Below are 288,358 nucleotides of genomic sequence, written 5' to 3' on the forward strand. Positions count from 1 at the left end.
TCTCTTCCCTAGAAACTGTAAAGCATTTTCTGGCTTGACAGTTATTACTGTGACCTCATACACACTTGAATGAGAAAAACTTTTCAAAAAGGGGCTGGAGAAAAGAGTTCAATATGTTTCCCTTTTAATGTTAATATGCAATATATTCTTATGTAACTTCTAAAAGGACTAATATAAAATTCCATTATTTATTCCAATGCAGTAATACAGAAAGTCACAATACAGTCTGAAACCTGCAATCAATCATAGACTAGCACATAGACTTGATGAGCTGTTTCGTTCTGCTTCCAATTCATATATTAAAGTGGAGCCTAGCCTGTGGAGTTCACTATATTCAAGTCATATTTCAATTAGCTGCACTTACAATGATTTGCAGTATCAGATATCAAAGCTTTCTAGAAAAAAAATGCTTCTAGTTTAGAAGGTAATCTGAGAGGAAGTCAAAGAAAGGCCCTGAGGATAGGTATGCATAGTATTCATCCCAATGTAGATTAAAACACATTAAATAAGAAAAAATCATAGCCTTTGGACAGGACAAGAAGCAGTATCTTCTGATAAAAGGTACCAAATTTCAAAGCATATGTAAATTTAAAAGGTGTATATCTTTAATATGAGATGAAGCACTGTACACTCTGATCTCTGATAAAAGGACTCTGTTTCCTATCCTGTAGGTTGCAATGGGATGGTATGAGCTGCCATAGGAACCAACAAAGTTTGGTGGCTTATTACATGCGTTCCTGTTTTTATCAGGATTCTGGTATGACTTTCACAATTTAGGATTGTTACCCCAAAACTGTAATTGACACTGGACTGAAACAGGTGAAGAATCTGTGAAACAAAACACAACACTGCCATCGGCTCTTATTTCACACTTGGTCTTTCTGCTTCTCCCTTTGTGTTTGTCTGCCTTGACCTAATCGTTGCAGCTAGAACAAAACAGAGCATCTTTATCAAGGCTGAAAGAGAAAGTTCCAGAAACTGTTCTCCTTTCACAGCCACACTACAGAGGACACAGAGTACTTTTTCTCTTCAAGAATGTCTGTAAGAAATTACTCTTGACAGTCATTTTAAATAACCCATGGTTTATTAAAAATAGAAGGAGAATGCAATTAAAAGAACATCGAGGCTTTGTACAGCACTCTAGATTTACACATCACAGATTTTCAAAATGCTTGCAGAGAATAAAGATATGTGCATCGTTAACTTCTTGTGACACTAATCTTTCCTTTCTTGCCATTCTTGGTCAACCCATCATCAGTGCTTGCTGTCCTGATACCAGCTCCTTTGTGGGTCCAGCCATTTCTAAGCAAGCCCCACGTTGGCCCAGATTTTACATTCAGGCATGCCTCTCTTGATCAAGGCCTTGCTATACTATAGTTAGTATACTGTACTAAAGTTAGCTGAGATTTTAAAGATACCCTACTTTAGAAGAGTTGGGATTGGAAGATGTCTCCTTCATTAGGCAGTAGCTAATTAGTTAATTAGACTAAATGTCGAAGCTTGACTACTGCTCCCCAATAAAACTTATTGGTTAGTTCTTCTCATTTATGCTTGATTGATCATTGAACCCAGTCAGTGATCAAAATCTGGTGTCAGAAGTAGTGAATGAGAAAGAACTTGAAAAAAGCTGGATTTAAACTGAAAGTGAAGTTGGAAACTGAGAGCAAGTGGAGCAATGCAGCCACATAAGGCCAAGGCTTCTATAAGCAGTCGGCACAGCCATATAGTCTATAACAGGGCACCTACTCATGGAAGTGGTGCGGATGGCAACATCCACCTGTCCTTCTGTTGTCAGGCAACATAGCAAAAAACTGGAGTGCGTTCAGACAAAAGTTCAAGGGGTACCTAGCAGCTAGAGGGCAAAACGGGTAAAATAATACATTCAAATCCTCTATCTGCTTGCATAGCATAACATGGAGAAGGAATTCCTAGATGTTTATAGAGCCTTTACATTTGTAGAAGGCCAAAATATCCAGTTAAATGATATACTATTCAAATTTAATGAGTGCTATGTGCCAAAAAAGACTGATACCTTTAAAAGACACAGATTTTGTGTGAAAATAAACAAAAGGAGAAAGTGTAGATCAGTGGTAGTTCAGGGGTGTCAAACTTATCTGGCCCCATTGGTTGTATGAGTGGCATGGGGGGGCTGGTCCATGGAAGCTTGCAGGCCTGATTCAGCACATGTGGCATCTGCCTGGACAACTCTGGGATGCCAGCCCAAGTGAGTGCCACGGGTGATGCAGCCTGGAACCTGTCCCCAAGGAAGTCTGCATCCCAGGACCCAGCTCAGGTGCACATTGCATGTGGGGTGGGCCTGGTCTGGTGCAGCATGTAGGTCAATGGGGCAACACCAGAGGTTGGATTATGGGACTCTTCAGGCTAGATTGGGCCCACATGCTGTATGTTTGATACCCCAGTGTTACAGAACTAAAGAGACTGAGTAAGAACTGTGCTTTTGGGAACTTGATAGGATTTCTGATAAAAATTATTACTTGTGGCATTTCAGACATTGCATTGCAAGAAAGGCATTTACAGGAAGGAGGCTTGTCCTGAGAAAAGGCTCTAGATTTGCAGGGAGGCAGAAACTGTGAAGACCCAGGCTGCAGAGCTGAATACATCAACAAAGGTCAGGCATTAAGCATGAAAAAATATGGCTAAAAGAAGCCACTTCAAATGGCAGAGTTTTCTTCTGGCAAGAAGTCTCACAAGATGGAATTTTCTATTGGTGGAGACCTCTAAGGGAGAGATTTCATGTAGGCATACAGCAGGGGTGGAAGGCAACATGCCCCCAAACATTGTGCTGCACCTGCGAAGTCCTCTAACAAAAGGAACCATTTTTCTAGGTGCTGCAGATCACAGACACATACACCTCAAGTGCATACAGCTAAGCATACACTAGAAGAGGAGATTTTTGTGGATATGGTGGGACTGAGCAAAGCCAAGGAGAAAAACTTGATTTTGCCAGAGGAAATGCATGGAATAATGGTTTCATTTAAATTGGGTGCTGGAGCTTAGGTTGATGTTTTGCCAGAGCATGACTACAGAAAATTAAAGTTGAAACCAAAAGTGAGTCCAACAAACTTCAGAATAACTGGCTGCTCAGAAACAAACATGCCAGTGAAAGGGGAAAAAATAAAAATACAGTGAACACGCCGCATTAATTGTGCTACTTCAGGAAGTGACAGCAATTTTAGATCTGGCAGACTGTGAGAAACTGAATCTAGTTAAGTGTGTGCTTGCATTGCAGGAAGACACATTCGGGCCTCCTGATAATCTTCTTGACCATCACAGTCCAAATCTGGACTGTTTTCTGAGGAATACATCAATTGTTCCAGAAAACAAAAAGTAACCATGTCCTTCTGGAAAGAAATGTACCTATGTATAAATACAAGTATTGTCATGTAGGAAGAGGAAAACCACTTTAGCAGTCTGTAGCTAATGAACTTCATGCAATGTCCAGAAGAGCACCTGCCAAAACTATAAGTGAAGAAGGACTGGTAAAAAAACAACAGTGCTCCAGGTAGCACTAAAAATGATGGTACTTTTGATCTCAAACATAACGCTCCAAAATTGAAATTGAATCCCAGTGTAAGGAGTTAAGTCTATCAAGAACCAGAGGAAACGTCCCACTGGAGAAAAAGCTTCCAAAAACAAATTGGAAACCAGTTCTGATATTTCTGCAGTCTGATAGGAAAGTGAAACCTCCTGAAATGTTCGTTTTATTAAAAGATCCGCAGAAAAGGCGGAATAGGAAAGTGAGTGATAAAGACCCACTCCAGGCTGACATGCTAGTAACCTCTCCACTGCAGATGGCTGTTAATGGAAGTTTGTAGTTATTGTTACAAGGGAAGATGTAATTTTAAAAGTTATAATTTAGAGACATTCCATAATGTAGAAGAGATGGTACCTTAGGGGGTAGCCAGTTAGCCAGATAGAAAGACTAAAAGGATGAGGAAGCTTGCTTGCTACTCCACAATAAAAAAAATGTTGTTTAGTTCTTCTCATTCATGCCTGATGGTCTTCCCTGAACCTAGAGATCATTACATTTACCACTTCCTCCCCTCTTTTTTCTTAACGTCATAACCAGCTGAGAATCCTCCAGTTTCCTGAAATTTAAAAATTGAATATCCTTTGTTACCTTTGGAGCCTTCACTGCATCTTTCAGCCACTAGATGAATAGCTGATGGTTATAAAAGGTTCAAACAGAGTTGTTTCATCTATTGCATGATATCCCAAAAAGATAACTATCTGGCTGATCATCAATGGGGTGGAGTTTGCTCTTGGTAGAAACTGATTCAATTTTCTGATACATAGCATAACTACTGGTGGACTGAGAGAAAGCAGTACACCAGGCACTGATGGTCATAAGGCTTCCTGTTGTTAACTAGCCCACATATCCATAGGTAGAAGAGCTGCTTTATTTGCTTAATTAGTTCATATAAATTTGGAACATCTGAAACTGGAAAAAAAATTTTGCTCGTAATTTAGTAACTCTGTTTGGTACTTTCTGAGCATTTTGCAAAAAAATTATTAAAAAAAAAAATTGTCCTTCTTAAAAAACATAAGGTCAAGCACAGTCATTTTCTTATACAGCAATTTAAGCCTTGGGTGATTCTCTATAAATTTGCTTTTTCTGCTTCTCACTTTCTTGAAGTATAAGTTATTTGGCTAGTGAATGCTAGACTCAGAAAACTTTCTTTTGAAAAGAGAAATATGGCAAATAATGCTTGAAGCAGAAGGTTTACTAGTTGTTCTCAATAGAAAAATGAGACATTTATTGGTTGTGAATCAGGATCTCTACATAATTAAGCTATAACTGCCTTACTATAGTCTTTATCTGAAATCCTGAGAATCTATTTCTGTGTTTAATTGTTAAAATTTTAAATCTCTTTACTGAACAGGCATCTAACATCCTCTATTTCAGGGCTATCCAAGATACCAAGACAGGAGCATGGCAATGCAGCTGGGCATCAGGGCTTCTGCTACACAAGGTGGCAGTGGTGCCTTTTGGCTATCGCTGTGCACCTTGTGTGATTATGTAGCAGCCAATGAGTATTTCTGCACCCTCTCCTTCCCTCAAGGAGGTACCTGGGGCAGATGTCCCAGTTGCCCCATGCAAATTATGCCACCCTATCAGGGTTCCACTTTTCTCTTTCTTTGAGAAAGAGAACAAGATCACTCCCTCTTCTTTTATTTTTATTCTTCCAGAAAGTGAGGGGCTTTCTTTTCTACTGGCTTGAAGTGCAAATTGGAAGTAAAATGCAATTGTTCACTTTGAAAGTGCTAACTTTGACTAGGTGCAAGTGATCCCACAAGGCAGTGGAGAATCAAAATTTTCAGGGACCAATTTTCTACCAAAACCCAAACCTCTTATGTACTGCTAGACAGGGATCTGTTTGTGCCTTTCCCATTCCTGTTCTGTTCTCAACTTTGTTTAGAGCAGCCTCAAGGATAATCTAATTTACAAACAAAATACCCATGATTTCCAATGGGCTGTCAATTAATGAGCGATTCTGCAGTATAACAGTGGACTGGCTGCACTTTTTATGTCCAGGAATGCTCCTGGAGCTCTTCTGTGATAAAACAAGTGGCGGGCTCAATGAAGAAGTTCAGGAGCTAGCTATACCAGCTTTATGCTATCTAAAGTTTCCCTCTTACCAGGTAAATTCCCAGTGGGGTAATCCATCGTCATTGAAGCAGAAAAGGGCCTTCACAATATATGTGATTAAGCTTTCCATATTTAAAAGTCCCTACGGTCTGGTTCCATTTTATCCCTCCTCTCAAACTACTTTTTTGAAAACTCCTTCAATCTGGAATCTCTCTCTAGCCTTGTCTATGAGAGAAACAAGCTTTAAAAGTTTTCAACTTTCAAAAAAGTTAACTGAACTCCACTAGGTATTAACAGCAGGGAGAACCTTAGTGTACAGTTTGCCAGCTGTCAACATCAGTCCAATTAATGTTAGTTAATCTCTAAAATAACATTAGTTGCTGTGGTTTCTTTATGAAAGACAGTTGCTTCTTTTAGGATATGAAAGCAAAAAGTTCATAAGCATAAGATAGAAATATTTATATATGCCCATATTGTCCTATGATCCTAATGCATTTAGGATAAGATTAAAATAGCTTAAAGCCTGGTCCGTATAAGGAAAAAATGCACTAATTTAATTAGATAGGTTTTAAAGTGAAGAGATCAATATAAACTACTGAATTAGATGCACTAGGACAGTTTAATAGCTTGATTTGGTACTTTACTAATGCAAACTAGGGAAATTTAACCAAGAGTAAAAGTGATTTAGATTGAACTTTACATTTACATTATTTCTATCTAAGCAAGCAGTTTTAGTTCAGTTTCAGATATATATATATATTAAATAGATGCAACCTTGCTAATGAACCACTTAACTTGGGGCAAAAAGGGGAGGGCTTTCCCATGTATGCAGTATTCCACAGTAACTGTCTGTGTGCATACTTTTGCTCATGGTAAATGAAAGCTAAACGAAAAGAAGCATAGCCCTCAGTGAAAGACGAGGAAGTTACTGTGGTTTAAGCTGTTACTTACAAAGGGATAAGAGTGTAAACACAGGCAGTTATGATGTTGCTTGTCTTTCGAACTTGAAGATGACCATGACATCAATGGTTGATTAGGTTTCTGAGAATATGCGAAGGGCTGATCACGCCAATTTGTGCTTTCAACTATCTATGGCATACTGAACAAGAGATACCACTTTGGGTTGCTTGATTAACAAAGGATGTGCTGCGGTTGTGCGATGTACGCTGTTTGTGCTTCTGCTGTCTCAGCAGTTCTTCTTCACTCATAGAGGGTAGCTCAGTATGAATGAGGCTTCACCAGGTGGAAAAATCATGAGCAAGATTTTCTCAAGTCTTCTGGTCAATGTTGAAATGTTTCAAAGACAACTTGAGGGAGTCCTCAAAGCATATCTGCTGGCTTCTTCGAGAGTGCTTTCCCTCCTTTAGCTCACTGTAAAAGATCTTCTTTGGCAGTTAGTTATCTGACATCCTGGTGACATGGCCTGCCCATCTCATCTGTGATTTCATCAAGTGAGTGTGGATGCTTGGAATGCCTGCCCATGTGAGAATTTCAGTGTCTGGGACCTTGCCTTGCCATCTTATCCTCATCAGGTTCCTCAGGCAGCCCATATAAAAGCAGTTCATCTTCATAGCGTGGTGTCTACATACTGTCCAGGTTTTGCATGCATACATCAGGCTTGGTAATGTGGTGGCTATGTAGACCTTCAGTTTTGTTTGTTGACTGATGCCTCTGTGCTTTCAGACATTGTCACAGTCTGCAGAAGGCCATGCTTGTTTTAGTAATTCTGACATTGGTGGCATCATTGATGTGAACTGCACATGACAGTGTACTGCCAAGATAGGTGAACTAGTCCACTGCTGGGGGGGTTGGCCATTCACTGTGATGGTAGGCTCTACATAAGGCTTTACTAGTGCAGGATGGTACATCACTTCTGGTTTCTTGGTGTTGAGTGCGAGATCAAAGCTGTCACAAGTTGAAGATAAATGGTTCATATTCCACTGCATATTAGCTTTAGATTTGGCATTCAGGGAACAGTCATTAGCAAATGTGGATGTATTAACATGTGGATGTATTTTTTTGCAGTGGTCACTTGATCCCAGCTGACTTCCTGCATAGGGCAGGGGGGAGGGGGCTGGACTCGATCTCACGAGGTCCCTCCCAGCTCCTAATGTCTATGAAATTTACCAAATAGAAGATCATGAAAGGTCACTTTCTGTAACTTCATCTTTGCCTGTAGTGTCCTGAAATTGCCATCAGTCTGGTAGCTTGCCATCTGTCTGGTATCTGATGTCAATCCCAGTGTCACAGTTATGAAAGGCAACTGTAAGCATGGCAGAGAACATTATACTGAAAAGGGTTGGGGCCAACACACGAACCTGGTTGACTCCAGTGGTGACTGGGAATGGTTCCCAGTCACCACTGGACTCAGTCATTCACAACATGAGCAAGTATGCCATCATGGAATTGTTGAACCATTGCGATGAATTTCTCTGGGCAATCAAATTTTGCCATAAGTTTCCAAAGGTCCTTCCAAATGACTGTATCAGATGCTTTTGTCAGGTCAATGAAAGTTATGTGCAGGTTGGAGTTCTGTTCCTGGCATTTGTCCTGAAGCTACAAAGAACTACAGGCTACAAAAACAATGTCTATGGCCCCACATCTTTTTCTGAAAACACACTGACTCAAAGGCAAGAGCCCTTGCTCAAGCTGATTCAACAGAATTCTAGCAAGGATTTTACCAGCTATGTACAGCAAGGAGATGCCCTAATGGTAGTCACAGAATTATCTATTGCCTTTCCACTCATACAAGTAGACAATGGATGCATCCTTGTACTCCTGGGGTATAGTACCTTAAATCCGCATCAACTGGAAGAGTACAGTTAGTTTCAAAGCCATGTGTGAGCCTTTAGCCTTGTAGACCTCTGCTGGTATAGCATCTGCTCCAGGTGCTTTACCATACCTCCCCCTCTACACAACACTGGTCAAGCCACAGCTGGAGTACTGTGTCCAGTTCTGTGCGCCCCACTTCAGGAGGGATGTGGACAACATGGAGAGTGTCTAGAGGAGGGCCACCCGCATGATCTGGGGACAACAGGGCAGCCCCTACAATGAGAGACTGCAGGACCTAAACCTGTTCAGCCTTCACTAGAGAAGGCTGAGGGGGGGACCTGGTCACCATCTATAAACTCACTAGGGGGGACCAGAAGGGTTTGGGAGAGACCTTATTTCCCCAAGTGCCCCCCCCCCCCACATAACAAGGAATAACAGCCATAAGTTGCTGGAGAGTAGGTTTAGATTAGACATCCGTAAGAACTACTTCACAGTCAGGGCAGCTAGGGTCTGGAACCAACTTTCAAGGGAAGTGGTGCTGGCTCCTACCCTGGCGGTCTTTAAGAAGAGGCTTGATGCCTACTGGCTGGAGTCATTTGAGTCCAGTTTTTCTCCTGCTCAGGCAGGGGGTCAGACTTGAAGATCTATAAGGTCCCTTCTGACCCTACTTCTATGATTTGACAGCAGGTTAATTGCTTTCACAGTCTGAAGTCAGAGTTGGAAGATCAGCAAGAGAGGTATTAATGTCTAGCTGGGACAGTTATTATAGAGCAGGTGACACATGATAAATCCCTGCTTCCTTTTCCTTGTTAACATGTCCATAAACAAATATAGGCAACCCTAGGAATGAGGGGAAGAGTTTAATCAAGCAACAGACTGCAACATGGCCTTGGAGTACTTAAAGGCAGTGCTCTGATTTAAGTTTTTTACTTTGTTTGGTTTGCTTGCTTTTGTTACTTGAAAATATATTTTGTGATTTTAGCATCCTTTTTTAGGTTTGGAATTACTTCTTAGAAATCTGTGGGCTTGATCCAGCTCTTAAAGAAATCAGTGGAAGTCTGTCTGGTTATTTCAGTGGGAAATACATTAGGTCTTTTTAGAAAAGCTAACAGGGAAAATCCATGGGCATCTACCAGGATTTGTACTGATGTTCACAAGGGATTCTGACAGCCTACTCCCACTAAAACTTGATTTGTCTATCAACCAGCCAATCCCAAAAGCTAAGGTTTCCTCAGAAAAATCCATGGGAAGAAGGATTTTGCCAAGTATCCAGATATAGGTTTCAAATAGCAGAGGTTATGGGAGCATAAGCTAATTCAAAAGCCAGTAACTTCCTATTTACATTGCCTTCCTTCCTTGTATATCAAAAGGGAACTACTATTTGAGTACTTCAGACAATGTTAACATGCAATATAAGACATGAAAAGAATGTTAGCCTCTAAAAGAGCTGAGATCCAAAACAATTAGGGATGATGCTGACTAATAAATAATAACAATAACAATAATAATAACACTTGTACTTCAGTAGCACTTAGAAGTGCCATCAGCTCTACAGATATGCAGATTTCAAAGGTCAAAAATAACAATTTTACCATGAAATCTATTGGTAGCCAGTGCTGATCAGATCAGAAATGTAATGCACTCTGGTTTAAAAAATGGGCTTCTGCATTCTGCTGTAATAGTGAGAATAACAGAGAACTAAAAAAATAATTTAGGTCTGCGTGCACCATTTTTTCTCACAATAAGAGTTGGCTGATTCCAGGAGCTCAGTCTTCAGAAGCTTGCAGCACTGTTTCCATGACAAGAATTTGATAGTAACAGTTCATAGCTGTATAAATCCAGTTACTCTATCATTTTGTTATAAAATCTTATAAAAAGAGTGACAATGTGAGAGAGATGCAAGAATAAGAGTAAAAGATTCAGACTTCTATCAGTTCCAAGGCAGGAGACAACTAAAGCTCCAATTATCAGAATTTTTAATCTAAAACTAATAAAAATGTAATCAAAATCATGTATAAATCCTTCAACAGGAGGCATAGTGTATCCAGCTGTGCTTTTAACTTTTCTAATGAAACACAGACCTCTTCTTAGCTTAAGTCTACACGTTTTTGTGTATTATATTCTGGCTTGTGTACAACTGAGCACGTTAGTTACCTCGAACAGTTCACATCCAGTTCACAACAGATTTGCATACACCTGTTATATCCATGTCTAAACTGACACACTATGAATGTTCAGTGCTAGTTATTTCGACAATTCCCAGGACTTCTAATGTCTCTCTGGTGGGAGACACCTTGAATTAACTTGAAACATGTTGTGGGAGATCTATTTTGTCCCATCATAACCCCTACAAAGAAACAGTTTCAGTATCCCAGTGCACTGAGCAGAGAAATGTCTGGCACTAAATGCTCCTTAATGTTGTTCTAGCTATGTGGGGAGGGGTCTGGAATTCATTTAGATAGGTTCTTTCTGCTTGTGGACGAATTATTTTTGCAATATAGTGAACATTTAGGAAGACTAAATAGTAAGTTAGAACAAGGCAGGATACAGTTTTTCATGGCTGAGTGGACAACAATGATGAATGTTGCAATAGATAGAGATTCTTTGTATGTAGATCAGTACTTCTAATGCAGGGCAACCAGCTCAGAGAGGAGGGATCCTAGGGTTATAAAAATCTGGGAAACCAGTAGTATATCCAGAACCTCCTCATAAAAGAATAGAACTTATGGGAACTGGATAAAGAATGTGCTCAGACTCTCTAGCAGCAAAATGTGTGATTAAAGGATGCTGAACTAGTCCTAAAGATTACCTGTCCACTGTAAAAAAAGTTTGCTGTTGGCAAGTCAGCTATTGGCTCTGTGGTGATCCAGGTTCATGACCAACACAGGGTGGATCTACATGCTCCACTAATGTCACAGCAGTTCCAGCTGGCAGGGAGCCTGGGGGAGGGGAGGGTCAGCCTGTCAGCCCCGGGCTACTCTGACCAGGTACTGGGGAGTGGCTGGCTGGGTCACAAGAGTGCTTTAGCATGGGGCCCAGGAGAACTTTACAAAGAGAACCTTTACCCTTCTTCAGGCATAGAAGGAAAGACAGTAAAAGTTCTCCTAGGCAGAAATGAAAGTTCACATTTCAAATATGAAGACCTAAGAGAAGTTTTACAATAGTTTTTCCTATGCCTGAAGAATGATGCTTGTGCCCAAAAGCTTGCAAATAAGGATTTTTATTTTTGGATTTTTTTTGCAAAAATCTAGTTGGTGTAATAAAAGATATCACCTCTACCACCAATTCTGATTCCTTTGATAACATGCATTGCACTGCTGGCTATGGCCTTTAAACAGACTCTGAAAAGGAAAGCGCAACATAAATTTCCGCATGAGCTCCTGTCTTCATCTACAACATGGCTCCTTTCATTCCACCTTAATTCCCTTTGCTCCAAATAAAAATAAAAAAGCCAAGCAAAAAATGGAAGCTAGAGCTCTGTGTTCCTTCTCAGCAATTGCAATTTGCTTCATGCTTATTTTTCCAAATATTTTCCTCCTCTGAGAAAGAAGAGTTGAGAAATAAAAACTAAATAAAATATTAACAGGTCAGAAAAGCTGTCACAAGTCAGTCTCTTCTCTTTTCAAAATAATTGCTATCCATCGCTGGCTATTGATGTCTGCCTTGTGCATGGTTCACATATTTCAATGCCCTGCTGGCTCGCAAGAACAGAGCAGCAGGCAGAGCAGAGGGATAACAAGACTTACACACAGGCACAAGCCAAACAAAGCTGGTAGGTCTAATTTTAGGCCTAACAGAACTGACAGTGTTTCTTTAAAGGAAATCCTATATAAAAAAAGGTTTCTGAAAGTATAAGGGATTTATCATATTTTAGAGAGAGTTTTCTTAATACCATCTGTGAGCAAAAGATATATTTATGAAATATTTGTAAAATAAAATATGCACATTTTATAAATACTGTATTTAGAATAATGGGCATACCTATTTGCATATCTGCAGAAAAAATTGCACCCATTTGTAACCTCAGAAACATTTAGGAATTTTATGATCTCTAATGATGCTTTTTAAGATAATTGCTAGAAAATTGTATGCATTTTCAAGGAAACACTAATATACAAAAAAAATTACAGCTAATTTCAAAAGTCATACTAACTTTGACCAAATAATAACTTGCTTCCCTGTTTGTGAGAGATCAATTTTCCATGATATTTGTGTTACAGAAATCAGTTAAGTGGACACGTTTGCTGTGTTGTTTTATTTCATTGCAACCTTATATGATTCTCTAAATATACTGTGGTTTTTCCTTGCAGTCAGTGCACACAGAAAAACTTTTGCAGAAATCAGTGAGGATTATACTTGAATAGGGACTGAAGGGCGAATCACACTATTTACTTAAAAAGCTCTCAGAATCAGAATTTGCTGTTTGGTTCTGTTTTTTCTGTCATTGCACCACTGAAATATTAATGAAGGCGGAGCAGAACACAGGCAGGGTAGTCATGCACTGCAGACAACCACCCATGCTTAAAGAATATTCAGAGGGCTTAGATTGTAAATTTATCCTCAAGAAAATATTTTTAAGGCAGTGTACATGTGTGCACATGCGCGCACACACAATTCTTTTTTCTGACACAAAATGGCATTTATTATACCCACAATAAGCACTGGAATAAATTTGTGACTACAAACCTTGTGGTACGTATCATACATATTCACAGCTCCACAGCAATAGTGGAGCTGTTCAGATCCTCCTTCCCAAAAGGAGTGGCTCCTACCATTCAAGCTATATTGCTGTTAATTGTTACTGCTATAGAGCTGGTAGACAGACTATGCTTTAAGATTACAATAAACAATTAAGCAGCTTTTATTCAATCCAGCAGAGGACTGATATGGATGCATGTCCAGCCACCCAGAGGTCACTACAAACATTCAGCTTCTTTGGGAGAACTGGTGTTTGCCTGGTAGAAACAAAAAGTGCACAGACATTCTCCCAGAGTGAAAATGACCACTCTGGAGGAAACTAACCTGACTACAATAAGAGAGTTTCATCACTCCCAGAGAGTTTCTCCCAGGAGATGAATGTCTGCACACTTTCCCCAACCTGAATTCCTCCCAGGGATCAGGAGGAATGGAGCTGAGAAAAAAGCTTCCAGAGACTGGGGTCGCTTGTTCTGTAGAAGGCAAATCACTGCTCCCAGTGATCCTGTAGAGTCTCCTGTAGGGAGGGTGTGAAGCAGCTGCCGAATACTTCCCACTTCCTTCTTATTCCAGTGTGAGAACCAGGCAGAAGCTTTGCTGTGCTGCTCCCTCCACTCTGCTTCCAGCCCAAACTCGAGGAGCAGTGCAGCCCCCTACTTGGAACAGGACTAGAATAGCCATCACTTTCTCCAGATTGGGATCACTCCCATCTCAGGAAGATGCAAGGAGCAGGGGAGAGGAACTGAACATCTGGACTTCTCCCTTTCCCAGAATCATTTCTAGCAATGGAAATATTCCACCACTATGCAGCCAAAACAGTTATAGATCTGAACTGCTAACAGACAAGGGAGACATGCCTTTATCTTCTGTGGAAGAAGGGTCTTTGATTATATGTATAAAATATATTTATCTTATACGTTTCATATTTTTCCCCTCAAATCATCGATGCAGGCAGAGTTACCATACAGCCTCTGAATACCAATGCCTATCTCATTTCCTCTTGCACTTTTGCCACAATTCTTAGTAGTGAAGGAATAGGGAGAGGGGGATAAGAGCACAGGTGCCCAACATTACATGCAGGAGGAAAACTTTTAAAAAACAGCTTGGCCCAGTGGTTTATCAACTGGAGGTCTCAACACATGAAAGCAGTCTTCCTTACACCATTGAGTCATTCTAACCAATACAATTTTTGCTAATACTTGCCTGTAAAGGAAGTTTGGTGATTGGCTGAGATTCCTGTGATGTTCTAATGGCCCCACTTACGTGACTAGGGGTTAGGAAAGCCCTGGGCCTCATATGTACTCTACATAATCATAAAACCCAGATACAACAATCACGAGTAAGCATTTTAATTGCATTCCACTTCCTTGAATTATAGCCTATGCACAAAAGTTTAATATTAATTATAAACAAAGTTTACACATTGCATTTTTTTGTTGTTGAGACCAATCGTGACAAGGAAAAGTCTAATGTATCTCAGATTTCCTAAAGAAAATTTAGCTTGTAATTCATTTTAACTCATAATATTGGATTTAGTTCTACATTCGTAAAAACATTTTTTCTATCCTCAAAAAAGGAGAACACGTGCTGCATTTTGCATACAAATTGAGAAGGCTGAAGAGCTGCTTTACATGCAAACTAATGCTCAAACTTAACCCAACCAACACCCCCAAAATACTGATAAGGAGCCTATTAAAGAGATCGGTATTGTCTAGACTACAAATGTTCAGTGCTCAGTGATGGAGTCATCAAACACATCATGCTTCTGCATGTGAGCTGCCTTTGAACCAGCAGTGTAGTTGTGCCCACGTAATGCTGGGGTGCATTAATTTGCTGAGGTGCATTAATTTGCACATGGGCAGTTTCATTGCCACTGTTGTGCACCACTACTAATTAGCCTGATCACAGCACTACTCAGAAATGGCTGCATTGCTTCAGCTTTTTAGGAGGCTGTTTGTGCAGAGCACCATTTGAGGCCTCCTTGGCAGAGTAAGTTTGTGATCTAGGTCTAACTAGAGCTTCTCTTGTTAGCAGTATAAGGCACTACACAATGAAGAAGCACTGCCTTAATACAAGGAGTTGCCTCTGATTCTTTGTACACAATGCAACCCACCTTTGCATGGGCCATCTTGTATCTTCATTTCACTTGTTCAGCAATCGTCTACTCTAATACACATTTTTCCCCCTCAGATTATGCCACGTAGATTACTCTTTGTGTCACTATTCCCTCATGTTTTCATTGCAGGCATAATACCATGTTTTTCTTTGCACAGACTTTGAATGGTGAGCACTCCGGTTTAGGAAACACAGATAACAAACATTTAGCAGTGGGTTTTTCTGATTCCTTTGTAAAGATGTAAATTGTTCAGGAGCAAACAATACCCAACTTCCAAAGATTAAATTTTCTTCCCCAAGAGCAAGAGTCCTTGCAGGTAGGGGGAAAGATTACTTTACACAATTCAGAAGCTTCCAACTGCTCTTTACCCTCTAAACATGAAATGCCCTGTGTGTATCAGTATGCATCTGTGCTCCTAATAGGCAGGTTTTACACAGAGAAAAGCCAATACTTGGCTCTTGAGAATGACATGCTATTTTTTTTCCTGCTGCTCCAATTTCTTCCACTTTGTCTTCATCTCCATAGTTCTGTCTCATGGAGCACAACATCCTCCTTAGCAGCCCACTTAGTTACTAGATAACAGTGTGTGCCAATTTAAAATCAAGCGGTTCTGTCTGTGACCCAGCTCCCTTCTGTTCTTGTGCATCCCCTCGTGGGCAAAGGTCTAGCTGAATGATGGCAGCAGCTGGTAGGGAATGAGAAGTTTGTTTCTTTAATGATGAAACTGAGACACTGCTCTAAGATACACTAAGGAGTTCCCTGTGCAGGTTTGAAGCTTAAGAATTGTGACAGTATAGGCAAGGGATACAAATCCACAGGTATGTTACTGAGGGAAAGTGACCTTTGGCAGCATCCACAGAGGAAATTCTGACACTACAAGGAATCTTTTATAAGTAATACACCTCTGTCAGCAAATGCAAAGGTTCAGGAAGGCATTCCTTCAGACCCACTGTGCTCATGAAGAAGGGTATTAGTTATCATTATTTCCTATTTAGTGCTGTACAAGAATCAAAGGGCATTTTTACACATGCTCCAAGGGTGTTGGGGATGATACTTTATTTAGAATGGCTCCGAGAGTTTCAGAATAGTGGTGGTGCAATTTAACTTAAAGCTCATGGAACAAGCGTCAGTTAAAGTGTCCCACCACCATTTTGAAGTGTGGAGATGCTGATACACAAGGCCTGGATGCTGTTGGAGTGTGCTAATTACAGTGTGTCATTACAGTGCGGATGAGCAGCCTCCCTGCACATCTACAGGTGTCCAAAGGTTATTATCTTGTACAGATTCCCTTCCTTCCCTTGTAACAGAGTGCGTAGGTATCTGTATGCTTACTGAGACAAGACTATGCTGGTCTGGTTCACAGAAATGGGACTTGAAAGTAGGGTGAGCAGACATGTTATTCTGCTGTACCGACAGGGATTTGCTGTTATAAGGGCACTGACATGGCACAGATGAGCTATAGAAGCAATTGTAGGGAGAGATGAAGACTTATGCCTACCAAAACCCCAGGGTGCAATTTCATGAGCAGTTTTGAGTTTAAACCCTTGTTTTCCTCCCATGTAGTGAGCATGTGGATGCATGGGTGCATAAGTATGTATGTATGTCTATAAATATAGATCTACCTATAGATTTATCTAAAGATCTATAGAGATCTATAGAGAACGCCATAGATCTAGAATTGTATTTTTTCCTTGAATAAAGGATGTGGGGGGTTTTACCCCAATTGCCATGGGGCAAAAAAGCCCTTTGTCTTCTAATTGCATACAAGGAAATCTCACTAAATATATTGTCAATATTAAACTGCTGCCAAAAGCAGCATGTGCTCAGCAGTGGTAACCAGCTAGGAAGTTGATTAAATACAGCCATCACTGAGCATGACTATAAAATACAAGGCCCACATTGGGCAAACATGTTGATGGGAACTTTTAAAATAAAATTTGTAAAAAAAAAACCCCACACTTGTCACACTACACTTACTAAGCTACACATTTTGAGCATCCTTGCTTGACCAAAACTTCATAGCACAGAAACTACATATAAAAAACACAGTGACATATATTAAACCCTTAAAAAACATACATCAACTTCCCACAAAAAACAATCCCTTACAGAAATTTTTTTTATATACAGAAACCGATGAAAAAACTGTTACCTCAAGTAACCACTTGAAATTCTCCACCTTTCCCATCACTCTCTCCACTGGTTTAGTGAAAAAGTGTCCAGTATTTTTTCTTCCACTTCTCTGCCTCTTTCTGTCCTATCTCTTCCTTGTCCTGAGTGATGTAGTATTTCAGGTCATGCAACTGCAGCTTCAGGCACTCTCTTTCAGTGAAAGACAACCCCTTAAACACCCAGAGATTTCTTACTTTCCATAAACTACTTTTAACACATACTTATAAAGTCCTTAATAACATTTCCTCCAGTTCCTTTGGTATGAAACCATATAGTACCATTTCCTGCACTAATCACAGGTTTATTCTGATGATGCTCAGAAAGTGATGGACCCTTTCCCACAGCCCCTTTGTATATTTACACTCCCAAAACACATCCCATTGTCTCTTGTTCCCGACACCTCTCCCTCCAGCACCCTGATGAGCTTGTCAAGTCCCATTTGTGGTGTACTTCTCTCACTGGCAGGATAGTTCTTACAACTATCCACACTAGGTCAGCATGTTTGGCTTTTAGTTGCTTACCCACCACAGTTCCCCACACCTTCTTCACTTGTGCTTCTGTGAAGTTTCCTGCCAGCTCCATCAATTTCTTATGATCCTTCAGGACCTCCAGTGCTACCTTCTCTGTTTTAAACCTCTTCATGAATCCTTCCATCCTGATGTAAAGAATTAGTGGTTACCTTGTCTATGGACTCTTCAAAGTGGTATGATATACTTCCCATTTCCTCAAAATTGCAGCTGTATGAAATTGGGTGATGTGTGCTGCTTTCCCTTCTCCCTTTGCTACCCCCTTGCATATTGCACTTACATATTTCTCTTAGACAAACAATGCTTAAGTCCGGCAGCCCTCATCCCCGCCATCTCTCTTGCTTCGTACAGTTCAGCTTTAGCTAACCTTTCTCCTTTGGCATTTTCTGATGTCTGCCACCTTGTCAGTAGGAATACAATTCCTGTAAACAGAGTAATTGGCAGCAGCACAGTCTCAAATGCCTCTACTTTTCCAGCAAAGGGTAATGTTCTTCCAGACCATAACCAAAGTATTTGCCAGAGCTCTGCTGTCACCTTTTTCCATGCTGCATTACCTTTTCCATCAGGATCCCTAGCACTCTGATTTATCTCTCTCTCATTTGAAGGCCCAATTTCTCCAATTCCCTCCAGGTCCCCACTCCCATTATGATGCTTTTCAATCTATTTAGATTAGCCTCATTGCTTCGACATTCTCTGTTGTATGCTTTAGCACACATTCTATTGGAAGTCTACCTATAACTACCAGATTTACATTATCCACGTATGGTGTACATTTTACCTCTCTCCTTCCCAGTATCTCTACTCCGCTTACGACCTTCTCTTTTTTAATTTTTTGTGTTAATGGTTCTATGCTGCACACAAATAGTAATGGTTATAGGAGGCACACCTGTCTTACCTGTATGGATTTTAAAGGCCCTACTCAGCTGCCAGTTAATTTGGACTTGACCCTGTGCTTCTCTATACAGTGACCTTATCCAACATATACATTTCCCTGGGAACACTGTTTTTCCCTAGCGCCTCACATATGTAATTATGATCCATGCTCTAATATGCTTTTTCTAAATCTAGGTTTGCTATAACTGTGTTAGTTTTCTTCTCTTGAATGTGGGACAGTGCATCTCTGATCATTCTGATCACTTTGGAGATCCTTCTACCCGGTACTTAGCATACTTGATATTTATGGCTAGGGACAAACATTCAAAAAGCCTGAGCCTGAATTGATTCAATCTTTGCAAGTCTGTCTAATCTGGCTAGAATTAATCAGTTTGCAGCTGCACAGACATTCTCTATGGACTGATGAAATGCAGGCACATGCCTGGAGTGGCTCAGGCTAGAAGCCAGGGGGAGCTAAAGCAGCACTCCCTTCCCTTGTACAGGGCTGAGCTGAGGGGGGCGAGCATGGCAATGCCTTGGCAGGACCTCTGATGAGGGAGGCCAGCCTGCACCATCCCAGGCTTTCCCCCACTGGCTGTTCAAAGGGTGGGAGTGTTGTCAGCCCCCAGCCCCCTGCTAGCACTCTGAGGCCGGGGGGGAGGAGGGGTGCAGTGCATGTATCTGTTGATGATGCAGAGCTTTGCAGCCTCCCTCCCTGCCTCTTTATATTGTCTGCAGCAAACTACTAGGCCAGCAAGCCAGCATGGGAGCTAATAACAGTGTTTATCACCCAATCAGCAAAACAATAGCCTCTCTCCATTACTTATTCTTCTTAAACAGCTTGCCAGCTAATCTGTTGATTAGCTCCTAACAACCCTAAGCAGTCACTCTTCTGTCTGCCTGTCCCAGTGAAATAGGAGATGCATATACACACCTCTCAGCATTAGTTAGCATACCACATGCCTAGGGTTCGTGGGGCTGGTTTCCCTGCTGTGGGAGATGGGGGTTAGGGAGGGGGCAGCCAGGAAGACCCTGCTGTGCCTGCGAGTCTCTGCTGGAGCTGCAGCCAGGGAGCAGGGGGAGGAGACAGACCTGCCGTGGAGCAGAGAGCCCTGCCCAGCCCAGAGAGCATGCTGGGATGTCTGATTTAACTTAAAGTAGCAAGGGGTCTGGGACAGACACATAAGTGATTTAGCTCAACCCAGTTTAAGTCTGATACTGCACTCAACCGGGTTTATCTCAAACCAGTTTAGGCATTTTCAAACTGGTTTATGTGCAATGAACATCTGTTCTGTTACAGGTTTAAACCAGTTTTTGATACACGTAAACTGGTTTAAGTTAATGTCTGTCCCTATGTGTTAGCTTCTGGAGATCTTTCTTCATCCTCAAAGCCAACATCTTGACCATTAACTTATAGTCCCTATTAAGGAGTGTAATCGGTCTCCAGCTTTTCAGGAGTTGCTTCTTCCCTTTCTTGAAGAATAAGATAACATCTCTTGTAAAATCTCTCTCTGCCTCTCCTGTTTCTGCTATTTCCTTGAACGTTTCCACTATCTTCCTTCCTACCCTTGCCCAAAACTACTTGTAAAATTCCATAGGCAGTTCATCTGCTTCTGGTAAGTTCCCTTTTCTAAAGCTTTTTAAACATGCTCCATTTCCTTTAAGCTTATCTTTTCATCCGTCTTCTTTGCTTCCTCCTCTTCTGCTTTCTCTTCAATCACTTCCAATAAATCCTTCATCTTCTTCCTGTGTGTTTCCTTCTTCTGGTATAGCTCTCCTTAAAATCTTCTTGTTGCCTCCAATACCTCCTCTTGCTTCTCCAGCTGGGCAGTATCTTCTTGCACTGCTTTAAGCTCTCCTTTTGCTGCCTTTGCTCTGGAAAAAAAAATATCGGGTCCACTCCCATTTTCTCCTGCCCAGGGTGCTTGTGCTAACAACATTTTCTCTCATCTTTCTTTTAAACCAGGTTTTTAACTCTTGCCTTGTTTCTTCTAGCTCTTCTTGTAACTGTCTTCTTTCAGCAGGTTCTTTCAGCAGTTCTTGCATCTTTCTTTACAACTCTTTTAGCTATTTTGTTCTTTTCCTTGTGCATCTTTGGCCTTCCCATCCTCCTCTTCACCATCATTCACCATTCTATGGTACTTCCAAAATATTTCTTCAGTGTTCACCACCCCTTAGACTGTGTTGTGTACACATGACACATCTCTTCATCTTGTAACAGCCACACATTTAATTCCTACAGTTTCTTCTCTCTCATGAGGCTCTAACCAAGACTCATTTACACCTTCAGTATCTGGTAGTCACTAAAAGCCACATGTATGGTTTCTTTCTTCCTCATCTCTATTTCTTTGCTACAGGCACAAAGCCAATTCTTGATCATTTCTTTCCACTGTTGTTTGTTCTAGTGAAAACTTTTTTCCCTGCCCACACATATCTTAGTAACTCTTCTTTTATTATATTTGTTAACAGTCTGGAAGATCTATCTAAAGCTCCTTTTCTGCCTTCCCCTGTTATGTTTCCCACTTCAATTATATTATTAAAATCTCCACTAATATATGCAGTTTTCCTCTGACCACAAACTGCTAGCTTTCTCTCATCTCCCTTCCCTCCCTCTCCAGTGGTATATATACATTGACAATTTCTAAGTCTGTGCCCCTGACTGATAGTATAATTCATTGTAATCTGCCACTGATGACTTCTTCTACCTGCTTTGCTCTTAGTTCTGGGTTATTGAATAATATTGCTACCCCTGCCACTTTGTTTTCATTTGCTCCTGACCACCAAGATGGTCCCCATCTCCACCTGTTCTCAAAGTGTTTATAATCCTTCTCCCCGGTATATCACATCCTTGTAGGCAGATTATTGGTTCAACACTGGTTCAATCTACTCCCATCTTTTCCTTGTTAAGACACTCCTGATATAAAGCAAAACTATAGTTAATGCCATTTATGCTTATTTTAAAAGGAGTTTGCCTGTCCTTTTAAGGTTCATCTGTGCTTCTGCTCAGAGTGGTCAACTCCTCCCCCTCCCTGACTTACATTCCTATAGCCTTTGCAAACTGCAGATTGCTTTAGCACTTAGGAAGGCTTGCATATTCCTGTTTCCCACCTTCTGGTCTCCACTCCAGGCTGGATCTCAGAGGCATTAGCAGCAGGAAACTGCTCTCTGGCTCTCCCTTCAACTCGCCTCTACCATTAACAGCTTTCTTCTTCCTCATCTTCAGCTCCTGCATTTTTTTTTTCTTTTCCTGGATTGTCTGTCTGGTTCTTTCTCTTGCTCCATCTTCAATTCTTCTGTCTGTAAGGTGTCTTTTTTCTTCCCCACCCCAATCTCTGTGCCTGAGCTGTTTACTGTTCCCACCTTCCCTTCCATTCTGTCACCTATCTCCTCCTGCACTGCCTTAATCACAGAAATTTTGCCCCCCTCCTCCTCTATTTCACCCTACTGTGGGATTTGTTCCACTGTGTCTACCTTAGTGTTCAGTTTCTCTTCTCCTCCAGGTTTTGCTGTTCCTCAGGGGGTTTGACTTGCAACATCTTTGGGGTGTTTATGATACAAGTGTCCCTCTCCCTTACAAAAAAGTGCATTTTAAGGACTCCTCGTACTCTCCTTCTCTATGCCCCATCCCTTTACATCTGTAGCACACCGTGAGGGGACACAGTGTGTGGACAGTTGCCCCACCTTTCTGAATTTGCATCTGCTGCACTACATTGGTTGCCCATAGTACATTATAGAAATCTGGTGTATTCTGATCTGGATCACTGATTGGGGGGTGCAGCACTCCACCTGGGCTCCACTCATCTGCTTGTAACACTACTCCTACCCTCCAAAACCCCATCTAGATAACCTATTTGTTCCTTACTTTCTCTACTGACATGACCCTTTGTATGTCTTCTGCCTCTAGTTAATCTGTGTGCACTCAAACTATAATCACTCTTTCTCTTGACTTTTTCTCCTGCTATGAACATCATCCACCTTAATTCCTCCCTTCCACATTTTTCTGCATTTTTCCCAAAAGTTCTCATACCCTTTGCCATCCCAGTAAGTCAATTCCCAAGTCTTTTGGATTGAGAAAGCAATCAGGCTGGTGAGATACTCCACCTGCACCTCCAAAATCTCAATCAGTACCTTTTTCCAGAAAATCATATCAGTTCATCATCGAACCTATCCTCCTTTGGACAGTTAAAATTGCCTTTATCCACAGCCTCTGCTCCTCTCTAGCTTCTTTCAGTGCTTCTTCTGTGTTTTCCTACTGTGCCACTCCTGGTAGGCCAGCCTGCCATCGTGCACCTTCCGCTTCTTACCTTCTCTTTTTGCTCCTTCTCTGTTTCCCATTCTCCTCTGCTCCTGCCTTCCTTCTGGCTTCAGTACTCTCATCATTACTTCCTTTGCCATTGCTGTCTTTGTCACCTTTTTTCCTCTTTTCTTTTCTGCCTTGGCCCACTCTCCATCTGTCTCCAGATCTTCATTTATACTCTTCAACTCTTTCCACCTTATGTTAATTTGTCATAACTACCATTGTTTTGGGCTTTGGACCTCTCTCTTCCACTCCCTCTATCCTGATGCTCTAATGATCCCTTTCTCTGCCTTTAAGGTATAGAACAAGCTTCCAATGCTGATGGGAACCTTTTTTTTTTTTTTGCACAGGTCCTGGAAGCACTGCTATACCAGGTCAATGCATGGAGTGGATGGAGCATGCTCCGGTTCCACCACCCAACACCAAAAAGAATCTGCTCAATATAGACCTCCTGTGGAGGACATATCAGAGAGCCGGGAGAGGCTGCAGGGCCTGCCTGGCGTGAGGAGCTCGCCTACGTGGTCACGCTGCTTCCCCTGCCAGGTAAAACCTAGACAGTAACTCAACTGACTTAACAATGACCAATAGTACAGTGGTTAATGTGTGGAGACCCAGAACCAAGTCTTTATTTTCCACCTGGCAGAGGAGAACCCTGTGTGTCCCATATCTCAGATACATTTCTTAACCACTATTCAATAGAAACCTACTTTAGAATAACCTCTCACATTTTCACCAGAAATTCTGTCCTGTACTTGCTGGAAGTTTTGATAATACCAATGTGTTTCCATATGCAGTTTTAATATTTGTGAATCAGCATTTGCAAAGCAAATTTGTAAAACCAACACTATTTGAACCCTCAAGTCTTTACTACTCAGCCCATGAGGTGGGTGAGAGAGAGAGAAAGAGAATAATTATTCCTCAGTTGTGGCAAGAAAGTTATCATGTGATTCCAACCAACACCCAACCATCCAAGAATACAGAGGGAAAATGCTGCCTTAATGTTAAACACTGCAATAAGAACATATCTAAAAGTGTGATCAAAGGCATATTTAGGCACATACACATAAAAGGCAAAGGAACAGTTCAGGTACCTATTAAAATGTCAGTATCAAAAGACTGTGGAATTTGCCTTCCCTGTAAATGTCTTTATATAGATTTTGCCACTAGATTAAAAAGCCAGGGCATTTTAGTGTTAAATGTTAAACATTCTTGATCATGAAAAAGTAGTTGACTTATGTACTCATGAATACTGCATTTTAGAAAGTTGCAGACAGTGATAATATCTTATTAACTTTGAAAGCTTAAAAAAGAAGAAAGGTTTAAGCATTAAATAAAGGTAGAGAATTGTGAAGAAGCTGGTCACGTACTAGCAATCATACATGCCTTTAAGGTCACCACACTGTTACAGCCTGAGAATCCCATCACTATTGGTGGTGGAGTTTAGTGCAAGAACTGTAGGAATGCAGAAACTGTTAGTAGTTGTGGCCCTGCTGAGAGTATGGAGCTTGCATCTGGTATATGTCTGTGTTTTTCTTTAAAAAGTGAAAGACTAATGAAGAGGATTTTTTGTTCACTTTTACTTTCGAGGTCACTTTTACTTAAGATCAAAAAGCTAACTTAAATTTCTCAGGTAGTAGGGTGGCTTTTAACTTTCAGCTGTAAATGAGTTATGAATGCAACTGATTAAAATAAATAAATCAAATGAAAAAATAATAATTTTGTCAATATCAAGATTTGTGGGAGAAATGTCAGTTCTGATGAAATTTTCTTCAGGAAAAGTTGAAATGAATTATTTTGACATTCTCAGTTTGTTTTGATAATAACAAAATGTTGCATTTGCATAATGTTTGAAATGTTGCATTTGCATAATTTGTTTGCAATGTTTTGTTACCACATTTTATTTTTACTCATTTTATTTAGAATTTTATATGATTAAAATGTTCACTGTCATAGTAAATATAATATATACTGTATTGTATGAGGCTTGTTATGAGATTATAAAAAATTAAGAAATCTGGTCAAAATTCTTAAAATAAAGCATATTAATTTTCCCTAACAATTTATTTAAAGTAGGGTTATGCCAGGAATTTTGACATCTTGGAACAAATACAAATATGAGTATCTCAAAATACTGTTCTCTCCTCCTCCTCCTCCTCCTAATCTTACACCCAACCCTGCAATGGGATACACTGAATGAAGCTCATGTAGGACTGCACAGATATTCCCATGGAACTATTTATTGTATCAACATCTTAGGCTTTTGAAAACAAATTTATTTATACTACTAGAAATATAGTACCAGACTTGTGTACAGACATACACACATACATTACAGTGAGAACTGGTAGTGATACCTAATATTAAGGCTCCGAACAGATTTTGTTTTACCCATGTTAAGACATTTTGGCAATACTTTTTGAAAAGTTCCAGAGCCTACATTGCTTTGAAGCAGGGAGAACAAATTTGTTAGGTAGGTAACCTGTATGTGTCAGGGCTTTTGGTCTTCTGTGAAAATTTCCCCTAATTTGGCCAAGTTATAAGGGAAAAAAATCAGTTTACACATGCTAACATTTTTATAGATGGACATTTTCTCTGAATTTTCCATCTATAGTGGGTCTGTTCAAGCCCCAAAATGAAAAGGACCTTCCCTATAGCTGCCTTTCTGGCTAAAAATACTGCTTTCCCTGAGATCAGGAATCATAAGAGAATTATAGAGGAGGAATCTGCTTTATTGGTATCAGAGGAGAAAAATGATAGACATGTACAGATCCTGCAGGGGTTGGAGTAGGTCAGAAAAACAGCCTGGGATGATGGAAGAAGCTGACACTGGAAGTATGGGGACAAAAGGAAAATTGGGACTGGAAACTAGAGAGAAACCAGTGAAAGACCATCAATACTGAAGTGTGGGCACTCTAGTTATACATTGCAACACCCAAAAATTTGGAAAAAAGTTGCAACTCCAGTCTACATATAAGTACTTACTGGGCACATCTACACAAGATGTTTACTGAGGAGTTGCCTAATTCACTTCACTAAATGTCTCAGTGTCTACATGTGCAGTGCTATTAGGAAGGAGTAAACTAATTAACTCCATTGTAGATTAGCACTTGTAAACACAAGTACTATCCTAAGGGAGAGTTTTTTATTCTGCAGTAATGCATGTATGGGGCATGAAGGTGCCTCAGTGTGGGGCTGTCTGCCAGATAGTCCCACACTGGAGTCAGGACACAGCAGCCCCAGGCTGGAAGAGTGACCCCCAAGGCCCCTTGCCTCTTGCTACTCTTACCCAGTTCAATGTGCTATGGTCCCAGGCACACGTCCAAATGTGGCACCCAGGAGCAATACACTCAAGCATGACATGTGCCAGAGTTTATTGTTTATTGCTGTGCATTCACTGCATGTATAGATGTGCCCACTGAAGGGATAAGTCATTTTCTTCCGTTGAAGCTCAGTCACTGAGCAGACAAAAGTACAATATTCATGGAGTAAAAGAGTGAACAAGCCTGGGATGAGGGAACCAATGTGGGGGGGGGAGGGAGCTTTAATGCAGAAAGTATCCCTTAATGAGTAAATGTACATGTTCCAAATATGTATAAATTCAACAAAAGTTTTTTTTCTCTCTTCCCCTTTTTTTAATTACTAAAAATTGTACTATGTGAATTCTTTCATTCCCCAATGTACCTTGAGACCAATCCCACAATCCACATTCGTAACTCCCATTTAGCTTTAAGAGTGTGAGTAGTCTTTGTTAAGGTAGAATATGAGTCCACTTATAACATCTAACCAATTTAATTTCCTTCTACAATAAGGTAACGGGATCTGCGGGGAGCAGAAGTGATATACCTTGACTTCACATTTGGAACATGAGATTAAAGGCACACTTAGCAAATGTGTGGATGGCACCAATTTAGGTGGAATTGCAGACACTCACGGTAGTAGGGATAGTTTCATAGTTTCATAGTTTCTAGGGTCAGAAGGGACCTGAGCAGATCATCTAGTCCGACCCCCTGCCATGGAAGGAAAGAATACTGGGGTCAAATGACCCCAGCAAGATGTTCATCTAACCTCCTCTTAAACACCCCCAGGGTAGGAGCCTGCAACACTTCTCTTGGAAGTTGGTTCTAGACCCTAGCCGCCCTGACTGTGAAGTAGCGCCTCCTGATATCTAACCTAAACCTACCCTCTGCCAGCTTGTGACCATTATTCCTGGTCACTCCTAGCGGTGCTCGGGGGAACAGTGACTCCCCCAATGCCTGCTGATCCCCCCTGACTAGTTTATAACAGGCCACAAAATCCCTCCTCAGCCTTCTCTTGTGGAGGCTGAACAGGTTCAGGTCCCATAGCCTCTCCTCATAGGGCCTGACCTGCTGTCCCCTAATCATACAAGTGGCCCTCCTCTGGACCCTCTCCATGCTGTCCACATCCCTCTTGAAGTGTGGCGCCCAGAACTGGACGCAGTACTCCAGCTGCGGCCTGACCAGTGCCGCATAGAGGGGGAGAATCACCTCTTTGGACCTGCTCGAGATGCATCTGTGGATGCATGACAAGGTGCGGTTGGCCTTCCTGACTGCCTCCCCACACTGCTGGCCCATGTTCATCTTGGAGTCAATGATGACCCCCAGATCCTTTTCTGCCTCCCTGCTGACAAGAGGGGAGTTCCCTAACCCGTAGGTATGGTGCCGGTTGTTCCTCCCGAGGTGCATCACCTTGCACTTATCTGTGTTGAAACCCATCCTATTCTCGTCCGCCCACCCCTGTAACCTGTCTAGATCTGATTGTAGCCTGTTGCATCCTTCCAGTGTGCCCACGGCCCCCCACATCTTAGTGTCATCAGCAAATTTGAACAGGGTGCTTTTTACCCCCTCGTCCAAATCACTGATGAAGATGTTGAACAGCGCGGGCCTGAGGACCGAGCCCTGCGGAACCCCACTGCCCACATCCTTCCAGGTTGAGAAAGACCCATCCACTACCACCCTCTGGGTGCGGCCCACCAGCCAGTTGGTGACACATTTGACTGTGTGGGCATCTACACCACAGGCCCCCAGTTTCTTAATGAGAATGGGGTGAAAGACAGTGTCGAAAGCCTTCCGGAAGTCCAGGAAAACTATATCCACTGCTACCCCCGCATCTAATGATCTGGTGATCTGATCGTAAAAGGCCACCAGGTTGGTCTGACAGGACCTGCCACTGATGAACCCGTGTTGGTTGCCCCTAAGCATGCAGTCCCCTGCTGGCCCCTCCTGGATGTGTGCCAGCATAATTTTCTCGAACAGCTTGCCTAGGATCGAGGTAAGACTAACCAGCTATAGTTTTCTGGGTCCTCCTTTCTGCCTGTTTTGAAGATGGGGACCACGTTGGCCCTCTTCCAGTCCTCCGGTACCTCACCAGAGCACCACGAGTGCTCGTAAAGCTGTGCCAGGGGACTTGCAATGACCTCGGCCAGTTCCTTTAGAACTCTAGGGTGGAGATCATCTGGACCGACTGACTTGAATACATCCAACCCCTCCAGAAGCTCCCTAACTAAATCCTCACTAACCCGTGGCTCAGGTGTGCCTCCCCTGGGGCCTGAGGGGGGCACAGCAGGGAGGTGGCTGTTCTGGCCCCTACTTAGGAAGGCGGAGACAAAGAAATTGTTAAACATGTTAGCTTTGCCATCTGGTGTGACGACCAAGTTTCCCAACTCGTCCTGCAAGGGCCCCACATTACCCGGGACCTTCTTTTTACCCCGTATGTATTTAAAAAAGGACTTCTTATTGTCCTTAATCTGGGAAGCTAGTCCCAGTTCCATCTCTGCCTTGGCCTTCCTAACTACCCCCCTACATCCCCGAGCAACTACAGAATAGTCCTCCCTGGTGATGACCCCTTCTTTCCATTGGGTGTAAGCCTCCTTTTTAGCAAGGAGACATTCCCAGATGCTTTTGGTGAGCCACGGAGGCTTGTGTGCTGTCCTGCTCCCTTTGATCCTCATTGGGATTACCTTCCTTTGGGCTTGGAGGATTGTCTCCTTAAGGAGTGACCACTCTCCTTGGACATCTGGCTCCCCTCCCCTCTGGGACCTCAGCACTTCTCCAACTATCCTCCTTAGCTTGCTGAAGTTTGCCCTCATAAAATCTAGGGCCACTGCCTTACTGCATGCCTTTGCCACCTTGCTCTGGATGGTGAATTCCAGCAGGTGATGATCACTATTGCTCAGGTGGTTGAGCACCCGCAGTCCCCTCACCAGGTCATCACCCGTGGCCAGCACTATGTCCAACAAGGCATCTCCCCAGGTGGGGCTGTGCACCTCCTGGGTTAGATGTAGGTCCTGCACTCTGGCCAAGAACCTACATGAGCATTCAGACTTGGCTGACTGTTCTTCCCAGCAGATGTCTGGGAAGTTCAGGTCCCCCATGACTACCACATCCTTAGCCTTCACTACCTCTGTGAGCTGACCCAAGAATTCCTGGTCAAGCTCTTCTCCCTGGTTGGGAGGTCTGTAGTAGACTCCCACTTATAAGTCTCTTTCCCCTCGACTGCCTTGTACTCTAACCCAAAGCACTTCAGAGTGCCCCTCCCCTGACTCCTTGCTAATTGTCGAGGATGCATATTCCTCCTTAATATAGAGTGCCACGCCCCCACCTCTGTTTCCTGTCCTGTCCCTCCTGTACAGCCTAGAACCCTTGACATTCACCGCCCAATTATGCGTTGCATCTCACCACGTTTCTGTAATCCTCACTATGTCCGGGCTGGTGTCAGCCAGCAGGAGGGTGAGTTCCTCCTGCTTGTTGCCCATACTACAAGCGTTTGTGTAGAGGCATTTGAGGCCTCCTGTGGGTGTGTGTACTGACCCCCTAGTCCCAGCGTTACCCTGGCCCCTATGTCTTACCTGTTTATTGGCTTCGCTCACAGGATCACATATGATTTGGATAAAGTGGAGAAATGGCCCCCAATCAATCAAATGAAACTCAGCAAGGACAAATGCTAAGTCCTGGACTTGGTACAGAATAACTGCAACCACATATACACACTGGGGAATGATTGGCTAGGCTACAGTACTGAAGAGTACTTCAGCACTGTAACCTCAGGGTTAAGGTGGACCATAAGATGAATATAAGCCAACAGAATGGTCTTGTTGTAAAAAAACCCAAACAGTATCCCTGAAAGCCTCAACCCCCACCTCCTCCTCAGGTTACAAATACTTCCTGCTCTAAACTGGGCACTGACTCAGAGATTGAGGATGAAGAGGAAGAAGGGGAACCTATGGACTCTGGTGACCTTGTCATGTCTGAAAGCATGTGTCTCCCCCCACCCCAAAAAAAAAAAAAGAGGAGAAATAATCATTCCTTAGCGAGGGATGGTGGTACTTCAGAAGAGAATCACTAGCTCTCAGATGCTTCTTTGAGGATACATTTTGGGAATATTACCCCCTTGAATCTAAGCATTGTTAGGTTCCTTGATAGAAAGGATCCTGGAAGTTCAAGAACCAAATACCTGAGTGATTTCCTGGCCTTAATTTTTTCCTGGGATTGTTTCACAATGCAACAAAGAAATTGCTAGCTGAAGAGATAATAGAGCACTATATATGGAGACAAAAAAGTTAACAAAATGCATTAAAAAAATACAAAAATAAGACCATGTGAGTAACTTGTTAGTAAGGAATACGCCCCTTGATTGGCGAGCACAACTTTCCAGGCTATCCTAGATAACACTTAGCCTTTCCTTTCTTTTCTGTCTTTTCTCTCTGCCTGTGCTGGTACCTTCTCAAACCTATCACAATGCTGACCTTTACTCTCAGCTTGCTCTATTTAAATGGATGCAGGGACCTGGGGAAAAAAGCACTTCTCTGAATTCTTGAATCAGAAATGATGAGTCTTCACCTTACTGAAAGAAATGCACATAGATTGGATCAACAAAGCACAGTGGTACACAGCCTGGAGGACATGAGCTGCTCTGTACTGCCAAGGGTTGATCTGCATCAACTCCACTGCTGGAATTGCCATCCTTCTCACAAAAACTGAGCATAGTTTCATCCCTGGTCACCTGCTAATGGTTTGAGCCATTTGGAGCAGTTCGGCCTCACTGTAATTAACACCTATACACCAATAAAGGACAGAAGAGGATATGTACTTTTTCAGGATGCTGGCTGACCTCTTAAAGACTGTATCTGATGATGAACAATGACCTCCTCATCCTAGTAGAGGTGTGTCAGGGAAATTTGCTCTGTGTGTGCTGCCAAGACAGAAGCTACCAGGCATGCGCCATGGCGATGGGCCTTGCAGGTGCCCTTTTCATGACCTGTCGGCCTGTCACTCAGGCCTGACCTAGTTTTTCTCTGGGCAGACTCAGTTGCCTCACAGAGCTTGCAGCTGGGCATGCTCAGAGACTAACTGGAATGAGGTCACCCTTCTGGGAAATTCACTCAGTCAAGCAGCCTGATTGGTCACAGGACTGCTTTAAAAAGTTGTTGGGCCCCTCCCTTGGGGGGGAGACCCGGGAACTCTGTGACAGAGACTGGCTTGCCAGAGACTGTCTCAGAGACAACCCATGTGGCTAGAGATAGTGACTGCTCATCACAGTGCTGTCTCTTAGCTAGGCCCTTAGGCCTACCGGTCTCCTCCTCGCCTTCCTCTTGCTTCGCATCGATACCGTTTCTCCATTTCGACCTATTGGCATTTGACCTTCGGCCCGCTCGACCTGGTTACGACTTTGGATCACCTCATCGAACTCCTGCTATATCTCAACATTCTCCGTGTTCAGTTACAGTTTTGTTTGTTTGTTATCCCTTTTCATGAGCTGTCTCCCAACTCTGGGACTAGGCATCAGGTAGTCGCATCTATCACTGGGCAAGTCCCAGGGGTAGAGAGCAAGGGCTTGTTTGCCGAACCTCGTGAGTGGACAGACCCCCTTGTTTGTTGTAAAACTGTAACAAGAAGAAGCATCTGTACCTGCGCCACCAAGCATAAGTCAATAAATCTGCTTGTTTACAACCATAAAGCTTTTGTGCCACCCCAACTCAACCGCCATTAATCCCAACCTGTTTGCATCCAATTTGTCCCCACCTGGCCAACCCATCATGACTGAGGAGACCGTGAGCTTGGCTCAGCCAGCTGCCCGGACCCTTCTCGACAAGGTGATTTACTGTATTCTCCAGGAAAGGTTATACAGGAATGGGTAATGCTACAGGTGGCAAGCCTATATGACACGTGGCTGTATGTCCATCCTAGCAAGAGGCAGTATATCTGGGTGAAGCCGAGAACCATATTACTCAATCAGGAGTCCCAGGATACAACTTAACTGGACTTTTCTGGCTTGGCTTACACCCAACCACCCTACTGGTGCTTCAGTGTTAGCTTTATGCAGGACACAAACTTTCATGACTGCTTCATGGGCCACTGGCAAACCTGCAGCTACTTCCTGTCCTGGAAGAAGTAGTGTGAAATGGAGAAAACAACAAATTAAGATTTTCTGCCAACAATATATGCAAAAGGACCACCAGTGTGCAAGAGCTTGAGAAAGACAATGTGCATTTTAAGACTGTGCTGAGGGATGCCAGCAATGGCCACGGGCTGTATGGGAGCCTCAAGCTTCATAAACAGAGTTTGAAAGAACTAGTAGAGAATGCAACCCAGGACATAGGAACTCTATCCCACTTCTAAGAGCTAACAGAAACTGACTCCTTCACCCAATTCTTTTTCAATCTAGAAAAAAAGTGTGCAGAATAGAAGATGGCCACCTTAAAACCCCATAGGGCCAAGTGCTCAAGGACCCTGCCAAGATGCAAGAACATGCTATTAGCACATGGAGTGGTTTGCAGCTAAGCCTGCCTGCCCAGAGGTCATTCAACACCTACATGAGGGCCTCCCCAAACTCTCCACCTCTGAGGTTGATGAGCTCAAGCAGGAGCTATCCTTGGCAGACCCGATTGCTGTGCTGGGGACTGCACCAGAAAAAAGGTACTTGGCCTTAACGGAGGTCTACAAGACTTTCTGGTCCCTCCTTGGTCTGAACCTTCTGCACGTCTTCCAGGAGGGCCCTGAAGATGGAACCCTACTGCTTGTGAGCATTCCTCACAGTGTTGCCAAAAAAGGAGACCTCAGTGACATTAAGAATTGGTGATCAGTATTGCTAATGTGTACCTATTACAGATCCTAACCAAAGCCCTGGCCAACTGGCTCAAAATGGTCATGGCCTTTGTCATAGGCCACAAACAGCTCTGCCTATCTAGAAGAACCATTCAAGACAAATTGCTTCTGATACATGACCTGCTGACAGCTGTGTAACTCTTGAGCTTGCACACAGATTTTGTCTGCCTGGATCAAGAGATTTTGATTGGTTCAACCACAATTTCTTATTGTAGAGTAAAAAGCGTTTGGTTTTGAGCCACTCTTCACTTTTACCATTTGTTTCCTCTACTAGGACATACCTAGCCTCCTGAAGGTAAATGGAATGCTATGTGCTCTGCTTCCAACATTCAGGTGTATCCAGCAGGGCTTCCCCCTCTGCAGAATGCTCTATGTCCTAAATACTGAGCTACTGCTCTACTTGGTGTGACATTGTCTGACAGGCCTGGCTCTCCCATCAGCCATGGTCCTAGCCACTGCCCTCCCCCACCCAAGTTAAGGAAGCAACCTGTGCCCATGATGTGACTGTTTTTGTGAGCAATGAAGGTGACATCTAGTCCCTGATAGAGTTTCAGTGGGCCTACACTTTACCCTAAGCTGGCATCATATGAACCAAAAGCAAAATGTTTCTCTTGGGCACGCGTACTGATACTCAGCTCCCAACCATGCCTGGAAGCCTGTTTTGTTGTATGATGGTTTTAAAGCCGTGGGCATTTTTCTAGTCTCACTGGCCTATCTAGTGAAGAACTGATAAGGCTTCAGTGAGGTGACTGAGATGGAACCAATGTACTGGCACTTGCCCAGCTTCTCCTACCACATCTGGGTCCTGGTCACTGACAACCTACCCTGGCCTAATTGTGCCATTTTGGATCTGGCAATAATCCTGCTTGAAAGTCTCCAGTTCTTCCATACAATCATAGAAGTAGGGTCAGAAGGGACCTTGTAGATCATCAAGTCTGACCCCCACCTGGGCAGGAGGAAAACTGGACTCAAATGAGTCCAACCAGTTAGGCATCAAGCCTCTTCTTAAAGACCCCCAGGGTAGGAGCCAGCACCACTTCCCTTGGAAGTTGGTTCCAGCTCCTAGCCGCCCTAACTGTGAAGTAGTTCTTGTGGATGTCTAATCTAAACCTACTCTCCAATAACTTGTGTCCATTATTCCTTGTTATGCCAGGGGGCGCTAGGGGAAACAAGTGTGTCCCCCAAACCCTTCTGGTCCCCGCTAGTGAGTTTATAGACAGTCACCAGGTCCCCCCCTCAGCCTTCTCTTGTGAAGGATGAACAGGTTTAGGTCCTGCAGTCTCTCATTGTAGGGTCTGCTCTGTTCTCCCCGGCTCATGCAGGTGGCCCTCCTCTGGACCCTTTCAATGTTGTCCACATCCCTTCTGAAGTGGGGTGCACAGAACTGGATGCAGTACTCCAGCTGTGGCCTGACCAGCATCGCAAGGAGGGGGAGGATCACCTCCTTGGCCCTACTTGAGATGCACCTGTGGATGCATGACACGGTCCAGTTAGCCCTACCAACCGAGACCTTGCATTGTCACCCCATGTTCATCTTCAAGTCAATAATGACTCGAAGATCCCTTTCTGCCTCCGTGCTCTGAAGAAGGGAGTTTCCCATTCTATAAGTTGGGAGTTCAAGAAGAGTGGCTGCTTCTCAAGGAAGCGATCCTCAGTGCACAAGCTAAATCTATTCCAACACGGAGGAAAGGCAGCAAGAAGGCACAGCAGCCCCCCTGGCTCTCCAGAGACCTAGCAGACCTACTGTGGCTAAAAAGGAAAGCCTACAAAGGATGGAGGACGGGATTCACTTCCAAGGAGGATTACTCTGCGCTGGTCCGGTCCTGTAGGGAGCAAACCAGGAAAGCCAAGGCTGCAACTGAACTCCAACTAGCTTCAGGCATCAAGGACAACAAAAAGTCCTTTTTCAGATATGTGGGGAGCCAGAGGAAAAGCAAGGGCAATGTTGGACCCCTGCTAAACCAGATGGGGCTACTGACAACTGACACCCAGGAAAAAGCCAACCTATTAAATAGGTACTTTGCGTCAGTCTTTCATCAGTCACATGGGATGCCCATGCCTGCTATGGGACAGGGAAATCTGGGTGAGGGGGATCCCCTACCCTCCATCAATGCTGACCTCGTGAAGGAACACCTTGAGAAGCTGGATACCTTCAAGTCAGCTGGCCCTGACAACCTGCACCCCAGGGTACTCAAGGAGCTGGCGCGCGTCATAGCCCAGCCCCTGGCACGGATCTTTGAAAACTCCTGGCGCTCTGGTGTAGTGCCCGAAGACTGGAAGAAGGCCAATGTGGTGCCGATCTTCAAGAAAGGGAGGAGAGTGGATCCAGCTAACTACAGGCCCATTAGCCTGACTTCTATCCTGGGGAAGATCTTAGAAAAGTTTATTAAGGAGGCCATCCTTGAGGGACTGGCCCAGGCTAACATTCTAAGGGACAGCTAGCACGGGTTTGTTGCGGGTAGGTCTTGTTTGACCAATCTCATTTCCTTCTATGACCAGGTGACCTATCGTCTGGACAAGGGAGAAGAGGTTGATGTCATATATCTTGACTTCAAAAAAGCTTTTGATCTGGTATGCCATGATCAGCTCTTGGCCAAACTGCCCAGTTGTGGCTTTGGCTCTACCACGATCCACTGGCTGGGAAATTGGCTTCGTGGTCAGACTCAGAGGGTTGTGATTGATGGCAGTCACTCATCGTGGTGCCCTGTGACCAGTAGGGTCCCTCAAGGCTCTGTCCTCGGACCCATACTGTTCAACATCTTCATTAACGATGTGGACATTGGAGTTAGGAGTGGACTGGCCAAGTTCGCCAATGACACCAAACTTTGGGGCAAAGCATCCACGCCAGAAGATAGGTGGGTGATCCAGGCTGACCTGGACAAGCTCAGCAAATGGGCAGATGAGAACCTCATGGTGTTTAACACCGAAAAATGCAAGGTTCTCCACCTTGGGAGGAAAAACCTGCAGCAGCCTTATAGGCTCGGCAGTGCTACGTTGGTTAGCACTACAGAAGAAAAAGACTTGGGGGTCATCACTGACCACAAGATGAACATGAGCCTGCAATGCAATGCTGCGGCTAGCAAAGCGAGCAAAATGCTGGCGTGCATCCATAGATGCTTCTCGAGCAAATCCTGGGACGTCATTCTCCCCTTGTACTCGGCCTTAGTGAGGCCACAGCTGGAGTACTGCGTCCAGTTTTGGGCTCCACAATTCAAAAAGGATGTGGAGAAGCTTGAGAGAGTCCAGAGGAGAGCCACGCTCATGATCAGAGGTCAGGAAAACAGATCTTACGATGACAGGCTAGAGACATGGGACTCTTTAGCCTGGAAAAGCGTAGGCTCAGGGGTGATCTGATGGCCACCTACAAGTTTATCAGGGGTGACCACCAGGATCTGGGGGAACATTTGTTCACCAGAGCGCCCCATGGGATGACGAGGTCGAACGGTCACAAACTCCTGCAAGACCATTTCAGGCTGGACATAAGGAAGAATTTCTTTACTGTCTGAGCCCCCAAGGTCTGGAACAGTCTGCCAGCGGAGGTGGTTCAAGCACCTACATTGAACACCTTCAAGAGTAAATTGGATGCTTATCTTGCTGGGATCCTATGACCCCAGCTGACTTCCTGCCCTTTGGGCAGGGGGCTGGACTCGATGATCTCCCGAGGTCCCTTCCAGCCCTAAAAAAATAAAAAGGAAAGCTAAGGCAATGACTGAGTATAAGTTAGCCAAGGGAGTCAAGGACAATAAGTCCTTATTTAGGTATGTAGGGAGCAGAAGCAAAACAAAGGTCAGGACCTCCACCTGACGCAGGAGGTACATGGTCCCACTAGGGGGAATGCCTTACTGGATCTGGTATTGGCAATGGGGGATGACATAGTAGGGGACCTACAGATCGGTAGCCATCTGGGGGACAGTGATCACCTAAAAATACAATTCAACATAAGGCGTCGAGTGGGTAAGGTAACTAGTAGGGTGAACGTGCTGGACTTTAGGAAAGCTGATTTCAGTGAACTCAGGCGATTAGTGAAGGACGCACTACAGAGTAGTAGTTTTGAAATGATGGGAGCCCAAGAAGGGTGGCTGTGCCTTAAGGAAACTATCCTTAGAGCACAAAGCGAGACGATCCCCGTGAGAGGTAAAACAGGGAAAGGGGCCAGGAGGCTTCCCTGGCTGACCAGAGAAATCCAGGGCAGACTAAGGGCCAAAAGGGGAGCACATAAAAAGTGGAAACAGGGAGAGATCACCAAAGAGGAATATACCTCTTCTGCTCGTGCTTGTAGGGAGGCAGTTAGACAGGCCAAAGCTACCATGGAGCTGAGGATGGCAACCCAAGTAAAAGACAATAAGAAATTGTTTTTTAGATATATAGGGAGTAAAAGGAAGGCCCAGGGAGGAATAGGACCTCTGCTAAATGGGTAGAAACAATTGGTGACGGACAGAGGGGACAAGGCTGAACTCCTCAACGAGTTCTTCGCCTCAGTGTTCCTAAGTGAGAGGCATGACAAGTCTCTCACTGGGAGTGTAGGGAGGCAGCAGCAAGGCACCAGACTTCCATGCGTGGACCCTGAGGTGGTGCAGGGTCACTTGGAAGAACTGGATGCCTTTAAGTCGGCAGGCCCGGATGAGCTCCATCCGAGGGTACTGAAGGCACTGGCCGACATCATTGCAGAGCCACTGGCGGGAATATTTGAACGCTCGTGGCGCACAGGTCAAGTCCCGGAGGACTGGAAAAGGGCCAATGTGGTTCCCATTTTCAAGAAGGGGAGGAAGGAGGGCCCGGGCAACTATAGGCCAGTCAGTCTCACCTCCATCCTTGGCAAAGTCTTTGAAAAAATTATCAAGGCTCACATTTGTGAGAGCCCGGCAGGGCAAGTTATGCTGAGGGGAAACCAGCATGGGTTCATGGCAGGCAGATCGTGCCTGACCAATCTAGTCTCTTTTTATGACCAGGTTACAAAACGCCTCGATGCAGGAGGAGGGGTGGATGTCATATACTTGGACTTCAGGAAGGCCTTTGTTACAGTATCCTACCCCATACTGGTGAACAAGTTAAGGGGCTGTGACTTGGATGACTGCACAGTCCGGTGGGTGGAGAATTGGCTGGAGGGTCGCACCCAGAGAGTCACGGTGGATGGGTCGGTTTCGACCTGGAGGGGTGTGGGCAGTGGGGTCTCGCAGGGCTCGGTCCTTGGACCGATACTCTTTAATGTCTTCATCGGCGACTTGGATGAGGGAGTGAAATGTACTCTGTCCAAGTTTGCAGATGACACTAAGCTATGGGGCGAAGTGGACACGCTGGAGGGCAGGGAGCAGCTGCAAGCAGACCTGGACAGGTTAGACAAGTGGGCAGAAAACAACAGAATGCAGTTCAACAAGGAGAAATGCAAAGTGCTGCATCTAGGGAGGAAAAATGTCCAGCACACCTACAGCCTAGGAAATGACCTGCTGGGTGGCACGGAAGTGGAAAGGGATCTTGGAGTCCTAGTGGACTCCAAGATGAACATGAGTCGGCAGTGTGACGAAACCATCAGAAAAGCCAATGGCACTTTATCGTGCATCAGCAGATGCATGACAAATAGGTCCAAGGAGGTGATACTTCCCCTCTATCGGGCGCTGGTCAGACCGCAGCTGGAGTACTGCGTGCAATTCTGGGCGCCGCACTTCACGAAGGATGCGGATAATCTGGAGAGGGTCCAGAGAAGGGCCACTCGTATGGTTAAGGGCCTGCAGGCCAAGCCCTACGAGGAGAGACTAGAGAAACTGGACCTTTTCAGCCTCCGCAAGAGAAGGTTGAGAGGCGACCTGGTGGCTGCCTATAAGTTCATCAGGGGGGCGCAGAAGGGAATTGGTGAGTATTTATTCACCAAGGCCCCCCCGGGGGTTACAAGAAATAATGGCCACAAGCTAGAAGAGAGCAGATTTAGATTGGATATTAGGAGGAACTTCTTCACAGTTCGAGTGGCCAAGGTCTGGAACGGGCTCCCAAGGGAGGTGGTGCTCTCCCCTACCCTGGGGGTCTTCAAGCGAAGGCTAGATGTGTATCTAGCTGGGGAAATGTAGGCCCAGCACTCTTTCCTGCTTATGCAGGGGGTCGGACTCGATGATCTATTGAGGTCCCTTCTGACCCTAGCATCTATGAATCTATGAATCTATGAAATGGAAGTGTGGGGCCCCTGCTTAACACCTTGGGACAGATGGTAAGGAATATTCAGGAAAAAAAACTGAACTCCTGAATGCTCACTTTGCTTTGGTATTTCACCAGACCAAGAGGAAAGATAAAGTGAGATAAGGATCACAGGAGACATGGTGGGAATAATAGCCTTCCCACTGTGGATGCTGAGCTGGTGCAACACCAACTAGAAAACTAGACATTTATAAGCCAGCAGGATCAGATGGACTTCATCCAAAAGTGCTGATGGAGCTGGCTGAGGTCATTGTGGAACCCCTTGCAAAACTCTTTCAGAAATCATGGTAAACAGGGGAGATCCCTGAGGATTGGAAGAGGGCCAACAGCGTGCTCATCTTGAAGAAGGGGAAGAGGGAGGACCCGGGCAACTACAGGCCAATCAGCCTAATCTCTATCCCAGGGAAAACCCTGGAAAAACTCATTGAAGAATCTACGTGCGATATGCTCATTGAAGGTAAGATTCTGAATGACAGCATGGCTTCATCGTGGGTAGGTTTTGTCTTACCAATCTCATCTCCTTCTACTAACAGGTCTCTCGCCACTTGGACACAGGAGAGAAGGTCAACATTATATACCTAGACTTCCAAAAGGCTTTTGATCTAGTATGCCATGATATCCTTGTGGAAAAATTGGAAGATTGTGGGCTTATCTGCTCAAGAGTTCAGTGGGTGGAAAATTGACTACATGGTAGGACCTGGATAGTTCTAATGAACATAGCTGTGTCATCCTGGTGAGAAGTGGCCAGTGGTGTCCTTCAGGGGTCTGTGCTCGGACAAGTGCTTTTCAACATCTTTATCAATGATTTGGATGTAGGGGTGAAAAGTTCACTGGCCAAGTTTGTAGATGACACCAAGTTATGGGGGAATGTGGTCATGCCAGAAGATAGGTTGCAGATACAGGCAGACCTGGACAGGCTAGAGAGTTGGACAGACGTGAACCAGATGAAGTTCACACTCAGAAGTGTAAGGTGCTCCATCTAGAGTCAAACAATCCCCAACATAACTACAGGCTTCGTGGTGACAATTTGACATGCACCATGGCCGAAAGGGACCTAGGGGTAGTGATTGACCATTGTATGAACATGAGCCGGCAGTGTGATGCTGTGGCCAGCAAGGCAAACAATACTCTGGTATGCATTAACCATTGCATTTCATGGAAAACTAAGGAAGTGATACTCCCATTGTACTCTGCACTGGTGAGACTGCAGCTGGAGTACTGCATCCAGTTCTGGGCACTGCATTTCAACAAGGACATGGAAAAAATTGAGAGGGTCCAGAGAAGAGCCACTCATATGATCAGGGACTTGCAAAACAAGCTATACAAGGAGTGGCTGAGGGGCTTGGGCCTCTTTAGGCTACAGAAAAGAAGGCTGAGAGGGGACTTGGGAACAAGCAGCTTTCCACTACATCGGGGAGTACATCAAAAACTTGGTAAACAGCTGTTCACCAGGGACCCCTGGGGAAGACCAGGAGCAATGGATACAAACTCCTGGATGGCCACTTCAGGCTCAGTTCCAGGGTGTCAAGACTGTGGAATAAGTTCCCTCCAGTGGTGGTGAAGTCACCTATTCTGGAAACCTTCAAAAGAAGACTGGACAGTCACCTCACTGGGATCACTTGACCCCAGTTATCTTTTCCTGCCTAGTGCAGGTGGACTGGCCCTGATGATCTACAAGGTCCCTTCCAGCCCATAACAATCGATGAATCTATGGTTGGGGAATGCCTCACATTTGAGTTTGGACACTTCACCTTGCACCAAAATGTGGACCAGTTTGCACCATGCTGGCCCATCAAAGGGTTTAAAATGGACAGCTAGCCCTAAATGTATAATCCTATGAAGGGCATGCGATGAAGGGGATTTCAATCTCTGGTGATACAATGTTTTTTCTTGCTGACAGGCATTTCATGCCCAGCCCCTGGGAGAGCTACAAGTTTTGGTACTTTCATCTTTTTTCTTTTAATTTTTTTACAACAGAGTTTAAAAGGTCAAAAGTCTCTTTCATTCTCTGTCTCTCATACCGCCATTCTTTTTTAGTAAAACTTTGTCACTTGACATTTAATTGGTTAAACCATTACAAATGTTACAAAACATCCTTCTTCCTAAATAACACTTTTCTGCTTTCTGAAAAGCACAATGATATCCACCAAATGTCTGCTTTTATTTCTTTTTTAATTAAATACTTTGAAAAAATATATTTCTTGATTAATAACTTGCTTTTATGTTCAGCCAGTAATTTTAGGTCTGACTGTAGGAGAACATTACAAAAGTAGCCAGCTCGATTCACTCCTTTGTATCCCTAGCTCTACACTCTCTTAGAATGAGCAAATTTCACTGAAATCATTTAGCATACCCTGATGTAAAGCTGGCATAGTAGAGTAGGTAATGATGCCTGACATCTTTAAACTATGATTTGCACAGACTCCCTTGTATTTTTCACATGCAGAATATTTGAAGTGTCCTTGTGTTCTGCTCTTATTTTACTTGTTCTTTCATGGAAGAGAAAAAAATAGCACTTTGATGACTCCATCATAGTAATTTAATGACACATTTTATGAACCAAAATGGGCATGTACTGTCTTTCAGAAAGATGATAAATCCTAGGTGAGTTTCTCTTGAGAACTGCATAGTAGGCGGTTCGCCCACAAGGGAGTACTTCTCAGCCAGATATATATCTGTTCATGCTTGTCTGGAAGTCAGTCATCAGCTGTGGTACTTCTCAGGGTAAAAATTGTTTAGTCTTGCCTGGAAGGCAGGTCACTATGACTAAGTGGCTCCAAAACACATAACTAAATAAGTCTGCCTCGGGGTCTGTTAATTACCAAGAAGGTAACATCCCCAGTTGCTAAATGTTGTTTTCTTTCTGTAGGAAAAGTCTATTTTTGGTGTGTCACACAGAAAAATGACTATTAAAGTCTGTCCGAAGGCCTTTACACGTACAGGTTAATCCCAAGAAGGTGATTATTCAGCTTTGCCTTGAAGCAAGCCACGAGGCAGTCCAATTTCTGAGCAGATATCATATTTCTCTTTTCTAAATTAACATGAATGGTAGATAATTATACAGTTAGTTCAGCCATTTAGTTACATTTACTGAGATCCCATACTAGAGAGAGAAGTGAGAAAAAATTAATTTCCCTTTATAGCAACACAGCAGTGATATCAAAAGTAAAAATCAGGACTTGAATTATAAAAAACTCCCAATGCACAAATGAAAAATAAATCAATAAAATATGAATCCTAACAAAACATGGAGTGTATTACAGCTCTGGATATTGTGTTTCTTTCCCCTGGGTAGAAATAGGCCTGAATACTTTAGATCAGCATATTTCTACTTCAAAATAAATTGTGGCTATAAATTGTTTATACTGTACCTTGTCAAGAGGCGAACGTGCATTAGGAAGCTATCTGAGCATACACACAGAGGCATACATGCAATACTGAGGAAAAAAAAAATCTGACTCTAAATTGACAAACCTATGGATCTGTCTTAGCCAAACTAATTTTTATAAACATATTAGGAGAAGAACTGTTACTTTTCCAATAGGCCCCAAGGCATTTAAAAAGTAACAACTTGGACTGATAACCTACACCAGGGGTTGCCAATCAGGAGTATGCGTACCCCTTGGGGTACTTGGGAAGCCCCCATGGGGTACACAGCAATGGTACAGAGAAGGCGGGGACACTTTGCCACCAGCACTGTCGGTTTTGCCATTGGCACTTCTGCGTTTGCCACCAGTGCTTCTGGTTTTGTTTGCCGCTGTGTGTGGGAACAATCCTCCCCTCTCCCCCATTTGTGAACTGGCCGCCAGAGGTACACCAACCAAAAAAGGTTGAAAACCCCTGACCTACTCCAAAGAAAAATTCATATAATTCATGTGGCCATCTTCTCATGAAAAAGTTACATAGAGGAAATGCCTATTTTACCCCAAGTGGTTCAGCCTCTCTGGTGGAAAAATTAACTTTGTTAAACCAGCTTCATAACAACTGAAGTGATTATTGGGTGACTACAGTAGGGAAATCATCTTACATCATATTATAACTTACGTGGATAACTGAATAGGCGCTGCATTGGTTGCACCAGAAAATATGTTATGGTGGCACAAAACAGGAGTGAACAAGACATCCTTGGAAACCCAGGGGTCAAAAAAAAACTTGTGCAGAAAAAAAGAAAGGTGGCAGATGCAGAAGCAGTGTGCACCACTCAAAACTGGAGGCAGCTGGAGCCACACCCCAGATGCCAGCCAGTCTCCAAGCTGAAGGAGAAATGTGACTGCAGCTTCCCCATCTCCCAGGAACCCAAGTAAGGCTTCTGGGGCCAGCACAATTGCTGGCCCAAGCCTCCCCGACTCCCCCGGGGTAACCTGCTGAGTGCCAAAGGGTGCATGACACAGGTGTCCCTAGGAGAGAACTAGCAGCGGCACATGGTGTCCTGTTGCCAGTTGTCCTCAGGGAACAAAACACCAGTGCTTGTCTGGATGCGACAATTTTTTAAACCAATAAAGATAAAGAATAAGCAACAGCAATTGGTGCTATTTCACCTAGGAAGAAGTATCTTTAAAACAGAACCTATGTAGGTTTAAGTAATTTGTAAAGTACTCAGTATTGAAAAATACTACTCTAAAAAGTATTTATTATAAGACAAAGTGAATGGCAATTTCTCTTCAGTAAACCCTTCTCAAGAAATAGATTAAACATATGAAAGCTTTACTTGTGGTAGTATTCTCTCTCTCAGCCTCCCTCCCTCTGCCACCCAACCACCTCCTTTATTTTTGACCCTTTCTGGATTTTCATGGACATGTTTGAAAGGTTTTGTTTTCAATCTTATATAAATGATACATTTAAAAATCTCAACATTCAAACCTTGTTGAAAAAAAAGAGCCTCTCTTTCACCGTAATCTAAACATGATTACATAAAGGGGTCAATCAACCCCACGGATTTGTCTCATCTTATATATTTAGGATCTTACTCAGATACCACAGACTTCCTTTAGTGAAGGATTCAGATACTATTTATATACAATGGACCACAAAGAAAACATCCTTGTGGAACAGAGGAGAATGGAGTGCAAAACGTAAAAATGTCAATTTTTATAAGCATTAAAAAACCATCCAGTTTAGCTCAGCTTCCACCAAATGCCCCAGGGAGCAAAATCTCTGGCCATAGACAGGCAATGCATTTTTTTCTGGGAGAAACAAAGAGAGCACACAGGATTTTATAGGGTTTTGCGCAAAAGAAATGAAAGAGCTTCCTGGTGGGAAGTGCTTTCTTAATCATGGAATCATAGCAAATTAAGGTTGGAAGGAACCTCAGGAGGTCACATCTAGTCCAACCCCTGCTCAAAGCAGGACCATCCCCAACTAGATAATTCCAGCCAAGGCTTTGTCTAGCCTGGCCTTAAAAATCTCCAAGGATGGAGATTTCACAACTTCTTTGGGTAACCACTTCCAGTGTTTTACTACCCTCCTAGTGAGAACTTTTTTCCAAATATCCAACCTAAACTTCCCTTGCTGCAACTTGAGACCATTGCTCCTTCTTTTGCCATCACTGAGAACAGTCAATCATGACCATAATTTGATCACAATACCCTGTTTGGTCTAAACCTTGCTTGCTCAGGGGGAGTATATTCATTTATGGTCTGAAAAATTCTATTATATATCAGTCTTTTTCTAATATTTTAAGTTAAGCTTAATAAAGCTATTAGGCAGTAGTTCTCAGCTGTATTGGCATCCTTACCAAGTTTTACTATTGTTATTATTTTTGTCCTCTTGAATAAACCTGGCAATTTTACAGTTTCCAAAATATTGGTGAAAAACTTCACTAGCCATTGAATAGTTTTTGGGCCACAGAATTTTAAGAATTCTGGGAATTATAAGAATTCTCATCCTTGTCTGTGGCTTTACCTTCCTTTATGGCTGTAACTTGCTTTTGCATCTCTTGTACAATAAAAGGTTGGGAGAAGGAAGAAGAAGATGCACCAGAGTGTTTCTTTGCTTTTTAATACAATTTCACTTGTCTTATAAAAAGCTTATCAGCTGGAGCCTTAGAAAGGGCAAGGTATGATTGGCTATTGCTTCCAATCTAATGTGAGTTCTGAGTCTTGAAGCTTAAGCGCTTGAGCCCAATTGATGCAATACAGCCCAGACCTTCCTACTTGAATGGGTGAAATTAAGATTTTCCATTGTGTGTATCCATTTTTCTCTTTGAGCCTAGTCCAGAGATTGTAAGAGCTCGGTGGCAGTTGTAGACTCACTGTTTTCTTTAAATTCCTTATGAAGATGATCACTGTCTTCATTTCACCTTGGTACAAATGATTTTTTAAATCCCCTTGGGATATATCTGATAACCATTCCTTTTTACTACACCCACAAATCTCACATAATTTTTGCTTGTGGGTTTTATCCACCATACTAAAGTCAATTTGTTTAGCAAAGGAGATCTACTCAGCTTTATTAAAGTTCCATCTGGACTTTGGAACTGATTTGATGATTGGAATTTGAATTTCAACTGTATGTACAATTGACCCATGTTGACTGTGTGGAAAGTAGTCAAGAATCTTGTGATGTTTAGGAGGAATGTGTTGTTGAGAGTTCTGCAGCATAAAACACAAATTAGGAGTATAGTTTTGTTGCCAATGTGCTGAGTGGTAGATAGCACTGTCTTTCACATCATCGACTAATACAAGATCTTCCCCCGCCATCCAATCTAGATGTTTAATCCTATTTCAGTCACCATAGTGATATCCCTATCATAGGTAATGCATAGAGGAGACACATGGTCCCTCCCCCTCCCTCCCAAGACTGACCACCACCAAAGCTGCTTCCAGCTTCTGCAGGTAGTCACTGCTCATCACCCCCCGGCCCCACTAGCAACACCAGCATCTGCGGGCAGTCCCTGCTCACCGCTTGCCACCTCTGACACCACCTACAAATGGTTCCCCCCCAGTCTCAGGAGGCATCAGCCATTCATGATCCTCATAGACAGTTTTAACTATTAAAATCACCTAGGATGATGCTTAGGTGATTTAAAGGAGGTAAGGCAGAGGTTGACCATACAACGACAGGCGATTTATACTCACTGGGACCTCCTAGGGAGATAATGCCTATGCACTGAGAACAACAGCTTTAGCACTGGTCTACTCGACTGTGTCCCAATGTGGCTAAACGGTGTGCATACTGATAAGATTGACATACAACTCAACCAAGCAATGTGAATCATTACAGGAATAATCTGATCCACCTCTCTGCAATGGCTCCCTATTCATAATAACATACATCCTCCCCCATTAAGAAGAAAAAATGCCTTAAACTAAATTATAGGTTAAAATAAAAACTAACCTGCAGTTGTCTATACAAAGATCTATTAAACCCACTGCATCTGAGATTAAAATCTAGATATCCCACTTGCAGAACAGCAGTTCAACTTGAGCAAGATTCATTTAACATCCAAGATGCCTGGACACAAAAGCAGCTCACTTCTCCCTTTAATACTGTAATTATTACAAATCCCACCATTAGACCAGCTGGCTTTGGCCTCCCTAAATATCTCTGGTGTTCTCTAAACTGAATAATGACAGGACATGACAGATGTGGATTTCTGTTGCACTGATGGAGCTGAACTAGCTCAACCTGTGACAGTGGCACCCCTTTTCAAATTCTGAACCACATCACCTCTGAATGCCCTGTCCATGCATTTAATGGAACTTTATTGGATTTGCACAATACTACACCTGAGGCAATCAGATGGCTGCCAATTTTGGATGCAAAATTGTAAATACATTTTCCTTGCTTTGTGATCAATGTATCATATGCTAAAAACAAAAGAAAAAAAGACAACTGAGAACAATTTAACTTCATCCTCTTTTGAACCACCCTTCAGGTAGATGAAGCCTGTTATTAAATCCACAGTACTCCAGATGTGGCCACCGCAGTGCTGAATAGAGGGGAATAATAACTTCCCTTTATCTTCTTTTAGCACTCCTACTAATGTAGCCTACAATATCATTAGCTTTCTTGGCAACGCAGGCACACTGTTGGCTCATATTCTGTTTATTGTCCACTGTAACCCCCAGTTCCTTTTCTGCAGAGCTGCTGCCCAGGCAATCAGTCCCCAGCCTGTATCAGTGCATGTGATTTTTCTGTCCTAAGCGCAGGACTTTGCACTTGCCCTTGTTGAACCTCATGAGTTTTCTTTTGGTCCAATCTTCCAATTTGTCTAGGTCTCTCTGAATCCTAGCACAAGACTCCAGTGTATCAACTACTCTCTCCAGCTTGGTATCATCTGCAAACTTGCTGAGGGTTCACTTCATCCCATCATCCAGATCACCGATGAAGATATTGAACAAAATGAGTCTCAGGGCCAACCCCTGGGGCACTTCACTTGATACCAGCTGCCAGCTGGGCATCAAGCTATTGATTACTATCCTTTGAGCCCAACAATCCAGCCATTTTTCTACCTACCTTATAGTCCATTCATCCAATGTGTACTTACTTGCAAGAATGTTGTGGGATACTGTACCAAAAGCTTTGCTAAAGTCAAATTATATCATGCCCACTGATGTTCCCTCATCCACAGAGTCAGTCCTCTCATCACGCCAGCTTGAACTGCTGCGTGCTTCACCTGCACCTTGCACAGCTGGGGGTCACCTGGACATATCCTAGTGATGTGACTCCTTTCAAGGACTGGGATAAGTTAAACTACTGGTATCAGGGTGATCTGAGTCTGTGGATAGGCCTAGGGACATTTTCCCCATGACTTGACTCCCTGGGAGGTAAGGCCACTTTCAGTGTTGAAAACTCAGCCGTAGGTTACTTGCAGAAGTGACGGGGTAGTTACAGGCTGAAACTGTCAGAGCTGGAACTGAATTCCTATCTCTAGCCCCAATTTACGGATTATTCATTGGAAGGAGTGGGCAGCATCCTCTAGTGGACTGAGCAACCTTCTGCATGAAAAAAATTCTCTTGTCCACAGAGTCCCAGAGGGGTTTGACTGGCAAGGAATACAAGCAGCTATGTTGTAACAACAATGCATTTTCCTCCTTCTATACTGACTGGTGTAACTCTAGCCCAAGTGCCAGTAATATTTGTTTATTCCTACTAAAACCAATTTGTCTCTAATTGCCGCTATTAACATGTTTCAAAAAGGAAAATTTTAGTTCCATTTGGAGTGTTAACATACAAATATAAACTATAGATCATTTCAGGTAGCCTATTTCAGTATATCCCAAAATGTGACTTATTTGTCATTTGCAGAGAGATAATTAGCCATATCATTCTGAAGGCAGACAGAAGGCAGGGTAGATTTGCACCTTAGAGACTAACTAAATCAGTTATATATCATAAGCCTTTGTAAACCTGAGCTCACTTCATTAGATGCTGTGAAAGGACATCCACAGAACAGTATATCAAATGGAAAGAGTAATTAGAAAACAAAGGACAGAAAGGGAGGGCAGTACTTGGAGAGGCCAACAAGCAGTAAAACCACAGGACAAAGGGGGCACAGAAGCCAATCCAACTAATGGGATAAGAATCCATAGGCCCTGTGTAGACTGCACTTAGCATAATTCAGACTGTGGAAGCTTTCTTGTTCCATAATTTCCCATTCACAAAAGCTTATGCTACATATATATGTCTATTTATATATAGCTATAGATCTATATAGATCTAGATAAATAGATGCTCTACATCTCCAGTTTAATTGGTCTAGAGAGGTAAATCTTCTCTATTGATAACTTACCATAATCATGATACTTCACACACAACTTGACCAAGTATTAAAATGTGCAATAAATAGTATCAAATAAACGGTGTCTATTGGAGTCTGCTCCAAAGGTCACTCTGGTACTGTTCTGGTACACAGACATTTTTTTCCCAAATAAACAGGCGTGTTCATAAAAACAAAGTCAGATGCAATAGGCTGAATGCTAATGAAAACAAATGTAGACTAGATTATTATATTATCAGTGAAATGCGAAACCTCCCAAAAGATGATTCTAGTAGATAGCCTTTTTGTTATTCTTAGGATTAAGCTTGTAATTAAAAAAGAGGGGTAAGAGGGGGAGAAAAAACCCAACACATAGACACTAAAATGATCTTGACAGTGGAAGCCATATACTTCATACTTATAAGTTGGTCTTCGAGACTGTTGTATGTTGAAATAATAAAAGCACTTGTGTTCTGAAGTACTCTGGCTTGATATTGGAAAACCTATAATATAACTAAAATAACAACTTTCAATGTAAAAAATATTTACTTGATTAATATCGGAAGCTCAGATTTTCATTGCCTTCTTGAGATAATTTTAGGAGCTGATCCTGCAAAAGTATACTATTTTGGGTTTCTTTAAAGCCCTTTCCTTGCTGGTTATGCTGAAGCAGATATACATTAATACTAAAACCATTAAATAATATTGGCCAAATAATTTCTTATACAATTTTTTTCAGATGATTTAATCATATCTATAACCTGGGTACATGCTTTGTCCTAGAATAAATTCAGTCAGTATTTCTTGCCCGTTGTTAACAAAATCAAACAATTTCTATTTTACTCAGCAAGCTTTATTTGGCAAAAAGGCTCTCTGAAACTTACATATGCTAGAAATCTTGTAATGTGAGAATTTCTGGAAATAAAAAATATCAGGCAATGTACATGCTTACCCCAGGTAATCACACCATATATAAGATCCTCCATTCTCTATTGCTGATTAAGGATGAATGATAACAAAACACAATGGCTATTTAGAAGCCTACATTAGCTTGGGTATTAATAATGTTAGTTCCATTTTTTATTTTGTTTTAGATCAAGCTCCAAGTTGAACTCCTGGCTCCATTTAAATCATTTTCAAATTGCTTCTGGATTTGTAAGGTTTTTTACCTTTTTCAGGTAGTTTTACTAATGCTTTGGCTAGGTTGTTTCTTGTGGGAGTCACTGGGTGTCTATACATGTGTTCTGGAGAGGATATTTTAATTATACTGTTCAGCAAGCATTAGTTAAAGAAACCCCACCACTATTTTAAAATGCAGGTATAGCTGAATACACATGATGGTGAGACTGATGTAGCATTCTAATTAGAGCACATCAGAGTAGGCATCCTGCATGTGTACAGTCACCCATTGGTTCTAGATTTAAAATGGCACAAGAAGAAATAAGGTGCAGAATATAGATCTGCAATCAATTCTAAAACACTATGAGAAATTTAAGTCTTTCTATGGACTTCCTATGTAGGTAATGCTTTTACATTTTACATTTTGAGAGAGGTTGGTTGCCCATATTTTAAAAGGAAAAAAACTGAAAAGTATTATAGGAAACCTACTTTCAGTATGTAACATGCACTAAAGAAAAGGTTTCTAAATTGTAGTCATTACTGCTTTTATTTACAGATCAATTTTTTAATTGATAGAGATTACAGAAAGGGAAAGATTAGGTCATCATAACTAGGAGACTTCTGCACCAAAACTGCAATGTAATAAATGGGATCATCCATCTGCTATGCAGAAAAAAGCTCTAACAACTTGCAAAACTGTTTAGTAAATAATTGAAGAGGGAGAAAAATAGGGTTACTGCAACTTTCAGCATCAGTCTGATTGACTTACTACAGTGTGCTTTTGCTAAACACAACTTTCATATGCATACAATTCAAAAAATGAATGACTGGACAGCTTAAAATTCAAGAGCTCAAATACCACCTCCATGCACTGACAACAAGCAATTAAGGAACCCTGCAACCTTCAATTTGCTGGCAATCATATGCATCTCCAGAGAACAAAGCAACTAAAAATCTACACAATAAATGTATTACAGCTTCAGATTACGTACAATTCAGGGTTTTGTTATTACCTTTGCTACAAAGTTTTAACCACCTTTTCTTCTAAATGGCACAGAGAGATTATACAATGATTGGATTATTAAATGGATAAATAAAGTTAATATTGACACAGAACTGACACCATTATTAGAGGAATGATCCTTATTTCTAGATGTTTTTGGAGTTCTAACTCCAGAATATTTTGCTTGTTATTTAGTTTTCATGCCAGTACACAGTATTTACCTATTCTAAGAATAGTAAAATAAATTCTAACCAAATTCTTAATAACATACTTTCCTCCTTGTTAATATGTTTCTTTTAAAAGTCCCAAAATACTTAATAAATTATCTACCTCACTGGCAGTTCCTCTCAAATAAAACATCAGTGACCCCCCGGGCATTTAAAAATCATATAACTAGACCTTGGACAAGGACAATTATCATTATTGACTGGGTTGGTAGCATGATTCCTTGGAGTATTCTGGTGAAAAGGGGCTCTTTAGTTGTGCTTCTGCACTGTCACTAAAGAGTGTCTAACAATACTCCAACCCAAGCAACCCAGACAAAAAAGCACAAAATAAAACTCTATGTAGTTGTGCTTGGGAACAGAAGGATAGACTAGAAGGGGAAATTTCTTGCCTTAAATCACAGAGTGTTTACAGGAAGATTCCCATGGTGGCTATCGGAGGCAGTCTGGACCTTCTACAGGAAGGATGGGGCAAACACCAGACCTTGCAAAGGACCCAGGTGTTTTCTGTGCTCCAACATTGGTGTGAACCACATCTCATTGGATCTAATAACACAGATAATAACATCCAAAGGTCACTCACTTGCAATTCAACAATTGTCACCAGCTCACTGTGCCATGCTGATGTTTGCATCAGACAGACAGGGTGACCCCTACGTGAAACAATAAACAAAGAATAAACAATCTGACATCAGCTGCAGAAAGACATGCAGGCCTGTGGCAGAACACGTTAACTTCCCTGGATGCTCCATTACTGGGTAGCTGTTCTCAGGTGACAAACCTCTAAAAATCAATTAGATGGGAATCTGTGGAACCAGAAATCCACAGAATGGATTGTGTTAGATATGTTTTAGACAGGGACTATTGATTCTTATCCTAGTACCAGGATTACCATATTTACTCGAATATAAGATGACCCTGATTATAAAACCTCAACAATTAGGTTTTATATATGGAAAATTTATGAATTTGATATAATTTTCTAGGTATAGAATCTAATTAGTGGAAGTTTTCCTTGAATTTGTCCTCCTCACACTGCTACAGCTATGAAGGGTCAGAGAGCCCTATTGTCCTCTGCCTCCCCCCAACTTCTTCCCCCCCTGTAATCTATCTCCACTATCTTACTATTTACTATCAGATCCTGCTCTTCCTGAACACAAGGAAGTGAGCAACAAATTTGAAAACACTGAACTTGAAATTAAACATAGGTGTAGCAATTTGCATGCCACACCCATATTAGATGATCCAGAATTGATGCATGTTACCTTTTTGGGAAACTGCTGCAAGTTTTAGCATAGGTGTGTCCATAAATACCATTTTAAGCAGCACTTGGAACCTACTTAGAGGTAGTATAAACTATACATGATATTAATCCAAAGCCAAAATGCTCAAGATTTAAAAAGCTCATATAGTTCACAAAGCCCATGTACTCACTTAAAAAAACCATATAAAAAAACTAATATGGCAACAACATTTCAACCCATAGTGACCCCAGAGCTCAGAACTGCTCCGTATGTGTGTGTATCCCCCCCCCCCCCCCCAAAAAAAGAATACATGTGTTAATTAACAACCCCTTAGGATGCTCCAAAATTTATATATAGGTGAGAAGCAGGGCAACCTGGTCTGGCTTGACCATACAAAGGGCAGGGCCACACTAAATCACGTGCAACAGGCTGAGAGAGAGGGTGACAGAGGGATTCTGGGTGAACTGCTTGGGACCTCATTTGGTGATGTTTGCCAAATATTTAAGGCTGGTGAAGGAAAAAGAATATTGGAAAAAAGGCATAGCTCAGCTGTGGGGGTGAAGAGAAGTAAACATATATGCATTGTAGTAGCTAACCATGACTTGAAAAGGAGTAGGACCTGAAGGGGACTGTGCTTAACAGACACTACCATATATCATATGGAACTACTCAGATGGGTTATACTAATTTATTCTCGTGGTAGGTTCCTATAATATTGGCTGTGTATTTTTTTATCAAGTTCGGTGTTGACTGCCTTTAAATCAACTTCCTAACCAATTTTGATTCCTGAGAGCATTCTGTTTTTGATATCAATGCATTTCATAAAGATTTCCTGTATATGAATGTAGAACAACAAGGAGCATTTTTTTCCTGTGGCAATTAGAGGGAAAAGCCTCATGTAGTATTCCATTAAATGCAGTAGTTTATGTAACTCCTTGCATAACTGCCTCTCCCAGCAGTACCTCCTTATCCCACCCTCCCTGCCTCACCTTGTGTTTGTTTTCAAATTTCTCCCTCCTTTTCATACACAGATTTGTTCATATCCATCCACAGCATCTGATTAAGTGATCTTTAGCCCACAAAAGCTCATGATAAATATTACACACATATTATATAATACACTTTGTTAGTCTATAAGGTGCAAGTCTACCCTGCCTTCTACTGGGAAACAAAATAACCATAAATATTTCACTCAAGCTCCTCTCACAGAACATTCTACGTCAGTGTGGATTAATTAAATCTTTCTTAAAGGATCACATAATCATAGACTCATAGAAAATTAGGTTTAGAAGTGACCTCAAGAGGTCATTTAGTCCATTGCTCCACTCAAAACAGGACCATCCACAACCGGATCATCCCAGCCAAGGGTTTTTCTAGCCAGGCCTTAAAACTTCCAAAGATGGAATTCCACAACTTCTCTGGCTAACCTGTTTCACTGTTTTCTTCACCTCCTCATGAGAGTTTTTTTCACTAATATCTAATCTAAACTTCCATTGCTGCAACTTGAAACCATTGTTTTCTGCCACCAGTGAGAACAGTCTAGCTCCATCCTCTTAGGAACCACTCACCCATCAGGTAGATGAAAACATCTATTAAATCCCCTCTCCCTCTTCTCTTACCCACACTAAATAAGCCCAGTTCCCTCAGCCTCTCAGAAGTCATATATGCCCCAGCTTCCTAACCATTTTTGTTGTTCTCCACTGGACTCCTTCCAATCTGTCCACATCCTTTCTGTAGTGAGGATCCCAAAACGGGACACAGTACTGCAGATGTAGCCTCACCAGTGCTGAATAGAAGGGAATAATCACTTCCCTCTGTCTGCTGGCAGCACTCATATTAATGCAGCCCAGTATGCTTTTAGTTTTCTTGGCAACGTAGGCACACTGTTGGCTCATATTCAGCTTACTGTAACCCCCAGGTCCTTTTCTGCACAGGTGCTACTTAGCCAGTCAGTCCCCAGCCATTACTGGTGCTTGGAATTGTTTTGTCCTAACTGCAGGACTTAACAGTTCTCTTTACTGAACTTCACAAGATTTATTTTGGTCCAATCCCCCAATTAGTCTAGGTCTCTCTGCAACCCAGTCCTACCCAGTTTAATGTCATCTGCAAACTTGTTGAAAGTACACTCCATCCCATGTTTCAGATCACTGATGAAGATAGTGATCAAAAACAGTCCCAAGATCAACTTCTGGGACACTCCATTTGATATCAGTTGCCAACTACACATCAAACAATTGATTACTAACTTTGAGCTCAATGATCCAGCCAGTTTTCTATTTACTTTACAGTCCATTCATCCAACCAGTACTTCCTTAGCTTGCTTGCAGGAATGTTGTGGGAGACTGAATCAAAAACCTTGCTAAAGTTAAGGTATATCACATCCACTGCTTTCCCCACATCTCATCATAGTAAGCAGTCACATGGGTCAGGCATGACTTTCCCTTGGTGAATCCATCCTGATCTAACCACCAGTTTCTCCTTCAAGTGCTTAAACATGAATTCCTTGAAGATATACTCCATGATTTTTCCCAAGGACTAAGGTGAGGCTGACTAGTCAGTAGTTCTCTGGATGGACACTATATATGCCCTTTTCCAATCATCTGGGACCTCTCCCAAATACTAGGAGTTTTCAAAGATAATGGCCGGTGGTTCTGCAATCACATGAAGCAACTCCCTCAGCACCCTCTGGTGAATCATGTCTGGCCCCATGCACATATACACATCCAGATTTTCTAAATAGACCCTAACCTGTGTTTAACCACTATCTGCTGCTCACCTCATCTTGAAACTATGCTTCCAGCTGCAGAAGTCTGCAATGAATACTTCACATCATCTGTCATGAGGTCGTCTCTCCCATTCAGTAAGGGACCCACACTGTCTCTGATTTTCCTCTAGTTGCTGACATACCTGTAGATACCCTTCTGTTATCCTTCACATCCCTTGCTAATTGCAACTCCAACTGCACTTTGGCATTCCTGATTTCATCCCTGCATGCCCAAGCAATAGCCTTATAACCCTCCCTAGTCATTTGTCCACGTTTCTACTTCTTGTAAGCTTCCTTTTTGTGTTTTATCTCACTGACGATTTCCCTGATAAGCCAAGCTGGTCTTCTTTTATACTTGTTAATCTCCCTGCACATCAGGAAGGTTCAATTCCTGTGTCCTCAGTAAGGTTTTGAAAATACAACCAGCTTTCCTGTTCTCCCTTTCCCCTCAGACTGGCATCTCAAGAGATTCTTCCCAGCACTTCTCTAGGTAAGTCAAAGTCTGCTTTTCTGAAGTCTAGGGTCCTTATTGTCCTACTCTCCTTCCTTCCTGTTTTCTGGATCCTAAACTCAATTATCTCATAGTTGCTAATGCCCAAGTTGCCATCTAGTACTACAGTCCCCACCAATTCTTCACTGTTTGTGAGCAGCAGGTCAAGAAGAGCACAGCCACCAGTTGGCCTCTCCAACACTTGTACTAGGAATTTATCCCCAACATTCTCCAAAAACTTCCAGGATTGCCTGTGCACTACTGTATTGCCCTCCCAGTAGATGTCAGGGTGATTTAAGACAATGAAGGCTTGTGATCTGTAAACTTCTGCTAGCTGCATGAAGGAAGCCTCATCCACTTCTTCCCCATTGTCTGGTGGTCTATAGCAGACACTCAACACAACACCAACCTTGTTGCTTTCCCCTCTGACCCTAACCAACCAGAGACTTTCCACAGGCAGTCTCATTTCATACCCAAGCTCTGAGCAATCATACAACTCTTTTACATGAACAGCAATTCCTCCTCTTCTTCCCTGCCTGTCCTTCCTGAACGGTTTTTTCCCAACCATGACAATACTCAGTCATGCGAGCTATTCCACCAACTCTCTGTTATTCCAATTCTAACATCATTTCATGACTCTGAAAGGAATTCCAGGTTTTTCTGCTTGTTTCCCAGGCTCCATGCATTCATCTGAAGATACCTGAGGTAACTATCTGATTGCCCTACTTTCTCAGGAAGAAGGAGAAGATCTCCCATGTTACTCCCTCCTGCTTGTGCTTCCTCAAGGTCACCTACTTTCCCACTTACCTCAGGGCTTTGGTCTCCATCCCCCCAGTAGAGACCAAAACCCTGATTTAAACCCCACCTCACTAGGTTAGTCAGTATGTCTGTGAAGATGCCCTTCCCTTTCTTCATCAGGTGGAACCCATCTCTTCCTAGCAATATCCCATAGTCAAAGAAACTTCTTGGAACAATATCCCATTTTCAAAGAAGCCAAAGCTGTGCTGGAGATCCCATCTGCCTAACTATGCAGTGATCTGCAGGATGTGTCCACTCCTGCCTGGGACTTTCCCCTTGATAAGAAGGATCAAGGAAATCACCACCTCGGTCCCCACACCTTTCACTCTTTCACTCCGAGCCAGGTAGGTAGGTACTTTTGATCTACTCAGGGTCACCCCTGGCAGTATCATTGGTGCCCACATGGATGATCAGCATGGGGTAGTAGTCAGAGGGCTAGATGAGTTTAAGCTATCTATCCAGGACATCTTGGATAGACATGACATCCATGACAGAACAGCAAACTGACCTGCAAACTGTCTTGCAGATTGCCCTTTTTGCTGTCCCTGTTCCCCCACTCCCTGGTTGCTCCGGCCATCTCCCCTTTTACAGTCCTGGGCCTGGACTGGCTCTGGCCCCTTGTTAGAGCTTTTGTCAGAAACTGGCAGCAATTACCCTGCTAGCAGCTCTCCCAGCTGTTCAAAGCACATGCCCAACTACACAGCCCAAGCAAACACTCAGCAAGACAAACACACAGACAGCCCTGCCTTTACCTCCCCAGAGCAGGATCTGGTGCCTGGTTCCTTGTCTTCTTACCCTCCCTCTTTTTGCTCCCAGCAAAGTGCTTGCAAACTGCCCTGTTTGTGGTTCCTGTTCATTTGCTCCTTGCCTCTTCCCAACAAAGTTGTACCATTTCCATTACAGAGGAAACTTCCTCAGTTTGTACTGTTAGTAGTAGGATTTGCCCATATAAATAAAATCCTTACTGGTGAAGAATGCCTATCTGAAAAGCAGCGGCCTTCTTTTTGGTTTGGAAGTACAGGAAAGACCCTCTTTCCTTCCAGCACTTGCATCTCTTTAGTGGCTGATCTGAGTCAAAAGGATAGGTAAGTAACTATAGCAAGTCTTAGCTTTATTTATGTTCTTTTAATAATTAAGTGCACTTTTCAAAATGCCCCTTGGTTCTGTGCAGGAGCTGACAGACTCTACAGAGCAGTCCTGTTGCTGCTTTGGAATGTGCACACATACATTAATTAAGGGCACTTTTGAAAGAGTGCACTCTTTCCACTGTGAAATAAGGATGTATGATGCAGCTTTACTGCTGTTGCTTTAGATCATTTTACTGGAATGTGTACGCATGCAATATGCAGCCTGGAATTATAGAGCAGCATCTACCATAGATCTTTCATCTAGAAGAACTACTCTATTAAATTAATATGCTATAAAGAAAAATAATATTGAAATGACTTCCCTAGGTTTCCAACAGAGGGAATGTTCCATGTACTTCCACTGTATATGTTCAGTCCCAGGAAAGGTGGCTGAAAAATGATCAGCTTAGCTATTCTTTCACTCATCATTGGGAGAAGTTGCAGCCAGACTGGTATCAGAACTCTTGCAAAAATAGGGGCCTTGTTACACATTAATTTTAGGCAGTTCCTAGAGCTTTAAGCCCCTGTATTGTTTGCTCATTAACACATGAAACTAGTTTTAAGTACCTTTTAGGTGGTTTTAAGTTGTCTCTCTGGCTAGGTTTCTCTCTTATCTGTGTTACCCAGTTTTGGTTACACTAATGTACAGCTACTTTAGTGTAAACACCTCACCTGCACCCTCTCTCCTGCCCACCTGAATCAGGTGTGCCACCCTCTGCTTCCATCCCCCACCAGCTCACTGCCTCATTACCTTGCCATTGCCCACCTCCTCAGCACCCCAGATCCCTGCTCACCCACCCCCTTGGCCTCCTTTTGAATGTCAGAACTGTCTTGGGAAGGGGAACCCACCTGCCTAGTCCCTGCCTGGGGGCTGGGTTCAGTTAACATTGGCAGCAACAGTGATGGGGGTCCCCCCTACCAGTTACTAGGAGACTGGGAAGGGTGGAGGAACCCACCACTCCACTCATCACCTTGGAACTGCAGCATTTAACACCTTTTAACTGCTTTATAACATGGATGTTAGTACAGAGCATCCGACTGGAATGAATCTTTACTACAGCTGAATGAGAGTTCATTGAAATGCATTAAATCAGTTTGGGACTTTCACACTACTTCAGAATAAGTGGGTTCCACTGTACTTGACTACCCTCATTTTCCTCTTATATAGTATAACCTTTTCAAGGCAATCCATACATAATTGCCAACTACTTAAAGATTCCTAACCTCAGTAGCAGAGCTGATTCAACTTGTCACATTGCTGAGCCTACTAAATCACTCTGCTGTGCATCAGAGAGATGAAATCTTTTCTTTACACTTCCGCAGTGCAGTCTAGTCCCTTCAGTGGGAGCTATTATAAAGGACTCATGAAGTCCAAAAGAACTGATGCAACATGTTGCAGCCTCTCTTAAACTGGAACTCAGAAGACAGAAGACAGAAGACAGAGACTGGTTTCATATTCAATTATATGATTTGCAATACTTCGTTCTTCTTACTTAAGACCTGAGGTGTTTCACAGTTTCATAGTTAGTAGGGTCGGAAGGGACTTGAGCAGATCATCAAGTCAGATCCCCTGTCATGGCAGGAAAGAGTACTGGGGTCAAACGACCCCAGCAAGGTGACTCTCAAGCCTTGCCTTAAAAACCCCCAGGGTATGAGCCAGCACCACTTCGCTTCGAAGTTGGTGCCAGATCCTAGCTGCCCTGACAGTGAAATAGCACCTCCTGATGTCTAATCTGAATTTACCCTCTGCTAGCTTCTGACCATTATTTCTAGTCACTCCTGGTAGTGCTTGGGGAAACAGGGACTCCCCCAGTGTCTGCTGGTCCCCTCTGACTAGTTCATAACAGAGCACTAGTTCCCCCCTCAGCTTTCTCTTGTGGAGGCTGAACAGGTTCAAGTCCCATAGCCTGTCCTTGTAGGGCCTGCCCTGCTGCCCCCTGATCATGTGAGTGGCCCTCTTCTGGACCCTCTCCATGATGTCCACATCCCTCTTGAAGTGGTTGCAGGACTCCAGCTGCGGCCTGACCAGTGCTGCAAAAAGGGGGAGTATCACCTCCTTGGATATGCTAGAGATGCATCTGTGGCTGCATGACAAGTTGTGGTTGGCCTTCCTGACTGCATCCCCACATGGCCAACCCATATTCATCTTGGCATCAATGATGACTCCGAGATCCTTTTCTGCCTCTGCGCTGATTAGAAGGGAGTTGCCCAGCCTTTAGGTATGGTGCTGGTTCTTCCTCCCCAGGTGCATCACCTTGTACTTGTCAGTATTGAATCCCATCCTATTCTCATCCTCCCACCCCTGTAACCTGTCTAGGTCCAATTGTAGCCTAGTCCTTCCTTCAAGTGTGCCCACATCCCCCCACATCTTAGTGTCATCAGCAAATTTGAACAGGGTGCTTTTTACCCCCTTGTCCAAGTCACTGATGAAGATGTTGAACAGTGTGGGCCCGAGGACCGAGCCCTGAGGAACCCCACTGCCCACGTCCCTCCAGGTCGAAAATGACCCATCCACCACCACTCTCTGGGTGCAGCCCTCCAGTCAGTTGGTGACCCATTTGACTGTGTAGGTGTTGACACCACAGTTCCCCAGTTTCTTAATGAGAACAGGGTGAGATGCTGGCCCCTTGTGGACATGTGCCGGAATAATATTCTCAAAAAGCTTACCCAGGATCGAGGTAAAACTAACTGGCCTATAGTTCCCCGGGTCCTCCTTCCTCCTCTTTTTGAAGATGGGAACCACACTGGCCCTCTTCCAGGCCTTTGGCACCACACCAGAGCACCATGAGTGCTCATACAGCCATGCCAGGGGTCCCGCAATGACCTCATGTAATTCCCTCAGCACTCTGGGGTGGAGATCATCCAGACCAGCTGATTTAAATACATCCAGTCCCTCCAGAAGTTCTCTGACTGATCCTCCCTGACCCATGGCCCAGGTGCACCTCCCCTGGGGCCAGAGGGGGGCCCAGTGAGGGGCTGACCTGGCCCCTGCTCAGGAAAATGGAGGGAAAGAAGTCATAGACATAGATTTCATAGATTTCATAGACATCAGGGCTGGAAGGGACCTCGGGAGATCATCGAGTCCAGCCCCCTGCCCAAAGGGCAGGAAGTCAGCTGAGGTCATAGGATCCCAGCAAGATAAGCATCCAATTTACTCTGGAAGGTGTTTAATGTAGGTGCTTGAACCACCTCCGCTGGCAGACTGTTCCAGACCTTGGGGACTCGGACAGTAAAGAAATTCTTCCTTATGTCCAGCCTGAAACGGTCTTGCAGGAGTTTGTGACCGTCCAACCTAGTCATCCCTTGGGGCGCTCTGGTGAACAAACGTTCCCCCAGATCCTGGTGGTCACCTCTGATAAACTTATAGGTGGCCATCAGATCACCCCTGAGCCTACGCTTTTCCAGGCTAAAGAGTCCCATGTCTCTCAGCCTGTCATCGTAAGATCTGTTTTCCTGACCTCTGATCATGCGCGTGGCTCTCCTCTGGACTCTCTCAAGCTTCTCCACATCCTTTTTGAATTGTGGAGTCCAAAACTGGACGCAGTACTCCAGCTGCGGCCTCACCAAGGCCGAGTACAAGGGGAGAATGACGTCCCGGGATTTGCTCGAGAAGCATCTATGGATGCAAGCCAGCGTTTTGGTCGCTTTACTAGCCGCAGCATCGCATTGCAGGCTCATGTTCATCTTGTGGTCAATGATGACCCCCAAGTCTCTTTCTTCTGTAGTGCGATCCAACGTAGCACTGCTGAGCCTATAAGGATGCTGCAGGTTTTTCCTCCCAAGGTGGAGAACCTTGCATTTTTCGGTGTTAAACACCATGAGGTTCTCGTCTGCCCATTTGCTGAGCTTGTCCAGGTCAGCCTGGATCACCCACCTATCTTCTGGTGTGGATGCTTTGCCCCAAAGTTTGGTGTCATTGGCGAACTTGGCCAGTCCACTCCTGACTCCAGTGTCCACATCATTAATGAAGATGTTGAACAGTATGGGTCCGAGGACAGAGCCTTGAGGGACCCTACTGGTCACAGGGCACCACGATGAGTGACTGCCATCAATTATAACCCTCTGGGTCCGACCATGGAGCCAATTTCCCAGCCAGCGGATCGTGGTGGAGCCAAGGCCACAACTGGCCTTAAACAGGTCATTAAATAGGTTAGCTTTGTCATCTGGTGTGACGACCAAATTTCCTAGCATGTCTTGCAGGGGCCCCATGTTACCAGGTACCTTCTTTTTGCCCCCTATGTATTTAAAAAAGGACTTCTTGTTGTCCTTGATCTGGGAAGCTCATCTCAGTTCCATCTCCACTTTGGCCTTCCTGACTGCCCCCCTGGATCCCCGAGTAACCACAGTATAATCCTCCCTGGTGATGGCCTCTCCCTTCCATTGGGTGTACACCTCCCTTTTAGCTAGAAGACATTCCTGGATACTTTTGGTGAGCCATGGGGGCTTTTGTGACCTCTTGCTCCCTTTGACCCATGTTGGGATTATCTCCCTTTGGGCTTGGAGGATCATCTTCTTAAGGAGCAACCACTCTTTCTGGACACCTGGCTCCCCTCCCCTCCAGGACCTCAGTGCTTCCCTGACTATTCTCCTTAGCTCATTGAAGTCCGCCCTCCTGAAATCTAGGGCTGCTGCCTTGCTGCAGGCCTTTGCCACCTTGTGCTGGATTGTGAATTCCAGCAGGTGATGATCACTGTTGCCCAGGTGGTCGAGCACCTGCAGCCCCCTCACCAGGTCGTCACCAGCACCAGGTCCAACAAGATGTCTCCCCTGGTGGGGCTGTGCACCTCCTGGGTTAGATAGAGGTGTTGCATTTGGGCTAGGAATCTACATGAGCAGTCAGACCTGGCTGACTGCTCTTCCGAGCAGATTTCTGGAAAGTTCAGGTTACCCATAATGACCATGTCCTCTGACCTAACTACCTCCGTGAGCTGACTTAAGAATTCCTGGTCTAGCTCTTCCCCTTGGTTGGGTGGTCTGTAGTAGACCCCCACCATTAAGTCTCTTTCCTCTCGACTGCCTTGTATTCTAACCCAGAGCACTTCAGAGTGCCCCTCCTCTGACTCTGTGCTATCTGGTGAGGATGTGTATTCATGCTTAATACAGAGTGCCACACCCCTGTCTTTTTTCCTTGTCCTGTCCCTCCTGTACAGTCTATAGACCTTGATATTCACTGCCCGGTCATGTTTAAAAGAAGGTAGGCCTGTACACAATAAAGTTAAAAGTTCATCCTAACCAGGTGACCTGCTTAGTACTTCATAGTTCTGCAGTGCTAAGCATTTATTATCTATATTGGGGTTGTCAACCAGGAGTATACATACCCCTGGGAGTACATGAGATGGTCCTAGGGGGTACATACAGGTGGGCAGGGACAGAGCACCACCACTCAGTATCCTGCGCTGCCATGCAGGTGCCACCTGCCCATCCAGACACAAGGGGCAAGGGAAGCTTGCATGTGGAGGCTGCTGCCACTCTGCATACAACCCCCTCCCCCTGCTTAGCAGCCGGAGGTACACTACTCCACGTCCGGCTACTGGGGGGGGTACAATGATGCAAAGAGGTTGAAAAACCCTGATCTATATGAGAATTTTATAAATTTATAATGTCTGAAACTTTTCTTATTTTTGTAAACATCTCCAACATAGAAAATGGATGTTCAACAGGAATCTAAACAAACAAACAAGTCAAGTTCGAATGACAGAAGGGAACGGGAGGAAGGATGATCTGGGTAACTATAGACCCATTAGTCTCACCACTATTCTCAGTAAAACCTTAGAAAAAGTTATTAAGGATGACATTTGTGGGAGTGTAGCAGGGAAAGCAATGCTAAAGGGCAACCAATATTGATTTATAGCAGGTAGATCCTGCCTGATTAACCTTGTTTCTTTTTATGACCAGGTCACAAAATGCTTAGACACAGGAATCAAGGTGGATATCCCACAGTGGAGTCCCACAAGGCTTGGTCCTTGGACCGGTGCTGTTCAATGTTTTCATCAGTTACTTGGATGAGGGTATGGAAAGCACTCTGTCCAAATTCACAGATGATAGCAAATTTGGGGGTAAAGTTAATACAGCAGAGGGTAGGGAATGGATCCAGGTGGATCTGGACAGGTTGGAAAAAGTGGTCGGAATGGGCAGAACAGAATAGGATGCAGTTTAGTAAGGACACATGCAAGGCGCTGTACCTAGGAAGAAGGAATCACCAACATGCTTACAGGCTAGGGGGGGACCTTCTCAGTACCACAGCAGTGGAAAGGGATCTTGGAGTCACAGTTGACTCCAAGATGAACAGGAGTTATCAATATGACTAAGTGATCAAGAAAGTTAACCTCACTTGATCATGCGTTAGCAGGTGGATGACACACAAGTCCAAGTACATTATACTTCCCTTTTATTCGGCATTGGTCAGGCTGCAGTTGGAGTACTGTGTCCAGTTTTGGGTGCCACACTTCAAGAGTGGTGTGGACAACCTTGAGAGGGTTCAGAGGAGGGTCACTCATATGGTTAGGGGCTTGCAAGCAAGCCCCACTAGAAGAAATTGAGAGCCCTGGATCTCTTCAGCCTCTGCAGGAGTAGGCTGAGAGATGATTTTGTGGACACCTACCAATTCATCAGCAGGAGACAGAAAGAAATAGGAGATGCTCTGTTTACCAGGTCACCCCTTGGAGTAACTAGGAACAATGGCCACAAACTGACGGAGAGCAGATTTAGGTTAGACATCAGGAAGAACTCCTTTATGGTAAGGGTTGCTATTATCTGGAATGGGCCTCCAAGGGATGTAGTGCTCTTCCCTACCCTGGGAGTCTTTAAAAGGAGAGTAGACAGGCACCTGGCTGGGGTCGTTTGACCCCAGTGCTCTTTTCTGCCCAGGGCAGGGGGTCAGACTCAATGATCTGCTAAGTTTCCTTCCTACCCTAACATCTATGAATCTGTGAAATGTACACAATTCATTATTTCTGACTTGTTTGTTTGTTTAAATTCCTTTCTATTTCTTTTATTGTTTTGTCCAGCCATAATTTAAATATTTCAAGTTATATCAGCCTCTTTCTTTGTTTCCTGTTCAACCTGGTTTTCAAAGATGGTATCCTCAAAAACATACCATGTACATTTTAGAAAGACATTTTGGGTATGCAATATAAGAAACGGGGGGAAAAAAAGAGAAGCAGATATTAAAATATTCTACTTGTTTTTCTTGTCCCATAAAAAAATCAGTGTTTCAAACAAAAGTTCCAAATGCCCTTCTATTTTAATTTGTCCTCCTTTTTCCTAAGAAACCCCTAAAAATGAGGAATGCATATTAATGATTTACTGATGCATGTTATAAAATTGTAGCTCTGAGCTACTCTTCCTTTTTTTAAAATGTGAACACATCTGTATATGTTCTTATGACAGTTCTCTTTGGTACGGTATATTCTAGCTCTATGCCATAGTCCATGCGGATGCTGATGTACTTCTGCTAGGCTAATAATCATTCTAACTATGTTACGTCAATTTATCTATGTTGTGCAGTAGACTGCAAGGAGACAAGATGTGTGTTAAGCGTATTAGGGCTAAGGATAATGAGCTACCAATTACACAAAACAATAAAACTGCAGAAATACAGTAATTACATTTTTGGTCTTGTCGAATTAATTGAAAATAAGAGGCAACATTCCATACAGTTATTCAGAAAATGGATTATTGCAATAACTTTATGAAGGAAGTCCTCTACAACAAATATAACACTTGTACTTACCATTTTCCTCATTGATATTATTCCAGATTTTACTTCCCTGAAAATGCTATTGTTGTGATATTTGGGAATTTCCAGTCCTTCCATTTGTCCATCAGGGTCTCTCTTGGGCAACCTCCCTAGCCTTTACCAATTGTTCTTCAGGTTGTTGTTGAGATCTCACCAAGCTACACATGATGTCTTTCTTCTTTCCCACTATACCTAAGAATTTTGAGGAGCTGTATAAATAAGATCAGAATTTTCTTTCTAGACAGATAATATTTGGGCAAAATCTTTACAAGTATCCTTTTCCAATTATTTTCATTAATAAAATCTTCTTAGCTACAGTAGTCTCTGTATAAAGCAGTCCTAACTGCCCTCTACCATTAATATATTCAAGTGGAAATTACTCCAGATGTTTTAGTTCATTCCCTAGCAGGCAGTTATCAATATCACTAAGCCACCACTATAATCAGCAAAATACATAATGGAGAGCAGCACATTGCTGAGTTAGCAGTACTTCCATGTAAAGGTAAAGTAGGTGCAGAGAGTGCAAATTACCTGGGAGGTGTGCCAATCCAGGACAGAAAGGATTGCACAAGATTTCTGGGCTCTATATATCGACGTACATACTCATGTTCATTTCAAGGATATTTTAAATGAACAAAATGAATGGACATACACAGCTGAGAGTATAGCCCATCTAGGTGCATGCATAAGGATAAACATAAGCACACAAGACCACTGAGTACTGGAATATTTCAGAGTTATGGAAGTACCCCAAACTTGTGAAGCTAGAGTTAGAGTTTCTGAGTCAGAAGAAGATTAAGTTTAGAGAAAAAGAATTAAGGAAATATAATTAATATTAGGCCAGAATATACCTAATAGATGCCTTTTATGAATAGAGTCTGGTAAGATGTATTTAGGAAAAATGCTACTTATTTATTATTTTATATACTTGAATAAGGGGACACATTTTTTAAACATATAGCTGCCTAATGATACAGATAGACATTTAGTAGGATTTTCACAAAAACAGAAGAGGATGAGGCAGGTACTGAGAGCTAGTCCCTAAACACCTTGCTATTATACTTTTGAATATTTCACAAAGGGTCAGATCCAGATTGATTCTGTACATGCCTAGGTGAAATTTAAGTACTTAAATTCCAAAGAATAATCCAGCTTGGTCCTGCCTAACCATCCACAAAATGCACTGGGTGTTTATTTTGGCTTGCAAAGATTCCCAGATGCCACTTCAGCTTGTGAACATACTCCAAAGCACCTTTTAGTACAGAGGGTTCTAACTTCTAATGCAGTCCATTCTACCCTTTCCCTAACCTCTGCAGGCTTCTGATCCATTAGGCATGTATAACTCACACCAACAACAGCAAGTTCATTATAAATCTAATCACCCTACAGATGCTCAGAAATCATTGGATGGTTGCCTAATTTTTAGCACTTGCCATGCCAAGGCAGAGGTGCTTAGATGATGGATCTGGAGCTGGTCCTAAATGCTTAATTCAGTAATAAAATACTTTGAAAATCTAATCACTGATGCTTCTTAATACAGGACCAACCTCAGCCCAAAGATAATATGTTTTTTTGCCCTCAATTCTATGATTTCCTCACAGAAGACAAACCCTGAACATGTTATTTTACTCGAATCAGTCACCATGTCCAGAAATAAAAGCACAAGAGACATCATACTGGATCAGACCAATTGTCCATCTAGCACGGTATCCTACCTCAAACAATGGCAAGAGTGTTCTCCCTATAGAGGGAGAACTGGATACATGTAGAGTGAAGTATGCCCTGCTCATTACCCTCCCTATCATCCAGCACTGTTGGTTTAGACATGCCAGAGGAAACATCCTCAACTGTTCTTTTTAACAGCTAGTAATAGATATATTAATAGAATAAGCGATGAACACATAGGATTCTACCCTAAGCAAAGTTGCAGCGAACATGTTTTGGCCCTTGCAATGCACATCGGTGCAGACTTTGTAGACCTCTCTTCAGCCTATCGATTAAAGGTCTGATGCTGAAGCTTGCAAAGATACCCTGCCACCAAACACTACACCTGATGTGAACAATGCTAAGTAATATGCAGCTACTTGTCCACCTGGGAGACAGTCAACTCACTTGGTTCCTCAGCAATGGACTGCCACAAGGCTCTGTGGTTGCACCAATCCTCCTTAATGTATACGCAAGTGATAAGCTGTCAACAAAGTCACATAAATTTGTATATGCAGATAACCTTGCTTGGCCACACAAGCAGCGAACTTTAATGACATCAAATCCAACCTGAATGAGGACTTGAATACCATGAAGGAATATTTTCAGAAATGGACACTCAAGCCAAATCCCCACAAAACAACAGTCACCGTGTTCTATCTTGATAACAGGAATGTTAAAGGTACAATTTGGTCTAGACATTGGGAAGCATAAGCTGGTGAGCATTAGAATCAGTATTGTGGACATCACTACTGGCCCTTGCATACTCTATAGCTAGGTACTGTGCATCGGTATGGACCAGAACCAGTTACACTTGACTTGCTGACTTCCACTGAACTCTGCATTGGAGCACTCAAGTCAGCCCCAACCTCTTGGCTACCCATGCAGTCGCACATCCACCCATTTGTCACAAGGCAGCAACTCTATGGGAAGCCCAGTGAATGACGGGAAACAAACATCTCCCCATCCACCACGACCTCAACAATGTCCCTCCACCATTGCCTAAAAAAATGCAAACCTTCTTGATCCACATGCTTAACCTTCAGTAATGTGACTTCAACCCTGCTGAAGCTTGGAAAACTGAAGGGGTGTGTCTACACAAGATGCTTTACTGCACAGTAGACTAATCTACTGTGCACTAAAGTGTAAACAAGTAACCAGGCTAATAAAATACTGTGTAGTAAATTAGTCTTGTGCTCAGTTAGCTAGTAGATACTGCACAGTAAGGCTCATGTAGCATTGTAGCATTGTGTCCATGTAGATGCACAGTAAGGCTCATGTAGTGTTGTGTCCATGTGGATGCATAGTAAGGCTCATGTAGCCACACCAGCAGGGGGCCCAGTCCTGGCACTGCTCAGCTGCTGGTTCCTTCAGAACTCTCAGGTGAAAGCCATGTGATCCTGGTAACTTATTAGTAAATAATGTATTGATTTGTTCTATCCTGGGGAAGATCTTAGAAAAGTTTATTAAGGAGGCCATCCTTGAGGGACTGGCCCAGGCTAACATCCTAAGGGATAGCCAACAACAGGTTTGTTGTGGGTAGGTCTTCTTTGACCAATCTCATTTCCTTCTATGACCAGGTGACTTATCACCTGGAGCAGGGAGAAGAGATTGATGTCATATATCTTGACTTCAAAAAAGCTTTTGATCTGGTATCCCATGATCACCTCTTGGCCAAACTGGCCAGTTGTGGCCTTGGCTCCACCACGATACGCTGGCTGGGAAATTGGCTCCGTGGTCGGACCCAGAGGGTTGTAATTGATGGCAGTCACTCATCGTGGTGCCCTGTGACCAGTGGGGTCCCTCAAGGCTCTGTCCTTGGACTCATACTGTTCAACAACTTCATTAATGATGTGGACATTGGAGTCAGGGGTGGACTGGCCAAGTTCGCCGATGACACCAAACTTTGGGGCAAAGTATCCACGCCAGAAGATAGGCGGATGATCCAGGCTGACCTGGACAAGTTCAGCAAATGGGCAGACGAGAACCTGATGGTGTTTAACACCGAAAAATGCAAGGTTCTCCACCTTGGGAGGAAAAACTTGCAGCATCCTTATAGGCTCGGCAGTGCTATGTTGGATAGCACTACAGAAGAAAGAGACTTGGGGGTCATCATTGACCACAAGATGAACATGAGCCTGCAATGCGATGTTGTGGCTAATAAAGTGACCAAAACGCTGGCTTGCATCCATAGATACTTCTCGAGCAAATCCTGGGACGTCATTCTCCCCTTGTACTCGGCCTTGGTGAGGCCGCAGCTGGAGTACTGCATCCAGTTTTGGGCTCCACAATTCAAAAAGGATGTGGAGAAGCTTGAGAGAGTCCAGAGGAGAGCCACGCGCATGATCAGAGGTCAGGAAAACAGATCTTACGATGACAGGCTGAGAGACATGGGACTCTTTAGCCTGGAAAAGCGTAGGCTCAGGGGTGATCTGATGGCCACCTATAAGTTTATCAGAGGTGACCACCAGGATCTGGGGGAATGTTGTTCAGCAGAGCGCCCCAAGGGATGACTAGGTTGGACGGTCACAAACTCCTGCAAGACCGTTTCAGGCTTGACATAAGGAAGAATTTCTTTACTGTCCGAGCCCCCAAGGTCTGGAACAGTCTGCCAGCGGAGGTGGTTCAAGCACTACATTGAACACCTTCAAGAGTAAATTGGATGCTTATCTTGCTGGGATCCTATGACCCCAGCTGACTTCCTGCCCTTTGGGCAGGGGGCTGGACTCGATGATCTCCTGAGGTCCCTTCCAGCCCTGATGTCTATGAAATCTATGAAAACATATTCTATTGTCATTTCAATTTGATCCAACTCTTAAGCCTTATAAACTAGGAAAGATTGACGTGGCATGGGAGGTTTCTTCAATATTTCCCTAGTACTGGAGGTTTCTCCTGTATCTTCTGGAGTAAAATCTGATGCAAATAATTAATTCAATTTCTCTGCTATGGTTTTATCATCCCTGAGTTCATGCAAGAGCCAGAGAGCCAGGACCAGCAAACATGCCAGCAAAATGAGGGATCTGCAGGGGAGAAGCTTGAGGGGGTTGTGTGCGTCTCTGGTGAGTGGAATGCCTAGATGGGTTGAACTCAGTGAGTGCCTGCCTAGTTTTCAGCTTGCTGAGAGTCTGTTTTGATAAAAAGTTGCACTGAGGAGCAAGGAGGTCTCAGCTGAAGATTACAGCAACTTCTAGTGTGTGACCAAGGAGGTGGGGCTTGCCTAGATAGAATAGCCAAAGTAGCCAGATCCCCCAGTGATTCAGGAGCCAGAGAGTCCTGGCTAGCAAACAGGCCAGCAAAAAAGGAACTCTGTGTGGGAGTTTATGGGGGGGAGGTCAGCCCAAACAAATAGATTTACTGAGTAAACAGTTATATACAAGTAGCTAAACATGCAACAATAAAAAGTATGTGATTTTACACTAATGGCAGATAGCATTTTATGATTAGCAGTAAATAACAATATGGATGTAATAGGTATTTCAAGAACACAGCAGAATGAAGAAAATCAATAGGATGCTGTAGTACCAGGATACAAATTCTAAAGGTATGATAGAACAGGTCATACTGGTGTGGGACTGACATTCTATATTAATGATTCCACTGAATCATATAGAGATTTTTTTTTTCAACAATAAGATAGGTATCATTGAATCTCTGTGGACAGACATTCCATGTTTCAATATGGGAAAACAAAAGTACATCTGGGGCTATACTGTCAACCCCTAGACTAGGATGGCATGAGCAAGCTAGAAATACTAAGGAAGCTGAGAAAAACTGCAAAAGTAAAAAACACAGCAATAATGGGAGACTTGAATTCTCCACAAATAGACTGAGTCCATCTAACTTCAGGCTGCAATGCAGAGAGCACATTTCTTGACATTATACATGGCTGTTCTCTGGAACAACTATTCCTGAAATCTACAACAGGAAAGGCCATTCTTGACCTAGTCCTAAGTAGTGCACAGGATTTGGTACAAAGAGGAAGTGATATTGAGCCACTCTGTGATAGTGACTAAAATGCAATTGGATTTGACTTCCATGTAGGAGGGGAGACAAGAAGAAAATCTACTACAGTAGCTTGTAATTTAAAAAAGGGAGACTATAACAAAACGAGGAAGCTACCTAGATGGAAGGTACACCATCTTGGAGGCACAGAGCATAATACAAAATGCATAATACAAAACTAAAAGGGAAGAGGACCAAAAGAAACCCAGAATGGTTTAATGATAAAGTTGCAGAAACAATAGATAGAAAAAAGGCTTCTTTCAAAAGGTGAAGTCAAATCCTAACGAGGAAAATTAAAAAAGAGCAAACCCTGTAAGTCATATGTAAAACTACAATAAGATGAGTAAGGGGCATTGTTACACAATGATTTTAGGTGGCTCCTGGAGCTTGTAACCTCTGGATTGTCCACACATTAACACCCAAAACTAATTTTAAGCACATTTTAGGCAGCTTAAAGTTATGCCACTCCAGGGCAGGTTTTTCTCTGATCTGTGTTATCCAGCTTGTGTTCCATTAACATGTGGCCACTCTCCATAGATGAATGGCCCAAATTGCAATATTTCAGTATCCCAGAATGCAGTGTCCCTCCCCAACTCTTCTGTTCTGTGTGGACAAGCTTTCTATCCCATGAACTCTACTGCCTCCAGGGATGTGAGCATCCCACCTTCTAGAGTGCACCCCCATGTAAACAGCCTGCAGAACACATCCCAGCTGGTCAGTTCACAGGGCAAAGATGGGTCTAGGGGTCAGGTCTAGGGAAGTGGAGTTGGAACAAGGTGGGGGGTGGGGCAGATTGGGTCTCCATGAGCTGGGGGTTCCTTCCTGGGACAGAGGCAGTAGTTTCCCTCCACCCTGCACACACACCCAAAGCACCTTCCCTCACCACTCCTACCTCCCAGCCACCCTGGGAAGAATGGCTCCCCATGCCCCAATACCAAATCCCAATTTCTTTCACATGAAAACTTCTTTAATTCACTTCCTCTTCATTTCTTTTTAAATTCTTTTTTTACTACTTTTTTTTAATACTTCAGTGGTTGACTTAATTTCACCACCTTTCCCTCACCCACATTTCCTTTCCACCTCCCATTTCTTTACCTATACCCAGTCCATTAACTCTGTGACTCCATTAACTTCTAATTGTAGTATGCAATCTATCACTAAAAACAGCCTTGGTACCACAGGACTGGCGAGTTGCCAGTGTGATTCCAATATTTAAAAACAGCTCTAGAAGGAACCTAGAGAATTATTTTCTAGTAAATCTAAATTCTGTTTCTGGAAAACTGGTAGAAACAATATGCAAAAAATGAATTTTTCAACATGTGGATGAACATGACTTGCTGGGGAGGGATAAGCATGGTCTTGTCAAAATGAAATATGCCTCACTAACCTACTAGAGTTCTTTGAGGGTGTCAGGAAACCCATAAGATTAGGATGATCCAGTTGACACAGTATATCTGGACTTCCAAAAAGACTTTGATAAAGTCCTCATCAAAGGCTCTTCATTAAGTAGCCATGGGATGATAGGGAAGGTCTACCTGTGGATTAAAAATTGAACCAAGGATAGAAAACAGAATATAAATGGAATTGAATTGTAAACAAAATGAAAAGTATCATTATGTCCCTTTTTAAATCCATGGGGTGTCCACACCTTGAATACTGTACCCAGTTTTCTCCTCAGACCTCAAAAAGAATATAGAAGAACTAGAGAAGGTACAGAGAAGAGCAACAGTGAAAATTAGTGTTATGGAATGGCTTACATAGGAGGAGAGAGTAAACAACCTAGGCCTTTTCAGTTTAGAAAAAAACCCACTAGGAATATGATAAAAGTTAACAAAATAATAACCAGTTGAAAGTAAATAGGGTGTTATAATTTTCTCTCACAACACAAGAATTAGGGGTCCTAAAATGATACTAGTAGGTAGTAATTTAAAACCAACAAAACAAATTTCTTTTTCACATATCATGTAATTAAAGCATGAAACTCATTGCCACAAGATGTTGTGGAAGCTGGCAATTTAACCATATTCAAAAACAGACTGGATAAATTAGTGGAGGAAAGGTGCATCAGTGGAGGTTGGGTTAGGAATATAGTCTGTGAGTCCAGGGTCAAGGTCAGGAAATTTTGACTCAGAGACTGTACTCCTAACCCATGTTCAATATCCACTGTTGTTAGCAGAGCTTTGGCCTCTTTGACCAGTGATTGGGAGAGGTCCCAGACAACTGGAAAAGGTGTGTACATAGTGCCCATCTTTAAGGAAGAGAAAAAGGATGATCTGAAGAACTACAGACTAGTCAGCCTCACCTCAGTCCCTAAAAAAAATTCATGGACCAGGTCCTCCAGGAATCATTTCAAAGCAATTGGAGGTGTTGATTAGGTCAGCATGGATTCACCAGGGCAAGTCATGCCTGACCAACCTGATTGCCTTCTATGACGAGATGTTGTTTCAAGAGGAAGGATTGCTAGGAAGAGACGGGATCCACCCAATGGAAAGTGGGAAGAGAATCTTTGCAGACAGGCTTGCTAACCTAGTGAAGAAGGCTTTAAATTAGGTTTTCTGGTGGCAGGAGATCAAAGATGTAAGTAAGTGGGGAAGCATGTGACCTGGAAGAAGCACAAGCTGGGGGTGGGGGGAACAAGGGAGGCCTTCTCATTCTTCCTGAGAAAGTAGGGCAATCGATTAGTTACCTCAGACATCTGTACATGAATGCACAGAGCCTGGAAAAAAAGCAGGAAAAACTGGAAGTCCTTGCATAGTCATGGAACAATGATATAATCAGAAAAAATGAAGACTTGGTGGGATAGCTCATGTGACTGGACTACTATCATGGAAGGGAATAAACTGTTCAAGAAGGAAAGGCAGGGGAGAAGAGGAGGAAGAGCTGTATAATTGCTCAAAGCTCCAGTATGAAACTGGAGACAGGCCTGTTGAAAGTCTCTGGGTTAGGGTCAGAGGAGAGAGAGCAAAAAAGGTGATGCTTTGGTGGGTGTCTGCTACACACCGCCAAACCAAGGGGATGAGGTGCTTGAAGCTTTCTTCAGACAGCTAGCAGAAGTTTCCAGATCACAGGATCTGATTCTCATGGGGAACTTGAATCCTTGGATATCTGCTGGGAGGACAACACAGCAATACACAGGCAATCCAGGAAGTTTCTGGAGAGTGTTAGAGATGCAGGATCCTGAGGAAAGGAAGGAAGGACAGCAGCAGAGTACGGACTCTGGACTTCAGAAAAGCTGACTTCACTTCACTCTGGGAACCAGCGGGTAGGATTCCCTGAGAGTCCAGTCTGAGAAGCAAAGAGAACAGGAGAGCTAGTTGTGCTTTAAAGACACATTAGTAAGGGTGCAGGAATGAACTATCCTGATGTGCAGAAAGACAAGTTAGTATGGCAGAAGACCAGCTTGGTGTAGCAGGGAACTCTTCAATGATCTAAAATACAAAAGGAAAGCTTTTGAGAAGTGAAAACTGGGACAAATGACTAGGGAGGAGTATAGGACTTGCTTGGGTATGCACAGATGAAACTAGGAGGGCCAAAGTGCAATTTCAGTTATAGCTAGCAAGGGATGTGAAGGGTAATAAGAATGGTTTGTATAAGCAACAAGAGGAAGATCAGGGAAAAAGTAGGTCCCTAACTGAATGGAGGAGGCAACCTAGTGACAAATGATGCAGAAAAGGCTGAAATACTCTATGCCTTTTACTCAATTTTCACAGGGAAGTTCAGCTCCCAGACTACTGAAGCTGGCAGCTTAGTTTTGGGAGGAAATGAGCTGCCAATAGCAGCAAAAAACAGGGCAGGGTCTATTTAGAAAAAAGTGGACATATATAAATCCATGGGGCCAGACATGATGCACCTGGTGGTGCTGAACTGGATGATGTGATTGCAAAACTGCTGCCCAATATCCTTGAAAACTCATGGTGATTGGGAGAGGTCCCAGACAATTGGAAAGGGCATGTATATATTGCTCATCTTTAAGAAAATGGAAAAGGATGATATGGAGAACTACAGACCAGTCAGCCTCACTTTAGTCCCTAAAAAATTAATGGAACAGGTCCTCAAGGAATCCATTTCAAAGTAATTAGAGAAGGTGGTGATTAGGACAGCATGGATTCACCAGGGCAAGTCTTGCCTGATCAACGCGACTGCCTTCTGTGATGAGATGACTGGATGTGTAGATGTGGGGAGAGCAGCAAACGTGATATATCTTGACTTTAACTAGGCTTGTGATACGGTCTCCAACAGCATTCTCACAAGAAAGATAAGGAAGTTTGGGTTGGATGAATGCAATGTAAAGTGGATAGAAAACTGCCTGGATCATTGGGCTCAAAGGGTAGTAATCAAGGCTCAATGTCTCATTGGCAGCTGGTATCAAGTGGAGTGCCCAAGGAGTCAGTCCTGGGACTGGCTTTGTTCACTGTCTTCATCAACGATCTGGAAAATGGGACAGAGTGCACCCTCAGCAAGTTTGCAGATGACAACAAGCGAGGAGGGAAAGGAGGGAGTAGTAGATACACTGAAGGATAGGTCTTCAGAGAGACCTAGACAAATTGGAGGAGTGAACCAAAAGATCTCATTAAGTTCAATAAGGACTAGTGCAAGTCCTGTACTTAGGATGGAACAGTCCTATGCATTGGTACAGGCTGGGGGCTGACTGACTAAGCAACAGCTCTACAGAAAAGGGCCTGGGGGTTATAGCAGACAGTAAGCTGAATACGAGCTGACAATATGGCCTTGTTGCAAAGAAAGCTAATGACATACTGGGCTGCATTAGTGAGGGTGTTGCCAGAACATTGAAGGAAGTGATTATTCCCCTCTACCGGGCACTGGGGAGACTACACCTGGAGCCTTGTGTCCAGTTTTGGGAACCCCACTACAGAAAGGATATGGACAAACTGGAGGGAGTCCAGTGGGGGGCAGCAAGACTTCTGAGGAGAGACTGAGGGAATTAGGCTTATTTAGCCTGGAGAAGACTGAGGGTAGCTAATAACAACTGTTAACTTGTTGACGTTTGGTTCCAAAGAGGGTGGAGCTAGACTGTTCTCTGAGGTGGCAGATGACAGAACAAGAAACATTGGTCTGAAGTTGCAGTAAGGAAAGTTTAGGATCAATATTATGAAAAACTCTCACTAGTAAGGTAACAAAGTATTGGAACAGGTCCAGAGAGACTGGGGAATCTCCATCCTTAGAAGTTTAAGACCCTGGTAGACAAGGCCTTGGCTGGGATGATCTAGTTATGGATGGTCCTGTTTTGAGCAAGGGGTGGGATTAGACGACCTTCTGAGGTCCCCTTGAACCCTAGTGCTCTATGGCACTGGGCAAGATGGACCTATAACCTGACTCTGTAAATGGCAGTTTTTATGTACCATTTACACCTCGGTCATCTAACGATCCTATCAAGTTCTCTTTTGTACAATGTTAAAGCATGTTATGCATCAGCATTGTTGTTTGTGTAGTTAAGTACATATGTCCTAGTAGTTATCTGTAGAGCTCTGTTTCTGTTTTGCCGCATAGTTTGGTTGGATTTCTTTAATCACCTTCATGATAAACCTTGGTATTGCTCGAAAATCTTTAGAGTTTTCCATTCCCATTTTCCTTAAAAGATGCTCATTAAACTGCTGTGATCAGAGCATATTATATTTGCCCTGTGTCCTAATGAGTTAACAATTAAGATTCTTTAGAGATATGATTTATACATTCTTCTTCTGCAAAAATGCTAAGCTGATCATAGAAGCAGCTAAATAAATATATTTGACCATTTCCATTAATTTATTATTTGGCTGCTGTTAGTATTTTTATTCAGTGTTTTTTACCCTTTTATTTTTGTCCTGGATCTCTTCTGCTAGGAGTATCAGTTTTAGAGTTGTGGTGTCAAATTGATACACCCCATGGGCTGGGCTGGTCTGCAGGTCAGATCCAGAGAATGGTGTTACAGCTCTGTGCAGATGATATGGCTCTGTGCTTTGTATCAACCATAGGATCCTCCCCATGGATCCAGCAATTTGGCAATAAGATGGCTCTGGGAGCTGTGGCAATTAATGCTCACAGTACTCACCATGCCACCAAACACCAACCCTGGGGAGCATCGCAGACGAAATGATAGCATCTGAATGCTGGGTGTGGCCCATTGGCTATAGTTTGGTCACTCCTTTTTTACAGTATGACAATACTTTCTGGAAGTGTTTTGAAAATCCAGTTGAACTGAAACACTTTTTACATTCATATACAGAAAACACAAAATTAACTACATAATAAAATGGTACTCCAGGAAAAATGCAGGGACAGATATGTGAGGTAGATACTTAATAAATAATGAATGATCAGGTATTATATCATCCACTGGACATGAAATGTAATTTTTAAAAGATTCCATATTTACTAGAAAAAAATACATTTTTAAATGTTATGACCTTACAGGTCCTTATGGTATTCAAATCCTGTCTTGAATGGGCAAAGGGCACAAAACAACAATGAGATCAACCTCTGTTTGTTCAATGCTTCCCCCACCACCTACCCTCCACTAAAAATGTTCTATATCTACTCATAATATGAAAAAATAAGCATTTTGTTTGGCTTGAAGAGCCAAAAAAGGCCAAAATACTGACTGATGTCACCAGGTTCAATGGGATAAGGACTAACTATCCACAAATGTAGTAAACAGATGCAAATATAGCTCAAGTTTCTTGAACAAGAAAAACAAGGCACATTTCTTTCTTTAAAGGAAATAAATCCACAAAGACATTATTCTAGTTTCTTATAGTCTTTCTATTCTTGGAGACTATGGTGTACTCCATTTACTTGCATGCTAGGTAAGTGCATAATATGCCTAAGCTACATAGTACAATGGCAGCCACAATTTTGTGCCTAATTATTATGTCATAATAATCAGTATCTTGGTTAAAGGCATAAGCAACTTAAGTGCATGACATCTTTTACCCCACTGTCTACTTTGTAATGTACTGTATTTACTCAGTTCCAAGATGCATCTTTTCCCATTCATCATGGGGAACACAAAGCATTGCCTCAGAATGAGTTCAGATGGCTCCAGCTGGGAGCTGATAGGAGCAGCTGTGCAGCAAGTCCAGCAGGGCTAGGAACAGCATCAGCAGTGTGCCGATTCCTGCTTCCAGGATCAACTCCCTGCCCAACTTGGCTCTCTTCCCCGATTCTCCCTTGCTGGCAAGAAGCCAGGCAGGAAAGGAGGTATTTGCATGCTGATACTGCTGTCTCCCGCCAGCTACGCTTCCTGCACAGCAGTACCCATAGCTCCCAGCTGGAGCTTCCTGACTCTCAGCTGTTGAAGGCATGGAAAAACTCCAGAGCCACTCTTGCACTGATTTGCAAGGACTCCTACTCAAGCAGCATGCAGATTCCCCTTTCCAGTGCGCTCCCAACCAGCCAGGGAGACAGAGGACAGAGAAAAGACAGGGAAGGAGGAACCTGTACATTGCCAACCCAGGCTCTTGGCACAGCTGGTCCCTGCAGCGTGGGACAGGACAGCTCTAGTGCCCCCCCGCCTGCACCCAGATCAGTGGGCAAAGCAGCAGAAGGTGGCAGGGGCAGGTAGCAGGGGACAGGTGAGAGGCACAGATAAAAACATCAGATAAAAATTATTGATTTTTGGTTTGGGTCTCTCTCTTGATATTGAGAAAGCTACCCCTTCAGTATTATTGTAGTACAGTAGCATTTATAGGCATGTACCATAATCAGGACTCTATTGTGGCAGGGCACTGTGCACATCCATAATCAAAACTTCCAATGTTAATAAATAAGACACACAAAGGATAGGAAAAGAAGCGGTGGGGCTAAGTCATTTGTCCAAGAATACACAAAAGAACAGAGTTTGAAGAATGAATAAAATCCAGTCACAGTCTATGTTCTAACCACTAAAGCAAATCTTACCAAACAGTATATATATGTTATGGAGAACAGAAGTAACATTTCAGTGAAATTTGAGGACAACTGCTAAATACAGACATTAAGAGGAAAATGGCAAACAGAAATAAAACAGAGCACCAAATATTTGAGACAGATGCATTACTGCCATCCATTGTCAATGTTTCAAATATAGGAAAACTATGCCTTCCTCCCTTTTCTTTCCTGTAATTAAAACATATTCTGCATCGTATGCCAAAAAAGCTGTCAATAAAGACTTAGAAGAAATCGTACTTGAACAAATCCCCTAAGACTTTAAAAGAGATGTGGAGAAACTAGAAGATTTTGTACCACCATTTTAAAGTAAATGAAAAGTACCCAGGTAACCCACGACATGAGCAGTTCTGCAATTTTGATCATTCCTGACCTCTTATCTTATAGTACTGTCCTCTCTAATGCTGGCTTAAAATTCATAACTTGGAGTAAATCAAAATAATCTGTGTATGTTGTTATAGCTGCATAGCTTCTCCCGCAGCTCCTCCTGCCCAAGGAGAGTCAGGCACAGCTGAAGAAGCCATGGGAGAACCTGCAGCTACCTGGCTGTGCCTGCCTCTCCCCGATTGATCCGAATCTCTGAATCAGCACTGAATTTCTGATTCAGCCAAATCAAATGGGGACAGTGATTCAAATCACCAATTGAATCACTGTCCTCCGAACTGGCTAAATCCAAATCTGAATCGAATACTTCCCTATTTGCACAGGCCTACAAAATAGTAGTTGCATGGCTGGATAACTATCGTTTGCATGTATCAAGTGAAAAAGGATTTTGCCTTTAGGTTTGCATTTGTTAAAGTACCAATCCTCCTGCCATTGATTTAATAAAAGATAAGGCACTCAAACGATAGAAGATTCACTGAAGACTTGCAGTGATCTCCTCATGCTGCATTCACCTAGAACAGTGGTTGTTAGCCAGGGGTAGACAGCCCTAGGGGTACTTAAAAGGGTCATATATGGTATGCAGAACTCCATGTGCTTGTGTGCAGCCACAGCACAGAATGCGGGCAGCCAGGACACAGCCTGGCCCTGTGGAGAGCAGCTGGGACTGGCCAGTAAATTTGTTGTGGGTTAAGGGAGTGGGGCAGGGGTGGGGGAAGGGGGCAGCTGCCCAGGCAGGGTAGCACACAGGACTAAGCCACACGGGGTGGGGGGTGGCTCCTACTGCTCTATACCCCAAGAGGACACAGGGGTTGGGTGTGGCCCCACATCTGCATGTGGGGAGGGGCGGGCTGCACTTGGGGCATGTGGCTGCAAGCCCCCTCATAACCCCACTCCCATAGGTCCCTGCAGCGAGGGAGGGAGTGGGAGTGGGGCTGGGGCAGTCACTACCCAGTTGGGTCAGAGCCACAGGGGATGTGGAGGAGTGGCAGCTCCTGCCATTGTATGCACCCCAGGAGGGTATGGGGGGCATGTGGCCCCAGACCTGCATGTGGGACCCAGTAGGCTTGGGCCACTGCAGGCTGGGGCAGCACTGGGCTGTTCCCTGTGGGGGTGTTGGGCTGGGCTGTGCTGGGAGTGGGAGGTGAGGGGGCTATGGTGAATTTTGAGGTGGCTGCAGCCCCCCCCCACCCCGTAGTTCCCCTCCGAGTGCCACTGCTGCCTGCCCCAAGTGCAGTCTGGCCCATGTCCAGCCCTCCCCCGCCCCCGGAACAGCCCATCACAGCCCAGGCCCCATTCCACCCCTGCCTTGCATGCAGACCCAGGGGCACACATCCACCCCTCCATCCACCCAGAAGGGATACACTTGTTAAAAAAGGTTGAAAACCCCTGACCTAGGAAACATTTAAGTATTATATTATTTCATATTTATAGCTTTAAAAAGGTAGACATGTAAGAAAAAATGGCCCCAAGTAAGCAAAAGTCTTGAGAATTTTTGTTTGGGAGTAGAAAACTTTCTTCCATGTTATTTATCATTGCATAATAATGCTGACAGGCATTCATAAAATATAAAATCTATTAGCAACTTATAACTATGTGTATTTAGAGAGAGAACTCCTTGACATACCTTGGGAAAAGAAAAAAATATGGCACAGATTTTAATCATAGTTTTAATTCTAATGTAATTACTGTTGTTAGGGCTGGTCTAAGAATAATCCAATGGGCTGTATGCAGATATTAAATTACAATCTTCTGTCTCAAAAATCTAATAAAGAATGTTTGATCGATATCCAGAACCATTAAACCATTTTCCAGATTGACAAAACTATTTTCTTTCATATGTAGTCTGAGAAGGAAAGGTTTTTTCATCATCACCATAACAACAACAAAAAGCTTTAGGTCTTTAATTAACCTAAACTTGGCAGAAAACAATAAATAGACAAATCTACGAAGCAAACTGTGTTCCATATAAAAATATTCTTTTAGATTTAAAATAAGTAACTTCAGAAAGATCTCTCATCTTGATATAGCTACTTTAAGGAAAGGAGAACCTAAGCAATATAATTAATTTTGATGGTAGATACTCTCATTATTAATAAAGTGCATCTTTTTCTAATAAGGCAATCAGAACTCATAGTAGAGATGATATCTTTTATTAGACCAACAATATCTTTTTCTAATATGAATTTGACCCTTCAGTTTCTAATCACTGCATCACATGATGACTTTTTTCTTGTACATTAAATTAATCTACTATCAGAAATCTCTTCTTTACATCGGTGAAGTTTATAGACTCTGATTTACATACTGCTTCACCTTTTCTGGAATAAATTAAGTAAATCAAGTCTCCCTTTAAGACAGATTTTCCAACCATCAAAATCAAACTCTATTCTGAATGCTTTCCAATTTTTTAAAATTAATTTTGGAAATGCGGATACCAGTAATGGTCCCAGTAATATAAGATGCACAGAGTTAGTGTACTACCAATCCTTGATATTTCCCAGCTTAAATATCCAAGCTCTTTGTACATAACATTTAGCTTCTACTAGGATAATTGCTGTTTTCCTTTTAGAAAACAAAAGTATGCAGATGTTCAGGCTTTTGTTCCCAGAGCAAAAATGGTCTCTCCAGGAGAAAAATAACTCTGGAAGAACTATGTTTAAATCACTCTCAGGAGAGTTTCTCCTGCAAGAAGTAATGTCTGCACATTTTCCCCCAATCTAACTCCTCCTCTAGGAGGAGTGGAGCTGGGAAAAGGAACCTGCGACCTCCCAGAAATCACCAATTCAGAGAAAGTAGAGGAGGCAGCTGCTCCTATCCCTCCCATAGATTGGGAAAGGAGGGGAGGACAGCCCTCAGCTGTTCTCTACCTGCTTCTCACAGAAGTTCCTGGTATGAAATGCAAGAAGGGGCTTCACTTTTCCATACCCTCTGCCTGGGTCCTAGATACTGAGAGCTGAGTGGAGGGAGCAACACCATCCCCTGCCAGCTTTCCCTTGACCCTGCCTCATCTCAGCTGAACAGCAGCATGGAGAAACTAGCTGGTGGGGAACTGGACTGGAGAAAACCTCCCCAAATTCAGCTCCTGGCCATGCCAGCTTTTAACTGCTGCCCCTACCATCCAGCAGGGGGGAAGGGGAAGCCAGCTTCTGACAGCTGGGCTCAGGGAGGCTCTCCCTGGTGTAGATGGGCAAAGGTTCCCATTTGCCTCTCATACCAGAGTACCAGGCATGTAGAGCAGGTTGGGTCTTTGCTCCACTTCTCCTCAGGTCCCCAGCACCAGGAGCTGAGAGGAGGGAGCAGCAATGTGAGTCCCCACTGCTTCCTCCACTCCCCTCCCTAAAACCAGGAGCAGAGCAGGGGAACAGCTGCTTTGGGGGCAACGAGGCTTTGCCCCACTGCTCCCTGCCCCTTCCCCATACCAGGCATTTCCCAGCTTGGTGTCTCTGCTGCAGTGCTCTCTCAGGTCTACTCACAGAAACCAAGAGTGGAGTGGAAGATGCTGCTTCTCCCTGTTCCCCAAACCCTGGTTTAGGGTTAGTGCAGGGAATATTTCCCCCTAGATCCATTACCATCTAGGGACCAGGGGAAATGAACAGGCACTGATCCCCTTGCCTCCCCCAGACTGGAATTAACCTAGTTTTGGGAAGTCACCAGCAGGGATCCAGATTTTCTGTTTGCTGTGAAAATCATGGATTTTCTTCTCTAAAGAAGAAAAATTCCAGAAACCATGGATTTCCCCTTGTAGGTTGACAGACTGGGGTTGGTGCAGAATGAATGTCTGTACTGTTCCCTCTCTTGATAGGATTTCTATAAGTGGAAATTTCTCATACATTTCCACCAGTACAAATTAATGGTTGATCATGGTCAAGGACTGCTGTAGCAGCACTTTGGAAGCTCATGTTTAAGTTGTTGTATACTACCACTCAATGTCTTTCTGAATATTGTCAGATTCTAGAATGCAGTTGTCTTTATTATAAGTGTACCATATATTCTTTGTGTCTAGATGTGTGACCCTGTGTTTGGTAGCAATACAACACGTTTCACTGCTCCACTTTTTTTTTTGTGATATCTGCAATTTTTGTCACCAGCATTTTATATTTTCTTTCTGATCTTTGACCAAGATCACTGAGGGGGAAAAAAGTCAGGATGTTTAAAAACTACCTTGAGTTTTTGAAAGATTGATAAAATGGGGGGAGCGGGGATATTTTCCCATGGTCCCAAGGCTTTGTCTCTAATTTCCACAAATATCTGAAGTCTGATCAAAACATTGCATCACTTTAAATTATTTCAGCCTTACCAGTATTGAGTATTAGCTTACTCTGATAATAGTCAGACTTAATTTAATGAGTAGACTAATATACATAGCAATGATGTTATAAGGTTCTGGTTCCATATAAACTGTCCTTTGGATTAGTTGTCATTATTCTATACATAGATTAACAAAAATATTAATGTTTGATTGTAAAAATAGCACCATTCAATAAAACAAAGATTATTTGTGTAGTATGGAAAAATCAAACTTGATAAAGCAATAAACAAAGTATGCAAAAATCTATCCAAATGTATAAGGAAAAGTTGTGGAGGGATATGAAACAGCTCCCACCATAATAGAAGATTTAACACTGAGTTCTCTGTGACTGGATTAAACCAAAAAATTACAGACAAACTGAGAGAAGATTTAATAGTGTTGGATTCTGGGTTTGGGGATTTTTCTTTTTAGGTTAGTAATTTGAGTAAGTATGCTGAAGGGTAATGTTGGTTTCAGAATCTTAATTTGTGTTTTTTACAAGTTTAACGTTTCTTTAAGGTTGTATCTAATGATGCATCTTCTCCTTAATTATACTTAGTAAACTTAAATGTAATTTAATGAGTTTATAAAATCATAAAGTAATTTTTTATCATCTCATCAGTAATGAAAATATTGCCTGAATTAATTTGACTAATATAGTTGATGGCAGTTTATGAAACATAAAAGTGCCAAGCAAAATAAAAACGATCAATAGTTTTCAAATTATCAGAAACAATAAACACTAATTATTTGACATTTTCTATTTATAGGCCTCATATATAACCTGGAAAACTGATTAATTACTCTGAGGACTTTGGTTCCTGTTCCCACTGGGGTAAAATGGGAAATTTACCATCAGCTTCAATGCAAACACTTAAATGAATTGATATGCAGCATATTTTAAAAGCACCTGTAAAATGCAGACTGCCAAGTTGCCTTCTGTTGATAAGATCATGCATAATTTTCCCTTTTGAACAGAAAATCATTTTCAGTCATTTAAATTGGTAAAATTTACCAGTTGCAATGTTTTTACCTGTAATGGCACCTTCTGAATCTAACGGTGCCTGTAGAAACGCGAGGAGGTTGCTCTGATGCACTGTAATTACAGTGTGCTAGAGCAAACTCAATTAAATTGAGTCTGCTGGAGTGTGCTAAGTAGCGTGCCTCCAGCAGCATCCACGTCTCATGTATCAATGTCCCTAAGCTTCAAAATGGCAGCATGGGTGCTTTAACTAAAGCTTGTTCAACAAGCTTAAGTTAAAGTGCCCCTGGCACCCTTTTGAAGTGCAGGGATACTGATACATGAGACACGCAGGCACTTTAATTAGAGTGGCACTTGGAGCCAGTCTAATTAAGTACCTGACTCACACCCAAAACGTGTGTAAAAACACCCTGTGTTTCACAACGATTAATATACTTGAGCAAGAGATCTTGGTATACTCATCCACAGTTTTGCAGGAGGCCTAAATTAACGTACTACCTGAACAACATCTAACATAGACAGTACAAATGGAAAAAGATTTGCAATGGACATAATGGCATGACTGCCGACGAGAAACTCTTGACAGTCTTACTTTCAATCTGACCCAATTTATCTCATAGCTGATGAGTGAACACTCATCTCATTTGGAGCAATACTGCTAGCAACATAGGCATTGCATATAACAAATACTACAACAAAACAACTTTTATTTGTTTCTGAAGGGTCCGTGGCCTGTTTATTTGCTTTTAACTGGCACATATCCCAGAAAATGATCCTCTAGTCCAAGCAAACCAGAAGTTTTGATTTTGCAAGTATTTTGATACAACATGGATTTCTCCTTTGTTTTTATAAAGCTAAATAAAAAAAAGTGGCTGTTTTACAGATCCTGTTCTAGGCAGCTGAGACAAACACTTTGTAGATACTTGATCTAGAACCATTTTCAGATAGCTGATTATCCTAGATATCATTCTACTTTTACTGCCCAGTTAGTTGGTTATCAATATGCCTTCTTCTGCACCCACAATTCTTGAATTCTTACACAAATACTGCCACAATCTAGTATAAACAAATAGTCAAAAACACTATAGAAATGTTTGCAAAATGTTGTTTTGGACTGTATTATTAAGAATGTCAACTGCACTCAAGTTTGATTGAAGGACTTCACAAATGTGTTGAAAACATTTGGTGTATATAAACAATTTCTTATTATCAATATCAATTTGGGATAGGAGCTAAACTACTACTACTACTTTTGTATGGCATATCAACTTCCAAATCTATGAGGCACTTTCTTGTATTCTTGCTCAATGTACATATTCCATCTGCCCCACTAGGGCATTTGCTGTGCTGGTTGTTGGACTCTGCATTCAAGTGTTCATATACAAGATCTCATTCTGTTCAGGTTGACCCATGCTTCTCTGTCACAGTTGTGCCCCATGGGGGGATTCATTTGGTATTGGTATAAGATGCTGTAGGAATATGTCTGACTTTTCCCAGTGATCAGCCCACAAGTTTGGTTCAGCACCCCAAATCCCTTTCAGAAGTTTGTGGGCTTCTTCTTTAAATGGGTTATGATTTTTCAGCCTCTTAAGCCTCCATCTGTTCAGGCCTCTACCGATGTTCCCTCTACGGAGCATGCCACTTCAGTCCCACCTCCCCCTTTTGATGTGGTCCACCAGTAAGTGTTCCACAGTAAGTGTCCAGGTGGGAGTGGGCAGGGTTCAGCCACCACCCTTCTCCTTGCTAAGTGCTGCCCAGAGCAGTGTAGTGGAGTGCTGTGGAGCAGCCATGGGACAGACACAATCAGTTCACAGATGGCAATACAACCCTTGTCCTAGCTCTGAGCTTGCCAAACTTGTGAACCCTTCCCAGTACAAGATGCACCCTAATGCAGCCAAGAGCCATGGGATGCACAGCTTGCAAGACGTGTCTGTGTTCCCCAGGGCAGTGACCTGGACACAGAGCTGCGGCTCCAACAGTCACTTGCTGTTTAATGCCTTCTTGGGATAAATCATCAGTAAGAACTGAAGGAACCAGAAAATCACCCAGCAGAGACAAATTGTACTCACTCTCTTTAACAGCAGTTTTTTGCAAAAACCTTGTTGGTTTAACAAAAGATATCATCTCCAATTGATTGAACTGAAAGGGAGGCACTGGGGCTGGCATGGGACACTTACCAAAGGTAAACTCACATCTCATGCAGGGCATGCAGCTGCTTCTCCCTGAGGTGAGGCAAGGCAGGGCTGGGGCTGGCATGGGCTCTGCCAGCTCTAGGGAACTGCTGCACTCCCCAGCCCTGATGCCACATGCCTCCTTGCTCCTCAAGGTGATGCAGGGGTGCAGAGAAGTTCCCTGAAACCAGCAGAGCCCACACCAGCCCCTGCCCCTGCCCCTGCCCCTGCCCCTGCCCCTGCCTCATCTCGGGGAGGAGCCACTGCCTGCCCTGCATGAGGAGTGAGGAGCTTACCTTCGGTAAGTGCCCCATGCCAGCCCCAGTGCCTCTGCCATGTTCTGCACCCAGCTCCTCTCCGGGCAGGTGCGCAAGATTAAAAAGTTGGTGCGCAGCAAGATTTTTAATTGTGCGTGGCCATGTATGAGCGCAGCTTAGCAGAAACTTTGGTCTCCAGTTAATAGCTGATTGAGAAGGTGATTTTCATCATCTCTTGCTTCTAATGCCAATAATGATGTTAGGGTCTGTCTCCTTATATCACTAGGTCTAATGCCCAAGAATACAGGGAGTATATCTGTGTGTAAGTTGTGGAGCTTTTTTTTTTTTTAAGCCATTATATTATAGAAATAGAAATCATCACAGAGTTTTAATATATAGAATGGTACACTAACCTTAGCTTTTGGCCAGCCTTCAATGCATTACCATTTGAATCATAACAGAAAAGATTTAGAAGAGAGTTTTTCAAAGTAATATATATGAATCACATCTTAATAGAGAGTTTGTTACAAACAGTAACCTCTCATAGATTACACATTGCAAACACGGACAATTTCTCTTCTCTTTCATAATGGCAAGCCCTCTCCATAGAGATAGAGCAGATTGCTTTTAAGGAAAAGTAATGTTAGAAAATATTCAAGGTGTTTGGATTGTTTCTAAATCCAATTTAGAAACAACTAAATCCAATTTAGCAGTTGAAAATGATGTGATGGGCCAGTACCATGCAACCAATCAGCTCTTTGCTGACCATAAGCTAATGCTCCAGAAACCAGTCTGTGAAATGCTGATTTAGAAGTATACTGTATATTACTGTTGAAGCACAAGATTTCCCTGTTGTTTGCATATAAGTTGTGATTTAGTCGCATTCATTGTTCCAGCTAAAATATTTTATCGATAATAGACTGAGTTCTATATTTCTTAAGTAGACAACATTCCCCTGTAATGTCAAAGGGAGTTTAGTCGTTAAAAAAACACAATAAGAATTGCAGGGTATGGTTCACTGAATTAAATAAACCGACTTGATATAATATGAACTGATCCTAGGATAGGATAGGATGACATTTCAGTTTCCTGAAAGGTTCATCTACTTTCTATACAACACGGACCAAACTCTTTGTACACGTGGCCTCATACAACCTAATTTATACAGTTGTTCTATCTCGTGGCATGTTGTATATGTCACTAGGACTACTTATATTTATTTCAATGAAAGCTAAGTGAATGCAGCCCCATGTCTTCATTTTTTTTTTCTTTCAAGCATTGTCAACTCTTTGGAAAATAAAACAAGAAAAAAAGATCAGCTATAACATCAGCTGCATATTCCTGTATGTATTTATTATGCACTATCTATAGGTAGGAGTAACATTCTTATGAGGGCTTAAAAGAATAGGGACCAGATCCAAAGGAGGATTTAGATGCCTTTAAGGAAAGGTGGCAATGCTTAATTTTTGGCATGTGGCTCCAAGATTGCCATCTAGAGCCTGAAGTTAGGAGCCTCAGCTTCCCATAGAGAAAGAAGAAAGAGTGGGGTGCTTCATACACATGATCCAGCAAACCTGCATTGCATGCTGAGAAAAAAAAAAAAATTCCTTAAGTTAGCCAGTGAGGAACGCTAAGCATATATGCACTGTGAAATCTCAGACTTTTCTGGTGCTTAGGCCACTTAATCAGGGCTCCAAAGGTGGTGACTTCATCCAGAGCCTAGAATCAATTTGTGAGGGTACAACCCTACAAGTTTTTAAATATATGAGGAACACTCACTCTTACAATAAAAGTAAGATGCCTTTGTAAAAGCAGATAAAATCTTTGACTATCCGTCGATGCAAGGATGATGTCTGCCAAGAGGGAAAATAAGATACATAACAAAACCTCCCCAAACAATATCTCAGTTTAATCCGTCTTATTAAATGCCTGCCCAAATTAGATCTTTCAGCACTTCCAGATGTCTAAGGCTAAACTCTGGAAGGCCACAGGGGAGATTGAGGTCCAAAGCTGATGAGCTATAACTGAGAATGATCTCCCATGTGTTTTTGCCAAGCAAACTTGGTGCATAAATAGTACTTACAGGTGATAGCTCTTGGCTGACCCGAATGTTTGAGTCAGAACATAAGGGGAAAAGCATTCCCTTGGATATGTAGGGCCCAGACCCTTCTGTTTCTGGATTTCTATGAGGTTAAAGTGGCCTTTCCTGAATTGAGAATTCTTAAGCCCCTCAAATATATTTTAAAGCCCTCTTTGGCAGATAGGAAACATAGATGTGTGCATGCACATACATCCATACACACACATGCCTCCACAAACAGAATGCAATCCTTACAATAAAATTTGGAATTTTCTGTGGAAAAACACTCACGGAAAAGACAGGACTCAGGAAACTGCAATGTCAGCCTATCCTAGGATCCTATCTTAGGATCATCTTATATCATGTTGGTTTATTTAATTCAATATTCCCCAAAATGAACAGAATTAGGAGTAGAAGGGGGAGAGATGTTTCTTCATTGAAAGAAATTAGTTACTTCAAGTTAAGAAGCACAGTTAGGATTTTAAACATTATGTAGACCCATGTTTAGATGTAAGGTGCTGTACAGATTTCTCAGACCTGTCCCAGCTGGACATTTCTGTTTCCAAAATAAAGAACTATTGCCAAAACTGTATCTCTAACCAGATACAGAAAGGGGAAAGCAATCAGGGAGGGAGATAACAATGCTAGACGTGGAAGTTCAAGTCTGAATAGCGGATTCTGCTGATGCTCTCCATGATTCTGGAGTGGGGTATTTCTGACCCTTATTCCACAACAGATTAATGAGGATGTTGTCATGCAGCTGAGTTAGAACTCAAGATGCACAGTTAGAAAAGAGGAGAGCAAGGATGGCTCAATAATATCCTCCTCCTCCTGAAATTTTGGACTCATAAAAAAGAGCAGCAACCAAAGCAGCTTATTTTATAGCTTCTGGATGAGGTTCTGTATGGAAGGAACTTGATATTTCTTCCATTGTATCTGCCATACTGCCCATCAGTGCCTCTCCCTCCCTCCTCCCTGCAATGCACAAATTTTTGAATATCTTTCTATACCTATCCAGAGGATGCAACATAGACACCATGGTGACTGGACCATTAGAACCACAGAGAGACAGATCAGACATATAGAAAGAAAAGTATTATTAAAAAAAATAGAAACTGATAATAATTATTACAGGAGTATATATGAATTTTTAAAAGATATTTGCTTTTCTCTTTTTCATCCACCTAATAATCAAACAACTGAAACCAAAGTTTTTAGTCCTACTCCCACAAACTCTCATACTGGTATTCATAAACTTGGAGTACATACAGTTTCGGGGATTTGACATGGAGCACTGCAAAGTGGTTTAGATTTTATCTATGGACTAAACTAAACCAAACCATTGAGACAGTTCAGTTAACATTATGTTGAAGGGAATCAGGAGGATTTGCACAGCTTGATATGTGAGAGACAATCAGCATTATCATTTAAAACTATTTAAATTTAAATCTTAATTAAATTGTATGGTTTTTCAGACCATACTCAGACTGTCTCTTACTATTTATTCATTCAGTACTTTGCACCAAGGAGTTACTGTTCTAAAGGGCCTCTGTGCAGCACTGCAATAAAAAACATATAAAAAGTGTGAAGTCATTTTCCTCTGCTAACTAACTGGCTGCTCTCTACTCTCCTCATCTCTTTGTCAGGCATTATTTGTGCCCTTTTATGCTTTTACTTTTAACAAACAACTCCTAATATAGCTTTCTCTGGTCAAACAGGGAAGTGAAAACAGCTTTATCTGAATGCAATGGTATATGTTTATGCCTCACCCAATTTAGCCTTAAGCATTGCATGATCACTAGTAAGTAAAACATATGTGGTAGGCCTGACTGTCCACATCCCCCTACTCAGTTCAGAAAGGCTTAAAAATGCTCCTTAATAGTTGATAAAGACCTTATTTTCAAAAGGAAACCAAGTCCCAAACTGAATTTGAAAAGTGATATTCTTTGGATACCGATATTTTATTCCAAAATGAACACAAAGATTTCTTTTTTGCCAGTTATTCCTGTTTATTCTCCTACTTTCAGTTGGGGTAACAGAACACCACGTAGTTAACTTGGTTCCTAGCATCTGGAAGTGAACCAGTATCTGTCTGTTCACTTGGGAGATTGTAAACAGACAGGGAAATTTGAGATTGAACTTGGAAACCAAAGTTTGGTGGAAATGGGCCTGATGTTTGCTCTTTTTAACATTACTTTGATTTAAATACATTGCACAGTTCTGATTTCTAAACTACAGCTTTACAGGCAAGTTTACAATTCATTGCACAATGCTATCTAAGCAGCTTTGACCTTATGTGAAGAAATTAAAGTCTAGTCCAATCTTATTGTCAAGACCAATTGCTGTACGGCAAGGAGTCAGCACAGTTCTAATCTGTCTGGAATTTCAGCAATTAATTTATAATCAATGAAGGGAAGTGAAGAATCTCTCTATGAGATTTCAGCAATTAATTTCTAATCAAGGAAGATAAATGAATGTTTTAAGTGTGGTATAATGGAAGAGGAGGGAGAAAAGGAGGAACACTGAGATAATGGCCTCTGCCTACTTCTACTGCTTGGCATCATTGTGTTGGTTGGTTTATTTCAAGCTAGGTTTTAATTATGTATCTCTAGATCTGCTATGAAGATTTTGTTTATAAGCTTTTTAATTTTCCATAAAACAGCACAAAGATGACCATCCTTCTATTGTACTGCTGCAGGTGGTTTATTTGAAACAGAATTCAATGAAGTCAGTGCAAAGATTTTACTTGTGTAGCATTTGTTTGTTGTGAGATGTGGTTGTTTAATCTCTCTCCTTCCAAGATTTAACATGGGACTTGGAAATCGATGCCAATAGGGTTCCGGTCCTCATAAAACTCAATAGTAGTTGCTTCTTTCTCTTAGTGAGGAGAAATGATCCTCATATAATGACCACCCATGCAGAATGTAGGAAGAAAGATGGAAAAAGGGAAAATGCTAGGGAACATATTATATCCCACCTCTCAAAAGAAAACATTTTTAAACAAAGCTAAAAATGTAAAAAGCAAAATTTTAGAGGAAATTTCAGTCATTGATGACCTCTAATAATTATTAATCAACAGTGGATATAGATTAATGTCTGTTCACAGGTTCCAAGTTTCACAGGTAGTTTATGTTTTTTATCTTAATATTTCAAAGTAATTAAAGACACTTAATAGAAAGTAAAACAAACAAGCTCTACATAATAATAATATACCTTAGAGTTCATTTCATGCTTCTAAAGCAGAAAAACCTTGAAAAGAATTTAAGCAATCTTACAAACAGACAAGAGTGTTGAATAAGTAACCATATTTCAAATAAGAATACTTTGGAAATGAGGGGCGTAGGTATGAATAGAAAGTGAAGAGTTCTTTCCATCAGAGGCAATAAACAAAATATTTATTCACAGAAAAAATACATGAAGATAACAACCTTTATGCTGGGGCTTGAAAGAAAGCCATACATATCTGGTATTAGGAAAATTGTTCAAGAACAGTACATCCTTGTGAAAATAACTACCTTCTAAAGTTAATTAGCTGCATAAGTGCTGGCTACATAGTTCAAACTGCCCCAGGGCAACTTTGCATTCATGAATCAAGTGTAATTCACACACATTCATCCTGATTACTTCCAACTGTTAACTCTTTTATAGATTTGAGTATTCCCTTTCCTTCATATGAGAATCACAGGCTGTATACTGAGATAGCCCTCTTGAAGAATGCTTATTTCATGGACTATCCACTTGGGCCTGCTGCATTATGATTCAAGTTCCAAAAAAGCTCTTTTGCTTGTGTATGGTACCTACTCCCTGAGCCCTTGCTGTTGAGTGGAATGACATGTAATCAAAGGAGAAATGGAAGGGGCAGTGTTGATCAATGGAGGCTTCACTCACATCAGTTATCCTGCCAAATAAATGCTCTATGAATATGGAAAAATCTCTGATAACTTAATAAATGTGTCAGTGTTTCAATAGGAAACAAATCTAGACACTTTAAGCAAAGTAAATTATTCTAACTTAACCTATCGTGGGAACTGAATACTCCATGTACCTGAAGAACTTGTTTTGAATCATAGTCAGTTAAATTCTTGTTCAATATTGGATCTGAAGAATGTAGGGGAAAAAAATCAGTCAAAAATGAAACAAAAAAAAATCTTACCCCTAACAAGCTCATTCCAACACTTTTAGTGATATTAAGGACTGCACCTTTTAAGTGATGAGCCTCCTAAAACAAACACTATAGCCAGGATGCTGTGAAGCTCCTGTTGCTGGTAAACTCAACCAAATGAAACACAATTAGAACAGAAGACATCCCTTCTAAGGACGGTAAATACTTAGTGATCACTGAACCTTAGGTGGTCTGCAGCAGGGAGCTTGGTGCTCCTGCTACTTTTAGGAACGGCAAGCTGCAGGAAAAGCGTAAGGAAAATCAGGAGAGCCACTTGACACAAAAGGGGCAGGTCTTGCAGAATATAATCCCAGGGCCTGATCTGGGCAGGCAGTTTGACCTGGAAGCCATGAAGAGAGAAAATCCTGAACAGTAGGGCTGTGGCAAACCTCTTAACACCCGAGTTGAGGTAAGCAAAATCAGTGGTTTAGGGACTGAGACTGTAGGAGTGGTGGAGGTCTCAACTAGTCTGGGAGCAGGCCCTGAGGGATAGGGGCCAAGGCTGAGGAGCAAGGCCACAGCCAAAGAGGGGTGAAAAGAAGCAGGACCAGGAAACCCATAGCCTGTGAGGGCCAGAGTCTGTTGGAGGTACAGGTAAAGAGACAGAAGCCTGAGCCTAGCAGGGGCAGAGAAAGCAGGCCTGAGGCTAAGTGGGGTAAGATTGAGGTACATAGGCTTGAGCCCAGGAGGAACTGGGACAGTTAAAGGGACCATGGCTGGAGGCCCCAGCAGTGATGAAGACAGCTCCAGGTTTAGAGGCTGACATTGACAGGAGGTGACACTGGGGCTGAAGGCCTTCAGAAATTGACTAGATTGGAAAATGGGACTTAACACCCAATAATTGGTAACATATATGAGGCTTGGACATGGCTATAAGGGGAGACGAGGGGGCCATATAAGTAGCCCTTAAGGTAACGAGCAATGTCCCATAAACAACTGCATTCATGAGTATGAGATCTTGCTTGGGTAGCCTTGTGGCAGCCTTCCTTTTCATAAAAACATAATTCCATAAAGGCATGACAGACTAGTTGAAGGGGAGATTGTTCAAAGAACATAAAGGTAACAAGGGCTGATGTGGGCTCCAGGGGCATCATGGCCACCCCTGGGGCAGGGCTTTGCTATGGGGTCCTAGAAGTGAAGTGACTACCAGGCCCATTTTGGCAATGGTAATAGTCATTTCAGCTATATTTAGCTTACCAAGGAGGAGGGAACTAGACTGTTCGTAGTGGTGGCAGATAATAGAATAAGGAGCCATGGTTTCAAGATGCAACAAGGAAAGTTTAGATTACATATTAGGAAAAACTCTATCATGTAAAGGGTAGTAAAACACTGGAACAGGTTACCCAGAAAAGTTGTGGTATCTCGTCCTTGGAGGTTAAGGCCCAGGTAGACAAAGATTTGGTTGGAATGATCTAGTTGGGTATGGTCCTTCTTTGAGGAAGGGGTTGGACTAGATGATCTCATGAGGTCCCTTCCAACCCTAAATTTTTATGGTTCTATGAACCCAGGCCTGCCTTAAATGGAAACTTTTTATGCTCATAGTTTTAAGCGATAAGTTTTCCCTATTCTAGTAGCTGGATACCTCTCCAGGACTGATTATACTGTTTTAACAAGAAGGCATCAGTACCTTTTGTCAATTTAAATTTGTCATTGCATCTCCAGATAGGATCATCTTTAGTTAACTCTTTCAGCTTCACAGTTCTTTATTAAGGTTTCCATACTATGATCACTGAAAATCTTTACTCAGTGCTGTTACTTGAACACAGATTATGCACAAATTCCTCCCTACCTCCCATGATTTTAACAGAGGTACCAACATACAAATCTAAACAGTTGTGTTGTTGTAGTGTGAGGTCAACAGAATTCAAACTTTTTTCTTTATTTATCAGGTGTAACAACCATGATAAAAAAAAATTAAAAACCCACTGTAAAATGATCAGCAAAGTAATGCCATATATTTAAGCTCAGTTGTCCAGTATATTGAATGTATTACAGTAGAAGGTCAGCAGAGAGAGAGCATGGCAAACCATGCCCTGCATATGAACATGGGCAAAAGTTGTTCCACACACTAACGGGGCAGGCTTAGGTGCCCATGGAGCAACATTGTCACATCACGCGGTTTTTAGGTTCTATTCAGAAGAGTAGGTAATATTATATGGGGAAGGGAATGTAAATTTACTTCAGCTCAGTGACATTTATAAAAAGGATAATGCAGCCTGGAACTATATTATCTTTGCTATGTAGATACCTTCTCACTAGGATTCTTAGAATGGCTATAACCAGATATTGCCCCTGGTAGCATAGCTGCAATGAAACCCCCATGAAGCAGAGGGCTGCAGAGGACCAAAGCTAATAGGAAAAGGAGCACATCCGAGAAAACTCCTCCTAAGTGCACCATGACCTGGATACTTTACTGTGGGAAGTTATGATCTTATCTTACTTCTCCATTTTCAACTTGTCCATTCTTCATGGAAAATTGTACGTCTTCAAGTGGACAGGCTAGGCATCTCCCATCAGTGGGAGATGCAGATTCCAAACTTCTCAGCAAAGGAGAGAATTAGATCTAACACTGTAGGTAAGTTCACCGAGATAGTGAATAAAAGTCACCAAGCCCTCTGTTTTTATGGGGGTGGACATGGTAGGCATGCTCTAAGAATGCTTAATAGATTAGGCTGCATAGTGAAATTGTAGAATAATGTCCAGTTTGGCATACTGATAGGTTTGAGACACTTAAGGCCAAATCTAAATTATTCTTGTAAGGGCTTCCACTGAGGCAGCTGTGTCTTTAAGCGTCTCCAAGCTCCAACGTGGATTGCAGTGGAGTTTAAGTAAGAGTTAGATGCCTAGATCCTTGACCTGGATTCACTTCTCAGTATGAAATACGTATAAAGCCTGAGTTCATAAGCACGGTTTCAGGTCAAAATTGAGGAACCTAATGGAGCCACTGGATCAGGTTTCACCAAGATTAATATTTTGTGATTTAGGCACCTAAATTCCTCCTTAGACTACTTAGGCAGCTGTAAAAGTGATTTTCATATGGCCCATTGATGCTTAGCTCTAGCAGGTTATAGGCTGTTATGGGTCATCAGCAATTCCTTGATTCAAGGATGATCCCTACTGTGGCTCACTGATGGGTCTTGAGATGACTTAAGGAGTCCAATTCTTGATTCACAGAACCATCTGCAGAAGTTACCGGTCTTTCTGCAGGAAAGAGTAGGTCACAGGCTAGGATTCTTCTCGTTTGCCTTCCTCTGCTTTCTCTTTGCTTCAAGGACGAGATATTTTACTGCAAAACAGGCTGTCACTTAGTTGAGGATACAGCTGCGGCACCACTGGACTGTCAACAGCCAGATACTCCCAATTCTTGATGTCGGCATTGATTTCTTGAGGTATACCTTCACTGTGTCTGATGACCTGACACACCCAAGGTTCTGGGTTCAAGACTCTGTACTGCTCTCAACAATGTCCTCACTTTCCCTTTCTTTAACACTACAAGGATCCATTGAAGGTACACATCAGGCATGTCCAGAAATAAACTTCTAGGCAACTACTGACCTTTACTGGAAAAACCTAGGCAACCTACACATTTTAGGCTCCTTCAGAGTTAAGCGGCAGCTGATCAAAGGTTTCGACAATGTAGGTGCATGCAGGAGTAGTTGGGCAGAATTTAGACACCCAAATCCTCTTATGGATTTACCCCTGTGCAATTACAATCTTTGTGCTAGAGGGTAAGCCTGTCTGACACCTAAATGACTCATTTGTCATGCGGGGCTAAAACAATTGATAAGCTGGATCACATTGTTTTGACATGGAATGTCAATGTGTGTGTGTGTGTGTGTGTGTGTGTGTTCACACACACAGAATTTAACTATATAAAATGCTAGTCTATGCATATAACATATATATATGCTGATTTTTATTGACAGACTTAGCATTAAAAAATAATAGTTGTTACTTTATTTGTAGTATTTTGTATGCAGACATTTAAAGATTGTTGCTTGTCTAAACTTTCAACTCAACATTTTTGAGGATATAGAAGTACAAAACTAATATATTTTGATCAAAATAGCTCTTTTTAATCCCTTTGAAATCCAAAACAGTTCCATTAATTCTAATATTCTTCTGTACTGAAAGAGTAAGTATGTTACATGTTAAAGATAAAAATATTCTTACTTCCAGTTCTAAGAGGACTGAAAATAAGTTTTATTAAAGAATCAGAAGTGTAGAAAACAGGGCTGAGGAGGGACTTAAGAAGTCATCTAGTCCAGGGGTAGCCAACTTGCAGCACACATGCTACAAGAGGCATGGGCTGCTTGTGTGTGTGTGTGTGTGTGTGTGGGAACGACCTCTGTGAAGGGTCACCTGCCCGTCATGCCTTAGTTGTTACAATATAGATAAAGCGGAGTCAATGGTGTTATTCAGGGTGTCCCACGGAGTTACTCATAGTGCAATGTCCTCGTAATCTGGGGTTCTGTCTCCCCTGTACCTCATCCACACACCAGCAGCACTGTTGCCAGATATGCGTGGTTCCCTTGGTTAGTGATGTTGGGGGTCCTACGGCTCAAATGCTTCAGCAGGACATCGTCTCTCTGGAGCCTGGCCCAGGAAAAAAATCAAAAGCAATAATTATTCCCAAAATAATATGTGCCCCTATGGATGAACTGAGTTGCCCTTATTCCTCAGGCAGAGCCACTTCTGGGTGCCTGTTATCTCTCAGGTTGGGCTGCATCCCAAGCCCTCCTGGTCTTAATGATTCTTCCTGCCCTTCCTCAGGACAGGCTGGTCTGGCGTGATGAGTCAGAAAGCTTTCAAGTCCAGGGGCTTTCCTGTTGCCCCCTTGAATTCCCCAGCTCATCTACGGCTTCCCTGCCCTTTCTTTGCCCTGACTCTTCATGCTGGGGCCCTTTCCAAAGGGTAAGCATTGCCCTACCGGGCTCCTTCCAACGTCCTTATCTCCTGCTCTGTCCCATCTGCTGGGTGTGTCTCTTCTTTAAATTTCCTGGCTCATCAGAGCCCTTTGACATCATCTACTAGGCGATGGCCAACCTGGATAACACAAGAGCTAATAAAGCATCGTGGCAGCAGAGTTTGTTCTTCCCCATCTCTGTCTACTGCATCCCTGCAGGTAAGTTTATCTGGACCACTGTCTTTGCAGTGCTCCACTGTGCCAGGGCTTGGCCACTGGCCTCAGGGTCCACTTTATAGTGGCACTGGGTGGGCCCCTCTCCCTAGGCTGCTCTGGGTAGCACATGGCAGAAGAAGGAGGGGACAGTGAACAGAGCAGAGTAGCAAAGCAGGCTTGGGAAGGGGATTGAAGTGGTACTCTTGCAGGGTGTGGGTTTTAAATTGTGGCACACCTGCAAAAAAAAAAAAAGGTTGGCCTGCATTGATCTAGTCCAAACTCCTGCTCAAGGCAGGGTCATCCTTGACTGAACCATCCCAGTCAAGTAGTGAATGACCCTGCCCTTGAATCTCTCTTTGTAGCCTGTTCCAATACTTATACACCTTCACAGTGAAAAAAGTTCTGTCCTACGGAACCTAAATTCTCTTTTTTGCAATTTAAGACTATTCCTCCTGGGCCTGCAGTCACAGAGAATAGTCTAGGCTGATATATAAAGCAACCACTATGCCTCCATAACATAATAACAATATACCCTCCAATTTTGGGGCTAATTTTTTATTTCTTTCTTTGTGACTTTCTTCTTACTAGACAAACTGTAGAGTTGGAAGAGAGATTGTGCAAACTTTTGGGCCAAAAAATGTCCTTCTGTAATTGTTAGGGTTTTGTCTCCATGCCAGCTCCATATGATTTAGGGTTTAATTGCAACATTACCCATACTTCTAATTACTGCAATAATGGGGTATTCTTTAGGTCAGCTGTATCTGAATTTAAGCTGGATATAGGAATCCATGTGAGTGGGTTGGTATGATATATAAAACTTTCTGGAAGCTGTATGCTGCTGTATTTTCACTTCAGATTTTGGTTTGTTTCTTAGGAGTCAGGAGGATCCACAGTGAAAGTCAGACCTAAATTATTCTAGAGTTTGCTGTTGAGAGACTCCACAGCTAAGGTTTCGTTTAGGTCCTTTTGGATTGGATTGTAAAATATTTGAGAAAAGGACACAGTTATTTGTGTTCACAGCTTCTAATACAGTTTGGACTTGATCAAACTGGGGCTTCTTAATTCTATTGCAATACAACTAGCCTTATGGTCTTTTGAGAAGACAGAGAATGGAGAACTTTACTTATGTGTATTTGAATATACAACCTAAAAAGAGTACTCTAAAAAAGGTAACTAAAATTCACCTATATCTATATATTCAGGGATATATAGATCTAATATAAAAAAACTGAAGTCAGCAGAAAGCTATCCACTGATTTTTAGTGTGCTTGGGATCAAGCCTTGAGGCAATGAGCAAAGGGCTAGATAGGTACAGTGAGTGTTCAGTGCCCAGAGAAATTGGACTGTTTGTTTAGGGTCTCAAAAAAGGCTTTTAAATGTCCAATTTTAGGTAGTCAGGTCTGAAAATGTTAGCCTCCTGTCTAAAATCTATCCGACTTTAAAAGACAGCTTCTGTTTCCAAATACCAAGTACAAGGATGAAAGAATTACATTATTGGTTAACTGCCTGTCACTATACTGTATTCCGCACTCTTGTATTTACAAAGAACCAAAAATTGTGCTGGCACAGAGAAGATCAATAAGGTGTCCGTTATCAATCTACCAGAAAACTTTGAAATTAGAAAAAAAAAAGGAGAACTATATAGCTTTCAAGCATCCTTGACAGTTTAACAAAGATGTAGCAAACAGCAAAGAGATGGGGAGGTGCTTTAATGACTGCCCTTAGTAGTAAAGAAAAGAATGACTCAGGTGCTGAGGAGTTACGTGAACCATAGTTTCATCCTTCAAAGGTCAAAAAGTTCAGGGCCATTTGCTACTTTATTCTGCTGACAATGAGCAAAAGAACAAAAGCAAGATACAGAATAACCATCCAAACAGGCTCTTCACATTATTGTTGTAACAGCTTTACACTCATCTATGAAAGGATGAAATAGCAGTGGAGCAAGGAAACACAAAACATGCAGCCTTTAGCCCTAAGGGAGAGATTTGTTAACTTGTAAAACCAAAAACTCTGAAACATTTTAGCACAGTACTTAAAGAATGCGTGGACCAGAATCACAGCAGTCCTCAATAGGTGAAGCAAAAGAAAATACAAATATTAAGAACTAAATATATTGCCAGAAAAAGAGGCCAACCTAGACAGTACTTTCTAGCAGACCATTCCTGTGACATACACTGCTTTAAACCCTTTAGTTTACAATTTTATAGAAAAAAAAAACCAAAAACAAATGTAGGACAATCAACAGCAAAATGACATGGCCAGGAGCCTTGGACAGCTGCCACACACAGGGGCAGTGGTGACTTCCAGTTGCCACTGCCACCACCAGTGCAATCACACTGCTGCAATGGCAGCTGTTTTTCCCCCACTTTCTGCACCACACACATAATTTGGTACCCAGAGTGCCTGCTGCAATTGCTCCATCCTAGTTATGCTACGGGGACAGATGGCACATTTTTGTTCATGCAGTAGGGAGCTCCAAGAGAACAATCGTTTCCTGAATTACAAGGTATGCAGGGGAAGCCATGTGCTACAATATAAATAGTGTGACCTGTGTATGAACCAAATCTGCGGGCTGATAATGACAGAGGCCAGTCTGAGAGTCTTATAGCCCTACCGCCTATCTCCTCCTCCCATTACCATATCAGGAAGGAAATGTCCCTGCAATTTCCCAACCAAAGGTATAGATATTGTCTCTGACCTTCACTCCAGCCTACCCTACTGCTAAGATGCAATTTGACTCTAATGAACAGTTAGCAAGCTGAGTATTCATGGATATTTCCCTTCTTTTGAAAGAGCATTCAGTTTGAGCACTACATTTCCATTGCTATATTTATTACTATTCTAACTCCATAGAACTGCAAGGTATTAGGCCTTTATAAAATGAGTTCACAGTTTCAGAATTAATGTTTAGAGAAGTGGGGCTGGAGTAACATATCTCTTCATATTTATTACACTAGTTGGGGGACTCTGCCATTATAGCTCCTGACTGTTATGGTGTAGTTGCATGTTACTATTAGCACATGCTAACTCTAAGAAATGTTAGTCTGTGTTTCATGCTAATTCTGAGCAGTCACTCATTAAGGGTTAATACCCTCTCTAACATGCACTGCTCTGACCTCCTATAGGGCTAGTGAGCAGTGGCATAGCTAGGAGCTGCCAAATTTGCTCCATGCCTGCCTGGTTCTATACAGCAGCAGATGTTCCAGGAATGGGTCCCCCTGGCCCTAATCAGGTCCCTGCTCACTCCCCTCCATCCCCTGCCCAGTGTCCTCCAGCAAGCAAGAAAGGGGACAGGAGATTCCTTATCTTTAGGGCTCCTCCAGATGCTAGCTCTTCCTACTGTCATGCTGGAGCAGGATAGTGTCCAAGTGAGGAAGACTGGGAACAGCACCTCCTGGGATATTGCAGAAACACTCCCAGTTAGTCCTGGACCTGTGAAGCAGAGTAACACGATTGCAACAAGAGCTGCCCAAGATGGAATAAAGATAATCCTTTGTGAAAGATGACTACCTCCAAGACACTCAGAGGGTTACTTAGCTTGTATTTTCCAAGGGCTGTGCAAAACAGCACCATTTTGTTTCAACTTCCATTTCACTGGGACAGTGTTTAAGTTTGAGTTTTGTTTCATTTAGTTTAGAAAGCACTTGTTTTGTTTTGTTTCATCAAATCTGTTTCGCTGTTTCCATGTTTCACTCATAGGCTATAATGGAGAAACATGAAACTGCCTATAACGTTTTCATTTCCTGCCTGATTTGCACGGAACGTGCAGGTATGGTAGCCACAAAGCCTGCCGGCTTTCAAGAAGATAGGTGCAGGGGTCTGGGAAACTGCACCTCAGGCTGCTGACAAGCAAAACTTGTGACATGTATGACTTTATGTGTGTGTTAAGGTGTGCCCTTACTGGCGCTGGGGCCTCTACATGACACGGTAGTATGCCCCAATAAGGTATCTTCCTCCCCTGCAGCCTCATACCAGTCCACCACTTTAAAGGACAACAGGTAAATTAATAACTTAGTGAGCACTAGCACAGTAGCACCAGCAGCATCTCAGTCAGCCCAACTGTGATAGAGCTTTTCTTTCCTCTCCTGAAGGAGCTTCTTCTCCAGCAGCTGCCAGAGAACTCTCCCTGCCAGCCCCAGCCATGGGGCTTAGATGTGCCCAGGGCCCTGCATCCTTCCAGTCAGGTGGTAGGGGTTTTGGTCTAAGGACATGGCACTGGCAGACTAGGTCCCTTGGGTCAGTCTAATCTGGTATCTTTTAGCAGACCAACTGAATAGTTACAGAAATACATCTTAGCAAGCTTTTGTGTTGAAAAGCCCTTCATCAGGCTGAGGAAGCACCTGCAGTTGGTGTGTGTCTGTGTGCTTCCTGGATGGAAGGAATAATAAGGAAGCCAGAGGCTGGTCTGCAATGCAGACAAGAAAGCCAGTCAGTGAAAATGGAAATGGAGGTGTCAGGGGGTGAGGGACAGGCTGGGTTGGGAGATGGGGAAGGGGGATGTAGCAGCTCAGGTAAAACTGGAGAGGTACCTGGGGAGTCAGATGTCTGGCAGGTTGTAGTGTGTCAGTTCACTCTTGCAATGCACTCCTCTTTCCCCCACTGTTCCAGGATGGCCTGCCTTTGCTTTGGGGGGATGGGAGCTTTGGAGCAAGAGGGGGACTTCCCTTTGGACATGCTCCCATTGGTGCCAGGCTGACGAAGACCAAGGGCAAGGGGGTGGTGCCCACGGAGATGCATTGGCATCCCTGTGGTGCTCACATGTTTTGTTCCCTTGCCCCGACTGGCTTTGGCTCAGCAGTGCAGGCAGATACTGTCTGTGGGACCATCTGCCAGCTCAGAATGATCCCAGACCACACTACCCACTCACCACTGGGGTGCAGGTGCATGTTTGGATGCTGCAGTTCCCCCTCACCCCCTCCAGCAGGCAAAGGCACAGCAACAGGAGGAGCGGACTCAGCTGAGCTGCTTGCCTCTGCAACCTTCACCTCAGCCTCCTCTGAAGTGCCTTCTGGGGAAGGAGACCTGACTCCTGCTCTTGGTGGGGATGTAGACTCAGGCACAGGCAGTGGCACTGGCACTGCTCCCCTCTCCTTGCTGCCTGTAGAATTAGAAGCCTCATCCCTACTATTTATAAGAAAGAGGCTGTGTCTCAGTTTGGGGGGGATGGGGACTTACACCTCTCCCTTTACGCCCTCTTCTGCCCCTCCCTGAAGGCTTATCAGCTACCTTTCTACCAAGTTTCATGGTATGTTTCATAGTGTCTTGTCTTTATAAAAATATATGTGCCTTCCTATATGAATTCTATATTATAATATGCTGCAAGATATAACTGTATAAAAATAAAGATATATAAATGTATGTGCTTTCCTATATAAATGCTACAGTATAATATCCAATATAATTATGAAATTGAAAAGAATAAATCAACTTAGATAGTAATAAAATAAAAACATGTAGAAAGAAACCAAAAGGTATTGCAGAATCCCACTAGGTTAGCAAGGCTAGGCTAGGCTAGTCAATCAAGGAGGAAATCAATGGTAGTAGTAGCCTTTGTCGCCTAACATTCCTGAGCTGCTGGAAGACAGCTCAGTAACTGTCAGACCCCAAGGCAGAAAGCAGGCCAGGTCAAACAATGCTGCATTTTATGCTGTTTTTCCATCCCTCCCCCAGAGCACTGGGATTGGAAGGGACCTCAGGGAAGGATCACAGTCACTGGCCAGCTACACAGACAATATGAGATCAGTACTCTCCACATCTTTTCCCTCCCTCTCCTTACTTTCTGTTTCCCTGCACGCAAGCCCAGCTTCAGATTCAAAATTTGAAATGTTTCAAAACTTTTGAAATGTTTCTACTGCCCTTGTTTTCTTTTGCGGATGTTTCAAAGCCCTTTGTTTCATTTTGGTTTCACTGTTTCGAGCTTGAAATGAGATGAAACAGCATCGAAACAAAACAGCTGGTGAAATTTTGCACAGCCCTAGTATTTTACTGCCCCAATGTATAGACACTCCTGTTTTAAGGAGCACTTAACAGGTCTGAAAGGTAATGTGTAATAACACCCTGATCAATTAGGCCCTATTTTGTCCACTGGATGTTAGTGGTAAGGAATCAGAAGCAATGATGACATGAAAAACACTGATGCAAGTGAACAGAAGAAGCAGAAGAATAAGGGCTAACCCAGCTTGAGAGTACATACCAGAGGATTAGGCTCCTTGAGATAAATGGGCAACTTGTTTTTTCCATCATGCAGTCTGACAGCTAAAGATACATATGTTGAAAGAATGGAGGACAAGCTAATATAGCTAGATAGGAAAAGAATTAGTTGAGAGTATGTGATGCACTCTCACTTGAGGTGCATAACCTATTGGGGGTGAAAGTTTAAGGCTTCTAGTTCTTCCTCTTTGCTTCTGGCTAGCTTTCAGGGTGGATGGAACAGGAGACCAATTTTCTCTCACTTGCCTTATAATGCCAACCACTCTCACTTCTAGAGGAAGACAGAGCTGAGTGAAGAAGGACTGAGCAGCAAGTTAAGAAGAACAGAGGCAGGGAGGTGGAACTGTAGCCCAGATGTTCTTGTTAAACAACCTGTTTTATAGGAAAGGTACTACTGGAAAGAAAGAAAAAGAGTTGATAGGAAAGAAAATGAATGAATGTGCAGAACGTGGGAAGTGAAGGAGCAGACTTGACAATGGCGGAGGAATGTAGGAAAAATGGAATGTATATAGGACAATTATAGACTTGTGGACCACTGATGAACTTGGAAGGAAAATTATGTACTTATATGCAGTACAGTTAGGAGAGGGCAAAAATGACAACTGTCACTGATGCTGCCCCACCCCTACTGCCCCTGCTGCCCAGGGCACTACTACAATTCACTATTAATTATTCTTCTGGTGATGCATCTATTTGAATGTTTATATGTATTTTAGCTGATGTATACCTCTTTCTCAGGTACTTTTCTACAACAAGGTAAGTAGGGATACAATAATACCTGGGGTGTGAGAAGTAGGAAGCTGAGGAGCAAAGAAAAAAGTGTCTGCCTTATTCCTTTATTAATAAAATAATCTGGGCTGCTAGAAAGCAGCAACAGCAATAGAAGACACGGTAGGTCCCTACAGACAAAGTTTACATTATAAAGGCAGAAAAGAAAGCAGCCAATATACAGCCAAGCCCTCAGATACCACTGAATTTGCACTGACAAGGACACTCTTCCAGAGAGAGAGGTCACATGTTTGAAAGAGCGACCGGGATACCACATGAACTGCTGCAGTACAGAAGAAAAGCCCCTACAAATCGCACACCACTGGTTATGACATATCACCCCTCCTTCGAACCCGTACAGAAAATCCTCAGACAATTACAACCCATACTAGAAAGAGACCCTATCCTTAAAGAAATCTTCCCAGAGCCACCCATCCTAGCTTTCAAACAAGCACCGAACCTTGCTAACTTCATCCCCCGAAGCAAACTTCCTCAGACCCAGAACGCACCAAAGGGATCCAGCCCATGCCATGACAAGAAAAGTAAAACCTGACAACACATCTCCACCACCCCCACAATTACTACACCCCACAACAGAGCCATCAGCAATCCCGGATCTTACAGCTGCACCTCCAGAAGTGTAATATATCTCATCCAATGCACCAAATGCCCTCATGGAAAATATGTAGGAGAAAGCAAACAACAACTACGCACCAGAATGAATGGACACCCAAAATCTATCAAAGACAGGAATACCCCATTACATGTAGGGGCACATTTCTCACAAGAAAACCACTCTCTCTCCAGTCTCTCAGTCCTAATCCTCAAAGGAAACTTACAAAACACTTTCCGGAGACGAGCCTATGAACTCCATTTCATTAACCTCACGGATACTAAAAATCATGGACTAAATATAGACATTGGATTTATGACACATTATAACCTGCCTGACAGCTGACTTCCCAGGTACCTCTCTACTATTCATCCCCCTTCTCTCCCCACCCACCAGCCTATCTCTCTCCCATTAACTCCTCAATCTACGTTTTCACTATCTGTCTTGTATGGCTTCTTTACTTTTCATTCCATCCAGGAAGAACACACACCAACTGCAGAAACTTCCTCAGCCTGATGAAGAGTTTTTGAACCCAAAAGCTTGCTTAAAAATTGGTCTCCAACTATTTAAGTTGGTCTAATGAAAGGTATCAGATTCACCCAAAGAACCTTGTCTCCCTATGTCCTTAGACCAACATGGCTACAACCTACACCCCTGAAAAGAAAACAGCACATTTAATCTAAACTAGATAGTAGGGATGAGGGAAGATGAAAGTAACCAAGTAACAAGTTATTTATGTTAAAAATATATATTCATTCCCTCCAACAGTCATCATTTTACAATACAGCTTTGCAAGAAAAGCCCCAAATCCAATTGTGGACCCAGCCCTACAAAGCTTTGTTTGTATTAATTTTTCTTATGTCAGTGGTACCATGAATAGCTACTCCTCTTCCCTCCTGCTGATCCTACCTGCTCTTACCATACAAAGTGAGGGTAGGGACAACGTGTGAGGACATTAGTTTTACAGCTATAGTGAGGGAAGGCATCAACAAAATGGTAAACAATTGGGGGAGATTACATCCATCTCAACTTCAATTAATCTTTATGGGAGATAGACTACTGTAAGCAGATAGGGAGGAGCTTATTGGAAAGGACAAGATCCCCTGCCCTTTCTTCAGATTAAAAAACAAAAAGGCTGAAAGAACCAATAAATATTCCCTTTCCTTTAGCCTGATGGACAGGACATGGTCAAACCGCTTAAATACTATAGGGCCATTATGGAATAAACCACAGTAAACTGGAAATATATAGCAGCCTGAATTTTATCTGGGGACGATCATTAAATTAACTATAAATATGAATGTCACAATCAATACTCAGGAAAAATCAGTAACTACCCTCCCTCCCTGGCATGCATTTACTGTGCATCACAAACTGGCTTTTCTCCAGAAATCAAAAGCAATGGTTCCATTAAAGTTAATCCACTAGAAAAATGTTATAATATATCTAAACTATCATTCTAACCTAACATTTGCAACACATGGGCTATGTCTAGAACTGCAACACTGCATTTTTTTGTCTATGTATTTTTTTTTAATTAAATGCATTCCACTTCGTTTTATAATTGCTTGCTACTACCTGACCAAATGTGTTACATCCGGCGCATGAAGTTTAAGCAATTCAATCATTTGGATGGTTTAAACATTAAAACAGTGATAAAAAGCATATGGATAGAAAATGTTTGTTTTCTGTTTCATTTTCTTTTTACATCTGGGTGGATCTAGGATTTGAAGAGGGGTGCACAAATGGTGTGGCACCTTAGCACATATCAACACAACACATTTTTCTCCAGTTACAGAGAAACTAGAATCTTCACTAGTATGCTAGGGAGCCAGCACTCAATTATTCAGTTTAAGATCAAAGCAAAAGTAAATTATAACTAGTGAGCACTAATTTGCTAGATTATATAAAAGTTTGAAAAAAACCCCCATACAAACTAGGCAAAAAATAAGCTGAAGCAACCCCCAACATGTACACACACTACTTGGAGCAGTGCAGCAGGAGCCACAGCTGGAGGCAAGGGTAGGAGAACAGCACCAGGCCAGCTATAGCCACACCAGGAACAGCTCCACAAGAAACTGAGCACTGTCTGGGGACAGGGGATCTGGGGTGAATGTAGGACTTTGCCCCACATGGAGTGTTGTGGGGGGAGGCTTGGACTACACTGCCCAGGGGAGCTCTGCTACTTGCTCTACTCACTCCTGGGTGGCTCCTGGAACCTAGCACCCAGGCAGCACCCCCTCCGCCCTCCCTGCACATGCCTGTATGCACACACCCCATCTCCACAGGGCAGGGGCATGCAGGGAGTGGATTCAACTTCAGTTCAAAATTTGTCTTTTAAGCACTGTAGATTCAGTCCCTGGAGTAATATGTACACTGCCTCCCTGGCTAGGGAGGGACATTCAAGAAGCCCAAGCCTGAATTGAGTCAATCTTTGTAGGTTACTCTAACCTGCAGAGATTGAACTGATTTAGAAGTGGATAGACATTCACTTTTCATTTAAAAAATACAGCCACATGCCTGCAGTGGCTTAAGCCAGAAGCCTAGCCACTTTTCTTCCTTTTCTTTCCACAGGGAAGCTGAGGTGGGGGGGGGGGGGACATGGTCAGGCCCTGGAAGGCCTGACTATGACTGACAAGGGGTTTAAACCCCAACCTTGGCCTGCAGGGCTCGGGGGGTGGGGAATAGGGAGTGTGGCCAGACCCCCATGACAGGGGAGGAGGTAGAGGGGGAGTACCCTGCCCACTGCAGTAGTTGCCTGACAGCTGAAAGCAACCTGGGCACACAACTCTTACAGCTCTGCTGCCTGGCCCTGGGGGAGAACTCTATCCCCTCCTCCCTCTCCCTTGCCACTACAGACTGGGGAAGGGGCTCTGTGTGGTGCTGCCTGGCCCCAAAGGGGACCTCTTGCAGCATTGCTAGAGAAGGACTCTTTCCTCCCCTGCTGCCATGGGGAAGAGGGCTCTGTGTGATGCTTCCTGGTCTGGACCAGTCTGGGCACTGGGAGTGGGTCTCACTGAGCCACAGCTGCTGAAAAGTGCCCCACCCCTGCAGCCCTGGCCAGCCCTGCTCAGGCCCTGCTGAGGCAGCCACATGGAGGGTCTGGCTGTGGCTCAGTGACAGCAGCTTGGCTTGGCATGCATGGGTGGTGGCTGGGTGGGCAGCGGCCTACCCAGGCCAGGTTGGAGGCTCCAAGCGGGCCCAGGTAGTCCACCGTGGGAGCAACCGCCCACATGTGCTGGGCCAGGCTGCTCTCACCAACAGGACTCAGCTTCCCTGTCAGCGAGCCACAGCCAGCCCCTCCATGCAGCTGCCTCAGCAGGGGCTGAGCAGGGCTGGCCCAGGCTGTGAGGCTGGGGCCCTTTCCAGTGGCTGTGGATCAGTGACAGCTGCTCTCTGTTCCCAGGCTATGCCAAGCTAGGCCATGCTGCAGAGAGCCCTCTTCCCCACCCCATGGCAATGGGAATGGGGGAGGGAGGGAGAAGGAGAGGAAAATGTCCCCCTCCAGCATCACACAGACCCCCACCTCCCTACCCCATGGTAGCAAAGGGAGGAAGAGGAGGGTAAAGAGTCCCTCTCTGGGGCTGGGCAGCACCGTATAGAGCCCCACTCCACACCCCACCCAACAGGGGGGCTACTCTGCCCCAGCTGCAGTCCTCTGGTGGGAGAGGGGAGGAAATTAACCACCTCCCTGCCCCCTTACCCTTAATTGGGCCATGCTGGGATGTCTGTGGGACAGGGAAGAGAGGAGAAGAATAAACCCCCTCCATGCTTGTGCTCCCTGGGACACCCTGATAGAGGCTGCTGATCCCCCCACTCTCTTCACTGCTTCAGCAGTGGGTACACAACCAGATGCTGTCCTGGTATGGCCCCATTAAGGCAAAGTGGGCAGGGAGCGGGGGAGGGGGTTAAATTCCTCCTCCTGTCTCTTCTGTCCGCAGAGACTGCAGCAGTGGTGGGAGAAGGGAAGAATTAACCCTCTCCCTGCCCACTTTGCCTTAACAGGGCCATGCCAGGATGTGTCTGGCCATGTCCCCACCCCTCCTCAGGCTAGAGACCAGAGGGGTGGGGCCAGCCCTGCTTTCTGGAGCAGAGAGAACAGTCCAGCCCAGAGCTGTAGAGCATGTTGGGATGTTGGAGGATTCTGGTTTAACTTAAACCAGGAAGGTTTTGGGGACAGAAGTTGTATAAACCAGTTTGACCCAAATCAATTAAGTCTGATACTACATTCAACCAGGCTTATCATAAAACAGTTTCAGCCATTTTAAAAATTGTTTGTGTGTACTGAACTTATGTTCTATTACAGGTTTAAACCAGTTTCTGATTAAAACACTTAAAACAATTTATGTGCAACTTCTGTCCCTTGCCTCAAGGTCCAGTTGAATGACTTGTCATTTAGCTAATGTCATGTAGTCAGTATCTAAACACATCACATGAGATAGTTATTAATTCAGCTAGTTATCACTTTCACTAAAGAAGTCCATTACATATCTGACAGGGATGCCACCATTTTTTAAATCTTTGAAGTCAAATTAAAGACTTGCTTGTATTCCCTTTTCTTGGGATCATTATCTTATCACAAACTACAGTACCCAATTTTTGCACAACTTTTTAAAAGTCCTGAACTGGCTTGGTATATGATAAAAGGACTTTCTTAGTTGCTTCTTTTATTGAGATATCATCAAAATTCAACCCCCCAACCCATTTTTTTCCCACTAAGATGCAATTTTCTATTGTGTACTTACAACATAAGTTTAATAAAAAATTATGGAATTTGGTTGGTTAGTTAGTTCATTTTGCTTTTTAAAATATTTGGCTGTGGTGGCCTATACTTTTTTAATGATTCACAAGGAAATTGACGTTTTATAACATTCTCAGGCAAGATGAACCAGCTGTGGTTTTCCAAGAAGAAAACTATGTGTTTTCTTTCAATTATGTTTTTCTGAGAAGATGCAGTTAATTAAAAGTCTGACCACCTTCAAGGTTTACTCTAGTATGCTTGTCTTTGACTCATACCTAGACTAATTTGCTTTAACAATTATACACACTCCCTCCCTCCTTTACTCCCCCACCTTCAAATACCAATTTTTCAAGTTCCCATAATCTTCAGACAAAACCTCTGTATATTTAAGGAAACAAGAGGTGAAAACACAAGAGGGATCTTAGGGATTTTGCTATCCAGATCTAATTATAATATTCTTGTGATAGGTGTTATAGAAAATCGGAGTCGGAAACAGAAATTAATAGGAGGCAGAAATGGCTGTAGGCATGCCAAAAGATCCCAGTGGAGATATTTACTCAACATGGTTGGAGGAAGAGAAAGCAAACTTAAAAAAAAAAAAAAAAAGTTTGCAAAAGTCCCAGACTTTCTGATCAACTCTATTATTTACATGCTTTCAGAAACTGGGTTAAGTAACCTGAGTTAGTTTCTGCACCTTGCAACACCAGATAATTATTTAACTAGATTTAAATGCACAAACAAACAAATGCACAAACAAACAAAGCAAATTCTTCTACCTATTTAAGACATGGTTTTATATACACACATTCATAGTTATTAAAGATGATAACACTGATAAAGTGGCTTTGCTTTAAAAATGCTACAATTCCAAACCACAAAATAAATTACTACTGTTGACTGCTTAATTCTAAAGTCAGAGCGTGCAATTAAAATGCCCACTGTTTCAAAAGACCTTAGAATTATTGTTAAAATAAGTCTTAGAATTATTCTTAAAAATGGATGTGGTCATCAAATAATGAGTTGTTTTAGATACAAACACATAATATTAATGCACAAATGGACAAATTAAGGATGGAATACCGGGTTATAATTCCAGGCATGACCCTACACTCCCTCAGGTATTTTTCTTGTTTCTTTTAATTAAGACTTCTGTACTACTTCACTGCCGTTTCTGTAGTTTCATCTTTCAAAACCATTTTCATCTGCTATATAATCTGGTAGACACTTTAGTAATATGAAATTTTAACTAATACAATTGTTTAACATTTTTCCTAGATTTTTTTCCTATCTGCTGAAATATTATTCCCTTCATCTATATTAATTTGGTAGGCTTCATTCCTGGCAGAAGATCTGTTAAATGGAGTGAACAAAATCGACCATCTAATTTAAAACTGGAGAACAAAGTGATGTTCATGAAGTCAGTTTGCTGTTTTTACTAGCTTGGCAGTAAAAACAAAGTTAGTCCTAATAACACCCTTATCACATGGTAATGACTCCTGCTAGTATCATTTGTAAAAGCACATAAAAATCTATTTCAGACAAGTAAATCATCTGCTACATATAAAAGTACTACTAGGTATACTCCTGAATTTAGTGATAGGTTATTTGTTGGTCTTATTAGGACTGTAGCAGACTGAGAAATAATTTGCATGCCATCTCAACCTTTTCTCTCTTATATAAAACTAACTGCAACCAGCCACATAATTATGCTCATCATGAAAACTTATTTTAGTGTTTGATAGTGGAGAAATTAAATACTTTTGTAATAAAGATTGCAGCACAGACAAGCAGAGTGCAAAGATGATTTAGGCTGCACTGCTTTATGCCATCAATACTGTCTCTTCTATGCTGGTCTAGTTTCCATAACCTACATGCTCCTTACTGACAGGTCTTTCAATTCCCAAATGCTTGTACACTTATCTTTTTACTTCACCCATTGATTTTTACTTTCACAGCTGCTCAAGGGACTTATGCATACATCTGCCTGTCACAGAGCACTCAGGTGCCCTGTGCCTGAGAGCAGAAAACAGCTCGGAGAGACCCCTAGGGGCAAGAAGGGGGAGGCCCAGCTGCCTCTTACCAGGGCAGCCAGAGCAACAGGTGCTGGCTGGCAGGACAACCGCTGGGGAACCAACTGCCAGGAAGTGGCAGGGCCTGGCTCATACAAGCCCAGTCAGGAGCCCAGGAGGGCAGTTCCCCTCTGGCGGCCAAGGGAGGAGGAGCTCAGCTAAGGCAGACAGAGGGGAAACCCCTGACTGTGTGAGCAGCCCCTGGTCGCTGCTGGGGGTTAGAGTGTTTTCCTGATAAGGGATTGAATGTTGTTTGGCTGGACGGTCAAGCTTTTTATGTTAGAGCCCAGGGGCTTAGTGTTTTTGTGTTCGCTGTTTTGCATTGGAGGACTGGGTGAGGCTATTAGGGGTTGGAGGAGGCCTTGTAGGAGCTCCACGGTAGCATGGGGACCCTGGTGCCAGAGAGGACACAGCATTTGGGGTGCATTGACCCCAGCCCCAGAGCAAGGGGGGGGGGGGCTACAAGAAGCCCCAAGGAGGTAAAGGAGAGGGCCAAGTCACAACAGGGCCCAGGTCAAAGTCACATCAGTACCATTTGCAAGGCTTGGGCTGTGGTGTAGAGGAGGAAAAGGAGCCACAGGTAGTGCCCCCTGGCACTGGGATGCATAAAGTGGGCAGCCTCCTGCAATTACATTAATCAATTAAGATCAAGGCATGGGAGGAGTGTAAGCAGGTGGTTGGCCCAGAACAGGAGGGCGGAGTTGCCAATAGAAAGACTCCAGTAGCAATGCTCCTGTCACGCTGCCCCATCATAACAATATTTATCTGCATTTCCCTATGAATTAATAGCCAAATCCATGGTTCCAAATATATAATTTGTTAGTATATGAAACTAACACATATTTACAAAAGTGTAGCTGGAAGCTTACCATCTCTAATGCATCTGCAGAAGAATGTAAAGCATCATAATCTCCTTCCCTGCACTGTATTAGTACTCCCTTGTTCTTGAATGTAAGTATAGGTAGACAGAGAAAAGAGATGAAATCCAAGTTCTCCCTTTCCATGCTAGGTAATGGGAACAGAAGAAGTAGAGAGAAACAGAAGGATGAAAACTAGTTTAACCCCCTACCATGACCCGTCAGGAAAACTAAATTGCTCTTTCCAGTTCATCTGATTCCATGCATTTTACTATAGCTCGTCTTTAAACAATGTAGCTACATGTTTTCTATACTCCAAATATTAGGGAAAATATCATTCTAGCTGTGATATGATGGAAGCTGCTTTGCAACCTTAAATATAAGTTTAGGTGCAAGTGGTGCTGCACTGAGGTAGGGAATGCATTAGATGACCGCTCAGAGATCCTTCCAGCCTTCCAAACTTCTTTTCTATGATTCTGTCATTACATTTCTACCAGCTTATAATAACTTGGTAAAATTATCCTGGCTACTGGGCATCTGTGTCTGGAAACATGGGCACAAAATCGCTTTTAGAAATTTGAAAGACTAATTTGCCATAGTAAAAATATATTAACCACATTTATTTAAAAAACACAGTACATGAAAAGCAGATGGTGTAACAGGGAAGAAAGGAAAACAAAGTCTTGGGTTGCTGGCTATTGAAATTGTCTGTGTACTAAGAAATCATAAATCTAAATTGTTTAGAAAACATGCTAGTGGATTATGAAGACAAAATGTATGTGTATGCATCAACTGAGAGACGGTTCAGTTCGTGGATGATACCACAAAGATGTATGTTTTAATTTATTGATTTAACTAACCCAGAATTTTAGCAATGTTTAAACAATCATTATAAGAGATCCAAAACCACCTAACCAGACACAAAATACAGAAACAGATGGCAAAATTAGGAGAAGAGCAATATTAAATTTGTTTCACCAAGTTGCTTACAATGTTGGCAAATGACATTAAAATGCATTTTAGAAATTTGGCTTGATAATCAATGAAAGACTGAGAGTCATAGTATACGGCAAGTTAGAAATGAAGGCTGAACTAAAATGATTTTTTCCTAATGAATTATTAGGAAAAGTGTGGTCATAATACTATTTCCAGACACTTACATCAATGACAGCAACTAATTCCCAAAAGTTTTGAGTGATTCCTAATTTTCAAGAAAATCATATTTATGGGTGAAGAAAAGCCAGTGATCTCTGTCTAATGGACTTTATGAAACACAGAAGGTTAACTCACACAAATTTTCCCAAATATTAAAGAGGAATTTATTCATTTCAATAGGCTTATGACAGAACTGTTTCATTTAGGAGCCAGCATGCAACTAGGTGGCTTTTGCACGTAAGCAAGGGTGTTTGGTGTATTGTAGCTGAACCAGGGGAAAAGATGTTTAATTTGAACCTTTTTTCACCCCTGTTTTTTCCTCACTGAAATGAAATGAGAAGCTATGGAATATGTCATGTTTCATTTTCAGGCAGGTAAGAAAAGTAAAGATAATGAAATGCTAGCTTTTCACAGAGCTAGAGGCAGAGGCATCCCCTTCTATCCAATACCTCAGTAGTTATTACACTCACTCAGACTACAGGAGGTCTAGTTTAGTTTCTGCCGGAAATGAATAAACTCATCATCTCCCACTCGATTCCCTTAAACAGGTTTCTGATGGAGTGGGGTGGGGGGGAGGAGCAAGGGGACTGTTGTCAATATTTTCTGTCGGAGATGTTCTACTTTGTATAAATATATGAATATTCATTGGCTCTTTAACTGGGAAATAGGCCTCTCATTTCTTGGGCAAATGATATTAAGGTTTGGGCATGCGCAGTGTATAAGGGTAATGCAGCTGTTTGTCAATGTTGATATATTAATTAAGGCAGTTATGATAATGTTGCTTGTATTGAGTTGAAATAGTTTGAATTGATTGATTTTTTTTTCTTTTATTTTACATTCCTATGTCTTCATCTGGATAGTGGAAGGTACAAATAGGAACACAGAGCATTCTTTGTTTGTACAACTGGAAACTTTCGCAGAAAAGTACTTTAAAAATAGCTTATGCAGTTTTAGACAATTTCAATTCCATATCCAAATAATTATAAAATGCTCATGTTAAGATTTATTATGCTTGGTTGTACCAAAACATGGTAAAGAACTGATCAAAATATCTAGTTTGCAGCAGTTATGAAAAATATATCCGTTCAATTTAGATTTTTTTCCCAGAGAAACTTTAATAGATAAAAGCAGCAGAGTTAAAGAAAAAAGCATTTTCATAAGGTTTATTAAGTACCTGAACCATTATTAGATTTTTGTTGTTCTAATACATACACGTAGGTTACAAAATGTACTGTTCAGTTTTAGTTTTATTTCACAGTATATGATGATTTAAAAAAAACAAAAACAGCATACATTTCATTACCATTTCTGGAAATTAAGATATAAGTGAAAAAACTACTAATTGCCTATATACATTAACACATGAAAAGGAATGTTGTCTTGATTATTGCAATCTATTCATTTGAAATAATGGATCTGAAATTAAAACCCATCTGAATTCTTTTACTATTGCACTGCTTAATAATGTGGAACTCAACCTCATCATATAAATCTAAAACAGAAAGCACATCGAGGATAATAAGATATGTTCTATCTATTCTTGGACCATACTAACAAAAACTAGTATTCAAAAGAATTTAGCTATAACCAGTTACACATCACGCACATCAAATCTTAGATCCCAATCCCAAGACGATTTATGAATGTGCTGACTAGTTCCATTGAAATCAATGGGACTAAACAGTGTTAGAGTTAAGTGCCTATGCTCAATTTTTATAGCAGTTCAAGCTGAAGCTGAGTATTGATTTACATAAACTAGGCAATTCAAAACCTCCTTCCCAAAGAAAAGGTACTTTTCTGTCTGGGCAAGGATTTCACAATGTAACTCATGCTTAATTGAAATTTTGTTTCTTAACCAGGTCTTTCTCAAACAAAATTTCTATTCATAGTTTCTACAACCTAGCTTTTAAAAATTTAGAAGAAAAGTCTAGTATTATACATTTCTAGGGAGGGTGATGAAACTTTGATAAACAATTAAGGATGAGCAAACTGACCTTGAAGTAGACAGAAAAGCAAGCCTAAATTCCTTCTCAGAAAGTAGAAGCCTGTGTGCTCATCTCCATATCTACTGGGTATGAACTTTAGGCTATGGACAGAAGTTACACATAAACCATTGTAAGTGATCAGAAACTGGTTTGAATTTGTAACACAACAGAATTTCAATGCACATAAACTGCCATCAAAATGACCAAATCTGGTTTAAGGTAAATCTGGATGGATGCTGTATCAGATGTACCCAATTTAGAATATTAAATTGATCAATGGACCTTCTGTCTCAGATCTGCTCCAGAGTGGAGTTAACTTACAATCCCTCAACATCCCAGGATGCTTTGCACTTCTTTTGCAATCTCTCCCCCTACAGGGTTGGTTGGCTAGTCTTGGTCTAAGCTGTCTGCTCCAGCTAAGCAGGGAAGCATGCTCTAGCACCCCCCAGCTTCTGGCCTGGGCCACTGCAGGCATGTAACTGCATTTCTGGAATCAAAAGTGAATGTCTGTTTACTTGCTCATTGGTTCAATCCGAATAGTTTAGACTAACTTGCAAAGATTGAATTAATTCAGCCTTGGGCTTTTTGACTGTCTGTACTTAGCCTTAGAGACTGGGTAGCCCATTCTCAGAAATCTGGTGTAGGCCACAGATATTGATTAATCCTTATGTCTTAGATTTTCTGAACTGTATTTCACAGTTCAGAAGTAAGAGGTGAGTTGCAATAATGATGCCTTTATGTTAGTGTATAGTCATAATGTAAATTGCAATTGTATTTTATTTCATATTTTTGTGCACTAAATTATGCTGAAAGAGGCATTCCTGACATGTAGAGAAATTGCTCACAAAATTCTTAAAAAATAAAATACTTCTTCCCCGAAGCACTGTCCTTGTAAAAACATTCACATTTTTAAGTGGTGTGTACTTCACATGTATTCTGCAGAAATGGGCTAAAGATTTATCTAAGGAAATTCTTCTTGTGCTTTAGAACCTAACAAAGTATTGACTTCAGTTCAGAACATTAAGCAAAGCTTCTATCACTTCTTAATGAAAAGCTGGGATTACTGTAAATATTTCTATTACATTTAAGCTTGAATTTAGCTGGTTTTGTGTCAGTAGGAAGAGAAGATATTACATAAATATTATCTTCTGCATAACCAAAAATAGCCCTTCAGTGCCCTATGACTGCAGAGCTTGCCTGTTAAGCTCTACAGCTGTGGGGCTAGCTCCTGGCCTATTTTTTCTACCAGTAAAAATTTTTTTTGATAAAAATGAGAGTCTATATACAGCCTTAGTCTCACCTGACTTAACTGCAAACCAGAAAGCCAGCTTGATACAGGAGAAACACCACTGTTATGGCTCACTTTGAATAAATCTCTATTTTTGTTTTGAAATATGTAAGAGTGTTATTGTTTGTTTAATATCAAAACTTTGACACATTATAAAGTGTGAGAAGACGGATAGCTAATAATCTCAATAGTCTATATATACCGACTATAGCCATTGAGTAAATAGTTTATTTATAATAAATAGTCTGCATACAAATTCTGTATGAGCAACTTCTGACTTTTGCAAACATTTGCTGCTTTAATTTTTTTTCTACCAGGATGTCTCTATGACTCATATTTGGTCAACAAATATTTTGCAAATATGTGAGTGTCAAAATCTGAAATCTGAGTTCCCTTGAGTGGCTCTCACACAATGCTAGAAAAATAATCTACATAAATAATCAAGCCAAGCACCATATTTTCCTATATAGAAATGTATAGCTATTTAAAGTGAACCAAAAGAATGGATCTAAAAATCTCTAGTAATTGCCAACATTTGATTCTGGAGAGTAGTTTCAGTGTAATGGGCATTCTGAACTGTCAAAATTCTCCCAAAGACACAGAAAACAATGTTTTTTGGTTTAAGATAAAAGGATCACTGGGGATGAGCACGAGAGACCTTTCCAAGGAAGTGTTGGGAAGAAAATATGTACTAGGCAATAGCTGGTATATCTTTGAGAATAGGGTTTTTAAAAAGTTATTTTTGAAGGAACAAAAATTCTATATTTGTGATGTATGCTTTGTTATGAAAAATGGCTTGTGATAAAAAGGATGGTAAAAAAACCCACATTCTTTCAAAAAAGCCTCCAGTGGAACTAATGTAAGCATTAAAAATTAGTACACTAGTCTTTCTGATGCATGGCAAGGGAGGTACATTAATACAATAAACTACTATAATGCTACTACTACACGTAATATCCATGGAAAGACTGAAAGCTTTTCCACCTATTTTAAATATCCTTGAGATGCTACAAAAGTGCACTGTCTTAGATGAGGTTTCTACACAAGCATAATTTTTTTTTATTTTCTGAGTCAGCAGTATAATTGTTTTTCCTCCAAGCTTTGTGAAAATATAGATTTGAGGGTTTTAGTGTTGATTGTGCTGAGCCACACAATTTACAACTCTTGCCTCTGGTTCTGACAACTGAGGATGTGTGTAGACAAAATGAGGGCCCTCAATAGAAGCAGTGGGTTTTAAAAATCACTGCTTCAGTTTAGGGCCCTTTCAATCCCTGTGTCATGCAAACATCCCTCTGACTTACTTGCCTCTCTGGTGGTGGGGAGGAGAAGGCAAGCTGCCGGCAGGTGGAGCGGTCCCTGGGCTGGGGGGGAGAGGAGGGGGGTGCTTCCCACCACAGCATCAGTGGCTCCCCACAGGTGGCACCCACCCACAGGCATCCAGCTTGGGCAGTCCCGGGGGCACCACAGTCACAAAGGGAAGCACTGTGCCCTAGCACACCTCAGGCAGGCAGGCTCTAGGGGGAGGGGAGAAAAAAAATAAAAATAAATAAAGCTTGCCACTTTTCTTGGGTGGAGCCTGCCTTTGTGGGCTGCTGCCAGGCTGCCTGCAGGGCTTCCGGCAGAGCCCCTGACCTGCACGGAGCCTGGTGCTTTGCTGTAGGGGCAGCAAACAAACTCTTCCTCAGAGTTTTAGTTTGCTGTGCCCCAAGCCATTTAAGGAACATTAAACTACTGAAATTGCTACAGTGGCTGCAATTAACATTCATTATACTGCTGAAACATGCAAGCGCCAACACTATTAATACAGTGCAAAAGCATACAGTGTAAAGCCCACTTTAAAGTGTCATGCACACATGCCCCTCATTTTGTCTACACATGGCCTAAGGCAACACAGGCTAAAAAGGGTAGCATTCATTTTGGCCGCTTAAGAAAGCAGTGGGTTGTCAGTAACTTTCTCTTTTAGAACCAAGGCATTTTATTTTACATAAAAGAATCAAAATAACTTTAAGGAGGAGAGGAAAAGGAGGAGGATTTCACCTGAAGATTACAAGTTTCTGATTTCTGAGAGGCCAGCATTCCTTAACGTCAATGTCAGTGTATTTTTTAAGATTCTCAGCTTTTCTGGCCAGAAAACTGGTCACTTCTCCATGTTTTGGGAAGGGAGATTATCTTTGCTTCAAGACTAAGCACAGACATTCAAAAAGTTGGAGGTGGAATCACTCAAACCTATGTGAGTTTCTATAAGTGCTCTAATTTAGGTTGGGAGAAAACAGAACAGAAGTTTGCCATTTAGTGGGTGGCAGGGGGGAGGAGCATGAAACTACCACACTGGCCAAGGCCAGAAGGGTAGGATCACTGGAGCATACCTCCCTAGGCTGTCAGGAATTGCTCAGTAGTGCCATGTCATTGACATGTATGTCCAACCAGTCTGCTCTGTCATTGTGTCCATTCACAGGAGGCATGGGGGGGGTCCCTTGGTGGGTGTTCACGAGCCCACTGACAAGGAGCAATGTGGACTGGAAACACCTGTCAAACATTAGATGGGGAAATTCCCTGGCAGAGATGAGGAAGATGCTTCCAAACAGAGGACTGGCCCTGGCCAACAGGAAAACAAGGGGGAAGACAAGGAGCAGCCAGGTTCGTGCCAAGAATATGGGAGGGAGGGGAGAAAAGATAGGGAAAGGGTACCTCAAGTAGTGACTCACACTTCTGCCACTCACACATCTAACTGCACACACACATCCTGCCCCACCATAAATCGGCCCCTCGCACTGTGACACTGACAAGCACAGAGGACAAGTGCAGCAAAAACCCACCCTGGTTGGGCCAGACTGGGCTGGGAGATGGCTGCCATGGTGGGGGAAGTGGGACACAGCTACCAGGTGGAGTGTGGCCAGAAATCATCACCTTAGTGGATGTAGAAGGGGGAAAAAATTAGAAAGAAAAACATGTAAAAATAGGAGAAGTCCTACATAACCCAGATGTCCAGCAAGGAAACAGCAGCAGCACCTCAGAAACATTTTATATAGAAATAAGGCCACAAGGGAGCTCAAGAGATTGCCTAGTCCAACCAGGGATCAAACGTGCAACTCTTCAGTGTTATTAGCACCACACTAATTGACTGAGCTAAACAGCTATCTCCACACTCTCATAGCAACCAATGCCTTTCACAGCCCAAAGAGCTTCAGAGAGAAGCAAAGAAGCAAAGGGGGAAGAAAAGAAAAAGAAGAGCAAATATATTTTCTTTTCTTTCTCCCTTGCACACTCTCCCTATCTATCCCCCATGCTCCCACTCCATCTCCTTCCCCACCCCACAACACTCTCCCTCTCACCTCCATCCCTCCCCTCATCACCATTAACGGGGTGGACGTTAAAAAAACCCCCAAAAAACAAAATTAGCAGTTTGCTTTTCTTGTTTAACCCAGGTCAATCCATTTATACCACACAGGGAGATGATCCCTCCTTCCCCTCTCTCCCATGAACACTCAGCATTATACGCATCTCTGACCCCCATTTATCCATGTCACTGCCCCTTCTCTCTGGAGGTATGGAAGTCTTTCAGTGGGCTCCTTCACACCCACTGACAGACCCTGATGCCTCCCATGGGTGACTTCAGTAAAAGGGAGCTCTAGGCACAGCCAATACCTGCTTCCTGCCTCCCTCCCCCATCAGTAGTCAGTGTGACCAGCTCTAATACCACATTGATCCAAGTCAATCTTGGACCAGGAGCTGGCATTTTTAAAGTAGTCTTTGTGCTCCAAATTTTTGCCATATTATGGGTATAGACCAGTTTCTGACTATCTAAACAAGGAAATGTATAATATCTGTACCAGGCCTTAGTGTCAAGTCAGAAACCCTTATGACAGAAAGGTTTATGTTAGATACTAACCAATTGCCCATCAGGAATGATGGGCAGGGAGTGTGGGCAGGGACAGAGGCCTGCATCTGGCTCCCCCCACCACATTCAGGGCTGGGCCCACTCTCCCTTCCACCCCACTGCCACCATATTAGCCTAGGCCCGCTGCTTCCCCACCACCCCTGCATCAGGAGGGAGCAGTGTGGGAGAGAGGGGGGTGAGGCCAGCAGCGCTGGCCTCAGCCCCACCTTTCCATATTCACCACCTCCAGGGAGTAGGGCAGAGCGTGCAAGGCCAACTATGCTGACCTCGTGCCCCCCCTCCACTCTGTCTCCTGTGTCCCCACCATCATGGTGGCACTATGCTGTGCCACCACCTCCTGTCCAAACACTGTATTCACGCTCTGATTGGTTGTTTCTGTCAGCCAATCAAAGTGCAAATAAAGCATTGTGGACAGACAGAGGCTTTTATAAAATTAGAATGTTAACCTTCAAAGAGATGTGCTCCCATCTTGTATATTGTTTTAACTTTTTACTGCAAATATTACAACTTTACCTATAAAACTATGAAACCTTGCTATTTCCATTTTCACGTGTTAAATAAAATTTAATTTGTTGAAGTATGTATTATTATTCCTATAGTTTAGATGCAAATATAACACATTGCTTTTTTTCTTTTTATAATACATAGGGAAAATGTTATAACTGTACATTTTCCTGAGAGTTTATTATTCCTTAAGGAGTTTTTATTATTCCTTAATGGATTGCCTAAATAATTCTAGAAATGATAGTTGTTAAGAAAAATGAGAGAAATAAATGACATGTTCAAGCAACACCATGGAATTTATATATAGCAAAACATCATCTTACAATGAGGTAACAAGTAGAAGAGAAGGCCACTGTATTTTGCAAATAGGGTGTGCATTTCAACATATACTTTCTTTATTTAGCAGTAAAAGTTTTGATGCAGGAGAATTATTGGCCAAAAGCTTGACTATATAAAGGTGGCTTTTTAACATATGAAAAAAATCACTACTTTCAAAAGTCTTTCATATTGTCATGATGCCTCATTACTTTAAATTGTCGCACCACTTATTAGCATCAGTGTTCATGAATATATGCTAGAAGTGACAGGTGTATCAAGCTATTTGAAAATAATTTTTTCCTGAAAAAAACACACTTAAAAAAGGGAAATAAACATTTTGACATGCTAAAATTATTATTTTTTAAATCCTTCCTTACTGTAATACAGAGCTCAGGCACCTGTTTTTGTTTCTGTACTATAAAGCAGGTAGCAATATTTTAAACTTTACAAACTAATTAAATATGAAATGTTGTTGGAAAAGAGGAGTTTGCATACATTTTGTACTGAATTTTTTGTCTCTGATTCAGCAAACACACATTTTACTTTTATATGATAGAGTGCTCACATCAAATGTAGAGATATTACTTGCATAAAGTACTATACTAGGTCAGACCAACAGTCCATCTAGCCCAGGATCTGTCTCCAACAGTACCAGGGGTGGATGCTATAGAGTAGGGGTCCTCAACCCCTGGCTTGCAGGCCAAATTTAGCCTATGTGGCTCTCCACAGTTCAAGAAGTTTGGTGACAGGGATCAGTGGCAATTAATATTGCCACCCCTTCTCTACTGCAAATTCCTAAACTGTGTGTGGCTGAATCAGGATCCAACAGCCCCCTGCCCCCATCCATGAAGCTGGGTGAGGCCCCAACCTACCTACTCGATTAGGCACATGGGCTAGATATGGCCTATAAATGGACCAGGCACCACCCTTCTGGCCAACAGGGCAAAAAGACTGAGTACACTGTTAGAGAAAGATAGCATTGAACAGGATGTATCTACAGTGATCTACTACCTATTCAATACCCACCCTGGCATCCATTGTTAAATGTTTATAGATGCCAGACAAAGCAATCACCAACCATTCTCTTCAACAGACATTAATAGATTTATCATCCACAAATCTGTCTAGTTCCTTTTTTAACTTGGCTATGCCATCTGCCTCTACCACGTCCTATGGCCATGAATTTGACAAGTTAACTACGTTATGAAAAAAAAGTACAGTAAGAGCTTTGTTATCCAACATGAGTGGGGTTAAGGGGGGTGCCAGTTATCTAAAATTCTGAGTATCTGAGAGTTATACCTATCAAGGAAGACAGGAGAGCAGCGTGGCCCACCCCCACTGGGAAGAGGCCAGCACTGCCCCAGCCCCAGGCACAGTGGCAGGCCACCTTGCCCAGTGTACATCACTTTCCCTTCCCCCTGCAGACTTTCCTGCCTGGGAAATATCTGAGGTGCATGCTTGATAGACTAGAAAGATTCTGGTTGCTAAAGTTAGGATTTGTATTGAGGGATATTGGACATTCCAGTTAATATAGTATTCTGGTTAGTAAAATGCCGATTAACACAGCTTTTACTGTACTTTGTTGTCTTAATTTTAAACCTCTTTCCTAGTAATTTCAGTAGGTGTCCTTTAGTTCTAGTATTCTGGAGCCTGGTGTACAAGAGTTCTCCATTTAATTCATTCACACACTTCATGATTTTATAGACTTCTATCATATTAACCCTCTCCTTGCCCCCTGGCTTCAGCCTTGAGAATCAGGGCTCTGAGAAAGCAAAATGAAGAATTTTGTTCACAAATGTTATTAAAATTATGACACATATTACAGATTATTGTATCACTGAACCGAACAATTCTATACTGGGCTGAGACACTTCAGAAATGACCGAAAAATGGACCTGGGCCTTGATTATAGTACAATAAACAAGCAAACAAGCAAAAAAACCCCAAAACAATATTAAGAATTTTTCTGTGGTGCCATGTCATATTTTCCTAGGGTTTATGGGGTAACAATTCAGTTTGGACTCCATTATACTCTTCCTTAAGTGCAAAAATATATTTTATTTTGTCCACAGATCATGACTAATGTCTCCTCTTTCAAGCTTTAATTTATTTATTTATTTCTACAAAGGAAAGAAACTAAGGAATCGATTATTCTGAGTTTGTTTTGCAAAAAAAGAAGAAGAAGAAGAAGAAGAAAGCTACCACTGCAATGCAGAATACCCACAAGACATTCACAAAGATGGGCATGAAATTCAAACAAGGACACTGGCAATTTCCTATGAAGTAGAAAATTTGTTTTGTTGCTGAGGCAGCTAAATTTTGCTTAAGAGAAAATTTATCTCTGGGATTCAGAAACAAACATACATTTGAAAAACAGAATGCTTTGGAAGTGGACCAAACTGCACTTAAATGGCAGTGATTTTCAAAACCTTTCCAGAGAGAATTCCAGCTGACACTTTTCCCCTTCCCTTCCCACTTGGCCCTAGTGAAGGCAATAATAACTGTACCATTGACCTCAACAGGGCAAGATTTTCATCTGCAGTCTTTACTCATACTTATATGTTCGATTTATTTAAATTGAATAAGCTGTTTAACTACCAACACATTTAATATAACTATCTGGAACAAGTATGACTATTTCAACAAATTACTCCTGTTTGCTAAATGGCAGAATATTCTTCATGGGCACAGATCTATTTGCATAAGTCAAGCAGTATATATTCACAATTTGTTATATTCCCATACTAGTAACCCTGTCATTGAACTATCGTAATTTTTAAACCATATAGAACTGTGAGTTGCCCTAATAGATAAACCATTTCATATTCTTGTAATAAAGTCAGTTTGAGTATAAAACTATATTACATACTTTATATACTATTAGATATGGCAGCACAAGTCATTATTAGTAGTGCAAGGTGAATATGAAATAAGATAGCATATCCACAAAGAAAAATACTATCAGAGTTCATCCATTTAGGGTGGTTGGTTGTATCTGTGTTGGTCTAAGGACATAGGCAGATAAGGTTCGTGGGGTAGATGTGGACCAACTAAATAGTTTGAAAAGTATTCTTTGCAAGCTTTTGAGCACAACTGCCCTCCTTCAGGCATAGGGAAAGTCTGTTGGTGTTTGTGTGCTTTCATAGGTAGAATATAAGCCAAAATGCAAAATACATGTCTGCGAAAATGCAAACACGTGTCAGTAAGGTTCAAAGGGAATGGGAGACAGTAGGTGTGAAAAGGCAGTTGTGGGGGGAGGAGGAGAAGGTGAGAAAATGTAGCTGGTAACATGTAGCCAGTAAAATAATTCCAGGTAACTTGTCTGTATCAGATGGCAGGAAGGTTATACATTGCCATAAATCCAATGTCTATATTCAGTCCATGTTTTTTTTTTATATCCAGTAGATTTATGAAGTGAAGCTCATAGGTTCATCTATGAAAAGTGTTTTGTACTTTTGACTTCTCTTCTACCCAGGAAAACACAAACACCAACAGACTTTCCCTATGCCTCAAAGGCACTTGGGCCCGAAAGTTTGCAAAGAACAAACTTTTATAACTATTTAGTTTAGTCTAATAAAAGATATCGCATCCACCCAAAGAACCTTGTTACACATATTAGTTCATCACATATTAGCTAGAAATACTACAAGATCCAACTATACCTTGTGGTTTATCAAAGACTAATGGTCTGATCTAACCCCCATTGAAATCAATTGAAAGGTGCCCACTGAAAACAGTGAAGTTCTGTAGGGCCTTATGTGGTAAGAAAAGAACCATTAACAGCAAATACTCAAAAGGATACAAACATCAAGGAGGAGAATCTACCACCCCTTTGCACACTCACTAGTATTTACTTCATGAGTCAGCTGATTGATTTTGAAGGATGCAACTAATTAATTTTCTGTTCAGTGTAAGTCTGCCAAGTTTAGATTTAATGACAAGGAAGAATTGTTTACATTGGGAGAAAGTACATAGACAAAGAAAAAATGGATTTGCTTTTATGACCAATTTTCAGTGAAAGTTGAGTAGGACAAACTTCCACATAAAGCTGATAAAAGTTTTTGAAATGAAAAGGATGCTATTGTTTTAAACTATTTCCCACTCCCCATTAAAATGTCAGCACTACTGAAATTTCTCCTATACCCATAAGAAAGTTAACAGTTTAAATCTTTTTATAAATAAAACTAAGGCTATCAATTAATCACCATTTATGGGTGTGGCTGTATGGGATATCACTAGGAGCAATGGCCTCAAGATGCAGCAGAGAAAGTTTAGGATGTGGGCCTCCATCCAATATTTAAGGGCAGGTTAGACTAACACTTTGCTGAGATGTATTGATCAGGGGGCTAAACTTGATGGTCTTGTGAAGTCCCTTCCAGGCCTACTTTCCTATGATCCTATGCTACAGAGGATCTTTCAATAAGAACAAATCACATAGACAACCCAAGCTGAATTTATCAGCTTTGTAAATTCCACAGCATAGCAATAAGAAACCCCCTGTTGGATTATACATATTTTTTCCCAGTGTTTTCTCCCTCTTTTCCTGTATGTGTTCATACTAATACAAATGGGAATTTTGTTATGACTACCTATTATTACCTTTATAAATGATTTTTTCATGGGCTCTAAGATGAACAAAACAAACACTGGGCAAGGGCCATGAGCTAGGGAACATAAGTAAAAACCTTTGATGTTCTTAAAGCTCCATCTGAACTTGCTGGGAACCATAAAGTAAAATCACTCAATTTTAGGTTCCTTTTTTATTGTCGTTGTTTTAAAAGACTACAAAATTCAAATATTTAAGTAAAAAACTGCTTGGGGCATCATTATTGTCAATTATTACCCTGATCTGAACTGCCAAAATCAAGAGTCTGCTTCAGTAACTAAGATGACTTTTGTCTTATGCAGGTTGACCCACCTACAAGATTGGCTGTCAACATGTATTTTGATCAATGTAATCAATGCCATTATTCCTGAGCTCTAGTGATGGCATAGGTCTTCTTGCTGTCTTCTCCCTCATCTCCTTTCTCTATTCTGTCTTGCCTATTCTAATGTTTTGCACAGTACCCAACACTGCCAGTACATACTACCTGCTTATAATAAATTAGAGCTGCTTTAAAAAACAAAAAACTAATTTAAGAACTATGTTTCTTTATGCTTCCAAAAAGCAAAATACAATTTTAATCTATCATCATCATCTCTAGTGAAAAAGTCAGAATCACCACCAAGAGTTCTGTAAGAACTGCTCAATTCCAACAGGAATGGCAACAAAGTAGGCAGGAAGCTCATGAAAAGAAGAGGTAAAATTCAGCAGAAGGTTAAAGGAACACTTTCACAAGCTAGTGCTGATGTTTTATTAGTATTTGAGTATTTATTGAACTTTTCACAGATAACCAGCAGTAGAGAAAGTTTCAGAATAAAATAAAAGGATTGTGGATAGAGGCAGAGCCTTCAGTAATATGGTACAGAGGTCAATATACTTGAAGAAAGAAAATTATCTAAGACAGGAAGGAAACACTGATTGCCAGAGGGAATCTTAACTGGCTAGACTTGGTTCCTGATATTGTCTGGTACAGTCATGTTAGCTTACTAACCACTTTCATTTTATAAGTAAAAAAAAAAATCATAATGCATTTGTTCTGGTAGGTTTATCAGGGCAACCAGATTAGCTGATATGTACTGCTTTTTTCTTTTAAGCAAAGCTGTTGTGGGTGTTTTTAAGGTGTCTATTATGTAGATATCTAAAAACTCTTTAAAACCATTATCAATAACAAGTGATATTGTTATTGCTTTTTATTTTCACAGCCTTTTACAAAGTGTAATAAGAGGAAAGTTAGTGTTCTTTACCCCAGTTTCTATACGAGAAAATTGGAAGAGAATGTGAATTGCCCTAAACCATTATAAAACTAGAAATCAATGCTCAGGGAGAAACCTAGATATACTAAATCCGACTCTGGTGTTCCATTTGCAAACTAATCACAATCATTTATTCAGAAAACATGGTGTTTAGGTAACAAAATTAACATACTACTAGGGTACTGCAGAAGTACCAGAAGTATACTGAGCCTAGGTGTGGAGCTCATGGAAGGTTTACACCTATAGTAGGCACAGCAGAGGAAATCTAGCCTCATTTCAAGTCACTGGCAAATTCTCAATGACTGTCAGGCCAGGATTTTACCAAGTATATCCAGGAGTAACGGGTAAGGATAGGTGGCACAGACCACAGGGGAAGATCCAGAAGGAGTGTATTGGCATGGCTGCAACCCCTCTTTCAGACTAGATCATGCCATGGGAGCCTCTGAGAAGTTTTTAAAGACCCCAGAGCAGGTGAAAATCCCCCTTCCCATCCTCTCTGTTCTCACAACTGATAAAAAGACTGGTGTGAAGTTAAGTCACCAGGGGTTTTCAAGAAACGATTGGTTAAGGAGTGATTTAGAGATAGCAGTGCCTGGAGTGTCCTCTGAAGAGCAACAGCTGGAAACCCAGAAGCCTTGCATACACAGGGCAACATAAGGATGACAAGAAGGGCTCTTCAGTCCAGGTCAGCTCAAAACTGGAAAGGACCATACTTAAGAAAATGAAACAGCTTTGTAGCCAGCTTGATAATGAAAGACAAAAGGAGCTGGAGATTACAGAGTGGATAGACAAGATGATAGAAAGTGGAATATTGGCATTCCATACAGAGTGCAAGATACATGGTTACAGAGCAGAATGGAAGGTCTTTGGTTTTTCCCATACTTCTAGACTTTGCTAGTTGCCATGTGGAGTTGGAAAATAATTTTTTTCTTCTTCTGTTGCTCCGGTGTCTGGTGTTTTCCCCCACTTCTCGAGAAGCATGGGGTGTTGGCCACAACTCAAATCTGGTATTTTCCCAGAAGTTCCTGGATAGTTGGGTTTGAGTCTCTATTCAGTTTAGAATGATAACAATTTTTGATATCAGGAAGGAATTTTACCCCATATTTGGATTAGCAGAGACTGTAAGTTTTTTCCCTTCCTCTGTAGTGGGGGGCATGGTCCTCTGGTCTTCTTCTTTGAGTCTCTTGAGAGTATTTAATAGCTACTTCCTGTCCTTGCAATGGCAGGACACTGACAATGCCCTTGTTCCCCTTGCTTTACCATATTTATACACCTTGGTTTATGCTTCTTTCCGTATTTATACAGCTTGATTTATGCTTATTAACATTTACCCCACCATTGTCCTTCCTTTGTTCCACCCTTCTTCCTTCCCATCTTAAGTTCCGCCTCTGTTTACTGTTTATTTCATTAGGATAGAATTACCTATACATTTACATGTCTTTTTGCTATGAGCGTATGCCTAAGACCCTAACCCCTGCTTCTCTTGGTTACTTGTGGTCTCTTGCCAATTTCCTTACCATCTCCAAGGTCTTATGTCTGCTTTTATCTCCTAAAGATAGCCTGTGGTCTGCATCTTGTTTTTCTTACACAATGAGCTATGTATCTTACAACAATACTATATTGTTAAAAAAATGCTTGCCTAAGCGTCTTGCAATATTACTTTTAACATATCATCTTGCCTTGTGGTTAGCAGCTTGCTAGGCCACAGGTTATAGCCTTTTATTTAGCTGCAAATCCAATGCTCCCCAAGATCTAATACTGTCATCCTAACATTTTTTAGACATTCCCTGCTTCCCTTTTCACTAGGTTCTTCTCTGAGTGTTGAGGGGTCTTCCAGGCAGACCATTATCTGCCAGCAACTGAAGCCAGAGTTCTCCTTCCTTTAATTTTAATGGAGTACTATTTCATGCTGAATTACAATGTAATTTGTATGAGCTATATACTGTAGTAGGATATTCACACTTGTAGTAAATGAGTTCATTATGGTCAGCATTGCTTCAGTGGATTCTAAATAAATGAATACCAAGATGCCAGTCAAGCAAAGTGGTACTTTTTACATATATGAGTAAGGTTTCATGTTCTGTAACTGGGGCACCAAAATACTGGAGATACTAATTATACACTTGCTGTGTAAAAATGGTATAACTGATAACATGTAGCATTACCAATAAAAGAAAGGCTGAAAATGGGCACTTTTTAAAAATTATGTCATGTCATTGTGCTGTTACTGGTTAGCCCCAAGGTGATGCAACTATAATCAAACCCTGGCTCCGAGCCCGTACTTCATTTGATATATACCGATTTTTATGTGAGAAAGTCGCTATCACTTATTATAGCTGTTTTCTTAACAGAAATGAAAATGCAGGTTGGTGCAGTGTGAGCCTAAATAAGTGTCCTTATTATTCATAGAAGTATGAGCAGGCCATTCAATTACCAGCAAATGGTCCAGTCCTCCACTAGTTTTCTTCCATGATAGCTTCTAGTTATTTCAGTCCAGATATTACTCACTTCATGTATAATTTCCTTTCCAGGTGCCCATCTCAAAACAACACAGAAGAACATTGTTAGCCATTAGTTTTTCATTCTGTAATCAACACATAGTAAACTAAGTTGCATATTAGCACCCTGTGCAGGTTTAGCAGCAACACTTAATATTTTCAGTCCTAGGTGTGCGGGGCACGAGCCAGGTTGCGGCTGTTGCCCCGGTGGGTTCTATCCCCTGATGTTAGGTTGCGAGAGGGAGAGGTGGACTCGTAATGGTTCCAGAACATTTCTTTATTTGATTTCTTACTTATGCACCACCGGTGTTGATGTGGCTGCGCAGGCAGCTACACTTGGGTCTGTCCCGGTTTGGATAAGGGACGAACGAACAAAAAACAAAACGATGGATCTGAGAACGAAAACGACGATGCTCTTACTTATGCACCACTGGAGTTGACGTGGCTGCGCGTTCTGTCCCGGTTTGGGTGAGGGATGAACGAACAAACAAAAACACAAAACGATGGATCCAAGAACGAAAAACAAAATGAATGAGAACGAGAACGGACGGGTACGATCGGGTGCACAAATGATTGTCTGATGTTTCCGGAGGCAGGAGAAGCCATGGGAAGCTGGCCAGGCCTACCCACTGAGCGGTGGCTCTGGCTTCTGCTCTAGCTAGCCGACCCTGGGCGGAAACTCCACCCTAGTTTTTATAGGCCAAATGACAAGCCCAATTTCAAACCCACAAATGGTCACATTTTCCCGCCAAAACGTTCGCGGGTTTTTCCACAGGGGACAGGGTTTCCCCAGCACATGGCCAGGGCCATGCAGCAAGCCAATAGGGGCTTTCCAGATTGTGAGGAGACAGTGCTTGACAGCATCTGTTGCTGGGCAAAGCTGGCAGAGTCCAGCTGGAGCATGACACTAGGAAGTATATCATTTCAGGTGTCCCCTTCACTGTAAATGGATCTAATTTTTCAGTCTTTCCTTAGGAAAGCTAACAATGAAATCAGGAGTTTTTAGGAACTATTATTACAAGACTTAACTTACTAATCACTTCCCACTGCAGCATCTGTTCTGGTGAAATTGTACCAAATATTAACAATTTATTATCCTAGACACCGGCTGACATTTTTAAAATAAGTGAAGTTACACAGAATGGTTAAGTGCAATGTTTGCAAACAAGCTAGCCTATATGGTCAGTCACACATTTTCCACAGAGATCTATATTCAGTTCACTCTCTGCGTTAGAAATGTGATTGTACAACTTGTGCCTTTCAAAAAAGAAAGAAAGAATTTCACATTAAAAAACTCCCAGCACATGATCACATGGAATAAGTTAGTATTTTGTTAAAACATAAATTATAAGCATAAACACATTTATCTATCATCTTGTTCATTGAAAACTATTTTTCAGTTCCAAGGAAAAGGGCTTTAACAGCTTTGACATCAGCTCCTCGGGTTGTTTCCACCCCGTAATTTATAAATTTGCATGCTTTCAATCTTCATCTTTTGTAGCATAGTGCTTCATTTATAAAACATACCTGCATTTTATCTTCCCCTCCTTTTCATGCAGCTTTGCTCTGAGACTTTGTGGTGAACTGCTATGTGGCAGACTGCTTCAACCTCTTGCCTATGCTTCCATTAATCCCTCTATTATTTTTTAGCCATCTTCCCTGATCCCGTTATCTCTTTTCTGTTGTACTCCAACCCTATCCAGTCTTGCTTCATTGAGTTCAGTCTCATGCCCTGCATCAGTGAGTTTGTGCCATTCTTTACTTGCGTTACAGTATCTTTCAGTTGTCTGTCCTGTGCAGTCAATTGTCAGGGGTTTTTTTCTTATTTCATAGCTCTAGTCTGTCCTGCTTCATTTCCAGCCTCCTCTATTATTCCGTCAACTTTAACTCTGTAATATCCATTTCTGGCTCACTACACTACTTTATTTTTTTTTCAGGATGCCCCTTGTGACCTTTCTAAATCCATTTCCAGTTTTCTTTTTTACTTTTCCTTGCTCTGCAGTTACTTATCTAATGATCTTCAGGATTATCTCCGTTCTTAAACCTTCAATTTTGTGCATTGTACCAAATGGATATGCCACATGATATTTCCCTGTAGGTATCTTCATTCTTTCCTAAACACATTATTTGTAATGTTTTCTAGACATCTACTGGGTAATTCAAGCTGAATAGTTTTTATTGTTTATTTTCATTTTCTCCCATGGTGGCTAAATCATTTTGCCATTAATATGCAGAACATTACTGGTGCAAGTCATTCCAGTAAATGACTTTTGTACATTAGAATCTGGCATTAGATGTTGCAATGGCACTTTTATTTTTCTCTCCCAATAGTGATTGTTTGTATGCAGTCTAACAGTTTACTTTTAGCTATTTACTCAAGGTTGTTTCTGAAATGATTGGGTAGCAACTGAGGCAAGTTAATAGCAAGATTAGAATTCCAGGGCTTTTAAATCAACAGTTAGCTACATTTCCTGTCCCAAGTTATAAGTGAACACTGTAATAGGAAAGGTTCATTTCCTTTAAAGACAGTAAAAACTTCAAGGCAAGAGGAGAGCTGTGGTCTCAAAGGTGTCCAAGATGAGAGACCCAAATTCAAAATTTTCTTCTCCCTGAGAGAATTTAAAAACCACATTACTCACCTCCTAGAAGAATATTCCAACACTAGCTATAAGCTATTCTAGGTAGGGACAGTCTCCAATCCTCCTTTTAAAAATGTGTTAGTTGGAAATAATTCCATATTTGTGGAACCAGAAAGAGAACTAGAGGAAGCAGGACTCAAGCTTAGTGATTATTCATCTAGTGGGGGAGAAAAGTCTAGGTTCTGGTATTGGCTTTGAGGAATGCCTAGGTTTCTGATTATGTATTCATCAAGAACGCTTTCAGGATTCAACCTATGGAGAGACTTAGATAAGAAAATAGTGCAATATCTCACTATCTTGAGCCCCCTCCTCTAAGTGTGCAGGTAAAGGTGCAATGGGATGCAATGCACAATCCATATAATCATGCCCCATTATGCCAAGCATGCATGTCAGAAGGCGTGATCATGGGATTATGCATAGATCCCATGGCATCTTATTGTCAGTGCAAGAGGAGTCTGATACTGGGTTGCCCCTGCACAAACTAGAAGCAAGCCCCTGCAGCTGGGAGCCCCTTCAGTTGCGGTACTCCCAGCCATAGGGTGCCCCACACACCCCAGGACTGCAGCAGTCATAATCCCCCTCTCCCCAAGGCTCAGGGGTATGGGAAATCTCTGTGTCTAGGGGACTGCAGCTGCCATGAACACTCAGGTCCAGGGGCTTCATGGTGGACACCGATCCCCTGCAGCTGAGACTGCTGTTGGCTTACAAGCCTCCCAGACACAGGGGAGACCATGCTATACATTCAAATTAAAGCTCAATAGCAACTGGCTGTAAAAAGTCAGTACACATTTGACATAATTTTCTAACTGGTTAGAGCTTTTTACCATGTGATAAGTACTTTGTACATGTAGCTGGTCTTAAGGTAATTGCACAATTGACCAGTTACTTGTACAATGCCTATAACTGCAGAAGGGGACTTAGTTATTTCCAAAGTGCTTACTACCATGGTTTTAAACAACATATCTGTTCCCCTTCTCCCCCCCTCCAGGGTCCCCTCCCCCCATTGCCAAAGATCATGTCCCACTCAACCTTCTGAAACCTGAAAATGAGGCACAGGAGGATCCTTCAGGGTATCTTCAATTATTTCTCAAGTATGCCAAAAGCAAAATAGTAAGAGCAGTAGTGGGGAGGGGATATCCACACAGCAGTTCCACTGCCTCCTTTCTGGATTTGGGCTATGTGGAAAGGTATCAGGTGGGTGGGGTCAAGAACACATCCCCTAAGTGTGATTTAATGATTTATTTAGAGTTTCTCCTTAGTGACAGATGAGCTTTCATAGACCCTGAAAAGCAATACTGAGTATGGACATTAAACCAATAAGATTACATAAACATAGCCGTGTGTTATGCAGTTATGAATGGATGTTATTAAATGTCACAGAACATCATGCCACTGGAGTCAGCAGCAGCATTTTTGGTAGAAATCTTATTTTTCTTGTACAGTTGAAAGACAATGGGACTCCTCATGTAAGTGAGAAAGAAGGGACCTTACTATTTATAAATGGTTCTTCAGAGACTTTCCTGGGGAGGTGAAACAGAAATTATATAGGTTTTATTTTTAAGTTTGTTCCCCAGCTTAAAGAATCAGTTAACTGAATATAATTCTCAAGTCACTGTTGGAATGAATGAATGCAGAAGGGGGAAAAAGTAGAAAACAAGGGTAACAGACATGCTTTGAAATGCAGCCTAATGATGATCAGCTTTGTTTGCTTGAGTTCTACAAGCACAGTACATTATTTAATTGCACTAAAAGAAGCCAGTAACAATAGCCCTGATCACTATATCTCATGTTTCCTTCCAATATACTTAGTAGTTTCCTTTGAAAAACATTTGCCAGTCTCATATTTTGATTCAAGTCACAGAAATTGTTAATACTACAGTCTACAACTGAGGATAGCAGTTCACCCTCTGGCAAATTGTAGCCCAGAAGACAACACAGATTGGATGTGACCCTTTAGAAGGTATTAGATAGTCTAACCATTTTATTTCTCCACAGAAAATCCCTAGTATTGCTGCATATATAGTAGCAGCATCTTAATAAACTTTGGGCAGCCATACCATTTCTGTTATGGTAAATGCCCCATTTTAAAAGATAGATTAAAAACAAAAAACAAACAAACAAAAACAGCTGCAGATTGTCATGCAAACACCAAACCCAGGAATTTTGTCAACCAAATTAGAAAATAAAGAAACAAACAGAAACTCTGCAATTGCCTATTCAATGATATGACTAATTGGTTTGGTAGTTTGAAACAAAATATTTAGAAACAGCTGAAAATAGATATTTAAAAATAGTATGAACTCTTTATCACCACATTAAGTTTATAGTTTCATATGATTATTGTTATCATTTTACATACTTTGACTACAAGCTATGTAAAATTAGATATTTAACCATTTACTTAACTTTACACCAACTCCTCCCCAAACGGGAGATGCTTAGAGGCAGAACACTGAGACAAATACATTTTTTTTTGCATAGATTTAAAGTTGTGAATGGCAATGCAAACCTAAAAAGTGTGTGAATTGATTTACTTGATATGTAAAATATGAGAGTACATGTTCATATTGTTACAATATGTAATAATCAAAATTCTGCATAGTTAGTTAAAGCAGTATGATTCAATGACCTTAACCCCTAGAACTATTTCTGAATGGGAATCAATTCAACTGGTATATAAAACAGCTTTTCAACTAAGAAAACTGTGTTCACAGTTATAGAGAATAACACAAAGAATAACTTTGTTTAAGAAAAAGACACTCTGACATCAATCTCCAAATCATGAAAACCAGGCCAAAACAGAACAGCAGACATGGACTCCAAAGAGGGTGACTGTGGAGTGTACAGAAAGCAACTATTTAGCAACAAATAAAAATAAACACTTTTTAAATGAGCTTTACACACATGCAAAAGGCTCAGAAGATCCAAGTAATCTCCCTACCTCGTTCCTGTTCTGCAATTATCCCCCGTCGGGTTTAGACTAATCCGATTGACTTGCTCTTGCATTTGTGCATTTTTTCTCTTTCTTTTTTTAAAGTTCCAAGTGAATTTAACCTTCCCCAAAGTGAAAAACCAGAAGTGAGGGCTCAGGAAAGACACAGTACCAGTAGGCTCCATGCAAACTGCTCTGCTAACATGCTTCATTCCTGGCCTACAACAGTCAGCCTGTTCTAGCCCCTGAGCAGAGCTTGTCAACTGTTCCAGTACAGACTCCAAACTAATTTCTCCCTGTACTAGGTAAGTAACACTTTTGTTTCTGGGGAGTGAATTTGGAAGCAACATAAACAGTATAACGTATTGCTTTGCAAATGCTATGTAGTTTTGTTATAAGTCTTCCACTGTTTATCTGTTCCAACTCCTACATTTAGCAAGCATGGATATTGTTAATCTCAAGTTAAGAGGACTGTTATGAACCATGACTGTCAGTCAAGAACAGCAGAACACATTTCATAAACCAGCCTTATATTCTGCCTGTACCAGATGCTCTGCAAGAAGAAGAATGTAGACTAGATACAAGTAGCTGCGATAGCAGAAGTAAATAGCTTGGAATATCAAGTACCTCCAATTATGAACCACAGTGCTCTTCAAACCTATAGGTAGCAGAGATACTACCCTGTACATTTTGGATTTATGCTCCAGAGACCACCAAGAGTAGATTCAATTTTAAAAGAGACATGGTTGAAAACACCAGAGACTCACTATTCTAAACTGAAGCACATCTCACACTAGGATCTTGGGTCTGAAAACAAACATTATTAAAAGGATTTTTTAGATGTTAACTTCTGGAACAGCAGCACATCCCAGACTGCCAGCCAAATGAAGGTTCTGGGGGCACACAATAATATTCTCAGACTATTATTTTTAATTATAAGGTTTACATAATGGTAAAAACTTGCACATTTTTACCAAAATAAGAAAACATAAATAAAATACATAATGGTTACATCTAAAGGAAATTAAGACTTAATTAAGCTTAGAAGAAATCAAACATATTAACATTCTCAAACACAAGCTTAGGCAATCCAAACAACCCTACTGCTGTCCTGCAAAGAGCAGAACACAGGTACCATACAAATGTAATTGAGTCATTGCACAAGGTTTCATGAGTCAACAGTGATGTGGGAGTGGGAAAAAAGTGACAATAGCATAGTGAATAGAACAGGTAAGTTCAGGAACATACAGGCACACAGAGCAGGTTTGATAGGGGTTATGAGTCTAAAGCCCAATGTTTCTGTTGGAAGGGCCCCCTCTGTGTTCCTGCCTTTGCAGCCCGTGCTATATTTATGGAAAATCATTCCAGTAGGGACTAAAATGCAGGTTTACCAACAAAGTATCAAAGCAGCTAGTGTGCAGAGTCATTCTTCCCCAAATAAAGTGTATGCAAAGTGAAACAACATCAACAAGAGAAATCAATCTATCTGGCCCCAGAGTCTCCTGTAGTCTGAAGGTTGGGACAATCGCTCAGGAAGCAGGGCATCTGCATTTAAGTTTCTGCTCCAAATCAGGCTGAAGAAGAATTTAAAACTATACCTCTGCTTCCCAGAACAGTGCACTAGCCACAATACTATCAGCATAAAGGGAAAAACAGAAGCAAAACCCTCTTGCTAGGGACAGAAGTTACACAAACTGGTTTAAGTGATCAGAAACTGGTTTAAACCTGTAACAGAAGAGAAGCTCAGTGCACACAAACCAGTTTCAAAATGGCTGAAACTAGTTTGAGATAAACTTAGTTGAATGTAGTATCAGACTTAACTGATTTAGGTCAAACTGGTTTATGAAACTCCTGTCCCAGACCCCTTCCTGGTTCAACTTAAATCAGAGTCCTCTAGCATTGCAGTATTTTGCAACGCTGGACTGGGCTGTGCTGTCTGCTCCAGAGATCAGGGTTGGCCCAACTACTCTGTTTCCTAGCCAGAGCAGTGAGGGCTGGCTCACAGTCTAATGCAAGCAAACCCCAGCTAGGATCTAGGGCTAGGGAGTGGGGCTAAACTTCTCTTTTCCTGAAAACAGAGCTGCCCTATCCTGCTTGCTTAGTGCTATCTGTGACTGTAGACTACAAGTCGCAGAGCCACCTGAAAGCACAAAGAGGAAATGATGAGCAACACTGCAGAGTCCTGCAGTTGAATCTCTTGTGTTGAGTATTTCCTGCTGGTTAGTTTTGGAAGTGTTCATTCAGGTTGCTAGCTTTTGTGAATTCTATTCTTATGTGCTCCACCCTTTGCAGATAAAGCAGGAGTATCCTGGACACCTGAGGCTATGTTTAAAAAAGGATGTAGGCATTCAACTTCCCTAATCTTCTCTTGAAAGCACTGGGCCCTGGACGGCAACAGGGTCTCTATAAATGAGTCATTACAATGTTCTAGTATCTTTTCAGGTTTAGTCCTAGCAGTCTAAGTTTATGCTGGTGGGCATACATAATCCTACTTAAGTCCCTGTTCATGCTGCTTGGGAACCTATCTAGTTTTTCTCCTCCCCATCAGCTGTAAAGTATTTTTTATTTGGTATTTTCAGAGCAATACTAATGGATTACGACTAATCAGTCGTAAGATTCACAGGAGAATTAACAAGTAAGTATGTTAAAATGTCCATGGTTATGGAGAGACCCAGTCTTGAAACCCCTACTCTGTCTACATTTGAAGAAGAGTATTAACCTAGACTTCTCACTTCTCAAATGATTTCATAATCATTATGAAAGTGAATATTTCATCCAAGTGATTAGCAAAAGAGCATTTGATTAAGGCTTAGAACACTGGTCTCCTGGCATTCTGCTCTGGCCTTACTCACAAGACAGTAATAGTCCTCCAATTCCTACGGGGAGGTCTTCCATCTACAAATTCAAATTATTAACTGTTTCAATGAGTTACCTGCCCCACACGTAATGCAAAGTTGTTACTCAGATTTATTGACTAGAAAATTTGCAATACGGTTCCCTTCAGAACACTATGGAAATCATTCTTTTTTTATCCACAGTGACATAACAGCTAACAGAATGATCTTTTATGTGTATGCATAAACAAGTGTCTAACTGGCTTCTCTGTCATTTCAGGTTATTCACCTCAGCCGACAATGCAAATAAAATGTATCCAGTGTTTGATTACATGAGCAAATGTAAACATTAAGGGCACATCCACAGATCTAAGCATGTGTGCTTCCAGCAGCTCAAATAGAAGTGGTGCAAATTTAAGCTAGGGCTTTTTGCCTCAGCGCACGTGCTCAGACATGCACTTTGTTGTGGAGCAAATTGTGCCACTTGGGCAAAATAAACCTGCCTGGCTCCCCCCAGATCTTTAGCAAGGGGGAGCTAGATCCCAGGGCCAGCACCTGTGCTGTCCCCAGCAGTATAAAAAGTTGCCCAGTCCTGGCCCCAGCAATATAAAAAGTCGCCCTGGCAAGTAGCTCAGGGCTACTAGCTCTGAGGAGCTTCTGGGGCTCAGCCCTTTGGTACCTGGGGACAATACCCCTTGTGCCAGCTGGACTGCTGAAGCAGCCCTGAGAGTTCCCTTCACCCTCTACCCACTGCAGTAGTCTGGCAGTGGGGGCTGCTGCCTGGCTGTGACCTGCTGTGCACCTGCCAGGCTAAGATGAGGACTGCAGAGCCAGTAAAGGCATCTGCCCATCTGGGCCAGCTGCCAGTGGACTGCGGTTGCAAGGTTGGCCTTTGTGTGACACTATTGCCATTTGTACCCCCTGCTTGGCCATCTGGATAGCTATCACCCAGAAGATGTTCCAGGTGTGGTGGTGGCTTGCTTTGAACTGTCAAAGCATGTCCTCCTGGCTCCATTTGGCCAGGGGGGCCAGCCACAGCCAGATGGGTCCAAGGTGCCAGCTCTGATCAGGCAGGTCCTGCCACTGGCCTCCCTACCAAGAGTTCTGGTGTTCCCTATTGGAAAACTGAATAATCCCTGATAAAAAAAAAAATCCCAAAGCCACTCTCTAAAATAACCCCAAATCCATGTTCCTCCACAAGTAAAACAAAAGACCACTATAAAGAGAGAGATAATGAGACAGAGACAGTGATCTGCTGGACAATGTTTTATTGATATATCTACTGTGTTAAAGCAAGTCTCTTATCATAATAATAAAGTGAACTCTAAATACAGGTTTAATGAATTTGTGAATACATATTTTGCTCCCCTCCCACATGGCGATGGCCCCCACCCAAGGGCTACGGTCCCTCAACAGGGGATTTAGCCCCCACATAAGGGGTTCATCCACCAACAGAGTGTTCAGCCCCCACACAAGGGCTACACAACCCCAACAGGGGGTTCATCCCCCACACAAGGCTCCCCAAGGAGTATGTATGGAAAACAAGCAGGAGGAACTTACCCTCCTGCTAGCTGACATCAACCCGGACATAGTGGGGATCACTGAAATGTGGTGGGACTCAACGCATGACTGGGTGGTGAATGTCAAGGGCTATAGGCTGTACAGGAGGGACAGGTTAGGAAGGAAAGGTGGGGGTGTGGCACTCTATATTAAGGAGGAATACACATCCTCGTCAATTAACAAAGAATCAGAGGAGGGGCACTCTGAAGTGCTTTGGGTTAGAATACAAGGCAGTCAAGGGAAAAGAGACTTAATGGTGGGGGTCTATTACCGACCTCCCAACCAAGGGGAAGAGCTCAACCAGGAATTCTTAAGTCAGCTCATGGAGGTAGTGAAATCAAAGGATGTGGTCATCATGGGGGACCTGAACTTTCCGGACATCTGCTGGGAAGAGCTGTCAGCCAGGTCTGACCGCTCATGTAGGTTCCTAGCCAAAATGCAGGACCTCCATCTAACCCAGGAGGTGCACAGCCCCACCAGGGGAGATGCCTTGTTGGACCTGGTGCTGGCCATGGGAGATGACCTGGTGAGGAGGCTGTGGGTGCTCGACCATCTGGGCGACAGCGATCATCGCCTGCTGGAATTCACCATCCAGCACAAGGTGGCAAAGGCCTGCAGCATGGCAGCAGCCCTAGATTTCAGGAGAGCTGACTTCAATGAGCTAAGGAGACTAGGCAGGGGAGCACTGAGGTCCTGGAGGGGAGGGGAGCAGGTGTCCAAGGAGAGTGGTCATACCTTAAGGAGACGATCCTCCAAGCCCAAAGGGAGATAATCCCAACACAGATCAAAGGGAGCAGGAGGGCACATAAGCCCCCATGGCTCACCAAAAGCATTCGGGAATGTCTCCTAGCAAAAAGGGAGGCATACACCCAATGGAAGGGAGAGGCCATCACAGGGAAGACTATACTGCAGTTGCTCAGGGATGCAGGGGGGCATTCAGGAAGGCCAAGGTGGAGATGTAACTGGGACTAGCTTCCCAGTTTAAGAACAACAAGTAGTCCTTTTTTAAATACACAGGGGGTAAAAAGAAGGTTCCGGGTAATGTGGGGCCCCTGCAGGACACGTTAGGAAATTTGGTCGTCACACCAGACGACAAAAAGCCAACATATTTAATGATTTCTTTGCCTCCATTTTCCTAAGCAGGGACCAGAACAGTCACCGCCCCGGGCCCCCCTCAGGCCCCAGGGGGGGCACACCTAGACCAAGGGTTAGTGAGAAGCCAGTTAGGGAATTTCTGGAAGGACTGGATATATTCAAATCAGCTGGTCTGGACGATCTCCACCCTAGAGTACTGAGGGAATTGGCTGAGGTCATTGCAGGATCCCTGGCATAACTTTACGAGCACTCATGGAGCTCTGGTGTGGTGCCAGAGAACTGGAAGAGGGCCAATGTGGTTCCCATCTTCAAAAAGGGGAGGAAGGAGGACCCAGGAAACTATAGGCCAGTTAGTCTTACCTCCATCCTGAGCTTTTTGAGAAAATTATTCTGGCGCATGTCCATGAGGGGCCAGCAGGGGAGATTAGGGGCAATCAACACGGGTTCATTAGAGGCAGGTCCTGTCAGACCAACCTGGTGGCCTTCTATGACCAGATCACCAAATCCTTAGATGCAGGGGTAGCAGTGGACACAGTCTTCCTGGATTTTTGGAATGCCTTCAACACTGTCTCTCACCCCGTTTTCTCATTAAGAAACTGGGGGGCTGTGGTGTTGACACCCACACAGTCAATTGGGTTGCCAACTGGCTGGAGGGCCACACCTAGAGAGTGGTGGTGGATGGGTCATTTTTGACCTGGAGGGCCGTGGGCAGTGGGGTTCCGCAGGGCTCGGTCCTCGGGCCCGCACTGTTCAACTTGTTCATCAGTCATTTGGATGAGGGGGAAAATAGCACCCTGTTCAAATTTGCTGATGACCCTAAGATGTGGGGGGATATGGGCTTGCTAGAATGGAGGAATAGGCTGCAATCGGACCTAGACAGGTTACAAGGGTGGGCGGATAAGAATAGGATGGGATTCAACACCGAAAAGTGCAAAGTGATGCACCTGTGGAGGAACAACCAGCACCATACCTACAGGTTGGGGAACTCCCTTCTTGTCAGTACAGAAGCAGAAGAGGATCTTGAGTCATCACTGACTCCAAGATGAACATGGGCTGGCAGTGTGGGGATGCAGTCAGGAAGGCCAACCGCACCTTGTCATGCATCCACAGATGCATCTCCAGCAGGTCCAAGGAGGTGCTCCTTCCCCTCTATGAGGCACTGGTCAGGCCGCAGCTGGAGTACTGCATCCAGTTCTGGGCGCCGCACTTCAAGAGGGATGCGGACAACATGGAGAGGGTCCAGAGGAGGGCCACTCGTATGATCAGGGGGCAGCAGGACAGGCCCTATGAGGAGAGGCTATGGGACCTGAACCTGTTCAGCCTCCAAAAGAGAAGGCTGAGGGGGGATCTAGTGGCCTGATACAAACTAGTCAGAGGGGACCAGCAGGCACTGGGGAAGTCCCTGTTCCCCCGAGCACCGCCAGGAGTGACCAGGTCACAAGCTGGCAGACGGTAGATTTAAGCTAAATATCGGGAGGTGCTACTTCACAGTCAGGGCGGCTAGGATCTGGAACAAACTTCCAAGAGAAGTGGTGCTGGCTCCTCCCCTGGGGGTCTTAGAAGGAGGCTAGATGTACACCTTGCTGGGGTCATTTGACCCCAGTACTCTTTCCTCCCATGGCAGGGGGTTGGACTTGAAGATCTACTCAGGTCCCTTCCAACCCTAGAAACTATGAAACTATGAAGAGAGATCAAATGCCCCCCGCAGTGGCTACCACCCCCTCTGCAAGGCCCACATGCACCACCCCAGCCACCTGATTGCTGCCCCACCTGGCCCCATCTTCCACTATGTATGACCCAGACTCCGGTTGCCTCGGCGTATGGTCAGGGACCGTGCCCTGTGGTGCTTTTTTATACTTCACTTTTTTTAGACCCCAGGGGTCAAATTTTCTCCCCACGCTGGAAGAGGCACATGCTTGCTTGTGTGGACACACCCTAAGGGGTTAACCAATCTTCCTTTTAAGCAGATGCAAGTTATAATACTAATTTTTACACCAATTTTCTTTGGGACCATGGACACATCACTTGCCTTTTTCCCCTTGATTGAAATAGTGGTAAAGGAAGGGATAATACTGAATTACATAACAGATTGGCAAACTAAAGATTAATTAGTTTGCGCTTGCATAGTTCTTTGAAAATGTCACTCCCAGGTAAGTACAGTTATGTAAATGGCAGAGAAGCAGCTTAGATAAGCACAGGGCAAAACTTCAAGTATCCCACTTTGTATCCTAGCTGCTACCTTTAGCAGAGCTCAAAAAGTAGATAAATAGTAACTCTTATAATAGCAACAGTTAGTTAAGAAGGAAAGAGTGGAGATGATTCACAGAAGCATTTCTTTGGAGGTTTTAAGGTGAAGGGAGGGAGGGGAAGAGAGAGAAGTTAGACACCATAGCAACTGAGCTTTCACATTCAGCTGGAGGGGACAAATTAGTGATGTGTTAGGGTTTTTTTAACATTCAAAAGCAAGGCTCCAGGGTGCTAGGTTTTGTACAAACACATGGGGATACACAACCGGGTTTCACCAGTGCAAACAAGGGCAAACACATAACAATTGCAATTCACCAGAATCCAGTATAGAAATGTAGAGTGCCAAAAGCACCCATAACCTTGACTTGCAAGGTGTTAGCATGCCAGAGCCAGATGGCAGAGAAGCCACAAAAGGCCCAATCCTTGTGGCAGTGCAGCTGTGGCCCTTTCCCCACTGTCTACCCTGAGGGACACATGCTAAGCAAAATGCCTTTGCATTCCATGCTCTGGTACCCATGCTGGGGGTTGCCTACCCCTTCCCTAGGATGAGGCAGCAGTAACAATACAATAGTGTCACTTATACTATACTCATGTAAGTGGCATGGGTCCAGTTTTCCCAGGATAGTCATTTGCTTGATGCAACAAGGCAATTATGTGGCCTGCTATGTTGTCTCACATAGTGGTGAGGTGTTGTAATAGCAGTTACCTGGCAGCTATTGTGGGATAATCAGTCATCTCTTTGCTCTGGAAACTGGTATAATTTCTATCCGTATACAAAAATATGATGTGCTGGTTGTTCAGGGCCATAGAAGGATATTTCCCAATCTAATATTACAATGAGAGTGTTTATTCTCTAAAACTACAAGTTTCAAACTAGTCAAGGCTGCTTCAGCACCAGTTCTTTACAGATAAGTGTCATCATTTGAACATGAATTTTTCAGGCAACACACAAAACATCTAAGTTTGCTATGAACTTTCCATAGTTTAAAATATATTTTGCAAGAGTGGTCAGTTTACCTAATATCATTGCATAAGATTTCTGCTCCTCAATGTATTCCCACTGTTGTCCCTGACAACACACAGCGTTCATTGAACATGCTCAGTCCCCCTTTCAAGAGTCTCCTTAATTCTTACTTCCATCCTTCTTTCCATCATTGACTTCCATGCCTAGTCTGTTTATTCTTTACATGGTTATGACAGTACAGATATCAAAGCCTCTGAGGTTTGCTGGCAATATAATTTAACATACAATTGGGTTTTTTTTACACGTTACTCCAATTTCTTTTCCCCCTACAATATCATTCATATGTTTGTTATGCCTATTGCTTGGAAACATAAGCATCTATGGAGAAAGAGTGGGGTCTGGAGTCCCTTCTCCTGTGCCTCAGTTTCCTTTTCTGTAAAAGGGGGATAGAATGCTCTGCAGTGAAAAATGTTGAGCTCAGTGAAGTTCACTACTAGCTTGTGGTGTGTGTCTGGCATGTATAATTTGGATAGAAAGTTCATTTGGCAGGGAGTGAATCTGTGAAAAATGCTATGCAAAGTTATGGTGCTCCACAGGTGTTCTACAGTAAAAACAGATAGAATGGGCCTGAGTGTTCAGCACAGCCTTTTTGAAAGTGACACTAATCTTTTTAGTACAGAAATAGGATGATTTAGGAGGGGAAAAGCATGTCTAAAGTATGTGTGCTTGTTTTATTTTTAAAGAATTTAAAAGTAACTCACTTCTTTTTCCCTTTTGGATTTCTAGACTGAATAGCATTTGTGCTTTAGTACAATATGAACTTTTAAGTAGATAATAATTGGAACTTGGATTGCAGAGAGGTTATCACCACAATATATTTTCTTTTGCATAAGAAAGCCAAGGGTTTTGGCTTTCAGTTTCATTTTTGTAGAAATATACTTTTAGGCCCAACTGAAATCTTACTTTATAGAGTAAGATGATGTTCTCCTACTTAACTCCTTCGTTTCCCTTAACCATCGCCTAACAAGATAGGTGCCTAGACATCACTTTGCAAAGCATTTGTCTACCATTCTTTAGAAACCCAGACTGTTTGTAGACCGATATTGACATCCTTTGCATTCACAGGCTTTCAAATTTAAATCCCTACCAAGGCCAAAATCAGCAACAAAATATCAAAGCCTGCCAAGTTAGCTGAATGATAGTATGGCAAAGATGTGGAAGTAATAACTTTACTGAATGGAATAACTTTTATTAGTAGATGTTTAGGATTGTGAATCCAAAAAGATGACAAAGCCCGTAGGGAAATACAAATCGCCTGAGTGAAGGACTAACATTAGAGGGATGGGGGTGAGGAGGGGAACGCAGCTAGGTTACAGAAAATACAATGTTAGCCAACTAAGCCCAGGAGTGGGGGAAGAGGGGATTGGGTAAGGGGAGGGAGGGGGTTTGTGACACAGAGAGAAAGAAGATAGATACACACAAACCCGTTACAATGGTCCACAATGGTGGAGGAAGTAGCTCAAAGAAAGTGTCTCAGTCCATACAGAGTCTCATTGTGGGGGTCCTCTTCAGGTGGATTGCAGTTTTCCATTGCTTAAGAATCCTCTCAAAGTGAAGTCCACCTGGTGCAGAGGGAGGGGTTCAGGAGGTCCCCTCTGGGTCCGGTCTGGCAGCAGTTCATCTAGTGGGTTCAGAGTACTGGCGGTGGTCTGTGATGGAACAAACCAACATTGGAACCAAGTTTCACCCAACCACCCTTGTAATCACTTCACCCACAAACATTCACTCTTCACATGTTATATGTCCTCAGAGTCTTTGGCACATTTAATTCATTTGTGCTATTAGTTTATCCACCCATCTGTGATCTCCTAGCCATTCAATTGACTGAATTTAATTGATCCAGCCAGCTGTGATTTCTTATCCATTGAATTGATTGCTTCTCTTGATTTAACTATTTTAGGATCTTGTTGACAAGCTACCTGGCTGAAATATCACATGCTAATTTCACCTATTCCCATAGAAAATCTCAGCACACATCCCACTTTTTCAAATTAGCAGTCTTTTTTATGTGAGGGTGGGTGGGAAAGTTAAACAGCTGAAGTTGCTGTAAACAGTCAATGACCTGGTAAACCTGATTCTATAGCAATATAATTGGCATACATTAATTGACTTTAATTGCCACTTTACCCCCTGCCCTGAAGAACTGGGTCACTGTGGTACTAATGTACCTTTCTATAATTTAGGCTTTATTTTAGGGGGGAGGGGGAGGAAAACATGGATAAGAACAGTAAAAATAAGCTAGGTTTGGCTGTTATACTTTCTGTGTCCCAGTCTGATTTTCTTTTACCATCATCCTTTATATACAAGGTAGAGTTAACAAGCTATAACTGCCATAATGAGTAGGCAGGGATCAATAAACCATCCTGCGCAAGATATAGCGTAGTTCAGCAGCAAAACCCAAATGTCCCTATGGGAAGTTTTCATAACTTGAGATCACTTGGAACTATTTGAAAGTAGCAGAAAGGGAACATAGTCTGCCTCAGAACTTGAACATAGAATTATTTGTTTGTGGTCTGAAAGTGAAGTACTACTGTTATAATTACAAGCTGTACTTGGCTGGTGCCACTTAACAGTCTATAACAACCTGCAGAGAACCTCGGACGATTTTGAGGGTGACATTAATAAGCTTCCAAAAGAAAACTCCATATGCTCAAGCTGCAAGCATCAGCATTTGGTCTACCTGCAATCAATTAAGGTCAACCATAGCTAGATTCACATGAGACCTAGGCTTAGTTTTGCAGTGTCTAATCTTTAGGTTCCCTTCTGTTTAGGGGAATTCCTAACCTCAAGATAAGCAGCTAGGATCCCTATACAATACCTGGATTAACTCAGAAGTCTGAGTGGGATTCTCACAGAGGGGACAGTACAAGAAACCCCACTTTAAGCATTTATGGGAAAGCCTGTCTCTAGAGAAAAGAAAATAGGCAATTCCTATTACTTAGAGGCTGTTGGTCAATTTATGCCATAAAGATCTGTATTCCATCTAGAATTGTTTTTTCTATGTGATATTATAACACTGGCCTATTTTACTACCCATGTAAATGCTAAATGCTTTTTTAAAATCTTTCTGAGCTCCTGACCTCAGTGTCCTTTGATAACGTGCACTACATTACAAATATTTGTTGTTTGACAAAAATACCTTTTTCTATTGGTTTTGAATGTCTTGCTTTTTGTTCTTGTATTATGATAAAGAATGACAAGATCTTCCTGACTCCCCCACCCCTTCCTGATCATTCATCATTCAGTTTTTAGTTCAAATATTTAAAGTAGCTACGTTGCCTTCATATGTAGGTACCTCATTAATACTTATCCTCACAACAGTCATGATCCTTACCCCTTTCACTCCTAAGGCACATTTCTTTACCCTTACCTTCTCTCAAAATACACATAAAGTATTTAAAAAACAGAAATATCAAAAATTCCCCCTCCTTCTGCCCCCCTCCCCAGTGTAACCCCAAGCAAAAAGCCCTGATAATAGAACACTCTAGTGCACATGCCTCTGTCAATGGGGAGAAGATAAGAGAACAAAAACCTGGCAGAGATCAGTCATATCATATATCCAATGTCTACACTGATAGATATTGCTGACCTTAGGATCTCCCTAAAGCTTATACCTGTCAACCATCTAAATCCATAATCTTGACCGATAGCAGCAGTCCAGCATAGGTTTAGAGATTATGCTGAACTTCTGGGTATAAGGCCAACCTATTCTCACTCATCTTATAGCTCATCCCTCTCCATACATCATAAAAAACAAGCAGATCAGGCAAGAGAACATGACACATCTGGGTTTTTTTATGTTGTACTCAGGCAACAAGAGGTACCATGAAAGATACTTTGGTGTAAATCACAAAGTTGGATATAGATGAGAAATGGCAGCTCATGTAGTTTGGGCTGGTTGTGGGTGACCTCCAAGTCAGCTGTAAATATCCATGTCAATATACTGTAGCAGGCTGGGGATCTGCATAGCTCAAACAGTCCTGGTTTCCCCTGGGGTAAATATACTCTTCACAAGGAAGAACACAAACAATGGAGTTCTCTCACTCCCTGTGGTCTTTTCCCAGACCAAAGAGAATGCTTCATTTTGGCACTGCTACTGCCAGCCCCATACTTTTCTCCCTCTGTCCATTTCACTGCAGCAACTCAGTCTCACAGCATTGCTCAAAGTTTCTTCACAGCCTGTTGCAGACACCATGGGAGAAAGGCAATCATGACTTAATACTCAAAGCTTATCCAGGGGCCTACTCACTGCTTTCCCTTTCCTCAAGCCTGGGAGCTTTTTAATTCCCTCAGGCCAGCCAATTACTGTTCACAGCTGACCCAATCCTCCAGCACAGGCTTGCAATCACTTGCTTATAGCCTGCAGCTTCATGATAGCCCCAGAGAAATGTAGCCTGCAGGTATCCTGTTACACGTGCCCTCATTGCACTATTGAAAGAGCTTGGATTTTACGGTGAAGTGTATAGAGTAAGACTGTTTAGAGAAGAGAGCCCCCTATGAGGTTGGAAAGTACTTTTACCCTTTTTACAGATGATCAAAGGGGTTGAGTTGCAAAAAGTCACACAGGCTTGTCTTTGGAGACGAGTTTTGAACTTTGGTGTCTCAAAGTTTGAGGGAGAGTATTAACCATTGCAACATCATTTCATCTCATTGTATGGTTATTATATTCCCTTTCATCCATCCTTCTAAAAGCAAGCTCAATTTTTTAAAATTTCTCTTCTTAGGGAAAAGGCATTCTGCCCTATGGGAAGAGGTTACATCTTACAGCAGTGGGTACCACAAGATCTTTCTAAGGGTAGCGTGGGATGCCAAGTTGAGAAACTTTCCCCATGGGAAAACGGTTACACTTAGGGGGAAGCTTTTGGAAATAAAAATGTTTTTGGATAGAAATGGTCATACAGACAGCTCTACAGATGCAACTCCATAGGTTTTGTAAAAACAAATTCATTCAGCTAGACAAATCCTGCCCAGTACATCTACTTATTGTCTTTCAGTGAAAAAACTAGGTTTGATGATAATTTTATCCTAGATGACCTTTTTGATTTTATTCCTTTACCTGTCAGATATTTGGCTCAGCATTAGCCTTCAGTTTGACCACAAAACTACCCCCCCTTCCCCCCCATTTCCTGTGTCCATTACACTTCTGGGTGTTTCTTGCAACATAGCATTTGCTTATGAAAATGTATTTCTTAAGTATCTTTATGACTATGAGAACTACCTAAATTTAGCTCTTCCTATTAGACTCCAACTTCCAAAGCTGTCGCCTAGAAACTGAATGTCAGCTCAAAGATTAATGATATACAAGGGGGGGGGGGGAACCCTCTTTCAAGGCTCCCAACTAAAAATCTCTAGCCACCTCAAGTAGAAATTCAATTTCTATTTTCTTTTACTTGACTCCCACCTAGTACATATCTCAGCATAAGAAATTCTAGTCTGTTAAAGTATACACATCTTCTCATCTTTCTCTCTCTCCCCCCATCTTTCCTTGGTATACTGTGAGTTATGCTGTTAGGCTCACATAGCCACATACTTTATTTTTCTATACTTCATTTAATACAGTTTCTTCTGGCTCATGCCTCTTTTGGGTTTCATAAGGTGAAGGCAAAAGTGGGTGTTTCTTAAAACAGGGGAACAGATTTAAATCTTAAAATAAAAAAATTCTCTTCCAGGAAAGTAGAACCATTGGACTGATTAGATTGCTGCAAACACTTTGTGTGACTTGGATTGATTGAACTTGCCTGTGGCACTTTTAGTGGTAATGATCTTGTGCTTATTTAAGCAATGAGCAACTTAAGGACAGTCAGTGTATTAACTTTGAAGTTCCTGGCTTTCATCATTTTGTGTTTCTGTGGCTATATTCTATACTTGTACAGTGTGTATTATGTGGCATTTTCTGTTGTCTTGTTTTAAATATGTATCCACAGTGTATTCAACTTTTGGTGGCACACTTGGCTACTGTTTTGGTGTATGATGGCATACAGCTATGACTGGGTGCCATAATGGTGAGGGCAACAGGATCATTTTCTGGAGTTAGCAGGCTAGTGGGTCTTTTCCATTTCTCACGGGCAATTATCAGTCAGCAGGGAGCTATGGTCCATGATAGGATAACTGGACAAGGAAATATCTCACAAAATCTGGATTAACTGAAGCTATTTGTAAAACATGCTTTCATTTTACTAAATCAAGCAAGGCAGTCTCTGGTAAATCACAGATGTCTTTAGGTAGCACCAGATTCTTCTCATACTCTCTCAGTTGGTCTTCCATGTGGCATTTGCTTTACTTGGAAGAATGGGGTTGCATCTGTTTTCTCCTGTTTCTCTTCTTGTAGGTGGGTGTCAGCAAAAATATCACAAAAGTCTAGTTCAAGGCTTCATTTCCTCTGCTTCTGCCCTCAATTCTCTCTTGTTCATCTCAAACTCTGGCCAACCTCCCCTTTCTGGGCCAGTTTCTCTCATTTTTAGAGAGACGGGAACCCTCAGTAACCTGGAGTGCAAGACACGTTTTATTTCTGTTTGCAGGGCTGAATTTATACCTTTCTTCATTTCCAGCCCACACAGATATTTCCTCCCTTGTAGTCAACATGCTGCAAAGCTACCAGGTTTCCTTTTCACATCTAATTAATTTTTCTGTTTTGAAAAATGTATGTGACTAAGCTGCACATTTTGTTTAAAAAATGTAAAAGGCTACAATTACTATTAAATGGCTCTATATAAGATAATATTGTGGGGCAGAGGATAACTGACACAAATTGCCACAGCCTAGCACAGAAAATATAAAATAAATGGGCTTTTCATGGCCCTAATATCAGAGAATGGATTTTGAAAATTAATTGTGTATTGAATATTTGGAAAGCCTATTGTCCTCAGTCCTGGATATGACCATAAACTGCATCTGACTGGAGGACTTGGTGGCAACATGGTGGAGCTACTTGTGGCAGGGTGACTCCCAGAAAACATCACAGTGTTGTAACCTCCAGAGTAAGGTATGTATAAGGCACCTCAAAATCCTAGACCCCACTACCTTGTGGGTACTCTTTGGTTGGAGATAGGTTAAGAGACATCACCATGACAGAAACACATCTTCACTGAAGTGTTAGGCAGTCAGCAGCAATTCTAATTTGTTGCTGTCTGGCAGAAGCTACAAGCATTGACTCACCGAATGTCTGAACTTGGTCTGGCATTTGGACTCTGTCTGGATGATCTAGAGGGCGGTATTCGGTTAAGGGCAGCCTCTACTCCTCCATACTCTTACTTAGGTGTACGTGCTGAAGGTCTTGGTGTGATGGTCACATAGACCTGTTGTGTATATGATCCAGAGGATCAACAGTTACCAAGAGGAAGCCCTAGGTGCATGCCCAGCACTTGCTTCACAGTCAGAAATCTGAGGGTGATCATCAGAGCCAGCAGCTCTCAGTGACTTCTATGGGATTCACAAGTACTCCACACTCTCCAACATTATGCCACTAGTCTTTAGACAGAATAATACCTGATAATGTAGAATTAGAGATCTAATATCAACAAGAACAAATATTCGATCCCATTGACACAAGGCTTATTCAAGTCAAAGCAATTTAAAACCATAGGATACAGGGACAAGTTTTTAAGCGGCCATTCAATTTTTTTAAGGCGTTCTAAAGCCAGATAAGACAGAGACCTATTCTCAGGTTTCCATTCAGCTTCTTAAAATTCAAGTGTTCAGTATGAATTGCTGGTTCAATAGCTCTCTGGTTACAACTTAAACCCAAAGGCCAGGATATTAAAAAACAACTAAAGATTTTGAATGCTGCAGTCTGTAAGAGCTTAAAGGAAAAAACACACCTTAAAAAGAACTAATTTTCAGAAAGTGCAGAACATCCAGGAGCCCATTTTCCTTCAGAACTACCTGCACAGTACTCCACACCCCAAGCTATGCTAGGGAACATCACTGATATACATAGCATACACACTAAGCATACATTCATATGCATATACCCATGAACCTCATGTATGTGAGACAGAAGCCGAGTGGCCTCCATGATACCCAGGTTTGAATATTGCCTTGATGCAAAATCTTTTTAATTGCCAATTTTATGTTCTTCTAAGATTTCTATCACTATAGAAACTAAGCACCACAAACCACTCTACTCTTTTATATGTCATTTCAAATGTTGTATATTTGTTTCAAGTAAAGACCAAAAACCCAATACAATCTTTTGGCAGAAATGGGATCCATTATTTGTCTATCATAGTAAGGATTTACATATGGAACTCTTTCCATCCCTAATGACAGTTGGTAAATCCCCATGCATGAAAAGGAAAAATAAATTAGGTTATATTCTAGAGACAGAGTTTTCTGAAGAGGTTTTATGAGAAATCTTTGTGATGTATTCTTTCACTGATTCTGTGCAACAGATAGAAACTGAAATTAGAATTGTACTGTGCAATACTTTACAAGAACAACAGTAGATTATACATATTTAGCTTTATACAATGATGCACAGAATGTCCCAGTTTTGGGCACAGTGATGTTTGCTACCAAGCATCAATTATTAAGTAAGATATGAGACCATTCAGCTGCTCTGGAATCAAATCTTTGTGGCTTTAGCAGTATTTAGACATAGTTTTTGTAATTCAGCATCCTTTGAAGGGGTGGTGGATTTTTCTTTACAACACCATTTAGGAACAAATACTGAATTATGCAGTGTCCAAAACTCCTGCTGATTTCAATGGGAGTGGTGGCTGCTACATATCACTTAGGATCAGGACCTTAGAAAACACAAAAAGAGGGGAAATGAGCATAATGGAAAATGTATGAGAGTTAACACAATAGACTCTAATGGCTCCTTCTGAGTAACTATGGCCTATTTTCTAAATATATAATTATAGCATTTTAAAAAATATATCTTGTGTACTTTATATTTGAAACAGCTCTGAAGGGTATTTTAGTTAGGAGATTAATGAGTTGTTATAGTCTATCAAACCCATGTGGGTCCCCTGCATGTACATTAAGGTCTCTATGCATGTATAATGATTCATAGCCTTCTGCACTATTCAAAACCATAGAAAGTGTGGAATGCAGAATGGATTTTAACTCCACAGCAGCAGGACTACCTTCTTAATACTAATTTGCTCCCAGGCTGAGACTTTGTATACCAGGTTTAATCCACAAGTTAATTAAAATGGCTGATTTATAAGCCTCCCAGGAAAGAAAAAGAAGTTTCCTTTTTTTAAAAAAGGAGAGAACAGCCATAAGTGTGAATATTGTGGCTATAATAATTGCACCATTATTCTATGTAACTGTTTTTCTCCAGCTCAGTACTTAACCTGAGCTTGGATTCTGAATATACATGATCTTCACAACCAACATTTCCAGTGACACGTTAACACGAGAAAATTGCATCTGTTAAGTCCCTGAAACAGATGCTGAAAATTCTCTTGTCCTAAAATTACAGTGAATATTTACCTGAATGCTTTAAAAGTACCCTATGTGTTTTACTTTGTATTTGCATAATGGGTTTGCAGTATATTTTTACTGCCACTTAAAACAGCATTTTCCCACTAATAATATCACAACTAAGTTGTTAGCTGTGTCTAAAAGACAGCATTCCTGCACAGCAGGCATTCTGCTTATTTATGCAAAATTAGTTTCTCTGCCAATGAGAAATGCATGAAAGGTTCCAGGAAAAAAAAATGTCATCAATTAGAAGTGATGAAACATCTGGTTTCTTGCATCAAAATGTTTTAACAGCAAAAGTTGAAGTTTTCAGGAATTGCAAGAGAAATCTGGTGTGTCAACATTTCTACCTTTACCAAAAGACTATTCTGGCCTAAAAGCTCAGTGTAAGATAGAGCATCATGGGCACGTCCACCTGAGATGTTTACTGCGCAGTAGACTACTTAGTTCCCCAGTAAACATCTTGGTGTCTACATGTGCTGGGCTATTAGGCTAGAGTAAATCAATAAAGTCCACAGCAGGGTAGAGCTTGTAAATACAAGTACTGCTATCCTGCTGCAGAGTTGTTTTACTCTGCAGCAGTGTATGTATAGATACTGCCCCGGTTGAGTGTTTCAGTGAGAGGGCTGCCTGTCAGGGCGAGGGCTGCCTGCCCCTCACTGAAGCATCTGGCCCCAGCCAGCCCCTCCACAGCACAGTGAGTCATGGGGGAACAGCCCTGGGATGGCAGGCTGGCCCTCTGGGCCCCCTGCCACCCAGGACTGCTTCGACCCAGATCAATGGGCTGTGGCCCTGGGTACATCTGTAAATGCAGTGCCTGGGAGCAATAAACTCCAGTGCAATAAGCGATAAGCACCACTGTTTATTGTGTCACAGTACTATGCATGTAAAGATGTGCCTAGTTTTTATTACAAATGCCCTCTTGGAGAGATTTAGATTGCACTTTAAAAATAGTCCAACATGTTTAGTGATTTTTTAAAACACTGACAGATCCTCAAAAATTAGAATTTAAATTTCAAGAGTTTTCCCCTTTCTTTTCTCAAGAAATATAAAACCCTTACAAGTGAAATGTTACCAGCTTTTAGGCCTTGAGTATGATTAATCATATAATGTGACATTTTAAAAAGATTTTACGGTATAACCCTACAGACACTTATACACATCTTAATTTTACACCTGGAATAAAGTTAATCATGCATCCAAATCTTTGCAGGATTGTGCTGAACCAGAATTAGATATCTGATCCCATTCCAATTGAATGGTAGATGGGTATCTACCTTTGAAAAATCACAGCCACCAAGCTTGGTCATGTGAGTAAGGTTTTCAAGTGTGAGCAATTACCCATAATTTAAATTACAGTATGTCTTTGGCTACTTTAGAACAAAACTAGGGACAATTAAGCTATATTCATCAAAAATATGCATCTTCACATGCAGATAGATTTTCACTGAACACTTTTGCATTGGAAATATGAGTAAGTTGCTATATGGTTGTAAACCTTTTTATTTTGTGGTAACACTACAGTAATTACACAGTGATCACTATCCTAAGGAAACTGTAATGGAGGCAAGATGATATTCAGGAAGAAGAGAATGAGGCTATTTGTTTTTCCTCCAGAGATACTCCCAATCTTACATTGCTAGCTAGTTGCTCTGGGCCTGGTGAACATGATAAATTGCAGCCCTGAGCTGATGGATAAGGACATGGTTCTGAAAACAAAGTAAAAAGACATTACAATTTAGGAAATACTATTTCAAACCTACCTCTATAGGTAAGCCTATTACTTTTTTCCTTGGCTTTTATACAAATGAATATTACATTAAAACTGAAGTCTTAAATGTAAACTGGAGTGGCAGCAACACTTTAGGATCAGAGGGACAGATTCTGTTTTCAGTTAAACTAGTTTATTCTCAAGTAATTCCAATTTCAGTTAAATCACTGGCATCCGACTCAGCATGTTTACCAGATCAGAATCCCGATCTATCAAGTCCAAAGTTGTAACACTTGCTTCAGTGGAAGTGGCAGGGGGAGGTAGGAGACAACAACGACCATGCCCAATTTAGTATTTCCATGCACAGAAGGAAAAGAAAAATCTTCAGAACCATTTTAGTCAATTTATGCTTCTAACATAAGAGCTCATTAACACTATTATGGCATTCAAAATTATACCTGATACTCTTAGCCAAAACATTATCCAGACTTTAAAAAAAATCTAAATTGAACATTGGACACACACAGTATTGCTTGTGGATAAATAGGACAGTGGCATCTCATATTATGAAGCTATGAGACAACTCGCACAAGATCACATTTTTTTGCCCAAACTTAACCTGGCTTCCTGTTTGCCAGGTTCCAATAATTATGAGTATAATTTTGTGCCCATACGTTGAGGACCACATCCATTAAAATAGAGACACATATCTAAATATCTGAACCAAAAAGATGAAGTTACCTCAGTTTTTTAGCTGTACTAGAAACTATATAGACCTGATACAGTGGCAAGTACTTACTCAAAACTCTCACTGATACTAAAGGTGCAAAAACTAAAAAAAGTAGGGTCAGTCTTTAAACAGTTGATAGAGTATCGATTTCATAATCGTTAAAGTACAAGGCATTAGAGTAAAGTGGCTCCAAGTTCTAGCTGGCTGTGAAGCCAATTGTTTTACTATGCATTTTATTTAGTATCTTTTGAAATCACAAAAGACATGTATGTTAAGCTACAGAAGTATTCTAAGTTTGTCAGAAAGAGATATCTGACAATACAAAGAAGAGACTTGTAGGGGGGATATTTTTGTGGCTGAGGAATATGTAAAGACAAGGCCTTCATAGCTGACTGCCATACTTTATCCTGTGAAACTTGGGCACATCACTTATGTCTGTATTTCAGTGATATAGTAGACTTCTGTGGATTCTTTGTTAGTATTCTGCCTCCAAATGGAAAGGGATGCTATAAGGATATCCCTACTCCCAGAGGAGGTTATTTCAATCCTCTGAATGCTGATGAATCATTCTTGCTAAAAATGACTTATGGATTCATAAAACACCTCAGAAGAACAACAGAATACAGGTACTTCCAGAACAGACACAGTGAAGAAGAAACATCCTACACCTGGGAAGTCTCCAGTCTCACTTCATTTTATCCATGCTGGATAGTGAGCTACAACCTCTGGGGGACAGATGCAACTGTAGCTGAGCAGGCTATACTGGGTTTATATTTTTAAGAACAAAAATATACATGAGTCCAACAAAATGAAGCTTAGCATATATTTGTATAGTGGGTGGCACTGCTTCCATAAATGTGTTCATTTAAATAGGAAAAAGAGTAGATTTTTCATTCTTTCAATTTTGTCCATGTGATTTAAATATCAGACTTGCTTGCAAGGAGATCCTGCCCCAGTATCTTCATTCTGCTGCCCTCCATTCTTCCTCCCTTCAGGATCTTGAACTCTATCACTTCGTGATCACTGTCATGCAAGTTGCCTTCCAACTTCTCATTCTCAATCAATTACTCCCTGTTCATGAGTCAAGAAAAGCTTTCCCCTAGTTGGCCTCTATCCGTATCAAAACAAATCACTCCAAGAATCTGAGAGTGTGCACTGCTGGGTTTCCCTTCCACCAGATATCCTGATAAAGTCCCCCACGAGAACAGGTTTTGAAATTTGGAAGTTTCCTTCAGTTGTTTAAAAAGGATCTTGTTGATGTCCTCCTTCTAGTTTGGTGGCCTACAGCAGACACCCACCATGATATCCCCCACTGTGACCTTTACCCAGGGTCTTTCAAAAGGCTTATCTTCCACTTCAAGCTGTACATAATAACCCTTATATATACGACAACACTTCCTCCTGTTTTCCGCATGTCTGTCCTTCCTGAAAAATCTATACCCATCTATGACCATACTCCAGTCATGTGAACTATCCCACCGTGTCCTTGTAATCCCAATTACATCATAATTCTGTGATTGTACTAGGATTACCAATTCTTCTTGCTCATTCCTGATGCTTCTTGCATTTGTATATAAACCCTTCAGGTATTCAACTGATTGTCCTGTCTTCTCCCCAAGAAGGCTCCCACCATTGCTGTCCTTTACTAAGTTTTTATCTGGGTACAAAACAATAAGTCTAGGTTACTCAAATGCCAAAACTGACAAAAGGTTTGCCCAAAAGGTAGCTCTGAAGGGAACAATGAGTCTGTGCACTATAGCATCCCAGAATTCTTATAGAAGATATACACAAATAAGAGCAACCCTTAGAAAAGGGACCTCCTAAATTAAATCTGTAGCCAAATGTTAGCAATACAGCAAAACACACCCTCCTTGGCTACACCAAAGGCCCATATGGAAAAGCTGTACTAACAGTGGGCCAACTGAATCATTCAGGCTGGTCTTACTTATGTATGCAGAGCTAAGGGCCTTATCCGTGATTAAGTCATGGACAGCAGAAACTTTATTCACCACTGATCATGCATAAAACAGCACGGACCAAATGGTAGGGTCCTCGCCAGCTGACACACTGCACTCCAAGACAGGATATTTTCTTTTTTTTCTTTAACATTTATTATTCTGACAGCCTTTGCAGTGAAGCCACATCAATTTCAAGTGCCCTTGCCCCCTTCACATGCCTTAGCTGCCAAGGCAATGGAAGTAATGGCACTTTAAAGAGGAAATGCTGCCAGTGAGAGACAGAGGCAACTCTGGCTGAGCTCAGATGGCTCTAAAAATTTGAGAGAGCAAAGGGTAAGGGAGAAGGATGGTCTGAGCTCAAAGCAGACAGAAGAATTAATTTTAAAGAGACTGGAGGGTTCTCAGACAAAGCAACAGCTGTTGCATGAGGAATTATTTGCAGCTCAATTGGAATCAAGCTCAGGCTGACCTCAAATACTTGGGAAAGCGAAGAAAGACCTACGTATCAGATTCAGTAAACCTTGAACTTGTGAATATAGCAATATCAAATACCAGTATAATTCTTGAAAGGACACCGGATATGTTATTTACCATAAACAATAGTGAACCCCAGAGTGTCTCCATTATGCTAGTCACTGTCTGGTCATATAGAAAGACTGTAGTGTCAGCCCAAAAAACATAAAGTCTAAAGAGAAATGAAATACAGCTGTAAACGGTGCAAAATGTTTAACATAAAATAGTTTGTTCTTCTGCTTCCATGAAATTTTAATCCTCTAAATTGTTATTTAGCAAACATGAACAAGCCCCAAAAATACTCCTGTGAATAACTGAAATATATATTTTTCTTATTTAGCGATTGGTAAAATTGAAGCAAAAAGGTTAAAGAACTTTATCTATTTTGCAGGGAAGTTGTTGTCAAAACTGAGAAAGAAAAGCAAGCCTGCCTGCCTCCTGTTCTTATGTTCAGACTGTGGAATTTGCACCATAATATTTCATGACATAATTTGTTCTCAAGCCACAATACTTATTTTAATATATTATACACAGAAAAAACAAAACAAAACTGTTTATAATGATGAGTTGGCTGGCTGAATCTGTAGCCAATCACCTTACAGATATATTAGGTTATTAGGACAGCAAGCAACCTGACACCGTTAACAAATTAGCATGACAACAGTGGACAACAGTTTTAACCCATGGTACAATGCATCAGTGATTCAATGTTTCTCCCTTGCCTTGAAACCAAAAGAAAAAAACAACTTAGTTTTCAGGTGTTTGCTGTGATTTCCAGTGAGTGTAATCATAACAATTGTAATCAACCAGGCAACCTTTGTCTTTAATTCATAAAACGAAAGAAATACTCTTACAGCAAAATCTCTTGCATGATTAAAACAAACACATCTCCGTTCTGTTTGTTTTGAAAATCTAAAATTAAGCAGGTATGCACCTCACTCTGAATTTCAATATTCCATGAAAACAAGGGGAAAATAAACCTTGGAGGAATTTTTCTTAGCTAAGTGACAAGCTAAAATATGTGGCGTTACATTGCAAAGCAAGGCTGCCTGTCATATCTGGCAGGGAGGTCTTGGCATCCATTCTGTTTCTGTCTGTATTTCTCATCCTATCATCACTGAAGCTTACAACAGCCACTAGAACCACAGAATAAAATCCTGCAGCCTAGGAGCATTTAAAATGTGTATTCTTAAGTAAACTGTGTCTGGTGCCTTTACAAATTGGAAAAAAAAGATCAAGTGGTAATTTGGTGGCCATATGCTATTGCAATGGATGCTGTAGACATGCATATGCACTTACAAATTTGTGCAAGAATTTGTTGGTATCAAACCTACATTTGAGCACAAAATTACATATAGTCATATATGTATACAAAGGAGAAAAAACTCTACCTGTGATATCTAGTAAATAAAGCATTGCACAGAAATAAATGAATCAATATTGGAACTCTTAAAAAGGTCCAACTAAGCTATAATATTCTGAAGGGTTTTACAAAACAATATTCTTTGTGTATTAAAATCACGAAGTCCTGAACCAAATGCTGACCTGAAATTATGAATAAACATGGCAAGACTTTCAGCAAGGTTCTCAAGTGTGTATCATATGTAATGAATATATATTAGTTCCATGATGCAAACAGGACTATCCATGCCCTTACATTTACACACCTCTTTAAATGCTTTGTTGAATTTGAGCTTCCAAAGGGAGAAAAAAAACACGCACATACAATAATTTTCAGCATGCCAACAAAGAATCTCTGCTTCCTTGTAGTTGTCTACCTATACAAATTGAGTGTAAAAGGCCAATACCATTTTCTGTCTGTTTTACTCAGGTATAAATAAATATACAAGGTACAAGACATCAGAAAAATTAGTCTTCAAATGCCTGTAATGTAGTGAAAGCACAGCAACTCCCTCATCCTTTGGAAAGTGTTTGTGTAATGCCTGAACCCTTTATTAGAGGGTGTCATACATGCATCCTTCTGAGAATACAAATTGCTAGCAGCCCCCCTGCAGAAGTCGGGAGTCCTTATATCCTTTATGCTTTCCAATTAACACCTGGTGTTCAATCTGGCTTTTCTGGGAAAAGTCAATGAAAAACTGGTGGCAGGCCAGGTGCAGTAATGCAGGAAAACTTCAAGCTCTTTGGATGGCACCCAGACAAGCTTCAGAGCCGGTCTTGGCAAGGAAGCGGGAATTATCACAGTGGCTGATGTTCTCTTCCAGATAGCTGTAGTGAAACTACATGTCCCTAGAGATGGTGCTTTTTCCTTTAGTTGTACATGTGAGGTGTTTCTGAAATGACTGAAGGACCTGGCAAAAAATTACCCCCAAAATGGTTCTGCTTATTCCTCCCAAGACAATTCTGTGGTATATTGTAGGTTAACAGAAGTATTTGGCTGCAGAGTCCCACAGGGTTCAACCCTGTCATCTGTTCTGTTCCAACATCTTTCTGTAAATGGCTGTGGGATTTGGGGAGATTGTGAAACAATATAGACCACTGTTTCATATCCAGCCATTTGCTTCTATTTCATCTGACCCAGACATTTCTGTCTCCAAGCTCTTCCAGTGTCTGGCAGAAAATAAAATCAGGATGTTACCCATTTGGCAGAAGCTCAACTAACTGGAGAGGAAGAAGAGGTGCGGAGTCCTCGTGTAGGTATATACTATATAGCCATTCAGTCAAATTAGTGTTTGTGACCAAACAATGTGAAAGTGTTACATACTGTTGGAGGGTTTCCTGGACTCCAAGATCCAAGAATGCATGGCCAGAAACACTGTATTTTATCTACAGCTGGTATAGTCAGTCATATCTTGGACCTTATACTGTATACTGGTTTGACTCAACTCACCGTAAAACCAACGGTTAGAGTAGAAAATTAGCCTTTTGCCTCCAGGGTCATTGTTCAAAGACAAAATTATACTTCTGCCCTGTACTGTAACCTGGGTAAAATGTAGAGAACCACTCCATTAAAGACCCTAGTTACCTTAAGAAATTAATTCTATGTCTGACCCATTAAAAAATTGGAAGTAGCTGCTGCCAGGATGATGTTCATGGGGAAATGGGAAGCTGACCATTCCCTTCAGCAGGCAAGAGGGCCACTACTATGTATTGGCTTCTGCCTGAAATTAATATGTAAACTTGACTATAATTTGAAAAAATAAACTAACATCAGCACTAAGGATTACAGCACTTAGTGCAAACTCTCGGGGGATGCAGATCTGTGACAGCCTGGGCTCTTAGCTGACTGGTAAATGTATTCTTTCTCTCTAGTCCCATGCATAGAAGAAGGGCATGGTATTTTGCCCTTTTACTAGGAAATGTTAATGAAACAAATTCAGCCATATAAAAGTGTGCCCAGCAGCCACATGCAATAAAGAGTAATGCAGTTATCCTCAATTGCATTATTCTTGGAATGTTGTAAGATCATCTATAAAAAAGAATTGTTATAGTTACTGCACTAATTTCTAAAGATATTTGCAACCAATTACATTTTTATGGGGGTTTCATGCTTCTTTTTATAACTGTATCCACTACTATGAACATTTCATCCTCAGCTCTTCATCAAAGTGGGTCTAAAATGATCCCAAGAACCTGCTGAACTTATTCTGTCACCATGGTGGTACAAATCAGGAGAACTCCACTGAAGTAAAAAGGATAAAGTTCATTTTCCACAAGTATAATTGACTGGACATCATCCAAAACAGTAACACCAGTTTTAGAATTTCGGGTCTTTTGAACGGGATGAGATTGAACTAGCACTTTCAACGCAATTATGTTCCTCTTTCCTTGTATGTGCATAAAAGCACTTAGCAGAAGTTCCTCGTGCCGTCACACAAAACTTCTTGCATTCTTTTCATGTTCTCTCCCATGTTCTTTTTTCCCTTAAAATTCTTCCTTAATGCACACTTCTTTCTTGGAATATTTCATTGATATTCTCTCTCCTTAGGCATTAAGGGTGTGTGAAATTTGGCTGGCAGTTTCAATTCAACCCTGTTTTGACTCATTTCAAGCTCAAAACAGCAAAATCGAAACAAAACAGAGAGCTTCGAAACAGCCTCGAAACGAAATGAGGCAAGTTGAAACATTTCAAAATTTTCAAAACGTTTCAAGTTTCAAAGCTCAAGCTGGGCTTGCCTGCAGGGAAACAGAAATTAAAGCAAGGAGAGAGAGAGGGAAGTGTGGGGAAGGAGCGCTTTCATTACTGACTGTGTAGCTGGCCAGTGACTGTCATCCTTTCCTGAGGTCTCTCCAATCCCAGTGCTTTGGGGGAGGGTTGGAAAAACTGCATAAAAGGCAGCATTGTTTGAACTGCCCTGCTTTCTGCCTTGTGTCAGTGGAGTGAGGGTGCACCTTAACGCACACACAGTGTCACCCACCCATGTCACAAGTTTTGCCTGTCAGCAGCTAGAGGTGCAGAGCCCCAGAACCCAGACTCCCCCTGCACCTATCTAATTGACAGCTGGAAGGCTTTGTGGCTACAGCAGGGCCTGGCAGGCCTTCATTTTTCATCCCCCTCTGCCCCAAGACAGACACAGTCCCACAAGCACCCATGTCACGAGTTTTACCTGTCAGCAGCCAGAGGTGCAGGACCCCAGAACCCAGAACCCCTGCACCTGTCTTCTTGAAAGCTGGCATGCTTCATGGCCTCAACAGGGGCTAGCATGCCTGCTACACCTTAACACACACACAGTGTCACTCATGTCACAAGTTTTGCTTGTCAGCAGTTTGAGGTGCAGTTTCCTCCAAAGCCCTGCACCTATCTCCTAGAAACTGGGCAAGCTTCATTCCCTCAGCAGAGGCTAGCATGTCTACAATTTTGACCCCACTGTGGCTTAACACATACATGTGTCATGAGTTTTTGCTTTCAAGACTTTAAGGTGCAGTTTCCCTGAAACCCCTGCACCTATCTCCTTGAAACTTAGCAGGCTTCATGCCCTGAGAAGGGGCTACCATTTCTGCACATTTCATCCAAATCAGGCCAGAAATGACAAAGTTAGAGGCTGTTTCAAGCTTCCCTGTTATAGCCTATGGGTGAAAAGTTGAAACAGTGAAACTGTGTTGACAAAATGAAACAGAACAGCGGTTTTGAATCGAAACGAAACTCGAAACGAAATGCTGTTCCATCGAAATGTCAAAATGTACATCAAAATGGAATGGTGGCATTTCTCACAGCCCTGTTAAGCATTGTTATAACTTCAAGATGGTACAATTATCCAGTGAATAATATACTTGGATTGTCTGTGTTTCAGTTTGATAAAAACCTTTGGATAGGAACCATTATCTTAGTTCTCCCACCTATGCATTATTGCAAACTACATTGTCAGTACTGCACAAACTAAAAATGACGTAGTACCAGTGGTTTACAAAGCTTTGATATCTAATGCCACATACAGGCACAAGTACTACAACTGTATGGAATTATGATACATTACATAGTCTTCAAGCAAAATGTTTTTGTTACACTGTGATTGTCATTCCAGTCTGCAGCTACCTTTGAAACAAGACGAAGAACAGAGAAAGAAATATACAGTACCTATCCCTCTTTCTTCTGAGTTGTCAGGCTGAAGAGAAGATCACAGCAGGGCTATCAAGACCTGTCAGCTTGATTTGTTAGGATTTGGTGAGCCTTTCTTCATGCTTGTTTTTCTGATACAGTTTATTTTATTTTATTTTGTAATCTTCACAGTGAAGTGGCCCTAGACATCACAACATAGCTGTAAGGGCTTTTCTCTTTGTACCCTCTCAAGGGACCGCAAACCCAGATACACCACTATTTCCCTGAGTATAGCTATTGGCATTTGCATTAGATAATCCTAGTGCCAGGTAGCTTTTGCCATATTGCTTTCAAACACATTTTTTACACTTCCACAAAGTACAGGATTGTAAATCTAGTGCACAATCACTTCTGCTACAGCATTAAAGGTGGGGTAAAAGGATGGGAGATGCATGTGCCCTTCTCCTGCCCAGGGCAGGGGGTCAGACTTGATGATCTACAAGGTCCCTTCCAACCCTAGATCTGTGAATCTATGTACTGAAGATGGGGAAGAGATCACAGAAGATGTTGAGGCAGGATGACTTTAGAAGTTGTCTTTTGCTTTTGGCACTGTTTTGCTTTGTTTACTGTTGTATGGTACTAAACATCCCAGCTGTTCCATTATGTGACGTACTGAGCTAACAATTGTTTTAAGCCACCAAACTCAAGTGTGACTGCAGCTCACAGCATGTGGTAAGCAAGCTGATGTTCTTCAAAGAAGCAAAGATGATTAACTGTTTTCTTCTGCTGCTCTAACTTGTAAGTCAAAAGCAATCATACAGTTGTTCCAGATGGCAGGTTAACGTCTAGCTTCTGTTCTTGTGAACACAGTAATGGTGACAGTGTTTTACTTGAGAAGTTCAGTGGTTTGTGATATCACATTTTCCTGATTTTATTCCATCTTGCCAGTAGCCTATTCTTTTCAAGATCAAAATTGTCTAGACTTAACTTGTTCATAGGATTGGGAGACAGGGTTTTATTTTGTTTTTTTTTGACCTTGCCACTAGCCTTGCTACTAGCACTTCACCTATGGATAAATGCTCCAGAAGCCCCCATTTTAAAAGTGACTTATGGCCAGCTTCAGAGAATTAGGCACTAGAATGTCTAACTTTGCTACTCTATAGTAAGGATAGAGAGATTTGGACAACTACCTCAAACAGGTAATCACATAAGATAGGCAGGGGAAATGCTAAGTGGAAACATTCCGGGGGATGGTGTACTGGCACATGATGTATCCACTCCACAAGGAAGCAGAAAAAGCATAGGCGGATTCACACAATGCTTCACGTAAGATATCCCTCTTCTTTTTCAAATCAGGAGGCCGTGTGTAGACAAGACGAGAGGCATTTGTGCATGACACTTTAAAGTGGAATTAATGCTTTTGCAGCTCTTTATGGTGTCGGTGTTTGCATGCCTCAGTAGCATATTGCGCGTTAATTCCAGCCACTGTAGGAAATTTGGCAGCATAATGCACCTTAAATGACTTTGAGGAGTTTTAGTTTGCTGCCTCTACAGCTGCAGAGTTAAGCACTGGGCTCCACACAGCTTCACAGCTCTTCAGGTAGCCCTGCAGGCAACCTGGCAGCAGCCTGGGAAAGCAGGCTCTACCCAGGAAAAGTGGAAAGCCTGATCCTTTTTTTTTTCCTTCCCTGAAACCTGCTTGAACTGTGCAGGGGCCCAGTGTTTCCTACTGCAGCTGCAGTGCCCCCCGGGACTGCCCAAACTGGGTGCCTGCAGGCAGGTGTTGCCTGGAGGGGGGGAGGGGGGTCACTGCCCCTGCTGCAGAGGCAACACCAAGCCCCCCACACACACACAGCCCAGGGACCACTCCATCTGCTGGCAGCTCGCCCTCTCCTCCCCGCCAGAGAGGCAGGTAAGTCAGCAGGGTTTGTGCATGACATGGGGTTTAATAAGCCCTAAATTGAAGCTGTGTTATTTAAAACCCACCACTTCAATTTAGGGCCCCCCTTTCATCTACACATGCCCAGGGGGTGTTAGCAGAGTCTATCTGTCCAGTGTGTAGCCTATTGCTCATGCTCAGTTTGTGTGCACACTTTACTTCCACAGTGCAGGGGAAGGTGCCAAAAACATCCAGCTACACAGCTAGAAAACTGCCATTTAGTCATACAAAGGAACATAGATTCGTTTACAGACTTGCTACAACTGCAGCTAGGTATTCATGTTATGTTCATACTGACTGACTTACTTGGTTACCTCCTCAAATGTTGTTTACTTCCAGCTTGTGCTTTTGTCTCCAAGTTCCATCCTACAGCATCAGAGATGGTCTTTGATGCAGATATAGGAGAAGAGCACAATTTAATATTGTGTAAGATGATAATGATATATCTATGCAAAATATCTCTAATACTTAGTGGAACACATTTTTCCATTTCTTCTCCTTCCCCAACCTGAAAGCTCTCAGATTCAATATCATATTCTTTATGCTAAACTCTGTAACCTTCTTTGCTCTAACCAAATAGGTCACACATGAGAGAACACTCTGTTCTTTAACTGGTTCTGCAAGTACTTTTTTCTCCTTTGTCTTAAGTTGCTGACATCAATTTATTCCAAGCTTCTCTTTGATTGCCAAGATAAGGGAGAAATTAATACCCGCTAAGAAACTTGGTAATTTATCATATAAAACAAATCTTGGTCTACGAATCAAAGTTTTAATTATTTTCCTTCATTGGTTGTCAAATTTAAAATGAGCGTTTACATTTTATATAACTGTTTCAAGACTATTATGTTACCCTTATCAACTTAGTAAAGTGCACTGGTCACTTTTAAAAAATACTTGAATTACCTATGGCCCATGGCCATATATACACATGAATTTACATGTACCTAAACTTTATGTGCCTTAGCCTCATGCAAAGGGGGGGACTGTGGTGTCGACACCTACACAGTCAAATGGGTAGCCAACTGGCTGGAGGGCTGTACCCAGAGAGTGGTAGATGGATCATTTTCGACCTGGAGGGATGTGGGCAGTGGGATTGCCCAGAGCTTGGTCCTTGGGCCTGCACTGTTCAACATTTTCATCAGTGATTTGGATGAGGGGGTAAAAAGCACCCTGTTCTGTAGCAAAATGCCCAGTTTTTCTTTTTTTTAAAAATTATTTATCTTAAAATGCATTCCCTCCCCTTCCCCAAACATTTCTGACTTTTCTCTCCCTCTATTCCCTATAGATAAGTATAAGTGAGCTCAAAATTAGGATAAGCTTTATGCATTTTTATTTTTGGTGGCAAGTTTTTGGTTTTGGATATCCATCGTTTTATAATTACTAGGTTTGTATTAATTTTTACTGTTGTATATTGTATTGTTGTCATTTTTATATTGATTTTTGTTGTTTCATATGCATATTGTATGGTTTAGGCCTGTGTTTGTAAGTGAACGCCATTTCCATCGAGACCAGACCAGCTTTACATCACCTATCCACCCCAGAGGCCCTGCTGGCAACCCCCTCTGGACAACACTGAGCTGAAGGAGACCCCAACTGGCCATCGAGGATCAACTTCCAGCCTGGGATAGGTAGATATTACCTGCATACCCTCTCCTACAATTTGGACTCTCTCTCTGTGCCTCTCTCTCCTTCTGGACTTCAGTGGACTTCAACCCCTGCACCAAGCCTCTTTAATCCCTGCTGCTATTGTGTGTGGGGGGGGGGTACAAAGGAATCAATTTGGCATTGTGTCACCATCTCCCCTGTTCAATAAAACCACTGTCATTTACAACCCCGAGCTAGGTCATGATGTTTTACTGAATCCCAGTCCCTTCCCTATCTTCCCTATCCTAAGTTCCACCCTCATTCTCTCTCTCTCTCACAGCTCCAGTTCCCAACCTCTCTACTAGTTTCCCCATCTCCTCCCAATTCCATTTCCCCTTTTCTGCCACCTCTCAGCCTCTCCTTGGCTTCCTGCTGTCACTGCTGCTTTTCCTGTAATTTTCTGCTGCCCTCCCTCTCTGTTTTCAGGCTTCCCCGCACCCTGTACGTTCTGTAATCTCCCCACCCCCTTCAGCTTCCCAGCTTCTATTAGCTGTCTTGCAGTTCCTTCCAGCTTCCAGCACCTACTGCGGCTCTCTGCAACTTCTGTAGCTGCCTCAGGGCCATCCTCTGGCTCCCCACACCCAGAGCCCCTCTTTAACACTCACACTTTCCTTCAGTCCCATTTTTCCCTCCTCTCCCCATCTACCTTTTCAGCTCCCCCGTAACTCTGGCTTCAGTCCCAGACTCTGTGCCAGCATGCTTCCCTGTTCTTCAGGCTTTGGGGTTGTCCTTTAATCAATTAAGGTCAAGTAACCTAAAGTTACCCCTGAGCCTTGGTTCTTCAGCCTAGGCTACCAGTTCTAATCCCGGTCCTGGTAACTTTAACTCCCTACACTTGTACTTTCTTACCTTAACCTTTCCCCAGGTATCCCAAGTACACCAACTACATACATACATACATATCACAATACCCAACTTAGGAACTCACTTGTGTGTATGTGTAGGTTGGTGGTATGTGCATAAATTAGTGAATACACACATAGATATAGATATTGTGTGCGTGTGTGTGTGACATATGAATTAGTAATCCACATATGTGTATTGAATGTGCAGGTGTTGGTAACTGGTAACTGATTCTGTCTAAATTTGGTGTGTGTAGTGTATTGTTTTGAACGTGTGTGTATCTGAGTTGCTAGTGTGAGAGTGTGTGTGTATATATATGGCATTGTGTGCATGATATATGAATTAGTGATCTGTGTCTAACTTTTTGGGTGTATAGTGTATGTGCCTGAGCTGGTAGTGTGAGTGTGTATGCCCAAAAGGGGTGTATGCACCTAGTGAGTGTGTGCTTAATTGATTTTTAAGTGTGCATGTGCAATTGTATACCACACCCTCCTGTCTAACAGCACAATATTGAGATCCTGAGCATTGGCCTGACCCCTCAGGGCAACAGTTCAAATTTGCTGATGACACTAAAAAGTAGGGGGATGTGGGCACACTAGATGGAAGGAATAGGCAACAATTGGACCTAGACAGGTTACAGGGGTGGGCGGATGAGAATAGGATTGAATTCAACACTGACTGACAAGTGCAAGGTGATACACCTGGGGAGGAAGAACCGGCACCATACCTACAGGCTGGAGAACTCCCTTTTCATCAGTGCAGAGACATAAAAAGATCTTGGAGTCATCATTTATGCCAAGATAAACATGGGCTGACAGTGTGGAGATGCAGTCAGGAAGGCCAACTGCACCTTGTCACGCATACACAGATGCATCCCAAGTAGGTCCAAGGAGGTGATACTCCCCCTCTATGCGGCACTGATCAGGCTGCAGCTAGAGTACTGTGTCCAGTTCTGGGCACCGCACTTCAAGAGGGATGTGGACAACACGGAGAGGGTCCAGAGGAGGGCCACTCGCATGATCAGGAGTCAGCAGGGCAGGCCCTACGAGGAGAGGCTACAGAACCTGAACCTATTCAGCCTCCACAAGAGAAGGCTGAAGGGGGATCTAGTGGCCTGTTTCAAGCTAGTCAGAGGGCACCAGCAGGCATTGGGGGGTCCCTGTTCCCCCGTGCACTACCAGGAGTGACTAGAGATAACGGTCACAAGCTGGCAGAGGGTAAATTCAGAATAGACATCAGGAGGCACTACTTCACTGTCAGGGTGGCTAGGATCTGAAAAAGGCTAGACAATCACCTTGCTGGGGTCGTTTGACCCCAACACTCTTTCCTGACATGGCAGGGGGTCGGACTTGATGATCTGCTCAGGTGCCTTCCGACCCTACTAACTATGAAACTATGAAATTAAGGCAATTTAGGCATGCATCTACATGTACCCTCTTTAAGGCGGCTTAATGTGGCTTGCTGGGTGAACACATTTGCAGCCTACCCTGGGCAGCAACCTGGATAGCCCCCTACATGCACATCCATGTTGGGTCCTGTGGGTGGTGGGTGGATGCCATGCTGGGAAAGTGGCTGGGAGCAGTGTGAACAATGAATGCATTCCTTGTGAGGGAGTGCAGAGAAAGGTACAGGGCATGCCCAGAAGTTTGTCAGTGGCCCATGCAGAGCTGGGGCTGTTAGACCACAGCCAGAAGCAGCTTGGTTCCAAGTGAGCAGAGGGTGTACCTGGGCTCCTAGACTATCTAGCAACTCAAGGAAGCTCCATCCAGTGCTGGGCCTGGCCATGGGGTACCAAGTTGCCTTTCAGTGTCCCAAAGCCTGTGGTGGCATAGCAGAGCAGTGCAGCCCAATGACAGCTAAGGGGGTGGGAGCCTCCATCCCCCAGGATGTGATCTGGTTAGCCTCGACCCTGGCCTCAGCCCCAGCCCTGGCTCTAATCCTCTCCTTGTGTTTTGGCTTCCCCAGCACCAGTCAACAGTGGGCTACAGCCAAGCCTCCAGAGCCCTATGCTGCCACTGGGAGCCTCTAAGAAGATACAGTGGTGGGTGCTTTTCTCCAAGACGCAGATGCTAGAATTGGAGAGGTGATTCTGGCAACAGCAGTACCTGTCATTGTACCAAACAATCAAGTTCCTGGCACACAAACAGGTACCCCTGCTACCAGAACTGCCACTTCAGCTCCAGCTCCAGTGTCTGCACCTTGAAGAACAGCGCCCACAGCTTCTTCTTCTTGGTGGCACCCAGTGGCAGCACCCGGCCCTACAGGCTTGGCTCCACCCTGCCCAATTGACATACAGTGCATTAAAGCATCTGAAAGCATCTACATGTCCTTTAAAGTACTTAACTGTTCATGCCTAAATTTCATACCTGCTTTAAACATGATTAGCTTAAACTTGCCATTTTAAAGGTGCAATTAGGGCACACATGTGTAGACCTGTTCCCTTCATGCACCCAATAAATGACTAAAACACCTTATATCACCACATGTAGACATGCCCTATGTCTACATTTTACTATCTGGAATATTAGGCTAGCTTCTATTTTTTATTTCTGTAAGTGATCTACTTATTATTACTAAATCTCCGATATACATGTTTACGCTGATGATGCTTTAATTTACTATACTTCATATTGTGTTAATACAAATGAGAAGGTATTACAGGATGACTTTAATTGAGTTCATATTGGTTGACTGGACATAAAGTGATATTAAATGCAGTCTGAGTTTACAGCTAGGTAGTTTATTATTTGGCTCCAAACCAAATTGGCTCAAATTATTAAAAGTTTAGACATCAAAACAAATGAAGGTGAAAATGGAAAGCAAGTTAACTGCTTCTGATATTTAAATTTACTCTTCAGTTTCTGGTTTTTCTCTTTGATAATAGGAGCATAATGAACTTGGTGCTGTTCACAAGCAAGATACTGTCTGAACTATTAAATTTATTACAGTAGTACAAGCTTTCCTTTAAGTTCTCCAGAAAATATTCTGTTTATTCAAATGTTACCCTGTAGGATCAGGCCAACTCTTAGGATCTCAACTGTGCTGTTAGACAGGAGGGTGTGACATAATTGCACATATACAAACACACAAATTAAGTAGGTGCATGCACACACACACGCTACTAACTCAGGCACATACACATCCAGACCAGCCTAGGTACATGGATACCTATCACCAATTCAAGTGCATATACACTACACACAAAAAATTAGACAACAGTCAGTTGTGAACACCCACATAGTCCATACATATACATGGATCACTAATTTGTATATCACACACATGATATATATATGTCGGCTTTATGGCTTTACGAGCACTCATGGTGCTCTGGTGTGGTGCCAGAGGACTGGAAGAGGGCCAATGTGCTTCCCATCTTCAAAAAAGGGGAAGAAGGAGGACCCAGAAAACTATAGGCCAGTTAGTCTTACCTCCATCCTGGGCAAGGTTTTTGAGAAAATTATTCTGGCGCATGTCCATGAGGGGCCAGCAGGGGAGATTATGCTTAGGGGCAATCAACACGGGTTCATTAGAGGCAGGTCCTGTCAGACCAACCTGGTGGCCTTCTATGACCAGATCACCAAATCCTTAGATGCAGGAGTAGCAGTGGACATAGTTTTCCTTGACTTTTGGAATGCCTTCAACACTGTCCTCAACCTGTTCTCATTAAGAAACTGGGGGATTGTGTTGTTGACACCCACAAAGCCAAATGGGTAGCCAGCTGGCTGGAGGGCCGCACCCAGAAAGTGGTGGTGGATGGGTCATTTTCGACGTGGAGTGATGTGGGCAGTGGGTTTCCGCAGGGCTCAGTCCTCGGGCCTGCACTGTTCAACATCTTCATCAGTGACTTGGATGAGAGGGAAAATAGCACCCTGTTCAAATTTGCTGATGACACTAAGATGTGGGGGGATGTGGGCATGCTAGAAGGGTGGAATAGGCTGCAATTGGACCTAGACAGGTTACAAGGGTGGGCGGATAAGAATAGGATGGGATTCAACACTGAGAAGTGCAAAGTGATGCATCTGAGGAGGAACAACCAGCACCATACATACAGGTTTGGAAACTCCCTTCTCATCAGTGCCGAGGCAGAAAAGGATCTTGGAGTCATCACTGATGCCAAGATGAACATGGGCTGGCAGTGTGGGGATGCAGTCAGGAAGGCCAACCACACCTTGTCATGCATCCACAGATGCATCTCAAGTAGGTTCAAGGAGGTGATACTCCCCTTCTATGCGGCACTGCTCAGGCCACAGCTGGAGTACTGCGTCCAGTTCTGGGCACCACACTTCAAGAGGGATGAGAACAACATGGAGAGGGTCCAGAGGAGGCCACTCGCATGATCAGGAGTCAGCAGGGCAGGCTCTACGAGGAGAGGCTACAGAACCTGAACCTGTTCAGCCTCCACAAGAGAAGGTTGAGGGGGGATCTAGTAGCCTGTTTCAAGCTAGTCAGAGGGGACCAGCAGGCACTGGGGAAGTCCCTGTTCCCCCGTGCACTACCAGGAGTGACCAGGAATAATGGTCACAAGCTGGCAGAGGGTAGATTTAGGCTAGATATCAGGAGGAGCTACTTCACTGTCAGGGCGGCTAGGACTTGGAACCAACTTCCAAGAGAAGTGGTGCTTGCTCCTACCCTGGCGGTCATAGAATCATAGAATCATAGAAGTTGGGTCAGAAGGCACCTTGTAAATCTTCAAGTCCAACCCCCTGCCTAGGCAGGAGGAAAAAAAAAATGGGTTCAAATGATCCCAGCTAGGTAGGCATCAAGCCTCCTCTTAAGGACCCCCAGGGTAGGAGCCAGCACCACTTCCATTGGAAGTTGGTTCCAGATCCTAGCCACCCTGACCGTGAAGTAGTTCTTATGGATTTCTAATCTAAACCTACTCTCCAATAACTTATGGCCGTTATTCCTTGTTATGCCAGGGGGCGTTAGGGGAAACAAGGTCTCTCCCAAACACTTCTGGACCCCCCTAGTGAGTTTATAGATGGTCACCAGGTCCTCCCTCAGCTTTCTCTTGTGGTGGCTGAACAGGTTCAGGTTCCACAGTCTCTCATTGTAGGGTCTGCCTTGCTGTCCCCGGATCATGCAGGTGGCCCTCCTCTGGACCCTCAATGTTGTCCACATCCCTCCTGAAGTGGGGCTCACAGAACTGGACACAGTACTCCAGCTGTGGCCTGACCAGTGCTGCCTACAGGGGGAGGATCACCTCCTTGTCCCTGCTAAAGATGCACGTGTGGATGCATGACAAGGTCCAGTTAGCCCTGCCAACTTTGACCTCGCATTGTCAGCCCATGTTCATCTTGGAGTCAGTAATAACTCCAAGATCCCTTTCTGCCTCCGTGCTCTCAAGAAGGGTGTTTCCCATTTTATAAGTGTACTGCTGGTTACTACTGCCCAAGTGCAGCACCCGGCACTTGTTAGTATTGAAATGCATCCTGTTTTTGCTAGCCCACCCTTGTAACCTATCCAGGTCTTGCTGCAGTCTTTCCCTCCCTATTAGCGTGTTCACCTCACCCCAAATTTTGGTATCATCAGCGAATTTAAACCGGTTGCTTTTCACCCTGTCATCCAAATCGCTGATAAAGAAACTGAACAGTGTGGGCCCAAGGACCGAGCCCTGAGGGACTCCGCTGTCCACTTCTCCGCAGGTCGAATATGACCCATCCACCTCCACCCTCTGAGTGCGACCCTTCAGCCAATCTGCAATCTATCTGACTGTGTAGGCATCAATTCCACAGTCACCCAGTTCTTTAATGAGGATGGGGTGGGAGACAGTGTCAAAGGCCTTGCTGAAGTCCAGAAAGACTACATCCATGGCGACACCTGCATCCAATGCTTTTGTGACCTGATCATAAAAGGCAATCAGGTTAGTCTGACATGACCTGCCCCTAATGAAACCGTGCTGGTTGCCCTTAAGCATCATCCCTGAAGCCGACCCATCGCAGATTCGCTCCATGATGATCTTCTCAAAGAGTTTCCCTAGGATTGAGGTAAGTCTGACAGGCCTATAGTTGCCTGGGTCCTCCCTCCTCCCTTTTCTAAAGACGGGGACTACGTTGGCTACCTTCCAATCATCCGGCACCTGGCCCGAGCACCATGAGTGCTCGTAAAGCCGTGCCAAGGGCCCTGCAATAACCCCTGCTAGCTCCCTCAACACCCTGGGGTGGAGAGCATCCAGCCCCTCCAGAAACACTTGAACCCAGTCCTCCCCAACCTGAGGTCTGGAGGTGTTTCCCTTGAGTCCATTTTGCATCATGGTGGGGAAGTCCTGGTCCCTGCCCAAGAAAATGGAGGTAAAGAATTGTTTAAAGAGGTCTGCTTTCTCCTCTAGGGCAACCACCAGATTGCCCAGAGGATCTTGCAGGTGCCCCACATTTCCTGTTGCCTTCTTCATCTTCCCTATATATTTGAAAAAGGACTTTTTATTATCTTTGATCTTGGACGCTAGTCCTACCTCTATGTCCACCTTAGCTTTCCTGACGGCCCCCCTACAGGCCCAAGCAGAGGAGGTATACTTCTCTTTGGAGCTAGCACCCCCCTTCCACCAGTTGTATGCCGCCTTTCTGGCAATCAGGCATTCCCGGATGCCCTTGGTGAGCCAGGGGGGCTTTCGGGCACTCCTGCCCCCATTGCTTCTTGTTGGGGTCTTTAAGAGGAGGCTAGATGTACACCTTGCTGGGGTCATTTGACCCCAGTACTGTTCCCTGCAATGGCAGGGGGTTGGACTTGATGATCTGCTCAGGTCCCTTCCGACCCTAGAAATTATGAAACTAAGTCTGTGTGTGTGTATTCACCAGTTCACACACATACCACACACCTACACATACACATAGATGAGTTCCTAACTTGGATGGTATGGTATGTATGTGTGTGTTTGGGGTACTTAGGATACCTGGGGGAAGGTTAAGGTGAAAGGGAAAGTGTAAGGTGTGAAAGTTGCCAGAACTGGGATTAGAACTGGTAGACAGAGGCAGAAACCTGGGAGATCAGAGGAAAAGGCTGTGGGGACAAGACAATAACAGTGGGAGAGATCAAGAGAAAAGGCAGTGGAGACAAAGCAATAGCAGAGAGCTGGGGAAAAAGGCAGTGGCAAAGAAACAGGGGGTTTGGAGGTAGAGAGGAGCTCAGGACAGGTGTTGGGGGTGGCGGTGAGCCAGAAGCAGGAGAGGGAGAAATGAAACAGAAGTTAGAGGGGCAAAGAGCAGAAATTGGAGCAGAGCCAGAACTGTAGTAAAGCAAAACCCAATGCAGGGGTCCAAATAACAGTTTTATTAAACAGACAACACACTACACAGACCCATGAAGTTATTGGTTCACTCACTCACTCACTCACTCACTCACTCACTCACTCACTCACAATGGCAGCAGGAAAAAGAGACTCAGGGGAATGGTTGGAGTCCAGGTAGGGATAAGAAACAGAGAACAGAGTCCAAGTCCTTGGTTGAAGAGGGAGTACGGGGTGATAGCTACCTCTCCAGGCTGGAAAGGGGTCTTTGTTCAGTTGGTGTTGTCCAGAGGGTTCGCTGGCAGGGCCTGTGGGTGGATAGGTAGCGTGGCATGGTGCTGTCCCAGATGGAGAGGGCATCCCAAGGAGTCAGTCTTCATTACTCCTTTTTATGGAGCAGACTACCTCTGATCTCCTATGGGGAGGGCCTGTCCAGGCAAGGTCAGGCCTGTTCCAGAGGGTTCCAGGTATTCTTACTGAGCATGTGCAGCCTTGGCACAATGGTGGTTTGCCTCATCTTTTATTTCTTGACTGCTGAGTGTGGTTCCAATGGCTGGGTCATTGGTCCAGGTATTGGTGTTGATGGTTCAGTCATTCAGAGGCAGCTATTTTTACACCTACTGCCATTTTCTTTCAAGCACCCGTATTCATCCCCATTCATTGAGGAACCAATTTACATAGGAGGGGTAGGTATTAGTCATAGGTTACAACATCAAGGGACACAAGATGGAGGCTTGACATTACAAGATGGAAACTTGACATGACTTATGCTAACTTAGACATGTGGTCCTAAAACTGTAATCACACAATATAAAAACAGTAAAAAATTAATACCATCAATATTTATCACTTATAAAACAGTGGATATCTGTATCAAAATAGCAGGGCACTTATTTGCAAGGAGGGGAGAGAAACATAAAACTTACTACCTACATAAAATGTTAAAGCTTATCCTACATCTTAGCTTACTTATAATTATCTAGGGGGAATAAAGAGGGAGAGGAAAAGTCAGAAATAGCTGGGGAAGGGGAGGGAATGCATTTTAAAAGAAAAAAAAGAAAAACTGGGGGTTTTGCTACACAAATAACTAACTCCTTTTGTCTTTAAGCACAGTGAACATATTAGTAAATATATCCAAAAGCCTAAATACTGGCAGCATTTTTCATAAGATAAATATTACCAATTATAGGGGACAGAGTAAAAACATAGGCATGTCCAGATGAGCATATTCCACAGCCAGATCCATCTGTGGCACCACATACCATACATTCAGATGTTTCCTGCATTGGTACCTTGCAGCCCAGGGTGTTTTTTTTGTGTCTGTTTTTTTTTTTTTTGCAACCCTGGAGATCCAGGGGTCAAAAAAACCTACACAGAAAAAAATTAGGGTGGTACACACAGGGACACTGCTCACTGCTGAAAACCAGAGCCTGTCCAGCCAGAGCCATGCTCTGGCTTCCAGCCAGGCTCCAAGCTGCAGGAGCAATGTAGCTGCAGCTTCCCTGGCCCCCAGGACCCCAGGTAATACTGCTGGGGCCAGCAACTGTGTTGGCCCCAGCCTCTCCAACTGACCCAGGGTAACTTACCACTTGCCAGAAGGCACATGGCACAAGCATTATCTGGGGAGAAGTACTAGTGGTACAAGGTATTCTGCTGCTAGTTTTCACCAGGGACCCAAACATCCATGCTCATCTCGACATTGCCATAGGGTCCTTGAATGAAATTCAATGGGATACATGTATTTGATGCATAACTCAATGTTTTACCTTTGGCCACTATTTTTTCTTTGATACTAGCATTTCTAAAAATACCTTAACTAAGTAGCATGCAAGTGTGCGCATGTGTGTGTGTAGGGTCTGTTTCTCCACTGTCTGGAATATTATGGAGTCATTTATATCTGTGCATATTATGTGTAGAAAACTGCCAGATAAACTATTGCCGAGTGTGACTACCCAAGGTGATGTTACCCACAGATATTGTGAGGAAGGAGAGGGGAATCCAGCTGCTATTGAATCTAAATATACTATGAATCTAATCCAAGAAAACAAACCAAGTTCAGGAGAAGAAATGGTTAAGTCCAAAACACATACCTGAATCCAGTAGAGCTTCCTGAAGATTCTTCAGTGGAATCTGTTTCTACCAGAAAAAGTAAATCTTTCTCAATCAAAATATTTCAGGGATAGATACAGTTTGATTTTTAAAAAAGTTATGACAGAATAAAGCAGGCAGGTTTCAATACTAGTCCTGTTTCCCACTTCTTTGCAGTCCATAGGGCAAGCTTAAAGGGAATCAAGACTCTTGGAAGCCCTAGAATTTGGAGTTTGCAAGCTCTAAGGGCATTTGCAATCTTCTGTTGAAAGCTCATTTCCCAAGATCCCACGGTTCCAGACAGGATTGCCAACTGACAGTCTGTTAAAAAAGGGATAAAGTGCTCTTCCATAGTCCATAAAAAGCTAAGAAACTATGATCTTGAGTGAGGATTCATGATCAGAATGAGGCTGGCTGCAAATGTTCATGAACAGACAGAGCAGAGCAGAGCAGTGCTGGCTTGTGTATGAGTGGAACCTCTGTCAGGGGTTCTGTAACCCATGGGAGCCTCTATAGCCCCCTTCTTTCCCCATAGCCATGTGCTGCTGCTACATCCCATCAGCCATAGTCTGCCTGTAACATCTGCTTACATCAAAGGCTGCACATATGAAGACAGTCTGAGGCACCAGGCAGGAAAGGGAGTGAGGCAGCATGGTAAAAAAAATATATGTCAGTAAAAAAAATGTGGTTGTCAGTAAAATGGTTGCAGCTTGTCAGTAAAAAACCCCCACAAAAATCTTGGTTGGCAACCCTGCTCCCAGACCTGGGTGAACAATTCAGGATTCTGTAAATGGGAGTGCAGGTGCAGTTACCAGGGGAATCTGTGGCCCCCACTCCCAGCTGCACCTCCCAACTAGGGCAGGGAGACCATACTATAGAAGCAGCAGTTGAGGACTATTTTAAGTCCCAATCCAAGTAAGATTCTCTCCCCTTGCCCCTCTCTTTCCCCTCCATGCTCAGTGGCACATCCCTCTTCTCCCATTACCATCCTCCCTAGGCCTGCTCTTGGGGTGGTGAAGAGAACCTGGGAGGATTGGGGAGAGAAGAATAACTGCCAGAGCTGAACCAAGCAGGGTGTGGGGCCTGGGGCAAATCAGACCACCGCTCCAATCCCATGGATCCTGGACCTGAAGAAGCTGCTGCCACTATTGACTGTGGTGGTGGGGCGGGGTAGCTAGCAGCTGGACATGAAGCCGCTGCTCCACCCAGCTCCTCACTGCTGCTGCTCTGCCCAACTCTGTGGAGCCCCCCAAAGTGCAGCACCCGAGAAGGTCACTCTGATTCATGCCCCGCCCCCGCCCCCGGCCAGGAACATCCCTGGCTACCACTGCTGCTGTCCTCAGCTGAGCTCAGTTCCCCACACAGCCCAGCTGGAGCAGCTCTAAAGATTCCCTGACACCCAGATCTGCCAGGGGCAGTGGAAATGGAATCAGTGGAATAATGGCCATAAGTTGTTTGTGAGTAGGTTCAGGCTGGACATTAGAAGACATTATTTCACAGTCAGGGTGGCTAGGATCTAGAATTAACTTCCAAAGGAAGTGGTGCTGGCTCCTACCTTGGCTGTCTTTAAGAGGAGGCTTGACAGTTACCTAGTTGGGGTCATATGAGCCCAGTATTCTCTCCTGCCCAGGGTGGGGGGTTGGACTTGATGATCTACTTAGGTCCCTTTTCATCTATGAATCTATGAGTGGGCAGGGAGGGGGACATGCCACTGAGCATGGAAGGAAAGGGTGTGGAGGGGGAGATCCTATCCTGCTTTATGGTCCTAAACAAACATCCCTAGCTACTGCTGCCACAGCATTGTCTGAAAGAGGGGTGCAACTGCAGTGCTGGACCCCCTCTGAATCCACCCTACTTCTAGTTCAACTGGGTCTTCCAGACTTCAATCTTCCTGTAATTCCTCCAGACAGAATGAGAGATAGGTAGTAGCCTAGAAGTCCTTGGAATACTAAGTCAGGGAGGGGTAAAGAAGATCCCACATTTTGATTCTGATTAAGCACTAACCCCACTTTCTTGAAAAGGCAAGAGTTAATCCTGAGAGACACATACCATAGTAATATCAGAACTATAACTATTCATGTTGGTTGAAAATCAGGCAGTATGAGTAGCAAACCCAGAAATGTATCCCTATCAGGAATTACATGCTTCTTTTTCCCCCAGAAGAGACAATGTACAGGGCCCCAGCATCTGACCAGACAGGTAAGACTCTCTGAACAAAACCAGCCCAACTCCTTGTATGCTACCCCATCTTTAAATGTTTTAAACCTGGGGTTAGACCTGAACTTAGAACTGAGAGTCCCGGACCATACTGTATCAGAGTAAAGTTCTATTGACTGCAACACACTTTCTGTTTGTCTCCTGAACCAACTACTCCCCCCTCCCTCCCCTGCTGGAGGGATCCAGCGCCCACCCAAAAATGTACACAGTTACAATCACTCCTTTCCTGACCCTCATCTCCTTGCCAGCAGATTAGCTTATAGTCCACCAGTTGCTCTATCACTAGTCCCTTGTCTTTATTTTGGAGTACCTTGCCCTGGGCTCTGTCCTTCTGCGACCAATTGCCCATCTTCATTATAGACTGATGTCATTATAGATATGTTTATCTTTTCTTATGGGATTTGACATTTGATAGCCAATACATTCAATTGCAACTGTCTTACTCCCAAGATAGAATGATGCAGTGGTGGGATATCAGTGGGTGCTGTATTGTCCTGACCCTCATTAATCAGGGTTTATGCAGGGCAGGGGGTTCTACCCTACTCAAGCACACAGAATAGCAAAGACTTAGCATCCTGGTCTCTGATGGGCTTCAATTTTAGAGCAGCACATCATGTAGATTGGGTGGGCTGTCCTTGCCTTGGGACTACAGCTTCCCACTTCCATTATTTTAAAGCAGTCTATCAAGAAGGCTATCCTGGAGTCAAGGTTTTATTCCCTTTTACTAGAAACTTGAAATATTGGTGTTTTAGTCCAAACTGGAATGGAATTAGATTTCAAATTATCAAAATCCACTGCAAAATGAAATTAGTCCTCTCCTCATAGCTCTTGCATCAGGACATATAATAGATGTTAACTTTAAGCATTTAGTGGTAAATCCATTACTGTGCCTTCTTATCATTAAATAACTAGGATACTTTACTGGATAGGAACTATGGGATTGATTATGCATAGTATTAAGCAGGATTAGTTCTTACTGAGTTCAGTGCAAGTTGACAGTGCTAAACATAAGGAAAGAACAGCATCTTTCAAATATGGGGTCACCTTAATTTTTTAACTATATTCCAATTGTTTTCTAGAAGAAGGTAGGGCAGACTGGCACCTTAAAAGACTACCTTGCTCAGAAAGGCATAACTTTTCATTGGTGAGAGCCCACTTAGATGTTATATGATTGTTATAGGACATTAATGCTATTTATAGCATCTGACAAAACAGGCTGTTGCCTATGAAACCTTTCTGAACAAGTTGGTCTCCAAGGTACTACTCTGCCTTGCGTTCTGCCTGACCTCGGACTAACAAGGCTAACTACCACTCTCTTGTTTCCTAGGGACCATAGCTGTAGACCTGTAGATGTTAGAAACTGTTTCAGAATGATCTGCTTAGAGAACCTGTACTGCTTAATTTTGGAAGAATTAGAAAAGTTACGAGTGGTTATAGTATCCAAAACAATACCACATCATACACCTTGAATTCTTCTCACTCATGAAAGAAAGGGTTAAAGTAAATATGTCCTTACAGGTATAGAATGTAGTGTTTCACATTAAACTGTGTAGTTTCATCTAGTAGCAGAGTTCTGAAGTCAGAACACACACTGTAATCTTTTTTTTATAATAATTAATATGCAACAATGTTACAATAAGTTACAAAACAATGAAAATGTTGTTCTAAGCTATAGGAATAATAATTAAAATTTTTCAAAGTTTTATTGTAATTGCTCTTTTCATGATACTGAAATATGGGTTATGTCACCACTTCCTGTATAACAACTCAATATTTTAGATGTTTATAAACTAGTCATATAAAGTCTGCTCCTGGCTGTGTTGGAATAAGTAGCCCAGAAATGTTTTTTTTTAAAAAAAGGAAAAGTTAGTAGGAGTAGTTAAGGTGTCTTTGATAGATGTTTTAAAAAATGTTTTGGGTATTTTTTATGTCTGCCTTAGTTTCTATGACTCTTGCTTATTCACATGCCTACTCAATAGTATTTGTGTGACTAAGATTCCCATTAACATTGAAGAAGCAAGTTGATGACGTTACTTTTAGAGTCAGGTCTTGAATTTATTTTTACTAATATAAATAAAAGATCTGACCCAGAAATTACTTTTAGATTAGTACAGGCTATAAAGACATATTACACTTTAAAAAAAAAAAAATTTGGTGCAAGACTGTGTGTAATTAGGTGCTTAAAATGTTAAACACATGTTTTGCATATCCTGAGATAGGTACACTTTTATGCCTTTTTGACCTGAGCAGGTAAGCAAAATTTAAAGTCTTGTGAGTGGTCCCAGTAAATAGGAAAACTACTAAAGGAGCCAGACATTTATTCAGTGTGACCCTCCTCATTTATAAATATACAGAAGTTCTGTTTCTTTGAAAGAGAGAGCATGGACACCATCTTTCATTCTTTCAAGTCTCCTTATTCAGCACCCTGCCCAAAAAACTCTGTTACCTTTTTTTTTTTTTTTTGTTCATTACTTGTACTCTGCCCTTGGCTTTCTGCTCCTCCTCCATGTACAAAAACACTGTGCTCCAATCCAAACAATCTGAGGCCCTGAGCACTGAGTTTGTTATCCGATCATGGTGACACTTAGCCCCCACACAGCTAACTTCTGCTCCAGTATATATGACTTTTTAGGTAAAGTTCCCCTTTTTTCCAGCTATTTAGCCCATAAAGGAGTTCAATTACTTTTTACATATATCCTGAATGAAAATAGCCATTAGATACAACAATTTCATTGATATTTGACTGAATTAATAACTATGGTAGAATATTTAACGGTGCTTTCTATGGTTTTCCACAGTTTTTAAAACAGTTTTAGAAGGCATTAAGCCCAGCCTTAACACAGTAAACAGACCTTAACACTTACTGTATGTTATTTATAATGCATTGATCACAAGAAATCCTGGTTTTCCCTGATAAAAAATTGCAAATTCTCTGACACAATCCCCCAAATCCATGATTAAAATGAAACCTCACTATATATATAGCCATCAATTGAACACAATGTTTTATTGATATATTTACAGTCTTAAAGCAATTTGGAAACCTACCAGTGCCCCAATCACTATAGTAAAATAAATTCTAAGTGCCTATAGATTTTGGTATTTGATTTTGGGTTTTTTATCATGGAAAATTACAGCTCCCCCTGCCCCCTTAGCTCACCAGGATCAGGTCCAGGTCCCTCATTCCCAACTCATAGTCCCCTGACCCTGCCAGTGCCCCTCATTCCCCAACCACATCTGCTGATGCCCCTCACTCCCCCCATAGCCCCCTGCCCTCCCCATTCCTGTGGGAGGGGGACCCCAGCTGCCAGGACTATAGGTCCAGGGACCTGGATCCACAGCCCCCTCCCACAGCAGCAGTCTCAGGGTCCCAGCTATCACCCATGGGAGGCAGCGTCTACTCTGGCCTGAGAGGGGAGCTCAACTTCCCATCCCCCACTGGCAGCATGGTGAAGCCTGTGGTGGGATGGGTGTGGGCTGCCTGCTGTGGGCTTGGGCAAAAGGTAGGGCTGGCTCCTCACCACTGTGCACATTCCAGATCTGTGCAAAGGGCAGAAGCAGATGCAGGCTGTCCACTGCAGGCTTGGGCTCCCTGTCCTGCTGCTCTCCCCCAGGGCCTCCACAGCCCAGTGTGCAGGACTGACATGGCAGGACAGAGTAGAGCCACATGGAAAAAACTTGTGGCTGCTGTGAGCCCTGTGCTGATGACATATCCTCTGCCTGTCTGTTGGGGATTGTCGTCCCCAGTGGACCTAACAGACGCCGCCTGCCAGTTGCCTAGGGTATCCTCACCTATAATTGGGGTCTCACGTGCGTACGTTTTGCTTGCCACGACTTGATATTAACGGAGTTGGTTCAGATGTCTGCAGTGTGTAGTCCAATTATGAGTCTCCCTGGCATCTCATGAGGTCCCGAGTTTCTGAGGGCTCCGCCACCCCTACACCCTCGCCCGTTCCACCGGGTGGTGGCCAACCGGTTGGTCCGGCCACGTATCCTCAGTTCCACTCAGATAATCCACAAAAGAAATGTAAATCAAAACAAACATGACTACCAAGAAGGATCCCTTGATCTCTGTAGCTGCTCTCTCTGTCTGCAGCCGCCTTCCAACTCAAACTTGCCCTCCGAGGGGTCAAGCACCCCTTTGTTGGCTCTCGGAGAGCCCCCTTGTAGGGCTTGATGAGATTTCTTTTTAACAGCTTAAGTTCATTGTTGAACTGCACCCTTATTATAGGGATTACGGTACCCAAAGTCAATAAAGCCCCTCTATTAGGGTTTTTACAGTACCCTTCTCCTGCCTGGCTCAGCCAGCTCCCGGTTGGTAAACAAACAGTTCTACTCCCCACAGGGGCCAGCAACGTGGGCTCCAAATCCCCGCTGGGGTTTTGCTCTCTGCCAGAGGCTCCTACCAGTGTTCTGCATGGCTTTCAGCGTTCCCTGCAGTCTGCTCCAACATGCTCCACCTCCTTCTCCTCCTCTTTCCGGTTTTGCGTTGCTGCCGCTTTCCGGTCCTGGCCTCTCCTTTATACCGGTGGGGGAAATATCGGCCCCTCCCTTCCCAACGCACCTGGGTAAGGGGAATTTCTGCCGGGCTCCTTGGGGGCTGCGGACTTGGGGCCTCTGCTTAGCCCGGGAGCCTTGGAGCCTTCTGGCTCCTTCTCTCTCTCACACTGTCCCAACGTGGGGAGCCTGAGCCTGTAGTGGGCATACCACCCCCACTCTGCATAGAGATCTGGGAGGCATGTGCCCCTGGAGAATGAGCAGTGGCAGGGACCTGGCCCTACCCTTCTGCCCCCCAAATAAGCCACCTGCAGCCCCATCCTGCTCCCCACTGGGGCCCTGTGGCCATACACTGTAGCCCTGGGCCCCAAGCCCCACAGACCACCCATCTGGGCAGCAGCCCCAACTCCAGCCCTCACTCCCTCCCTATCGAGGCCTCAATTCCCACCCCCCACTTACCTGTGGGAGCTCCTGTCTAAGCTGCCTGGCTGCCATGTGCAGTCTGGTTGCCTTCTGGTTTTGCATCATAAAAGCTCTTGGAAAAAATATAGATACAGTGGCTCTTGCTGAGCTTTAATCAATCTAGTTTAAAACAACCCCCCAACAATAAAACAGTACTGAATGACAGCTAGTAGTGCTATTAAATCAAGGCTAAACCTAACCTAGGAGAAGAATGTCTGGGAATTGAGATCTTTTGGTGATCTTTCAATATGTCCCCATGATAAACTTGCACTGAAGGCAATGAGAATTCCACCCCCAGTAAGATACCAGGATCAACTTTTAAATATTTATGTAAAACTAGCCAATTGCCCATCATGAATGATGGAACATTTCAGGGACAGCTTACATTCCCCCACTCCCACACTCACCCTTTAAGACTGGTCATGTAAACCAGGGGCGGGCAATTATTTTGGGTGAAGGGCCACTTACCAAGTTTTTGCAAGCTGTCAAGGGCCACATAGGTAGCTCCACTCCTTGGTTGGTGCCCCACTTCCTGGTCACCATCTTGCCCCCTAACCTCTGACCTTTGCCACCACAAGTCCCTCCCCTTGCCCTCATCAGTACTCCTTTCAGCAGGGGGTTTGTCATCTTGAAACCAGAAAAATACCAAATTATGTTTGTGATGGAAGGTGCCTTGGGTGGGGGTCCCTGAGGGATGCACTATCCGTCTGGTGTGAAGTCCCTCCCCTCAACTCACCTGCCACAACTTGGTGTTATATAAAGAGAGGGTTCAGTGGAGCTCTTTTTCCTGGTGGTCCCCCCAGGGATAGCAACACTCATGGTTTGGGTGTGATGTTCCACAGGGCTCCGCCTCCCCTACATTCCATCCACTTACCAACCGGATGGGCACCAACAATGGTGGTTCAATCATGCTTGATCAACCTCAGCTTGCCTCAAGGGGGACCCCACATCTGAGTGGGTTCTGTTGGTGCTTGTCAGGCTGCCCCCCCACCTTTGATGAGTAACCTTCTTGTCCTGGAGCTTGCTATATGTGCATCGGCTGATGCCTACTACAATGCCTCTGAGTAGGGTGATTCTGATCTTGAGCCTCTTCTCTCTTGTTCTTTTTTTCTCTGAAAAGAAATACAACCCTAGGGAGGAGAGCAGTGTGGAGTTGCCTCCTTTACCCCAGCCTCCTACAGGAGGCTCAACCGCCTCCCCTTCTCTGCCTGCCAGCGTTGAACTGGCTGAGCTGCTCCTCTCTGCTGCAGGAGCCTCAGCACATCTGGCGTGTTCTACACCAGCATGCTCTGTGCCAGTGTGCTCCCTCCCCTCCTCCACCCCCTGAGTTCTCGTGGGGCTTTTAAATCATCCCGCGGCAGCCAGAATGGCCGTTATGATTGGCTCAGCTATTCCCAGTCCAGGGAACAGCTGAATAAACAGCCGGCATAATGCTGGCTTGCATGGCCACGGTTTCTGCTTTGGATCTGGCTGCACAGGGGGTAAGTTTCCCCTGTGGGGGGGCTGTTTGTGGGGTTTGGGGCCTGCACGGACTGCCCTCTCTCCTTCGGGACCCTGCGGGGGCATCTCACTGCCACATTATTCTAAAAAGGAAATATCTACAGCATTTATTAATTTGATTTCAAAAAATATTTTTGTCTCACTTTACAAGTGTTTGTGTAGTGTACATACAGGTTGCACAACGGCTTAAAATTACTCTTACTCTTGTATATTGTGGTGCATGGGTACAGGTGTGTTGAGGTCTGTGGGTGTGAGGGTATGTGGTGTGAGGGAGCATGTGGGTGTGAGTGGGGATGGGGTTTATGGCAGTCTGTGCGTATGGCAGTGTGAGGGGAGTGTGGGTGCATGTATAGGTTGGATGTGCATGCGGGACTCATCCTGTTGCCCTGAGGGGTCAGAATAATGCTCAGGATCTCAATATTGTGCTGTTAGATCAGAGGGTGTGGTGTACAATTGCACATGCACACATAAAAATCAATTAAGCACACACTCACTAGGTGCATACACCCCTATTAGGCATACACACTCACACTACCAGCTCAGACACATACACTATACATCCAAAAAGTTAGATGCAGATCACTAATTCATATATCATGCACAAAATCCCATATATATATACTCACACCCTCACACTAGCAACTCAGGTACACACATGTTCAAAATAATTAGTCTAGATTCATGCTCACTACACACACCAAATTTAGACAGAATCAGTTACCAGTTACCAACACCTGCACATTCAATACACATATGTGGATTACTAATTCATATGTCACACACACACGCACACAATATCTATATCTATATCTATGTGTGTATTCACTAATTTACACACATACTACCCACCTACAGATACACACAAGTGAGTTCCTAAGTTGGGTATTGTGATATGTATGTATGTATGTGGTTGGTGTACTTGGGATACCTGGAGAAATCTTAAGGTTAGAAAGTAGAAGTGTAGGGGGTTAAAGTACCAGGACCAGGATTAGAACTGGTAGAGTACAGGGGCCTGGGCTGAAGAACTGAGGCTCGGGGGTAAGTTTAGGTTAATCAATCTTAATTGATTAAAAAACAACACCCAAAGCCTGCAGAACAGGGAAGCATGCCAGCACAGAGTCTGGGACTGGAGCCAGAGCTACAGGGGAGCTGAAAATGTAGATAGGAAGCGGAGGGAAAAATGGGACCAAAGGAAAGTGTGAGTGTTAAAGAGGGGCTCTGGGTGTGGGGAGCAAGAGGATGGCTCTTGGGAAGCTAGAGAGAAGTTGCAGAGAGTGTCAGTAGGTGCTGGAAGCTGGAGAGAACTGCAGAACAGCTAATAGGAGCTGGGAAGCTGCAGGGGGCGGAGATTACCGAAGGTGCAGGGTTGGGGGGAAGCCTGAAAACAGAGAGAGGGCAGCAGAAAATCACAGGAAAAGCAGCAGGGACAGCAGCAATGCCAGATTGGTTCCCTTGCACCCACCCACACACACACACATACACATACACACACACATGCAAAAAGGCAGCAGGGGTTAAAGAGGTTCAGGGGTTGAAATCCACTGAAGTCCAGGAGGAGAGAGAAGAGGCAGAGAGAGAGAGAGTCCAAATTGTAGGAGGAGGTATGTAGGTAATATCTACCTATCCCAGGCTGGAAGTTGATTCTCGATGGCCAGTCGGGGTCTCCTTCATCTCGGTGTTGTCCAGAGGGGGTCGCTGGCAGGGTGTCTGGGGTGGATAGGTGATGTGAAGCTGGTTTGGTCTGGATGGAAATGGTGTTCCCACTGGGTCTGTCTTCACTGCCCCTCTTTATAGGGGCAGACCATGTGTGACCCTAGTGACAGGAGTCATGTCCAGGCAAGGGTCAGCCCCTCGCATACTGAGCATGTGTGCTTCATGCAGGAATGTGCAGTCTTGGGTGTCTGTAATGGTGGGGTACAATGATAGAGTTGCTGGTTCTGCAAGGTCTTTTGTCTTTCAAATGCTGGTCTTGTCTCTGTTCCTGGGTGAGGTCCATGGTTCCTGGATGAATCAATGCGAGGTGATGGCCCAGTCATTACAGGCCATTCAGTAGTGGCCTGGTACCGTTGTATTTCAATCATGCCAAATCATTCTCATTCATTGGGAAACCAATTTACATGGGAAGGGTACAGTGAATCATATTGTTGCAACATGGGATGCCCAGGCAGAGGACAGAAGATGGAGGCTTGATGTATAAAATGGAAACTTGACATGACTTTGTTTCACTTACAAACACAGGCCTAAACCATACAATGGCCATAGGAAACAATAAAAATCAATACAAAAATGATAATAATACATTATACAACAGTAAAAATGAATACAAACCTAATCATTATAAAACAATGAATATCCCAAACCAAAATCTTGCTACCAAAAAAAAATTTTTAAAGCTTATCCTAAGTTTAAGCTCACTTATACTTATCTATAGGGAATAGAGGAGGAGGGAAAAGTCAGAAATGGTTGGGGAAGGGGAGGGAATGCATTTTAAGATAAATAAAAAAAAAAAAAAGAAAAACTGGGGGTTTTGCTACAACCGTATGAACACACACATGCCCCACCATTCTGCCCATGGCTAAGCATGCACATACACACACACATTGTCCCTGGCAACACACCCACACCCACCCACCCACTCTGCCCCTGACTGCACACACACACACCAAGCCACCCACTTACCCCTGACTGCACGCACATACACACACACACACACTGCCCCTGGCTGGGGGTGGGGCAGGAAGGGCTGCTCAGTCCTGCTCAGTCTTGCTAAAGCTTCCACTGGGTCCTAGTGCCCGTGCCTCCTGTCATCTTTGACAGGAACCGGGGGCAAGTCAAAACAGCATTAAAGCCTAAAGGCTGCCTCTGCCTCGGTCTCTCTGCCTGAAGGGGTGGGGCCCATGCAGCCAATTGCTGCCCACCCTCTGTGGGGCACATACACAGTTGGTCCCCAGTGTTATGGACAGATAGACACACAGATGGAAGTACTAAGCCTTTTATTATATTAGAATTGTATCTAACTCTAAATTTATGAACAGGGTGTATCTCTTCTTAAATACAATTATAAAACTTGGTGTGCAAATACAGCATTTATCATAATTTCCCCTTCTCCATGCTATCAAATTGCCAAATAGTAATATTACATGTTATAGGAAATCAATACAACAAATCCTTTGTAATTCTGCAAAGCTAATGAATGAAGCAAGTGCTTATTCTGAGAAGTGACACTCCAGTCTGGTTCTACCAAAGCACTCTCTTTTAGCTACCCATTGGGATTTTGTTTCCTACCTTTTCAGAACTGTAATATGTTGGAGTATATAGAGTATTTTCACTTTTGCTAGACATCACAGTTTTTGACTAGCTTTCTCTTTGACCTGTCTCTAGTCTCTGAATACACCCCGTTAGGTGACAGTGATTCTCAGCCAGTGTGCTCTGAGATTCTTTTAAGGGTCCTGCAAACACCTACACATAATTCACAGTCCAAACCCAGGGACTTCAGACAGGAACCCCTGGAAATCAATAATGTTCTGAACTTATAGGGAGCATCCAGATGAGCATGGTCGTGCGGTATGTGGCAATGCAAACACGTTTGCAGCACCACATAACACACAGTCCAGTGTTCTCCACGCTGCAAGGGCATGCTGCCCGAGTGCGTGCTACGCTGGGTCTTTTTTCCATTGGTGTTTTGACACCTGGATATCAAAAATGGTGCAACTCACACTTGGCCAGCACATGCTGCTGAAAAGAAGAGCTGGGCTGGCCGGAGCCACGCTGTGGCTGCTTGCTAGGTACTGTGCAGCAGAATTGCTGCAGCTGCAACTGCAGCCTCAGGAGGCCCCCAGGACCTCAGGTAAGGCTTCTGGAGCCAGCAGTGCTGGCCCCAGTTTTCTCTACCCCACCCAGGGCAACTTGCCCTGTCCCAAAGCACGTGTAGCACGAGCATTCCCTGGGGACAAGTAGCAGCGGTGCAAGGGAACCGAACATCCATGCGTATCTGGACATGCCCGTGTGGTCTTTCTGAATTTGTTGTAACAAAATAATTGCGCTATTGTTTTTTCTTTAGTAAAAAAATCTAAGAGCTGGCATTTTTCAAGGGTGCCTTGAGTCTAAAAATGGTTGAGAACTACTGTCCTAGATCCTAATATTTCTCAGGATAAAAATGTATGGGTCACTCACTCTTAAACCAGGCCCTTAGTCCAAGCACTATCATGTTGAGTTGCTCCACACAAGAAGCTCATTAACAACTGACCTCCTTTCTCTCATGAATAGCCTTTTAGCTTTTCAGTGTTTTTTTGATGTGCTAGTTACCGATGTTAACCAGATCAATTGTGTAACTTTGGCTTGAACCTGGACCTAGCACCATCATAGTTCCTAATATGAGGCAGATATTGTTTTTTACTTCCTGACCAATATACAATTTTTTTTATCTAAATCTAATGTACTACTGTGCTGTGAAGAGCCTTCTATTAAACCAAGCTCCCATATTAACATAGTTAACATTGCAATAAAGTCATATAGTAAACATTTCCCAGGAACCACTCATTAAAGTGACAAACACAGATCAGATCTTTATCCTTCCCAGACATTTTCCCTCTTAACTACAACTATTGATTTTCAAGAGAAATTTAAAACAATTCTTTTCTTAACTGATGAAAAATGTGTACTACACAAACAACAGATTCTTTTGGAAAAGCACTTTTTCTATAGGAAAAAAATAAAGGGGAAAGGGGAAAGAAGATATATATGCAGCAACTCAGCTATCACTTTTTCTTCAAGCCAAGCAAAACTTGACCTTGAAGAGTTCTATATCCAACCTATTTTGTGGTTTTTGAGTAACAAAATAAATACTTCAGTTCCCAGGTTTGAGAATTTCTTGGATATTCCTATGGGAAATACCCTCATGCCCTGAAGCATAGCAGTTTTTGCCAAAAAACAACATCTTTAAATTACATTATAAAGTTTTCCAGAGAAATTACAACAACGAAACACTGGAAACATTCTCTGTTGTCGTTATGAGCTTAATTGATACTATCATCAGAAAAGGTCTAAACAAAACAATTGGCTACAGTGGAATTTGCTAATTCATAGACATGTTTTTGATGAGCAAAAGTTTTATGTTCTGTATTACACATCACATACAACACATTCAATATACATAAAAATGCAACTGTCACTAATAAACAAAATGGTCAGATAAGTGCTTATTCTTTTTGAGGTGCAGTTAAGGCTAATTGTATTTTACAAAGCTGAATACTAGTCAAAACAAGACTGCAATTCAGATCAATTCAGCTGCAATTCAGATCAAAATAAACTTACATTGTATGTTATCAAGCTGTTAAATATATTAATTAAAATATAGGTTAGACTGTAGCTAATCATGTCATTATTAGATTGCTGTTCTTTTAATTCTACAACATAAGAGATCCTGTGAATTTTGATCTTTACAGACCTACCCTTTCATCCTATCAACTTAGGTAAAGACAGTACTAATAGGCAAATGTTTATCCCAGACCTATATTTGACTTCATCAATTCCTCAGCCTTATTCACTGGCTTTTGCTTGTTTCTGGTCTTGTGAGATCTCTGCTCTCCTTGTTCCACACAGCAGAAATGTTTTTGTACCTGTGTTTTCCATTTTGTCTATTTTCATATTTTAAAGTACATGATTGTTTTCAAAATTATTGAAAAGCAGGCACTATTAAATATTATTGAATGCCAATAATTCTTATCCAGAAATTTTAAAAAGTGTTTTATATGTTAATGATAGCTCACATGTAAGTTCAGTATACATCAAGATCCACATGGTGATATTGCATCATTCCACTGTGTGTTGTTAAAATCATCTGAATATGTGGCTGATGTGGAATTCTGTAATTTTACTGAAAAACCCTCATGACATGGGACAGTGATTTGATTCAGTGGTTTGAATCATTGTCCTGATTCGATTCAGCCAAATCAGATCCAAAGATTCAGTGCCACTTCAGAGATTTTGCCATAGGTTAAGCAGGCCCTGTTGCCACTTGCCCAGCCAGGTTAGGGTTGCAGCACGATACAGATGTGACTTGCTATGGGCAAAAGGGAGCAAGCAGCAGCAGGGCATAGCCCCCACTTCCAACGCTGCCATGCCCACATCCCATGCCCCCCCCGACTGGACAAGGAGATGCAGCACCCTCATCCTGCCCCCCCGTGCACCCGCGCCCCAGCAGGGCAAGTGGCAGCATCCCGTGACTGCTGCCCTAGCTGGGCAAGCAGTGACAGCACCCACACCCCATGCCCCCCTAGGGCTGAGCAAGTAGCGGCAGCACCCACATCTGACACTCCCCCACCCTGGCTGGGCAAGTGGCAGTGCCCATGTCCCTTGTCCCCCCTGCCCCGGCTGAACAAGTAAAGGGAGAGCCCATGTCCTGTGCCCCTGTGCCTGACTGGGGAAGCGGCAGCAGTGCCTGCATCCCGTGCCCCCCACCCCCGAATGGGCAAGTGACAGTAGCACCTCATCCCATGCCTCCCTGCCTCAGCTGGGCAAGTAGCAGCAGGGCATAGACCCCACTCCCAGCACTGCTGCACCCGCATCCTGCGCCCCTCCCCCCCACATCCCATGACCCTCCACCCTAGCTGGGCTCCTTGTCACAGCCCCAATTCTGCTCTTGCTGTGGGGGAGTTGATCTGCACCCCCATGCCCTTTCCCTCCCCTCTCTGCCCACCACAACAGACATACCAGCTAGAGGGAGTTGTGTCCAGTGTGGTGAGGACTGTTGCCTGTTTAGTCTATAGCTGAATCTCTGAAGCAGTGCCAAATCTTTTCCGAATCGATTTGGAGGCTTCCGATTTAATTTAGACCCTTTACTTGATCTCCCAATTTGATTCAGATTCAAAGATTTGGCCTCCAAATTGGGTTGAATCTCCTCTGAATCGAATCAGTCACCAAAGCTTCGCACAGCCCTACTATGCACCAGTTAAAACCCCTCTGGGCATATTCAGATATTTGGTGGACATTTGGTTCCCCAGGGACAACTAGCAGCAGTATACCTCGTGCCACCACTAGTTGTCTCTGGAGAATGCCTGTGTCATATATGCTCTGGAGCATGGCAAGTTACCCCGGGTGGGGTGGGGGAGTCTGGGGTCAGTACTGGGCTGGCCCCAGTGGCCTTACCTTTGGTCCTGGGGGCCTTCCAGCACTGGAGCACTGGTGGTCTTGCTGCATAGAGCTTGGCCAGCAGAGAAGTGTGGCTCTGGCTGGTCAGGCTCTGACTTTGGGCAGTATACACTGCCACTGAGTGAACCACTCCACTTTTTTTTTCCATGAGTTTTTTGCACCTTGTAGGGGGTCAAGAAAGGTAAAAAAAAAAACCTTCTGCACTGGTCCCTTGCAGCATGGAGAACAACAGAATGTATGGTATGTGGCACCTCAGATGTGTCTGCAGCACCACATACACACACAGCCATGCTTGTCCGGATGTGGGCTCTGAGTTTCCCAGACTCACTGCAGATGACAGTGGAGGAACAAGACACTAATGTGATCAAGGTCTTGTGTGGTCACTTGATAGGCTGTTGTTTAATGTAGGCTAGGGAAGAGCCCTATTTTCTTGATTACACAGATCCAGTTGCCCAGAAATCCCACATGGAAGCAGAGGAGTAAAAAGGGGACACTGTTCCTGCTAGTAAACAGAATGGAATAACAGTGACAAAGTGGTTTGCTACAGTTAAACAGCTTCACTAGTATTTGGGAGATAAATTCCATTTGTCCCTCTATCCCTCAAGCCTGGCAGAAATGTTCATCCCAAGAATGTTTTCATGACTTATGCAGAAAGAGTGCACAATTTTAAAATGCGATATAGCAAATATGTAAATCCAATGGAATTCAATAAAAATCACATGGTATCTGAACTGTGGCAAATGTATTCAACTCTTCTTTTCTTTATCACCAACATAAGTGAAGGTTGTGAATTTGCTGCCCCAAATGATTTTGTTTCGGATTCCCATTGTGTTGCATATTGCATTGTGCCAAATCATTTTATACTTGTTAGAATGATATAGATATTAAAATACTCTTTCAACCCATGAATAATAAGTAAACACTTCTTGTTCCTTAGTACATAAATGTAATTTTGGCATTTCATTATAACTCTAACTGAGAACTGCATTTTATTTTTCATGCTACTTACCTGCCACTATTTCAGTTTAAAAAAAGAGAGCAAAATTATCATGCCCAATTTTTGTGGTTAATTAGCAAGCAGAAATCTTGATGAACAGCAGGTATTTTTATGTTACCCATGAATAGTTCAATCTACAGTGCATGCTTATTTCTATTATCTTCCCCCAAAAATCTATGAGCAGAATGCAGCTGCATGCTGGGTTATTGACAGGATTAAAGGAAGCACACAGATAAAAGAAAACAATGTGCTTGGGGAAATAACTCTTTTTTCCCATAAAATATAAATCACATATTCATAATTGGAATGAGCTTGGGGATTTCTATTCTTACCTCAGTTTATAAATAACTGCAGTTTTACTTCATGCTTTCAAGCAAAGAAAAGAAAAGAAAAAAAAAAGAAGAAAAGAAAAGAAAAGAAAAAAAAGTTTATAAGTATAACTTCTTTATAGGAAAAGTTTGAAAAGGAATTATTGCTTTTTCTCCCCTTTCTGCTTCTCCTGTCCTAGATAAATGGAGTCTGAGTGAAATACTGTACCTCCCTCTCAGGACAAGTGCACTGACTTTCTGCTGAGTTAAAAGAACTGCAGAAATGTTTTACTGTTTAAGGTATGATGAAAAATCAGGTATACTGCACACTCTCCACCTAACCTAAAAAGGGTGAGGCATTTCGTTCTTGTTCCTTCAGCCTAGGAATTCTTCTGTAAACCTCAGACATTTCACATGTTTTGCATTTTGCTTGAAAAAAGTGAAACCAGTGATGCATGTTGTAAATCATCTAAAAAATTATAGACCTTTAAAAAAAAAGGCAACAAAAAATATAAGCTATTTATCTAATCATTTGCCTGGTTCTTATTACACTGATTATATAATTAATTTGTTGATATTTATATGGCCTTCCTGCCTGTTTCTCAATAGGAGGGCCACAATTTCCTTTGTTGGGAATCTAAAGCTAGAATTCATTAAAAATGAATGACTGGCTCAAGGATGCATATGCATGTTACCTGAAACAGTTATTGGTAAAAATGCGTATGATGCCCAGGCCTACATTTTAACCAATAAGCTGGAGAGTCTTCCACATGCTTATACTTATGCACACCCCCCTCTGTCTGGCCCAGTAAACCTTTGGTTCTTGTATGCATATTCTGAACAGGCAGAACTGAGGATGTTTCCTCTTCTGGCACTTTCTAGGACTGTGGGAGATGTCTGCTGTAGCACCAGACTCTCTTATAAAACCATCCTCCCTTCCAGGTACACTTTAATAGAAACAAAGGACACCCACTTGCCTCTCAAAGTTCTGAACTTCCCTGTAGTTAAATGTGGTGTTGGACAGAAGTGACATTGGTCACATGATTGGCCCTCTGAAAGTGTTCTGCAGCTGTGCCGTGACACACATGAATAGCTAGAACACTTTAAAAGTGGCTAATTGTGTGATAAATTAACCCTCAATTTATAAGGGATCAGAAGAAGGTGCTCCAAAGTAGAGCACCTTAGGGAACTTCTGTTCTCTAGGGTCAGTTTTCCAGGCTCAGGTGCTGTCTGCAGGAAGGGAGGGGGGAGAAGGAAAGGGATGGGAGCTTCAGGCTGAGCTGTAGGGGAGGGGGTGGATTGCAGCCCCCCTGCCCCCTGCCCTCCTCCAGCTCAGGTCAGGCAAACCTTAGCCCACAGCTCCTCCCCCTTCCTGCTCCCCTCTCCCTTCCTGCATATAATACAAGAGCTGGGAGTGGGGCAGGGCTAGAGGAGAGAGGCTGTAGACAGGCTTCTCTGCAGGATCAGCTCTAAAGCAAAGCCCAACCTTGCCCCCCTCCACACCCTCTGACCCAACAGATGAATGTCGGCTGAGTCAGGGGGGTTGCTCTAGGGTATCTTTTATGTTCCACCTCCATCTCCCTAGAATGTGAAGCACCATGAGTTAGCATGGGGATCTGCACATCTGTCAGTATTCTGTGTCAACCCTACCAAAGGACATGATTTAAAAAGTACACCCATCCTTACCATGTCCCCAGGATGTAGTTCTAAGTAGCTCCTTATATACGATACTGTTTTTGCAGCTCCCATTCTAAAGCATCTAATTTTCTCCATGAATTACATAAGAAGCTTTAAATTATATAAGAAGCTTATATATTTAAACACAGCATTCTATATTCCACTCCAGGGACCAGGCACCTCAAAGTTGGCCATCCATATTATGGGTCTGATCCTAAGTGAGGATCCCAAGCATCCATCCTTTGAACTATTTGCCCTTATGCTTATTGTCCTCCCTGACTGCCTCTGCGAATGTGCTTTACTGTGGAGTAGACTAACTCATGGGGAGTAAAGCATCACCATCTATGTGGCCTACACATGCAACAGCATTAGGCTGTAGTAAACTAGTTAAGATAGTACTGTCAGGGTCATTAACAGTTCCTGACAGTATTATCTTATAGCAGGGTAATTAACTACAATTAAATGCATATGTAGATGCTGACTGCAGGTATAAATTGTGCTCAGTCAATGCCACCAGCAGGGGGTCAGGCTTCTGCTTGCCACCTAGCCACACAGCTCTGTACTTTCAGCCTCCTTGTACCCTGGCCTTCCCTTCCTCCACCCTGTGCTGCCACCTGAAGCCTGGGATAAAGTGGGGCAGGAATGTCCCTGGCATAAACTGCTTTGCCCCAGTTCAAATTGCTACTGTCCCAGGAAGATATGTAGATGCTGCACCCAGGACTGGTTTACTCCAGCTCAAACTGCTCTAGAGTTTATTGCTTCACATTAATTGCATATGAAGACACACCCACTGTCTCTTTATGCACCTTTTATTTGGAATGTCCTTTTTGTTTTTAAATGAAATCTTTAATTACAGAAACATTTAGCACTGCAATTTTAGGGACTTATAAATATTCTTAGGAAAAACATAAAATATGACTTTGAATGGTTTGTACCGTAGTTGTAAAAAAAAATATTCCAGTGAAATCATGATATATAAGCAGACCAGGAATGGAGGCTATAAATTCATGGAATCTTTAGAGGGGGATCAGCTGTGGCAGGATGTCAGGCCTCCACCACTCCTGGAGCTTCAGAGGCCCAGTCCTACTGGACAATGGCTCTGCATGGGCTGGATTTTTGAAGGCTCAACATTTCACCCTTGTATTAAACGAATAATTGAAATTTGTAAGGACACTCATGCTTTAAAATAGCTTTCCCTCCATCCCACCCTCCCCGCAAGCATCTCTGTATCATTTTACATGGTGTCCCTCCAAACATTATGAAACCTCATAACTGAGTCTGAGGAAGTGGCTGATATGAACTGTATGAGAATATATGTGAGCATACAGGTAAGAGATAGCTGTAGAAGGCATCTTGTAATACTGGTATGTTTGCAGGCCTACATGTCTACCATTCTAGGGAGATGGAGGTGGAACATAAAAGATACCCTAGAGGGATGATTTGGAAAAATCTATGTGAAGTGCCTCCAGGACTTCTGTGCTGAATTTGATCCCTACCATAGTCATTTTCCTACAAATTTTATACAATACAGTATTTTACAGAGTACTGTCTGAATACTATGACATGGTTTTATGCTATTTAATTGGGACAAAATCTCTACTTTTCTACTTTTTCTGCTATATATTTTGAAGAAATTAAAAACTGCAAGAATCATGTTCAGGACCTAGCTTCAGCCCACATAAGTAAACAATTCAGAACTGCTCTCAAAACTCCATTCTTACTGCATCCTGTATACCTAGAGGACTTTCTACTGGCAATTTGGCATATGAATTATAGCACAAAGTTGCCTTGATGACAGTTTCCTATGTAGTTTCTGCAGTAGCCTAGAGATGGGTATTATGGCATATCTTAAAGCAGGTTTAGTGAGATTTAGCACAGTACTAATCTATGAATAAGTGGGTGGCTATACCATGCCCAAGGGACTGTGAAAATGGCTTGTGTTTTTATAATCTTATCAATTAAAGCTGGTCAGAAATAAGGAAAAATCAGTTTAGAAATTCTTTCATTGTAATCAAGTAAATGAAGGGAGGAATTATTAATACGCAGAAGAGATAGAATCAGGGAACAATGGCCTGAAGGTAACTTAAGGCTTGTCATCGGGAAAATGTTTTAACAGTAAGAACAACAGGAAGGGTAATAAATGATCCAAGGAAATAGGGTAGTGACTGCTGAACACTTATAGGGCTTGAGACTAAATCCACATTTCCCAACATCACTATATAAGACTCTCTCATGCGTAAAACCTGGAAGCATGGAGATCCTAAGAGAAACCACACTTCAGGAAAAGTGGGGGATGATGCTATGATGTTTGTTGTACTGAGACATAGAAAAACCCATGCTGGAATAAAAGGGAATAAATACTGATCATGTACCCAATGGAGGACTAACAATAGAGCAGCAATGATTAAAGCCATTAAAGATTATAATATAGTATGTCTGTTTTTCTTCCGATTTATAGGGTATAAATCAGGAGTAACTCTAGAGAAGGTAAGCAAAGTAAATAATGTAAAACAGGAGAAATTTTATTTACACAAAATCAATACTTACAGTCTACTTCAGAAGAATTGCAGTATTAGGGTTTGGAGTCAGTTCTTGAAAAAGGAGCTAGAGGGTAGAAACACACACTGAGGGTAGTAGGTGTTTTGAAATAAAGCACACATTTTGATCAGGCTTAACTTGCCTGAAATTCTAGTTTAATAGCCCATACAGCCTATTATATTATCTTGAGAAATCCAAACCTTTTGGAGCTAGCCAAAATATATGGTGAAACTTGTTTGCACTTTCTTTAAATGTGTATTCAGTACGTCACAACACATGTCCTGCTTTATACCTTTTTGTTTATTTGTTTGTCTGGGAAGGAGCAAAGAGCAGTTTTCTTGCAGCAAATGCTTTTCATCACTTTCCGGTGATTATATCCTATCTATCTAGTCACATATATGTTTTGCAAGTTTCAAAGCAGGCAACTTTTCTACTAAATCTGTCGGAAATTGTTCAAGCAACTACATATTGAGTTGGCATGGAATATGACTGGAGGTGTTGACAGAATAGAGGTAACCTCTGCAGCTCTTTGCTGTGAGTTGTTGCTTTGCTTCTCTAGTACATTCATTTGGAAAATTTCCAACATGTCAACCACCTCTGTGGCAATTGGGGATCTGTCACTGGAAAGCATTCAACAGACTGCAGATACCAGCTATTTTCTCTGCCAGAAATGCCAGCTCCAGCTGCTGATGCTTCAACAACTGTACTTTGTCATAAAGACGGGGTTTGGGGTGGGTTATAGAAGAGGGGGACCAAAATATTGATTTCATATTCAGTGAAAAAATAGTTGTGCATAAGTCCCCTAGAGACTTGTGTAATGTTTGTGGAGTCTTTATACAAAGCACACTGAAGAGAATGAAGCGAACATTCTTGTGAGCATTTAGCTTCAGGTGATCTCGGTATTTGGCAGTGGGTGTGCACAAATAATTCATTTTTTGTTTGGCAACTGTAGCAAAGTAAATGGGTAAGTATACAATTGTTTCAGTTAAACACAAAACCATTATTTAAGAAATTTTGGTGACCTGAAATAAGGTTCTGAATCAAATGAAGCATTTTATTTCACCCAAAGCTAAGTCATTTTTGCTTTGTGCTGGTGGGTGTTTTTAATAATAAAATAAGGCCTAGATTCACAGGAGAGGCACTTAGGACCTAAGATACGGGTTTCCTGATCCCTGCACAAGTGTCCTAACCACTAGGCTATTGAGCTAAAACATAGGAGTGCCTTTTTCCAAAATCTAGCAACTCATGGGCTTTTGTTTGGCTTAGTTTTGGAATGTATCTTCCTTAACACAGGTACACAGGTGAGCACATGCTCCTGCGTAGCTGCCCAGCCTCAACACAACTTTACTGAAGCATGTTTAGTAGCTGTGTGGACACTGCTATGCCCAAAGATGAATTACAAATGGCATGTAAGTGCCAAAAACTGCAGTTACACGGCTGCATAAGTATTTGGGTGCATAGGGTAAAACAGTATTTTGCCCTTCATTCAAACACGTCTTAAGAAACTGCTGGAGAGAGATTTTGAAACTAGAACTTTTACATTTCATTAAGCTAAAGGAGCACCAGCAGTATCACCTCCATTTTGTGAATGGTTCCTATATCCCCTTAGAACTTTTGCCTGATTAAATCCAGAATCCTTTTTTCCGTGTTTTTATTCAGCCAAAACCATTTATGACCCAAATTCCTTGATTAGTTTCAGATTGACTGAAATTTCACTTTTTGGAAAATAAAATTAGTTATTTTCAAAATACATTACCTAGCCCTCAGTGCTAAAGGAGTTAACAGGAATGTCTTCTCAAAAGCTCTGTACTGTCTCCAGACTAAAAATATGTGTTGTATCTTGCTTACACAAGCATATTTTTTCTATGTGTTTGAATATCAGTCAGGATTGTCATAAACCCACTCTGGTTTTAGGATGTCAGGCAGATGTTCTTTTTTTGTTGTACTAATATAGCCTGTGTGGTCTCATTGGAAAGCCAGTGTTATGTTGTATGCATTTGTGTCACTTTCTAACACTGTATAAATTATGTTATGCTGTCTATGTGTATCTTCATGACTTTGGACTTGGTTTAGACATAGGAAAAAATAGAGTAGGTGGAACTGCTACTCTTGCTACTGGGATATTAGGGCAAGTACAATTGCCACTCTCAGTAACAGATAGAAAGGGACCACTTGTAGGACGGATGACCAAGTTATCTGCCTGTAATGGGGAAAAACAACTGCAGGCATCAGAGAGAAAAAGCCCATCAAGCCAGAGGAATACAGATATCCTAGAAAGAGAAATTTTGGGAGGATTGTGTGACTTATGAGCAATTAGAATAATGCTGATAGGTGGGAGGAAGCTGACCGGGAGGTATTTTAGGGTCTATCTGTGATAGAATCAGTTACAGAGGCCCCCAGCCACCGGGGCTGGCAGACTCAGCATGATGGCTGATTTCTGATGATACTGGCAGGTCTCTCAGCAGGGCTAGGGTGTATCCTGCTGAGGGTAAGAAACTTTACTTGTCTTTTCATTCTTTCTGCAAATCTGTAGTCAGTTTTACTTGTATAATTCTTTTCTCCTATATAATAAAACCTCTTGTTGTTTTGTCTCCTTATTGATTACCTGTGATAAGTGTCTCAGAGTGAGAAATATTCCAGCCTAACCCATTCTCCAGAAAAGGGGACATAACATGTCTTTCACAACCCAAAGGGGAGGCTAACTAGAGCTGGAGGAGATTCCCATGCTATAGCTGTAAGGTCTGGTAAAACATCTGTAGAGTTCATGTTTGTGGGGATAAGGAGTTATTTCAGGACAAACTTTGGTCTGCTCCTTGGGAGATGTGGCAGGACAATAGGAAGAAACTCGAGGGTCTGGGGTACTCTGTGCATGGGTTTGCGAGAGGAATGGTTTGGTTTGGTTTTTTGTAAGCCACCATACCTATTTGTTAATAGCTCAACATCAGGGATTACCAGTATATAGCTTTCTTTCCACTTCATGGTGCTGTAGTAATAGATGTCATGATGAATGTTAAATGAACTGACAGATTCGTTGCCTTTGTTGTTTACTGTTAGTAATTTACAAGTAGCCAACTGTTAACACATGGTGAAGTTCAAGATAGAGATATTTTTCTACACTAATATCAACTGGTGCATCTACACATGCACTTCACTGCAGACTTGACTAATTAGCTCTGCAGTAAAGTGTCACAGACTACATGTGCACCAGTATTAGGGCACTGTAAATTAATTTATAGGTTCAAAGTGCTGCAGTCCTGGGTGTGTGTGTAAATGCTGTCCCTGGAAGTAGCTGACTCCTGCATGAGCTGCACCAGCATTTATTTCTTTTAACTAATAGCACACGTAGATGCACCCAATGTGTATAATATCTACTTCAGGCAGAAGCTAACTTTTTAGATAGCTCTACAGAATCCCAATAATCATTACATAGCCTGCTATCAAAATTGACATGCCTTTTGGCAGAGATAAAGGGGTCAAGGAGATGGAACTAACCCCACAAATATCCAAAACTGAGTCAAGTCACATTGGCAAGACAGCATGAGTTTTTCCCAATGCTGTTTGTTCTGTATTTGTTCTATGTATAAATCCAAGTTCTCAGCCTCCTGGGCTTCAATTTGGCACTTTTCATGAGCACTAAATTACCTTCAAATTTAATCCAAAGAACAGGGAACTTTTACTATGTGAAGGCGGATATAAGAGTGTTCTGACTGTGCTAGCGCAGGGGCAGACTGTGGTTCACAAAGGTTCTCAGTACCTTTTAGTTACCTTGTAAGTGATGCAAATGAAAAAAAGCCTACCATTCCCCCATCTCAAAAATGAACAGCTGAAGTGACTGCAGACGTTGCCTGCTGTGAGCAGCAGGCTTTCTCCATTTCATTGGGTTTGAAAAAAAATCATCAACAAGAAAGTGAAGGCAGAATGCAAAACATGGCACATGATCAATTCCCTTAAACTTAGTGGTAGATTTTAGACCATGTTTCTTTTATTTTCAGGAGTAAGAGGTTCGAAACAGGTGTTGTACCTTGGCATTCTGAAGGATAGTTAGGAAAAAACCTGTCCTTGTTGAAACTAATAAACTAAACTGTTCAGGAATTTGGTTCTAGCCAGCTGAACCATGGGCAAAAAGAATATTTAGGCTTTTCTCATCTGAGTATTGTGTTGTTCTGTAGGCACACTGACAGTTAATATGTTCAAAGGAATTTTCAGTTATGCAAAATTATTCTGTATGATATAATTAATTAAAGGATTGGTATCACCTTTCAGCAGAATCTTACAGGTTCCATCTTATTATATAGGATTTCTCCATATGACTAAGTTTGACTATGCTTATAACACATTTTAATTTTACAAGAAATAACTATTAGAAGGGGAACAATTGAGATTATAGGCTACTAAACATGATGGTGTATTCCCTATCTTCATTTTCATTGTTATCCTTGTTAAACCCATTGTCTACAGAATATCTTCACAACTTATGTTCCAAGTTACCACTTGCCTTATTTTTATGCTAGCACTTCACTGGGTTGTCAAAACTTCAAAAGAGATCCATTAAGTGCAGCTAGCAGCCCCCAAACTGTTTTGTTCAGTGTACCTGGTAAATTATGTAGCACTGAAACAATTACATATATCTTTATGCTACATTCATTATTTTATTACTGGATATTCATCAGGATGACAATTTTCAGTTTTATTCAGTTGCTCAAATATGTTAGTATGTTTGCAAAAGCTTACTTTTCTACAAAGCATTTATTCAACAATTGACGTGGACAGAATTTGGCAGCAGTCCCTGAGGCACCAACAGAAAACATTTGTCCATGTAAGATGCATAATATCTTGTCTTCAAATTAATTTCATAGGCCGTCGATGTTAAAAACAGCAGTTTATGCCACAGTGCCATGGATAACAGATGGTAAGAACTTTGTGTTCAAGACAAAAGAGTCTATACATTCTGGGTACTGTCAATCTCAACTGTGAGAGGGGAAGGAGTCAGAAGTACTTTTCTTTCAGCCATATCACTTCCCTCCACTCCAGATTCATGTACCTACTTTCAAGAAAGCAATTCATATAATGCCAGCTGGCCTGTTCTTCATTCATCAGGAGGGTGCAATCTAGATTAGATTTAAGTACTTTAGTAGACGTGTGATTTGTTTTCCTTCAATACCCCAAGCCTTCTGCATCTCCAAAATAGACTAGGCTCCTGCCTCATACTCCTACAAGAATCTGCCTCTGTCTATTGTGATCACGCCTCAGTCTAACTAAAGTGATCATGATGAAGCAAGTGTTACCACACTCATACGTTGGAAGCATGAGGGCCAGAAAGCCAGTAACAGGTAGAAAGGGCAATATCGTTAAGACCTTGGGAACCTGAAGGAGGGCCATAAGAGCATTTGTAGAGGCTGTGGTTGGCTGTCTCAGCTTGGGCACTACAGCTGCTGACAGCATCACTGGAGAGGCCCTAAGAGTGCAAGTTTGCCTTAAACCATCCAACACCCATTTTGACGGGTAAAATGTGGCAACCTTCTCATGTTCCACTCCATCAGTACCTCTTTGAGGGAAGTGAATGCCACGCTTTCATTGGTGCCTCTGCATTTGGATTACCAGCTTCTGGGACTGCTAGATGGGTTCTCACAACAAACATGGCACTTTTTTTAGGGTGAGTTGTTACAGCTTCTGGGCCCACACTGCTATTAGGCAATGAATTTCTATCTACCATCCTACAACTCTACACCAAAGGAAGCAGTACAGCTAAGGACTGTGTTGTTAGTCAGATTGCTGCTGAATGCAATACAGCTGTCATACTTCTTCAGGAAACACACTACGAGTCACCTGACAGACTAGAACTGGAAGGCTTTATTTTGGCTGCCTTCATCCTCAGCAAGACCTATGCCCTTACAACCTTCATCAGAAGAGACACTGAGTGATGCCAAGTTGCTTCCTCACCAGATGACAACAACATTGAGTGGCTCACTATCAAGATCGTGACACTTCCATTATTCATGTCTACCTTAAGGTAAATAAACCTCTTCTATGAATCACACTATTTTCCCCATTGTCAGAACTCCCTCTATCATTTTCACAGTATGTCAGGGCATCTTTGGTGACTGCCACTTCAAGGGCTTGAGCAAGCTGCAGACCAGCCTGCAGATGGGAGCAGACCCAATCAGGTGGTCACATGGCAGTCAGGAGGCTGCCTGATGTAGGGCTGGGCAGCCAGGGTATAAGACCAGACCGAAGGATTGGGTCTTCCAGTTGCAACTGGGGAGCTGAAGGATGAATATCACCTGGCTGGTATACTGCTGCTCTCAGAACACCTGGATGTCAAAGTAGGAACTATGGGGATTGAGGAGGTTCCTGGTCCTGGGGCATGACCTGAAACTGCACCATGATGGGGTTGGACGGTGTGGTGGGGCTGCTTGTGGCAGGGCAGTCTCCAGGAAATGCCACTCCTGTGTCTCCCTAGTGAAAGGTGAGGATGGGACACTGTAAAGACTCAGCCCCACTGATTTGTGGGTGACCATGTGGAGGGGAAAGGCTAGGGAAGCAGACCCCAACAGAAAAGCAAAGGGCCCAGGCCCATTGAATGGGGCCTAAGGCAGGGTGCAGGCATGTCGACAGACACCTGAGGCCTAAGGGACATAATAATGCCCAGTGGCCCCAGTGAGAGGGCAAAATGAGAGCCAGAGGCCACATACAGTAGGGTTTGTGGGGCCTGAAGGATTGCATATAGGCCTACCCTAGTAGTGGCTGCCAGAGACTGCATAGAATAGGGACTGTGGGGGGCCTGAAGGACTGTGCAAGGAGTTGAGGACTCAGTGAGGGGCCTGAAGGATGGCTGGAGTTGAGGACTCAGTGACAGACACCTGAGGCTAAATTTGGGTCAGAGGCTGAGTGCAGCCCAGCTAACGGGCTAAGGAAAATAATAGTGGAATTGGATGCCATCTGCAAGGCATGGGACATGGTATAGGGGTGGTTTGGAGAAGTGTATTATGCCCTTGGCATCAGGGCATTAAATAGGGAGCTTCCCAGCTAGTAACACATATTTCAGTTTCAATAAAGGTGTGACAGGAAAATCAGGTGGGTGGATTGCCCTAGAAAGGTGGGTGGGCCGACATTGTGACTGGCCTTAGGATAGCACCTCTCTCACACACAGAGAAATGGTTTGTAAACTATAGTAGCATGGATGCTTGAAGGAGCTGTTGGCCACCAAGCTGATGAAACTTACAGCAGACAGAGTGAACACACACAGATTTCAGGGCACCTATACACATACATTAAGACTGCTCCAGTGCTTTGGAACAGACTCAATTAATCAAGTCTGCTGGTGCGTGGTAATTACTATGTTCCAGAAGACTCCAGCACTACGTATATCAGCATCCCTGTGCTTAAAAATGACAGTGGGGGAGCTTTAACTAAAGCTCCTTGCACAAGCTTTCGTTAAAGTGCCCCCACTGACATTTTTCACCACAGGAACACTGATACGTGTGACATTCTAATTAGAGCAGCCCTCAAAGCTGCTCTAATTAAAGCACACCTGCCTCCTGGAACATGTGTATAAATGCCCTCAGTGACCAACATGGGCTCTGTCATAATAATTTTGCCACTCCGCTCTCTTTGCAATCTCAAAACAACCACTCCTTTAATCTGATTCTTTCCTTATTCTAATTTCTATGAAGCCAACCCTGGATACTGCTGCAAATACAGAGATGACAAACAACTCATTTTCATAGCAGCATGACAAGACATTGATTGGCACTAACCAGGGAAGGTGTCCAAAGGCAGTAGTGCTAACCATCAGTGTTTAAAAATCACAGGCAAAACTAAAAATTTAGATTAAAAATCATCAGGTTTTAAGTATAATCCAAGCAATTTTAGTGTTTTCTTACTTGGCCCATCACATGCATCACATGTTTGCATGAGTCTATAAGGAAATTATTAAATATCATGCCATTTACAATAAAATTTAGAGGTGGTAATGTTGCACAAGTGAGTTGAGACCTGGTGTATGAAATTAGAAAAGGGAGCAAGGGATGATGGTATAATTGTGTATCCTTTCAATAAGGATGCAAGTTTGGATGGATGTAGCATTTTTGGATGCAGGACTTTTCAACGTAGCATTGTTGTCTGAGAATCAGTACATACATCAGTACATAAGTATTTAACTGAAACAGCAAACTGAAGTAAGAAAAATATATTATTCCCTGCTGACCTAAGAATGGTGTATATCCTACCTTTCAGAGCAGTCAGACGAAAAGGGTATTGCTGCAGAGAAAGGGTTTCCTGTAGGGTAGTGCAAAGCTTTGGTAGCTGATTCGATTTGGATGAGATTTGGCCCAATTTGGAAGCCGAATCCCTGAATCCAAATTGAATCAGGAGACAAATTAAAAGGTCCATATTGAATCAGAAGCCTCTGAATAAATTCAGAAAAGATTTGGCACTGTTTTGGAGATTCAGCCATCAACTAAACAGGCAGCAGTCCTCACCATGCTGGACACAGCTGCTTCCAGCTGGTAAGTCTGTTGTGGTGGGTGGAGGGGGGAGAGAAGGGGCATGGCAGGGCAGATCAAAGTCCCCACAGCAAGGAAGGGGTTGGGGATGGGGCTAGGACAAGATGCCGAGCCAGGGCAGGAGGATGTGGGAGTTGGGGAGTGGGGCAGGAGGGGTGGGATGCAGGCGCAGCAGCACTGGGAGCTGAGGCTATGCCCTGCTGCCATTTACCCACTTCTGCCTGGAGCAAGCCACACCTGCACCCTGGCTGGTCAAGCGGCACCAGAACATAGCCTGCTGCTTGCCCAGCCAGGGCAGGGGGGCACAGGATGCGGTGCTGCTGCTGCTTACCCAGCTGGGATGGGTGGGGGTTGTGGGATGTGTGTGGGGGGCGGGCAATGCTAGAAATGGGAGCTATGCCCTGCTGCTACTTGCTCCCTTCCACCTGGAGCGAGCATCGCCTGCGTCGTGCCCCTCCCCCTGCTCTCAACACTGACATGCCTGCATCCTGCACCCCCCCACTCAGCTGGGCAAGCAGCAGGCTATGCCCTGTTGCTGCTTGCCCAGTCGGGATAGGGAGGTTGTGTGCTGCATGTTTGGCTCATTTCGGACACAAGGGGGTAAGCGGCAGTAGGGCAGAGCCCCTGCTCCCACCACTGTTGCGCCTACATCCCCTCTCCCCCAAGTCCTGCACCCCCGCCCTGGCTGGGCAGCTTGTCCCAGCCCCATGCCCCTTCCCTTCACCCACCACAACAGACTTACCAGTTGGAGACAGCTGGTGAGAACTACTGTTTATTTAGCCTATGGCTGAATCTCTGAAGTGGTGCTGAATCTTGGGATCGGATTCAGCCGAATCAAATTGGTACAGTGATTCAAATCTCTGAACTGAATCACTGTCCCTGTGAATTGGCCAAATCTGAATCTGAAGCAAATACTTGCCGCTTTCAACAGGCCTAGTTCCCTGGGACTGTAATAGCAAAAACTTTTAGAAAGGAAGAGCCAGGGGAGGGGCATGCTTTTGGAGTGACATAATTTGTAAAAGAACTATCCTTGCTTATCTCATCAGTTGAAAACACACTATTCCTTCCTTCAGGTCTAATTCCCTCCACTCTTCCATTTCTCTACTATCCAGTTCACAGCAAGACTGGGAACATTTAGCTTTTACAGAAGTTGTCCCATACAACATCCTTCTTCTGTATTTTCTCTCTTCAGCTCCTTCTTTCCTTCTCTCCTCCCACCCCTCACCCTCTGACCTTCTATGCATAGCTTCCAGTTCTCCTCCTTCACAGTTCTCCTAGAAGTAGAATTCTAATATTTCAATGAGACATTTTCCACTTGAACTTGAAATTAATAATCATTTGCAACAATTAATTTATTTAATCTATGAGTCCTAAATTAACTTCCCATGAACTATAAGGCAAAATGTAACTACCACAAATGTTTGCAAGAAGCAAATACAGAAGAGGTACAAGGACCATAACAGAAAATTAATATTCTAATCTGACAAGATTTTCTAATATTTTTCTCTTCTGTTTCCCCAGCTCTTTTATATCTAAAAATGAATGTTACTTAAAAGTAAAAGAGAAAAGTATAATTGTAGCCTATGTCCAGCTTTTATGTATATATTATCAGTGACTTACAATTTAAAATCTTGGGTTTTCAATTATTGTATTTTAAAAACTAATATTAATATAGATTTTTCCTACAACTACCATCTATAAATGGATATGCTACCATATCAGTCATGTCTAGCCAATGCCACACAAGGTCAAGTAATTATAACATTTTTGGCACTGAGGTAATTTATTATTGCTATTGCCCATGCAAAGTAATAACTCTATGTAATATATGGGATGAAATGGATATTTTGAAAAAGAAATAGTCAAAATATGCAAGATCAAGCTATTTTCCATGTATTCCTGTAATTTCCCTTCAGTGTCATAAATATTTTCATACAATCAACTGATTAAAAATATCTTATCTTTGCCATCCACTTAGCTATTAGCGTAATTGTATACAAGGCTAAGCTTAACAGAATGAAAAAAAAAATCACAGATACCCCACAGAAAAAAGGATGAAGTGTCACAGCTTTGCTTCAGGGCTGATGAAAATCAATATATGGCAAAGTATTAGTCCCTTCTTAAACCATGTTATGAAATAACAGACCTTCCAAGGTTTCAACACTTATATAGAAACCTGGAGCCAAATCCATTTCAAGTGTAACCCCATTAACAGCTGAGATGTATTTGTTCTTAACAGCTTAAGAAAGAGAGAGAGATTCAAGCACAGAGGACATGCTTATTCCTCTCACCAAGGAGAATTACATTTAACTACTAGGGAGAGGAATGTTTCCTGGCCTTCCCTCAATATCTGAATGCAGATAATGCCTCTGCTTGAAAAAGGAGGACCATTTACCTAGATACCATTTTTCTCACATTCCAGGTCCAGGACGGGCTCATTGTGAAAGGGAACAGGGACAGTGTAGCAAAGTTCCGGTTTCAGGAGCAGCTGTGACACACCTTGGTGACCACGCAACCCTTGCCCTGCTCCAGCCCTAGCATGTTCTCCCCTTCTCGCTCACCTGCCTTGATATATTTGTTTGATCAAATGGGAGGCTGCCTCAGGGTCTTAAAGTGAGCTTCAATTCTTTTAGTCACCATCAGGTCTTTCCTGCACCCTGCTGGTCTCAGTTCTGTGTCTCTTGGGTTAAGTGGGAGCTCTTCTCTCTGGTGCTTGTTCAGTCAGATTGCCTTTCTGGCTCAGAATCTGGATGTATAACTTGCCTAAACCCTGCCCCTTCCAGTCAGGTAGCACACCAGCCAACTGCAGAGGTTTCCCCTTAGGGCCTGATGGCTGATTTCCATGGCAGCTTGTGACTGCTGCTTGAGCAGCGCCTCTCCTGCCAAAACTAAGCTCTGCCCCTCTGTCTTACTGCCTAGTGCAGGGGCAGGTGATTATTTTGGGCAGAGGGCTGCTTACTGAGTTTTGGCAAGCCATCAAGGGCTGCATGACAGGCAGCCCAGGGCAGATAAATATTAATTTTTCTGAACTTTTTAGGGGTCCCGTGAGCCGGTTAGAATAGCCTGGTGGGCTGCATCTGGCCCCCGGGCAACATTTTGCCCACCCCTGATCTAGTGCCTGGCTTTGCAACAGGCAGTCTTAACCAGTGTTTTCCTGACCAGGCTGTGGGTGTGCCCCTTTACTCTCAACATCCAAACTCAGACACAGGAAATGAACCTGGTCCCTCACAGGATAGACAACTACCTTAACTAGCTACAGTAGTGTCCTTCTCTTTATGTAAGTGCACATTCACAGTCCAAAATTGTCCCAATGGATGTTTTGTGAAAGATGCCACATTTCCATGAAAGATTTTGATTTTGATGAAACAGCTATTTTATGAAAATGTTATTCATGTTCTAACACTATGCTACAATATTTTAGTTCTTCCTTAAAGTTATGTGGACACAACTGTACGGACCTACTAAAGTGCTCATTTATAATTAAAATGTGTAAACATTTTCTAAACTCTAAATCTAGCTAAAGATGATTGCAAAATATGGACCTAAATTCTGAAAGATGTTGCTTATGGTCTAAAGAGATTTTCAGGTTTTAGTTTCTAGGAAAATATCACTGCATATATGACTTAATCCTTTAACAGTCTTTCAGGAAACTGTCTCTGTGCAAAGAAAGACTCAGTATTTTGAAGGCAGTTACAAGAGTTAATATTTAGTCTCTCTATTAACATTATTTCAAACTGTTTGGTTAAAGCACCAAAGGTCCCATGGATTGGTTTACATTGTGAAGATTATCTTTGCACCTAGAAGGACTAGAAACTTTTAAAAATGATATCTTAAATTCTGAATAATAAAGTAAGATGTGCACAAAGGGCTCCAGAATAATATCTGTTATTCCATTTGGGGTGAATTCCACACCATTTCTACAGAATCGAAGTAGGCAGGTTCTATGCTAATGCAAAAAGATTGGTGGAGGTAAACTCTATCCCCAGTGATGCTACTCCAGACCTTCTGCTCCTGTCGAAGTGGGCCCAATAAACTTGCTTGATTTACAGGTTTTCCATTGGTTCATTCTACTGTGATGACTTTTGCTATGAATTGTGGTAGAGCAAACAGTTTTAAATGCTTCTGCAGACATGTTCACTTATGCTGGGTGTCTACACCATAGATAAATCCTGGGATCCTGGTGGCTATGAAATGCAAATGGTTTAATAAAAATTAGACCCTCCACCTGATTTACTGTATTCCTTTGAATCTAAGTTTGCATCTAAATAAATTAACACATTTTACCCAGACACAGGAGAGCTCAAAGCAAATCTAGCATTTTGCTTCTCACAAAATCTTAGTTTAGGGAGAATACAAGAAACCTGAATGAGGATACTAATTCTGTTGTTACTTCTGTATTTCAGAGACATGATGGGCATGTCCACACATGCAAGCATGTGTGCTTGCTAAAGCTCAAATAGAAGCAGTACAAATTTGAGCCAGGGATTTTTGCCTCAGTGCACATGCTCAGACATGCACTTCATTGTGGAGCAAATTGTGCCACTTGGGGCAAAATAACCCTGCCTGGCTCATCCCAGATCTGCAGAAAGCGGGATTTAGAGCCCAGGGCTAGCACCTCTGCTGTCCCCAGCAGTATAAAAAGCTGCCTAGTCCTGGCCCCAGCAGTACAAAAAGCTATCTTGTCAAGTAGCTTAGGGCTATTCACACTCAGGAGCTTTGGGGGCCCAGCCAATTGGTACATGGAAAACGACACCTTGTGCCAGCTGAACTGCTGAAGCAGCCCTGAGAGTTCCCTGCACCCTCTATCCACTGCAGCAGTCTGGCAGTGGGGGCTGCTGCCTGGCTGTGACCTGCTGCACACCTGCCAGACCCACATGGGGACTACATTACCAGTAGAGGCAACTGCTCCTCTGGGCCAGCTGCCAGTGGGCTGTGGCTGCAAAGTTGGCCTTTGTGCAGCACTACTGCCATGTGTGCCCCCTGCCTGGCCATCTGAGCAGTTGTGTCCCAGAAGATGTTCTGGGTGTGGTGGCCTACTTTGAACTGTTAAAGCATGTCCTCCTGGCCAATTGGGGACACAGCTGTCTAGATCCAAGGTGTCAGCTCTGAGCAGGCAGGGTCCTATCACTGGCCTTCCTAGCAGGAATTCTGGTGTTCCCTATTTGAAAATGGAAAAATCCCTGATAAAAAAATCCCAAAGTCACACTGTAAAATACCCCCAAATCCACGTCCCTCCACAATTAAAACAAAAGATCACTAAAGAGAGAGTAAGAGACTGAGAAAGTGAGAGACAGTGATCAGTTGAACATTGTTTTATTGATATATCTACAGTATTAAAGCAATTTGGAAGACTACTAGTGTCTGTATCATAATAATAAAGTGAATTCTAAATACATGTTCCATGAATTCATGAATACATGAATACATGAATATATGTTTTTCTGCCCCCCCCACAGGGGCTATAGCCCCCCTATAGGGGCAAAACCTCACAAAGGAGCCACAGTCACCCACAGGGGTTATGCCCCCCCAAAAGGCCTACATGCCCTACCCCCATTTATTCCCCCAGCCCCCCATATTGCTGCCCCACCTTGCCCCATCCCCCACCAGCTCCTGCAGCCCCCCCGATGACTTGCACCCCCAGCCACTCATGGCTGCCCCCCCACGCTCTGGCACTTAAAAAGAAAAAAGCCTCTCTACTCATGGCAGGAGCAGGGGCTTTGGGGGCTCCAGGGCCTCTTGGTACTCCCCCCACATGCAGCACATGGAAGTGGGGGGCAACAGGGCCTGGGCTGGGGCTGCTGGGATTGTTGCCCTGCTCCGCGCTGTGTGGGGAGACCCCAGTGACCCTGACAGCAGTTGGAACTGCCAGTGAGTGCTGAGGTTTTCCACTCCTGGAAGCAGCTGCAGCAGTCAGTCCCAGCAGCAATCAGACATTGCAGGATTGGCCATGGAGGTCCCCCTAGGTAGTGAGATCAGCCACGGGGGACCTGCCCTGGTCAGCAGGACCGGTCACGGGGGGGCACATGCCCCCCCCCCCCCGACTAAGACAGCACAATGATGTCTATAACCTAAGCTTACCAGCAAGGCAAATATTTTGTTCTGGCTCTAGTTAAGACCTAGTTTTCTCAATATGCATTTTACATCATGTATTTTTATATCATCTGTCAACATAATATATGCTAACACATTGATACAGTGCATTCAACTGCCTTTAGTGGGGCTAGACCAATAAAGTGAAAGATACTCTTGGTTCAGACTTTGATTCTGATACAAGACAACTCTTCCAGCCCACATACAAATGTTACTAGTCTCATATTCAACTACCCAATCACTTTTAGCCTAATCTACACTGAAGTCCTTGAAAGCATTTTCTGTTGCAATGAATGGAACCTGAATTAGGTCCATGGGTTTTGAATGCTTCAAACCTAAATTCAATAGTCTCATTTAGGAGCTGGAATTCTTCATTTCTTTTAAATGCAAGTATAACATGCTGCAGTGCAAATTTGGGGTGATATTTTAACAAGACTAAATCCATTCTAAGCCTGAATGTTTAGGGTATTATCAATCTAATGAGAAACTTGTATTGCAAGCCTAACAGAACAATACATTTTAAAATGAGGTTGGGCACAAAGTGCTCAAAATTTTGCTCACTAAAGCAAAATTACTATAGCCTGAAGCCATTTATAATGAAGTTAAGCTATTAACAGTTTCATATGCTGTGGCTGATAATTATGATGTCTCATTTCTAGTATTTAATATACTGCACTGTATAAAAGTCCTCAGTCAGGTTATAAGGTTTTGAAAGGTCAGTCCTCCCTTCTTAGAAAAGCTTACTAAAATGTATATGAGTTACAATCAGGCTTGGCAGTACTTGTCATTCTTTCATCAAGCTTCATTAAGGAGTAATACATTAACATTTAAGAGTAATTACTGCATATTCCACTTGTTTCTAATATCTAGTTGGTGATGCTTGCTAAATAGATGTGATTTAAGAAATGTTCTAGAACAGGGGTTGGCAACCTTTGACTGCCAGGGGCCACTACTTGCAACCCATCTCCTGCCACAGGCTGCAAATCTTTGCACCCCCTGCTAATCAGCAGATACAAAGAGAATAAAGAGTGAAACAGGAGGTAGGATACTAGTGATGCTTTTCTCCTGCACCAGGAGCAGTGGAGGGAATAACCTGAGCCCAGAAGGCATAGGACCCTGAAGATGCCTCCTTTGCTGCCCCAGCTAAAGAATACTGCTAATTATTTGAACTGCCACAGGACCTATCCAGTCTCTTTCTGGGCCAGATTTGGCCCATGGGTTGTTTGTAGCAAACCCCTTTTTGTAGAACATCCACTGGTGTGCTCTGACTATACAAAGCTACCATAAACCTGATTTTAACCAGTCAGTTAGATTGGGTATACAACTGGACACATCACTGGAGTTGTGGTGTATGCTGGCAAACATGATCCACTGATTATATTAAACACCATTTTTGGGGGAGAGGGAGCAGGCAGGAAGGCTTTTTCACTAGTGTAAAGGTTCTTTTCTACTTCTCTTCCTCCTCCTAAGGTCAAAGCATGGTGAATATACATATAAGCACTTTCTCCTGTCCCTTGTCAGGAATCGGTCTCATCTGCAGGGCACAGCCTTCATTTAATAGTACCAATGCATAACATACACGTAAGACTTATATTAACAATGAATGACATACATATCACAGCATATCATCCCTAAATTTGGTCCCCTCCATATGGAAGTAAAAATGTATAACAGGGAAATACCAGGGTAATTTATGTGCTGAGTGTGTACAGGCAACAAATACATGTGTGCAAAAGAAGAGGATGACACACCCTACTTAACTTTACAGCTTACACTCTCTTCCATCTCCTTGGTATACAAGTGTCATGTGTTTAAATTCCCATACAATCAAAAGTTACTGCACTGAGAGAAGAGTCTAATTTTCAGGGACTGGAGGCATATACCAGATTATGCATCACTGTCAAATTCATTAATCAACTACCACTGATCTAAAACTCACATTGTACCAATTCTCTCCAATGGCCTCTTACAGAGACTTTGTTCGTACAAGAGATGCTAACCAGCTTGTCACACTGGGAAACTTTCAATATCCTTCCTTTAAATCTTTCAAGGAGTACCAGATTTACATTAATTATCTGAAGTCTCTTAGGCTATTAAAGATGTTCTAGTTTTACAATTTTCATCTTTTTCCAGCTCTCTATTGAGTCCATCAGAACAACAAATACCCTTTTGATACAGTGTCAACTCAGAAAAGAATAGAAACAGCTGGTCTCCATAGTAAAGGTGAGTGGAACCTGTATACACATATATTACAACAGAGGTGCTCCAAGATTGTCTAGCAATTGGCTGGATCATTCTTGTAATTTCATGACAATGCATAACATTCCATGCCTATAATTCTGAAGTGCTTCCTAAAGAAAAGATATTTCATGGAACTGATTCCTCCCCTTCCCCCCCAAACTTGTAAATTCTCATCCTAATCAAACCTAATTAAAGGCAGGTAAATTAAATTCCTAGTGGGTTTTCTGAAGTCAAGACAGGTATTTTGAAGTACCTATATTTCTATTTACAGTGAGTTTGCCATTCTAGCAACAGTCTCACTATACTACTTTCTCTGATAATAGTATTTTTATACATAGCTAGATTATATAGAGATAAATCTATAGGATCATGCATGGAGTAAGTGGCATTCAGCCTAAGTAAGCTTATTGATTATATTTCACATGATGGCCTAAATAAGAGTCTTTCTGTATTAGGTCAGAATACCTTTCTTACCTCCTTTATATATTGTTTTAGTTAATTAAACTAGTAAAGAACAGAGCCATGGTTCATGGAAATCAGCATACTTCTGTTGATGTAAATGGAGTTATAGCAAAGAGCTGGTCCATTACTGTAATTATAGAATACTCATTAGATTTAGTACAGAGAAATCTTATTCTAATAGTATGATAATCCTCTTTACTGGATTTACTGTGTGAGTTTATTCATATATCTCTTTCTTTAGGTTTTAATAAATAAAAAAAGATTGTAGGATGGAATCAAGAAAAAATTGTTACTTTGGGAATAAATGGAATTGGCCACTGAAATAGCACAGTGAATGCTCTAATGAGTGCTCTAGCAGAGAGCCTCATACTGATACGGCCTAATATATGACAAGAAATTGCAATTTCTTGCCAATAACTACATTCTAAGATACAGCCCAACCCCTTATGAGTGAGAAATAATTCAGTTTTTATGCTATTTCCAACCTGGAACTCTCTTAAAAAGAGACAAATTGTGATAAATTATGTGTGGTGTTGTTCTCTTGTGATTGATGGCTGAGGAAATCAAGCTATTTCACTTAGATACTCACTATGGAATTGAACCATGTTTTCCAGAAATAAGACAAACACTTCATTTTGAGTCATCCAGCCCCCGTAGCTTAGTCTGGAAACTACATTTTTAAAGTTCCAGCCACCCCCATCTCTCAACAGGAACCACTTCTGTCATTTTGGGGGCCTGGCAATTAGTAGAAGTACAGTTATTGTATTCCTAATTATATGTTCTAAAACTAATTTACTTACATGAACCAGAGGGTACCATATTGTGTCAGGATTTGATAAGCAAACAGGTGCTTAAAAGATTTAATGGGTCTGTAGCCATCTGCAGTGATTAATGGTGTTGGACAACCTCACTGCATCACATAACACATCCTAAAGAAACAAGGGGACTTTTAAAGTAAATGCATTGTAAAGGAAATTAAATACATTGTCCTTGGATTTTTTTCTTTAAATCTACTAGGTTAGATTCAGCTTTATAATCTGCCTTGGTTGTCAGGGCATAGGCTTAGCATAGTCGGAAAAATGTTTGCCTTACTGAAATCAATGATAAAATTCCCATTGTTTGCTTTCGGAGCCAGCCTTCTTTCCATGACTGAAGTTGCAGACCCAGGAATAAAAGGCACTTTTTTTTCCCACAGGTCTTTGTCACAAACCCTGTTATATCTTAGGTTCCATCGTGTGTCAAGAATGTTTGCTTGTGTTTTGTTTCACTGATATGGCATGTGTGGTCTCATTGGAAATCCAGTGTTATGTTGTATCCATTTATGACCCTTGCTAGGTGTTTGGGTAAAGGCACAATAAGAGCTGATGCATGATCCACACAATCATGCTTCCTGCCATTCCACATGTGATAGGCCAAGCACTAGAGCTATTACATCTGCCCCGATCTTTGGCTAATCTGACCACTCCAATTTTCTGCAAGCACTACTCTTCTCTTTTAAGCACACCTTGACACAGCCTCAATCTGTTCCAGGAATCCTCACATTCACTGCCTTCTCAGGTCTGGTTCCTTACTCAGCTTTGGCTTTTCCTGACCCTGACTATAGATCTCTGGAACTAGGCACCAGCTCTCTGACCCCTAGTTTCTGATCTTGTTTTGCTTCTTGGACAATGCCTGTCATATTTCACCTCTTGGCTCCCCTGGAATTTGGGCCCCATGTTCTCTGCTCCTCCATCCTAGACTCTGGCCCAACACTCCAGTAATCTGCGCTCCCACCTTGCTGACCCCCTAGTTGCTCCTAGTTGCCTACGGTATGACTGGCCACCTACATCCCAACCAAACCCTTATACCATCATGCCTTATTGCTGGTGTAGGGGATCCTAGGATGATGATCCCCCTACACCAGCAAGCTTCTGTGGCTGGGATCCCCTTCAAGTGAGGAGGCTCCCAGCTGTGGGGGGATGCCATGAGTCCCTATGGCTGAGAGTTTCATCAGCTGCAGGCTCCCAGCCTTGTAGATGCATGCTGAGCCCTCATGGGTGGGAGCCCCATCAATCAATGAATCTCCTAGCTACTGAAGCACATGGTGCTCTCCTGTGGCTAGGCAACCTGTGTGCCATGGGGGGCACACCTGACCATATATTCAATTCATGGTGTGATAGGAACTCACCAACAAGTTATTATACATTTTTTTTTGCAATAACTCTCTGTCAAGATGAGAGAGAAGATGGGGGAGAATCTCTGAGAAACAGGGTGAACCTTCCCATACTTACTTCAGGAGAGTAGAAGGCTGCTGCTGACAAGTGTGGCAGGATGCTGCATTTCCAGAGTGAGTGTTCACTCCAGATTGGCCCAGGATGCCCTGTGCTGAGTACTTCTAGTCCTAGAGAGGGCCAGGCTGGGGGAGAACCCAGCACCTGGAAGACAGGGATGCAGGGAAGCTCCCCCTCTGGTGTTGATCAGCCAAGCAGAAGGCAAGATACAGGTGCCAGGGAGAGGCTGTAAGAAAATTGGAGGATCTCCGATGAAACTAGTGCAAGCTGCAGTGGCAGGATCCAGGTGAGCAGGAGCCTGTCTCCCAAAAAGGTGTGGGGGAGAAGAAAAAGGAAGAGCTAGAGAGTTCAGCCATTTTGAAGGTATGGACTGATCCCAAAAGGCCACCTGTGCAAACTGCAGGTGACAGGAACAGGTTTTTTTCTTTGTTTTTTTTTTCTTTCATCCAAGGGAGTTCCTTATTGTTTTTTCTTTACCAGTCTTTTTTTTTTTTTTTGGATGATGATGATGATTTATGGACTCAGGTATGGTCAAGTCAGGGTGTAGGGGATGGGGAAGTCCCATTGAAATATCTGTCTGGCTGGGCAGTCCAGAAAGGTTGGGTGGGGGGTTCCCCTTTGGTAAAAACTGCTTGCTAAAATTTCCCAGAAACATCAAGAACATGGCAGGTGAGAATATAATATCAGGGAAGGGTAGGGAGAAGTAGTTTTCATACCTCCTTTGCCCACTAATAGAGGGGAAAAGACATCATCTCACAGAGGACCCAAGCCCTACAACACCTATATTCTACATCCTGGTGCATTGGTCAGGAACTCCAACAGTGGCTTCAGTCTTGAAGAGAGGATGGATTTACAGCCCAGCACCATGGGGGAAGCAGAGGTGCTGCCACAGACACTGAGCCTAATGGCTCAAATACTGCAGCATCAGCAATAACAGACAGCCCACCAAATAGCTAGCTATAAATGAAAACAATTATCCAATAGCAAGAATGAGTCCAGAAACATATAATGAACTCTAAAGTCCCCAAAATGACTGAATAATATGACCCTGAGGTCTTTTTGGAGGCTTCTGAAAAAGCAGCAGTGGCCACAGGGTTAGAAAGGAGCAAATGGGCCAGTAAGTTGGGGGTGCTGTTGGTGCATCAGGCCCAAGCTCCCTATCAAGCAATGTCCTGGAAGAAGGTCCTGGATTATGATAAAGTAAAGAAAGAAATTCACTACTATCTGGATGTTACCCCAGAGCGATACTGACCGTTATTTAGCATGAGAAAAAGAAGGGAGGATTGTGCATGCAGGGTGCCACTGCAAACACTGGCAGACCTCTTAGAGAGATGGGTGAAACCTACTGAAATGTCTAAGGCATAGGTATGTGATCTATTCTGCTGGAACAATTTCTAGCTGATCGAGAAGAATCCACACAGAGGTGGGTAAAGTGTCACTTGCCCAAGATAATGATGGAAGCTGTATGCCTAGCTGAGAACTATGCTACTGCATAGGATGATCCACAGAGGGAAATAAACCAGAAGGGGGGAGCACCAGTGACTCTAAATACTCTGGATAAGAGAATCAGATATTAAATTAAAGAAAGTAGAAGGGTACCCCAGCCATAGGATTATTTACTTTCAATGTGATAAACAAGGACACATAGTCTTGGACTGTCTTACTGCAGCAAGGAACCCTCCATGGGTAGAAGAGTTAAGAGTAGAATAGAAAGGAAACAGAAACCCAATGCAGGAACCATCTCAAGTGGAAATGTTGGATTGTTGTGTGGGTGAAGCTGGAGGGGACCATCGATGGAAGAAACCTGTAGTGTGGGTAGGGATAGCTGGAAAATGGATACAGGCTATAGTGGATCCTGGCTGTGCTTAATCTCTGGTAAGATGACCTTCCCCCACTGAACTTTTGCCAGTGTGGGAAGGAGAAGGGACATCCCCCACCACAATGGTATGCATGCATAGCAAGACTACTGCATATGAGCATAGGAGAATCCCCCTGACCATTGAGAGATTGACTCATGATACCTGTAGAGGTGGCACCAGACTCATGCTACCCTACAGTATTGGATATAGAGTGGCTGGAGGTATACGAGACTCTAGAAGCTATCCATGACCAAAAGAAGCATAAGGCAAGGCTATTAGGGGAAGAAAGACATGAGTCAGGCAATGAGGAAGGAGAAATAACCTTTTACCTGGAGGGATTGGCCAGTGGAACCCAGTTTAGAGAAGCCCAAAGACAAGACCCAACCTTCTGAGCCATCTGGGAAACTGAAACTGTGAAGAGAGACTAACAGGTTATAAGGGTGGAATTATGTGAGAATCTACCTCATTGCAAGGTCAGGAATGGGTTGTTGTGCTGTTTGTGGAGAGGGGGGGAGAGGTTGAAGAAGTGGTACAAGTCTTAGTTCCACAACTTTTCAGGGTCCCTTTACTACAATTGGCTCATTCTAACCCACTGGGTAGTCATTTGGGAAAAGAGAAAATTGAAGTCCACCTAGTAAGGAAGTTTTATTGACTATATTTGTATGAGGAAATTGAACAGTTTTGTGGAGGGTGCCTAGAATGTCAGAAAGTAAATCACAAAAAAACCCTAAAGTGCCACTGTGAATGATGTCTACAATTGAGGAACCATTCTCTCACATAGCCATGGCCATAGTGGGCCTATTACCTAAGAGTTATGCTACCTGGTATCCAGAGGATATTCCTTTTAGGATGGTAACAGGACCTTGGGTAGCTGAAGAGCTTATAAAATGGATGTCTTGGGTGGAGATACCGAGAGAGATAGTTACAGATCAAGGGATTCATATATTCATAGATGTTAGGGCTGGAAGGGACCTCAAAGATCATCAAGTCCAGCCCCCTGTCCCAGGGGCAGGAAGTCAGCTGGGGTCAAGCAATCCCAGCAAGATAAGCATCCAAACATTTATTGAATGAGTCCAGAGTAGGTGCCTGCACCACTTCTAGAGGGAGTCTGTTCCAGGTCTTGGGGGCCCGTCCAGTAAAAAGATGTTTCCTTATGTCCAGCCTAAAATGATTTTGGAGGAGATTATGACCTTTGGTCCTTGTTTTTCCTTGGGGAGCTCTGGTGAACAGACATTTTCCCAGATCCTGATGCACACCTCTAATGTACTTATAAGCAGCAACCAGGTCCCCCCTGAGCCTGCGCTTTTCCAGGCTGAAGAGTCCCATGGCCCTCAGCCTCTTTTCAAAAGGCCTATTCTCTTGCCCTCTGATCATGCATGTGGCTCTTTTATGGACTGTCTCAAGCTTCTTGACATCCTTCTTAAATTGTGGAGACCAGAATTGGATGCAGTACTTCAGCTGCGGCCTCACCAAGGCCTAGCACAGTGGGAGTAATTTTATGTCTCATGTCCTGAGAAGCATATGTCAAATACTAAAGACTAAACACCTTACGACCTAAGTTCACCATCCCCAAACAATGGGCTAGTTGAAAGTTTTAACGGGACCTTAAAGGGAATGCTTAGGTGGTATGTTTAAGAGGACCGGCAAAGGTGGGATCTTTTGATACCCCTGTTATTGTTTGTGGTCCTGGAGGCACCACAAGCTTCTCTAGGTTATGTGCTTTGAGCTGGTGTTCTGGTATACTCCTTAGAATTTTCTATGTGCCGTGTGAGAAAGATGGGGGGAGGGTGGGGAAGGCGGCACCGAACTCACTCAGTATGTGGTGGCTTTGAGAGAAAGACTGAAATAGGGTGGCTTGGGAAAAATGCATACTGTGCAGGATTATCAAAAACAGCAGTATGACAAGCAGGCCAAGGAACAGGAGTTTCAAGTGGGACAGCAGGTTTTAGTGCTGTTGTCCAGACCCGCTAGTAAATTCCTTACATATTAGCAGGACTGGTTGAAATAGTAAGATGAGTGGGCCCTGTGGACCATACAGTTCTTAGGCCAAGATATAAGAAAGAGAAACAAGGTTACCACATAAACTTACTAAAGCTATGGAAAGAAAGGGAGGGGTTGTTAGTGACTCCACTGTCAGAAGAGGAGGAGTTTAGTCATGACAGAAAGTAGTGAAGGGACTGCACAGTTGGAAGATTGGGAAAACTTAAGACATCAGCTCTCTGAGGGACAGCAAAAGCAGTTGAAGAGGCTGGTGAAAAAGTTTGCAGAAGTTCTTAGTGAGGCTTCAGAGAGATCTAGGGGGTAGTAAATAAAATGTTGACTTGGGTAGGGAAAAGAGTAAGGGAAAAGTGGTGCAGAATCCTGTACCATAAATACCAGCCAATTACAGAGGCGCTAAGTAAAATGTTGCAACAGGGAGTCATTATGCTCTCCCAGAGCCCATGGAGAAGATCTTCAGTGGCAGTCCCTAAACCAGATGGGACAGTTCAGTTGTGTGTAGACTTTAGGAAGCTCAATCTCATAACCTGCTTTGATGCTTTTCCTGTCTCTCGAGTAGGAGACCTTTTAGAGCGGATAGAAAGGGCCAAATTTATTTCCACGTTCAACCTAGCCAAGGGTTATTGGCAAATTCCTGTGATGGTCCTTTCCTTAGTTTGTGGTTTTGTAGGTGTTAACGATTTAATGAGCAATGATTAACACCTACAAAACCATAGACTAAGGAGTGGAAATAATCAATACAGACAATCAACTGCCCCAAGACAGAGACAGTCAGTTGCACAAGCACCCATGTCATGAGTTTTGCTTGTCAGCAGATAGGGGTTCAGGACCCCAGAACCCAGAAGCCATGAACGTATCTCCTTGACAGCTGGCAGGATCTGTGGCTTCAGCAGGGGCCACCATCCCTGCAGCTTTCACCCTGCTGTGCCTTAACACACACACTGTCACCCATTTCATGAGTTTGGCTTGTCTGCAGCTTGAGGTGCAGTTCCCCCCCAAGCCTCTACACCTATCACCTTGAAACTTGGCAGGCTTCATAGCCTCAGCAGGGACTACCACCCCTGCAATTTTCACCCCCTCCCCCCCTATGGTGTAACATGTACATGTGATATGAGTTTTGCTTTTGTGAATTTGGAGTGTAGTGCCCCCTGGACCCTTATATTAATCTTCTTGAAACTTGGCAGACTTCATGCACTGAGCAGAGGCTACCACCCCTGCAAGTTTCATCCAAATCAGACAGAAAACAACAAAGTTATAGATATTTCATTGATTCTCCATTATACCCTATGGCCGATCTCTGAGGCAGCTCTGAAACTTTCCAAAGTGGTTTGGAAGCTCTGAACCATTTTGGAAAGTCTAAAGAAGCCAGTGCTTTGGTCCAGACATATTGCTTCAGATGTCGAAGTGTCTGAAGCTTCTCTGGATCCGAAGCATGGTCCAAAGCCTCACACAGCCCTGGTAGTCTGTGTATAAACTTTACAGAAGAAAAGACAGCGTAATAAACGTAATTGTAATCTCCATGGGTCAGTGATAACTCGTAGAATTTTATCTTTTGTCTTTCTCTCATTTCCTTATCTCTTAGTGTTTCATTCTATTGATGACACATGTTGTATGGAGAAAATTCAGGTTAAAGCAGTATTCTAAAACACCCTAATTGCATAATTAATATATTACATGGCACCAATAATGATATGCTTTAGCTATATTGGATCTATTCTTGGCACAGTCTGATAGAAGAAAAATCATTTCAATCCAACATTATTACCCAAGGTGAGTAACTGTTCTTAGGTGTGCTTTATACCTCAAGCCAAATTTTCTGCTGGAGATAATTGGCCCAGCTCCATTACTTTCACATGGGGAGCTGACAAGGATGGAACTATGCCAGTTTACACCAGCATAGAATTTGGCCCTTATTTTCAAGGTGGTTCCCTAAAATTTAGCTGACTTAATCCAACAAAGGATCTTTTTATCAACCCTGTGTCTAAACAGGAACTGGGAAACACAATGAGAAACATACCTGAGTTAATGGCAATCTATGTAGCTTAAATATGAATAGTAGTGAAGTCATAGAAGCATGGGGCTACCTATAATGTCAGGTACCTATTCAGTTAGCTGAAGCCTATATGACACTGTATTCTCACTGCACTACTACTGGTACCTACACTAGCTGGATGAAATCAAGTTTGGAAATATAATGTAAGTAGGCCCATTGATGTAACCTGAACATCTGATGAGTAGTTACAGCTGCAGAAGTTCCACAAGACTGTTGATTTTTTGGGGCCAATCAAGAAGTACTTCTTGGTTTGAAGGGATTTATGCCAATGTCCACCTGAATAGGCTTTAGAAAAAAGATGATATGGGTAAGCCTTCTTGTTCCATGCTTTGAGATTGTTAATGTAGCTTAACTGTCTTATTACAAGTCATTTGAAAAGTAAAGGATGCAGTGTTCTGTAAGGAGTGAAGATAGTAGATTTCTATTTGGAAAAAAAATCACTGACAATGTAAAAAATGTTCTGCTTGTTTATAGCTAAATTTTCAGCCATAACCAACAAACTCACTAGGAAATTATTCAATGTGGTTTTTCAGAGGCTGTGATATTACATTGTATAGGACATATTCTGCACAAGTATGTTCTGTTGTTTTCCAGGGTACCTATCTTAAAAAATGTCACCACAGGAGACACTGGCCCTTGAAATGGCACTTTCAAGAGTAACGGTGCTAATTTGAAGAATGTTGGATGAATGAAGTAAAAGTATTTCTCACATCTTGGCTGATCACAGTAGATCAAGTCAAACAGTCAAATATTTGAATATCCTCAAACCTCTGAAAATCCAAGTAGATGGAGAAACTCACCAACATGTCTAAATATAATAATGCTTGTACCTAGCTACTTTTATGCCATTGTTTATAACAACAGAAGCCATTTTGATCTCACTTAGTATTTTCAGTCTTCCCCTTAATATAAGCTGTTTTTCCATTTGTGTTTTAAAATAGTAAATTACAAATTTTATGGATAGCTTTTTGTACAAAAGCTGGTTCACCTGAACCTTTCAAACTTATGTTTGAGAAGATGTCTAGCAGCTATATTACACAAAACGATTAGGGCTTTAGACTTGCATACATTTTAAAGCTTTTTAAAAAAATCATTGGATCATACAAATACACCATTATTGCTGAGAATGCTAGTGGCAGGATTTTGTTTAATAAGGTATGTCTTCTGATAACCTCTGAAAAGCACTCTGAAATCAGTGAGATCAATAATGTGCACTCTGAAAATAAAATCCCACACTGGTGCTCCTTGACAGATCTAGAGTTTTCAAGGATAATTGACATTTGTAAGCTATATTATTTAGTCTGTTACAAAAACAGTTGCACATTTATCACAAACACCTCTCCTAATCTATGATGGCTTTTGGAGTTTCCAAGTTTACCATTTGAATCTATTGCTACGGTTACTTTTACTAATAAAACACACTGGGTGCATCTACACAAGATGCTGTATCATCATAGGATTGAGCCATGGTAATGTAGCATTGGCAAGCAGGAACTGTAATGGCAATGCTGCTGCACAGTAGGGTTAGATATGACCCATGCACTGCCAGGACTGTGCAGTAATGGTGAATACTGTGCAGTCAGGGCACATGTAAATGTGCTCGCTGCCTATTGTTTATTTTTAAATAATAAATAATTACCAGTTTCTACTAATTTCTCTATGTGTTAGCTTAACAGCAAGTTAAGCAAAAATAAAATAATTAAGATTGTGTTGTAGGGTTTTAATAATGTATCTACATGGAAAGTAACAGTAACACCAGATATGAACTTAGTTATATCTATGTACAGTATGTCCAAAGAAAGTGAACAGTTTAGTACTGCTTAAGCCACACTGAAAGAGGGTTGCACTTATTATGAAATAAGATTTGTATGCAAGGATTTATATCAGTATACTACTACTGGTATAGTTTGGTCACTCATTTTCCCTGTCAGCACTGGCTCCAGTTGCTTGTAGTGCTGGAAGAGCCTCTCATTTTATGAATGAACTTTCCTACCAAGGAGAACCATGCCATCTTTTAGTTCTGCTGTGAAATATGAATATTTAGCTCTATCTGGGAAAGAATTTTACAACCTTTGAAATCTCCTTTGCTTGACAAAAGGCATTTGGGTATGAAAGCTTGCAAATAAAGGATTTTTTTTGCAAGTATCTAGTTGGTCTAATAAAACATAGCACTTCTAGTCAAAGAGTTTTGTATGCCTATGCTTTTAGACCAACGCGGCTACAAAATTAACTAGTGTTTAACATGGCAAATACGTTCTGCGTACGTCTCCATATGCTATTAAGGTGACGTGACATGCAATGGTGCAGTTTGTGATGCAGTCAGCTTCTCTCAGGTGCAGCATCTTCCCGTGCTCCCACAAGCACAGCAGTTTGCACTGGGGAAAAGCCGCCCTAGGCTTGCAGGCAGTCCCAGACTATGGGTGCTGGTGTTGGGCAGTGCAGGGGCTGGCTGGGGCATGAGGTGGTAAATTGTGGAGCATGGGCGACTGGTGCTGCTTTAGTCTGTGGGGGGCACATGCCCCCCTGCTACCAGTCCCACCCACTGGAGGGGTGGTCCCCTGCGGATGATCCCACTGACTGGAGGGGGTCCCCCCATAGGTGTTCCTGTAGTCCAAAGGTGGGGGTCTCCCACAGGCAATCCTGTGATTTGGAGGGGGGATCTCCCTGGGAGATGTCACTGTGGCTGATCGCTGTGCTTGCTGCAGCCACTTCTGGGAGTGGCTGCAGATGCTCCTGGAAGCAAGCACCAGCCAATCACTGCAACTGCTCCCAGAAGCAGCCTTAGCCACTCCTGAAAGCAACTGCAGTGATTGTAGTGATCAGCTGGCGCTTGCAGGAGGGACACCAGGCATTCCCACCTGCCCCCCCTGCTCATAGCCTAAGCAGTAAACGTGGCCATCAGGGGCTGCACTGGTGCTCTCAGAGGGTGCATGTGCATCCCTGTGCATGCCCTACACATTGCCACTGGTGTGGAGCTAGTTGGCAAGGAACCCCTCCTGCCTGAGCCAGCTCCTGCACTTTAGCACCCGTATGCTCCAGGCAGCTCCTGTCACCATTTACACATTATTTTCAGTGTACATAAGTATTCATAAGTTACAGTGGAGTTAATTAATTTACTCCACCCTAATACCAGTGTGCATGTAGATGGTGACACTTTACTGCAGAACTAATTAGTCAACTTTGCAGTAAAATGTTCATGTAGATGCACCCTCGTCAATCTAATTTCATTTAAAAATCATATTAAAAGATGTATAAATAAATATATTATATTTAGACTTCTGCACGCATTTGATTAGGTACTGTATAACATTTTGATTAAGAAATAAAACAATAGAAAAATCAAGAGGTTATACAGGTATACATCACATGAATTAATACTGTCTGACTGGTCTCAAAATGCAATAATAAACAGGTAACTGCCACATGTTATTTCAGTTGTGTTCAGCAGGAATGGGTTCTTATTTAGCTGTTTGCTATTTTAACATGTGTAGCATAACTTGGAAAACTCATTCCTGATAAAGTTTGAGGATAACTTCCAGTGAAGAGTGGTAAATAATAAAGATAAACTGGCTATAAACAACATTATGTACTTTAATGTGATCATTTAAGAAGTTAAACATCTTGGACCAAAACATTCAGGGCATACTTGTAAAGCAAGAGTCACTCTCTTGAAAAGCTGCGGGACTCATAGATGATAGTCAATTGAACGTGATCCAGTATTCACAATCCAGGGAGGCTAATAAAGTGGAGAAATTTCAGAAAACAGTCTCAAGCATAATTCAAGACTTGGAAAACATTCCTTAGAATGATTGAACTCCTTGAGTCAATTAGTTTTGGTTAATAAAAAGAATGTTAAAAGGTAACTTGAAGACAGTCTATAAAGTACCTTCCTCAGAACCAGAAATGTAATTTAGGTTTCTGCAATCTAGCAGGCATGTTTAGAGTGAGCTTACACATTATAATTAGACCATGCTAAGAGCACTTAAAATGTGATGCATTAAGGGTCATTAAATAGGGCTAAGTGCCCTCTAAAGTTATGCCACTTCAGGTGAGCATTATATTAGACCTGTGCTACCTTCCTGGACTTAACTTTTGGGTGTTTGCTTGAGATAAAAACACCAATTTACAATCCTCCAATATCCCAGGAGGAACCGCTCTGAGGTGGTTTAGATATCATCCAGGATGCTACAGCCCTGGACTAACATCTGGGACCAGCCAGGCAACAGGTGGGTGGGGATAGAGTGAGCGGGAAAGGAGGGAAAGGGGGTAAAGGGGGGCAGGACTGGAGGGAGGCAAGAGGGAGAGATCAGGAGGGAGTGGGTGGGTGGGTGGGTGCATAGCTCGTAAGCTGCTTGCCTTCCAGATTGCCTCCCAATCCCCAAATTGCTCCCTTCACCTCCAGATTGCTCCCTTAACAACCTAATCAGCCCTTCTGTCCCCCATCTGTCCTCTCCACCCCATAATCACTGGGCTGCTGCCTAAATCAGCCAAAGAATGGGTTTCCCCTCTCTGCCTGCTCCTGGAGTGCTTGCCAGTACTGCATGTCTAGAGCCAGTCTCCACCAGGCCCCACAACTGAAGGGGGCAAAGCAGGGAGGAAGTTGCTGCTGGCCAGCTTTGGGCCCTGGCAGTGACTGGATCTAGGTGTGCAGGAGTGGCACAGGTTGCAGAGAGCCTAGGAGCAGGCAGGGAGGGGAACCCCACCTTCTATTGTTGCCACTCCTGTCTAGTTGATCGGGGTGGCAGAACAGTGAATCGGGAGGGCAATCCAGAAATTTAGAGGCTGACTGGGGGTGGCAGGGGAAGGGGTCTAGGGGCCAATGGAAGGCAGAGGTGGTGATCCAAGAGGAGCAGGATGCTCTTTCCCCAACCTCCTCCCTGGCCTATATCGTAATCAGAGAGCTGGCAGAAATGGTAGGCTTGGAGAAGACTTGCAGCCTCTAGTCATCCCCATTTGCCAGCCTTCTAGCTTCAGGTCTAATCAGTGCAAAATAGGGAGAGTATTGACCCAGAATGTATGACTCATCACTACCACTTGTTAACATTAACACAGCATAACCTTCTGTAGAAACGGCATCTCGGACTCTGACTTGTAATCTCACCTTTACAAAATCTAATGCTGAAACCTGTAACTAGATGCATTCATATTAGAAAAGTGGTGCAAGCTTTTAAGCAGTTCCACTAATAATTGGAAGTGCTTACCAAGAGTTGTAACAGATTCTCCCAAATAAGCTAGATGACTATGATGATTAGTTTAGGTTTAGATTAGACATCTGTAAGAACTACTTCACAGTTAGGGTGGCTAGGATCTGGAACCAACTTCCAAGGGAAGTGGTGCTGGCTCCTACCTTGGGGGTCTTCAAGAGGAGGCTTGATGCCTACCTGGCTGGAGTCATTTGAGCCCAGTATTTTCTCCTGCCCAGGCGGGGGGTTGGACTTGAAGATCTACAAGGTCCCTTCCGACCCTACTTTTATGATTTTATGATTCTATGATTCTATGATGGTCCCTTAAGACTTTACCTATGAATCTATAAACTGATAAATTCAAATTAAGAACACAACTTTTTTCCCCCTAGTAAAGTCATTCAACAGATAACTAGAAAACTATTTCTTTTAAGTTTGGGGCTGGAACTAGCCAGATTTTGGGTTTTGTGATTCTTAAATAACCTGCCAAATACAGTTTCAAAGAACAAGAGATGTTGCACTTCAAGCAGATTTTTTGCAATGTATTAAACTGTAGCACAAAGATATGCTGGTGGTATTTAATTCCATGGCACCAAAAACTCCAAGAAAGAAATAAATTTCTAGAATCAGCAGGAGAAGAACATATTTAGATAGTTTCATAAACTGCTGAATGATATTTAAATATTGAGAATGCTAGGCCCAGATGGGCATGCTGTGAACTATTCATAATATTAAGCTCTAATATTCATAAAACAACAGCTTTCAGACTTTATGGATTACAATTCATAAGACTATTGCTGTTCTATTATTGTTCATTTCTTACTCAGAACTCGAAGACATATTGATTTCTGCAATGAATTTTATATTGGCAAAGTATCTCCCTTCCCCCTTGTCCTTAGTCATAAAAGACTAAGAGCTAAGATTTGTGTTCTCTGTAAAAAAAGAGAATGCATGTAGCTCATCTAACCCTTTAAAGAAATAGGCAAATGAAAATAATGAATTTTTAAAACACAAAAGCAACATATATGGAGACTGTAGTATTAGGAGCTGGGCCTTTAAACATCTGGGTTTCCCAGGTAGGGAATGGAATAGACGACCTGTCCCAAACCAGGAGGCTGGGAGGAGAAGTCCTATTCCAAGGAGCCCTTCCAAGCTGCTTGCAGCTCCCATGAGTCCATCTGGGTATAGGGCAGGCCACACCACACTTGTATTCCAGACAGTGGAAAAATTCAGTTCACCCACCACAGGCAGTTACTTCAATTTCTCCCATGCCACCTGGTTCCTTCAGTGCTCCAGTGCTCTCCAGTGGTTTCCACTATCTAGCACAACTTGGATGGTCTTTCCTGCCCCCTTCTTCCACCCCAGCCCTAGTGGTCATACCCTGGCCTTGTGGCATGGCTGGCTAGCATAAGGGAGAGAAACATAACCAGGACATGGGCCTGAGAACCAGCATGCTTACTGCATGGCACAGAGCAGACAGCAGGGCAGAGGTGATAACTAGCATGCTTGCTTTGAAGGGTAGAAAAGGGTAGAGGATCTGGGAGCTGTGCATGCTGGGATACTTTTGCCCTGTGGGGTCAGGCCAACTCTCAGGATCTCAATATCATGTTGTTAGACAGGAGGGTGTGACACAATTGAACATATACAATACACAAATCAATTTGGTGCATACACACACACACATACTACTAACTCAGGCACATACACATCCAGACCAGCCTAGGCACATGCATACCTATCAGCAATTCAAGCACATACACTATGTCGTGCCCCATAACGCCGGTGCACCCTTAACCTGTGAGCCTGGGTCGGCACGACCGGCTTGGTGCGAGGAGGGGGATTTATGACCGGGCAGGTGGGTGATAATGGTGAGCAGGAGTCAGTATGATTTAAACACAGCGTGATGGTTACACAGAAAAGTTTATTTTACTTATGCTACTGATGGCTTGCAGTGTAGGGAGAGGAGCTGATTGATTCAGTTACAGCACGCAGATATCATGTTACCCAGCATTTACAGGGTGGGTAAGACAGTTGCTTCCGAGCGATTCATATAAGCCGTTGCAGTCTGCAGATTACTAAGAGCTCTTGATAAGAAAGATAACGTCAAAGATAAAGAGATAAACAGACCAGTAAGACGAGACGGGGTACACCAAAAAACAATAAAATAAAAAAATACGTAGGCAGAAGAGATAACATTCGTTGTGCACAATCTGTTCTTCTTGAGTGTATACACAGTTCTCTGTTCTCTGCTCTCTCTCTGCTCTTTGCTCTCTGTTCTCTGCTTTGGGTGGAAGTTCTTTCAAAGTTTTATTAGACACAGGTGACCAATTACTATATGCCAATTATAAATAATTAATGAGCTGGCACTTGTGCTTTCTTTGTTTGCTCAGGTTTCATAAAAAAGTGGGGGTTATTTTTACTTGGGTGGTACTGGTTCTGTTTGGTCACAGGATGGCGCGCATAGTATATTAATTTTACAACTTCATTAAAGTAGTTTCACTTTTATCTGGTCACTATGGGTACTGATATCCCTTGTGCTGAATTGTCAAGGCCAGTTTGTCTCTCTAGTATGAGAACTCAAGATATTTGAAATAAGGCACAGATAGGGGTGTGTATATGCAACACTGTTAATACAGAGGCATAAATTACAACCACAGAGTTTGCTGTGTTAGCCTCTGACCTTTTGTCATCTGACCTTTTGCCATCGGCATCAGAAATCAAAGACTTAGGTCTTTGACACACTATACACCCCCAAAGTTAGACAAAAATCAATTGTCCATACCCGCACACTCAGTACACATACACAGATCACTAATTCATGTATCATGCACACAATGACATATATATGTATATATATATAAACACACATGCACACACACACTCATCAGTTCACATACATACAACTCACCTACACATACACACAGGTAAGTTCCTAACTTGGATGGTATGGTATGTATGTGTGTGCTTGGGGTACCTGAGATATGCGGGAGATGGTTAAGGTGAGAGAGAGAGTTAAAGTGTATGGAGCAAAAGTTGCAAGAACCAGCATTAGAACTAGTGAGAAGCTGGCTGAGGGACTGAGGATTGGAGTTACTTAAGATCAAGTGGTCCCAGGATTACTCAAGGTCACTGGTGCAAGGGGAAAAGTCTGGTGGCAAGGAGGAGACAGCCAGGAAAGAGAGAGAGACAGAAACCTCAGAGCTTGGGGCAGGCAGCTGAGATAGTGGGGGGCAGATAAGTGGTGGCAAGGAGGAAACAGTCAGGAAACAGACAAAAACCCAACTCAGGATTTCAAAATAACAGGTTTATTAAACAGACAAAACACTACGCAGCCCCATGATGTTACTGGTTCACACACACACAAGCACTCACAATGGCAGCAGGAGAAAGAGACTCAGTGGAAGGGTTGGAGTCCAGGTAGGAAAGAGAAGCAGATTCCAAGTGTGAGGGGGCCAGGACCCTGAGGGGCCCGGCCCGAGCGGGGAACCCCGGAGTTCCGCCCTGCTTCCGGGTCCGGACCCGGAAGCCCGGCCGGGAACTTAAGGTTTCCCGGAACTTGAACCACGCCGACGCGGGACCGGCGTGGGAAGATAAAAAGGAACCGCCTACCCCGAGCAGAGGGAGGACGGAGGCTCCAGCGGGAGCCTGCCCCGGGAGCCGCGGAGCCGGGAGCTGCGAGGACTGGAGCCGCGGAGCCGGGAGCGGCGAGGCCGGGAGCTGCGGAGCCAAGAGTGGCGAGACCGGGAGCTGCGGAGCCTGGAGCGGCGGAGCCGGGAGCTGCGAAGCCGAGAGCGGCGGAGACAGGTACAGCCGCGCCGAGTGCCACGCGGCGGGAGCCAGCAGCGGCGAGGCTAGGAGCCGGGGAGCCAGCGGCGACAAAGCCGGGAGCCGGAGGTCCAGAGGCAGCTGGGCCGGGCGCGGTAAAGCCGGGAGCTGGGCGGCAAGGGCCGGCGGCAGTGAGGCCGGCCGCCGCGAAGCCAGGAGCGGCGCCGCACCAGCCTGCGAGGCCGGAGGCGGCAGAGCCAGGGGGCGCAGCAGGCCCCGAAGGGACGAAGGTACAAAAGGGACCGGTGGCCATTGCACCGGAGGAAGCCGGGAAGGGAGGCTCGGTCGGAGGGACCCTCCTCCGGCGGCTGCGGGCCGCTTGGCCGCGGGGAAGACCCGCGGGCAAGGGGGGGCAGAGCTTGTAGCCCCCCCGGGTCGAGAGAGTGAGGCCCCCGAGGTAGAGACACCTCAGGACTTGTGGAGCGACCAGCACCAGGGAGACTAGGTGCTGATAGGACTCCTGGTGAGGGCCCAGCAGTGTGGGGGCACCCCCCCCCACTGCGGAACTAGTACGAAAACAAGGGAGCCCTAACGGAGGCTCCCCATCCCGGAGGACCAGGCGAGGGTGTAGGGGAGGAGGAGCCCTCAGGACCCCTGGACCTTGGAGGTACTGTACCCCACGTGGACCGCCAGCTTCCCGGCACGGGTGAACCCCCATATTTCCATCAAGTCGTGGCAGGCGAGAGCGGCGAAGCAGGACGGTCCAACGCGTACCCCCTCCTCTCCAGGGGACATCCGGGGATCGGGGTCTCACGGTAAGTGACGCACCCCCATCCCCTTACACCAAGTCATTGGTTGAAGACGGGGTGGGGAGTGATAGCTACCTATCCAGGCTGGAAAGGGGTCCTTGTCCAGTAGGTGTTGTCCAGAGCAGGGGTCACCGGCAGGGCCTCTGGGTGGATAGGTGTGTGGCATGGTGCTGGTCCAGATGGAGAGGGCGTCCCAAGGAGTCAGTCTTTACTACCCCTTTTATGGGGCAGACTACCTCTGATCTCTTATAGGGAGGGCCTGTCCAGGCAAGGTCAGGCCTGTTCCAGAGGGTTCCAGGTATTCTTACTGAGCATGTGCATCTTGGCATAACAGTGGGTTGCTTCATCTTTTTTTTCCTGAATGCTGAGGGTGGTTTCAAGGGCTGGGTCGTTGGTCCAGGTAATGGTGTTGATGGTTCAGTCATTCAGAGGGAGCTATTTTTAGACCTACTGCCATTGTCTCTCAAGCACCCTCATTCTTTCCATTCATTCAGGAACCAAATTACAAAGGAGGGGTACTATGAGTCATAGGTTACACAACCAGGCATGGGGATAAGATGGTGGCTTGATATTACAAGATTGAAACTTGATATGACTTATGCTAACTTACATATATAGGCTTAAAACAGTAATCACACAATAGAAAAGCAGTAAAAAATCAACACAAACATAATAATTATCACTTATAAAACAGTGGATAACTATATCAAAATAGCAGGGCATTTAGCAGAGGGGAGAGAAGTAAAATTTACTACCTACAATAAAATGTTAAAGCTTATCCTACATCTTAGCTTACTTATTTTTATCTATAGGGAATAGAGAGAGAGAGACAAAGTCAAATGTTTGGGGAAGGGGAGGGAATGCATTTAAAAGAAAAAAAGAAAGAAAAACTGGGGGTTTTTCTACAATACTAGGGGATTTGAAATTGGACAGGTCTTTTTCAACCTGGAGGGATGTGAACAGAGGGGTCCCCCAGGGCTCCGTCCTCGGGCCTGCACTGTTCAACATCTTCATCAGCAACTTGGAAGAGAGGGTGAAAAGCACCTTGTTCAAATTTGTGAATGACACTAAGATGTGCGGAGAAGTGGGCACGCTGGAAGAGAGGGACAGGCTGCAACTAGATCTAGATGGGTTACGGGGGGGGGATGGGAACAGGATGGGATTCAATACTGACAAGTGCAAGGTACTGCACCTAGGGAGGAAGAACTAGCAGCATACCTACGGGCTGGGGAACTCCCTTCTAGTCAGCACAGAGGCAGAAAAGGTTCTTGGTGTCATTACTGATGCCAAAATGAACATGGGCCGCCAATGTGGGGATGCGGTCAGGAAGGATAACCGCACCTTGTCATGCATCCGCAGATGCAGATCCAAGGAGGTGATCCTCCCCCTCTATGTGACACTGGTCAGGCCACAGCTGGAGTACTGCATCCAGTTCTGGGCGCCATACTTCAGGAGGGATGTGGCCAGTATTGAGAGGGTCCAGAGGAGGGCCACTTGCATGATCGGGGGCAGCAAGGCAAGCCCTATGAGGAGAGGCTACAGGACCTGAACCTGTTCAGCCTCCACAAGAGAAGGCTGAGAGGGGATCTGGTGGCCATCTACAAACTGGCCGAGGGGGACCAGCAGGATATGGGAGAGTCCCTGTTCCCCTGAGTACTACCGGGAGTAATGAGGAATAACGGCCATAAGTTGACTGAGAGTAGATTCAGTCTAGATATCAGGAGGCACTACTTCACAGTCGATTATCTTTTTAACGATTTCTTTGCCTCTGTCTTCCTAAGTAGGGACCAGTTCAGCCACCTCCCTGCTGGGCCCCCCTCGGGCCCTGAGAGAGACACGCCTGGGCCAAGGGTTAGCGAGGAGTTAGTTAGGGTACTTCTGGAGAGGCTGGACGTGTTCAAGTCCGCTGGTCCGGACGATCTTCACCCTAGGGTTCTACAGGAACTGGCTGAGGTCATTGCGGGACCCCTGGCACGGCTCTATGAGCACTCGTGGTGCTCTGGCGAGGTGCCGGAGGACTGGAAGAGGGCCAATGTGGTCCCTATCTTCAAAAAGGGAAAAAAAGAGGACCCGGGAAATTACAGGCCAGTTAGTCTGACCTCAATCCCGGGTAAGCTCTTTGAAAAAATTATCCTGGCACACATCCAGGAGGGCCTTGCGGGGGAATGCATGCTCAGGGGCAACCAACATGGGTTCATCAGTGGCAGGTCTTGTCAGACCAACCTGGTGGCCTTTTACGATCAGGTCACCAAATCATTAGACGCAGGGGTTGCTGTGGATGTAGTCTTTCTGGACTTCCGGAAGGCTTTCGACACTGTCTCTCACCCTGTCCTCATCAAAAAGCTGGGAGACTGTGGTGTCGATGCCCACACGGTCAAATGGGTCGCCAACTGGTTGGAGGGCCGCACCCAGAGGGTGGTAGTGGATGGGTTCTTCTCGACCTGGGGTTCCGCAGGGCTCGGTCCTCGGGCCCGCACTGTTCAACATCTTCATCAGTGACTTGGATGAGGGGGTAGAAAGCACCCTGTTCAAGTTTGCTGATGACACTAAGATGTGGGGGGATGTGGGTGCACTAGAAGGGTGCAATAGGCTACAAACTGACCTTGACAGGTTGCAACGGTGGGCGGATGAGAATAGGATGGGGTTTAACACTGATAAGTGCAAGGTGTTGCACATGGGGAGGAAGAACCGGCACCACACTTACAGGTTGGGGAACTCCCCTCTTGCCAGCACGGAGACGGAAAAGGATCTTGGAGTCGTCATTGACTCCACGATGAACACGGGCCGGCAGTGTGGGGAGGCAGTCAAGAAGGCCAATCGTACCCTGTCATGCATCCACAGATGCATCTCGAGCAGGTCCAGGGAGGTGATCCTCCCCCTCTATGCGGCACTGGTCAGGCCGCAGCTGGAGTACTGCGTCCAGTTCTGGGCGCCACACTTCAAGAGGGACGTGGACAATATGGAAAGAGTTCAGAGGAGGGCCACTCGTATGATCAGGGGTCAGCAGGGCAGGCCTTATGAGGAGAGGCTACGGGACCTGAACCTGTTTAGCCTCCACAAGAGAAGGTTAAGGGGGGACCTTGTGGCCTGCTACAAACTGGTCAGGGGGGATCAGCAGGTATTGGGGGAGTCCCTGTTCCCCTGTGCGCTGCCAGGAGTGACCAGGAATAACGGTCACAAACTGGCGGAGGGTAAGTTTAGATTAGATATTAGGAGGCGCTACTTCACAGTCAGGGCGGCTAGGGCCTGGAACCAGCTTCCAGGGGAAGTGGTGCAGGCTCCTAGCCTGGGGATTTTTAAAAGGAAGTTAGATGAGCACCTTGCCGGGGTCATCTGACCCCGGTGCTCTTTCCTGCTAAGGCAGGGGGTCGGACTAGATGATCTACCTACGTCCCTTCCGACTCTAGCTACTATGAAACTATGAAACTATGAAACAGTCAGGGTGGCTAACCTGGAGGTCTTCAAAAGGAGGTTGGATAATCACCTGCTCATTTGACCCCAGCATTCTTTCCTGCCCATGGCAGGGGGTCGGATTTGATGATCTTCTCAGATCCCTTCTGACCCTACCAACTATGAAACTATAAAACTATGATTGCTTTATTTCCATGAAGCAATCTAACAATACATCACCTTGACCTAGGTAGATGGCTCAGAGATAACCCCCACTTCAAGCTCCACAACAGCAGAAGAGAGAATGGTCTAAACAAGTGGTATAGGTATCCAATGTAGTGATAGTTGCTTTCACTCAAACTGCACACACAGTTCATGCATTAGCGGTACTCAAATTAAAACTAGGAGCAGCTTTCAAGCATAAGTGAAATATATTTTGGAAAAGTATTTCTTCTATGAAAAAAATTGATTTTTTTTTGGCTTTTTATCAAAAAATAAAAAATGTTTTTAGCCAAAAATATCATTATTTTGTCTAAGTTATACCACCATGGTGCTTTGTGTGACTTGTAGTTCATCCTTGACTATGAAATTAACTCCTCAGCCAGATACATCTTCTATGATTTACTGTAGTGTAGAACTCCTACAATGCACTGGCTCCCCTCTCCAAGTGACTGTAGTGCATCATGAAAAGTCTAGCTATGGAGCCCAGCTCCACAGAATTGCAGCAGGGCAGTTCTGCACCCTTGGCAGCATCAGTGGTTGGGCCAGCAGTTAGGTGGCTACTAATTTTAGTGCTTCTCTCTGCCTCCAAGTTAGTTCCCAGGGCTGGTGCTCTGGTAATCCATCCTTAGTTATTCTACCAGCCCATGCTCAATACAGGTATTTGAGGCAAACAAATTATTCCTTCAATGAGGCACTGCAGTGGGATTTCTAACTTTCATCTTTTCATTAAAAAAAATCAAGTTTTCTATGAGGGTCAAAAATCAGATCTCTTATATGAAATTTGTTACACAAAGAAAGGAAATACATTACAACATAGCACAGGGAAAAAATAAGGTAGCATTTCTATAGCATCTGCATGTGTATTGACAGAATCTATCATGCAGTAGGGTATGCAGGGCTAGCCACCTGATTCTTTGGCACTGTCAACTATAGTTCAATTTAAGGTATATAATTATAAATTCCTTCCATTCTACTTCACTATTTTCCCCTGTTTATTACCAATTACTTCCTAGCACAGCTTTCCTGTGCTATGCAGCCCCTACTGGGCAGATAATATAACATCAGAAATGTAATGGACCACAGACTATCTAACTATTCCTAGCTGGCACCATTAGTTTTCCCTTGCCTTAAAAAGGGACATTTTTATGTGAGCGTTCTATCTCCTTTGGGCAGCTGGAATAACTAGTGCACACCACTCAATTCCTGCGTGTGCTCTATGCATACTTTGATAGCCATCTATTTCCCACTTGGTACCATTGCATTCCATTGGGCACATGCATTTTTGGCTTAAGTTTTTTCCCTTGCCTGCAAAGTAAAAATAAGTCAGGGTCTACCCAACTCAAGGTGGCAGAATGCCAATTTCATAGGCAGATCATGGAGGCAACTTCCATTTGATGCTGTGGGATGGATTCAATGTTTTCATCAGTCACCATCAATTCTCAGTTCAGGAGCTTTTGGTAGTGCTCCTTCCAGCAGTTTCTGATGGACTCATTGTCATTGAGGAGTGTACTGTCATCTTTATCTAAGCACGATGAGTCCATAAGAGCTTGGTTCATATACAGTCTTGATTTCACTGAAGAAGCTCCGCATGTTACAATTGTTAATAAACTGTTAGATTTCTTTTTTCTTCTCTTCCTGCCATTTGTTTTTAATTTCTGAAATATTTTTTTGGGCTTCAGTTTTAAGCCTTCAAAAAGTTCCCTGCATTTGACTGGATGTAGGATGATTTTGTCAGTCACAGAAAGCTTTTCTCTTCTGATCAATAAGGATTATCATCTGGGCATCGTTTTTGTCAAACTAGTCCTGATGGCAGGTGATAAAGCCGGTGGATTTCATACAGACCTCATGGATGGTCTCGTTTAGAGGTAGCTGGTCTTCCTCAACACTTGTGTTACTATTTTTAAGCCTAAAATTGGCAAGTTTCTTGCTGAGAAATCTTTGGAGGGCTTTCAAGTATCTAGGGGTCTGAAGGCATTTGAAGTTGTACTGTCTTCAGGCTGATTTGGGTTGTTTCTTAAGTTTCACTGTAAGCCTAATGAACGTGATTGATCTCACTTCAGTCTAGCTGTCATTGGCTTCTCTCACGATATGCATGGTATGAATGTCTTTTATATCACACGCATTTACGATGACATAGTTGAGGAGGTGCCATTGTTTCAAACAGGGGTGTTACCAGGTTGTTTTGTACCTGTCATATTGTCTGTAGATAGTGTTAGTAATGACAAGGTCATGCTCTGCACATTTACTGAGTAAAAGAATGCTGTTGGAATTGGCCTTGCTCACGTCTTCCTTCCCCATGTGGTCAGGTCCTAGCCAACTCTTGCATTGAAATCTGCAAGGAGGATGATCTTATCTTTTTTCAGAATGAGAGTTAGGATTTCATCAAGGTCAGCATAAAACTGGTCCTTCTGTTTTTCCTCAGCATCAAGTGTTGGGGTGTATGCACTGATGATGGTAAGAAATCGTTGGTCAGTTGGAGGCAGAGCATCATGAGGTGCTTGTTAATGCCAACAGGGAATTCAGTCATACTGCTCATAATGTGGTTCTTAATGGAGAAACCAACTCCATGTATTTGCCTGTCATTTGCAGGTTTTCCTTTCTAGAAGAACATGTGGTCACCCCCTTCCTCCCTCAGATGGCCTTCGTCTATATGTCTGGTCTTACTGACAGCAGCAATATTGATGTAGTACCAAGAGAGTTCTCAGGTTATAGTTGTTCTACATTCAGGTGTTTTACAGTTTGAGTCATCTAGTAGGGTTTGTACATTCCAGGATGCACAGGACATTTTTGTTTCATCCACAGTTTGAGTAATCCCCCATGGAAGGGGCTATCCAGTTGGGTAAGATAAGGTGGGACAACCTATGTTTGGGGCACCTTTTCTAGCACTTTACCCATGCAGGGTGGGGAGAGGGGATCCTAAAAAAGAATTGTTTAGTCATGATCACAGATGATGAATCACCCTCCTGTCCCACTCCAAGACTGAAGTGACCAATACACAACTGTCATCTGTGTGTGGATCCATGACTAGGGACTCCTGGTGATGATCACTTTGTCTGTCCCCATCACCACTCATCCATTGCAGCAGGATTTTGTAGATGTTAGGATATTGGTGTTGGTTATTGTGGTGGATGCTGGATCGAGTGGGAGAAGACTACACATAGCTTGTTTTACATAAGGAGGCCACTGCACATGGCTAACTGCATGGATCTTGGTGGAGAAGAAACTTGCTTCCAGTGGCAAGAAGTTCCAAGACAACTGGGGTTACTCTTCCACCGCAACCTTTATTTGTCTTCAGAGCCGTTGAGTAGTATGCCTTTTTCATCTGCCTGCTCCACCATTGAGGTTTTTATGTTATGTTTGACTGCTCTTTGTCTGATACTTCACCTTTGGCCTTACCACTATGGATTAAAGGTTAATACTGTTTCTTGCCTGCACATCTCTGACTTGCCAATAGAGGGCTGGTGTGCATGGGCATGGCTAGAAACCAGGACTCCTGGGCTCTGTCCAGGAATGGTGCATCCTGGGAAGCTGAAAGACTGCAAATTACTTCTTTTATCTCTGGATCAAACTGAAGTTATCCTAACACAAGCTAAGTAGTACAGCCAGAGTTAGCCGTTGCCTGAAATGATATAACTGTGTCAGGGGTCCCGATGAGGCAGGCCAGTCTGGGCCAAGTACCCAAGTAGCCACACTAGCAGTAAGTCACTAGCTAACAAACTCTGCCCCAGTTTAGGAACATCAGGCATCGCATCCTGATTGGCTACTGGGAGAGTCATCTATCCATTCAGTCCCAGCTCGGGTCATATATTTCCAGGCCAGTCAACAGTTTTGATGCAGTCTCCTGTGACAGTCCTCTTGATTCTTGCTCTCTGGTTTTCCTGGTTTCTGACTCTGGGTTCAGCTTTCCCTTGGACTGCAGGCTTGGATTTCCCCTGCAGATTGGTTTCCTGGTTCTGGACCCCTGTATTGACTCAGTTCTTCAACTTTGCCCTGTGGACAACATTTCTGATTTGGTAACCTAGTTATTGATTTTTCTGGATCCTGACCTCTATCTTGACCTGTTGTTGGGACTTTGCCTTGTGAATTGCCCTTTGACTGTGGTAGCTTGTTTGCTGAGGTTTTTTGTCATAGATGCTGCTCTACGTTCTCCCTCCCAGACCTTTACTCTTCTCTCAGAGACCCAATGTGAAGCAGACTCCCCATAGCCTGGTTGCCAAACAACCATGCTCAGAGGACACTTAGCATAAATAAAGAGCTTAAATCTGCAGATGCTTGTGTATTAAGTACTATTAGTAAGGTCCACGTGTAATGTTTAACTTCACCCTAGGGTAAAAGCACCCCATCTGGTTTAAACCTGCCAGCATGAGCAAAATTACCCAAGTAAATACTCTAAAAGTCCTAAACCCCAACTTTATCCCTTCATATTTGTCCAGTAAAAGATATTCCCTCACCTCACAAATTATGTTTTGCTTATATGCCAGATCATCAAGGTTGAAAAACTTGAAAATGTATGAAGTGATAGCCCTTGATTTGCAGAAGGCACCTGAAACAGAGAGCACTTGAAGGGAAGTTTCCTCTCAACCAGTGCAGTTTTGTCTGGTCACAGTGCCAGCCCAGATATAACTTCTAGAGCAAGAGGGAGCCCTTTTCCAAGGGTTAAGCAGTTCTATGTCCCTAATCCAGTGCATACAACCAAGAACACCCCAAAAGATTGCTTTTCTTTCCTCTTTCCAGTCTTTTTCAACACCTAATTCTCAATCTCTATTGCTGGTCTCCGTGTCTCCAGACTGCTTCCTTATACCTTTCTCCCACATAAGCAGACAATCCTTGTGTATCCTGCTTTCCCCATTGTTATGCTGATCTCATTCTCTACCTTGTGAAGCCTCCAGAACATCTTCTCCAAAGGACGAGTACCAAGCTCACGTGAATCAGAGCTATTGAAAGTCTTGTAGATGCTGAAGATAGATACCTCTTGTTTTGTCCAGCACACAGGTAGTTTTGGCATGTAACTCTTCATTCTCTGCACCGAAGTTAATGGGGTAAGCCGAGTATTCACCATTATAACATGAGTGCAGTTAAAAACAAATATTACGATAAATCTCAGTCTGTCACACCTCACCTCACAAATCTTTCTTTTCCTATATTCATGGAGAAAGTCACCATGGTATCCAGGTTTTATTTTTAAAACGTTCTTATTTCTGAATGCAAATCAGCCTCATTTAATCAATTAAAAGCATGTTTCCAGTGTAAACATTCAAAAGTAAATTGGCCATGTCACCCAAATTAAAAATTAAACAAAAGTTAGAGGCTATGAAAAAAGAGTTATTTTGTTCAAATTTTTCTAACACACACATGCAATCTCTTTAGTCTGGAACAAAACTCTAAACCTGGTCCTTCTAATACAAAAGAAATAAAGGGGAAGGACAGCAAATAGTTCTAGGCTTGAATTGCTTTTTTGCACTACAGCCTTTGTTTCATTTTAAGTTTATTGTTTCAAACTGTTTAGTTTTAATGGGCTATTCTCTTAGGGTCTAATTAAATTTCCTAGAACCAGAGTTTCAGTTGGTTTATGTATGGGGAAAAGAAGCACGAAACAGAAGGATTATAGCTGAGGTGGCCAGCAGCAAGTATAACATTTCCAGATTTGCCAGGAACATTTTTAAAGAGGTACTGCCCATGATTCCACTGAACAGCTCTCCCAAATGTGACCTACATTTCTCCATGGGTCATGAATTACTGTTGACTGTACTTGAAAGCAATCCTCTCTGCATTTAAGGTCTGCAGACTTACATTTTGGGTGACACTTGTATGAAATTAAATTGTTTCCTGTGTGATCTCACCTCCATTACTTACTATAGGACATCCATGGTTTATCTGTCAGTCCCTTTAAACAGAGTGGATACCATAAAGGGGTTATGCTTTTATTTCATCTTTTTCCAAAACTTGGGTACCTACCTTAGAGCTCAGGGTTATTTAAGAGTGGCTCTACTATAAATTTAAGAGGGGATATGAAGACTACACCTCTTCTGCAGGCTTATACCATCTCTTCCAAGAACCCTGAATGAGAATCTTTCATGGACTCCTTCTCATTTCCTTGTCTATGCTGGAGGTAGGAGAAAGGAAATGAGGGTAGTCCCTAATTCTGCAAAACTTGAAGGCACATCCTGTCATTATGTTTTGCTGCACATAGAATCAATATTAGGGTACAAGGACTTTGATCATACCCTTTCTAACTTGCCAACCACATTGAAACCTACCAAAGTTTCAAATCTTGTCATTAAAGCACTCCGCATACAGACCTCCTGGACACAAGCCAGAAGATGAAGAAATCCACTGACCAGTTAGCATGTGATAAAATTCACTTCCAGAGATCCAGAGACTTGATTGAAGTTAGGACCAAAACAGAGGCATATTTATATCATGACAGAAGCAAGGCCAAACAGACTGAGCATATGCATTAACTTGGTCCCCTCCTCATACATTCCAAATCCAAATATTTGGCAGTCATGTCCCCTCCACAGACACTGGCAAGATCTTCGTCTCTGGTGAATTTGTAACCAGCCACCAAAAACAACCCCAGCCCCTGCTCCATGAAAACTCAGTGTTCCCATAAGAAAAAAATCCATAATAAATATCTTTAGGTCTCTGTTTAAGACCTAAGCATAGTAGTAACATTTATGCCCCAGGCAGTAGCTGAGAATAGTCACTGCTGCTGTGAAGGGAGGTGCTAGTGTCATGGGTTACTGCAGCTGCTGCCAAGTGCAAAGATCTTCTTGTATCTGTCACTATATGCCACCTATAGGCCTCACTGGAGCTTTATTTAGCACATACAGTACACACACAAAGACTTTGCTAAAGCTAGAATAGGCCTTACAAGAGCCATGCTTACACCATGAACTGCTTACAGCAGCTTAAGGTGGAATATATATACACAAGACTGTACAAGATAATGCAGGATCATACAAGATGTGCAGTAGTGCTATTCAAGGGAACCAAGTACATCAAGCACTAGACAGTGAGATACTTGAATGATAAGCATCAGTCCCATTTATTTTGTATACCTTAGGAAGGACATTGATGATTGCCTGAAGGTCTGCCTCTGAGCGAACACAGATGACAGCTCCATCAGTGCACTGGAACTCAATGATTGAGATTGTGGTGGTCTTGGTTTTTATTTGGAGTCAGCTGAGATTAAACAGCTTACCATCCATTTGGTAGTTTAGCTCCACTCCAGCTGGAAGCTTGCTGGTGGTCAGATGTAGTGTCACCATAAGGAATATCAGGATGAGTGCTGGAGTGAACATGCACACTTCTTTAACTCCCATCTTAATCTCAAAGGGATATGTGATAAATACATTATTGAGGACGACTGCTCACATACCATCATGAAGCAGGGAAAGACAGGTGATAAATTTTGGTTAGCATCCATACTTCAGAAGGATCTTCCACAGTGCTTCTTGGTTTATGGAGTCAAAGGAGGCCAAAAAAATGAAGTCTCATTGTGAAGTCAAAGAAGGCCATGGAGTGGGATTTATATTGTTTCTGGCATTTTTTCTGCAGTTGGTGAGCAATGAAAATCATGTCAGTTGCACTTCTTGATGCTCTAAACTCATATTGGGATGAGTTCTTCACCAGCTAGAATGAGACAGTTCAGGAGGGTTCATTCTTGCAATGATCTTTCCTATGGTGAACAGCAAGGTGATCCCCCTCAGCCAGAAGACTACTATACACCTCAACAGTCTTCACTACCAAACAAAACCACAGCCTTTCTTTTTGTATGCTGTGGTCTTTGTACATGGAAATTAGAAATAAGCAGACATCAACCATACATACTGATACAAAGCCACCAAATGTCTCTTGACTCTGTTTGTCCATTACACCAGCCTCTCTCTGGGCTATGGGCACTCTGGCTCCCTCAGTCTCTAACTGTGGCCCTCCTAGATTTCAGTCCATCTCATTGAACCCTGGCCCTACTCCTAGACCAGTTAAGACCCATGGGTTCTCCAGCCCCACCAATCTCTGGCTGTGGCCTTTCTTGACTTTCAGCCCTTCCCGAGCCCTGACCCTACTCCTAGATCAGTAAGACCTGGAGGCACGGTGGCCATACCTGATCACTATGCTCTCTCTCTGGGCCTTCTGACCCTCTAGCCCTTCTCTCCCTGGGACATCTGGAACTCCTTACCCTCCCCTTAGTAGCTTCCACAGCCCTAAATCTGCCTAGCCTAGACATACCTGGTGGGAGCCAAGGTCACTCTCTCAGCAGCATGCATCTTCCCTTTCAGTTGCCCAGATAAGACTGCCTACCTACCTCAGGCCCTGGGCTTTTATATACCTCAAGACCGGCCCCTTTCTCATCAGGTGTCTCCCTGATTACTGTCTCGCTGTTTCCAGAACACTCTCTCCTCTTATAGTGACAGCACGCTGTCACAGGGAGAAATGAGAAGCCTGGATTAACCCTCTAGCTTTAGTTATACATTAGTGCTGTGCAAAATGACACCATTCCATTTTGACTTGCATTTTGATGTTTCAATGGAACAGCATTTTGCTTTGAATTTCATTTTGATTCAAAACCGCTGTTTTGTTTTGTTTTGATGTTTGATGCTGTTTTGATGTTTTGCCCATAGGCTATCATGGGGAAGTATGAAACAGCCTATAACTTTGTCATTTCTGGCCTGATTTTGATGAAACATGCAGAAATGGTAGCCTCTTCTCAGGGAATGAATCCTGCCAAGTGTCAAGGAGATAGGTGCAGGAGTTTCAGGGAAACTGCACCTCAAACCTTGAAAGCAAAAATCATGATACATGTGTATGTTAAGCCACAGTAGGGTCAAAACTACAGGGATGGTAGCCCCTGCTTAGGGCATGAAGCCTGCCAAGGTTCAAGAAGATAGGTACAGGGGTTTGGGGGAACTGCACCTCAAACTGCTGACAAGCAAAACTCATGTTGTGTGTGTTGACCCACAGTGGGGTCAAAACTGCAGGCATACTAGCCCCTGCTGAAGCCACAAAGCCAGTCAGGTTTCAAGGAGATAGGTGCAGAGGTTTCAGGGAAACAGCACCTCAAGCTTCTGACAAGCAAAACACGTGACATGGGTGACACTGTGTGTGTGTTAAGGTGAAAACTGCAGGAATGGTGACCCCTGCTGAGGCCATGAAGCCTGCCAGCTTACAAGGATATAGGTGCAGGGGCTTCTGGGTTCTGGGGCCCTACACCTCAGGCTGCTAACAGGCAAAACTCATGACATGGGTGCTTGTGGGACTGTGCCTGTCTTGGGGTAGAGGAGGGTGAAAACTGCAGGCCTGCTAGGCCCTGCTGCAGCCATGAAACCTGCCAGCTCTCAAGGAGGTAGGTGCAGGGGGTTCTAGGGTCCTGCACCTCTGGCAGTTGACAGGCAAAACTTGTAACATGGCTGGGTGACACTGTGTGTGTGTTAAGGAGTGCACTCACTGGTGCTGGGGCCTCTACACAACATGGCAGTGTGTCTCAATGAGACCTCCTCCTCCCCCACAGTCTCATACTGGTCCACCACTTTACAAGGCAACAGGTATAATAATAACTTAGCACAGTAGCACCAGCAGCATCTTAGGCAGCCAAACTGTCACAGAGCCTTTCTTTTTATAAAGGAATTGAAAGCAAGAAGTAAAGATGTTGTGTTGGATATATGTGACTCATTGTGTGTGATGGCTTATCTTGTGTTTTCATGTTTATATGTTATGAAATATACCAGGAATAGTTAGAGAAATATATCTTAAGAAGCTTGTGTCAGAATTCCACTGTCTATGTTGAGTCCATGAGTTTCTGTACCTAGGAGGCTGATGAAGTGAAGTTCATAGGCCTGGCTCTAAAAAGTGGTTTATAAATTCAAACAAGAACCTAACCTCAGCACCAGAACTTATGCCAACTTCCTACAGCTCAAAACACAAGACCTGACAACTATCTTCAGTACCCCCACAACCTGCACACCAGAATTTACCAAATACAAGAATATCCAACTACCTGTGGGGACACATTCCTAACTGAAAAAAACCACTCTGCTCCCAGTCTCTTAGGCCTGATCCTGAGAGGGAACAATTTACAAACCACTTTTCACAGCCAGACCTATGAACTTCATTTCTTCAGCCTCCTAGGTACAGAAACTCATGGACTCAATATAAACAGTGGCACACTACAACCTGCTAGATATCTGACTTCATAGTTACCTCTTCTCTTTTACCTGTGCTGCTACATCCCTTTAGTCTCCTGGAAGATCTCCTTTTGGCTCTGAAGTTCCCTCACTATGGGGATTACCTGGCTAAGGAGGGCTTTGGAAGCACTGAAGCTCTCAATGGCCTCAAGGAAGGGCTTTAGGACCACCAAATTGGGAGATGGTATCCCACTCAGCTCTGTTTAGGGGGCCACTGATCCCAATCTCCCTGAGCAAGGCCATCTCATGGATATCCTTCTGTTGATCCACCAGTCTCTCGAGCATCAGGTGTGTGGAGTTCCACCCAGTCTCCACATGCTGCATGATTTTATGCTGTGGGATGTTCAGCTCTGTTTGTTTATCCCACAGCATCTTGCCCCGCCCCCCCCCCCCCCCCCCGCTTGATGATCCAGTGGAAATAACCTCCCACCTTCCTGCATTTTGAAATTAGCTTTCTGGTGGTGCTTGCGCTGTCACTGACACCCCTTTCCCCCTCCAAGGCATCCCTTATAACAAGGTGCAACTTGTGTGCCACACAACAGATGCCAGCAAAGTTGGCATTATGGACTGCCTTGACCATATTGGCCCCATTGTTGGTGACCATGAACCCATTGGTGAGCTCACCCTTACCAACGAGCCACGCCTGCACCAAGCAGTTCATTATCTCTGTTGCCATGTGGGACTCATCCATCACCTTGGCTTGAAGGAGAGCACACTGACAGCCTGACTGGTCACATCAGTGCCCTGTGAGGGAGAGGTAGGTGTGATCACCACCCTGGCTGCCCCAGATATCTGAGGTGAAGTTTACAGCCACCTGCAGACCTGCCTTGTGCAGCTTCTCCCTCAAGTACTCCCTGCATGCCTCATACAGGGCGGGCACCACCGTCCTACTGAAAGTGGTGCATGTGAGCACTAGGTATAATGGGGCCATGAGCACCATGAGCTTCTTGAACCCTGGCTGCTCAACGAGGGAGAATGGCTGGCCATCAACAGCAAGCATCTCCCCAATGCTCCAGGTCCCCACTTTCTGTCTTCCTTTCCCCCACCATTCCAGGGTGACTTGCCTCTGCTTTGGGTGGATGGGGGCTTTGGAGAGAGAGGGGGACTTCCCTTTGGGCACCCTCCCACCAGTGCCAGGCTGAGGACAGCATCAGCATCCATGTGGTGCTCATATGCTTTGTTCCCTCGCCCTGGCTGGGTTTGGTTCAGCAATGCATGCAGATAGCATATATGGTATCAATTGCCAGGTCAAAATGATCCCAGACCATAATACCTGCTCACTTCTGGAGTGTAGGTTCATGTGTGGATGCTGCTGCACTTTCCTCCTCCTCAGCAGACACAAGCACAACAAGAGGAGGAGCAGACTTAGCTGAGCCACTTGCCTCCAACTGTACATCAACCTCCTCCAAAGGGCCTTCTGGGGAAGGAGACCTGGCTCTAGGGGAAACTCAGCTGATTCCCCTTTCTTCCCCAAAATCTCCCTTGCTAGAGCACTGAGATCCAGATCCAGTTCCAGCTCTTCCTCTGGCATGGGAAGGCTCAGCATGGGAAGTGAAACAGGGGAGGAGTAGACTGCTGTGCTGGTGCTGGTGCTGCTGCTTGTTGCTGCATCATGGTGGTGGTGGTGGGGTATGGGTGGTGCTCATGGAGGGGATGCAGTCTCGGGCACAGGCAGTGGCACTGGCACTGCTCCCCTCTCCTTGCTCCTTGTAGCAGTCTCATCCCTTTTAGCAGGAAGAAAGAGGCTGTGTCTCAGTTTGTGGGGTGGGGGAGGGAATCATACAGCTCTCCCTCTACCCCCTCTTCTGCTCCTCCCTAAAGGCTTGCCAGCATGGCCACCTGCCCTTCCACCATGCTTCATACTGTGTTTCATGTCTTCCTTTTCTACAAATATATAAATGTATTTGTGTTCCTATATAAATTAAAAAATGTAGTTGTGTGGTGCAAATAAGAAATGTATAATAGCAATTATATGGCTTTTCCCCTGTAAATTCAAAAGTGTAGGTGCAAGGGCATTGGTACTAGGTGTGTGGTGCAAATAAAAATATATAAAAGCAAATAGAAATATGACTTTGTCCATATATAAATTCTATAATGTATGATGCATGCTGCAAAGCTTTAAATGTATAGAAATAAAATATAAATGTATTTCTCTTCCTATATTAATTATTAAATTCTGTAGTAATCCTATCCAATATAATTGAATTCAAAAGAATAAATCAATTAATATAATAATAAAATAAAAAAGCCTCGAAGAAAAAGAATCTGAAATCCCTCTTGCTAACAAGCAGGGAATCCTTTAGAAGATCAGTGCTGCTAGGCTAGCCATAGCTGTCTGATGCTGAGCTGCTGACACACAGCTCGGTATAACTGACACCGAGGCAGAAATCAGGGCAGTTCAAACAATGCTGCCTTTTATGCAGTTTTGCCATCCCTCCCCCAGAGAACTGGGATTGGAAGGGATCTCAGGGAAGGATGACAGTCACTGGTCAGCTACACAGTCAATAATGAGAACACTCCTTCCCCACCCTTCCACCCCTCCTCCCCCTCCCTCTCCTTACTTTACTTTCTGTTTCCCTGCAGGTCGAGCTTGAGCTTTGAAACTTGAAACGTTTTGAAAATTTCAAAACATTTCAACTTGCTTCATTTCGTTTCAAGGCTGTTTTGAAGCTCTCTGTTTCATTTCGATTTCGCTGTTTTGAGGTCAAAAAGAGTTGAAACAGCATTGAAACAAAACTGCTGGTGAAATTTCATACAGTCCTATTATATATGTAGTTGGAGGTATCTGTGCAGTCATCTCTGCTATTCACAAATGTAGAGAAATGGAGGCCAGAGCCTTGAGCCCCACTTCCTTTTGTGCTGACCTCCATCCCAAGTGCCATGGTGGGAAAGAACATCCCCTCTGTTTTGATGCCTGGGGCTCATGTCCTAATTGCCTACCTCTTGTTACACTACTGTCCAAGCAAAAAGGAGTTTGCCAAAAATGTAATTTAATTCTGGGGGACAAAAAAGACTGAAAAGGCCATTTTTTCCCTGGTTTTCTAAGTAAAACAATTTGACACTTCATTTTGGAATGATGTATAGCTGGGATTTGACTTAAGTCATGGTTATTAAATGACCACCAAACTCAATATTTTAAAGTTGATTGAATGGATTTTTTTCCCTCTGTTTTTGTGGTGCAGCTATCAACCAAAGTGTCACGGGGGCACTCGGGAGACCCGTTCCTTGGAAGAAATTAGGGCAGCCCAGGTGTCAGTTGTTGGGGCAACCGCAGCAGGTCACCTGACCAGAAGGGGGCAGGGCCTGGCATTTATAAGCAGCCCAGGCCGAAGCCTAGCGAGCAGTTCCCTTCTGGCAGCCTGAGGTGCAGGAACTCTGTTGGAGAGCCAAGCAGAGCAGAGACGAGCAGTGCAGCCTGAGCACTCAAAGGGCTGTCCCATGGTGAGGGTGGAGAGGACCCTGACTGGGAGGCCTTTGCGGGAGAGCCAGGTGGGCCTAGATCCTGTGTTATAGCCAGGAGGCTTGTTGTTGTGTTACAGCCATTTGGCTTATGGTTTTGTTTTGTTACTGTTACACCGGAGGACTGGGTGAGGCTGTAGGGGTGAGAGGAGGCCTCACGGGAGCTCCCCAGTAATCTGGAGGTTCCTGGTGCCCTGTGGGGTACAGTGAGTGGTGCCGGGTAGGCAGAGCTGTTCGCGCCGGCGTGGCGCAGTGTTGAGGGGTGTTGACCCCAGCCCTGTGGGGCGATAAGTGGAGAAGCCCAAGTAGGTCAAAGACCCTGACAGTGGTTTAGGGGGCCAGGCATGGTTACAGCCACCTGAGCCCAACCGTGAGAAGGACTTGAGAAGCCCTGAATGGGGAATAAGCTTATTGGGAAGCTCAGTGAGGGCTAGGAGGGCTTAAGCATGAAGAGACTGGCCTGGTAGGACACAGTCTGTACTGAGAGAAGCCCCAGGAGCGGGCACGTGTACTGAGAGAAGCCCCAGTAGGGGCGCTGACTGGAAAGGGTCCCAGAGGGGCTCCACAGTGGTGGGGACTCTGAAGGGTCAAAGGGGCCAGGTAAGGCTCAGGCCGCCTGAGCCCAATTGGGAAGAGTACTGTTAGTTAGCCCGAGAGGGCTAATGGATAGAGGCGGCGCCGGTTGCGTGACAAGCCCAGGGGCACCGGTGAAGGGGCGCGTACAGGAAACTGACCAGATAATGTCCGGTACAGCTGCGAGGCTTGGGGTGTGCTAAAGGGGAGATTGGAGGCATGCATTGCCCATAAGGCTGGGGTGCACCAGGTCACTCCATATGGAACGGGGGACAGTGTAAGCGTAGCACGGTGTCCAGGGCGACAAGAGGCAGCCTCCCTTCTAGAACCATACACCAACAAGATGTGGTGGGCAAGTAAGAGGGTGCTGGATCACCTAATTGGCATGGCAGGGGGTGCTAGTGGGATCACGGCCGCTCTTAGGCCCCACTCCGTGACACAAAGGAAACATTATTTTCTCTGATCTACCTTAATGTGTTTTAAAGTGAATCACATTCAGCCTTCTTTTTGGAAAGAGGGTTACCATTGTGTGTTGAGGGCCTTCTAGTCTATTAGTGAGGAATGGAAAACAAAAAAGCCATGGATTCTGGAACCCCAAGAAAAATAATTGTAGAATTCTCCAAGGGTATAATTCCAAAACTAGCATATATCTTATACTAGCGTGGGTAAATTATATATATGATAAACACACAGGATCTCTTAATCTGTAAGAACCATATGTATGGTGCATTGTGCTTACAATAGCAAAAATCTTATGGATGAATAGATTATATAAAGGATGAGGAACTATAAAAATAAATTGCTTTGCTGTATTATCTCACTTAACTTTTGTGCTTACAAAGCTGGTTTGTTCCAGTAGGAATTCTATTTAAAAAATCTGAATGATTGAACCTGAATTAATGCATTTTGATTCTGAAAAAAATTCTTCTCTCTCCTGGTTTCTATCAGAATTACAGCAAATTCCAGGGCTTCATGCATCCGTTATGAGGTTGCTCTATAGCTTTTCCATATAGGGTATATAATTTGATAAAGTGCATGACAGTAGTGCTACCATTGTTTAAACCTTAATCTTGACTACATTGCAAATGCAGTAAAGATGAATGGCAATTTTAGCTGACATGATGCATGGGCTATTTGTTGCCAGTATGCTTTCACATTCAGAATGGAGAAAATATCTGTATAAGTCTAAGTCAATGGCATATAAACAATTTTAAAAGCCCCAGTGGTATTCATTAACTTCTACATCATGAAAAAAGAAAAAGAAAACTTTTCATGTGTTTCCATTTATATTTTTCCATGAAGTAAAATATAGCAATAGGCTTAGAATCTAACAAGGTAAATTGCTCTGTGTTGAAGATCTACTCAAGGACAAAAATAATCCAAGATGATGGTGGTTATTCATAAGGTTATCAAATGAATCCAAATAAACACTGAATTCTCTACAGTTTTAACATTTTACATTTAATTGGCAGATTAGTGTATCTGGAGATATAGATGGGTATTACAGTCAACATCTACTTATAAAAATATGTTTTCTATAAAGATGAGTAATGGGTTACTCACTTTATAGAAGAGTAACCTGAATTTTTCTGAATTGGTCCCTTAAGACTTTCTTAAGTTCTTTGGCCAAAGAAATGTTGATGTGATTATGGATGGTTTTCTAATGTTCAGAGAACTAACTTGAACTTCTTTCTGTTGAGAAATAATGGCACAATTAAAACACTTAACCTTTCAAAAGGGAACAGCTGTGCCAGGGTACAATATTTTCTTCTAATTTTTTTCTCTTTCATTAGAAATTTTGTCATATGTTCTTTATTAGTTAATTAAATAAGCATGCACTAATTAAGAAGTCAGTTCATTCAACTGCTAACTAGGTTTTTCATGTAAATATTTTTCTAATTTTGTTTGTCATCCAGAGGTTGGGCTGTATGAAATGCAAAAATAAATATCAACTGATTTCATTGAACGTGTACAAGGAAAAGATGTTATGGGAAACTGACTATTCATGTAACTGAAGCTAATTTATTTGAATATATGCCAATATACACTGTTTATGAAGGCAAATAACTAAGGCTACTAGACAAGAATATTTTGGAAGAACACATGGAGAGAAAGAAGTGCAGGGCAGGTTACAATAGGAGAACAGAATCATTTATAAACACAGGAACAGCAATAATAATAGCAAGAGGAAATAAAACAAAAAACCCACTAAATATTGAGTGCAGGGGGGTATCATATGTTAGGTACAAAATATTTTGCAAAATGTTAAATGAAAATAAAATTATAGGTGTTCTGCACCTCTTCTCCTATTCAACAAAAGAAAGAAAGAAAAAGAAAAAAAAATAATTGTGCAATTTACTCTTCCCTTCCTGGTAAAATATGAATATAGTTAAGCAAGAGTTTCAAGGTTTAGCTACTTGATTCATTCATAATACTGAAAAGAAATGTAAACATTTACACATTAAGTTTCCTTGTGTCACCTCTTATCCACTATGGGCCAGGATGCTCAGCCAAACTGCAGTTTCCATGACACATGATGACTGTGTATCTGACAAGTATTCCTTCCCACCACCAAAAGGAGTGACTGTGACAGACGTTATCAGAATAAAGTTTGTGGCATATATCCAAGCTGAAGTTTGGATGCCCTGTGCTCCCATTCCTCTCAGCTTCCATAAGGCACTGTGGCAGCATTTCCAATTTGAATTATTTCTTATTTTTCCTCCCCAAAACTGAACATTTTTTGTCAGAAAAAATATTCCAGTCAGTTCTACTGAAAATATCTTAACTGCAAAAAAAAAAAAAGCACACCAAAATCTTCCTCCTTCCTTAAAATGTATTTTAATTTATTATGGATTTTAGAGTTCCTTTCCCCTCCCTACTTCTTCATATTCAAATGTCCTCCTCCGAATAAACTCTTCCTGCTTCTTCTCAGGGTTGTTTCCTTCCTTTCTTCCACACCAGTTTAGAGCGCTCTTCAGCTTTCCCAATATTTCTATTTCTTGTCTAGACAATAATTAGCTTTTATTATCTATTTGACAGCTCCCCAAATCCACTGTGAGATCCCAGCATGTCTGACAGTGGCATTCTGTTCTCTCTCTCACTCGCTCTCTTTTGTTTCAAACTGAGCCTGCTTACATTACAGCCAATCTCTTTTGCTCAGGGGCTTCCTTTGTGATCAGAACTGTCAAAGACAACACTGTGAGCCTCTCACCTGGTGAGGCCTGGAGTATATAATAAGCATCTATATTTTTCACAGTGTTACTTATACTTTGCCTAATTAATTTTCATAGGAACTATTTACTCTAGGAGGCAGAAGTCATTTATCTGAACACCCTGAGGGCCAGTGCAAGTAAGAATGGTAGATTCTGCATTGAGAGGGACACATTAGTTGCCCAACCCACTATTTGGATGCAAAGTTTTCATGTGTACCATGCCATTTTCTCTAAGCATGATCATCTTTTACTTCATAGGAAGAAAAACATAAATATCTGCAAACTCAATAAACTTAAATTAAAATTCTTCCTTTCTTTCCTAACTTTCCTGTGCTATTTTTAATTATGTTTATTATGATATAAAAACTATGGCCACAAACAGAAGTTACACTAATTGTACATCAGGCATTGAGATAGTGCTCTAGAGATGTAACTGAACAGATGGTCAGGGCACATAGGGTATATTCAGATGAATAAGCATGTGAGTTTCCCCAGGAAGAAATAGCAGTGCCACATGTTTGTGCTGCTGGTAGTTGTCCCTGGGAAATGCCCCTGCGTGTGCACTCTGGCATGAGACAAAATGTCCTGGATGGGGTAGGGGAAGCTGGGGCCAGGCCCTGGGCTGGCCCCAGAAGCCTTACCTGAGGTCCTGAGGGCCTCCTAGGGCTGTAGCAGAGATGATCCAGCGTGCTCAGAGATCAGGTGGCCAGTGATGCTGTCTCAGGAAGAGAATGAGGAGAAGGTTAAAATGGAAAAAAACTACTCACCCACAGCAGGAGCCACGGTGCAGTGGGAACAGGGAGAGAAGACTGCATGGCTCATTAGCTGCATCTTTTTCCAGCTGAGGCCAGCCGATGATGTCACCAGCTATCACTGGCCGGCAGGGATAAAAATGGCCTGAGGCTGAGGAAGAAGAGGAGGGAGAACGGCTCCAAAAAGTGCAGAGCCACAGAACCCATTCTGGGTATCCCTCAGGGAGGAAGAAGCTCTGGAGGAGCCAGAGGAGGCTCCTGATGCTGATCTTAGCAGCGGCGGCAGGGAGCAGCTCATCAGTGCTGGAGACAAGCCAGAAACAGCCCCTGCAATCCGCAAAGGCAGTGGCAACGGAGGAAGCAGAGAAGGGTACACAAAGACCCATACCATAACAGGTGGGAGTATTAGGAACAGTTGGGAGGAGGAGGAATTCTCACTGGGAGAGCCCTGGGAGGAGCAGCAGGAAGGGCTACAGGGAAGCAGGGCACTTACCCTGAATGCAGAAAGTAGCCAGCCATATGCTGAAGAACTATGAGGCACCCAGAGCAGGACACACCAGAAGAGAGAGAAGCAGGGCAACACCGGGCTTGCGGAAGGAGTGGAGAAAAGGGAAAGGATGACCTGAACAGGAAGCCATGGGTACATGGCCCTAAACAGGGGTCATCCCCTGGCTAGACCATAGGGAACAAGGAATCCTGTACCCTGACATAAAGGACCAAGGAAGGGGGGCTACCCAGATTCCTAGCGACAGGGGTAGCCATGTTGTTTTGTACGTTTCTTGTTTTTCTTTTGTGCTTCCCCATGTGAAGGCGTTGAGAGATAGGAGGGGCCTACATAAATAGAATAATTGGTGCAGGGCTTCACATTGTATTCAGGCTTTAGGGTAGGAGTCCAACCTAGGCAAATACAGGCTCCACAACTGGTACATCCAAACGTAGATAACCCGGGATGGAGTCAGTGAATCATCTGCAGGAGTGGATGTCCGGTACAGTAAGGAACTCAAGAGGCTTCACAGCTATGTTAGAAGGGGGACATGGCCAAGAAGACTGAGCGGTCCATCGAGGTGGTGTAAGGTTGGGGGTTAGGGAAGGTGGAGCCCCGCAAGACCACATGCCGCAGAAGGACCCTGAGTAGTGAACCTCCCACTGGGAAACATTCAGAGTCATGGCAGGCTAAATCAGGGAAGACTACTCAAGGAGTGAATATCTACTTGGCAATTTACGGGAGGCTGCAAGGCGTACACCACCCCTACCTGAACCAAGGCTGCATATGACCGAGTGTTCGAGATCCGGTAGTCATAGATGCTTTTTAAATTGATTAACAGGCATTGGACTACACCTACATTGATAGGACCTGGAGGGTGATGTCAAAAGGGCTATATAAACCTAAGACTGGCCAAGGAGAGGGGTCAGGAGAGAGTGCTTCTGTGCTGAGCCACCCACCTCACCACACCTGATTACCTACCAAGCTCCGAGTGCCTCCCTGGGGGCGCCTCATGTCTAGCTGACTCCCTTCCTGGAGCACACCCGCAAGCCTTGCAGTACTGCTGCCATGACCCAGGGGTTCCATCTGTCTAAGGGCCCTGTGCCCCCTGGGGTACACAAGCTTTGCAGAACTTGAGGGTGCTTGACCCACTGGGAGATCTTGAGGTGCTTCCTTTAGCCTGAAGCACCAAAAGTAGCATCTCTTCGTCAGCTGGAGCAAGGGCAAAAGTGATCCCTCTCTTAGCAAGTTCACCACGCTTGTTATAGTGGAGAGCTTTATTGGTTTCAGAGAATAGGCTTGGGGAAGGATACAAGTTAGAGAAGTATCAAAGAATAACTTTAGAGCAAACAGTGTCCACGTAGTAGCTGGTTGATACATTTCTACATTACAGTAAGCTATATATCTGGATACTTTTCAGGTAGTTTACTCACTTTAGCATCCTGAGAGATAGAGAAAGAGAGTTGAAGATGTTCCAGTTGCTGTGTGTGTCTTTATCGTGCCTGCTGCCCCTCCCCCTGGGCAGTCTTAGGTTTATATATGTGACCCTTGTCAGCACACTAGGTGGGACAATATCTGGATTTCAGATCCTCAGGTTGCCAGAAGCACTGGGCTCTCCCTCAGGCAGATCTGCTGACTATCTGAGGTGTCCCATGGGAGGGGTGTGGCCCTCAACCTTACTCCAAGCCCAATGAAGAGATGGGTTTCTTTATTTTATCTATAACTATATACAGGAAGAGAGAGGTTAATAAAAACCTGTAAAGAAGACATATTTACATCTTCCTTTTGATACATATATAGATATAGATCTCTCTCTATATATATACATATATGTGTATATGTATAAAATCAGTAGAGAATAATAAAACCAATAACTTGAATATTATCTACAAATGCAACATTAAGTTAATAGTTCAACACAATGAGTGATCCCACTTACAGCAAACTCAATCAATAATTACATTCACCAGGTTATAACCTTTAAAACACAGTTTTCCTAGGACTGCAATCCACTCCCATTGCAACAAATGGCAATACTGTTGTTGCTCTGATCTGCCACAAGATGGCATGGGCAAGGCTTTTATTGCTCCCAAAGGGCTCTTCAGATGGGTCACAGCAATGCCAGCCTCTGGTGATGTAAGCAAATGGCTTTCTCTTATCTCTCCTGAAAATAAAGTACCTGCAAACACTACAGGGTTAAATGCCTCCTCACACCCCCTCCCTTAGATTTGTGCCTCTTCAGCCCTTTCCTCCACTAAGGCCATCTCCCCTCCCAAGACATACAGTCTGGCTCAGACCAGGCTCCCTCCCCCAGGATTGTGACGCCCAGCTCGCAAACAAACTACCAGCTGTGCTGACAATTCCTTTTCCCACTTCCCCGCAATTCACCTGTGTCCTAAAGGTGCACAGATATACACCCAGGTGGGGAAATAAGCTCCTGGTAGTGCTACAAAGGCTTTCCCTTGTCCTGGTGTCAGCTCCCTGAGCAAGTCTTGGTTCCCATTCCAGTGGTGGTGGTGGGGGCGTGTCTCTGCCCCTCTCCCAGCTAGAATCAGATCCTCCTCTCTCTTTTCCCATGTTTTAGCTGTTTTGCTGCCATCCATTTGCAGCAGGCCTCCGGTCACCATGCTAGTGGTCCAATAAAAAGCATGCATGGTGTGCAGCATATTTTCATGCTTGCAAAAGCCAGGGCACCCAATTTAAAAATTGACTGGCCAGCGTTAGACCACTGGCCACCTAAGCTCTAGCCCCTGCCCCCATGCCATGAGGTCAGTGCTTAGAACAATAAGAGACTAGGTTCACTCCCCCTGTACCTGCTTGAGGTCATGTAGTAGCTATAACCTGAGGCAACCAGGTTGATAGGTGAGGAGACAATGACAAAGGAAAGGAAACAAAACTGGTAGCAGAGACAGGGAAGAGATGGGGATGGAAATCCTCCACACCATGCCCCCCAGTACCAGTGTAGTAGTCACTGCCCTGCCATAACCCACAGAACTCATGGCAAGTTTTCCCAACACTTCCCCTGACAAGTCAAGCCATATGTTAGGGTGCTGTGCAACCCATGATCATAAGGGTCATCCCAGCTCTATGTGACTATGACGAGGACTCAGGCACTGGGGAAAATGTAGAGCCCCTAGGGGCAGCGGAGGGAGCCAAGGCTGCCATAGGCCACCCATTGTGATTGCAGCCCTCTCTTATGCCATTATGGCTGAGAAGCCCACAAAGGGGCAGGGTCTGGAGCAGCGGATGGGAGGAAGGTGAATCACCCACTTCCCTCCCGCCCCTACCTTGCCAGATCAAGTGGGGAGGCCAGTCAAGGCACCAGTCCCCTCCACCCCCCCACTTCACTCTTGATTTCTTAAGAAAGCATATCTCATTCAATGGAATCATAAATCTACATACCTGACATGTCCTTGCCATTTCCATCAGGTCCATGCTGTGTTCCATGGAAGATTTGAACCTAAGCATGGACAGTTCAAGTGCTCAAGCAAAAACAGTTCTCCCTTTCCCCAAAGCACTCATGGAAAGGTATCAATAGTGTTATGGAGCTCAAAAGGCAATTTCTGCAGAAAGCACCCTCAGGTCAGGGACAGGAGATATGACATAGCTATGTCAGACAACCAATGCAGTCACAGTGCAGCAGAAATGAGAAAAAAAAATGTATCCTTTCCAAAAAAACTTCAAACCTCCCTCCAAGGTCTGGAAAGGGACATATGTGATGGAAGGATTCCCATGTGGGAACCATTATGTCAGCTGCTCAGCTCTCACTGCCGGGATGACTCCTGGATTGTGCACCTGGACAGGCTGGCAAGTGGTCCAACAGCCCCTTTCCCCCTTCCTTCTGATCCAATCCATGGCTGAAATCCAATGGGCTCCAGCTGATTCTGACTCTTGCGGCAAAGGCAATCACTGTATCAACTCCTCAGGGCAACCCCCAAGCCCCCTCCCACACTCGTGGATCCATCCCAGGCCCAGACCTGCCCCATCCCCCACTTCCCCCAATTCCTGCAAGTGAAGCAGCCCCTCTCCCTTGTCTGCAGGCTCTGCATCTGTGAATGGAAGTCCAGTTCATGGTGTGTCCAGGACCTCATGAAAAAGCAAATGGAGGTTCAAATGAAATAAAGAAAAGACATTACAACCTCTGGTCATAGCCTCTGAGCTCAAGCTGTGCACCTTGGACTTCTGTGGCCAGGGGCTACAAGACTGGTAGGGGAAATAAATCATTATGCATATGGAGGAAATGGACAACCTGGGGGGCGTTTACATGCAGGCTGCTGAATTGCATAACTAGGTGCTTCAAATGGCCACCTGCTGTTTAAGGGGTCACCCTAGAGTGCAGTGGAGATGACAGAGTCACAGCTCCAGGATAGGGAGTTAATGCATATGGTCTTGAACTGCTGCCAATAGCCCCATAGGTGTAACCCCCCAAGTGCTTCCAGGCCAGTCCCAAAGGGGCTCAGGAACACTCAGAATGGGGAGAAAGGGCAGCCCTACCAGCCCACTGGGCCAGGTCACTGGAGGAGCTTCTGGCAGCAGAGCCTGGCATCCCCAGCTCATCCAACACTCACCAGGGGCCCAGGAGGGAACTCTTCTACTCCCCCTTGCCCCACTTATGGCCTGGGACCCACTGAGGGGAGCAGCATAGCCTTGGCAGGAATAGGAAGCCCTCCAGCTCAATCCAACTGCCTGACATGAGTACCAGGCATCAGAGGAGGCTGGGAGTCTGTGGTACTTGAAGGAGGAAACATGGCCTCAGGGGCCAGGGCTCCCATGTGCAGTCACTGCAGTGATGCCTCCAGGCCCACATCTCTCTTCGACACGTAATCAGTCCAGGATCATGAAGCTGTCCAGCTCCTACACAGAGAAGTCACTGCTCTTGACTCCAAACCCCTGAAAGTAGAGTACCAGGTCAAAGGCCCCCTACCCCATGCCTCTCCTCCAAGATTTCATGTTTGTTGAAACAGGCCCTGTGGTGTTCCCCTTGATCCCAAACCCCTTCCAGGTTGTGTCACCTCATTTTCATGATGAGGCACTGCCATCTCAGGTTCAGGTGGACAGTTGTGATGTCCCCACCAGCCAATCAGGGATGGCTTAGCTATTCGGCTCCATCTGGGAGTCTTCGGCAGCCTGGGGACCCTATGAGGCATGCTGGGAGGTGTGCAAAAACCCATTGTGCTTCAACCATGCAGACAAGCTCTGAGCCTCCCTTCCCCACGCCAACAAGGGGTGACATGTGTTGCTTCCTCCTGACCCAAACAGAGCCCCTTAGAGTAAAGCTTGGAAGTTAGAGTGCCATCGGCTCCTTAAATGCATGTACTTAGCCTATTACTTTGGCAACTAGAAACACTTAATACTATTGTAAATATTACCTCTTTTATGATTACCTTGCTATAAATGCATCAAATCATACTAATGTCTAAAATTAAAAGCCTTCATGAGGTGAATACACAAGTCCATTGACTTACTACTGACACTGAAACTACATAATTAATAATATGACTAAAGTGGCTCAACTGTATGTATTATATGTAAAGTTCACTGAGAAATATTTAAAATTATACTAAACAGATAATTTTTACAATTTATAATGACCTATTTGTGCATAATCCCAATCAAAGCTCTAGAGGTGTTCAATTCAGTAGAATTATTTGATGAGCTTACATTTTGCCTATATCCCTACAGGATGGGACTGTTTAGTTCCCACAAATTTTTATTTTTAAGGTTTCCCTGTCAAACAGACTTTTTATCTGTTTCTATTATTATTGACCATGCCATATAAAATCTTTCTGATCTTCAGAAGTTGTATACCTTGCATTTTAAAGTGAAAACATTATTTATTCTTGTATCACTTAATATTGCAGGGCAAGAATGGGGATAAAGTGGAGGCAATTTAAATGCTATCAGTACTTTTCTACAGCATCTTGAATAAAAGTCCTAACATGACTTTATATACATTAATTCAGTCCTGGATTCAGTCACATGAGGTAAGTATTGCTAAAACTATTTTTAAAAAATCAGCAAATTGAGGCTCAGAAAGGTTTAATAAATTGCCTGAGGTCAAACAAAGAGTCAGAGACAACCCTTAGTCCCCAAACACTTTATGTATTTCACACAGCATCCTACATAGAAATGTGGAAAATAAAATATGCTTTACAACTTGCAGATAAAATGAAGAAAGCAAAGAAAAGATATTTTGTAGAATTTTATGGAAATGTGTATGTAAAAATGACAAAATTCCGCCTGAAAGTCTAGATATAGGTGTCCTGGGGATAACGAGAAGCAGGACTGGGAAGCCCCACCAGCGGGGCTCGGCACAGGAAAAACACCAAAATGGAGAGAGGAAGACCAAACATTTACTGAAGCCAACCGCGAGGGATTGGGAGTCTCCCTGCATGATCACTCCCAGGTACCAGGTCAGGGAGCTGGGCTGCGGGCAGAAAGGCTAAGGGGACCCCAAGGGACCAGCATCAAAGGAGCACTGCCAAACATAGGCAGCAGGGCTGCAGAGCCAGCCAGTAGGACACTCGACTGGAAGGTCCTTTGGGCTTTCTCCTGCATTTTTTTTCTGCTTTTCTTCACCTCTGCCCGACAGGGGCACCCCCTCCAGCTGCAGGAACAGACTTGACCCGCTTAAGGGGCTTCCAGTTCTACGACCTGAGGTGACCAACCATCCTTCCCCAAAGAGCAGGGGGGATATCGTCTAGGGCAATAAGGAGCAAAGAAACCACAGAGTGCCTGCAAGGAACATCCATATCGGAGGGGGGCCATTTCAAGATTAGGTGTCCCGCCAGAGGTCGGCGTGTGGTTGGGGTATAGGGGAAGTGAAGCCCCATGAACATCCCGTGAGCAGAGTGGTTATCTCTGAGGGAAACTTCCAGGCTGAACCCCACACTGACTAAACACTCAAAGATGTGGCAGGCAAGTTCGGGGAAAGCCAGAGAGACAACCAATTCCATTGTGGGGAACCCATGAAGCCAGAGAGCGGACATCCTCTACTGCTCATGCCAAGGTGGTGCACAAGCAGGCATTCAAGGCCAGGCAGGCACAATAGGGAAAACAGAAGGAAGGTTCACAGCCCTTTAAGCTAATGTAATTAAAGCACAGTTTCTGACTCAAAACCACACTAGGATGGAGTGATATGGGGCATAACTGGCCACTATATCTTAACTAACCACCATTAACTTCCCAGTCTAAATGACCAGATACCCACTGATGACTGGATCAACCTGGGAGTGACATTTAGCATGGGTATAGAGCAGGACTTTAACTCAGGTCTTTGCAGGCATCACAAGGCACCTTAGCTACTCTTCTTGTGACCTATAGGGGGGAGAAAGAAGAGGAATTATACCATCAGATAATTTGTATCCTTTCTCCAAGATCCAAGAGAAAGTGAGTAGATCAGCTGAGTCAAGTTAAAAGGAGAAGAACAGTGGTGGTGTTGTACTGGCTGTCTACTCAAGGCAACTAAACATTGCTTAAGTGCTTTGGGACTGTCAGAGTATGAACTGCTGGCATTAAGTTTGCAGGGCTGAACTTCAACTGGTGGAGAGTATGGTCTGTGGACTCTGAATTATCAGTATGCAGGAAAATGTACAGAATAAACAACAAACTATTCTTGATCTGCAAAGACAACCTGGGAGCTGTGGAAGTGGACTCCCAATACACAGGTCCAACTGATTATGATGAAGCCGGAGGTAGCCGTTAGAAAATGGGAGATTGTCAGCCCATTTGGAATAAGTAAATCAGTGACCAATGGAGCTGTGCATTACATTTATGCTGCTATCAAGAAGGCATTTTCATTATCTTTCCTTGGCCTCTTGTATCCTCAGGAGGTCTCTGAAAATAATCCTGCATGGACCATATCGGTGAGATCAACCAAAGGGAGGAAGGAGGACCTGCGAAACTATAGGCCAGTTAGTTTTACCTTGATCCTGGATAAGCTTTTTGAGAGAATTATTCTGGCACATATCCATGAGGGGCCAGCAGGGGAGATTATACTTAGAGGCAACCAACACGGGTTCATTAGAGGCAGGTCCTGTCAGACCAACCTGGTGGCCTTCTACAACCAGGTCACCAAATCCTTAGATGCAGGGGTAGCAGTGCACAGTCTTTCTGGACTTTTGGAAGGTCTTCAACACTGTCTCTCACCCCGTTCTCATTTAAAAACTGGGGGACTGTGGTGTCAACACCTAACCAGTCAAATGGGTTGCCAACTGGCTAGAGGGCCTCACCCAGAGAGTGGTGGTGGATGGGTCATTTTTGACCTGGAGGGATGTGGGCAGTGGGGTTCTGCAGGGCTCGGTGCTCATGCCTATACTGTTCAACATCTTCATCAGTGACTTGGACGAGGGGGTAAAAAGCACCCTTTTCAAATTTTCTGATGACACTAAGATGTGGGGGAATGTGGGTGCTAGAAGGAAGGAAGAGGCTACAATCAGACCTAGACAGGTTACAGGGGTGGGCAGATGAGAATAGGATGGGATTCAACACTGACAAGTGCAAGGTGATGCACCTGGGGAAGAAGAACCAGCACCATACCTACAGGCTGGGGAACTCCCTCCTTGTCAGTGCAGAGGCAGAAAAAGATCTTGGAGTCGTCATTAATGCCAAGATGAACATGAGCCGACAGTGTGGGGATGCAGTCAGGAAGGCCAACCATACCTTGTCATGCATCCACATCTGCACATCTCTAGCAGATCCAAGGAGGTGATACTCCCCCTCTATATGGCACTAGTCAAGCTGCAGCTGGAGTACTGTGTCCAGTTCTGGGCACCACACTTCAAGAGGGATGTGGACAACATGGAAAGGGTCCAGAGAAGGGCCACTTGCATGATCAGGGGGCAGCAGGGCAGTCCCTACGAGGCGAGGCTACAGGACCTGAACCTGTTCAGCTTCCACAGGAGAAGGCTGAGGGGGGATCTAGTGGCCTGTTACAAACTAGTCAGAGGGTACCAGCAGGCATTGGGGGAGTCCCTGTTCCCCCAAGCACTACCAGGAGTGACTAGGAATAACGGTCACAAGATGGCAGAGGGTATATTCAGACTAGACATCAGGAGGCACTACTTCACTGTCAGGGCAGCTAGAATCTGGAACCAACTTCCAAGTGAAGTGGTCCTGGTTCCTACCTCGGGGGTCTTTAAGACAAAGCTAGACAATCACCTTGCTAGGGTTGTTTGATCCCAGTCCTCTTTCCTGCCATGGCAGGTCAGACTTGACGATCTGCTCAGGTGCCTTCCAACCCTACTAACTATGAAATAGCATGTGTATGCAGCCACTTGTGCTCTCCATGATGCATATGATGTTCAAGCAACATGTACTAGCATCTACCATAGGATGGGCAGTGGAGACTGTGGAGGCATATGTTGCTGAGGGTTGTGTTTCAGGAATGAAGGTGCCAGGTGAGAAAGGAAACCTGCCAGGTAAGAAAGGAACCTCCACAAATGCAGGTCCATTCTAAATGGTTTTCAGTTCTTGGTGGGATAAACTCCCACTCCTGCATTTTGTACACTATCAAGCTCTCCACTATTTCTTCCCCAGCCTATTTCTAGACTGCTTCCATTATACCATCATTGCTATCACTCACTACTAAGTCTGAGTTTTTAAAGAAAAGACTGGATACCATCTACCTGGAATGGTTTAAAGAGATTGCATCCAATACCACTGAAGAAAATTGGATTCATCAACCCCTGCAATCCTTTGCAAATCTAGGATTCTGAATTCCTGCCCATCAAAAAAAAGTATTTGAGCATTGGTTTCCCTTAATAACAGGTTATTGAAAATCCAAATTATACACTATAAACTCCCTTTCCAGCTTCCTGGTGTTCAACTCTTTAACTACAAATTAAAAATCTTTTGGAATCAATTTAAAATGGGAATAAGTCAAGTAAATTTTCATTTATATTTAATTAAGCTCCCCTTGGTGTTTCAGGATAATAGTGCTACTCCTTAAACTCTGTAGTTTCTATGTCTGTTTCTGTGATTTTTTTTGACTGACTTCATTTTCTTTTACAACACACAACTCTAGGGTGCCCTAAGAAATACTACTGTAGGAATGCATCATCACTGGCCTCATATAGGGACAAAATAGATCTGGTTGTGAAATCTATCCCTAAAACTGCAACAAACTAAGAGTAGTAAAAGTCCTAAATTTGTTTTTAAATTATTTTTAGAGAAACTTTGTATTTTGTACATTTAAATTAAAAGTAACCTGTGAGAGGACCCCATCTGAAGTCAACATCATACAAATTTGCCAACACAGTTTAGCAGTTAATCCAGAAAGTTTCAGGGTTCATATAAGCACGCCCCCCCACCCCACATTCACTACTGGTTTCCCAACAGTCCCCCCCAGTTCACAGAAGAATGACAAGCAGGAACAAAGCTGTCAAACTACAAGCATTTGATATGCCTATTTTTGACAGCAACAAAACCAGAGTGTTTGCTGTTTCATGAACAGTACAAACATCTTGGCATTTGTACTATTTTTAGCTCCTGTCATCATCATAAAAAATGAAGTTACATGAAATGCACAGTGAGCCAAGTGCTTTGGATTCAATTCAAAAATTACATCCTGAGGGGTATGTGTTCACATCTTTGCCAAGTAGGTAGAGCTTGAAGGCACAGGGACAGAAACAGCTGCCTACAAAAGGATTTATCAGTCCCATCACATGCTCAAACCTAAATCAGCTTGTCCGGTGTAACCAATGGGTAGCCGAGCATTCTGATGAGATTGTCTTAAGAATGGAAGCCTACTAACAGGTATAAATGTTGTGCTGCATAAAAGACGAGAAACACTATTAGAAAACTATCCCTGTGCCACACTTTTGGAGAAGATGACACTGCCCAGGTACTGTATTCATTTCCCTAGGATGCTACATTAACTCATATCTCTATTGCACCTGCCACTGCTTCTGTAAAGCAAACAGTCTATTTATTGCAATATTTCTTTCATCTAGAAATAATACAAGAGGAAGTCACAAGAGGAAAAGAGTAGTTCACAACAAAAAGTTAAATATATAAAACAGAAAGAATACAACTGAAATATTTAAAAAATACATTCCCCAGAGACAGACAGATATTAAAATAGTGTCTCTTTGCCTTAAGGTGTCTTTTCTGCTTCTATTTACACAACATTGCAGTTGTGCTGTATTAATTTAGACTAGTATAAATCTACAGTAAAGCTTCTGAAGTGAATAGCATTACAGAACATCTAGAATCAGTGTTACTGAGAGAAAACCTGGTATATCATGTTTAAACCTTTACAGTGCAGTTACTGTGATTAAAAAAATGTAAATCTAATTTACGATGATCTACAGGCCATGCAAATTACAAAATATGTATGCAGTCCTTTATTTAAAGTACCACTACCAGAACTACATAGCTCCCACAATTAATGTCACAACTAATGCTGCAGATACAGGAATGCTCCAGCAAATATTCAGGCACTGAAAGAAACAGAGCACCCTGAGATTTGCTTATTCTCAAGTTTACATGGATATTATAAAAAATATAACACTGTTGATTTGTAGAACAATTCCATAGCCCTCAATGTGCTACTATTTTTTCCCAGAAATTGTCATAGACACAGCACTTCCAAAAATTGCTTTTGCAGTATAATGATTTCTCCTATGTACAGAGTATATTTTTAATTAAATATCACTAGTTAATGTCTCATTTTTTTGATGATGCTATGCACGCATTGGTAAGTTATTCGTCTCAAATTAATAGCAACACGAACCATATCTTTAAATAATCTACCATGTGACTCTAGAGACAGTAAGCCTCTTACGATGTGTGATAGTATTGAAGCTAAAGAGCATACATTGGGATAATTATGAGAGGAACCTCCCTGTAGCCTGTACAGTCATAGTCATACAGGAAGCCTGTAACTGTCTGTGTGGTAGACTCAGAGTTCCAAGAAATCAATTATTGCAACAGACTATTGTATTCTTTAACTGAAGCCCAAAAGAAAGGCAAACACCAGCTGAGGGCTTTCACACTAGAGTTCTACTATACCTAATTCATCATAATCTTGTCTGACAATCATGGCCAGAAAGTCAAAGTGCAAATGAAATTAAGATTTTGATTTTCTTCTAATCATTGTAAACATACAGTATAAACTCCTCTTCAGTCTGCAGCTTAGCCATTCTCCCATTCGTTTCCAACATGTAGAGTTATAGTTTTACACGGTATACTTTTTTGTCAGTCAATATATTCAGACCTATTAAATAATTAAGATTTACAATACAGAAGACGTATGTCAGTTACAGGATTTGAACATTTTAGTCTAAGCCTCCAGAAAGACTGTTTCTATCAACATCTTTGAGGTGAAAAAAAAATCACTTCAGGTAGAAAATATATGAATATGGCATTGTTTTCTACACATACAACGGAAAATGTACCGCTCACACTTCGAACAATAATCTGCATATTCTTGAACATTTAGAATTTGTCACAATCCAACAGTTATGTATGTTATAAATAATCATAACCAGCTGCAATAGTGTAGAATTAGGGTTCCAGCACATTTTGCCTGTGTGTCTGCACTGCTGAGTATAGAAAGCATAGTTTAAGGGAGAAGGAACAAATGTCATGTTGTCACACCTTTGCGTTCTCTTTTTTCTGGGCTACCCAAGAGGCCAGGAGAGTCCTTGGCATAGTATCAGAATTCTTCAAGGCTACTCTACATTAGCTGCTTCAGAAGGGGCTAGGAGTTGCAATTAGTTGTTGAAACATTTCATACCCTTTCTGTTTCTGTGCATGTAGGAGTAAAGAGTAGCAGCTTAAGATTGCCTGTGGTAAACCTTCCACAATGGCTGTGCAACCTCCTGTTCAGTGTGTGTTCTGCATCACATCTATTTCTTGTGCCTGATCAATAGAGCATGTGAGCCTTGTGCTGCTCTTAGCTTGATTACCTGGCTCTTTAGCTCCAGCTCTAGATACTCAGACTTTCGCTGCCTGCTATGTCAGACAAGAAGGTTCTTCAGCTATTTTTTTGCCTATGTGCACAAATAGGGACAACAGCAAAGAATGGAATTCATGCAGACAACTGCAAGTGGAATTAGTTCCATGGTGCAGAGGAGAAAATAATGCTCTTGGGACAGACAGCTAAGAAGGAGATGTGAATGATACAGCTGATAAAGTATGGACAAAGTAAGACAAAGCAGAAACCATATGTTCCTGTAGTAAGCAAAAGCAAATAGAGATAATATAATTACTAGCACTGAAATTATAAAGATACCTTGGGGGAGGAGGAAAACCTTCTTCTGATGCTTAAAAAACTGATATTTAACTTAGACAAAGAACTGGTGTGTAAGAGTACTATTTGCCATAGAAGCTGAAGAGGACTACTCAACAGTCATAGGATGACCCACCTTCTATAGTAGTAAATGACAAAATTCTCTATTAAATTCAAATGTTTCCCATTAGTAAGAATATGCTATATCTATATTAGAGAAGTGCATAAAAGTAGCCTTAGGGCCCTTCTACAGGCACAGCTACATGAGTACACATGTGTGCACTGCAGCACCACAAAGGCTTTTGAGGCACCACAAAACTGCGGTTGTGGGGTACCACCAATGTGGGCTGCGGAGCTCGCAGAGAGAGGAATGCCAGTCATACTGTCCCCTCCCCCCTGCCGTGAGCTTCCTCAGCTCTGGTGCTTGCAGCAGGGAGAACACTGCTGCTGCTGCGAGCCTCCCTGCTGCCCCAGCTGTGAGCCCTGCAGCCGACGAGGCTCATGGGTAGAGGGTGGGAGGGCAGGGCAGGGCAGGGCAGGGAGCATTCTCCCTGCTGCAAGCCTTGCAGCTGAAAACACTGCTACCCCTGCTGGCAGCGTTTAGTGCATCTCTGTGTATGGGAGCTCCTTAGCTACAGGGCAGCACTTGGCCACAGGTTCAATTAATGACATGATTAGAACAAGCTACAAAGTTATTACACATTTTTTTGTGGAATAACTTTGTAGCTTATTGCTTGTTTTATCTCACCTTTAATTGATTGAATGTGTAGCTGGGTCACAATTTAAGCCACTATTACCTGGTTAATCTCACCTTAAGTGTACTGTGTAGAGGGGACCTTAGTTCGGTTTGGAGGTATAAATTAGTTCATCTTAGTAAAGCTAGAGCAAACTAAGCTACTTAACTTCAGAGTACAAGCATCACATGAGGGTTTAATGTTCTTTAATTAAGAATATGTACAGAGAAGAAGTATATCAAGTTAAAAGAGGGTAGAGAAGATACCAGCAGATACAGCTTGATCCACCATTAACTGCTTTGTGTATCCACTCCTATTCCACCGTAAACTGTGTGTTTATCTTTTTTTTTAAAAGAAAAACTTAGCCTTAAAAATTTACCTTTAAAAGTTAAAAGTTACCTTTAAAAGTGTGTGGTTTTGTTTTGTTTTTTACTTTAGAAAAAAACCCTAAAAATCTAATCTTAACTCTGTAGGAAATAGAGCTAAATTACCATAGTTTAGTATCCATGTACTGCAGGACAGCAATAAATATGCACAAGTGAACTTAAAGCAGCTGATGCTTAATAAACGCAACTATCCTACCCCCCTTCTTACAGTAATGTGTTCATCTGTCCATACTGTTAAGTTACATTGATGAATATTTCAATTTAATTTCCACAGATATCCCCATGCAAACAAGTCCCAAGTCACTAAGACTGTGGCCTGAGAAGAGTTCCCCCAAAAGCCCTAGCAAGCAATATTCCATCATTTGAGCTACTGATAAGAATAATCCACAAGGATAAACTGCAGCATATTCCTGCTATTTTTTAGCACAAGAATGTAGGCACTTCTTTTTTCTGTCAGAGCTGGAGGCTTTTTTGTGCACTTGAATAGCTTTTAGTGGTGATTGAAGACTTTTCCAGGGGTGTTGCAAAATCTCCCACTGAGGGGCATATTGTCTACTTTGCCCAAGGCTTTAAAATTCTCAACACCAGCTCTGGATAAAAGATAAACAACAAATGTACAGAAACAGTTTTTATATTTGCTATCAAACACACTGAGTGCTTTACGTCAATCAAAGTACTCTAAAGGGTCTAATTATGCATTTACGGTTCTGTTTAATTATGACCCTGTCTATACCCTGATCAGAACCATGCTAATTTTTATGGTGTTTAAGCACTATTGTTGCTAAGAGGGTTTTAGCATAGACCTTGTGTGGTTCAGTATTATTTGGGGTTGGCAGGAAGATAAGGTGGGGTGAGGAGGAAGTCAAATAAACATATTACAAAGATGTTATAAAACCGCTTCTAAGCCACTTCAGAGGAAGCCTATTGGGACTCATGTCAGACTATTTTTAATATTTAATTAATGATGCAGAAGGAAAAGTAAACACTATACTAATAAAATTTGATGACAATATTAAACAGAGGTGATTTGTAAACATTAGTGGAGGATAGAAGTTTTTCAAAGAAAAATGGTAAGAATACAAATAAGAGTGGGAAGCGGTAAACTTAATATCCAAGGTGAGGTTTTTCAAAGGGACTTTAGACACACAAATCCCAATGAATTTCTCTGTTTGCAGATCTGGGTGGACCTAGAAGAACATTCAATGCTTATTTGGTTGCATTTTTATTAATTAGATCAAACTGTGAGCAGACCTCCCTTGATAACTCATTCTCTAAATAGAGAAACTGGGAAAGTTATTGATGATGGGTGCATCTACGTGTGCAATTGATGGGACTGAATAAGTAAACTCATCCTGATATCAGCATCTACATGTGCGTTTAAGCTGCTGAATACCACTTATATTTGATGGGACTATCTAGAAAAATTAGTCTACAGTGAACTACTAAGTCTACTGCACCCTAATTGCTGCACAAGTATACATGGTGATGCTTTACTATGCAGCAAATTAGTCAACCGCACAGTAAAGCATCTTGTGTAGACATGCCCAATGTATCCTTTTTTAAACTTTAAATCTTTCCACAATACACAATCTTTCCACAATTGCACTAGCATCTGTTTGATGGCTACCAACTTGACAAACATCAGAGAAGCAAGAATCTACAAGAGTTAGAAGCATAAGTCTCTAACCCTTATGTTAAAAGCTGGTGTCTAAGCCCAAGACCTGGTGTCTATGAACTAAGTATGGTCAATAATATATAAAAAAAGACACCTCTTAGGTCCTCCATTGTAGTCCCATGCTCTTGCAGGTAACCATAGCACATAATATTTGTCTACCTCCATCTTAAAATTAATTAATCAATTGTTCCCATTACTGCTAAGGGGTGTGGTTTCAGGAGCTCACTCCTCTGATATTTAGAAGCCTCTTGCAATTTCAAGCCTAAATTTATTTATAGCCATTTTATAACAACTGTTTACTCTTGTATTAACATTGCCCTTTGGTTTAAACAGCTCTTCATTCTCTGAAGACACTTGACGTGTGCTGACCAGTGCAATATAACTATTTATAACTCAGTCAATTATTAGAAAAATGTGATGTTTGATTTTTTTTTAATTACTGTAACATGGATACAAATCTATAAACAGAAAATATGTCCAAAAGAGACAGATTGAATATGTCTTTATGGTTATTTCTGGAATTGTAGGAAGCATAGCGTAACAATTGAGCAGACTTCTTACTAGACAGGGAAGTAAAAAGTTCATATGTAACTGTGACATTTTGAGAATGAAAAAGCTTAGTATGCATAGCAGTTCAAGTGCCTACATTGTGCTTTCCCTGGTAAGAGGACATATGGAAAAACAAAAATGTCATAGCATTAGTCATTGAATTAATGCTGTAGCTGCTTGCCTGCTATTATTCAAGGTTATGACTTACACAGAATGAAGCCTCTTTTTTGTTTATCAGTAGTAGTCATAATATTTACATGCTTTTCCTTAAATTCGTTGATAGTAGTGATGTTTTCTCTAGATATTTATATTTATTTGCTCCTGTGAGAAAGGATAGTAAAATCATTTTTAAAAATGAACCACAACACAACTATTTTGTACACAATAAGACTGCATTCAATCCATGTTTGATCTAGTGATTAAGAGGTTTAGAGAGTATATCCATTCTTTGCTTTAAAATGATTGAATGCTGTAGGTACCAATAGTTACGTTCTTATGGACAGCTAATAGAACTAACAGTAGAGATCGCTTAATAAACCAAAATAGACACATTGAAATGAATGGGATACATGTGAAATGGAGAAAAGCGTCTTATTCAGCTTAAAATGGATATTGATGCATTATACATCTTATGAAACCTTATTTTCATTTTGGTACATACACTTCAACCTCTTACATCACAGTCACATCAACTGGTAGTCTCTTGTTAACCTTCCTTCCTTAATCATTTAAGAATTCAATAGTTATAGCTCTCTGAAGTCACAGTGGTTCGACTGTTATTCCAAATATCAATATACTTCGGATTCAGCATCCACCTACTATTGATATTTTTATCAGTACACTGATTAATATGTTTAATTATAGCTCCAAAAAGAGACTTTGGTAGAAAAAAATAATAATTTAGCTTACCATTCCTATGAAATGTTAACTATTTAAAACCTAAAGCATAATGCACAGCTTTTAGCAGATTGTAGCCTAATAATAGGGGATACCAATGATATGGTAGCTCGTGCCTCATTAGCAGTTAAAACCTATAATCTACCCTATTTTGCAGTACTTATGACAATAACTCCCACTAGATCCACTAAGTTTTTATATAAGAATTATTCAATGCAAGTAAACAATATAGAAATAAGCCTAATGACTACACTACTCCATACTTTTCATATTCAAAAGGGTGGTATATGTTACAACAAAATCTCAAACCATAGGCCTTTTTTTAATTTAAAAAAAAACCCAAATACTTATTCATCATTCTCCAATTTGAAAAAGCTATGCATGAAATATTGTAAGCACAAAAATACAAAGTCAGAATGTAGGTTTCCTACTTAGAGTTGTTGGCCTACAGTCCTCCAAGGTTTAGCTACAGAAAATAGTTCCTCAACCACCCACTATTCAAAAGGCCTATGACTTACAGAGCTCAAGCTGTTCCCCCTCAAATTGCACACATTATTACTCAGCAGGTCTTAGCTGACCTTTCAGGATCAAATCAGAGCAATTAGCCCCTCTATTCTCTAACTAATTGTTATCAGTGTAACTCAAATGATTCCCAGGTATCACTCAGTGGTACTCCATTGATTCCCAAAAACAAGCACACAATGAATTTGAGAAGTAAGGAAATGCTTTTGCACCGATACAAAGGGAGGTGGGGATGGACAGGACAAGATGATCTCTCATGTTCCATTCTTATCATATTCATCCAATTAACAACCTCAGTTTTGTAAAAAATAAACCTCTTAAATGTGAGGCTAAAAACCCTCCCTTAACATGTACAACCCTCTAAACACAAGACTATATGTTACATGTCAGACCAAGTTATTAACCACATCAATAAGTACCACGTCATGTTCTTTTTATGTGTGTGTATGTGCATGTGCGTGCATGTGTGTGTGAATGTTTTATAGCAATAATACAATTCTACCAGAACAAATTAATCTTGATCCTGACTCCACACATCAATGAACCACATGCGTAAGGCCCAGATCCATGAAGGACCCAGGCTTCATGACATTCAGCATTACAGCCCCTAACTTTTAGGTTCGCCTCTCACAGTGGAAACCACTGACTCAGTTGTTCAGCCTTCCTATAGAATGCATAGGTGCTTCAATGAGATCCACAAAAAGCCATACAGAGTGGAAAGCCATCAAAGCTATCCAACAGGAAATGCTATCTTTGATCCAATTTTCCTTGGTACTTGAAAATCTTACTCAGCCCTAGGAGGAGACATTTTCATCCTCTCAGGACTCTCAGGCCTGAACTTTCTTCCTGAAGATAGCATCTTGTAGCCCACTCCCATAACTATGTAAAATTGAATTGAGGCACCCAAGAGAAAAATTGCACTAAAAAAATCTAATCCATCTCAATTCACTAGGCATCTCTTTCGTTTGATTTTAATGTTTCCAAGGTGTCTAGGATTCTATCTGAACCTGTCTGACGGGCACAGCACCTATCTAATTTAAAAGTCTGATCAGGTACAAAAATTAGGTGTTCCTTCACTAAAGTCTCCTGATGGGTCCCATCTACTACATGATCTCAGAATACATCTGACACACACCAAGTAAGTCAAGCCTCACACAAAATGATGATGCAGTTATTTCTCAGATAGCCTGCACTGCGAACAGTGTGCAACCACGGGGCCCCTGTGAACAAAATCCAGCAGGTTCCCATGGCTGCTGAAAGTGCTGAGAGCAGCTGAGTACAAAGGAACCACTGACTGACTGGCTACCTCAGGGGAATAGTCCCACCTGAGAAACTTCTGCCCACAAAACATCTTCCATCCCTCCCTCCCTGCTATGGGGCTTTGAGACCGGAGACCTAGAATACTACACATACCTAGAGTAGCTAGTTTTTTCAATTTCCACTTCAGCACCTCACACTGGATCCCTACCTCTCAAATACCAGCCAATGAACTAGCATCACTTCCCCATGTATGCCATCTATTGGGGAATCATGATCAGAGAAGCCCTGCCAGATTATCTCCTGGCATGTAGTGAAGCACCTAGTCATGTGGAAGTTGTGCTTTTAGTGGGTTGCACCTTAGTCGCCCCATATCTGAGGTTTACATAAACACTGACTTCCTTTGGCAACAATGAAAGAATCACAAACAGGAAACTCCTGGGTGGCTGAACACTAGCTATGGTGTGGGGCAGCACCCAGCCATGTGGGAGAGGGGCACAGGAATTAAGCATGCCTTAATTTAACTTTTTTATTAATTAAATATATATTTTTTTAATTGAAAAAATAAACATAAAACTTTTCCTAAACAAGGTCTCTTTCCCTTGTCTTAAAGTATTAAATGAAAAGGCGGGAAGGGGTAGGTGGGTAGGAAACCAGGGGTGTCCCAATGGGGTAAAGGCATCCATGGAACTTCAAAAGCAAGTCTAGAGGGAGGGGAATGTGAAGACCCCAAGACCAACTCTCTAACTCCTCCTTGAACTTGAGGGATATTCCATTGCTGGTGGAATCACCACCCACCTGAGAGAGCTACAGGAGAAGAAACACAAACTAGCTCTGTTTGCAGCCACAGACACCACACCATCCCCCAATGGATCCTCTATATACCCATGTGCTGCATATTCCCAGGACCTCTCCTGCAAGACTTTCCAGTATTCTGGGGTAGTACATTACACCCCAACCCCAGTGTAGCAGGACTAGCCCCTAAAGGCACCTGTGGCACCCCCTGTTGACCACCGTAAACCTGCTACCACTCCAGCGCCTCAATGTACTCCCTCACTATTTTGGTTGCCACTCCTTGACGTACCACTGAACTTGGTCATCTCTGCAGACTGGATCTAGCCTGGGGGCCACAGGTTGGTGACCTCTGGCTTAGAGTGGTAAACATTTAGGAGTTATTCTCAGTATGTATGTCTGTGTGTCTGTGTTATAAGCATGTGGTCTAGCATCTAGGAACCACTTTTCCAACCTTCAGGAAATCTACTTAACACTCTAGTCAGACTTTGACAGGTGAAATTTCCTATGTCTGCCCTTGCATTAATAAATGATCCCTAAGAATCTGCACTGTGGTCAGTGACTGGAACACTGGCACCCAGGGAGGATGACTGGAGTCCCATTGCGTTAAAATAGATGGGGGATATGGCACAGGGGACATCATGGTAGGAGTCTACTACAGACCTCCTAACCAGGAACAAGAGCTAGACCAGGAATTCACCAGAGAACTGGCTGAGGCTTCATGCTCTCGGTGCATGTTTGTCATGGGAGACTTTAACTATCCGGACATCTCATGGGAAGAGCGCTTGGCCAAATCCGATCAATTACAAAGCTTCCTCACATGTGTTGACAAGCTCTACCTGACTCAAGAAGTCTATGGGCCAACAAGAGGTAAAGCGTTGATGGACCTGGTACTGGCCAAAGGGGATAATCTAGTTAGTGACCTAAGAATCGATGGAAAGCTGGGTGATAGTGACCACGAGCTGATCAACTTTACTATCCATCGCAAAGCTGGCAAGTCAGCCAGCAATGCAGAAGTCCTTGACTTTAGGAAAGCTGACTTTGACAAGCTCAGGAGGCTTGTTGTCGAGTCCTTAAGGGACCATGACTCAACAGAAAGAGGAGTCTAAGAGGAGCTGTTGCTCCTGAAGGGAGTGATCCTGTCAGCACAAGGGTTGTCCATCCCATCTCAGAGGAAGGGTAGCAAAAGGGCACAGCAACCCCCTTGGCTCAGCAGGGAACTTGAGGACCTCCTAAGCCTAAAAAGAGAGACTTATAAAGGATGGAAGGCTGGAATAACCACCAAGGAGGAGTAATCAACACTGGTCTGTGCCTGCAGGGAGCAGACCAGGAAAGACAAGGCTGCAAATGAACTCCATCTGGCTTCACATATCAAGGATAATAAAAAGTTCTTTTTCAGATATGTAAAGAGTCAGAAAAAAGCAAGGGTAACATTGGACCCCTGCTGAACCAAATGGGACAACTGATGACTGACACCCAGGAAGAAGCCAATCTGCTTAATGGGTACTTCGCATCTGTCTTTCATCAGCCCAAAGGAACCGCCCTGCCTAGCATGCTGCAGGATGGCAAGGGTGACAGCATATTTATACCCAGCAACTGTGTACACCTTGTAAAGGAACACCTTGAAAGGCTGGACATCTTCAAGCCAGCTGGCCTGACAGATTACATCCTAGAGTACTCAAGGAGTTGGCAGGTGTCATAGTTTTAACCATTGGCAAAACTTTTTGAAAACTCATAGCACTCATGTGAAATACCTGAAGACTAGAAGGCCAATGTGGTACCCATCTTCAAGAAAGGCCCAGCTGAGTGGGCTGGGAATTACAGCCCAATCAGCTAGGCCTCAATTCCTGGTAAGATATTGGAGAAAATTATCGAAGAGACCCTTCTTGATAAGCTGGCTAATGGCGACATCCTGAGGGACAGCCAGCATGGGTTTGTCGCAGGTAGGTCTTACCTGACCAATCTCATCTTCTTCTGTGACCAGATGACATATCATCTGGACAAGGGTGAAGAGATTGATATCATATTTCTGGACTTTAAAAAAGCCTTTGATCTGATGTCCCATGATGTCCTCATGGAAAAATTGACCAACTGTGGCCTCAGCTACACCACAGTCCAATGGCTGGGAAACTGGCTCCAAGGTCATAGTAGTCGATGGAAGGGAATCATTATGGAGCTCTGTGACCAGTGGTATGCCCCAAGGCTCTATCCTTGGACTGGTTCTCTCTAACTTCTTTATCAACTATGTGGACATTGGTGTCAGAAGCACACTGGCCAAGTTCGCCGATGACACTAAACTTTGGGGCATAGCATCCACACCTGAGGATAGGTTACTGATCCAAGCTGATTTGGATAAGTTCATTATGTAGGTGGATATAAACCTGACGACGTTCAATACCAAAAAATGCAAGGTACTCCACCTCAGGGAAAAAAAACCCGCATCATGCTTATAGGCTTGGCAGCACCATGGCTGAAAGAGACTTGGGGGTCGTGATTCACCACAAGATGATCATGACCCACCAATGTGATGTTGCAGTTGGTAAAGCAAATAAAACTCTGGCTTGCATCCATAGATGCTTCTTAGGTAAATCTTAAGATGTCATCCTCTCACTGTACTCAGTCTTGATGAGCCTGTGGTTAGAGTACTGCATCCAATGCTGGGCTCCACAATTCAAGAAGAATGTTGAGAAGCTTGAGAGAGTCCAGAGGGGAGCCACGTGCATGATCAGAGGGCAAGAGAATAGGCCTTATGATGAGAGGCTAAGAACCATGGGACTCTTCAGTCTGGAAAAGCGTAGGCTCAGGGTTGACCTGGTGGTTACCTATTAGTACATAAGGGGTGTGCATCAGGATCTGGGGGAATGTCTGTTCACCAGAGTGCCCCAGGCCTGACATTTTGTTACAGGTTTGTAGTCCCACCTATTTTCCTGTGTATAGCATGATGCCTGTGCATGCCTATATTCTCTTCTTGTGAATATTTCACTGAGGAAAGGAAAGTAAGGGCCAGATATTGAAAATATGGCTCTGTGTTGCAGAGCTACCTTATTTATCCAGTGCTTTATATGGTAATTTAAAAGGTGCAGTAGAGTATTTTAGTATAATGAGAATCAGTTTACATTGTTTTGTGGATTAGCATCATGATATGTTTTATAATTACACTTAAATTATTTCAGCACTGTTTGTTTCAAACACCTAACACAATTGTTTTAGCATCTTCATTATCTCAGCGATGTGTTAAAGTTAACACCCTATTAAGATGAATTGGAAGTGACGATCCTGCAATATTATGATATCTGGCTGCAAGCACAGTAGGAAGAATAGAAAAGGAGTCTACTGGTATGTGTATATGCCAGACTGAGGAAGGTTGGTCTATGTAAGAAAAGGCAGATAGGTTCCTAGTAGGGTTCTGAAAAGTATTCAGACAGAAGTTTGCCCATTCCTATTCTGTAGTGATATGAGCTATTTCTATATCTCTCACTTACTGTGCCTGGCAGCTCCATATAGGCTACTTAGCAAACTAGAAGTAGAGTAGCCACCTTAGTGGTGTCCTGCAAATGAGCTCATTGACTCAGCTTCTCAGTAAAATTTATTAGTTTGGGTGCAGTGCCATATAAAACCTATGATCCAGGAGGTAGTAAGTATAGATCAACATTGCATTTTTTATTATTGTGCTACCTAGCACAGTCATGCCAAAGGTAGACACCTGAGGTAAATTCCAACTCCTCTTTTTGTTGTGTAAATGTCACATAGCTGCCTAATGTTAGATGTATAGTTGCTACTTACACAGATTTTAGATCCTAGTCCCCCTGTACAACTAGACTTATCCTTGTGCACATGAGAAGGGATCTATTATGGCAGGGGTGGGCAAAATGCAGCCTGGGGGCCAGATGCACCCCGCCAGGCCATTCTATCTGGCCCACGGGGCCCCTAAAAAATTTAGAAAATTAATATTAATCTGCTCTGGGCTGCCTGTCATGCAGTCCTCGATGGCTTGCTGAAACTCACTATGGGGCCCTCTGCCCAAAATAATTGCCCACCCCTGTGTTACGGCTACTTACTCCCAGCGTCATTTCTATTCTATCTTGGAGACAGTATCATTCTGTGAAAACCTTGTAACAATAGCTGCAAAAACCACATCCTTCCTCCCAACTATTTGTTGCTGGAGAAAGAGGGAGCCCTTCTACCTTTTAGCCCTTTGACCCCACTATCTCCCCGAAAGGTGTCCTAACCACCAGGCTACAAGAAGAGGAAGCCAAAGGGAGCCTTGCTCAGTGAGACACATTGGCTCCCATGAGGTAAGAGAGAGATTTTTTGGCCAAGCAGAACAACACAAAATTCCTGCAGGGCTGTATCTATTAAAATTTTATGTACAAAATATTTCAGTCTCACCTAACTTTGTCACAAACATTTTCACTTTTGATGAACCACCACCAAAACAATCTGGAATCCACACTTTTTTTAAAGCAAACTATATATTGCATAGAAAATTTTAGTGACTTAAAAGCTGACCCTTCATGAAAATTCATATAAAAAAGCAACTTACTTTTAAAGAAATATATGTTTTTATGTCCTATTTTAAGACCAGTTTATAATACACTAACCATGCAATCAACACCAGACAACTTCCATTCAGGGAAAAAATGAGGACCTAAAAAAAGAAGTATTATGAGGCTGAGCACCTATGAATAAATTTAATTGTGTCATTTATCTCATTAAGCTCAACTGGAGAGTTCATATACATAAAGTTACTCATCAGCTTAAGGGTTTGCAGAAGTGGACCCTTTGATTATATTTTCCTCTGTCCTGCCACTAACCCTGTCTATTATTCAAAGATAAACTTAATTTCATGTCCTTTTCTTCAAATGTACTATTTTTTTTACCTCAAACATTTCTATTACCAGCAGACCTCAGTTTAAACCCTTCTCATCATTATAGCATGTGCTGTAAATGATGTTATTTTACCTATAAATGTTGTTTTTCTTACCAAGTCCTGCAGAAATGTTGACTTTGTTGTTACCAACAGTTGTGCTGTTAGCTGATTTGGGAGTTGTTGTGCTGCCAGAGGTAAAAAGAATAAAACAGACGAAGATTATAATGCCAAGTTTTCTCCTTATATCTATATTCTTTTATTATGCCAAATGCAGACTCACTTCTAAGTCTGAGGTCTGTGCAGGGAGGAACTGGAAATGGGCAGACTGGAAGAAGGACTCAGTGGGTGCATCCAGACGTGCATGGACGTTTGGGTCCCTGGGAACAAGTAGTGATAGTGCACCTTGTGCTGCTGCTTCTTGTCGCCGGGCAATGCTCATGCCACATGCGCTTTGGTGAGCAGCACATTGCCCCGGGTGGCATAGGGGAGGCTGGGCGGAAGCCAGTACTGTACTGGCCTCAGCTGCTCATAGGGAATCAAAAGATTCTGATAACTAGGACTTGTCTACACAAGGGAATTTACTTAAAAGTGAAACTTTTTTGACATAGCTGTTTTAAATTAATTGGTACAAAATAGGCACCCTGAAAAAAAACCCAGTCATTATTCATGTCCCTGTGAGGAAGGGGGAATTTTCTTGGAAGTGTAAGTTGAGCATTGTAGGTGCTCGTCCCACATTTCTTTGTGCTGCTTAAGAGTTCCATGCATTCTAGGATTGCTCATGCTGTAGGTAATGAGCAATGCATCACAAGCCAGCTAGAAGTCAATGCACTCCAGGTCTGAGGCCAAACTGCCATTCCCATAATGTTTTTTCTTCTAGAATCCTAAGTTCCATGTCTTTTGGGGTAGCTAGCACCATTCTCAAACTCTTTAAGGTCTACTTATACAGGCTCTGGAGAGAAGTCCGTCCCATTTATATGTGCCCAAGCCCACAATCAGGCAGAGTAGATTGCTTGGGCTTGAGCAGACCACAAGAAGGAAACATTTTTTACTTTTTACCCAGAATATAAACAAAAATGTTTTAATTAAACCAGCAGAAGAAGTGACACTAAAATGAAACCCAAGATACCTGAGTGGCATAATGGGAGCTGTGGGAATAATTAATTGTTTGGTTTGGTGGTTGAACTGAAAAAATATTTTATGTTGACCCAAAAGATTTCATTTAATTAACATGTTATTTAACACAATTTCCATATGGAAACATTTTATGGTGAGGCTCTTGAAACAAAACACTTAGATATTTCCTTGATGTTGGAAGAAGCATTTGCCAACTTTACAAGTACCTTCAGCAGTGCATGAGGTTTTTTTGTGGGTTTTTTTTGGTAAAATTATTTGACAAAATATAAAAATGTTGGCTCTGGACATAACTGTTTTAGTGCATAAAGGCAGAATAGATTTTAGCTGCTGATCTTCACATGTACCCTGCTCTCTGTGCAATCTTATTTGAGCATGTTAGGGATAATATGAGAGAATGTTTTTTTCAGCCATAACCCTGAATCTCTTGGCTCTTGTGGTTTGAGCTAGTATCTTTAATATTACCTTAACATTTTTTTATGGTTTAATAAATATTGTCTTGAGCTATCAAGGTGGAAAAAGTCATTTGTAATATGACCTTAATTTTTGTTCCCCAAATGCTTTACAGTCTGTACTTTTGATCAGCATGAAAAAGTAATGCACAGTGACAGCCTTTGAGAATTAACCAGATCTTGTAAGGAAATAAAAGGCCATTGTGTAGACAATGGCACACAAGTCCAGATCTGTATTGATCTGATAAGAATGATCCTTACAGTTTGATCTTTCAGAAGAACAGAATGTATTTGAACATTTTTGCCCTCTTGGCGAGTACACTCTTGCTCAGCCAAGGGGCCAAGTTTAAACTCTGTGAACAAAGGTTCAGAAGCAGCATTTTTTACTAGAAAAAAAAACTGAATTCACCCTTAAGCTGTTAAATAGAATATTTTTAAAACAGAGTCTTAATAATATGATTGTTTTATTTTTTTAATTTTCTAGGAGTCTAAATGATAAATACAAACTAAGTGATTTGTCCTCAAGTCAGTTTTGCTAGTTACCACAGTAAAAAAAAAAGAAGGATCTTATGAAGGTGCATAGTAACTGGAATTCAAATGTCTTATAATGAGACAGTGGGCACATCTACAAATGCAGCAAGGCACTTTCTAATGAACATTAAATTTAGTATTTCCAATGTGAGGTACTAAAGAAATTCACATTAGGCTGCCTTATTAACAGTAGTGAATGTGCATGGTTTTTAAATGATGTGTAATGCACAATAGCCTATTTTACTGCGTATTACCATAATCACACGGGGTACCTATGCTTGTACATAGAGGCTGCTCTGATGTGCTGTAATTAGGCGCATTGGAGCAGACTCAATTAACAAAGTCTGCTGGAGCATGGTAATTACTGTTGTAACCCTGGGTGCTATGCTACCCATGCCCTCACCTAAATAGTGGGATCCTAGGATACCCCCCTGCTCAGGTCCCTGCAGGGTCTCTGAATGGAGAGCTTCCCCTTACAATCAAAACAACCTCGCAGACCATTATAAAACTATTTATAGAATTTTCTTATTGACAACATACCATATAATTAATGTAATAAAACAAATGTTATGCAGCATAACCTGGTGATGGTGGCTTACGGGTTAATGCTTCTTAGATACACATTACACCAAGGGAAGGTATACAAATTACCCAGCATCAGTAAGGAACCAATAAATAAATAAATTGATACCACAACTAATAAACTATCAAGAACTTCTTTACACAGTCTCTATCTCGTATGCTCCAGGGTAATTATGAGGACCCTGTGTACACTGCCCCTGGCTGGGTCTCTCAGAGAGCAGGACTGCTTCTGCATCCCTGGCACAGGAAGTGTGGGCGGTCCCTGCTCCTGGCATCCCTCGCACCAACTCCAGGGGTCTCAGTGCAGCAGGCAGTGGCTCCTCCCCTGTGATCCCTGCAAGAGAGCTTATTCCTGCCCAGACCCCCATCCCCTGGCAGAGCAGGGAGCAGTGTCTGGGCTGCAGCAGTACCCCTGGCAACACAGCATCATAGCACTGGACAAATGCAGCTCCTCCCTGGGCCCTGTATGCCCCGGGGCTTCTGGTGGGCTGGCAGAGCCCCCTGCCCCCTCTAACCCGGCACCCTGAGCCTGCCCCTCCCCGGTGCCTTCTCAGGGAGAAACCTGGGCAGTCTCTAGTAGTCTCCCCTTGGTCCTGCATCCCCCTCCCTCCTGTGCTCACCTAGCCACACAGAGCTTATTGCAGGGTCTCCTCACAGCCAGCTCCTCTCTTGTGGCTGCCCTGGAAGGAGAGGGAGAAAGGATGCACTGCTTCTCTCCGGTGCAAAGCAGTGCATCCTCTCACAGCTACCTCTGCAGGGCTCCGACAGGGGCTCTCTGAGGCACAGCCGTGGTGCGGTCCTTTCCCTGACCTCCAGCCTGTCTCTCTTATCCTCTGTCCTTTTCCCCAGGAAAAACTACTCCCCCCTTTTAAACAAGCCTCCTCAGCTAATCCCAGGCCAAGGCTCTTCCCGGGATTTTGCTAATGTCCCTCTCATTCAAACCTTGCTGAGGTTACATCCATCCTCCCACTACAAAGAGGAGCAGCTCCAGAGCAGCTTCACTTGCCCTCAGAGCAAACAGTATCCCTACTAGGACAACCTGTCTCTTCACACTCTGTCCCTCTGCAGGGCGGCCCTTCCTGTCCCTTCAGGTGGGTCCTTTTTTAATGCTGCTACACTGTGCTCCACCAGACTCAAGCATCACATGTATCAATGTCCCCCTGCTGAAAAATGGTGGCAGGGGCACTTTAACTAAAAGCTCATTTGCCATTTTTCATTGCAGGGACACTGATACATGTGATGCCCTGGGTGCTTTAACTAGAGTGGCTCTCAAAGCTGCTCTCAGTAAAGTTGCCTCCCCCCGTCCCCCCCCTGTCCCCGAGCACACAAATAAACACCAACGGTTTTTTAATGCATAGTAAAATAAGCACACAGCACACATGTAGATGTGCCTAGCGTGGTATGACATCAGGAGGAAAAATACTATGGCTACAGAGTCTGGGATTACCTTGACTTGTTTCTGATTCATCAGTTACTAACTTCTGTGCCTCAGTTTTTTAAGAAATCACAATTGTTTGGTACTTAATATGTGTTAAATAACATGAGCTCTAATAAACTTAAAAAATTTCTTTGTTTCTTCAAGAAACCATGCTATATAGGTCTAAATTATTATCGATAAATGTGGTTGATTCATAATTATAGCTGCAAAAATACCGCAAACAATTTTCCATAAATATCCATCCCAGTGTTTTAAACCAATTCAATTCTATTGATTCTACCCCCCTCCCCTTTTTATTTTCCTTTTACAAATAATCTGGTAAAAGAGTTTATTAACTGCAATAGTTGTAGGAATAATAAAAAATGCTGAGATGGTTAAGATCTTCCATGGAAACAAATTGTGAAAAGATGTAATCACGATAGGAACCTGACTCTCTAGGATTTTATTCACTCAACCTGCAGACAGGATTCTGCCATGCCTTTTAATCTCCAAATCTAGGTAATACTAACCAAATAGCAACAAGTAACTTGGAGCAAACCAATCTACAGGCCAAAACTTATTTTGAATATCATATAACCAGGAGGAAATTGTAATCTACTCAATGCTCATTTGCAAAGGGTGAAATTTACCCTGCACTGTAGTCTCACACCAGACCACATTTCATGGATGTGGGGAAGGTGGATAAGACCAGAGATGAGATTCATCCAAAGGAAAGAGATGTAAAATGCAGCAAAAAAGCTCTCATAACCTATTCCTTAGTTTTATCAATAATGTAGTGCCCCAAACAAGTTTCTTTTTATGACCTTGCTTGATTGAGGAAAGGCATAGGGTAAAAGTATGCCTGCTTTCTGCTGGGCTGTACAAATCCTGAAGCTTTAGTTCATTTAACTTTCAGTTTCATATACTACTAGGGTGGCCATCATAGAGGACAGAAAAGAGAAAAATAGAGGACATAAAGGTATCTGGTTTCATATCAGTAGAGGACAGAGGACAGAGTAGCAGAAAGCCAGAATGTCCTCCGTGATGGCCACGCTATATATATATATATATATATATATATATATATATAACCCATTTTTTATTTTTTTGAGAATTTATTTCAATATAAACCAGAACCATTACATATATTGTAA

At 42.9% G+C, this 288,358-nt stretch overlaps 1 pseudogene; it reads left to right on the forward strand.

Annotated features, from left to right (window-relative positions):
• Window positions 1–98,564: 98,564 nt before the first annotated feature.
• Window positions 98,565–106,494, forward strand: LOC149865612 (uncharacterized; annotated as a pseudogene).
• Window positions 106,495–288,358: the final 181,864 nt, after the last annotated feature.

This window comes from Crocodylus siamensis, chromosome 4 (genome assembly GCF_052110815.1).
Source record: "Crocodylus siamensis isolate JL-2025a chromosome 4, ASM5211081v1, whole genome shotgun sequence".
Classification (NCBI taxonomy): Eukaryota; Metazoa; Chordata; order Crocodylia; family Crocodylidae; genus Crocodylus; species Crocodylus siamensis.